Source organism: Onychomys torridus, chromosome 3 (genome assembly GCF_903995425.1).
Source record: "Onychomys torridus chromosome 3, mOncTor1.1, whole genome shotgun sequence".
Lineage (NCBI taxonomy): Eukaryota > Metazoa > Chordata > Mammalia > Rodentia > Cricetidae > Onychomys > Onychomys torridus.
The window spans coordinates 65,057,945-65,297,775 of NC_050445.1; the positions used below are offsets into that span (position 1 = coordinate 65,057,945).

Here is a 239,831-nt window from a genome sequence, read left to right on the forward strand (position 1 = left end):
CATTCTGTATTTTTGAGACCTTTCCAGAAGCCTGATGTCACATTAATAATTTGTGGCAAGTTTGGGTGCACAGTCCCATGCAAGGAACCTGTATGTGATTTCCAACTTAATTCTAGATAAATGGAACCAACAGAGGAAGAAGGAGGACCACAAGAACCATCCACAACCAACTAGAACTTCTCTTGTGATGGAAAACCTTCCTCCTTTCAACTTCCTAGTCTTTGGCTCTTCTGTTCGTTCCCAGCAGAGGTTGTTTTTTTTTTTTTTTTCTTTTCTTGTTAGAGATATTTGGAACATCAAATTAGTTATCCATAGGATCACTCCAACTCAGGGGTCTGAGTAGGAGGGCGCAGTGCTTGGGAGCATTTGCTCTTCTTGTAGGTGGCCCAGGTCCAGTTCCCAGTACCACATGGCAGCTGACAACCGTCTATAATTCCAGAGGCTCCAATGTGTTGCAATATATACATGAAGGCAAAACACAAATACACATAAAATAAGAATAAGATCTTTAAGAAAACATTACTCCAACCAAAACCAAACCAAACCAAACCAAACCAAACCAAACCAAACCAAAACAAAACAAAACAAAACAAAAAACAAAAACAAAAAACCAAATCAACGAACAACAAAACCCTCTATACACAACGTTTTAAAAGTCCACAGTCAAATGTATATTACTTTCTACTCTGTGAACCACGTTACATACTGATGGAAAGAGAAGGGTAGACCATCACCCCTCTAGCCATCCTGATCACAGGCATTCCATTCATATTCTTATAGCCTAATAATGGCCAGTGTGCTTTTGGTGTTCTTCGGGTGGATAGGATCTTTATGATAGGAAAAAAAAAAAAAAAAAAAAATGGGACCGGAGGTGGTGTGGTGGCGCACGCCTGTAATCCCAGCACTCGGGAGGCAGAGGCAGGTGGATCTCTGTGAGTTCGAGGCCAGCCTGGTCTACAGAGCTAGTCTAGGACAGGCTCCAAAGCTACAGAGAAACCCTGTCTCGAAAAACAAAACAAACAAACAAACAAACAAACAAAACAAAAAAAAGGTCACCTACCACATGGTTCTATATGCTTTCTCACACAAGGTTTCTATTATGTATGCAGTTTTAAATTCTCTTATGATCTTATTGAAAATGTGTGTTTATAAGTTGTAAATTCTGTTTTTCGTGTTTCTTCATCTATGATTTCTCTCTCCTGTAACATGAATGGATTCCAGGAAACCCAGAAACACTATCTAACAAGTTCGTCTGAGCAGACAGAGGAGCTGAATGGCAAACAAGTGTTTTCCAGGGTCGCTTTAGGGAGATAATCAATCTTCCAATGTGTTCAACAAATGGGTGTTTAATAATGCACATTTCAGCATAAAACAGTTCACAACAGAAACATGGGCTACTCAGCTCACTTATCCCAGGAATTATATACATCATGGGCCATTTTCAATGACTCTTTTCCTATTAGTGCTTTCCTTCTGCTCAAACGACAGAGAGGTGTGTGCCAATTTTGTCAAGAAATGTAGTGTGCTGAAATACAAAGTAAAGAGAAATAAAAAAGGAAACATCTTCATCACTTTAATTTTTTTAATTTTAAGTTTTTATTTTTTGGGGTGTTTTTTGAGACAGGTTTCTCTGTGTAGTTTTGGTGCCTGTCCTGGATCTTGCTCTGTAGACCAGGCTGGCCTCGAACTCACAGAGATCCTCCTGGCTCTGCCTCCCGAGTGCTGGGATTAAAGGCGTGTGCCACCACCGCCCGTCTTTATCACTTTAGATGTGTATTGTAGTGTCTTTCTTGAGGTAATGTAGCTGCCTGACAACTTCCCAACACAAATATAAGGCTGCCTTTTATTCAGAATCTGTGCAAATATGTAACTTGAAAAATCATTTATTTTAAAGGCACAGCAAGTAGACCAAAACAAGAACAGGAGTTTACTCTGTGGAGACCAGTTGGTTTCTTTAGTTTTATTACTTAAGGCAATTGGTGTGCCTTTTTACTTGAAAATAACAATATGTCTGATATAACTTTGCATTTGGTTTTATAATCTAATGTGTCAATTTGCATGGCTTACACAGATATTAACTTTTACTTAATAAGATCATTTGATTATGTAAAATACTTTCAAACATTCTGAATGAATGTATGTCATCAGTTTAGCCAGTGGCCATCCATTTTTTCTCTTTGATAAGTAGATGGCATTAGAGGTATAGAATATGTGTAGTACATATACTTCCCAAAGGAAAGAGTTGACATTTGGTCCTTATGGTTATGATTTATAGTGAACAGTACCACAAAGAGATGTCACAGATGTAGACAATACAGATCTGTGATAATTATCCTATTTGTTTAAGAATTAAGAATTTAGTGCCTAGAACAACATGTTTTACAAAGTGCTTGAATGGGAGCCAGGATAAAGGCTCAGTTGGTAAAACGCTTACCATGCAAGCGTGAAGACCCGAATTCTATCCCCAGAAATTACATTTTAAAAACCTCGGCACAGGGGCACACGCCTGTACTCCCAGCATGCGGCACAGGGGCACATGCCTGTAATCCCATCATTCAGAAATTGGAGACAGGAGGACTTGTGAGTTAGTCTAGCCAAATAAGTGAGCTCCAAAGTCAATGAGACCCTATCATAAAATTAGGTAGAGAGAGCAACCTCTAGCCTCCCCACACACATGTGTAGATACACACACTGTACACACATATACCACAACCATACCCACGAGTACTTGAATAAAATTGCATTAAGGTACTACCCTTAAACTACAGTTTGAGGCTTTGTATTTGCAGCACTCTTTAGTCATGTTTGCCTAATTCCTAGGAAGCAAAAATCCAGGGAGCACTGATTTCCTGAGCGTGTGTTATAAGGGACATAATATAGTTCCTTCCATCAAGGAAGTTCCAGTAGGAAAAAAATGGGGGGAAAACATTTTCACTGAGCATGGCCTTCCCCTCCTACATTCAATGAACTTGGACATCATTAGGCAGTAAACTTTAATGATTAAAGCAGTAGCATTATTTCACGGATGCCCCTAAGGAGCCACAAGCAAGACAATTGGTTATGGTTGATTTTGCAGTTAGCCCATGATGGCTGATAAGACAAGGCTGTTCTCTAAAGCAGCAGCTGCTGCTGATATGACACCCACATACGGTCCCGAAGTGCTGAGGTGGCATTCCTGATTACCTTGATAAGCAGGTTTGGATGAGGGGCCTCTGTGCTCTGCAGTGGGGCTGCATGAAAGAGCGGCATTTGATCCAGGGAGCGAGAGCCACTAAGGAACTGCTTTCTGAGGGTTAGGGTGGCATAACAGGCCATTTCTCTCTGGAAGTTTGCGAAGGAGAGCAGAAACAGTGAAGGAAGGATGGGTAGAGCCTGGGCATCACAGACGGCAGCATGGAGAGAGAAAGGAGGAGGAGGAGGAGAAGAGGAATCTATGGAAGGGAGGGAGGGACAGACAGCACAGAGGGAGGGAAGGAAGGGAAGGAGCAAGCATACAACACAGCGGTGCTCAGAAGGTGTGGTGGCTGCACCGGCTGGACAGAGTACCCTGCAGTAAATTCTCACCGGGTACCAGGAACAAGGACAGTAAACAAAAGACAGCTAAGAGCTGGCAGCTGCAGGGGTGGGGTGGGGAGCAACGTCCTTTACCTAGCTTTCTATGTACTGTTGATTACTTCCTCGGGACAGCCCTACGAGGCAGGAACCTAAGAACACGAAGACGGCAGAGCCTGGATTTGAACCACCACAGCCTGGCTGCAGCCTCTGTTCACTCTGGCTTTCATGAAGCATGCAAGAGCCTGGAATGATAAGGTGGTGAACTGAATCTGGTCACCTCTCGGTTCTAAACTTTCCTACTCTTCATATAAGGAAAGACAAAAGATTTCAATATAATTCACACTTCTTTCATATTCTAGCATAGCACTAATTTCAACTAATGGAGTCATCTATTTACTTTGTAGTATTAGCCATTTTATATCTAATTTCCTCTCTGGAACATGAAACAAAGTATCCTTAAACAGTACATTTAACCATCCCAGCAGAAGGCCGCTATAGAGAAATCTGTTGGACATAGAATGTGTAACTATATGGTGATTACACTAAGGTTCATATTATAGATATTTATAACTAATAAAATATCACCCAGTCAATGACAGGCTAGTTAAAAGACTTTCAATAGGAAGAGGTTTCATTTATTCATTTACTCAACAAATATTTATCTAGAGCCTGCAATGTGGCAGAAATTGGTTTTAGTGATACAAGAGTATTTATGACAAAGGTCCTGTCCTCCAGAGTACCGTCTAGAGAGGGAAGGTGGAGGCAGATGTGAAACAAATACACATGTAAGCCTGTGGTGTGTCAGATAATGAGAAACACTAAAAATAAATAAAGTTAAGTAGCTTAATTAAGTAAGTGGATGCAACTGATGTACAGTGGTCAGAGGACATCCCTCTGATGACCTTATGTGTGCACTGGAACACTCAAACCTGCACATTTGTACACACATGTGCTTCTGAGAACGGAACTCAGGAGCCAAGAAAATACCATGCACCCTCTCGATCACTTGTCCAACGTCTCTCTTTTGAGTGAAATCCAAAGGAAAGCAGCCTTGCAGATGTGACGGTGGAGAGCATTTCGGCCTGAAGAAACAGCAACTGGGAAGACCCAGAGGCATGATGTGCTGGCAGGTTTGACCGGCACCAAGGTGGCAGCTACTGTAGATCTGATGCATGCTGGAAGAGGGAGAGGAAAATGAAGCCGAAGCCACGGTGGAGCATCTTAGAGCAGGTAAGGCCCGCTAACCACAGAAAGGACTTCAGTTCTGCTCCCAGGGAAACAGGGTGAAAACAGGGTTGCTAGGTTTTAGACTAAGCAAGCAAAAACCGTACTTTTGCACTTAACAAGATGGATAAAGGTGAGAGAAGCAGGACTGGGGGGAAACAAAGATTATTTGGGGGGTATTAGGGCTGAGGTGGGTATTATTTATGCAGAACTATCCAGTAGGATGTTGGTCCTATCTGTTTGAATGGAAATGCACATTTTGGACATCTAACAGGCAAATGATATGAAAAGCTGCCAGAACTAGGGAAGTCATGGGAAATAAGAGTGGAAAGAGGCACTGGGAAGGGTGGGAGAGAAAGAAAGGCTGTCTTGAGGGCAATGAGGCAGGGCAGCCCTGGGAAGGGGCCACGAGAGTGCATGGACACTTCAAAATGATTTTTTTTCTTTCCTTCTTTTTTTTTTTTTTAAATCTAATTCTGTAGCCCCTGTGGTGTGAAATTTGACATGTGCCTGTGCTGGTTCTTTTTGGTTTTTTTGTTTGTTTGTTGTTATTGTTGTTGTCAATTTGATATAAAATAGGGTCACCTGGGAAGAGAGAACCTCAATTCAGAAATTGTCCCTCCATCAAACTGTCCTGTGGGAATGTCTGAAAATGGGGCATTTTCTTGACTGTGATTTATGTGGAAGGGCCAAGCCCACAGTGGGTGGTGCCATCCCTGGGTGGGTGGGCCTGTGCTGTAGAAAAGGGGTAGTGAGTGAATCAACAGTAAGCAGTGTTCCTCCCCAGTCTCTACCCTGTTCTTGCCTTGGTTTCCTTCAATGGTGGACTGTAACTTGTAAGCTGAAATAAACCCTTTCCTCCTCACATTGGCTTAAGTCCATGTTTGTTTGCTTGTTTTTAGAGCAACAAAAAGCAAACTAGAGCCTGTAGGCCACTAGCCTTGGACTCATGGTGATCCTCCTGCCTCAGCTACATGTTGGGGTTAAAGACATGAATGACCTTATCCGTCTCTTCTATTTTCTCAATGAACTCAAAAGGAAAGAGCACCGTGGCAATCAAGAGGGCAGGCAGATGCTGGAGACCTGGGAGGAGAGGAGAGGGTGGGAAACAGTTTTCTAGAAAGCCAGACAGAGAACCAACGCCCTGTAGACAGTAGTGCTGACTTCAGGGTCTGAGCTACCCTAGAAAGCTGATCTTGTAACAAGCAAGCGGTGAGGACCTCGTGTGCAGGTGGCTCTGAAAACTATAAAACTCAATTTGAGACTCGTACAGCTTCAGTGTCAAACAGTAGGTGAGCCGAGGTGTGTGTGGGGGCACTAGAGAAGTTAAGAAAGGGGTGGAGATGTAGCTTGGTGATATAACACTGACCTAGCAAACATGAGGTCCTAGATCAGTTCTAGTCTGAGAGGAGAGAGAGAACACACACCCAGTGGAGCATCAGCCTCCAGCCCCTGGTCAGGATGATCAATCCAGCAACAATGCTGGGTTAGCCAAATGTTATTTCTCACAGTAGCCCCAAACAACTGGAACCAGGAAAGTACCTATGACTAACTGGAAGTTGAGCAGAAAAGTCAGAAGAGAAGGTTAACAGAGTGAAAAGAGGTCATACATTCCTTCAAAAGAGTTACGAAGTCAGGGAGTGGAAAAATGAGACTAGGAGGGAAAAAAGAGAATGTCCCCGTCAGTGCTAGGCAAGGGTGGAAGCGATGCACTGTGTAAGGATAATGAAGAGCCATTTTTATTAACATGTGACTTACAGAGAGGACAGCCTCTTGAGTGCAGAACAATTCCACCACTGACTGAATCTTGCAGGATAACTCCATGCTGGGCAGGGCCAAGAGGAAAAGCTGGCAATCCATGACAAAAGAACATCACACCAAGGAGAATCGTAAGTCATGTGTCATGGCAGCTAAGCAAGGGAGAATTGGGGCGGGCTGGTGATGGTGGTGGTGGTGGTGGAGAGCAGCATTGGAAGTTCAGAAACATGGGGACCAACGGACTGATGACGACATTGGCCATCTCATCCATGACCACTGCTCCAAGGACCACTTTCTCTCTCCCAAGGCTTAAATCAGTTATGGCTTTGTCTTAGTGGTCAGGTTCAAGCTTTGCTCTCTGGACTTCACGGCTCCTTCCTACCTAGTGTGAAGTTAGGTGATTCAGACTGAGTCAGCTTCAAGAACTCTCCTACACCATTCTTTTGTGCTCCTGATGAGGGAGGCCAGCATCATTCAACTCAGAGGTGGGGGACGGGAGAGGATGATTGAATCAACAATCCTTTTAGTTACCCTACCCTAGCATGGAATCTAGAACAGGAAAAAAGGTGTGGCCCAGAAGGGTAGCTCACTTCAGCAGAGGAGAGTGTTGGAAGGCATCTATGTTTCTCATGACATTAAGTCTTCCATGCCATTAACATTTTATTCACTGATTCTGGGCTATGACTTAATGATAAAAATCGAAGCCTCCACAACTCAACCACAAAGAGCCTATCATCTTTGATATTCTGAGGTGAAAAGTTCTATACATCCAAAGCACCTTGCATTTGAGAACAGAAGTCCAGGAACTGTGCCTTAAAGGCACCAGTAATCCACAGATAGGGATGAGAGTGTTGGGCCATGAGGAAAATGACTAAAGAAGAGCCATTGAGCATCAAAGACAGAATCCAAAGAACAGAAAATAATCAGGGGTTGACAAAGGCAAGAGTGGAGTGGGCTAGCTCCCCCAGAGCACTTTTAGGAGCCTATAGAATAGGAAATGCAGTGTTTTAGTCTAGGCCAAGAAGACAGGACAAAGGCTAGGAAAGAGACGGACTCAATGATCACCTAGGAAACATTCAGACTTCCAAAGAGAGAAGTGGGAGAGGACATGGTGACAAGTAAAATGCAGGGGGGTGGGGATTAGGACAAATATCAGAAAATATTTGGGATACATCTAGATATAAAGATCAGAATAGGTAATTCTCAGGCTGTAGTCGGGAAAGTAAGCCTGGAGCCACTCAGAGGAAGAGGGTAAGAAATGCAGGGAGGAGCATACTGAAGAGATGGGGCAGTACCAGGGTAAAATCTGAACAAGAAAAATCAAAGTCTCCATGTGACCATCACTCTCTCTTCCGTTCCTCACATGCCCAGACACAATGGAGGTTTTGTCAAGGCCCAAGTTAATTTGGGTGCATTCTGCTTCTGGGGTGCTCCTCTTGCAATGACCAAACAGTCCAACTTGGCTAAGAAAGAATTTCTATGAACTGATTAGCTTACTCTAGGAAGAAAAGAGTACAGCAAGAGAGTTTGAGACAGGGCTGTTGGTTGTGTACTAATGCGCATCAACTGTCTGATAAAGGTAAAATGCACATGATAGGTACTTCCCTGATTTTGATGCCAACTTACCATGGCAGGTTATGGGTGAAGGAAACTGGGGGTCTGAAAAGTTGCCAAGGGAACCAGACTTCCAGTCCCTGATTATCAGCTATAAAGTCCTACATTTCCCTTCCTCCATCTACAAAAGACCTTAGACCATGCATATGGCCCGATGGGGCAGGAAACAGCAACACAGAGCCACAGTTTCTTTCTCTATACATCCGAAAAGTGGCTTCTGGTCAGCATTTCTAGGTGTCCCTGATATTATGTATGATCTAAGTTTGTCAGATTCACTGCTCACTCACTGCCCTTCATGTTCCCATCACCACCTCAAGACCCTCTGAAGACTGGCTGCCACTGATGCTTCTAACAGTCTGCAGAAGCTCCATTCCCCCAAGTCATGCTTCATGATGCCTTTGAAAATTTCCTATGCTCAACTGAGGTGTCTAGCCCTCCATACCCTGGTTCTAGGCATGCTACTGCCATTTATCACATTTTATTAGTGACGGTTGATTCATTTACTACACTTAATTTTAGACAAATAACTAAAGGTCGCCTCTTCCTTCTACATCCCCAGTGAAAATACTAGAAGTCTTGATTTCTATTTTGTCTTTACAGTCCAGACAGTTAAGTTAAAGGGGACACAATACAATTTGCATTTGAAATTCAGGAACCTCTCTCTGTTGCTGACATCAGACTTTCATCCTTTGGAATTACCAGTCTTTAGAGAATTTAAAAAAAAAAAAACAGGTGTGGAATGAGGGAATCATGTGTTGACATGCTGGAGAGAAACTGTTTTCAAGCTACATCAACTAAAGAAATCATTCTGTCTGCCATCATTTATTAACAAGGAACTGAAGGTTTAAGGGCATTAGTGTGGTCAACTCTTCCAGATTTAATTTCAGGTCTTCTGATATCCAGACCAGCGACCTACATCGTGCCTCTGCACCTTCTCTTCCAACCTATTTCTGTGTTCCTTCAGTTTCCTTTCTCCAAACAACTTTCATTTCATCTTCCTGAATGATTACCAAAGCCACTGTCTGTTCAACGAGGGCCAGAAAGCCCAAACGACTGGTCCCTAGGGTTGCAGTGACAATCACCAAGGAAGAAGAATGATGTTCAAAAACAGATGGCTGATGCTGACTTAGAAGTCAAGGATTCTATATTTCTGGATTCTCTGTAGTTGTGTTATTGGCAAAAAGGACTTTCAGTATTTGTGGGTTCTGAGCTATATAGCAACTGATTTACCTTAGGGCTTAATATGAGCTTTTTCAAATAAAATTAATTTGGTTGCAATTTTGAGAGACAGGGAAGGGACATTTATTTAAAAACATTATCTTTCAGACAAGAATGTTTTAATGACCAATACCTACAAAACTCACCAATCTTACCCCTAAGTAGCAGGGGGAGCTGGGTTTTTTCAGTGTAAGAACATACAACATTGTTTCCCGATGTTTCAGATGTCACTCTAGACATGCCACAACTGTTCCAGCCTATTCTGTGCCTGCTTGACTTGGTAACAAGCTCACAGGAACCACGACTGCATTCATTGGCCACCTTCTATGGCCAAGACAATACCAGGAGGGGAGGCTTGTCAAGACAAGGAGCTCTAGGACTCAAACCAGTAGAGCATCAAGTTTTTAGTGCATAGTAGCTAAATGACTTCAAGGGGTTGAGTCGAAAGGGTATCTTCCAAAATAGTCAAAGTTTTCAGGAGGAGCTAAGCTTTGAAAGAACAAGACTCAGGGAAGAGGGCTACAAAGGAAAGATCCCAGGCAGAGAAGAGACTTCTGTGGTCCTGAAATCAATGAAATGCTCCTTAGAATTTATTAAAGCTCTCCGTGGGGTTATATTTTAATTTTTTCTTTAGTATATTTCCCTGAGAAAATAGATGCCACCCCAAAGAACAGAGAATAAAGGCTGCAAAGCTAGTTTTTCCATAGACAAGATGCACAAAATCCTTGCCAGCCAATGTGACTGGGAACCGTTGCTACAAACCTATGAGTAAGTTTGAACAAATTTATTTCCTGGCTCATCTAAGACCATAGCCTGATTGAGCAGAAAACAGGAACACAGAGGTAGAGCTTCTTCCTCTACACATTCTAAAAGTGGCTTCTGATCAGCATTTCTAGGAGTCCTTGGTGTTAAGCTTATCAGATTCACACCACACTGTCTGGCCTTCCTTACACCACCCCACAGACTCTGAAGACTGGCTGCCGTGAATGTTTTTAATAGTTTGCAGATATGTCATATCCTCCAAAATTATGCTTTATGATGCCTTTGAAATTTTCCTACACTTACCTGAGATCTCTAACCCTCCACAGCCTGGTTTTAGATGTGCTACTGCTGTTTGTCACATTTTATTAATGCTGGTTGATTCATTTATAATTTTGAACAAATAATTAGAGGCCTGATTCTTTAAAACCTTATCCTCTCTTTTATCTGTGTTAAAAATCTTTACAGCACAAGCTGCTATTGTGTACGGTCTGCTTGACATTTCAACAATTTTGCAACAAATTCTATTCTATATTATTTTCAGGAAAAATCCAGAGTAAGACAACACAAAATAAGTCACATGAATATGGATACACACTCTATGCAGTCTTACTTAATAAGGCGGATTTAATTGCAGAATAGAAGAGGCACAGAATTCCATTCACTTTGAAAGAATTGGGTTGCCTGGATACACCATACCTAGGGCACCAAGGCTCCATCTCTTGGCCCCACAACCTCAGCATGCGCCTCCTTCCTTTGCCCCTGCTGCCAAGCCATTCACAGAAGTTTCTTCCTGGGTGGCTTCTTTGTTTCTCTTCCTACTTCCCAGACCCCACTTCATCATACTCTGTCCCTGCTACGTTGGACCTTCACTGCTGCATCTGAAGAAACTATCTCAGAGCTACACACCTTTTAGCTCAACCAAAAGCAGCTCCAGAAACACAATCATTAGGCCACATTTGCAGTGAAATTGTGAATATTCACTTAGAGGAGAACTGCAAGTCACTCTAAATTGAAACTGGCTTGTATGTATTTTCAGTGTGATCATCTCTTCTAAGTTTATTTCCATAATTATTTTTCAGATCACCCAGAACTCTAAGACGGGCAATGAAAGGATCTTAGGGACATGTCTTGAACATGCCATAACAACATGCCAAGAACATTAGAGGTATGCACACACAAGCACACACAAAGGGAAAGGAAGATAATGGTGCCTATCAAAAAAGAGAAAAATCAGAAGAGACAATTACACACATGGAATATAGTGCTGACATGTTGCATGAAGATAATTACTGGGTAGTAGAACCGTGAAAACAGAATGTTCCCAAAGATAATAATGTCTGGGGTTTTCTTCCTTAAAATTTATAAGCTACTACTTGATATGCGTTTTTCCTTCCCTGGCAAATAAATATAAAAATCTTTTCAAGTTACACTGCCCAATGCAATGTCTGAGGTCAAATGTTACAACAAAAAGAGAAAAGCCCGGGGATTTCACCTCAGCAGGAATGTATTCACTTAGTAGCCAGAATTTTAAAATGATTTCAAGTTCAGAATTTCTCATTTGAAAAAGTTGATTAATGATTCTTCCTAAAATATTTAGCAAACTTTCAATTTTATATTTGAGGAGAAAACTTAAGCAAATACCTTGGAAATGTCTAAGGCAGGGAAAATGCATTAAAATGTGCTGTGTTGTATTCTATTGTTTGTAATAAAAAGTAAGTTTTTCATGATAATTATTGAACAAAGAGATAACCTTTATACATGTATTATAAATTGGGTTAAAAAGTAAGGTAACCCATTCCAAAGTTATTAAGCCAAAAATGCTTTTATCAAAATAATAAATAGGTGAATTTTATAGATTAAAAATATATTTATATGGAGCTCCAATTAAAATCAATGCAAAGTGAGTCACCTAAAGATTGCATTTCCAAGTTTGTGGAAAGGTAGGTTACACATCTGAAACCCGTTATAAAGCAGGGATGACTTAGAATCACACATTCTGTTACTGCTATTTTAAATGTATTACTAATTTCTTTAACAAGGTTAAAATTATACTTTAGAACTTTAAGTCTTAATTTTTATTTAAGAGAAAACAAAGTTACACAGTTTGACATAAAATTATTCCCACATGACATCTACCCTTATGTAACAATCAACTCTCAGTTTAGAGATAAATCCATGAATTCTAAAATTTGAAAAGCTACAGAGATGATTTTGACTTGCAGCCATGGACTATGTCAGGCAGTATGACAACACTGAGTCCAGTCATTACCCTTGAAATGCTGTGTTCTCATTCACAGGACACTCCTCAGCAAAGGAGTCGGACTTTGGCTCACAGTTTGTAAACTGCACAAATTTTGTTATGATAGCCTGCTACCCACAGAGGAAGTTACCCATAAACAAAAACAACCGTATATTTTATTATTTCAGTGCAAGCCATTGTAACTTTCCTTTGGATCTTAATTTCTAATCAGCTGGTACTTAATGTGAACCATAAGCAGGAAAAGTGGATAATGCTAAATTAACACAAAACATAAGTTATAGCAGGAAAGAAGAAAAAAAAAAGAGGACTCCAAGTGAGTTAAAACCTGGTATAGTTAAGAGTTCCATTGGTTTGGGGGTTTGTTTTTACAATGCCCAAGTGATTTTTTTTAATCTAGTTAGTGACCATTGTTTTCAAATGTCATAATTAAAATACTACCCATTCTAGAAATAAACACTTTCCTGCAAAAAGACACCACTTACTATTTTTTTTAACAAATTATTTACTTAAATATATTCATGACACCATGTGCTTGTTCCTGCAGCTAATTATTGACTATTATTTTTGGATAAGCATATTAACTACCAGCAAATAAATCTTGTTTTAAAAGCACTGAGAAGTGTGAGCAGTCATTAAAATAGAGAGCTTCCATCTGTATCTCCAGCTCAGAGCCCAGTGATTGGGAGTAATTCAACACTTTTATAAATATAAGATATAATAATTTACTTTGAGTATATGGTATATTTAAAATTATAACTGGGTTTTATTTTATAAGATGTACTCAAACACAAAAATGTATTTTCTAAGTTAAGTTTAAAGGCACATCATTACTCATTTTTATTATTTAAGAAAAATTATTACAATGCATCTGCAAACTGCAGTTTTCTACAGCAACTTTTATTTCTTTAGCCTTGCTTCACATTGTAACAGAATTAATTTTATAAAGGCAAAAAAATCTATTGTGAAATTAGTAACATGGTCTATAAAGCAAAACATTCATACAAGTAATATTTACAACTTAAACAGAATTTTGATGGTTTTGATTTTTCTACAGATTACAGAAATTCCCCTCCTGTACTTTCTCTTGCCTTAAAATTTTTTAAAGTTTCAAGTCTTCTACAGATACAGAATTTGGAAAACATCGAATTATTTCCAAAGACAGCTATTTTTTTTCTTTTTACTCCTTGTAGAAAGTTTTGAAGACCTTTCTCTCCCCACCTTCCAAAAATCTCATTTTTACCTGAAGTAATTGCATCCAATTTTTCTCAGGCAAAGGAGACATTCTTACAAAGTTTCAAATTTCAAAATCCCAAAACAGCATTTAAATTAAGCACTCATCTTTTTGTGTGCGTGTGTCTATTATTTTACAGTTGTTATTTACTCTGAAATTGAATCTTTTTAGCTCCCCAGAAATACCTTGGTGAACCCTCAACAGTTTCTAACCACTTAATAATTGTGACCCCGCCAGCCCCTTCAAGTAGATCGTTAACCACATGAGTGCCTGGCATTTTCCAAACCATAGCGTCTGTCCAAAAGGAAAAGATAGATAGGGCTTTTTGAGGCCGAAAGGAAGTGAAAGAAAACAAAACAAATGTAGCTCATGCTGAAAGTGAAAAGTGCTTGGACCGATTAGTATTTTCTTTTCAGTACGGCATCCTGCCAAGTTTCTCCCGATTTTTGCGTGTAGGAAAGTGTAGCTATTTACCGCCCCACGACCCCCTCACAATCACTGTTGTTTTGTGTTTTTCTCATCCGTTCTCATCCGACTGATCACCCCCCTCCCCCCGTCAAAACCCCAACTCTGGGGGACCTCTGGTGTAGAAACCCTGCCGACTCCCGACGACGCATCCCACCGGGTCCCTGTCACACAGTTTATTCCAGTCGCGAGATCTCCCCCCACTACTCGAGTGGTTGCAGTGAGAACCGGAAATTTTCTTTTAACTCTCCCCCGCCCTGCGGGCCCCCGGTTCGGAGCCGGTCGCTGGGGAGCACAGCCCGGGCTGGGCCTCGCTCTCTTGCTCCGGAAGGCTTTAATTTGCACTCTCGCCTCCGGGTGGGTCTCGGGCCCCCGAGGCTCGCAGGTCCCCGCCCCGCCGCGCAGCCTCCTGGCCTCGGGCCCCCAGCCACGGCCAGCGCCCCGAGCCTCCCCGGCTTCCCCGCGGGCGGCGCCCTCCGCCGTCCCTCCGCCCTCCGCCGCAGTGCCCACCCCTTGCCCGCGGAGCGCTGCTTGCTGGGGCCGCAGTCAGTTACCTGCTCCGCGCGGCGAGCACGTGCGGGAGCCGACAGACAGACAGACAGACACTCAGGCTTCGCAGGAGGCCCGCGCCCCTGGCCCGCAGGTGAGGAGCCACGGGCTCGCGTGGGTGGACTGAGGGGCTGGGGTCCCCGGCGAGGACGTGGGTGGGTTAGGGTAAGGAGGGTGGGGGACTGTGTGGCCCCTTGGAATCCGCTTGGGTTAACCCCTTACCAGCTGAGACTGGGTAGGTTACGGGGGTCAGCTGGAGGAGCTAGAGCTCTCGAGAGGGACCTCCCACACGGGGGACACCCCCACAACCAGGGTCCGGTGCCAGCTCGAATAGATTCGTGCGTACACCCATACGTTCAATTCTCGTGGAACTTCTCCAAACGGACTCTACTTGGACAGTCACATTTAAGGTTGAAAATGCCACCGTCTGGGTGGGATTCTGTGGTTGAGAGTGTGTTTCCGCGCCCCACGTTTTTTCCCCTGGGCAAGTTCCCTCTGCAGCCTCCCGAGGTGTGGGTACGGGCCCCGTCTTCCCCACTAAGGAATGAACATTCACGCAGGCTTCCTGCTGGCGACCCCGCGGGCGTGTTACGCACGGAGGAGTGCACGCAGCCCACCGGGGTTGAAGCCCCCGCGAGCACGCACGCTTGCTTCCCGGCCCAAGTTTACTTTTCTTATTTAAAGCTTTGCAGTTCAAATGCACGCCCTGGCCAAGAGCAGCCCGGGGCTCCGCGGCGCACTCGTCCCTGTGCACGTGGGCGTATCTGCGCGGGCGCATCTGCGTATGCGCACACGCGCGAGCCGCGGTCCCGCGGGCGGCCTCCCCTAGCTGCGCTGGTGGCGACCCTTGCGGCGTTTGGCAAGGCTTCGGCAGAGGCTCATGAAGGATTTCATTGAGTGTGAAGACAGAGAGCAGAGACAGAAAGCAGAAGGAGGCGGCTGCAGCCTTTGTAGTCGCGGAGGAATGCGGAAATGTTGAAGCACTATGTCAAACTTTTTTGAAATGGGGTCAAGTCACATTCAGCCAGCGTGGGAAAGCAACAACAACAACAAAAAAGTGGAGGAGGGGATGGGGCTAGGCACCGCCGCTCCGGTCCGGGGGGTGCAGGCCCGCGGGGGTGGGACGGCTGCCGCCTCCGGGAGCCTGGGCTGGAGGCAGCTGGAGGGGGAGGGCGGGCGCCGAGGCCGCGGCTCCCGCTACCTGTGTGGCCCTCGACCTGGCGCGGACCCCCGGGCGAGGTCTGGGGGTCCTTTCCGCAGCTTTTCAGGAAAGCTCTCAAGGGAGCCGAGAGAGTCTCTGCCTTGGCCGCGCAATGCCAGGCGGGCACGGAGTGGGGGTCGCGCCATGTGTTCTTTAATTCCAGGCAGAAGGGCGAGCGGGGGAGGAGGGGTGCGGGGCAGGTAAACGCACGCCGAGGGTTCCGGACACGCGGCTGTCGTGGGCCAAGGTCCAGCCTAAGCTGAGGCCGCTTGGGACGGGAAGGCTCGCTCGGTCATCCCTAATAACTGAGCGGGGAGGGGGACGCCCGATCGTGCGTGGGACCCGGCCTCCAGCCGCCAGCGAGCCGAGCGACCTTCTCAGCTACCGACTTCCAGGCGCTCAGGACACCGGAGCGGAGGTTCTGCAGTCGCAGCCCCAGGGCAGCCCCCCTTCACACCCGGGAGTCCTACGTTAATCCCCCACCCCCACCGTCGTAAGGGTGATTGCTTCAACCCGGTTGCACGGGTTGCAGTCGGCTGAAAACTTCAGGACCAGTCCGGGTTAGCCAAGTCCCGAAGTTACTCTTTCAGGACGGGATGAGCGAAAGTGTGACGGACCTCCCTTCCCAACACCCTTGTGATCTCGGGCGGGGGTGGGGGGCACGACACTCCTCCCCTTCCAGGGCCCCTCGCTCTTCCACCCCTAGTAGCCCTAGTCCTCCCCTACCAGATGGTCTGTCCTCCCTGAGTTTCCACCAGGGAGGTCCTCCGAGTCGGAGGCAGAATTCTATCTCCCACTAAGATTGCCATACCCCCAAAGACCATTTGTATGTGCGAGTCCCTTTTAAATGTCTCTCCGTGGAAAAACTGAAAGTAGAAAGGAAGCAATTTCCGAGCAGATGTCTGACCACCCCTACTCGCATACTCCCAGCATCGGGTTACAGGGTCCTGAGAGCCCCAACCTTATTCTGCGGGCCCCACACGGGTGAAGCCCCCGGCGCCTTCACACCAGCTTCCGAACGCCCCCAAGACGCCCGGTCCCCCGCACGTCCAGGCCCCGGGAGTCGGGGAGGGCAGCCGAGAACAACGGTATAGGTATAAATATTGAGCCGTGACATTGACGCGCCCGGCGCCTCCCCTCCCCCGCGCTCCCGGCACACTCTGGGCTGCTCGGCACGCCCCCTCCCGTCCCGCTGCGTCCCGCGCGGCGCTCATCCCCGAGGGGCCCCTGCAACCTCTCCTCGCGAAGACTGCACGAGCCCTGCTGGGCAAGAAAAAGTAACTTGGCTTTTCTCCGAGAAACCGGGCAAGATTAGGCAGCCGGGTGGAGGGCCGGGGCGAGGAGGAGGGAGGAGGAGGGGAGCTGGTGGAACCCGGTGGAAGTCTCCGGGGCTGTCTGATCGCACTTTTCTCCTTGTCCTCCGGTCGCCTCCTCCTAGGTGCAGAGATTGTGGGCAGACTATGTAATCGCTGCGGAGGGGGAAGAGGAGGGATCGGCGCTCTCCAGCGGCGGCGGCGCAGCGACTCGGCTAGGCGGAGTTTCGCGGCGGCTGCGCCCGGCTTTTCGCCCGCGGGCGAGGAGGTCGTTCTGTCCAGTCCGGCGGCCGCGACTCCGACTCCGGGCGTCCCGGAGGCGTCCAGGCAGCGAGCGCACACTCCGGACCCTCTGTGCCGCGCCGGCAGCGTCCAGTCAGCATGGAGAAGGACAGCCTGAGCCGCGCCGACCAGCAGTATGAGTGCGTGGCGGAGATCGGCGAGGGCGCCTACGGGAAGGTGTTCAAGGCCCGCGACCTGAAGAACGGCGGCCGCTTCGTGGCTCTGAAGCGCGTGCGAGTGCAGACCAGCGAGGAGGGCATGCCGCTCTCCACCATCCGCGAGGTGGCGGTGCTGAGGCACCTGGAGACCTTCGAGCACCCCAACGTGGTCAGGTGAGCGGGGAGCCCTGGCCGCCCGGCCCGGGAAGGTGCCGCGCAAGGGGCGGCTGGTGACCCACCTAGAGTCAGAGCCGAGTTTTAATCATTAGAACTGGTGACCTTGACAGACAGGGCAGAAAAGGTGACCTGTGTTGGCTTCTCTGCAGCTACACAACTCTGAAGTGCATTCGCTCTGTTGCTTGCCCCAAGAGGTCGTGGGTGGGGTGTGGGTATCTTTTAGGGACAAAACCAGACAACCTAGCAACGTCCCTCAAGCACTTACTTTTCCAGTCTGGGGGCAAGTTTTAAGTCTGAGAATGAGAGAGGTATCCAGCTTGTGGTAATTAGAAGGAAACTTCAAGGGTGGAGCCTAATATAAATAAAGTTTAAGAAAATGCAGAAATGTGTAAGAATGTGTTTGCCAGTCACATCCATAGTGGTGGCTTTTTTTTTTTTTTTTTTTTTTTTTAATTTAAAGAGGCAGAATAACGACTTCTGGTGATCTAAGAAGTTTCGATGCTGGTGCCTAGTGTTAAACATTGTTTGAAAAAACTTCTAAGGCTGAGCGGGGAACACTGAGCGGGGAAGATCCAGAGTTCAAGGCCAACCTGAGTTACCAAAGACCCTGTCTAAAAGGAGAAAGGGAGGGAGAGTCGGAGGAAAGGATAGGAGGGGAAAGCATTCTTAAAACCGCTGTCTGATTGTATCTTTAGTATCTGTGGTACCGGCTAACTTAGACTGCCTCTCCCAAGGGTTAGATTCGAGTCTACCATGTGGTACTCCTTAGATCCTAAAGCCTCCCGTTTTCCCTGGGAGAGTTGTGCAGGTGGGTGGGGAGGCATTCTTAACCAGCTCTCCTGTGAAGTAACTAGCATAAAAAGAAAGCGTGTGCATGCGTATGTGGTGAGGATAATGGCGTTTTCTCGGGGGTGCCAGGATTTCCTCCTTGTGCCTTTCATCCTTTTCTTTTTTTAAACAGATACATAGGTCAAAGTTAAAAGGGAACGCACAGACTCTTCTACAAATTAGGTGATGATTTTGCCATTCTCACTCCACCCTTTGTGTATAGGAGAAGCATGATCTTGGCATCTTCATCCTGTCTTCTCATCCTGTAGGGATTCGGTACAACAAATATGTGCCTACTGTGTGCCCAGGGGATGAAATTATGTAAATAAGCACAGCCAAATATTTTTGTAGAAAGTCAAACAATTTAACATTAGTCATCAAAATGGAGAGACCCAAGACTGACCTTTGAAATACCAAGCCCTCTGCAAACTTGGAGTCTACAGAATCCTGGGAGGTTTTTTGTAGTGCTTTGTTCCCAGGATAGTCGGACTCTGTCCAGAATGCAGCAGTGAATCATAATACATACATAAGTAAAAAGACATGGTAAAGATAGGACCCCATTATACCTATGCTTTAGCTAGGTGGCAGGGGTATGGGGTTGGAGTGTGGTAACAAAAGGTAAGGAGACTTCTAGAAAGTCAGAATTTACATAAAGCAATAGTGTGTGTGTGTGTGTGTGTGTGTGTGTGTGTGTGTGAGATAATGGGGCAACAGCAGAGGGCGTGTTGACTCTCAGTTACTATCCTAGAGGAGTGAGGCTATTCCAAAGGATGGATTCCAACGTGTGATGTTTTGATTGGATTCTGACAAAGCTTGCTTGGAGTCAGAATCAGGGAAGCAGCCGGTAGCTGACCAGAATTAACCACAGAGAATGACAAGTAGGAGGGCGAGGTGGAGAGAGGACCTTGGCCTTTTGGACCGAGGAACAGAAGAGGTAGGAAGCGGCTGTGGCTGCTTCCTGTTCTCATCTTCCAGGTTCTTACCCCAATGTTTGACTCCTGCTTTTATTGATAAGAGTAATAAGATTTACAATTCACCAACACGAGAATTTAATACCGAATTTCGTTTTGTCTGTTCCCTGTGGAGGGTCCGGTTAAGGGTGATTATCATATATGCAATAAGATAATGTTCTTCCAATGAAGAGCCATTGAACGAGCACCCTTGCATAACCTATTCATTAGTGCAATTCAGTATAAATTCTTGTAAAAGAAGAAGGCTGTTTAGTTGTGCTGGTGAGTCTGGCTACCTAGGTCATTGCTACTTCCTGTTTTATCCTCTTGAGATTGGCATGTCCTTAAACAGTTTCAGTTGACCCCAGAAATGGATTCTGAATTGTGAATTTTTGGAGGATCTACTCGTAAGTAAAAGTAAAAGATGCTTTCTAAACTTATTTTACCTTTTATGACACCTGCTTACTTAGAGTTGTGAGGATAAAGTGAAAGGGAATGTAGGTAAAAGCCCTCTAAACTTAAAAGGCACTCCAAGTACCTAAGTATGTCAGAGATGATCAGATCCTTGGCCTAGAACAGATTCCCAAGAAGGCATCATTCATTATCTGATGTTGTTACAGAACAAGTCAGATTCATGTTTAGACATTCTGGGGCTATTGTGACAAAACATTTCCTGAGGAGACACATGACACTCATCTACTCATCCCATATAGGAGGCTACTACAGTCCAAAGTACAAATACCACCAAAGTCCGACTTGGTTCACCAATGAGTTTACAGGAACATGGATGAGGGCTTACTTAGAGGAGCAGTAATGCCTCAAACACAGCTGCATCACCGAAGGCCACCAAGCATAGGTGACAGCTCACAGAGCTGGGGATCTGGAGTGTACTACATAGCCTACAGGTAGCTCAACAGGTTGGAGAGTGCTCTTTCCAGGTGCCTCAGTTGGTCTACACCTCCAGACAATACTTGTCTGGAGTGCATCTGACCTGTTGTTCTAGGTGGATCCAAGTCGACTCCCTGGAGCTTATAAGAAAATTTTGAGTTTGCAAAAAGATAAGCCACATTGGCAATCCCACTATTTATAGTCTCTACTGAAATCCACATGGTAGAAAAGGCAGCATACTCATGCCTTAGAGGCATTAGAAGGCGACCAAAGGGGATTTAAGCCCCTGAGCCTGTGGATGAGATAATATAGTGGTTTGTACTCTGCCAAAGCTAGATTCATAGCTTATCAAAGTTCCATCGATTAATGTTAAGGCTATGAACTGCTGGAATCTTAATGCAACAGTAGCGTATCGAGAGAGAGAGAGAGAGAGAGAGAGAGAGAGAGAGAGAGAGGAGAGAGTCCAGTCGAGTCGAGTCTGGAACATGTTTCAGTCTTTCCTGCATCTCAAACCACTCTCTCCTTATCACCACTAGGCTTTCCTGTCTTCACATAAGCAAACCCTAAAGCACCTGGTCCTTTCTCATCCCCGCAGCAGCAGCACCATCTTGTTGTAGAATATTATTTCAAGGTGTGTTACCTTTGTTTATGCTCTGGAGTGTTTGTTTAATGATGCAAAGTTGTGCTTGATTAAATAAAATTCACCTGCGGTCAGGAGACCGCGGCAGCAACTAGCAGACCGGAAGTGGTAGGGAGGAGCCAGGTGAGAAGAGTTTATAAAGAGGAGGCAGGCGCCGCCACAGCAGGGCTTTGTGGAGGATGTGAGCAAGGACAGGAGGTGAGCTACTTGCTATTCAGCCTCTCTGAAGAGCAGGATTCCACCTTAACCTTCGAGTCTTGAGTTCTTCAGAGGGACACAGGTTTAGTTAAGTTCCCTTCATAGCTTTGAAAGGGTCAGAGCCTGAGGGAACAGAATTCCCTTTGGCTAGCAGCCCTTGCGGCCTAACCGCTAACGGTAAGGGCAGTTGCTGATTCAGAAAGCCATGGCTTAAAAGTCAGCAACAATTAAATAAAAGGACAATAAACAAGGGTGTTTTTAAGGAGTGGTTAGTTCATTCTGGGGATGGTACGGGGTATGAAAATGCCAAAGATATTGAGGACTTCAGATAGGGTTTGGGAAACCTGGGAGGTGAATTCAGGACTGTTGTCTGACTAGAGGGATTCCAAATTGGGGAATGATCTCCTAGAGAAGGATGTCATAGACTATCTGAGCCCTTTTGGTAGTGACTGGGACCCTCGTCTGACTGTGGGCATGTAGGTAAAGTCAAGTTGCCAGTCTGTCCCAGGGAAGGAGCCTCTGGCCTGGTGGGTAGGAAAAGGGGGCCTGTGGTATGTGGAGTTAGGGTCTGACATTTGACAGATTTTACAAGAGGCGATAATAGTTCTTAAGAAATGCAAGTCCTCAAGGGTGGGCTGCAGGTGGGCCTTACAAAGTGAGACAGCCTGGCTATCAGGATGGAAGAGCTGGTGTAGATAGAGTGTCAGGGGGTGACAGTGGGGATGTGGGTTGTAGTCAAGGATTCCCTGCAGTGGGTGAGGTGAGTCTGGGCCTAGGAAGGCTGCAGCTGCCTCGTCAGCTCGGTTATTTCCCTCAGAGATGATGGAGTTGTCGGTCCGGTGAGGCCGGCAGTGAGTAATCCCTGTAGCTGTGGGGAGATGGGAGGCTTTTAGCCATAATTTGACCTGAGATGGTTATGGACCTTCCCTTTGTTGTAAGTAGTCTGCATTCTCCAGATGGCAGCATGGGACAGGTGGATATGAAAAGCATATTTAGAATCTGTGTAAACCTTTGGGGATTGTTGTTGTGCCAATTGGAAGGCACAGGTGAGAGCTATTATTTCGGCCTGTTGATTGGTGGCATAGGCAGGGAGGGCCTGGCCCTCACCCACCTCAGTAGCTGACACAGTTGCATAGCCTGCTTTTTGGGTCTCCTCACGTAAAAAGGAGCTGCCATGTGTACCAGGTGTAGGTGTCCTGAGGCAGTGTGTCGTCCTGTGTGTGTGAGGGATGGGGCAGTCGTCCCTCTACTGTTTCAAGAATGAGATGGGGAATACCAGTGTTTGGTGGAGGAAGAAGATCTGAGATTTTGAAAAGACTGGAAAGTAAGTGGGGCATCTTCTTCTAGTGCTCCCTGGAGAGAAGGAACCCAGAGAAGTGGTAGAGTTTGTAAGCCTTTTGTAAGTTAGGAGATGGGACAGCTGTGGAGAAGATAGTGGGGGTTGGCCCAAAGGTTAGTGTTTTGATTCACCAATGAGGAGCTCAGCTTCTGCTAAAGCGCATATGCAAGGTGCCCATCCTTGGGTGGTAAGGTCTAGTTTCTTTGACACGTATGCTGTGGGTGCAAAGGAGGGTCCCAGTTTGTGACCTAGGACCCCAAGGGCACATCCCTCCTTTTCTGTTACATAGAAGGAGAAGGGACAGGTTAGGTCTGTGAGATGAAGTGCTGGGGCCTGGAGGAGAGCCTGTTGGAGCTTCTGAAAAGGTTTAGTAATGGGGTGGTAAGGGGTTCATGTGAGGGGCAAAGGGTTGCCTCATGTAAGGGGCAGGAAGGAGGGGATCCAGGAACCTAAGAAGCCAGCTATTCCCAGGAACGATAAAATCTCCTATTTAGTAGAGGGGACTGTGACAGACTAGATTAGGTGTTTTCTATCCAAGGTAATGGTTTTGTGGCTTGGGGTAATGGTTAGTCCCAAATAGGTGCCCTGAGGAGTGGACAGTTGGACCTTGGAAGGTGAGACTCTATAGCCCCAGCTGGACAGGAAATTTAGAAGAGCAAAGGTGTTTGGCTAATTTGTAGGGATGGGCTACAAAGGAGAATGTCATCTACTTACTGTGTGTGAGTTTAGATTTGGGGAGAGACAAGGAGAGTAGGTCAGAGGCCAGGGCCTGGCCAAAAGGTTGTGGGCTGTCCCAGAACCCCTGGGGTAGGGCAGTCCAGGTAAGCTGTGTGGAGAGGTGGGTGTCAGGGACAGTGCAGGTGAAAGCAAAGATACTTTGTGACTGGGTGCTGAGGGGATAGAGAAGAAAACGTCCTTGAGGTCCAGAACTGAGAAATGGGATAGAGGAAAGGAGAGTGTAAGAGGGCAGCCGCTGCAGAATGAGCCGGAGGTCTTGAACCAGGTGGTAGGTCCCATTGGGCTTTTTAACCTCAAGTGTGGGGGTGTTAAAGGGAGAAGATGTGGGCTGACGTAGTTTTTTTCTTAAGAGGTGAGAGGTTTAAGTCCCCCGAGGCTCTGGAGTGAGAGTGGGTGCGGGGCTTGGGTAATGCATCAGGCAGGATCCTGTTAGTGGACTGTGATGGAGGAATGAGTTCAGCTGTAGAGGGGTTTGGGGTCTCCCAGACTGGGAGCCTGGCAAAGGAAAAGTGTTGGAACCAGCAGGGTGAGTGGTGAGGCGGGGGTGGGGGACTGTTGGTGAGGCGGGGGTCAGGTGAATGGGGGGGCAAAAGAAATAGAGGCCCCCACTTTGGCTGAAAGATCCCTCCCCAGTACGGGGATGGGGCAAGTTGGCACCAGGAGGAAGGAATGAGTGAGAGGAATACCCAGAAAATGCAATTGAGTGGTGGGGTCTGATGAGGTAGGTAAGGCTGTCTCCCTAGCCTGACAATAGGGAGATCAGAAGAATTGGGTCCCCAAAACTCCCTCAAGATCAAGTAAGTGGTCCCAGTGTCCAGAAGGAAGGAGATGGACTGAGCTGAGACCATGATGACTACCCGGGACTCCATGCCAGAGATGACACTGGTCATCTGACCCGGGTCCCTTCAGCCGTCCATGGCCAGGTTGGCTGGAGGGTGGACTGCATCTGATGTCCCTGTGCCACAAGGGGCAGGGGAGCAGTCAGTAGCCCATTGTCCCTCTTGGTGGCACCTTGGACATGGCCTGGGTAGCCTGCGGGAATTAGGGCAGGTCCGGGCCCTGCGACCCTCTTGACCACATTTGAGGCAAGGACTTTGAGCCGTAGGAGGCAAGGGAGCCCAGGCAGTTGCTGAGCCAGTTGAATGGCCTTGGCCACCATCTGCTATTTCTGTTTTGTGGGTCTTTTACATCTCTCCAGTGGTACACCTTCAAGGCCGGCCCTAATACTTCTGCCTGTGGGGTCAGGGGTCCTCTCTCCAGACACTTAAGCTTGGCCCTAATGTCAGGGAAGCTCTGGAAAAAGAAATAGGTTATAAGGAGTTGTCTGCCCTCTGCGTTTTCAGGGGTCTAGATTAGTATACAGTAAGAGGGCCTTTGTGAGTCGTTATAGAAACTGAGTGGGGTTTCCTTGTTTGTCCTGAACGATTTCTTGGAGTTTTCATAGTGAACTGGTTTAAGGGTAGCCTTACAGAGATGGGATAGGAGGCAGGTTGTAAATATTCCTAGCTAGAATGCCCCGTGGGGTATTAAAATCCCATCCTGGTTGGGGACCACCTCAGCTCCCACCAGGTGTGCTGTGTTAGTCTGGCGTGTTTGGTCTGCATGTAATCTAGCCTGCTCCCAAACTCGCTTGCTTTCCTCAGGAAGTAGGTTGTTAGCTAGTATCATATAGATACCATGGAAGGTAAGACTATACAATTGGGTGATATATTGGAATTCTTTAATGAAAAAAGAGTCGTATAAGACCCCAGTTTTTTTTCTCTATTTCAGAGAGAGTTCACTTAATGAGGAGGGGACATGTACCTTACCCAGTCCATCCACCCTGGCAACCTCTCACATAGGGAGAACTGTGGCTGGGTTGGAATGAGTAGAGAGGGATGGAGGGGGTCCCATGGTAGAGCAAAGATAAGTAAGGGAGAGTGAAAGTGGGTGCCTGGGTGCCGGAGTCGGGTGGTTAGAGCGGCGTGTTACAGGACAGGAGGAAGAGGCTAGAGGAGCTGAATGGGCAGTGTCCATTGAGGTCGGAAGAGTGGGGGCTCGTTAGCAGGCTCCAGAGCAGTGGAGGGGTCCTCCAGTTCAGATTGCATAGCCTGGAGGATGTGAGTGGGGGAACAGGAAGAACAGAGGGACGGCTTGGCGCTAAGGTAAGAAAAGGCTGGGACATAGGGTACCTCCTTCTGTTTACCCAATCGCTGGCAAAAGATCCAAAGGTCCCGTATAATATTGGGACCTAAACTACCAGTAGGCAGCCATTTTGATTGATTATCTAAGGTGTATTGGGGCCAGATCTGACTGCAAAGACAGATAAGTTTAGAAGCCCTTAAGTCAGGTGCTAAGTGTAAAAGTCTGAGATCTTCCAAGAGGTGTCCCAGGGGAGAGCTAGGCATAGTTCCCATGAGTGAGGCAGAAAGGTAAGATCCAGAGGCCTGGAAATTTCCAGTGTCCCAGAAATTCTGGGAGGATGGGCTTGAGGCACAACCTGCTCAGTGAGTCATCATGCAAAGAGCAGGGGCCAAGGGCTAAGCAGGTGCAAGCTGTCCCGTGTATTGTCACATAGAAACGGGCCAGGGACTCTGAGACCCAGAGACATGTGGTTGCCTGATATCAGGGCTTGCCAGTGGGGCCAAGAGGCAAGAAACCATGCTCTAGAGATAAAGCCTAAGGACATGGCCAGGGTGATTGTCAGCAAAGGGTGTCAGTTGTAGTCTTGAAAGCTGTGGTGGTGTGTTTCCCTGCCTCCAAGTACACCATGGGGGTGCTGTATGCTTAACAGTCACTCCAGTGGGTCCAGGGAATTGTTCATGCTGACCAGTAGAAGGGGAACTCACCAATCTTGCAGGTGTTGGATGAAGAGCCCAACAGCTATTGATTAGTTGGAAAAATGAGGCTCTTGTAGGTAGAGCGGTGCCTCAGATTGCCGGTGAGCAGGAGGAATGTCAGGAAAGCCTGCTGGATCTGGAGATACCAGTGTTGTAGTTAATGGCAGGAGAGAGAAGTCACGCGGTGCAGCAGAACTCACTTGGGAGGTTTATTGGGGAAAGGGAAGGAAAGGACACAGAGATGTCCCCTGGGGAGAAGCAGTGGAGAAAAGGGAGGGGGAGACAGGTGGAGCTTGCTTTTTAAGCGGGTGTAGTGCATGTGCTCGGGGACTCTGTAGCAACCTAGTTGATGAGGTATCCTGTCAGAACCCTGAGCAGGCCAGCATAACTGCCTGAATGCTAACAGAGGGGCCTAGTGAGTCTGGTCAGTTTCAAGGACTTCCTGAAGCTGTTCTGAGTTGTTTTAGCTTCTGCTTAAGGAGTTTCCTGCAGGATGGAATGTTATAATCTCCAAGGAAACTTACACAACAGGGACTGAAATGCTAGGTGGGTACCCATACCCTGAGTTTGTTAGCAAAGGCCATTCATTGACTATATGCCATGAGATTAGTGAAGTGATCCCAAGTGTCACAGCTCATCATGGCCATCCTCACAACCCAGCATCTCCATTCCCTTTTGGTTTCCTTCCTGTTTTTGTTTTTCACTGAACTACCCACAACCCCCATGACTTGCTTGGCCAAACTAGGAATTCTTCATTTTAGAGGTTTGCTTAATATTTTCAAAGGCAATGTTAGGAAATCCAGGACAAGAGACAACAGTTCTTTTCCTCCCAGGGGAGAGTGTCAAGACTGAGCCCTGAACGGTAATTTGTTGTCCTGCCTGGAGTAAGTTTTACACACAGAAGCCTGGTTTTTTAATTGCTTAAAAGGGCAGATGCTTGTAAGTGCCTTCGAGCCATAAGTAATTGATCATAATTATAGTCTCTATCCACGCGTAGTTAAGCCTCTAAACTTGAAGGAACACAATAAACATATTGGTTTTTTCAGGAGTTTGAAGATTTAATTTTGGTGGATTTACCGGAAAGGTGGACTTGTTATTGTTGGTGCGGAAGCACTGCTGGATTGCATGGCAGCCGTCACATTCTTGCCTACCTGCCCTGGTACTCCCCAGGCTCAGGCTCGATGAACCTGTGGTGGGCTGCACATTGATTTGCTCCTGTGTTACAGTTCATAATCCTGAGTTCTGGAGCCTTGGCCAGAATCAGACTATGATTGGCGGTTTTTGCATTCCGCAGAGTTCTGTTTGCCATCCTGACTCAAGACACAGAGATGAAAGAAAACAGTCTGTTTATGCACCAAGTGTGTATTGAGGGTCTACTATGTGCCAGATAGCTTCTAGAAAAAAGAAACAAGTCAGAGGGAATTGTTGGGCTTGTGGGACTTACTCTCCCCCCCCCCCCCCCACACACACATACACCTTAAAATACGGTTTCTCTGTGCCGCCCTGGCTGTCCTGGAACTAGCTCTGTACATATGGCTGCCCTCAAACTCAGAAATTTGCCTGTCTCTGCCTCTTGAGTACTAGGATTAAAGGTGTGTCCTGCTACGGCTGGCTGGTGCTCTTGCACTTGAGTGCCCTGCCCCCCCTTCCCTCCTTAAAAATGTATTTGTCTAAGTCAGGTGTGGTGGTGCATGCTTATAATACTAGAACTCTGGGGGAAGCATCCCCAGCTACTTGACAAGTTTGAGTCCAGCCTGAGCTACAAGAGAAATAAGATCCACTTGGCCACTCAAATGATTCTGTTGTCATTGGAGATCATGTCAGTGAGGCATGGCTAAGTGGTACTCATGCTGCCCCAAACTTGGTTAGAAAAATTATTCAAATTTTCAAGCATTGGCTCTGGAAACAAAGGTGATTACCTGTCAGCAGATAAAAGTGTAATACATAAATGTTTTAAGTACATGAAGTTGTTATTATTAGGATATTTAGTAACATTTTCAAAGCAAAGGAGATGAGATGTGCAGCTCAATGATTATTTAAGAAGCTGTTTCTAATTTTCTCTTTTTAAAGCTCTCAGCACTATATAGTGTAAAAAGAGAGCAGAAATGTGATTTTAAAAACATGGCGTATTGGGCTAGAGAGATGGCCCAGCCATTAAAGGCTAGGCTCACAACCAAAATAACGTGAGTTATTTATTTTTGACCATGATTATAAAGCCAGGTTGTTGGAGATGTTGGTTCATGGGAACTCTTATTAATGAAAGCCTTATTTTCTGGGTGAATAATCTGGGAGGCGGGGCTGGCTTCAGTAAAAACAGGAAGAGCAAGTCTTTAGTGTCTAGAGTATGTTCCTTCCGAGTTCTTGAAAAGTTGCAGTTGTCAAAGCTGTTTTAGTAGAGCTGTTTTTACAGTGGCATGCTACTCATTTTCTTCCTGTAGTTGGAATTAGTAATGCTGAGGCTTGGGTCCTGCGGTTGTCTTCCTTTGTGTGTGTTCAGTGTATCATCGAGGAATTCCTGGAAGCTCACTATGGAGGAAAGGAAAAGGGAAAGTCTGTGAAAGGGAAACAAAACACATTGGAATAACTCCTGGAGTACTCTTCATGTTTAAGACTCAGGGCAATGAGTATTTGTGGAGATGGAGCCTTATTTTAAAAAATAGTGCTTCAATTCATTGAATACCCATTGTTTAGATCTGTGTCCCTGAGGGCTTGTCAGTTACCAGTCTTTATGTGTACCAGGATTGTTTGCTTTGCAGGAAACCAATCTCCAAAGATTCTCCTTCGAGAACATTTCCCCTTCCTTCCTACCTTTGACATTCCTCTCTTACTAGTGTTCCAGGATAATTTTGGTGCTCATGTGTTCTGGGAACAAAAAGCGAAATGCCAGATAACTCACAGATCAAATGTGCCTTAGGATCTTTTCATTTAGATTTCAATTGATAGAGCTGCTGTGTTTAATACACACTGTTGGGGATTCATTTATTTATAAATAGCCAATTGCACATTTGAACAGATAAACCAATGGGCAGTATTTTTCTACTGTTAAAAAAAGTGCTTCACTGTTAATTATCCTTAAAGAATTTTTAAAAATAATTTTCTGTGTACGGGTGTTTTTTCTGCATGTATGTATATGCACCATGCTAACTAGAAGAGGGTGTCAGATCCCCTGGAACTGGAGTTATAAATGATTGTGTTAGCTTCCATGGGGGTACTGGGGAATCAAACCTGGGTCCTCTGGAAGAGTAGCCAGTGTTCAGGGTGCCTAATGTAACCTACTATATTTCATTTATTTAAGAAACATATTCTTGCCAATCAACAGTATAAACATAAAAAGCACAGTCATTCTATTTTTTGCAAATATTGTGGGTTGACCTTGATATTGGAAGATTTGGGGGTGTTAGCTCTATTGTAGGCTTACATGAAGTCTATTGAGTAAGGTCCTTCAAATACATTGTAAATGTTTCTTGGTTCCTATAGTTTGTTTTCCCTATTGTTGTTGACTTTAATGGTGTTTTCATGCATTCTTTGTGCACATGTTATTGTGGACAGACAGACCTTTCCGGTTCCTGCAGATGCCCTTCCTAACCTATTTCTTTGATTTTACTTGGAATAAACCTTAGAGCATGAGCTTGGGGCTCATCCCTACACCACTCTGAAATGCTTCCTATGTTTCAGGGAAAGTGTTTTAAGTTGCCTTATTGGTGCACTCTTCAATACTATCTCTTCTTGGGTACATCCCTGTCTTGAAAACTGTGGACCTCTGGTATGGCAGTTAGAACATTTATTTCCTTATATTAACTGTTACATAAAATGCATTAACCTCCTCCTCACCTAATCCTAGTTGTAGGATCCCTGAGGCAGAGTCTTGTGATAATGTACACCCAGTGGCAAAAAAATGAATATCTAGCAAATGAATGATGTCATAGAAAAGGGGGTGTTAGAGAAAGGACCCTTTGGATCACTTGTATTACACGGAAGCATGTTGCATTACATGAAAGAGTGTCAAATAAAGAGGTTGAGTTGTTTTCTCAGAAGTAGATGATGATGTCTGAGAAGGTAGAGTTCTTACCACTGAAGAAGTATTTGCTGAGCATCTTTGTTGAAATGTGATCTACACAGTGCTCTCACACTGAAATGTCTCAATCTTGCCCTACCCTGTAAACAAAAAACACAGCAAGATCAGCCAGGTTGATTAATGAGGTTTTGAAGCCTCATTGTTACTAGTGTATGTTTGGATATGCTTGGACTTTTCCTAATAGTAAGAAATATACCACTCCTGGACTAGGAGTTGGGAAACTGTTTTTTTTTTTTTTTTCCCGTCCCCTCAGTTTATTAGGGGTGTGATCTGGGTAAGTTATTAATATCTCTTGGGTGCCATTACTCAACGAAAAAGGAGGAAGTTATTCCTATAATTTGGATGTTAGTGGGTTGTCATGATCAAATGAAACTGTTAAAATGTCAAATTGTACAAAAATGGAAATTATTAGCAAAACTAACTCTGCCCTCAAGCAGGAAACATAATTTCATGGAGAAAACTGCCATATGCACAGGAGAACTGGAAGTATGTATTTTCATAGCTCTCCCAACCCATGTGACATCATGAATGGATTCAGTGTTACAGTAAAATAAAATCTTTAATCTGTGTTGGAAATTAATGTTCAGTTTGCTCAGTGTTGCATCTCGGTAATCCATTCAGTTCTTAGAATTTTATTTTTCCATGTGAGTGTCTGTAGAGCCTCCTGAGGCCTCACAGGTGGGATCTGACTTCCTTTGTATTTCATATTTTTGATTCTTTTTTTTGAGCTGAGAATCGAACCCCAGGTCTTGCGCTTGCTAGGCGAGCGCTCTACCACTGAGCTAAATCCCCAACCCTGTATTTCATATTTTAAGATAACTCAGATTTACCAGGTGCTTGCTAGCTCACGTTTAATTTTCTCCCACACTTATTTATTGGTGCTTTTCTGTGTGTCTATGGTGGACACTCACATGCACATGAGGAAGAAGTCAGAGGACACCTGGGAAGGCTTGGTTCTCTCCTACCATGTGGGTTCGAGGAATTCAGCACAGACCATGGGGCTGGCAGCAAGTACCATCTCTACCACTCGCACCTTTTCAAATCATAAACTCTCAAACAATTACTCATCTTATGTCTCACATTTGAGCTCCTCTGCTTAATTTCAGAGTCTGTTCTTGTCACATAGCTGCTTCATAACGCTCACTTGAGATGAATCAAGGATGTGCTCTCTTGAGGGGCACCCATTTCTAGAAAACCCTCTTTTTGTCTTGCTGCCTTTACTGAAAAGCATTCTCTTAACCTTTGTGGTGGGTATTCCTAACAGTTACTATAAAACATTTACTTTCCTAGCATGCTTCTGGTTTTAAATGGCCTACAAGTATTACATCAGGAGTGTTGCCGCTTACTTAGCAACAGAACAGAACAAAAGGCTTTTCCAAGGATAGATTTCTAGGCTTTGGGGTACTGACTTTGAGCAATATACTTTTATTTGCTGCTGCTTATAATTATTTTTAGACTTATTTTTCTGGGTAGGTGTTTTGCCTGTATGTATGTATGTGCACCATGTGTCAGTCATGTGGCTGCTGGAAACTGTTCCTGAGTCTTCTGCGTGAAGAACAAATGCTCTTTGCTGCTGAACCATCTCTCTGACCCTAAGAAATATATTTTTTAAAAAAATTTAGTGGAGACTAAGTGAATTGATAGTGTCAAGTTGGGGGTTTTAGATGATTTAGTATGTATCCTGACCCTATAAAATTGTTTTAGAAAAATACTGAGGAATGATAAAAATGAGGGTTTTTTTTCTTGTTGAACCTTTAAGGACCAAGACATGTTTGAGAAGTTGGATAAAAGGGTTCACAGAGCTAATTGTGAATGAAGAATATGTGTGACTTTTATGATCTTTGAAATAACACATTTTTTTACACACTAGTTCACAAAAATCGTAACATCTCGCTAGTCATTCCAAATTATTTTAACTTTTTGTGATTTAATTTAATGAACTTCTCAATTTTTAAACTACCACTGATGCCCACTGGGATCAGAGATACACCAACTGGTTTTGCAGGGGCAAAGTCTTTTGGAGTTTTACTTTCTACTTCTGGCTGGCCTGGAGCGATGCAGTTGAATCCATTGGTACAAATCCCAGGTCTAGAAACCAAGCAGGACATAGTAACACAAGCCTGTAATCCTAACAGAGGTTGAGGCAAGAGGATTGGAAGTTCAAAGTCAGAATCTGCTACATAGCAAGTCTGAGACCAACCTGGGCTGCAGGAGGCCTCATGGAAGGAAGGAAGGCTGGCTGACTAGCTGCTGGCTTTTGAGATGAATCAAGAGAAACCAGTCTATGAAAAGTGGTACATGTTTTACTTCAGTTGATAAAACAGGAGCCGCACCCGTCATTAGGCAGTAGAAACTGGTCTAGGATGGACTGTGTGTCTGAAAGGACTATACATGCTCTGCAAGGAGAGATGATGGAAAACACTGGTAGGTGTTGAGCTGAGGAGGAAGGAAAGAGTCTGGGCTCACAACTAGGTCTCAGTATAGCATGAGATCTGAAAGGAAAGAAATCTCCCGCCATGTTGATGAAAGCCTTGAGCCTGTGCTTATGTTATGAATAAAATCAGTGTCCTTCTTAGAATTCTATAGGAATAAATCCCAGTCCAGTTGCTTTTCTTGAGGACCTTATTCTAACTGTTGTTAAATGGTGTAAGTTGTTAACACATTGCCCACTCACTTATTGCTTGTAAGAATTGATGTGTGCTGTCTACTTGCCATTAGAGTAAGATTGCAAGACTCTTACCACATTCTGTCACTGCGTTACTTCCTGTATGTAGAACAGTGCCCTGCAGGGTCTTTGTTAAGCAGCTGTCAAGTGAATGAGTGGGTAGATAGACAGATGAAATCTTACTCTTGTAGGATCATTGATAATAAAATGTAAATTAACACCAAAATTCAGGAGGCATTTTATTTTTCTGTCTAGTCTTTAGGATGAGACAGTCTTAAGAATTATGGTAGTATGTGGTTCAGTCCATGGCTGTAAATTGGACTATGGGCTAGGAATAGGATGCAGGAGCTCTTTAATAATGTAATGATTGGCAAGCCCACTAAGCCATGAGATTTCCCTTGTGAGTTCTCCCACTACCAAAACTTTGTATCAATAATAGTAAATGATAATGATACTTTCTAAGTGATCATTACTCTTTTTGCAGATTTGATTTAGATGTTTTGGTGAAAACATGACTCTTGACTATGAACTTTTATATGATGGTTGCTGTAGGTTTTGTTTAGTTAGTGTAAGCTCTTTAAGGCCCTTGCATAAATAGCTGTATCTGTTTTCTTACTGTCTTAGTTAGGGTTTCTATTGCTGTGAAGAGACACTACGACCATGGCAACTCTTAGGAAACATTTAATAGGGGCTGGCTTACAGTTCAGAGATTTAGCCCATTATCATCATGATGGGACACGGCAGTGTGCAGGCAGACATGGTGCTGGAGAAGGAGCTGAGGACAACAGAAGTGAACTGTGACACTGGATTTGACTTGAGCTTATATGAGACCTCAGAGCCCACCCCCACAATGGTACACTTCCTCCAACAAGGCCACGCCTCCTAACAGTGCCACTTCCTTTGGAGGCCATTTTCTTTTAAAGCACCACACATATCAAGACTCAGACGCTCAGCGCTGGGACTCCTCTGCTCTGTGCTAGGATTACACGCACCTCTTCTGATCAGCTAGTGTGCCGTGGAGTCAGTTGGTCATGATCAGCTATGGAAATAGTTTTTTAGTAAAGGAGGAAAGAAAGGAAGAATAGAATAGAAAAGGAAAAAAATTGCTATCCCAGTCACTCGTCAAGTATGTTACTGAAGTTCAGTTCCAAAATTTGCAGAGGAGTGAAGTTGTCAGTTTCCAAAGTTTCATTTTATTTTCACAGTGATGTTTGGATTATTGTCATGAGTTTCCTCAAAATTTAGAGGTTTGTTTCAGACATGTAGTTGGGGAAGTTCAGCACAGTGAGGGGTGTTCCTCTGTCTGACCCCCCATGTCTCAGATAAAAGCTAGAAGTGACTCAGCAGCTAGGAATCCATGTAAAGATTGTGTATTAAGTCTAGTAGTTGTGGCTTGGTAGATAGATAGATAGATACAGCCTGAGTACTTGATCTGGGTTGTTTATCAGCACCTGTACACCTGTCCCAGGCTTTCTTTAAGAACCAAAACTCCCAGGGGAGTCTTGGCCCTGGAGGAGATGGGAATGAAGGGGAGGGAATGGGGGGAAGGTGGGGTTGGGGGCGGGAGGGGGGGGGACAGGGGAATCCATGGCTGATGTGTAAAATTAAAACATATAATAAAAAACAAAACAAAACAAAAACAAAACCTTCAGAGTAGTTGGGCTTACATGGTGTCTCTGGGTTCCAAAGCCAGAGTCCCCAAAAACAGTTTTGCCAGTTTTGTTGGTTATAAGTGAATTCAAACCCACAGACTCAAGGGAAGGGATCCTGTAACACACCGTAATGGAGGAAGGCTAAAGAATTGGCCACCTCTGCACTGTCAGCCCTTTTCCATAGCCGTGACATCAGTACTTGGTGCTCATCCAGAAGGACATATGATTAAATAGCAAACAAAAGCCAAAATAATGTGGCTGCCACCTGCCACCTGTACTCCCAGCACCCCACACACATCTTCTTTAACGGTGTTTTGGGTGCTGCTGGTAGCTGCCTCCATAAACCTAGTAATATGCTAGTTCTGTGTTGACATCCAACTCTAGATACTATCTTCGGGCTTCCTGATACAAAGATGAGAATGTAATTTCCTTCAACTGTTGCTTTTGAAGTTTTTTGGTATCTTTATTTCCTATAATAATTTTGAGCAACATCCCAAAGCATTGTTTATTATCATTCACTCTGGTTGCATCTCCATCTTAATTTAGTAAGAAGAGAATATCCCCAGCTTCCCTCTACTCTACAGTCCCTCTAACAACGCCATGTTTGTTGGTTCTTAAGTACTGTGTTCTCTTCTTCCCTGCTTCCTGTAAAGTTGATTCGTGGAACTGAATGCCAGCAAAATGCTTACATTTATTATAACCATAGAGAGTTCAGCACAGGGCCAAAGAGTGAGTGTTCCTGTTTTCTTCTGCACAAGTTCAGCTTTGTAACTCATTAAGACTTTGTAGTCTGCCTTCCTTTAGATATTTCAAAATTGTGTGTTTAAAATTGTGAGCCATTTTAGTGTACCTTTTATTCAAGGGATGACTTTCTTGTACTATTTTTTTCTCCCTGGAGTTTATGGTTACCTTTGTATTTTTCGAGTCTTTGTCAGTCATAATCATATTCTTCAGAGATACCATGTCTAAGTGTGGTGCGCTCTCTAGTCTGTTTTATTTCGTTGAACTGGCTAAGCATCCCATGAGACATGACTGCCAATATAATCAAGATCTAAAATACTTCCCTTCAGAGCCTTGGCAGTCAGTGGCCTCACCTTCTTGGACTCCTGGCTACTTTTCTTCCTATCATTATCTAATTGTCCTTTCCTTGAATTTAATATATGTGGAATTAAGGAGCAGGCTCGCTCTCTCTCTCTCTCTCTCTCTCTCTCTCTCTCTCTCTCTCTCTGTGTGTGTGTGTGTGTGTGTGTGTGTGTGTGTGTGTGTGTGTGTTGTGGCAGCAGTGTGGTTTTGTTTTGCTTTGTTTGTTTTTACTTTTATGGAAAATACTTTTGAGATTCATTCATGTTGTTGACTCTTTATGTAGTTCATTCTTTCCCATCACTGGATTTTACCACAATTTGTTTATTCATTTACCTATCAATGGTCAATTTGTCCTGTTTCCAGAATGGGGCTCTTAATAAATGATGCTTTTATGTCCTCTCATATAGGTCTTTGCACTAGTATGACATGTTTTCATTTCTGGGGCAAACATCTAGAAGTGGGTTAATGATTGGCATGACAAAAGTATGCTTAATTTTTAAAGAAACAGCCTAACTTTTCCAAACTGGTTATGTTATTTCTATTGGCAAAATGTGAAGTTTCCATCCTTCCTAACACTTCCGAGTCTTTCTAATTGTTGCCATTCTGTATTTGTTGTGAACTGCAAAATTGATTTCTTTAATGGCTGTGGGTTGCTATAGGATGAATCACACTTCGTAATACATGTTCTCTAGGGGTTTATGTAATGTGTATATTCCATCCAAGATTTGAGTTGAGTGGTTTGCATTCTTTTTATCTTTTAAATGTCTGTAGTTCCTTCTCTCATTCTTCATGTTAATAATGTCTGTTTCCTCCTTTTTATTGTTCTTTTGTGGGTTTTTAAAATTTTAATTTTATTTATGTGCATTGGTATTTTGCCTGCGTGTATGTCTGTGTGAGGGTATTGAATTACTTGGAACTGGAGTTACAGACAGTTGTGAGCTGCCATGTGGGAGCTGGGAATTGAATCTGGGTCTTCTGGAAGAGCAGCCAGTGTCTTACTGGTTGAGACGTTGCTCCAGTCCATTTTTGTGGGGTTTTGTTTGTTGATTTGTCGATTTTATTTTCATTTAACCAGTCTTTGGTTTCATTGATTTCTTTTGTTGTTATTTTTGGCATTTATTTGCTGCTGCCTTCCTTTTAATACTTAGTTGTCTTTTATTCTTAGCTTAAAATAGCAATATTTTAATGTAGGCATGTTACTTGCTCCCTACAAATTTGTGCATATGGTGGTTTCATTTCATTCAATTCAGAATATTTTTAAACTTTTATAACCTTTCTTTGACCTTTAGATTTTTAAATTACTAAGCTGATAAAGGGTTTTACAAGTATTTTTCATTCTAATTAAATTCTGCTGTAATCTGAAAAATATTCTGTATGATTTTAGTCCTTTTAAAATTCAATAATAATTCCTTTGGTCTACCAAATAGTTTGCCTTGGCACCTACTCATCATTTTCTGCCTTGTTTTATTTGTGTTTTCCTTTAAGTCTTTTGAGTATGATTAAAATACTTGTAACCACTTTAATGTTTTCCTGTTGCATAAATGATGTCATTTCTGCATCTACTTTTGAGGACTGATTTTCCTTTTAATTACAGCCCACATTTTCCTGTATATCAGTCTAACTTTTTATGTTGAAGGTCAACTATTGTGAGTGTTACATTGATGAGTGCTAGGTTTTGTTGTGTTCCTTTGAAGAGTGTTGGCTCTGTAATAGGCAATCAAGTTCGGTTGAGATTCAGATTGATCTTTCCACGGCTTAGTTTATCTCATTGTTGCTATTGGTGAGGGGACCTAGTGTTGGCTTTCTTCAGGACTAGCTCAGTCTCTTGTGCTGTCTTCTTTCACAAGTAGTACCCTGGAAGACTGCATGCCCTCTATAGCTCTAGCAATCATTCAACTTCCAGCTCTCTGAGACTCTTTTCTCACAGGTGTATATTGTTTGCAAGCTTGTCCACAATAAGAGTTTCATATTCAGAAGGTCTTGATGGATTCCATGTGGATCTCTGAAACTTGTATTCTGGACAGCTTTTACTATTTGTTTCTCTATCCTCCTTGTCTTTTCAACTTGGTTTCTTGTCTGTTCACTTAGTGAAACTCTTAACCTCCAGTATCTTCCCTGTACCTGTAATCTAGAAATTGCCTTCAAACAGAAAGCCGGGCCAGCCCAGGGCTCAGCTGTGGTCTAACATCTTAAAACATTTGTTTCTTCTCTTTATCCAGTTTCTAGTTGCTGATGCAGGTGAGAAGTCTGGGTCCTCTCTTCGTGCCTTGGGTGTCCAGTAGAACATTTTACTTTTGCATGTCCACATGAGTGTGCATGCACATTCATACAGGTGTGGGGTGCACATTATTTTTGTGAGTGTGGGGGTGGGCAAGGTTGACATTGGGCAATATCTTCAGTTGCTCTACACCGTTCTCTTCTGAGACAGGTTTCCTCTGTGAATCCAAGTCTAGCTAGCAGGCTTATAACTTCTGGCCAGCCTAGCAGGCCAACTCATGCTGGGGGTGCTAGGATGATAGGTACCTTTCATGCCTGCCCAACTTTGTTGTGGCTACTGGGGATCTGAACTCTGGTCCTCACACTTGCACAAGCTCTGAGCCACCTCCCTGCCACTCTGTATTACATTTTAATAAAGCACGAATAGCTAATACAGCTACTGAATGGATCTTTTCCTCTCTGCTAATTTTCACTTCTGAGTCAATTTCTGAGAAGTGTGTCTGGAGTAGGCAGTTAGAAGTGGGAGTATGGTTTGTAGAATTTACTTTTGGGTCAGTGAGAAAAACCAACCGTTAGGATATGCAAGAATGTTCAATGCTCTTTTCCTCCACAGTGCTGAGCATGAGGGTGGCAGTGGGGACGCTGACCAGCTCTGAGATCAAATGTCAGGTGTTCAGCTTACTCTGTGAGCTGCAGTTCCTGTTCCTCTCCCCCACTGAACCTTCTGGCTCTTGGTCTAGTTCCTGCTTCCTCCTCAGCATCCTCATGGCATGTTCTTGAGCATTGGACTCTTTCCAGTAAAAATATTTGTGTATGCTATTGATATTTACTGATTTATAAAATATACATATACATGTAGATACAATATTATGTATTAAACGAAATTAGCGACTTTGAAATGAAGGGATGGAAGAAATTCCACAAATAAAGCTGTTTCCTGCGTCCCCAATGTATCTATTTTTCACTTTGAAGTTCATTATCCCTTCAGTGATGTTCATTTTCACCCATCTGGAAAATGTATTACACGCTCTAGTGTGGAGTGAGTCTGTGTGCGTACGTGTGTGCGCGTGCGTGTGTGTCCCTTCTGTAGTCCGGGCTTGTTTCTTTCCCTTGGCCATCATCGAAGAACGAATGGAGACAGGGAGTTGAACTAAGCCTGCCACTTTGCAATTCACTGTGCTTCTCTGGTGGGTGAAGAACAGTTGCGGCCTCAGGATCACTGGGTCCTTTTCAGGAAGTTCTTTTGATACAGCAGTCCTTACATTTGGTATGTCAGAGGAAGGGTGACCCGAGGAAGGAGAGCACAGTGGGGTAAGAGCAGCTGCTCAGAAGTGGGAGGGGGTGGTCGCAAAAGCTCTGTGTTTGCCCTGTGTAGTTTACCTTCTTTTAATTTGGGAGACGGTATTATCTTTTGGGAAGGGGCTATAAATGTACAAGCATTGCCTCATTCTTCCAATGCCTGTTGCACCTGGCTGTCTGAATTCCTTCTCATATTGTAAGTTTCATCCTGGTAATAGACCATCTCGAAGCCAACAGCTGGTATAAACTGTAACATGTGAGAGAGAATATGACATCATATTTGGAATGTTGGCCAACTGATTTTTCCTAAGGGAAAGAAACTAGAAAACTTAGAGAAGTAATTAACTATAAATTAATGCATTGCAGGAATTTCCCATGTCTGATGATTTAAAAAGAATAAATTCTCCATGCAAATGAATCATTACCAACTCAACTGAAGCTGGTTGCATACTCAAGTTTTCTCACCATGGTGTGTTGCTGATAGAGACAGGAAGTGAAAAAGCAAGGTCTATGAGATCTTTTTTTCAGGGAAGTCTCTCAACCAGTCTTTCAATGTTTCTCGTTTAGGCTCTGGTCACCAGGGTAAATGACTCAAGGTATCTAATGCTGCTTGGCTGTTTTTAAAGGGGGAATTTCCCCATGTTCTCGCCTCCCTAAAATAGCTAATTATATACTGGAAGTTTCAGTACTTTGTTCGGAGCTTGTGAAGTCAGCACATTCTGGAAGCTCCCCATGAATGTGAGTCTGAGCTGGCCTGATGCTTTTGTTTCTCCATCTCTGCAGCTAGCTCGGTACTGTAAGGATACAATTCTATGGCTCTTTCCCCTCACATTTGATGTGGTAGTTTGCATACAGCTGCAGGGTAGACAGTTACCTTTGAAAGGAACATTTGGCCGCTCTAATTTGATTAAAGAAAACCACCTCAATCATTTCTAGACTGAGAACGTTTTCATTTTAACTTGGCAGTAAGAGTTGGGAATGTCCTCACTGTACTTAGATATGTGTGGAGAAGCCGTTGGGAACAAAACCAGCGGCTTCAATGAAGGATGTTTTGATGCTTTTTTTTTTTTTTTTTTTTTTTTTTGAGACAAGTGATATTATATAGGATTGATTCTATTTCTTTCTCACTCAGCTTTCTGCATCCTTGATTTTTCACCTCCTTCTTTTTATGATTGTTTACTTTGTAATTCTGATAAATACCTAGGTTCTGGCAAGTATAGATTGGCACTCTAAGGTGATTTAGGCCTCTGAGTCCTGGAACATCCTCTGTCCCATTTTTACATAGAAGGAAGATTTCCAAATCCCAAGTTACTATGAATTACATGTGCTTTCTTCACCATTGTTGGGAGATGCCGGAAAGGATTTTGGATCACAGATCAAGGCTAAGAGTTTGGTTGTAGCTTGCATTAAAGAAAATTGTCCCTGTCACAGCCTATAGACCCTGTGCTAGACAACTGTCTCCCAGCTGCAGACCTGTTCTTAAGCTTAGAAGTTCTGATCTCTCTCTCTCATTAGTGTAACTCCAGAATTCATCCTGTTGATTGTGGGTTGGCATCAGCTTCATATGTACACATGTGTTATGGAAAATAATTGAGTGAAACATTAATATCTACAGGACAAAGCATGGACAAATTGTTAAGCCTTCATTCTAATATTCTTATATACACAGTACTCCTGTGAAAGACATCGCAGTTGATAAGTTTGAGTGTGGGAATGCTTGAAAAAACTGGAGAGTATGTATGAAGCACTGGCAGTAATAGACAGGTTATTGCTCAGTCACTAAATATCATTACCCAGGAGTGGAGATCAGATGTTAACTCACGTTTCTGTTGGTTTTTTTTTTTTTGAGCTGAGGATCGATTGAACCCAGGGCCTTGTGCTTGGTAGGCAAGCACTCTACCACTGAGCTAAATCCCCAACCCTTAACTCACGTTTTGATTCTATGCTGTTTACCTCTCTAATCTCCAAATAGCTTACTTGCAAGAGAACTCACATCAGGTTTCTGAAGTCATGTGCTAGAACACAGTAGGTCTCTGGAGTCATGTGATGAGAGAACACAGTAGGTCCCTGGAGTCAGGAGCGTTATACTTGGCAAGTAATGAGTTGGGTGACTGTTTCACTGTCCTCAGTACAGCCAGTCAGCACAATGTCTTGGTGGGATTTTGTTTGCTTTTTCATTATATGTGATTGCTTTTACAAAGAATTATACCTTTGCATAATGCAGTAGTAGTGAAATCTGTCTCATTTGCTACTGCTATCCCAGGCTTATTTTCTTCTGTTTTTCCGAGCCTGAGTGACAAATATTGATTCAAATCCTGCAGAATTACTGAGTGTCTTTAATGAAATTCACAGGAGCTAGCCTAAGACCCAAATTTTATTTTTCAAAGATCATATAGTAACAGGACTGGAGAGATGGCTCAGTAGTTAGGAACATTGGCTACTTTTCCAGAGGACCCGAGTTCGTTTCCAAGCACCCACATGGCAGCTCACAACCATTTGTAACTCCAATTCCAGGGAGTCCATTGCCCTCTTGGGACACATGTGGTACACAGAAAAAGAGCACCCATACACATACAATAATAAAATAATAGTAATAATAACTATATAATGAAGGCCAGGTATGATCATGTAAGTCTGTAGTCTTAACACTGGTATGTGTGTGGAGGGGGTGGGGGTAGGCAGGCGGGAAGATCTGGAATTCAGAACTAGCCTGGGCTCCATAGTGAGAATGGAGTCAGTACCACCACCTCCACCTCCACCACCACACCACCACCACACCACCACCACACCACCACCACACCACCACCTCCACCTCCACCACCACACCACCACCTCCACCTCCACCATCACCACCACCACCTCCACCACCACACCACCACCTCCACCTCCACCATCACCACCACCACCTCCACCACCACCACCACCTCTACTACCTCCACCACCACCACCACACCACCACACCACCATCACCACCACCTCCACCACCACCACCACACCACCACACCACCATCACCACCACCTCCACCACCACCACCACCACCTCCACCACCTCCACCTCCACCACCTCCACCACCTCCACCACCACCACCTCCACCTCCACCACCTCCACCACCACCTCCACTACCACCACCACCACCACCACCACCACCTCCACCACCACCTCCACCTCCACCACCACCACCACCACCACCACACCACCACCTCCACCTCCACCATCACCACCACCTCCACCATCACCACCACCACCTCCACCACCACCACCTCCACCTCCACCACCTCCACCACCTCCTCCACCACCACCACCACCACCTCCACCTCCACCACCTCCACCACCTCCACCTCCACCTCCTCCACTACCACCTCCACCTCCTCCACTACCACCTCCACCTCCACCACCTCCACCTCCACCTCCACCACCACCACCACCTCCACCTCCACCATCTCCACCACCTCCACCTCCACCACCTCCACCTCCACCTCCTCCACTACCACCTCCACCTCCTCCACTACCACCTCCACCTCCTCCACTACCACCTCCACCTCCACCACCTCCACCTCCACCTCTACCACCTCCACCTCCACCACCTCCACCATCTCCACCACCTCCACCATCTCCACCACCTCCACCTCCACCACCACCACCTCCACCTCCACCACCACCACCACCACCACCACCTCCACCACCACCACCACCACCACCACACCACCACCACCTCCACCACCTCCACCTCCTCCACCTCCACCTCCTCCCCCTCCCCCTCTCCCACCAAATGCCTCATTACATTTTTATCTTGACCATTGTTACTTACTTCAGCACTGTTCTCGTAGCAACAGAAAAGGAAGCTAGGGTAGGAGTATTACTCCCATTTCACAGATAAAGACAGAGTTTGAATGACTAGACCACATATCTCAACTCTAGGGTATTATTTTCTATACGGTTTTCTAGTGTGGCAAGCATTTCAGTCATGTAAAGATCGTTTGGATTTGACTGTTAAAGGTTTGGCCGATAAAATGAATATAAACTGCTGATAAAGGTACAATGAGTTTTTGAGGAAGGTGCTGTTTCATGTTCTGTTGTTGAGAATTGGAGGCATAATAATTTAATTCTGACACAAATAACACAAGTATTTTTGGTTTTGATGCTGGGGATTGAACCCAGAGTATCAAACACACACACACACACACACACACACACACAGTTGTAGCTTACACTGAAGAAAACAGATCCTTGTCATAGCCTGCAGACCATGCCAGACCCTCACCAAACAGCTGTCTCCTGCGTACAGACTGTTTGAGAGCTACAAAGTCTGATTGCTCCTTAGTGTATTTATTCTGTTGACTATGGACTGCCTTCGACTTCATATGTGTGTTTATATGGATTATGGAAAATAGCTGAGGATATCTATGTACACGTGTAGATTATGTGTGTATTGGTCGTTTGTTTTATTAGATGTTGTAGAGGCATATGCCTCTATGCTTAAGTTGGCTTTTGTGCCTGCATTCAGCATTCACAGTGTACACTAAGCGAGAGCAAAGTGGCAGGTGAAAGGAAGGCTCACCTTTGAATCTGGCACCAGAAGTGCTGACAGTTGGGTTGGAGATCCTCTTGCTGACTCAGCACTTCCTGGTTTCCCTTTCCAGCCAGGCTGGCATCAAATGGCTTTGGTCTAAGCTGAGGGTTTCTTAGAATCCTTTTTTTTCTTTTTCCAATCATAAACGGAAATGTTCAATTATTTCTTCTTCTTTCTGTTCTCAATTCATTGTAACTTGGGTGAACTGTTCTTTAGCACAGCACCGGAGACTGTGTGCTCTTCAGTCCTCGGCCTAAGGAAGTAGAGTTGGCCCTGGACTCTAAGTAAATACATCTTTACCTCTCGGGACAGGCCTGCTGTAAGTCTCATGGTCTTTACTCTTTCTGTGCACACTATTAACAGACAAAAGCGGAAGGAAATGGAGTTCAGACAGCTATAGTGTTTGCTCCTCGGGCTTACCAGAGGCTTAGAGACTGCCACAGCAAGCCGAGGCAGTCTCGGGTCCTCTTCCACGGTCCCGTGTCACTTTGCCGTGGAGTGGATCGGGCCCACTGCTTCAGCGAAGGCAGATAGCTTTTGGTCCTCAGTGTTGCGTTTCAGACTAGCCAAAAATGTTAGACCCTTCTGTTGCCAGTGAGCACAGTTGGAGATGGAAATGTTCAGAAAACCCTAAAACTCGGGATTCACTGAGATTTTGTAGGCTGTCATGTGATCAGGTGCAGACCCTGGCTGACAGTTTCTCTGTGTTGATATTGGATTAAAATATATGAAGTTGTATAAGAGCTATTTTAAACATCAGGATATTCTGTTTCTTTGGAAATGTATTTTTATTCAGGAAAATATTTAGTAGTTTACAGTGAAAAAATTAGCAATGTTATACCAAGAATATGGCTAAAATTTTTCTTTTCCTGTTGCTGTGATAAAATATACCTACAAAAGCAATTTAAGGAAGGAAAGACCAGTTTATTTTTACTTGTGGTTCAAGATACATTCCATCTTGGTGGTGAGGTCAAGGCAGCAGGAGCTCCAAGAGGTTGGTCACATCACACCCATAATGAGAAGGAAGGCGGAGCCGGATGAATGCAAGCTTGCTAGTGCTCGGCCTGCTCTCTGCTTCTTCCAGTCCAGGACCTCCTGCCTCTGGTTAAGATGGGACTTCCCATATCAGCTACTATCATCAAGGCATTCTCCCTCAGGAAAACCCAGAGGCCCATCTCCCAGGTGATTGTAGATTCTGCCAAGATGACAGTGAATACTGGCCATCACCATGGCTATATTTAAAAAGCCAGTATTTACTATTAAATGTATCTGTGTGTTTTCGTCTTTACTGAGGCTTCATAAAGAGGAAGAATCTCTTACCCTTTAGCCACCTGCTAATAAACAAAAGCAAAAACCCTAAATAAAAGCCCTGATCTTTTTGTGCACATAATCCAAAATTTAGCTTTGAAGTAGAGTCATGTTTCATAATTATTGAAAATATGCAGTAAATATGTAGTCTTTTGAATGTCTTTTACTCAGAAACCTACTTCTATTTATTTGGCTGGCCCTACTGTCTGGAAATGGATTATGTTCTGGTTGTTCATTTGACCATCCAATCTCAAAATCCTTAAGAAATTATGTGAAGAGCTTCATTCCAGAGCAAGAGATTGTCAGAAGCTGTTGGAAAATTGAGAATGGAATTTCACTGCTATCGTTGCTGATGACTAAAATATAATAGTAGGTGAAGACGGACATTGTATAAAGCTAGTTTGTGCTGTTGGAGTACCTGCTGATTTCACAGTAAAGCATTTAAACAGTGTTTACTGTCTAGGTTCTAGAAGGTACTTAGCGAGTTATATGTTTCAGACATATTTGTGACATTCCTATACACCATTTGGACAATTGTACCTTATGAACTGATCACTCTGAACCGTCACAAATGACTTAAGAGTATAACGTTAATGTCCAATATAGGTAAGACAAAAGAAAACCTCTCTCATGAACTCTCAGATGCTACTGTAGGAATCTGAAAGTCAGTACTGTGTGCATAAAATCTCAAGCTTCTGAGACTGTGCCACAGCATGTAAATGGACATTTTGATCAATTTTTTTGTTATGCTGATTCTGTGAATATTGTGTTTACTGAGCTATAGTTTAAAAAAAACACACTAACATTCACAGAAACAGAAAGATACTATAGGAGGTAAGTCCAGCCATCAAAGAACGAGAATAAAATAAAATGTCATGTAAGGCCAAAACTCCTAATGGATTTTTTTTTTTTTTAAACTGTGAAGAGGATACTTCTAAGACTTATCTTTATTTGAATCCCTGTAAAATTGGAGTTGTCACAAAGTGCCTCCTGTGGGTTGTAGTAAATAACTTACTTGGCTATACAGTTCTATTCACAGTGGGCGAGAGAAGGGCTGCCATGCCTGTAGGAAAAACAAAACCAGTTGTATTGTGATTTGCTTATAATATCTCACTGTTTGAATCTATTTGTGGACAGAATGTGAAGAGGCTGAGATAGCCATGTTAGAGGTTCAGTGGACATCTAAGAGGGGTTTGGGGTTTGTGTGTCCTGAAACAGAATGGAGCAGGGACATGCAGCCACAGCAGAGTCAGGGATAGTGCGTTTGGAAAAGGTAAGTTCTGAGGGGAGGATGTGAGTCAGAGCAGAGTTTATTAGCTTGCCTTGCCTGCTGGACAGAGAGTTGGGGCTTTTGTCATGCACTTGTATGCATTCTTTATTAGTGTAGTCCCACATACACTGCATGTGTACTAGTCTCTACCCCACTAGAGTGTGTGTGTGTCTGTGTGTCTGTGTGTCTGTGATGGTAGTACAAATAGCCCCAGGCCACCTTCAGACACTGGAGTGCCTCTGGCCTGCTGCAGAGGTCGATTGTCACCCTCTGGGTGGGTGGGTGGGAATTGATCCCTCTTCTCAATCAGCTGTTTATTTTCATACGCTAACTTTGAAAGGTTCACCTGAAGTCCCATAGGCCATCATCTTTGCCCTATTCTCTCCCAAAATAATAAAAGTCAAGCAGGAAGGTAATAGACTAACAGAACATGAGACAAAAAAGAAAAGAAAATTCAGAAAGTAGATAAAAAGAGAAAATGACACAAAACCAAGATGAAAATTTTAAAACAAGTTATTCTTAGAGTTTGAAAATATAATCCAAAGGTAAAAGTTACTGTGACAAGAACTCCTGGCTCAGAGAAAGCACCTCTGGCTGGACTCAGCAGGAGAAGTGGGGTCTAGAAACACAGGGAAGTAGCTCTGGAAGAACTCAGAACCTCAGTGTGCTTTATCCTCAATTGTTAATCTGTTGTCCAAAACTTGAATAAGCGTGCATTTCCTTCTTTTCTTCTTGCATGTTTCTTTTGGGGCAAGCATGAGATAAATTCACCTAGAATTCACCCAGCTTTTAGCCTGGGTGGAAGAAGATGCGGGTTAACAGCGCTATTGTGCTGAACATGCTAACAGTTTTTGGTCTGTTCCACATGTTAAGTTTCTGTTGGCTTTATCACCAACATTATCATGCATGGCTTACCATGCCCATTATCTCGTTCTGCAGACACAATTGTCAGCTATTAAAATATAAACTGACAACTTTCAGCACAGAGATATTTGGTAATCAGCTGAAGTATTTTTAATTCCCGTCATAACCCCCAGACTTCCCTGCCTCCAGGTTTTCAGGGATACATATGCAAATCTACTTTACATTTAGTTTTGTCTTTTTGTAGAGATGTTAGTAAAATAATGAGAAGTTAAAAGTCAGGGATGTTTGGGGACCACAAAAGGGTGTTTAAGAGCCCACAGTTGTTCATCCATAATAGAGTCATTTTTAATAGTTGTAGATACATCTTCAAAATTCTTTGCTGAACTGGGTGGTGGTGGGTCACGCCTTTAATCCCAACAGCAAAGAGGCAGAGGCAAGTGGATCTCTGAGTTCCATGCCAACCTGGTCTACAAAGCATGTTTAGGACAGCTAGAGAAACCCTGTCTTAAAATACCAAACAAATAAATAAATAATAAAAAAATTCATTGCTGAATATTGGAAGCTTTTAGTTCATGGTTTCCACACACATTCTCTAAGTGGAAGTCTCCCAACTATTAGGATTAATTAATTAGTGTGTGTGTGTGTGTGTGTGTGTGTGTGTGTGTGTGTGTGTGTGTGTGTGTTCGTGCACATGCATGCACGCCATACGTGTGCGATAACACACTTGTAGAGGTCAGAGAACAGTTTTCAGGAGTTGGTTCTCCCATTACCCAACTTGGGTCTCTGTTATATCAGGTCACCAGGCTTGGCACCAAGTGCTTTTTATCCACTGAGTCATTTCACAGGCCTGGAGGGTAGAAATGTAAGTGATGTATGAAAGCCAGGAGAAGAGAATCACTTTGTAGATCAGGGCCAGGCTGGTGGATTTAAGGTTGAAGTCATAAAAACTCACTATAGCTACCCTCCAAAGGAAGGGTCTCACGGCAAGAAAACAAGGCTCTCGTGAGAAGTTTTCTCCATTTGGCCTCCTGGGACAGGGATTCAGGACTCTGGGAGTCTCTGGGGAGTGCATGCTGTCTGGTTCTAGGGGAGTCGCCTTGAGATTTCCTCTCTCTGTCTGCCCTGCCTCCTTCTCTTGGTGCTTCCTGTGTGTCTTCCTGTCTCAGGCTCCTTTGTAACCTCTGTTTCCATGTGGCTGTTGTGGTCTACACAGCACCAACTGCATGGTTCCCCACACTGATGCCTTCGCTCCTGTTAGTGCTCACTTTAGAATCTGAGGTATGGTGTGGAGAAAAGCCTCCTGCACAGAAGGACTGACTGAGAGAAGCAGCTGTGGCGATGCTTGTTGCTATGGTCTTAGCCTCTAACAAACAAAACACTGTGTGTGTCATGAAGACAGAGCTGTAGAGTACGTCGTAAGCCATTTTGAAGTTTACATTTCAGAGCCATTATGTGTTAACAGACAGGTTTAAAATCGCATTCCGAGATTTAAAGGAGGAGGGTGTTCTTTTGTTTTTGTTTTAAGCATGCAAAGCCCTCTCCAATATTAACTACAGTAGGATTTTAGAACAGGAGATCCCAAGAACTGTGGTGGTGTGGATGAGCGTTACCAATCCTTGGCCGTGGTGATCTCTTGAGTTCACTTGCTTTGGTGGGTAAAACCAGGTTCTTCATAACAAAAAGTGAGAGCACCGTGGTGGAAAGTGGATTTTTATTTCAAACTAATGAACAGGAAACCTTGCTTGCCTGGAAAACACCTTACATAAAATTAACTCACTAGCGGATGCTGTAAACGACAAACTCCAAAGTGATGTCTCTTTGATCCTTAGTGGCTTGAGCCATAGAAAGTGAGAACTTGCTTGGAATAGTTGAATGACTCAGCCTCCTACCTGGCCTGTGCCTAGCTAGCTGTGCCAGCATTAGTGTGTCTACTTTTGCGGACTGATTGGTTGTTGAGACTTCAGCTCTTTGAGTTAAAAGAAAAGGCACTGTGTATGTAGAGGTGAAGAAATGATAAACTGCCACTAATTGTTTGTGCAGTTCTTCTGTTTAGTCTTTAAATCTGTGATTGTAAGGGAATGGATTTGTCTCCCAAGTTTACATTATGGCAGCTGTATTGAATCAGGAGTGACCAGCCCCAGGGGATGTTGGGTAATCTTTGAACCCGTTTTGCCTGTCACAGATGGGAAGAGATGCTTCTGCTGTCTATGATAGAAACTATGGGTAACAGACAGCTCTCTACAGCTAACGAAATTTAAAATTTGACAGTACCAAGCATTACAGAGGTACTGTTTAATACCAATTTATAGAAGGCAAAAAGTACTTAAAGGTCTATGGGGTAGATTGGAGAAAATGTACACTAATTAATACTCTGATACCCAAAATATCAGCACCCCCAACATTAGTGTTTTCCATTCTCATCAGTGGCTGTGAGAAGAAAACCCACAACAGGTTGGAAAGTTTGAGGTTTTTTGAGAATGTAGTCTGGAACTGGAACCCTGGGTATGAAGGTTAGAGGTCAAAAGGGTTGCTGACCTCTTTATTTTGCCAGTCATTGAGTTTTTGAGTTTCTTATATTTGGTCTCTGTTAGGAAATCGGGGGTGGTTTTTAAGTTGTTTTTAAGGTTAACCGGATTGACATTGCTCTTTATCACCTTCACACATCATAGAGGTTGAGTATTCTTTTCCTTTTATGTCTCCATTTATAAAGTGGCATTAATCCATATGAGGTAATAAAACAATCAGTGAAGAAGTGGCCCTTACAATTAATTAAGTTGAGTTATATGGAAACTTATGAATATTGTAAATGGCTAGTATAGGCTTCACTCTCCTTGTTTGGGGACGTGTGATCCTTCATGCGTGGTGTGCATGTGTCCACTTGCTCATGGAGGACAGAGGTGAACTTTAGTCTTCAGGCACTGTCCACCTGTTTGGTGAGACTCATCTGCTGGATCTGGAACTCGGTGGTCCAGCTACTGGCTAGCAGCCGGTGTGGCTCTGGGACCCTCCTGTCTCCATCACCCCTGAGCTGGGATTACAAGTATTACCCAGCTCTTTGCCTTTTCATGTGGATCCTGAGGAGTGAACTCAGGACCTCATCTTGTGTAGCAAGCACTTTGCTAATTGAGCCATCTCCTCCAGAGAGAGAGAGAGAGAGAGAGAGAGAGAGAGAGAGAGAGAGACAGAGACACAGAGAGACACAGAGAGAAAGAGAAAAACAGACACACACAAACAGATACACACAGAGAGAAACACACACATACACAGATACATACAGAGAGAAACTCACACACAAAGACACACACAGAGAGAAACTGTGTGTGTCCGTCCCCATCCTCATGTGTCAATCCTTTTCACCAAGTCACAAGCCCTGAAACCTGAAAGTGAATGTCTCCTCTACTTTACATGCTGTGACATCACGGTAAGCTTCATAGGTCCCCTCTCCAGTGTCCCTGGTGCCATTTCCCCTGTTCATTGTCATTGATCCTATCCTAGCCTTTCCTCAGTAGAGAACCGGCGACTTGCTTTTCTTCATCGTTTTTTGCAGTATCTGACTTGTAGTTAATGGTATACTTTCCTCCCATGTAATGTATCTACCATTTTGTAAGTTTATTTTTTTCTCAGTCATCTGGAACCATTCTACACACTCCTACCTGTTATCCTACACACTCCTGCCAGTTATACATGAGCCTGCCTCTGCCTCTCACAGGACCTGACTGCTTCCTCCAGCAGCTTGCTCATGTGGCTACCTCCTAAGAACTGCTTGCTTTTCTTCGCCTTGCCTGATTGATTTTTCACTCATCTTCAGAGATTAAACTTGGCTCCCTAGGAGTGTTTTCTGGAAACTTCAGTGCCAAGATGGTCACTCCTGCCTTGAGAAGTATCACCTGGCTTGTCTTCCCATGCTGTCACTATTGCCCCTGGTCTTTCTTCAACTACAGTGAAAGCTTCTTGCAAAAACACATCTTCTATCATGTGTGGTGCATATGTGTATGCATGACTGCATACATGAGTGCATATGCCAAAGTCTCTTTCTCTTATGCTCTTCACTGAACTCAGAGCTCACTGATCGGCTGTACCACCTGGCCAGTGAGTAGGCCTCCTGCCTGCACAGTTACTGAGGTTCAGGTACTTGCCACATACTCTGGTTTTATTTGGGTGCTGAGAATCCAAACTCAGGTCCTCATGTTTGCACAGCAGATATTTTACCAGCTGAATCATCTTCCCAGCCTATTACCTTTTGTCATTTTTGATGATTGGCATGCTGCTAGCCGATATACTTGTTGTTTGGTAGGTTGTGTGAGATAATTTATTTCCTTAAGAATTTAAGTAGAGGTAATATTCAGGTGCAATAGCAAGTATAGTATACAAGACTTAGTTATACCAGTTATCTTGGGCTACATAAGAGTTTGTTTTTAAAATTACATCAGTACTACTCAAACTGAACTATACTGTATGGCCCTAGTACACAAGTGAATGTAAAATTGCTCCTGGGGTATTTGGCAACATCTGAAGAGATTTTTAATTGTTAGAAATAGAAGGGTGCTACTGGTATCTGGTGCATAAAAGGTAGGACAGTTGCTAAGGACAGTGTGTGATTCACACCAGGGTTAGCCTTGGGTGTGAGTAGTACCAAGGTTGAGAAACCCTCCTTTATAGCCGTATGTGGGCATCCCCATTACCAAATTTTACCACCTAATGGAATGAGAACATGCAGAAACATAGTGTACTTTCATATCACAGAAATGAGCATGTGTTATAAACTCTTTAAGTGGTGGGGAATGCAGTTATATACAGAAATTGTGATACCCTAATGGTTAAAAAGACACACAATAGCTGCTTGTGTAATAAATAGGCACTCTGTCTTTAGACGATCCTTTAGTAATAATAGAGAGAGAATACCATTCTGTTCATTTGATGTACTCTATGATTTTAGAAAGTGGAAGACATTTGGTAACCCTGGAGCTCTCATAGAAATAGCAGGTAAAATTTTTAATAAACTAGAGTGCTTTCCAAAAGATTGATATTTTTATTGGAATACTGAAGCATACATCCAAATACTTTGAGAGGTTCCTTGAAGGATATTTGACAACTTTTATGGTGTAGGGACAATGGGTTGTCTTTCCTAACATGGCTTTGGAAGATACTCCTGCTGCATTCAATGGCAGAATGGAATAGTGAAGTGGAAGAGATCCCGGGTGGGCCATGCTAACCACAACCACTCTGTACCTTTGTTTACACCTTTTCAAAAAAAGAAAGATGTAAGGCGTGGCTGTGTTGCTTAGTTTCAAAAAGTGGTTCATCCTGGAAGAAGGAACTTAATGGAGAGATTGCCTTTATCTGATTGGTCTGTAGGCAAATCTGTGGGCTATTGTTGTGATCAATGGTTGATGTAGGAGGGCCCAGCTCATGGGGGAAGGGAGGGCAGTGCCACCCCTAGGCAGGTGGTCCTGGGTGGTATAAGAACACCAAAGCACATAAAATAAAAATAAATAAAAAAAAAAAAAAAGCAAGCTGAGGGAGCCATAAGGAGCAAGCCAATAAGCAGTGTTCCTCATTGGTCTCCGCTTCAGTTCCTGCCTCCAGGTTCCTGCCCTGCTTCTCTCAGTGACGGTCTGTGATTGGGATCCTGTCCTCCTCAGATGACTTTTGGTCAGTGTTTTCAGCACAGCAATAGAGAAGTGGACTTGAACAATGACCTGTGGCTTTAAAGCTCTATGTCCTTTCGATTTCAGGTAGTAATCAAAGATGTTTATTTATACAAAGCAATTTATAAAAGGACCTTCAAAGATGATAATAATTCCAGTTCACTTTTTTCAAACTTCAGGAAGCATCCCTTTCTGTGAAGAGCTTATTACATCCAGTGTTTAGAGGAAGGGCTTCTTGTTATAAGTAAAGACTAAAAAAAAGTCAATAAAATTTGTAATGTGTTTCAAAATGTCATAGTTGACTAATTTTGAAAATTTTGTTCGTTTTGTTTTATATTTATTACAAAGAAAATATTTTAAAAGTATGCATACTAGAATTCTTCATGTAATTCATTTTAAGATGGCTACTTGCAGATCTGAAAAGGTAAAACCCATTTGGAAGTTTCCCTGTGAAGCTTTTTAACTTACTGTTTTAGTAATACGTATCAGGCTCTGAAGAAACTAAAGCTTTCCCTTTTGCTAGATGGAAAATAAAGAGGCCTTGGTATTATCTCCCTTTGACGCTCTCCCCCCAAATGCCATGAGTCTATGCAACAGTGAGGTATGGATTCTAATGTGAAAGTTGGGTTTTGGTGTCTTTGCGAAAAGACTCTGAAGTTGATTCTGGAACTTTGATTTCCCTCAACTCCATGACTCATGAGAGGGATAGAAAATCCATAGGAGGGATAAATGTCTTTGCTTCTCTGCAAGAAAGGAGTTGTGGAGAAAGAAAAATTGGGAGCCTTCAGCAAGAGCTCTCGGAAGTGCTGGGATGGTAGGAGGACAGAGCAGAGGGGTAGCTGTAGAAGACTGACCTGGGCAGTAGCCTTGGTCCCTCTAAGATGCTTCCCGTATTCATTAGTGAACGAAGACTCCATGAGTAGTGAAGACAGTGCATGCTGGGAAGAGTCCTACCGAACAGAAATTCTTTCCTCATAAGTACCATCACCTCATAGCCATCAACTTGTAACTGAACACTTAACCGTTTCTCAGGCCTTTGTTGGCCTAGGCCAAATCATGACCTGGGTTTGCCTGAACAGGTTTCCTTGTTTTTGTTTTCTTCATTGCTTAGAAAATTCTGTATAACTATATAGTTTCATATGCTAAGTGGATTAATTCACTGGGATGCAGATACTTTTAAAATGTTATGGTCATGTTTTTGCAGAAAGTCATGCATTTTTATTTCAGAAGTAGCTCTGGCCACTCTGACTAGTTCATCCTGCCTTTCCTGTTCCTCCTTTTTACCTACGCTCCCGTCTTCTGTTTTCTCTTTTCTGCTCTTTCTCCCGTTTCCTTTCCCATTTTAATTGGTATTTCCCTTTCCTGGTTTTTAAAAGGTTTTTATTTTCCTCTTTCCTTTACCCTTTGAAAGGTGCCTTCCCTCTGTCATGTCTTTATCTTCCATAAACACCTTTTCTTTTTTCAAAAGCTACTTTATAAAAATAATTTTAATTGAAATGTAGTTATAGCACATTCCCCTTCTCTCTTCTCCCTCCAACTCCTCCCATGCTCCACCCCTGCAACTCCCTCCTTAATTCTTTAATATTGTCACACACGCTATATAAACAAATATGTGAATACAAACTGCCAAGTCCATTTAATGTTGATGGTATAACATATGCTTTTAGGGCTGACCCTGAGGGAGACTTTCTCTCACCTCTGGCACTTGTTGTTAATTGCCAGTAATTCTTCCTCCAGGCCTGCCCCACTCCCCACCCCTAAGATTCCCCAGGTTGGCATGTCACTTGGTGCTGGCTGTCATTGTTCAGGTCCTCTTTAGGCAACTAACTGTGTTGTTGAGAGTTTGTGGGTATGGCCTCCCCATTAAATCTAGACAGTCTCACAGCAGACTTCCTGGTCCTCTGGCTCTCACAGTCTTTCCTCCCCCTTTTCCTTGATGTTCCCTGAGCCTTGGTTAACTTTTCTTTTCTTTTTTTTTTTTTTTTTTTAAGAGAAATTAAGAGCTCTTTACTTAATCTGTGAAAGATTTATTTTTAGCTGTTTGGTAAAGGTTGGGCTAGCCTCTTTACCAAATTTTTTGGAATTCCTTTTTCATCCAGATGTTAGCTTAGAGTTGAAATGCAGAAGAGGATTTGATGAAGCATCTTGACACTGGACACTTAGAAGTACTTCCCTCATGGCATCTAGCTATGAATTATTGAAAATTGTTCTGTTTTTATTTTTATTTTTCTGTGGTTATTTTTCTTGGATAGGAGCAAGTCAGATGCCATTAATTTGTGAGAAGATTAATGTATACTAAAATACACTAAGAGTTGGCCCTGTCTTTTCCCTGCTTTTTATTAATGAATATTTTCATTTTTCCATACGTAGGATGCTTAGGGGCAGATCTGAGTTTTGACATCTAAACCGTGAACAGGATTAGGATTGCCTTGTGTTAACAGAGTCTCCTGAAGTTCTCAGCCAGGAGCTGTCAGCATCCAGTCCCCTCTCAAGGCAGCCCACTGGAGAAGGGAAGTAGCCCGCCCCATCAGTTATTAACGTCTTCCCTGGAACAGTGACTTACCTTGTGGAGTCTTGCTCACTCAAGGGAAAACACACACACACACACACACACACACACACACACACACACACACACCGCCCCACTGCTGTGCTGATGTGTTTTCAGTGGAAAAAGTTATTGTATCTGTCCTTACCATGCATCAGTTCCTGTCATGTGATGCAATTCATTATCAAAACAATTCAGTGTAAGCTGGTATACAATTAGCTTTTCCTTAGACATGCCCATCTCTGCTACCCAGAGGCAGAAGTTGTAATGAGCCTGGTAAGTACATCCTGAGGTGTTGTCTTTATTCTTACAGTCTTAAGACTTCCCGGAGTTAAAAGTCAAAATCCAGACATTCTGTTACAGTATGCAGACCAGGTATGCCTGGAGATCAAGGGAACCACTGTTGCCTTTTAGGAGGCAGTCAAAATGACTGCTGGCCCACAACCCACCAGTTCTGGGCTGTACTTGCCATATTTCAGGATCTGCCTGGCGTTTATAGCTAAAAGCTCACAGTTATTAGTACCCCTAGAGGGATTGAGGGACTGGGATGACACATTCCTGCCAGCCTCACAAAATTAGAGGCCTGAACCAAAAACATTGCTGTCATCTTTTCCAGTAAATGCTGAACTTCTTGAATGTGCTTGGACCTACCAACTGAGGCATTATCTTCCTCCTGTACTTGACCATGTGAAAGGCCTCTATGACAGGGAGACCTCAGGGGAGTTGGAGATAGGTAACTTAAGTGTCCCTTATCCTCAGCGCCCAGTGCATCCATTTTGATTGCAGCAGGGAAAGGAATTTGTCCTCCAAACACCCTCGTCTGTGATGAGACTTAGCTGCAGTGGCCAAAGTGTGTCTTTTTAGAATTTCTTTTATAAAGATGGAATTTTCCGTTGGTTCTGTTGTTCTCCGTTCCTCATCCTGGCATGGAATATTTCAGTCTCCAGCTCATAGACTTCCTCCACTCAAACACTCCGTTGCCTACTTCACTGTTAGACTTTGTCCTTTGGTTCCAAAACCACTGTGTTATCTATTTCATGTTCTGCTTGTGAGGTGCTATTGTGTCTATTGAAACAACTTCCAGTAAACTTAAAAAATAACTCCAAGAGACAACTTGTTGGCTTATCCTTTGATAGTGAAAGGCATTTAACTATTACAGTGGAGTATTTTGGTTTCCTATTATTTTTATTTCAATATTAAATAATACAATTATTTGAAGCTTAACCTTTTTGGTAGCGAAGCTGGGTGTGGTGGCCTACAGCTTTAACCCTAGCACTCAGGAGGACCTCTGTGAGCTCAAGGCCAGCCTGGTCTACATTGAGAGTTCCATGCTAACCAAGGCTACATAGTGAGACCTTGTCTCTAAGTAGATCATTTTCTTTGGGATATCTGCAGGGGAAAAAAAAAAGTCCTGCAATTTCCAGCTGGGTTTTCCTTTCTGGAAGGGAAATATACTGTGTATCTGCAAAACGGCAAAGAGAGGCGAAATGTCAAAGCAAACCACGTCAGCATGCTTACAATAAATATTTATGTATTTAGTGATTACAGTTTTCTCAAATTCTATGAGAATGATTAGGAAGACAAAAAGAGACTAAACTGTCTGGTTTATCATCATCTTAGCATCTTAGCATCAGAAAACGTCGGTGAAGGCTGGTTTCGTAGAGCTACAATATCTGATTAAGGTGATAAACTCTTAAGCTTGCTTCATCTTCTAATACAAGACAATAGGGTAGTGATCTGTAGCTTGAGAAAAGATGTGAATACTTTTATTGCTAGACTTACATTTTTAATTTTTAAAAAATCTGTTGTCAACAGAACAGTTAAAATACCCTAAGGGGGATTTTTGTTTGTTTGTTTTTGAGAGAGAGAGCGCACATAGAATTTTGATGTCAATTTCATCTGCCTGTGTTGCCATCATTGTCTTGGAGAGCCTTGCCCTTGGCGTGTGCAGTTTTCCACCTCAATTCCAGAGGTTTTCTGCTTACTGACCACATATGCATAGAACTCCTCTATGGCAAAGAGGAGCATGGCTTTGGCACAGTGGCATCCTGCTAATAGCTAAGAAACAAGTAGTTGCTAATGAAGAGCACCTACTAATCTAATGCTTGAAGCTAATGCTCACACGCACTGGTCCCGCGTGCATCCTATAAAAATCTGTAAAACTTTGACATTTGAAAAATTAGTTCAGTTTAAATACCTGGACCTTTGCCTTTAGGCTGTTAGGACACTTTTTTGAAGGGCATTTTAATATAGGGGCATCACTGTATCAGGATCTAGATTTGGAAGAAGCAATGCGATTGAACTGTGTCGTGGCACATGCCAGTTGTCTCCTGTCGTTTTGATAGCATTCTAATCAGAGCCAGGACAAGGCCTATGTGAGCCTGGTTTGGGGTATGCATTTCTCTTTCAGGGAGTTTTGTTCCTTGGACAGTTCTCAGAATGTTGAAGGAGTAAAATACGTTGTTGTGTGTGACCCAGTTTTGGTTTGAAGTGTGCTTTTCTTCTGGCTAGAGACACTGTGGCAGCTATATGGACTCGAGTGTACACTGATTATCAATTGCTCTCCCAAGGCCATGGTCACTCATTAATAGATTCTGGACCTGGTTATTCCCTTTCATGCGCCACACACTCCTTGAATTTAGGAGTAGGTTTAAATTAAATAGTAGCAAATTGCTTCCCTCTTTGGAAATGGGGGGGGGGAGAAAAGTCACCCTTCTGATAATAAAACATTACATCAACATGTCAGGACAGTTATTGAGGAAGCATAAAGGGAAAATGGGGGAATTTATTCAAAATGCTCCTTAGCAAATGGAATGTGTTTAATAAAAGGACAGGTGTCTTATTCCGTGTGACTTGGAAACAGTGAGACACATGAAAAGCCCCGAAATAGAACTTCCATGACCATGACCAAAAATCCCGTCCCATGGGGGCGGTCCAGGTACTCTAGCTCCATTTCAGACGAGCGAAACATTTGCACTCTTCAGAATTGTGCGCATCTATTTCATAAGCCAAACCAAAAACAACAACAGAGACCCCATCTTTATTTTATTATCACACCTCTTTTTGGACCCAGAAGACTATTACTCAGCCTGTTCCCCCCCCCCCCCCCCCCCCCGTGCGGCCCATACACACACACACACACTTAATTTAACTTAATTTATCAGACTTGGCTCAAGCCGTATTCCAGAAATACAGGGACACTCTTATAAGACAGTCCCATTCATTGATTTAGAGCACATGGCTGGGTGCCCCCTGTGGGCCAGGTATGGTGTCATAACAGAGGAGTCCTCCTCTGGGAAGGGGAGGCTGGAGCAGATACAAGTGTAGATCTTGAGGGCATGTTCATCTCTTGGCAGATGAATAAGAGATCACCAGATAGAAGGAGAAGAAAACGTCCCGTGCAAAAGTGCAGCTTGTGTAGATGGCAAGTGATTCTGGATGGGTAGAATCCAGTTAAGGATGAGAATGACATGGTGGGGGTTGGGAGCAAGATTCTGAGGGTTCCCCCTGGACCGTGAAAGGGAGGATGCAGTGGTTAAGCTTTGAGTCATAATTGACACACAATATCCACTGCAGTGTTTACAGTGTGCATGTTCATAAGGTTGTGCACACATGGTCACAATCTTAATTTAGAAACTGCCTGTTCCCCTGCAGGAAATCCATCCCCTATTTACTCCAGGTCTGGACAACTGGAAAACCGGGCATTTCATTAAAGTAAACATTTTTACTGATAAATCTAGTTTATCATCTTTCTTCTGTTACTTGTGCGTTCACGTATATGTTATGATCTTTCTTTTCTTTTAAGTTTAATGTATGCTGTGAGACGGGTCCAACCTCATTCATTTGCATGTAATACCCAGTTATCCTTTATGTTTGGTGAGAAGACTTCTGCCCCTGTCTGTAGTCTTATACCTTTGTTAAAAGTCAGATTTAGCATAAACATATGGATAAATATACTAACTGTTCTACTTCATGGGTCTGTCTACCGTCCTTGTTAATACTGCACAGTCTTAAGTAGTGTATCTTGTAAGTTTTCAGATTGTGAATGTTATTGTCCAGCTCTTTGTTTCTTTGTGTGTGTGTGTGTGTGTGTGTGTGTGTAGCCCTTTATCGTTGGCCTAAGAATTTTAAGACCAGCTTTTTAGTTTTTTCTAAAAAGCCTAATCCACTGGACACTTCAGCTGAGTTGCATTTAAACTGTAGAGCTTGAGAAATCCTTGCTGTCCCAGTCTGAGGATATCAGTGTTTTACCTTTTTTCTTTCATACTTTAATATTGTGTCATAGTTTTTAGTGTGCAGTGGATTTTGGATTTTGTTTACTTTATGCTGTATATTTCTTTGATGCTATTAAAATGGACTTATCTTAATTCTCTTGATTTTGTGAGTGTGTGTGTATGTGTGTGTGAGAGAGAGAGAGACAGACAGACAGACAGAACGACCATTTTCTTAAGTGGTGGTGTCACCCGCCTCCCTGGTATTCCTTCTGGTCTGCCTGTGTCTGGGGCCTTCAAGGTTCATTTTATCTGAATCTGAACACTTTCCCTGAGGACTCATGTTTGGCTCCCCGGCCCCTGTGTAAAAGTCGAGGGTGGTGTCTGTGTCTCTAATTCTAATGCTGGGACAGAGCAGAAACATGAGACCCTTGGGACTGCAGGCCAGCCGTCCTGGTCCTGTTGAGAGCTGCAAGCACGTTGAAAGTCCTTCCCTCAAAAACAAGGTGACCATTGTCATCCACATACGTGCACATGGGTGCACACATACTCATGCATGTGCACACACAGATGTACTCTCTCACACACATACTACACACACATCCATTTTAAAAAAGCATTTACCCTTAGAGTTTTTCAATTCCACTTAGTAGGAATTTATGAGGTAATAATGCATCAATGTGAAGACTAAGGATGTAGGTTAATAAATTAGATAAGGAATATAATTTGCTCAACTTAAAGATGAAGATAGATTGATAGAAAGAAGCTGTTGACACGTTAAATTTTGACATTACAAAATACTGTGTGATGTGTGGTTCTGGATGCACAAACAGCAGTAGAAAGGATTTAAGCAAGCATAGTGTCTCGTTGGCCCGCTACACTGCTGGAGAGTAGAGGTGCTGGCAGCTCAAGGCTCGCTCTGCTCGAGGCTCTGCTTGAGGCTGCTAGCTCCTATTCTCTGCTTGTTCTCCTCCACTCCAGCCCTGCTTCCCTATAATCCAGAGTGGCCTTTCCAAGCAGCAATCCGCCCATAGCATTACCCACCATAAAATCCTTGAGTCCTTCCAGTACCCATAAGATAGATTCTAGACTTAGCTCAGATGACCAAACTCTATAATTTTTTATGTGTACTTTTCCAGCTCTTCTCTCATCCTTTCCAAGAAAAATCACCAGTTTATACCAGATTATCCACCATTGCCCAAATATGAGTTTTCTTGCATACCTGAATACCTTTGGACATGCTGTTCCTTCCATTGGGAGTTTCCCAAGCCTCCTTTATTTTATCTGGCAAATTCCAGGCTAGCCTTTGAGATTCAACTCCACAACCACTTGCCCACGAGGCATAGTTGGATGTCTCATCTTAAGAGCCTTCAGTAACTTTTGAACTTTCCCTTCCCTGACACCCAATAATGGGATAGGTGTCCCTATAGGGGTGGGGGAGTTAGTGAGAACACATATTACCTGTTCTGCCTTCAACTCATGCTGTTACTGCTAAACCCAACGTCTGTATCCCAGTCTCAGGGCTTCCTGGTGTTGATCTGAGGCCTGGTACCAATTTTCCATCATCTGGGATGCAGCTAGAAAAAGAAAAGCCCTGCTCTGTGGTGGTTTGGTTGGAACCTAGAGCGGTCCTATTTGGGGTACTGAAGTGTGCTTTCTTTGTAAAAGGTGCTGATAGTGGGTGGGGGTGTGTGTTTATGCTTCTAGTTGATAGCTTCCCCTCAGGGCACTCAAGTGGTTGCAAAGTTTACAGTTCCCTGAAACCCAAGGTCTGGGAACGCTGCTGTATCTCATGGGGTGGCACCAAGTCCCCAAAGTCAAAAGCCTGTGAATCATCCTTGGCGTCTCCTCCTTCCCCATCCCTCCACCCCGCCACATTCAGATGCTTAGTGAGCCCTGCCAAGTCAACCTCCTAAATATTTCTGGAATCTGCACCCTCCCTTCTGTCCTTGGCTGCCGCTTCCTCAGGACAGGCTTTCTTTATTCTCCCTGAAGGACTGCAGCAGCCGACCCTTTCTGGTCTTCTTCATAGTCTTCTCGTACCCGTGCTGGAAGGTTGGGGTATTTGAAAATGAAAACAGCTATTTCTAGAGGACAAATGTGTTGCAGTGTACAGGATTTCTCTAGTGGGACTGGCTGCTTTGTTGGGCACCCTTCTCTTGACTTCTGGTGCCCTTTATCTACTACTTGTTTGCAAAACTCCCAGTAATCTAAGACAGTTCTGTGGTCCTTTCTTCTGTGAACTCTTTACTACATTTCAAGGTCGGATACACCTTTGATTTCTCTTAAAATGTCATTTGTTTATATATGTGTAGCATTTAAAACACATACACATCTCAATATTTGCAAAATAGTTGACGTTCATCTTTTTAATGTTTTCCTTCTCTGCTGAACTCTGGACCATTTATGATCATTCATTTTGTCTTACAATGTGTCTATCAGTACTCAATGCAATTAATAGAAAAATAAGTACTTCATAATCATTTATTGGTTAATTTCTTGTAAGGTTATATCAGATGTCTAGTGCAGAAGGCTAACTGTAGGATGAGCACTGAGGTCTCCACAAGGCAGTAGAACATTATCAGTGTATCCTGCTTAAAAGGTCAAGAAAATCTTTGGTGCACATTTTCAAGAATCCCATTGACCACGGTAGCTGTTAAAAATGGTGTGAGGTGGGTTTCAGGTACAACTAAGTAGGAGAGTACATGGCATGCACAAAGCCCTGAATTCAAACCTCAACACCCACCCCACCATCTGTCTGTCTGTCCGTCCGAGTGGGAGCTTAGGAGAGGAAGAATCCATTATCCAAAATATCCAGTTATATGGAATATCCAGTTGCCTAATAGGTCTCCACAAAAAAGGGGTTCTGTGTTCTTAAAGAAATCTGACTTGCAGTTACCTTTACAAATGTCTAGTTCTCTTAGTTTTGCATTGCTGCTAATGTCATATTACCTTGTAGGTATCTGAAACAAGATCAAACTCAAAAGTAAATTTGACTCCCAGGAATATAGGAAGTCATGCTTTACTAGTTACAAGTTTTTATACCCAGCAAAACCACCCAGTTTCAGGTTCCTATGCTTAAGCTGTTGAGAGAGCTAGTAATAGTTCAGTGTTTCTGACTGTATTGTTTCCTGATCTTTTCATACAGTTTTCTAGTGGCTGTAAGTAGTTACAAAATCTTTCTCAGTTGTTAACAGTGAAATGCCTGGAAGTTTTGTTAGAATAGACCTTATTTTTAATTAGGATTTTTATAAGGAGTGTTTTAAACACTGTATCTAAGTCATTTTGATTGCTAGTTTCTTGCTGTTGGTAAAACAGTTCTTAGCTTTTCCATTCTGCTCTGTTTGCCTGTTTTCTCATCTATAAAAATACTCTATAGAACTGTGTGACCCCTAAAGCTCCCTCTACTTAGAAAACCCATAGTCTGCCTTGCTGGACTTTTCCTCGACTTGCATAATGAATATTAGAGTGATTTAAAGTCTCTATAAGCTACCATTGTTCTTCTTTGTTCTGTGGTAATTGCTAAAGTGCATGCATGCATATGTGTCCCTGTCCATACGTCCATGTTCAAATACAGGTATTTGTACATGTGTGTGTGCAAAGTGGGGGCCTCAGGCACTGCCCACTTTTCGTTTTGTTTTTGTCTTTGGAGACAGGATTTCTCATTGACCTGAATCTCACCAAGGAAACTAAGCTGGCTGTCTACCCAGGGACGCGCCTTTTTCTGCCTTATTATTGGTGCGTTTACACTCAACCTTTAAAAAACATTTTTAAATGGCATTTATTTTGTGGGAAGTGTGCACAGTAAACAACACCCGTGTGGCAGCTGAGGACAGCTTGTACCAACCTGTGGGAATAAGTTCTCACCTTGTGGATCTCAGGGATTGAACTCAGGTCCACCAGGTGTCCCTTGGTACCACCTCCCTTACCAGCCCACTGTTAGCTCTTTGTTTCTGGGGTCGGGGGACTTGAAAGTAGAGCATTCCTGACCAATCTCTCCCAATCTCCAGCTCTCTTAGACTTTGAATTGGTTTCCTCATCTCTTTGGTAGTTGCTCTATATTGGGTAGAGTATTGAAAATTGTAAGTCACCATTGATAAAGTAATGACACACATTTTTTTTCTCCTTGAGTGAAATTAAGAATTGGCATTGTTTAAATTATTAATTTTAAATGTATGCTTTTAGGATTCATAATGATCAGAATTTTTTAATAAACTCAGAGAAGCAAGTTGAAGACAAAGACATAAGAAATAGAAGGCTCCCCCTTCATTCTTGCAGAGAACTTAAGTTTAGTTCCCAACCACCTGCAACTGCAGTTCCAGAGGATCCAACTCCCTCTTTTGACCTCTGAAGACACCAGGCACACACATGGTACACATATAGACATAAAGGCAAAACAGTCTTACACATGCAAATAAACAGTATTTTAAAAGTGGTTTTCATTAGTAAGCTCGTAGAAAGCATAGATAAGGAAATATCAGGAAACAAATATTTCATAATTTTATCACCCAGTGATAACTAACCACTGATGGCAGCTTGACTGATCCTGTGCTGTTTTGTTTACTTGTATGGGGTCATACTGGACACACCCTTTCCAGCCTACAGAACATCTGAAAGCCTTTCTGTGCCTAGTAAATGTAGATGTGTATCATATGAGCCACAGAGTGAGTGCGTTTGTGCTCGTGGTCTGTGCTCGCCTGTGTGTGTAAATACATACAGAAAGATCCTCACCAGTTTGCATTCCCAAAGTAAGGGGAGGGCATTTTCAAAATACCTTGCAGATTATGTGTGGTTTTATCATTAGAAGAAAAAAAAAACGTATCAGTGATGTGAGCCCATTTTGGACAACTTAGGATATTTCATCACTGATGGTTTTTGTTAGTGTTACTTGATCTCTCTTTATCTCTTTTTAAGTTACTACATAATAATCTTTGTGAGTCCTTAAAAGGAAAGGACTTAAAGGGCTGCTTGATTGGATGGGCACCTACCTAATCCTAAGTACCTGAGTGAATTAGTACTGGGATAAAGTGACTCACTTCCTAAGGAGACAGTACTGGCAGAGTTCTGGCATGTGGCATAGGTAAACTGTTTCCCCACCTAAGACTGTGCAGACACTCTTCATCACATGAGCCTTCCTAGTTTGGGCTGCTTCCTTGTTTTTCCTCAAGAGAGGCCCACGCTGGAAAACGGGGTTTTTACAGGTCAAAAATGGAAAGAGAACTGAATCTTGAAAGTTGTCCAGAATGTTCTGCACTGAATGTGACTCAAGTCAAAGCTGTTCACTTCACTTTTAAAAATGCCTCCTAACTCTAGTATTCTATTCTTGGGATCAGAATGTCTTTTTTCAGGCGCTTTTAGGAGAATCACAGTGTCGTTTGTCTAACTAGTCAAGGGACGAGCCCAAGAGGGCAAGAGGTCAGAAGTCTTTAGCTTTTCGATTTTTCCTGTGAATTTTCTGAACATTATTTTTCCCAGACTTTCCTCGTGTCTGTGTGTGTGTGTTTGCGCGCGCGCGCATGTACGTGTCTGTGTCTATGTATGTGTGTGCCTGTGTGTGTGCATGCACGTGTCTGTCTGTGTGTGCATGCACATGTCTGTGTCTACGTGTCTGTGTGTATGTGCATGCATGTGTCTGTGTGTGTGCATGTATGTGTCTATGTGTGTGTGTGTGTCTGTGCATGCACGTGTCTGTGTCTATATGTCTGTGTGTCTGTGTATATGCACATGTCTGTCTTATGTGTGTGTGTCTGTATGTCTGTGTGTATGCATGCATGTGTCTGTGTCTGTGTGTGGACATGGGGGGGTGGTATTCACACTGAGATCTCTGCATGCTGACCCTTGCTTTCCATGCAGCAGAGCAGAAGTTTAGAATCCGGACCCATCTCCACTGCTTTCTGTCTGTGGTTTAGACAAAGAACGGAATCTTTCTCCGCTGGTTTTTTGCTCTGATTTGTTTTGATTTGTATGTAAACGTCTTTATTAAGATGCGGCGTGAACACTATGAAACTCACCTGTATAAGTATGCAGTTGAGTGGGTGTTCAGTACATTTACCAAGTTTGTGCAACTGCCACCGTGGTCTAAATTTAGACTGTCTTCGCCATCCTAGAAGGAAACCAAGAGCACAAAAGCACTTGTTCCCCTTTCTTCCACCAACCCCTACGCTCCCAACCCTAGGTAGCTAACTGCTCAGTCTATCTTCGACTCTGCGGATCACCCTGTGCACTCTACACTTTATATAAATGGAACTGTGTAACCTTCATGTATTTAGCATAATCTTTTCAAGGTTTATCCAGTATAGTATGTATCCATATTTCTGTTGATTACCAACATGTATAGGTGTGTGCCACATTTCTTGTCTCCATCAGCTGATGGGTGTTTGGTTTGGTTTTGCCTTTTGGCTGCAAGTCTAAAACAAGGACCATCTCAGAGTTGCTGTGTGACACTGAAAAATGTCATAATAATGTAGGCCTAGCCAGCAAGTCAGGAGGAAACAAATAAGAATTTCATAATAAATGCAGTATGGTGGGGTCTGACCCTCTTGGCCAGTTACAAAGTCTGGCTTACTCAGCGTGCCGTGCTCTCTTGGTGACATCTCTAAACACCTTCTCCTGAGCTGACATTTTGAAACTTGCATCCATTCAGTAGCCATTTCCTGGGTGCTTACTGGGTGCCGGAAGCTCACTGGATGTATTGGAGAAGGGAAAACCATCAGGTGCTTCCAGTTCAAGGCTGCTAAAATTAGCTGCTCTGTGCTCTGACTTGTATTATCTTGGATTGGGGACCCCTTCTCCCCAGATGCCATGGGTTTGGGCTTCCCCAAGTCATTTGCTAGCTTTAGGCCTTTATTGTGACCCGGATGTTTTGCGTGACTGAAATTAACAGTCGTTTGAGGAGACTGGTATAGGCTAAAAAGGTTGCCATGCCTGATAGGGACTTCAGGAGGTGAGAGGGTGATGAGAAGCTATAGCTGGGGCTGGTGAGTTAGTCTCTACTCAAATCTAAACCCAGGCAGTCCACAGCTTTTACAGTCTCACAGCCAGTTTCTCTTGATGGAGTCGGCTTTATGTTCCTCATTGCCTAGATGCCTTTCCCTCCCTCCCTCCCTCCCTTCCTACTTCTCTCCCTCCCCTTCCCCCCTCTCCCCCCTCCCCTCCTCAGGTTTGTGGAGATAATGATCTATAGGGAGACTCAGAACTTTTTAGTCCTGTTACTATTGTCTTCCCTACAAAACAGAAAATAGGGGTTTTGTGAGTTTTCTTGTTTCCGCTCTAAATTACCATTTTCCTTTTTTCCTTAAAATAACATGGCAGTTAACTTAACAGTGAGATTGCAGCCTCCTTGGTTTTCTGCCTCTGGTTCAAGCTGGGTTTGAAGAGTTGCATTTGACCATGGGAGAATGCCGCTAGAGCTTGCTGGAGGGCAGTGACGCTCCCTACACTCTGTTACCCTACACTCACTTGACGAGATCTTTTTGAAGGTGAGCAAAGCAAGACATAGGCATCCCCGGATCCCATCTGCCTACCGACCCATGACCCATCATTCCCTGTAGCTTATTGTGATCTAACTGTCACACCAGTTCTTACTAGGCATTTTCAGGAATGTTTCCATACACAGAGTATTCTGCTGTTTGCTTTATTTTCAGTATTTACTGTAGTGCAAAGCACATCTTGTAAACTTGCCCACTTGATGGGATTCCCAGTTCATCATGAAACATTTTTTTGGTCAAAAAAAAAATACTAACTCACAGAACCACAGTTGCCAGGTGCATGTGAGAAGCTGAAAGTGGATTGCTTTAACCCCAAAGGCAGGAGATGAACTGTGAACTTGCTGTGGACACTCCACAGCTGTGGGAATCCAGTGGTGAAGTATCCAGAGGATGCTGACTTCACACTCCCTTGTTAGATTTGCATAGGGCTTTCCCTGACCTGAAAGTTTTGCTAATAGGAAAGGGATTGTTTAATTGTGGGTTTAGAAGCACATGCCGCTCAACCTTGTATTAATTAAGCTATACCTGTCTATTATTTTTAACTACCTCTGTCTTCCTCCTCTCCTTTTCTGTTCTGGGTTCCTTATTCCTGTTAGTGATGAGCAGGGCTGACCGTCTCTTCTCCCTTTGTCCTCTTCTCCATAAAAATGCCTCTGTTCCAATCAGGAACCTCAAATAGGAATTAGTTTCTTGAGACTGTCTCACGTTGGCTTTGAACTCACTATGTAGTTGACCATGGCCTTGAGCTTCCCCTTCTGAGTATGAGGTGATAGGTGTGTGCCAACATGTCCTGCCCATAGCACGATGAGAATCACACAGTCCTTACATGGGAAGTTCGCTCCACAGCCCTGGGCCCTCCACCGGGAATTATTTCAGGAAGTCACAAAGCCTCTTACAGAACTCATCGGGTATGCATCTGTCATTGCTCCTGCCCTGTTGACATGTTGCTGGAGGAGAAAATCACTGACAGTGAAGAGTCTCCCATAAAGTCAGAAGTCTAGTCAGTTATGGAGAGTAGTGCTTTCTAAAACTCTTTCCACTCCTGGACCCTTTCTGCCAATGAAATTTTCTACAGCCTCAAATATACTGGTATATAAAGTAGGTATGTAAATGAAATGTACTGATAATAAATCAAATAATTATACTCTGAAACAGTTTTCTGAGATTATATAATATGTATAAGCCGGGCATTGGTGGCGCACACCTGTAATCCCAGCATTTGGGAGGCAGAGTCAGGCAGATCTCTGTGAGTTTGAGGCCAGCGTGGTCTCCAAAGCGAGTTCCAGGAAAGGTGCAAAGCTACACAGAGAAACCCTGTCTCGAAAAAACAAACAAAAAAAAATACACACACACACACACACACACAGTTTATCATTTATTGAAGATGAATATGCGTTTATGTATTTTAATGAAGTAGATGGGCTTGATAATTTTATAAAAATAATTAAATCTTGGCTGAACATACAATATAAAAGAAAATATTCAGTGTTTTCCAGAAGTGATCAATTTTCTAATTGACAATGCTGAGAAGCCATTTTGAATAAATAAATATATAGTACAAACCATTTTTAGATGAGGTCACTTCAAAAGTATTTTGAGATTCTGACCTAATCCCCATCCAGAATTCATTTAATGACTTTACAAAGCCCCTCAGCAACTCAAAACAATTTAAAAAATAAACATTATAATATAACGCAGTCCAGAGATAACCTAATTTGATACTTACCATGCTGAAGAATGCCAGCAGGAAAGCATTGTCTTTGTTTCCATAATTAAACTGTTTTCTTTCTAGAACAGCAGACAGCTTTGTGTGTGCAGTGAATACTGCAGTGTATACCAGTGTGTCCTGAGGCGTTCCAAGCCGGCCCTTCGCTGTTGCAGAGCCTGACAGCATGCACAGTGAGAAATCCACATGCTGAGTGCAGTGGCTTGTGCTGTGTGCAACGGGAAGGGCGCAGGCTGTGTGCAGCGGGAAGGGCGCAGGCTGTGTGCAGCGGGAAGGGAGCAGGCTGTGTGCAGCGGGAAAGGCGTAGGCTGTGTCAGTCAGGGGCACAGGCTGTGTGCAGCGGGAAGGGTGCAGGCTGTGTGCAGCGGGAAGGGCGCAGGCTGTGTCAGTCAGGGGCACAGGCTGTGTGCAGCGGGAAGGGCGCAGGCTGTGTGCAGCGGGAAGGGCGTAGGCTGTGTCAGTCAGGGGCACAGGCTGTGTGCAGCGGGAAGGGCGCAGGCTGTGTGCAGCGGGAAGGGCGCAGGCTGTGTCAGTCAGGGGCACAGGCTGTGTGCAGCGGGCTGTGTGCAGTGGGAAGGGTGCAGGCTGTGTGCAGTGGGAAGGGCGCAGGCTGTGTGCAGCGGGAAGGGCGCAGGCTGTGTGCAGCGGGAAGGGCGCAGGCTGTGTGCAGCGGGAAGGGCGCAGGCTGTGTGCAGCGGGAAGGGCGCAGGCTGTGTCTGTCGGGCACAGGCTGTGTGCAGCGGGCTGTGTGCAGTGGGAAGGGTGCAGGCTGTGTGCAGTGGGAAGGGTGCAGGCTGTGTGCAGTGGGAAGGGCGCAGGCTGTGTGCAGCGGGAAGGGCGCAGGCTGTGTCAGTCAGGGGCACAGGCTGTGTGCAGCGGGAAGGGCGCAGGCTGTGTGCAGCGGGAAGGGCGCAGGCTGTGTGCAGCGGGAAGGGCGCAGGCTGTGTCAGTCAGGGGCACAGGCTGTGTGCAGCGGGAAGGGTGCAGGCTGTGTGCAGCGGGAAGGGCGCAGGCTGTGTGCAGCGGGAAGGGCGCAGGCTGTGTGCAGCGGGAAGGGCGCAGGCTGTGTGCAGCGGGAAGGGCGCAGGCTGTGTCAGTCAGGGGCACAGGCTGTATGCAGCGGGCTGTGTGCAGTGGGAAGGGCGCAGGCTGTGTGCAGCGGGAAGGGCACTTTCCTCAACACGTTTGCTGTGGCCAGAAACTCCTTGAAAATGTTAATATTTTTAAATTTCATTTAATTTTTGGTTGTTGTATGTTCAGAAACCTTTTCTGTTGCCAAATATTTTGCCACCCCAATATTCAGCTACCCAACCCAAGCAGAGCTGTGACATAGAGGACAGTAGTGCTACTTATGTGCATGAACTTAACACACTTCGTTTGCTGTATAGGATGCATTTAAAGTCAGGTGTTGAAGTCAGTAATTTCAAAATATTTACAGATGTCTTATGACTATTTCTTTTAGAATTACCACAATTTATTGTGCATTATTTCAGGTGAGACCTTGAGTATAAGCCCCATACATGGTTTGCCGGGGGTTAGAATTCTTTCTTTCTTTTTCTTTCCTGTAAGTAATAAATTCCAATTCAAAATCAGAAAGTGACTTCACTGGCCCGGGTAACTTTTCCAAATGTAGAAAGTAGGTCAGAGCAAAGAGGCTTAGGTGCTTCAAAAAGGTCCCCTGAAACCAGGGTTCCCCTTAGCTGCATCCCGTGGTAGGTGGACCTAGTGGAGAGGGCAGCCGCCAGCCGGTGCAGGCCTACGCCTGGCCAGTGTGGTAATGCTAGCATAAAGAGGATTTTCCTCCCGGTTCTTCCTGGGGCCAGTTCTCGGGCGTTTGTCTGTCCCTGATCAGTTGTCATTGCATAGCGTTTGTCACGTGCTTTCCCTGCCCCACACCTGCCAGAAACTTGAGACTGAGTGTAGCACCTGCACGTGGTAAGCACTGATGCACAATGTGGAGACGCTGCAAAATCGTGATCACCGTTAGCATCATGCTCTTTGCTGGTGGTGGCAACTACTTCTGGAGTTTGTCACTCCGTGTTGATGGCGAACCATTGCATACCCAGTCTGTATTTCCAGAGCAAAGAGCGCCACGTAGCCACTGTACAGTAGTGTGGGGCTAGTGAGGTGAGTGAACCTTGATTTGGCACACAAGCTGTGCCCACCAAATGCACTTCATGAACTTTCCAGATTAGATACAGGAGGAGGAAAACTCTCCATTTCAAGTTCTGGCTCTCGTTCAGGTAAGAATTTGTTATGTCCCTTAGGTAGCTGTGCCAGACGGTGCTCAGCTCTAGAACTATTTGGTATCCAAACAATGAAGAGTGTGTGGGGTCAGGGAAACCTGAAAGGAAAAAAGTCCTCTTAGAACTTCCTGCTTTGGGTTGTGGTGTAATCACAGCAAATAATACAGATTTTCCCTTTTATTATAACCACAATAGAGAGGCAGACGTTGTGTTTACAAGGCTCGTTGTTTGGGAAACGTTTGTAAATCGTCAACTTTGGAAATCCCAAAACTACTGGATGCAGTCTCATCCATTAGCCGGAGGCAGCTTGCCTGTGCATAGGTTCCGAGCAGCAAGTTAAATTGAGACCGTGAACGGGAAGCAGCCATTAAGAATTACAATGGGTAGGATGCAGACTTAATTCAGAGAGTGTTTTGTTAGATGATTATGTCACAGGACAGCTGAGTGTTGTACTGGACTCTGTTTGTTGTCTGCCCTGCCTTGGAGGTCAGGACCCAAGAGACAGCAAGAGAAATAGCTCACTTGGTTGGAATAGTTAGGATTTGGCTGGCTTCATTGGGAATTGACAACAACCTAGATTTTGGACTGCACTCTCTTTGCCAAACTGGATGCATAGCCTCAATAAATACTGAGCCACCTCTCATGTCTACACTTTGGGGGAAAAAGTATGTATTATTTATATGTCTCTGGGTGTGTCCTTTCATGAGTTTATGCACCGTGTGTGTGCAGGAGCCCTTATAGAGCAGAAGAGGCTGTCAGATCTCCTGGAACTGTAATTTTAGGCAATTGTGAGCTGCCATGCAGGTGCTGGGAACCCCACCTGGATCTTCTGCCAGAACAGTAGGCCCACTCTGAACTGCCGGCTCATCTCCACTCATCCACACTCTTTGAGTGGATGTTTACTCAAACCACATGGTACAAGTCGGTGATCAATACTGAATGGTGATTTCCCTCTGCAGGTCATCTGAGAGTTATCGTTTCTTCACTCGTGGTCAGTACAGTGTGGTTACATTCTTCCTATGGAAATGTAGTCATGACTTCATTGAAACGCTATTTTTGTCAGCTTACTGAATATTTTAGAAAGTCATAAATTTTGGCTAAAGTAAGAAATCATGCATTGGAAATTATTTCCCAGTGTTTATGTTGAAATGCTCAGGCCTGTCTTACTCTGGTTTTGTAAGTCTAGGGAATATAGGCAGTCTGGGGACATTCCTCATTGATTTATACGAATAGATTATAGTTCAGCCAGAGGCCTTGATTTATTTTAATTGAGTTCTGTGAACTTACTTACTGTATGGAAATACCTGTTGTGTTTTGCCTGCCAAATGACTACTGTTTGATTTGGAGTAATTTTAGAGGGATCCATAGGTAAAAAGACATCATGAGTATTATGTTCTAGAATTTCCAAAATTAATATTCACAGCTGTTGGCTGAAAATGTATTTTCTATTCATTACTATTAAGGCAACTATTAGCTTGCAGTCTGATGTTTACTAAGCAGTTAAAACAGCTTTGTATGAGAGTGAAGAGCAGTATTTCTCTAAATTTCGTCTTTGAAGTGGTCATCTGTCACAGTGGTTCTTGACCTTCCTAACGCTTCGACCATTTAATGCAGCTCCTCTTGTTGTGGTGACTCCCAACCATAAAAATATGTCCATTGCCACTTCATATCATAATTTTGATACAGTTATGAGTTGGTAGTGTAAGGATCTGATTCACAGGATGTCTGATGTGCAACCCCCGTGGAAAGGGTCGTTTGACCCCAAGAGTCATGACCCACAGGTTGAGAACTGCTGATCTAGAACTTGCTGATGGCCGGCACTGGAGACTGGAAGTGAGGAGCCTATTGCTTATCTCTTTGATGTGAATTATGAATTTCTAAGGGGATTGTGATATCCTCTACTCTCCAGACAACACACTGAATATTTAAAAGTAATTTTTCATGGACCTGGATGAGCAACTTACACATAACACCTAACTTTTATAGCTCACAGTATATAAGTACATGCATAAAAATCCACACAGATGGCTGGTGAGATGGCTTAGCAGTCAGAGCATTTGTTGCTCTTGCAAAGGACCTGAGTTCCATTCCTAACACCCATATGCTGGCTCATAGCCATCTGTGATCCTGGCTCATAGCCATCTGTGATCCTGTTCTAGGAGATCCGAAGCCTTCTTCCTCCAAAGGCACCAAGGACACACATGGCACACATACACATGCAGGCAAATACTTACATACATGAACTATAAATAATACTTTGCTGTATGCATTATCATATCTGTTTAAATTCATTCCACTTAAAATTTTTTCCCATATTTATCATTTAAGGCAATTAGCAGTGGCTTCATTAAGCTCACCTCTACCTAAATCTTTTGTGTCCTTAGCATGGAGTTAAGGTACCTTAGGTGACATTAGCAGATATTAATATTTTGAAGAACAAAGTATTATATAATGAAAAGCAGCTTGGGTGATTAGATGTTATTCATGAATTGTGTCATACAGGAGTCTTGGAAACGGTTTCAGTGTGATTAAGCAATATTGCATACTGCCAGAGCTGTTAGGTAATTTCTAAGACAACGGTTTGGGGAACAGGTGACCTTTTGGCTCAACTGTGTTATGTCTCCATCATGATTTTTTTCTTCTGCAAATTAATAGCAGAGAGTGGGGGGAGGGAGGGAGCGAGGGGAGAGGGGGAAGAGATACCCCTTTAATAAGAACTAGAGATGTTCATTAACTCAGGCAAGTGATGAGCAATGCACTTTTCATGAAGGACTATCTTAGTTATAATGGAACCATTTTTAAAGTGATGCTTGAGAAGCCCAGTTGTGATGGTTATGTAGTGGCCTAACTATAGGATTTGTATTTGATTTCATTCCATCCCACTCTGGGTTCACTGTAGTCTTATTGCAAAGACAGAGACATCAAATACAAAGAAGCTTGTTGATGTTGCAGCTCTTTTCTTTCCTTTGAGAAGAAGTAGTTGAAAGATGTGGTTAATAGTAATGAGATGGTTCAAAGCAGCTTAAGTGCAAATGGTCAAACTACCAAGTCAGCCATTTCGATAGACCCCCAAAGCCCTTCATAGTGTAGGTTTTGTACAGTTCCTTATAGACTAAGACTGGTTACAATATTCTATAGATGTTGTTAAAATTTAGTGTAGATTCAGAAAGATAGTAGTGTGGCCCAGTCAACCAATTAGGCCTTGAAATTTTAATAAAAGTAGCGTCCAGATTGAACCAAAGCAGTGAACCCATAATTTAGTAAGGAGACTGTGTGTGCACGCAATTTCTTGGACAGGTTTTTCAGTTTTTAGATGAAAATGTAATATGAATGATATGTTATACATTTCCTCTTATTTATATTACATTCCTCCTCTCCAGAAGTTTTCTTACAGCTTATTTATGCATGGCTTGCTTAATTCTTTAGATAGCTTGGTGAAACTGTGGCGCATGAGACAGTATGCTAGCTCCAGGACTTTCTGCCCTCGGGCTTGAAGGTTCTCTGGGTCACGGAAGGCGCTCGGTACTGTTTGTTCACCTGTGTTTTTATTAGTTCCAGTGTCTTCCTCTTTCAATTCCACAGTGTTTGCATGATATCAAGTTATTTAGCACCACTATCTTATCATATTCTTAGTCTTTTTTTTATGATTTCTATAAATATTTTAAATCCATACTTTGAACAGTGTTGGAGTGTATATAGCTCATTATTTGTTACAGTCCCTATTCTGTACAATAGTTTCCCAGTGTATCAAAACACTGCATGGCATCCTGCGAATACATGCAGTTATTTTCTGCCAGGTTAAATAAATTATAAAGCCTTAATTTCTCTACGGTGTGATTCTACATGGGAATTGGAATGTTAAAACTAATGAGTTTATGCCATTCCTAGGGCAATAATTTGGCTCACCAGGGTAAGAAGTCTGTCTTTGAAATGTTTCTCCATAGTCCATCATAGTTGTTTTCACAGCCATGGTTGTTCTAGGAAACTTTTTTGCAGAGTCCCCCATCTCCGGAGAACGCTTAACTGGCCTCTAATTTTCTCAGCCTGTGAGCTGAGAATCGTTAGAATTATTTTGTCTGGTTATTATTGTTAAAGCCATTTCCATCAAGGTCTGTAATAAAGACTTTAAGACGCTGTGCGCATACATTTTTGCTCTTCAATCATGTTGCTCTGTGACTGAGACTTGGACATTCTGGCTAGCACAGCTCCTCTGCTGAACTTTGAAATGGATACGAAAACAGCAGGTCCCATTGTGTTTGATCACAAGGCATGCTCCCAACTGTGTGGAATCAAGGGGTACACGGAAGATACATGGGTTACTACTTGGCTTATTTACACCTATTCATTCTGGTCGGTTTTTTTCCCCTTCTAGGTTGTTTGATGTGTGCACAGTGTCACGAACAGACAGAGAGACCAAACTTACACTGGTCTTTGAGCATGTTGATCAAGACTTGACCACTTACTTGGATAAAGTTCCAGAGCCTGGAGTACCCACAGAAACCATAAAGGTACCAAGAACCACCCTTCTGTCTGGTCAGACTAGTCTCTGTCACAGCTCCCTCAACACTAGCGTTCTTTCATGTGAAAACTGCCAGAATTTGTGTTTGAAACGTAATACACTGCTCAGAATGTCAACTAAGTAAAATGTTCAAAGAATGGAAAATCATCTAGCCCGTCTACTAAGTGGGATCTTCAAGAGTGGGATTGCAGCCCAATTTCATTTTAGGGTGAATTTTTTAAAAAAGCCTTTAGTTTTAATGCACATTAAAATTCTTTAAAACCAGTTACTTGTTTATTATCTGGCCCTAATCTTATGAAGTATGGTGTAACAGGTATAGCTCAGTCTATCCTGGTAGTTCATATTCTTTAAGAGATATAATTTTAAATGTCACTCAAAGGTACATTATATATTATAATTATATGCTGATTCTGAGGCATATTCAATCCCCAAATTTTTTGTTTTGTTTTTCCAATCCATAGATTTAGTCTAAATGGCAAGTAGTAGTCTTGCGATTGAAAGATGATTAAGACATGCTTTCTGCCCTTCATGGTCAACAAGCTAGGAAGTACATTGACTACAAACAAGTTCTTTCTTTAAGTCTAATGGGGAAGCTACTCAAAACGACTTAATGGTCTAGCCTGTCCCTTTGCTTAACTCTGTTTTCAGTTCATTTGTTGAATCTGTGCCCATCTCCACAGAGGAAGAAGTGCCTTTTGAGTGATGACTAGGTGATGTTCCCAGATACTGATACATGTAGACTGCAGCATAATAAACAATTATCCATTTGGGTTTAGGCTAATAAGAGTTCTACTTTTTCCCATCTTGCTTTCATTAAATATTGTGATATATGGTGATAGCTCCATTTCTTTGTGCACGGTTTGAAGGCCGTGAAAACCCTCTAAATGTAGGATTTCTGATCATCTATTCTTGGTTCTCCACGCTGCACCCTCTTTTTCTGGTACTATATTCCATTCCCATGACTCCATTTCTTTCTTTTATGTACTTAATCCAAAAACTCCACATTGTGCCTGCGGAGCAGGGGCTCGTCCTTTTGGCTCACTGTTTTCTGACCACGTCGAACAGATTACAGTTTTCTCACGTGGTCTGACTTCCCATGGAGCTTCTGTTAGTCCTTTCTGAGTCCACCCAGATGTGTTTGATCCCCTCTCACAGTGGATATGTCTCATTTGCCTTAAAGAAATTGTTGCACACTCTACTTCTTTCTTGTATTTTCTACCCTTGTGATTATTTATATGTGTATCTTATCTATTTATCCATGTGTACTGACTGCCATATTCATTATGTACACTTAGGAACACGATAAATAAGACATGTTGCCAAGCTTCCTCCAGACATAATTATTTCAATTAGTACATTAAGCACAAATGTTAATTGGCTTTTTCTGGTGTAATTCTTTTTATCAGTTATTCCATGATACCTTTTAAAATATCAAAACAAAGTAACCATATATTTATAGACCACACTGCCAGCTCCATAGAAATTTTTTTTTGAGTTTCACATTTTCTCCTAAGATATCAGAGGGTGATAAGTGGAGTGTTTGCAGAAGGATTTTTATAATTAAAATGTTTGATAAGCCGAGTGGTACACTAGAGGCAAAGCTTGATCAGACAGGCATAGAAATGAAATGGGTCTGGGAGATTCTTGGGTATGTGTATGGAAGGTCAAACATAATAGAAAGAGAAGTGAGTGTGATTGCGGTTGCCAGAGTTGGGGAGTGCCAGAATGTGTGCGTGTGTGCGTGTGTGCGTGCGTGCGTGCGTGCGTGCGTGCGTGCGTGCGTGAAGTTGGTTCCCAGAAGATTGAGATTCTCCTGGAAGCTAAAAAGTCTCTACAGCTGTCAGAATTAGTCCCTCTTTAAAGTAGTTGATAGAAGTGAGGTTAGGGGCCAGGCCTATAGATTAGAATTAATGACGTATGGTTAAGAATATGGTTAGTGTTTTCAAAATGGAGTATAACTGTGATCAAATGAAGTAATTTGTATGTAAAGACAAAAGTCTTTGGTTAACGGTAACAAGTAACTAAAACTTTCTTTTTTTCATCCTTAAGTTTAAAGAATAGGTCTGAATTGATCGACTTTTCATTTTTATTAATTAATATCTTTCTAACCCTGAGTGTTGCAATGATTTGATAGGGTGTTATGACGACATGAGTAGAAAATACACCTTGTATTCTCATGTGTTTGTCCACCCCTCCCCTAGTTGGTTGGCACACTTAGGAGGATGAGCCTGCTGGAGGAAGTGGGTCTTTGGACTGCAGGCCTTCAGGGTTGTAGTTCAGCCCTACTTCCTGCCCAGGCTGTTTACTTCCTGGTCAGGGAGATGTAAACAGGCTGCTGACACACTCCCCATAAAGCTGCTTGTCTCCATGACTCTTGATTACGACAATGACTTCCCCACCACACTGGAGTGCATCCTCTCAACCATGAGACAAAATAAATCCCTCGTCCCCCTAATGTGTCCTGTAAGGTATTTTGTCACAGTGTGGATAAAAGTGATAGATATAAAAATTAGTTTTAAAATTATGAGTAATTATTTAGGAGCTTATACAACCATCAAGTGGGTAATTAGGTTAAAAGTATAATTAATACAATATTTTTGCTAGGCACTTACATCTTTCATTTTGGTAATTGATTTAATTTTAGGAATTGGTGTGCATATTACTGCATTGTTGGTTGATGTTTTCAAGCATGGAACTGGAGAACAGAAATATTTTGTTGTACAGAAGAAGTATTTATGCCAAGTCTCTACTTGAGCTAGTAAATGTTATTATGTTGAACAGTTTATTAGGAACACAAAATGGATTCTTTCAATAGAATGTTCTGTGGATAAAGACTTTTTTAGAATATACTGAGACACTATTTGTTCAGTGTTTACTGTATTTAGAAAGTGTCTACAGTGAGCACTCAGCAGATGCAAAATGAGTCCACTCTCAGGGACTTTTCCAAAATGAGATGAAATGCACATTTAAAAAGAGAGAGAGGCCAGGCAGTGGTGGCGCATGTCTTTAATCCTAGCACTCAGGAGGCAGAGGCAGGTGGATCTCTGAGTTCGAGGCCAGCCTGGCCTACAGAGTGAGTTAGTTCCAGGACAGCCAGGGCTATAGAGTGAGTTCCAGGACAGGCTCCAAAACTACACAGAGAAATCCTGCCTCAAAAAATCAGAGAGAGAGAAAGAGGGAAGGGGGAAGGGAGAGAGAGAGAGAGAGAGAGAGAGAGAGAGAGAGAGAGAGAGAGAGAGATGGATGAGTCTCACAAAAGCACATTGCAAACCTTCTCAGTGATTATTTGGTAGTTTGGGGCATTTTCAAGTACAAACAGATAAATCTCACCTAGGTCTTGGGCTCTATGCATGTGGCACGGAGGAGGTATTCTCTGAAGTAATCAAAGCAGCTAGAAGGTTGGAGATACTGTCCATTACATGTGCATTATCTTACTTGATTGAAACATGCTGTGTTGTCAAAGTAATTGTAATCTGGAAAGTACTTTAACATGAAATAGATTTAAAAACACAAGATAATAATGTAAGAGGGTTGAGGTTGAGGCCTTTGTCTTTTACCGTCTGTCTTCTAGGATGCTCTCAGGACAGTTCACCTGTTAGTTTACTACCTATTATCAAACTATTCCAGTGCCTATTGGGGGACTACCTGTAATAAGATGGCAGGGCTTGGATAAAACTGGAGTATTTCATTGTATCTGGACAGGGATAAAATCTTTGTTTATCACTTAATCAACATCTTTGTTAGAAAACAGCAGGTGGAGGACTTATTGATTAATATCTCTCTGAGAACAGTTTTTCAGATATTTGAATAACATTTGTTTTGAAAAAATCATGAAGCTTTACATAGTTGTTGATGTTGTTATTTGGTCAGTTTGTGGGGGATGTCCTTCCGTTACTGTGTGGCCCTCCTATCCACCTTGAATAAAGGAAGTCCCAGGCTATGCCTAAACTGAGCATCGCCTCTGAAAAGCTGTAATAACAATAGTAGTAGTAGTAGTAACAATAATAATAATAAAAACTGTAAGAGACTGTTCTTTCCAACATTTTCAAAGTAAAAATTTCTAGGTAAAATGTTCTAAGACCAAGGGAAAAAAAAAATAGAATGACGTGTAAACCTCACCTTGAAGGTGTTGTCATGATGTTCTTTAGGTCCATCTGTTCCTGTCTGATGATGACATTTGCATAGGAAGCTTGTTGACTGCTGTACTGTGAAACCAACACGTAGCCTGATGTGACCTTGTTGCCATGGCTGGCTTTCCTCTTTCTAATTCAGACTGTTCTCTTCGAATCTGCTCAGTGGTGGATCTGAGTTGCACCTTCACTTGCCATCTTCATGCATCCATCTGCCACTAAATGACAAGGGTCAAAAGACGCTTCAGAGAGTTCATTCACCATATTCCTTAGTCCTTCAGAGCGAAGGGGGCCATATGGCGGAGCAGCGAGGAGAGTCCTCTGTGAGGTATCCTTGCCCAGAGCAGCCCCTAGTGCTGCTCTTGCCCTGAACCACTTCCAGGACACTTGCACTTGCCTGCAAATCAGCTTTCCTAGGAACTGGCCCAGCATCTTCAGCTAACTTACAGAGTCCTTGAAAACGTACCTGATGTTATCCCTTGGACATTCTGCCCGTGCAGCCTGTTAATGGAGTGGACGGCATCATTTCATGAGAATAAAGCACAGAAGAAACACACAGCAGTAGCCTCTCAAACAGGACAGGTTCTTTGAGCTCAAGACCATATTGCCTCACAGAGTCATGGAATAAAAATTATGTCCATGTGTCCCTATGATAAATGGACTCTATGGAGCTGGAGAGAAAAAAAAAAAGCTCAAAGTTTATGTCTGTGGGTAATTTTCTCACTGAATTAGATTTCTTTTTATCTCCAGTTGAATGTTTCTTGGAGATTCTGTTGGTTTTACTGTTTTCAGTAAGAGATAAAATGTACTATTAGGTTTATTTTGCAAAACCCAGACTTCAGAGACTAACACACACTCTTGATAGACCTGCTTTCTGCCTCTGGGAAATCATCTGTTTTTGTGACTAATATCTAACTTGCAGTAAACAGTGGCTCTGATGTCAGGATGGCATGCCCGAGGCTGATTCATCCTTCTGCTTGACATACAAAGTGACTGGTCCCAGGGCTGCAAATGAAAGTCTCCTAGACCTTCCTCTTCTACTCCTAAAGGAAGCGAGCCCTGTCCCTTTGGCGCTCCTGGTGGTCTCCACTTTGCCCGAATTACAGCAGGTGATTTGTCCTATCTTTGCAGGACACGGAACAAATTAACATGAAAATATCGCTTCTCAGAAAACAAGGCAGGCTTGAATGCCCTGTCACTGCTGGTCATTAGCCATCTGCCACCAACACTCATACTCTGTTTATCACATTTGAAATTCAGAGCAGATGTTGCATAATAAGGTGATCCCAAAAACAAGGGAAGAAATTCAAAGAACAAGTTCTCCACAATAAAAAAGCTCTTGGACCAAAATTGTTTTTCGATTTACTGTCATGGCCAGAATAATTGACTCGACTCTGATTTTTAGCATGGGCTGTCCCTCCTGTCCATGCGAATTATTTTTAGAGTTAAAAGTTTTAAGATTAAGTATATATGTGAAAGATGCCTAGTATATTGTTGGATTCAGTTTCCTTTAATGAGCAAAAGAACAATTTTTTTTTTTTTTTTAAGCTGAGGATTGAACCCAGGACCTTGTGCTTGCCAGGGAAGCGCTCTACCACTGAGCTAAACCCCCAACCCGCAAAAGGACAGTTTTAGTAATACTGTTCTGGTGTAAGGGATGTCATAGGTCAGTCATGGCACTTTACTTTTAGGATAGGGCCTGACTTAGCATCACTTCACTAAGAACAACTCGGGCTGTAATTAAAGCTGGGCGTCCGAGCCGTGGTAGCTCCCCAGTTAATTTTTGTCTTGGTACTCAGTACTCTGCACCCACCAGCCTCTGCCTTCCCTGCTGCCACCCCCAGCCTTTCTCCCCGTGGGACTACTTCACCAGGCTGCTGCTAGCCTGCCTTTCTCTTAGCCTCTGTTGGCCCCGGGGCTGTCTAGCCTTGCCCAGCTTTCGGCTGTCTTTGCATCCGGAGTCCCAGAACTCACATTAGTCCTGTTGTCCTTCGGTGTACATGAATGTGGCATTTGATGGAATTGTCTACTGCTGTGTTTTATTTAACTTATTAATACACACTCCAGACTCTTACGAAGCTTTATAAAAACTATATGAATTATAGTGTATTAGCTTTTGTGTTTCACAAGCATTCTGTATTTTTAGAACAGGCATCCTGGGGTGGGAATAAACCTGAGTGGTCACGAGTTTGCCTAGCATCACAGAAAAGGTACCCTGACTTGATGAGGACTGTGACCTATGTTAGGAAAGTTGGTTGGGAGTATAGCACTGCTGGCGCCAGGCCATTGATCAGGGTAGGAATGATGAGCTGCAGTCGTCATGAGTCTGTTCCAAGTTTTCTCTGAGTTCAGGAAGAACTAGGGTTAGTGAGCTTCACCAGACACAATCATTTGTACTCCCAAACTCATGAGCACAGATAATGTGTAGAGAGAAGTAAACTTGTTAGTGCGTCCTTCATCCTCCAACTAGGACGTCCCCTCTGCTCCTCCCCCTTCTGTCTTTAACTCCAAATGAAAACTTTCAGAAACACAAGAAGCTTTGTCAAGGTGAGCGTTTTCAGATCATTTAGATTTTAAGGATCCTCATAGAAACAAGTGCTTATGCAAATTTCCGCATCTTTGTAGTAGCTAAAAATACACAGATGGAAAGAAGACAGAATTATTCAAATATATCGTATTCTAGTTCGAAACTACTATGGTTTGACTTCTCCCATAAACAGGAAGTACGTGTTTTTAAAAAGTCACTTTCTGAAAGTACAGTGAGACATGACACATTAAAATAAAGGCTGACTCATTAAATAGACAAATGAGTCTTAGAGTAAGCAAATAGCAGGTGAGTTGGACTCTCTTGAGAGTGCTCCCTCGCCTCAGGCATCAAGTCTGTTGATAGAGCCCATTAGAAAGTTTGCAGGCAGTATGTACCCATGGTGCCCGAAGGGTCTGCACAGAGGGAGGTATTCCTGTCTATTTGCATGCTCTTAAGCTCCTCGGTTATTTCCTTGAAACATGGGAGTGTGTTTCATTACAGCCCTTGTCTCCCTTAGCTACCCCTTCATTTCCAGTTGTCCAGCCTGACCTCTGCCACCAGCTCAGGATATACAGAAATGACCTTGGCAGGATGATAGCCGGAGGGGCTGGACAGATAGACCAGTCTGCCAAGTGCTTGCTGCACCAGCATGGGGAACTGGGCTTCTTTCTTCAGTGTCCACTCAAAAAAGCCACAGGTGTGGCAGCATGCACTTGCCATATCAGTGCTGGACAGGCAAGAGACTGTAGTGTGCCCGGGGCCTGTTCGCTCGCTAGTCAGCCTAGAATAATTGGTGAGCAGCAGGTCCTGGTGAGAGATCCTGTCTCCAAAAAGAAAAAGTGCATGGCACCTCAGGAATGACACCCAAAATTTCCCTCCAGCTTACACACACACACACACCCCTGCACCACCACCAGCAGCCCACTGTGCATGCACAAACCTGCTCGGAATCCTTCTTCAAGCTCAGCCTTCCTTAAACCTAAGCGTCAAGCTCGATGCCTTGCTTTCCTTCCCAGTCTTTGCTAGTCCGTCAGTAAGCGCTTTATTGCTTGTCATTTTCGAAAGACAACCCCAGACCCAACTTCTTAACCCCTCAGACAAGAGTGCTAACTCAGCATCTCACTTCTGCCACTGCCCTTTTGTGGACCTCCCTCCTGCTAGCAGTCACAGAGATTGTCTTTAAAGTGTACTTTAACACTTGGTGATCCCCCACCTGAAAACCTGTCTCCAGTGATCTCCTGTGATCTACAAAGTGATGTCAAAAACCCTGGTGATCTGGGGCCTCACAACTCCACCCTTGTCCTTGGTCCCACTTCCGAGTGTGTGTACTTACTGTTCATTCTGTTTGCAAGGCTATGCATCTCACAGGTCATCCCCACTGACCATCTCAGCCACAACTCCACATCAATTTCAGTGTATCATATTCTACCATAGGCTGTTTTGCCTTCTTCATAGTCGTTGAAGTTACCTGCTATTTTTTCGTGTTTGTTGTCTTTCGCAAGTAGAAGAAACTTGAAGGCGTAACTCTGTATTTTCCAGAATCGACATCCTTCCTAGAACATGAAAGCATGTGTTTGCAACTCTGCTAGGTCCTTACCTTGTAATTAACTTTGAAATGTGCTTTAGTGTCCCCGTGACACAAGTGACGAAACTGGGGCCTGGAGAAATGGCTTACTGGTTAAGAGCACCTTCCGAGGACCCGAGTTCAGGTCCTAGCACCCAATGTGAGGTAGCAGGAGGCCAGCTAGGACACATGCACATGTCTAGGTAAATAATAAAAATAAGAGTTAAATTTACTTAAACAAGTGAGGGAACTGCTTTGTAATGGGTAGGTTTTAAAACCTATAATAGAAAAGCCCAGAGAGTATCACCTCTCACCACATCTGTTTTGCTTTCCATAGTAAATGCTTGATGGTGGTATGATCCTTGGGATTCTGTCATGGCTAAGAATTTGGTTGGTTGGCCTGGATAAAACATGAAACCAGTGACTGATCTGTCATGGAACTGGAAACATTTTCTTTTCTATGACACTGACTTGAATTGCAGAATCTGTTTGGATTTCTGCTAAACCATGTTTATGATGAAACCTGCTGATGAAATTGGTACGTTCAGGCCTCACTCTCATGTTTCAGAAGCTTGTATTAATCAGGCAGTTAAGTACTTTACACTAACTTTTAAATTGAAAATTTGCTTTCTGTATGTTAACCGTTGTATGGGAGGGATTTGTCTGTCTCTCCCATAAGAAGTAGAAGCTTCAAAGGGATAAATTACCTTTAAACTTATTAAGTAAGCTATGCTACACATTATCCATTTGTTTGTTTATATTTTACCCCCAAAGTTCAGGTACCCTTTGTATTAGGGGTCTGGGAATTGGAAAGGCACTGTTCTGTGGCATGGTTGGTAACAACAGGTATGCAGGGCATAGTTCCACTCCTTACCTGAGATGGTATCTTATTCTTCACTCCTAAACAGATAGGAAGGAATAATCTGTCTTTTTATTGCAGTTAAGGAAATAATTATTGGTTCTGGTAAATATATGTTGAATAAGTAGGATCTTTCCCTAAGGCTGAGTAAGGGAGCCTTGCAGCCCCACGGTGCCAGAGAGTCAGAGTCTCCAGCATGAAGCTACTGCTGTCCTGCTTGTCCTTACCCCATCGTCACCCTCGGAGCAGAAGCCTCCAGAAAGAGTGGTTCCGTGGACAAGTCCCTCTGAGTTGGCTTTCTCTACATGAACGAAGGAGTGCATGCTGAGTGCCTGTGTACTGTGACACTCAGAGTCTTCAGTGGTGGAAAAGAATCCCTTGAGTTAGAAATGACCACACAGAACTCTGCAGCTTTTGGAAACCCTGGCAACTACCATACAGCAGTCAGCTTGATTTGGGTGCCTGATGCCCAACAGGTTTTGCAAAGAGCAATTACTGCCTAGTAATACAGGGTTGATGACAGCTTGGGTACACAGTGGGTTCTGTTTCTCCAGAGGTGTCATTATTGTGCTGTCTCTTCAAGTGTGGCTCCTGGATCACCTGTACCATCTTGCTCTAACTGACCCACTCTTCCCAAACATGAGTCCCTAGGAGGGAGTTTCTAGATAGTACCCCTGGTATTCCCTATAGGCACCTGGGTTTAAGAAAGACTCCCCTGCAGTGGCCATGTGGCCCAGGGGACAATGAGGAACATCTCCTTTTTGTTCTGAGATGACTAACCTCTGGAGTTGTCTGGCCTGTATGGATCCAGACCAGGAGGCTTTTCAGATTGCCTGGTGGCTTGTCTTTGTGATTCTAATGCTCAGGGATTGGAGGCTGGAGGAGTGTTGAGTTCAAGTCCAGCCTAGGCTGCTTAGTTGTTCAAAAAGAAACAGTAAAATGGAAAGATTAAGGTGAAGTCAGGTGTGACATCTAACTGAAGCTGCCTGTGTGTGGGAAAGTTGTTTAAAAACACTAGGTTTTTATTCCTTAAGATGTTCTGCTAGAAAGCAATTAACTGATTAGTAGGAGGTAGGAATTAAAGAATGCTTAGACGTATGAAACTTCCTAATTAGAGTCGTTTATTTGTTTGTTTTTGAGACAGGGTCTCTACACAGCCCTGGCTGTCCTGGTACTCAGTGTGTAGACCAGTCTGACCTCTGAACTCCTAGAAAGTTCAGCCTCTGCCTCCCAAGTGCTGAGATGAAAGGTGTGTGCCATCACATCCAGCCCCTAACTAAAGCTTCTTAAGCCCACTCAGGAGTCTACGCTTTCAAACAGGCATTCAGGATACATCATGACGTGACCTCCTAAAGACGCTTTTTGTGTCGTGCTTACAAATGTTTTCACAGCTCTGTGGTCTTGAGTTAGAAAACCATTACTGGACTTGCTAGAGAAGTCATCAGAATTCTTGTCTGTCTGTCCCCGTCCATCCTCCCCCCCGCCTCCCATAGCAAGGAACCAAACCCCTATGAGACATAAGTGAGCCGATGTCACAGGATTCAATGATGACATTAGTATAGCTAAATGTAGTAAGTACATTTGAAAGCCGAGGCTCTAGTTGTCTCCATTTTGACTCGAGGCTTCTAACAGATGTGACCTAGTAACCACGCTGGTTTTGTATCGTCTGTCCTACTCGCTAATTTTTCCTCGTTTTGGACAAAAAGACGTTTTTTAATCATTCTCCGGAAGTGTGGTCACAATGCGTCCAGATTAGAGAGCTAGACTAGGACATGGCAGAGATGGGGATGGCCCGACTGAGGAGTTCCGCTGTGAACGAGTGTGGGGTGGCAGCATTAAAGGTTGTCTGTGCCTAGCGCAGCATCGACTGATCGGAGACAGGTGTCCTCCATTGAAGATGCTCTGAGTATGGTTAGTGCGGAATGAACGCTTGAAGAGCTGCTTACTGACCACTCATCTCACTGGTGTACCGCATGGTCGCATTAAAACCTTGAACTGAAAAAGTCACCGTCACTCGAAGGAGAAACCTATAGTGTTTGCAGAAATGAAAATGTTCTAAAAGCGACAGCTGTGGGCCCTGTTTCCTTTTCATCCTTTCCTTTTACCAAAATGTATTCCGGGTCGGGGGGGATGAAGAACCAAGAGGAAATAAAAAAGTTGGTGATTGCAGAAGGAAAGTGAGTTGATTGGGTCTCATAAAACAAGCTGGATTTGTGGACTAGCAGTAACCCTCCTCCCAAAGGTGCTTTGTAAAAGGCGGTTCACTTTGTGGGGTCATAAATGCATGAAACATATTCATAACTCTTATTCTCCCCGTTAAAATTATTACATGGGGCACAGCCCTTTCTAAATTGTCTAAATCCCAAGCCCTTTCATGTGTATTTCAACCAGATATTAAAGACAGGCTGGGTTACGTCTGTATTGCAAAGCTGTATGAACCCAAATAAACAACACACGAGGACATAAATAGTGGTTTTGTCTTCAGTTGTATCTGTTCTGAATGTCGCCACTATACTAACAATCTGTGATGGGCATCTCACATCCATTTTGTAAGATCTTAATTAAAACACTTAGGAACGTGAAAGGAAGTAACATACAAATTACGTCAGCATGAATTAAGAAGTGTTTGCACTTTGGTGTCCTCCTGGGGTCACACCCTCAGAGGAAGGACCTCTTTCCTGCCCTGGTTTGTCCATCATTTTCACCACCAGGGGGTCACAGAGCTTCATATGTAATTTATCGCCATGTCCCATAATTAACATATGGTTTGTGTTATTGATTTCTCAGGTTTCAAAGGGAAATAAATTGAGCTTTCTTCCACATTTAGGATATACAGTTTTTTTTTAAAGGAACTCCAGACAAAGACACGCATTATTTCTAAGTTAGAGAACAGCTGCCAGAAAAGAGAAAATTAGGAATGAGTCCTGGGTGGAATAATGGCGATACTGTTCCGAGGTGGCCCTGTACAGCAGGAAGGATTCCTTAGGAAAGACACAGCTGAGTTTGCTTGTAAATTTTGCTAGAAACAGGCCTGATGTACCATCATTCAGTGCTGCTCAGGAGGCTGAAGGCAGTGCTTTCAGCTTTGGATTTGAAGCAAGCACCTTTGTTGATTTGTAGAAATCCACATATTTCTAGTTTGGATAGATAAGTGAATATTATTGGATCACAGCTTGTTCTTTTTAATATATAGACATTTTAGCAAATATTTATCAGATTTTGGAGTAAAGTTTCCTTTAGTCCCAGTACTTGGGAGACAGAGACAGGTGGATCTCTGTGAATTCAAAGCCAGCCTAGTCTACAGAGTGAGTTCCAGGAGAGCCAGAGCCACATAGTGAGACCCTGTCTTGAGAAAAATAGAACAACATATGTACAAATTATTCAGAGATTAGAAAAATATTTATAGTATTACATGTAAAATTGAAAGTCAACGGTTACTTTCAAAAAGGATGGCAAAAGTTTAATATTCTTAATATAGAAAAAGCTTTTAGAAACTAATAAAAAATTAACCAGTTTAGATATAAGTAAGGAAATAAACATTCATCAATACCTGCACATTTATAGAATAACTACAAGATTTGAAGCTGGAGGGAGTTCACCTTCACTAATATTAGGGACACATGTTGAAAGTCAGAATGTACAGAAGAGATGATTATGTAAATTACAAAAACTTCAAACAGAATGATTGCATCACCACAGAATCATTTCTCATAAAATCTAGTTTAAAAGAATAATGATCTAAAGAAAGGCAGGACATAAATTGTGTATTCCAAAATTGGAAATATATGTCTGATGCTTTTGTTTTTAAAACTAGGAAGAAGTATACTAAAATATGAATGTGGAATGTGTATCTGTTGAAATATGCTGTGTTGTTTATATTTGTGACGTGCTATATTAGACTGGATGAAATTCCTAGTAACGGCCTATTTTTATCACCCAACCAAATGATCTTCTAATGTACATTCAGAGGGTAATGTTCTCCGTTACAGAGTAGATGCTCTTTCATGTCAGTCTTTCGTTTTGTACCCACCATAAGAATTAGTGACACCCTGTGCTGTATATAACAGTTATAGTTACAACTTAGTATATATACATATATAATATCTTAGATAGAATATATTAAGTATTAGATTCAGGTTCTTTAGGATAGGACACGTTTTGGAATGATCTTTGTAACATGCCACCTACCCACGCTCTAGACTTCCCTGGATTTTAGTGTGTGTTTTTTGCTTGATATTGTTTGCATTTATTGTAATTCCAACTTATCTAGGTCCCTCATTACTCCTGGACAGTATTTGATAACCATTTCTTTGTATATAGTCTTGTATTAGGTTAGAACCTTCTTATTTAGACAAAAGGGGGAGATGTGGTGGGTAGCCATCCCAGCCTTGGCCTGGAAGTTCCAACCCCCATTGAGGGTTCGGTAATGGTCACGCCCACGAGGCGGGGCAGAGGAGGGAGCGGAAGACTGAGGATCAAGAGGAGGTCGTTCTCCCTTGGTTCTGGTACCCTGGACGCTGGAGGTAGACCAAGCAGAGTTCTCCAGAGAACACCGCCAGACTGCGCCATACCTTTGCCAGACCCTACAACCTATCCCTTCATTTGTAAGTTACCCCACAAAATAAACCTCCCTTTTGACTACGTGGAGTGGCCTTAATAATTTCACCAGTACTGTGCCTCTTGGGCAGCACAGTAGGACAGACCTTGTTAAACAATCAGCGTGTGTACACTGATGTACTGAGTGTGTGGGCGGGGGCGGTGGTCTCGGTAAGATCCAGAACTGAGAAACTCAACAGGACTCAACCTCCCAGTGAGGCTTGTGTGGTCATCTCCTTTATCTCACCGCACTGTACCTCACGTCAGGAAAATTGGGCTGTGGAGGAATTTCACTTCATTGAAATTGGAAGCAGTCACTAGGCCGTCATAAGCCTAGATTCATCTCTGCATATAGAATGGGGTCATTAGCCTGTTTTCGTTACAGTGCAGGTTCATGCGTCGTTTCTTTAATGGCCTCGGTTTTTACTTGAAACCAGCTTTTGGAGTTCCTGTTAGCATGAGCTCATGGCGATTATATTACATATTTGAGCAGAGGCTTTTTAAAAGGAGGTATGTGTAGTTCTGTGCCTGCCTAAAACAACTCAGTACAACCCACAGTCACAATATGCCCAGACAGTGACATATCCGTGTACAGTGTCGTGATCTAGTGTAATTCTCAGTTCTAGGGAAAGTCATGCCGAACGAAGAACTTACACTAATGTACGTTATTTTTAAAGCGTTGGGGGTGTTTGTTTGAAGGGAGGAGGAGTTGAAAGTCTATTGCCATTTGTCATTATGGCTTCTTGAACACGCAAACCACCATAGTGACAATTAATGAGAATTTCTGGGGATGTGTCACTTTCAGAATTATAAATACCATAGCTTTGGTAGTCTCTAAATCACGTTTAGAAAATTGGCACCACCAAACACAGTTATCCCAAACAAGTGTGCAGGTTGTGTTCTGGATTAGCCCCCAGGAGCTCATCAAAGCAGATGTGCTTAGGATGCACACACACAACAAGCCCTGAAGGGAAGTCCCGGTCCACTGGGCAGAAACCACTGAGCATCCTTCCCTCAGTCAGAGTAATGAGTTCTGGCTCCTGGGAACTGGTGAGGGTATTACCAGGGGAAACAGACTTGTTGCTGTTTAACTGGCCACGGGAAGGCCCCGACAGAGATCTCCAAGTAGAGCTGTCAGGTCTGGAAAGGTACTGTGTCCAGCGGCTTGCTGAATCACCTCCGTAAATGAAACTCACGGTTCCCTGTCTCACAAGGTGAATGTATGTGTAATCATGTGGCCTTTGACAAGCCATGTTGATTACTACAGTGTGGCAGCTGTAGAGAAGACTATTTCTCGTAAGCATAGATACCCTCTTTTGTTAAAAAAGAGCAACACTTCAGAAAAGTATTGGTGAGATGACATTCCATCTAGGGAATTATTTTACTACTGGCATTTTAAAATGAGATGCCTGTAATTTGGAAAAGCTTAGGTAGTCGGGAACATAAACTACAGGTAAATTCATAAATGCAAGTAGTATTTTAACTTAGTGAGAAACAACAAGCCTTCCTTGGGTCACACAGTGGTGTCAGATCCTTCACATGGCTCCGGTGACCTGACCTCTCTGGAAGGGTGGACATCATGCTCACATGCCCCCACAGTGGACCTTGGCAGCAACTAGAAGGGATTGCAGAGCCAGAAGTTTAGGATATCACTTGCACATGTCTTCATTAACATTTGCAGAGTAGATTATGAGAGATGCAAGTTCAGATCATGGAGTTGCCCCGTAAGAGGGAGTGACTGAAGTTGCATAGGTTTTCTGTTAATTAATGTTTCCATATTGGTGTTGGGCAAAAAGGAGCCATTATTTAATAGTGCATTCTGAGCATGCTTTGGGTTGGGGTGTTTGGATTTTCTTTAAAGCATTACTTGGTTATGGGAAAGCAGGGATTCTTAAAGACTATATTGGCAATGAACATTTAAAAGGGTCAGGTTGCATTATTTGGTGTATTTTAGAAATGTGTTTGTTTAAGAAATTAATGGATCCAGTTCCCTGACTTCTCCCTTTGCGTTTCCTTCCATCCCTCTGCTTTGATTCTGTTACAAATGTTTTAAACTGTTCCGAAACTCAGTAGCTGTCCCACAAGTTTCACTTACAGAAATAACAGCCCAACCACCGAGGTTATTCCTGGTGCCTTTATCCAGAACAGCCCATTCCTCCCCTGGTCTGATGTTCTTGACTGGGTGAATTTGAAGGAGGCTGTTGTTTTCATTTGTTGGTGGAAAGATGACCACCTGTCCCTGAACTCTGAGGCAAAAGAGTGACCACCCCGAGGCCATCCCTCAGACACTGGCTTGGAAAAGCCCTCTTGAAACTGGGAACACGACTTCCTCCCATAGTGCACCTGGCACCTCTAGCTTGCCCCATTCTCCGGGCTTTTCCCTCCCTCCAGAGAGACTCCTGTCTAAGCTGCGTGCACACCTGCCCCCTGGGAAATGCCCATGCCGCCATGGGTTCCATGTGCTCTGCAGCATATTCTTCTCAACTCTTCTACTTAAAACCAAGAGTGGGAGAAAAGGTGAGTTAACCATATTACCTCAGAGCAATCCAATTTCTCCTCAAGCCACGCTGAACCACAAAATGGGGGCCCTTGTAAATACCCTTAAAGTTTCCTGAGTGTGGTAGAGAAGTCCAACCAGTGTGATTTTTTCCATTATACTTTCCCGTCTTTCCGCCTTAGACCTGACTTGTGTGTTACGCACAGGCTCATAATTAGGGAACTCATGTGCCTAGTGTTCTCTTTCCTTTTTTTTTTTTTTTTTTTTTTTAAGCACAGGATCTCACTATATAGCCCAGGCTGGCTGGGAACCTGCTAGATAGATTAGGCAGACTTGGAACTCACAAAGATCCCCTGCCTCTGCTCCTTAAACACTTAGACTAAAGGTGTGTGCTACCCAACTGATTTTTATGCCAACTCTTTTTTTTTTTTTTAAATGTGCATTTATATATTCGTCTGTGCTGAGACCTGTTCCCTAACAGAGCTGGTGTTTTAAGTGATGGCAAGCCAAGGTTGATTCTTGATTATGTTAAGAGGGGAAAGTACATCTTGCCAAAGTTGGGGCATACTCCCCAACCCTGCAAACTCTAGCAGGCAATTAATGGGCTTGAACTGAGGGTTCTTTTGTGTGTGTGTGCTTGTGTGTGCGCTCCTACATGGGGGAGAGAGTGAAAGAAATACCCATGCATAGAATTCTAAACCAGAATGTGGTTGTTAGCTGGAGGCAAGAGATCCGGCAGACTCCCAAGCCTTCATGGAAGCAGCCTGTTGGGAGGACCCCTTGGAAATGGGGTCTCCCAAGGCTTCCTCTTGCCCGTGAATGATGTCCCATGCTAACTTACATCTTAGGAGTCCTTATGAGAGGTGTTTGAATTTGAATTACTTTGGAAATTGGAGCCCTGCAATGTACCACTCAGGAAAATAAATAGTCATATTAACTCCTAGCAAATGCCACCTCTTTGGTTTGAATTGGTTTAGAAAGCATTTTCTTCCTGGTTTGTACGCCCCACATTGTTTCGGCTCCTCTCATCACTGACCAGCTGGCTTGTTGGTGAATAGAGTTGTGGGCCCCTCGCCATGTTTCATGTGAGGTCTTGGCTGGGTGGCACACAGGCAGCCTGTAACCAGTGTCAGCAATTCAGGAGGAATTGGCACAGCAGTGTCCCCATTAATTTCTGTTTGTCACATGCTGTCATGCAAGTTACACCAGAGAGGAAATGACCGTTAAAAAAAAAAAAAAGGTACCCTTGTGGCACTGGGTCCCCTCCAGACGTCCCCGAGGTTAAACAAGTGGATACAATTAGTTCTACACGGACAGCTGCAGGGAGGGGAAACCTCAGCCAGGCCCCAGAGCAATGTGTCTGTCCTGTTAGCAAGGGGTGTCAGCTGTCAACATCTGCCATATTTTAACCCTTCAAAGGAAGCAGTGAATTACGCAGAGCTGTTATCCCACCCTCTGCTGGTCATTACCAATCAGAATGCCTTGGGAAACCACCACAGTGCTACCGCCTCCTCAGTGGCAGGTTTTGTCTCTAGGGGCTGGTTTTTATGTTCTTGCTGGGCACAGAGAAAAGCAGTGGGGCACAGGGTGAGGGGAAATGGGCGCTTTAATCATGGGCAATTTACTGCCATGGAAGGACCCTTGAGCAGCAGGAACCTCTTCTTCAGCTGGAGCTGGAGTAGTTAAAACTGGTGGGCTCCAGGCAGCTTCCATTTCTGCAGACTGTCAGTCATCCCTGCTGTCTGTCTTGGCCCGGACCTCTGGTGGCTTTGACAAAGCACAGAAGAGAGCAGTGGGAAATGAGAAATAGTTTCAGAAGAGAAAGGCCATTGAAGATGAGAAAAGCAGCCCTAAGGTAGAGGCTTCCAAAAAACTGTTACTGTGGTTTGTAAAGATTGAAACGATTAAGCTGCCGTTACCCGGACAGAGTCCTGACCAACCTCTGCGTTAGCATATGCTGTGCTTGGAGGGACTCTGTCTGGGGACGCATGAGTGCCAGCGTGGAGGCACATGTGAAGGAGCTGTGTTAAAGTATTGAAACCACTCGTTGGAGCTAACATTCAAACTCTGGGAGGAGGAGCAGGATGGTTCCTTGCCCTGTTTTAACTCCCCGAGAAACTGGCTTCAGAATTGTGAAGTTAGAACTTTCTCTTCAGAAAAGACACCATTCCCTTGGACACGTGCAAATGGCAAAAGTTCTTTAAAAAAATCAATAGGATGCTTATTTGAATGAATGCATCAAAAGGAGTAGTATTCATATTTGAATTTCATTGCATTCTTATTGTTTGTTGCAGATGATTTGATGCCATTTAAAATTATTTTGAAGGGGCCAGCAAAATGGCTAAGTGTGGGTTAAAACATTTGCCACGCAGGCTGATGGCCTGATCTAAATCATTGTTTAAAATACGAAAGGAAAAAAAGATGTGGGGGCAGATTTCTGATCTCAGCTCTCCAACCACAAGATGGGAGCGAAAGACAGGAGAATTCCCCTGGAAGCCTGGCTAACCTGGGGGGTGCGGGTCAGCAGGAACAAGAGGCCATGGCTCAACAAAGTAGAAGGAGAAAGTGGACTCCCCAGAGTTGTCCCCTGACCTACACACACACACACACACACACACACACACACACACACACACCCTCCAGGACACACTCGTGGAGTGTGTGCACACACACATACCAGAGACAATGTCATCTAATTGTATAGAAAAGAATCGGGGGGCTGGAGAGATGGCTCAGAGGTTAAGAGCACCAACTGCTCTTCCAGAGGTCTTGAGTTCAATTCCCAGCAACCACATGGTGGCTCACAACCATCTGTAATGAGATCTGGCACCTTCTGTATACATAATTAATAAATCTAGAAAAGAATCGGTATGATCACCAACCAGTGAGAGTGTAGGGGTGTTCTCAGTGATGAATGTCAAGGCTGTTCTCATCCTGCAGCTTCATCTAGTCAGAGACCTTCATTTTATAGGCTGGCAAACATAAGCCTGCAAGGTGAGGACTTTTTAAAGATTTTGTAGAGGCAGAACTCAAGGCCACATTCACACAGTTCCACAGGCTGAGTCAGTGCATCCCAGTGGTGGCCAATCTAAGCAACAACAGACTGACAGTGAGAAGTGGGAAGGACCCACAGACATGGGGACAGACAGCTTTCTTCAGTCTGCTGCAGTTCGCCTTGGTCCTGTGTACGAAGATTCACTAACTTCAGAAAACAGCCTTCCTGTCCAACTTTGTCTACTAACACATAATTTTGACATTAACTATTAGGCTTAATTTTGACATCAATGTATGGATTTGGGTATTTAAAATCCTTTAAACATTAGACCACAAAGAAAATCATTAAATGTGAGCTCCATGTCCAGTTAGGGGATCTCTTCTCATCTGTAGATGGGTAGACTACTTGTAATTTTTCTATTACTCATGTTGTTAAGCTCTGATTTTAGGAAGATAATTAGTAATTGACTTTGAAATATCTGAACTTAGGTGCATATTAAAGCATGAAGTTTAATACACTAATAAATGTCACAATTTGATGTTCAGAAGTGGATTTATACACCATCAAGTGGATTCTTATTTCAGTGGAATGTGAAAACAGATGGAAAATAAATTGTAGTACTTTCTTGATGTTTAAATAGGATGATTTTCTCGGAATTGTAGCTTGGGCCTGATGTTAAGATCTGTCTAGCACTGTCTTACCTGCAGATTGTGTGGACTGTAGAGGAAGCAGATAATTGGAAAAAGCCACAAGAGAGAAACTACCCACAAGAAATGAAGATGAGCCAGTGAGGCAGAGCACACTGGCATGGACTTCATGGGAAGGCCCCAAGTCATTGCTAACGACTGTGGTATTCAGAATAATAACATCAATCATGCTGAACTGCTCCGGTTGTCATGTGTCCATATGTAACTCCATAAAAATTCTTCTATTTTGGCATTAATTAGTAGTGACTGCATCTCACAAAATGGCTTATTTCATTGAAAACACTTGTGTTCAAACATGTCAGCTCAGAACTTTTTTCTAGCATTCATTACGTTTATAATTGCTGAGTTCTCATGGGAAGCGGTGCTTTCTTGTTTTAAGTCCTGAAGTTTCGACAGGATTGGATGTAGCAGTTCATTTCACTTCAACTTCTAATGACTCACTGCATTCTTCTCCCCAGAACTTATCCTCTGTTTACCCTCAGAGCTCGCTCTCATGTAGACACAAGCCTCTCAAACCAATAAGCATGACTATATTCGTGAATGGTGGAGTGCCTCAGCCTCTCTAAAGCCACCAGAAGGCATTGTCTTCTTTCTCTACGGGATGAGGGAACATGAATGTTTCCTGTGTATCTGTATCTGGATTTGGCTTGTTAAGTTCTGAGGGAATCTTCTCAGGTGGTTAAGCTGGGATGTTCTCATGGAGTTGGGTTGTAGTATGGTGCTAATTTTACAGGTAGACGCATATGACATTAGTCACTAATTAATGACTTGCCCAAGTTCACACAAGTTAAGACCCAGGAGGTAAACTTGACTCTTGCACAATCTATGGACTGTTTTCATCTCAGCCCCTGTAGAAGAATTAAATACAATTTATATGTGTTTGTCAATGCTCTTCAATGAGTAAGTCCCATTTACATAATTGTCTTAGCATTTTCATACCCTCTGGGCCATTAAAGCAATTTTATTTTTATGATTGTAGTTATTATAAGTCCCTTAGTGAGAAATTAAATGAAGACAGATGCAGTAAATTTTATTGTTGTTGATACCTATGGCATCAGTGGCAGGATTCAGGTTTTGGCTCTGTTCCTTTATACATTGGTACCCCTGAAACTGTGTCTAGAGTTAGGAAAAGCATTTTCTATCTGCAGATCTCTGCACAGCTGCTCAAGAATACCCACGACACTTTATTTGTTTTTCAGAAATGGCCTCTTGTCCTGAAGGATGTCACACATTCTCTGTGAGACCTCAAAAGGACCAGAGTGCAGATGGCCTCATAGGGATGAGAATCTCTCTCACACACGTAGTCTTAAAACTAAAACAAGTTCTTACTCCGTAGCTCAGGCCATCACCGAGCTCAGGGCTCTCTACCTCTGCCTCCCAAACTCCCAAGTACGTGTTCTACCAGGCCTGGTGCTGTGCTCCTGATAGAGAATCCGTGTACAGCCATCTTCATTTTATCATACCTGTGATTCCCTAAACACAACACAGTCCCAGCTCAAGCTGAAAACCGTAAGATTTATCTCTTGAGATCCAAAAGTTAGAAAACTAAACTAGGAAGTCGTTGTCAGCCTCCCCTGGATGCCATGCTTTGTTTTGTTTTGTTTTGTTTTGTTGTTTTTTCAAGACAAGGTTTCTTTGTAGCTTTGGAGGCTGTCCTGGAACTCGCTTTGTAGACCAGGCTGGCCTCGAACTCACAGAGATCCACCTGCCTCTGCCTCCGGTGCTGGGATTACAGGCGTGCGCCACCAAGCCATTTCTTAAAGTTTGAAAGCATACTGTAAGCACAAAGCAGTGAAATTATAAAATGTCCATATGGAGTTTATGTGTTCCTACCTCCTCACATAACATTTATGAAAGTAAATCCTGGAGCGATTGGTAAGCTACTCGAAGTCCTATAGTTAGCAGTAGTGTTAGCACTAAAATTGCCATCTGTTCTGGACATCAGACTTTGTATAAGCCATAAAAGGCAACTTTGTTCTCATTTTCTTAGGATTGTTTTCAGTCATAAAGATCTGGACTTAGTGTGATTTGTTCTGGCTTGAACGACTTGCTGAACCTACTTACACATTCCCCTGAAAGCAGCGCTAACTTTGTCCTCGTTTGGCTAACCTAGGTCAGAATCTGTAAGGTTGGGGTGTGTGTGTGTGAGGGTGTGTGTGTGTGTGTGTGAGAGAGAGAGAGAGAGAGGGTGCGGTGTGTGTGTGGTATGTATGTGAAAGGGTGTGTGGTGTGTGTGTGTGTGGTGTGTGTGTGTAAGAGTGTGTGTGGTGTGTGAGAGTGGTGTGTATGTGAGAGAGCGTGGTATGTGTATGTGGTGTGTGTGGTATATGTGTGAGAGAGTGTGGTGTGTGTGTGTGAGAGAGTGTGGTGTGTGTGTGGTGTGGGGGGGTATGTGTGGTGTGTGTGTGTGTGTGAGAGTGTGGTGTGTGTCGCTGGAACTTCCTTCTTAACGTCTTACTCTCCTCTCTAGGCCTCATTCTGTGTGCATTACTTTTGCCTGTGAGGAGCCACACTGTTTTCCCTCTGATTTTTTTTTTTTTTTTTATTTGAGACAGGGTTTCTCTGTGCAGCTTTGCACCTTTCCTGGATCTCACTCTGTAGCCCAGGCTGGCCTCGAACTCACAGAGATCCACCTGCCTCTGCCTCCCGAGTGCTGGGATTAAAGGCGTGTGCCTCCCTCTGCTTCTTTAATATGAGTAATACTTGTGTACCGTCAGTGTTTATGTTCGTATAATTACCTCCCTGGCAGTTTTCAGCCAATCATGTGCATATTTTCAGGTGAAGATGTCCATCACATCAACATACGGCTTTTATTGAACTCCATGAACATTTGCTAACCATCTTTCTCTTGGTGATGCACCGTTCCATCACAGCACTAGAGAGGGCTGTAAAGAAGGGAAACCCTCTATCCTTTCGCACAGAGCCAACTCTAGAATACTTAGAAAAAAGAAAAAAACTGCTTATTTTAAAACAGAAAAAGATACTGTAGAAGGGGTGCACAGAAGCAGACATTTCCTCTGAGATGTGTGAAGGAGACAAGGAGGCAGGAAGGACCAAGGCGTAGATGGTCTCGTGGGAATGAGAATCTCACTTGCAGGTTTGGCTCTGGACGCTGGCATTTATTTTATTTTCTCAGTTGGTCTTAAGTTACAGTCACCTTGCATCTTCTGTCTCAGGAGACAATAATTCCATCGGCCTGGAAAGGAATGGCTGGTGGGATTATAATATTTATATGACAGCCCTCAGTAGGTTTTCAGGAAGCAACATGCCAACCAGATTATAGTAAACTGTAATACTGTTTGATACTCCCATAATCCAAAAACCCAGAAGGCAGTGTCTGCATATTTCATTTATCTATTTGATGTGGTGAAAGTCCCTGGCAACGTGACACCTTGTTACTAGCCTGAGCAAGTCACTTAAGCTCCCTGAACTTCGGTTCCTTTATCTGTAGAACAACTGTAAAGATGTGTAAGTCAGAGGTGCTAGAATATACAGATTTGTGCATAATCTGCTGCCCTGGTGATGGAAGGCAGTGTATATTTTGTAGTTCAGAGTGTTGTTCCAAACGTGAAGAGTCCTCGTGCTAACCTAGCAACCTCTGGTGATGCCTGGATCATCACATTGTCTAAAGTGAGGCCAAGCAGATTTGCAGAGAGTGACTTCATCTGTTTGGTGTCCGCAAACCTGTTTTCTTCCCGGGTTGGCCTTTTGTTCAACCACTTTCTTGCTGATAATATAGAAGAGTTGTCTAATTTGCTATTAAAAGTCTTCAACCCTCTGAAAGGTCAATCCTATAAACTTTTATTATAAAGTGTCTAAATATAGAACACAATATGCCATCATAAATAAAGGGAGTTCATGTTAAGAATTTTCCATTGCACACTGGAACACTTTAAAAGTAAAAACCCTGGGAATGACGGTCTATTTAACATCTGTGTGCTTTTCCTCAGATTTTAGTCTCTGTGTTTTCTAGGTGGCAGCCGACCAAATTGAAATGCTAATTTAAAAATGCTCTGTTAGTTGATGTTTTAAAGATGCAGCAGCTTTTATTAGTTATGTTTTAAGTGAGAGCCACGTAAAGTGAGTTCTAGATGTACACCTAGTTAGTTCTGTGAGTCCTTATGCTGATGTTTGTGCTACTATGCTAGATGATGAGCATATGCTGCGTATACAATTGAGAAAGAAAGTAGAACACACAAAGGAATGGGTACCACCGAAGCCAGACACCACAGATGCCGTGTGGATGCAGGCGGTGCAGGAAGAGAGGAGGGCAAACAGCGCTGACTTCCTGAAGGAAGTGGCAGTGTTAAGGGAGATACTCTCTGGAGGCACGAGTGACGTGTGCCAGGACAGGCTAGGGTTTCGAAGCCAGGGTCAGATTTTGCCTGTTTCCAGTTCCGGGAAGGTAGCACTAGTCTGGGCACATCCAGAGAGGTGAAGATGTGCGTGATTGTGGAGGTGGGGAGAAGTGAGGGCAGGCGTGGTCGCTGTCCTAGTAGTCAGGTGGCCATGAGCTCGCTCAGGACGGGACAGAAGAAGAGTGAGAGGAGGGGCTTAGTATGAGTGTGTCTTTGTTGAACAAACGCAGATGTGAGAGTTATGAAGAATGACTTGACAGGTCCTGGTTGGTTATTCCTTGTCCAGAGGAAAAGGAAAGCAGGGAATTGGAGAGAGGAATTGCCTGTTTAGGAAAGAAGGTGCTGATTTGCTCTTGTTGAAGTTAGCCTAAAATTGGGCATTAGATATATAAGGGTACCCTTTGGCCGAACCCCAAGAACCTTTTGAGGAATTGGACTCTAAGAAAGGCCGTACATACTGGAAAATTTAAATGTTTTGTTTTTACAAGGACAGGCAAAGGCTAGAGCTGTAAAATACAATCTAGTAAAGTTAGTCTTGGGTTATGAAGAGAATAGGAAAAAATTATAAATTGGGCTGGGGGACATTAAAGTTCAGGAGCAGAGCATCTGCTTATCTTGTGTGAGACATCGGAGAGAAGTATTTTTGAATCCCCGGTTGTAGGTTTCTCCACTGACACAGTAAGTCAGATCAAGCTGAATTAAAAGTCCAGGTTTAATGAGCAAAGCGCCCCCAAGTGACTCTTGAGCCCCCAGAAGCGAGGTGGGGGAGGGGATAGGAGAAATCACATGGCAGGCTGTGGAAATGTTTTCTAAAAAAGAGTCTAGGAAAAAACCAGACACGTATGTCGACATTGTTTATGCCAGGCATGGTGACACAAGCCAGTAATCTCAACACATGGGAAGCAAAGACAGGAGACACTGGAGGCCATCATGGTCTATATTGATACCCTATTTCAAATAAAATAAAACAATTAACTAAAATACAACCAAACGGATTGTTTTATTGTCTTTCAGAACCATCTCTGCCATTGTATCCCATAACTTGGCAGGCACATATAACCTTACTTATGTAGGCGTTTACCTTTTTCTAATGTTGAACTAGAATTAAGAAGTTAATGTATCACACTAAGGCTTACTCTTTCCGCTCTCTAATTTAGATGTTAAAATTACCCATCTCTCTAATGGCTTCCTCTTATATTGTGGGAATACTGGTGTTAGTCACCTTTCCATTATTGGAATGAAATAACTGGAGTATCAGTAGGAAAGACATACTTTGGGTTATGCCTTTTGAGGTTTCAGTCCATGAATCTCTTGACGGTATTGCTGGGGCCCGAGAGGAGACCTATCGCTGCATAGTGTGGTGGTGCTAGCTATCTACTTTCGGTAACATTCAAAAAGAGGAAGAACGGGGCTGGAGAGGGCTCAGTGATGAAGAGCCCCTGCTGCACTTTCAAAGGACCAAGTTTGGGTTCCCAGCAACCAAATGACAATTGACAACCATCTATCCCTTCAGGTTCAGGGGGTCCAGTGCTCTGCTCAGGCCCCCTCGCGCTCCCTACATGCACATTGTGCACATGACCTCACACAGTCGTACACACATAAATAAAAATGAATAAATCTTATAGGGGATGGAGAGAAGGCTATCTCAGAAACACTCTGAGGACATGCCCCCAGTGACCTAAAACCTCGTAGGCCCCAGCTCTTAAAGAGTGTTCCTTCTGGTTCCTTCCAGTAGTGTTCACTGAAGACCCAAGTCCTCAACACATCGGCTGTTAGGACATTTCAGATAGGAATTAGTGGGTATAAAATTTATTTCCCATTGGTAAATATTTGGGATATCTTTCTGGGGCTTTTTGTTGTTGTTGTTTGTTTCTTTATTTTGGTTTTCTATGTTTCTGTTTTTGAAGCAAGATAGCACTGAACCTCTTTGTTTTGACTTATTACAAACTTGAGCTGTTGGTTCTGTGGGGTGAGTTTCCAGAAATAGAGTTACCAAATTGTAGCCTATTTTTAAAACAGTGTTCCTTCCCATGGGTACGTATTAATGGATGGACTGGACAGACTGATGGATTTTTTCCCTAGTGATGGGAGTCAGAGGAGAGTGAAGCCAGGTGGACCTTTGGGTGTTAGGTTCCTTCCCGAGCTTCCAGGGTCAGCTTTCCCTCACATGTCAGCTCCAGGCTAGATACCATTGTTCTCCAGGACAGTTTCTGCCCTCATAGCTAGCCCATTCATGACACAAAGTCAGAGTGAGTGAAAACAGATTTTCTCCAGGGGTGTCTGTGAGAAATAGTAACGTACAGAGTGCCTGAGGGAAAGACAATGTTGAGTGGCTAGGGTGTGCCTGCTTGCTTTCTTAGAGTCAAGGAAGGAGGTCCTGTAGAAACAAGAAAGCCGTGTGAGGTCTTTGACCTGTTGTGTTTACAGTGCTCTGTGCCTGTAGAGTGTGGCGGGGAGGGCTGGAAACTGGACACAGAGAGAATTGTCCAAGGCCTGCTTAAGTAAGTCCTCAAATACGAGTTCATGGAGCCAGGTATGATGTACATATTGCAAGATGTGTGCACATTGGGGGATATAATAATAATGGAGGGAACATTTTAGGGGAGACAGGGAATAGTGCTGCTGAAGGGCCAAAGACCCTGACATCTCCAGCGCTTAGTAACAGAGTCGGGAGAAGAGCTGGCAATGAAAACAGTGGTCCCTAGGATGAGACAGGAAAGCACCTTGGGTAGCAGTTTGTTTAAGGGTGAGCTGCCCCACCCCTAGCTGAGGAGCTATTGGCAACTGATAGTTACTGAGAGAGGAGAGTCAGTCTTCTTGAAGAGTATGTCCCCTGGTAAGTGAACCACAGTCCAGTGGAAGGCCACACTTCCAAGAATATTTGGGAAGCACAAATTGGACTTGATGGATTTAAAAAAAAAAAAAAAAAAAAGCCACAAGGTTAGGTAGATTGGGAAGTTGGGACAGGGTGAATATGATCAAAATGCATTGTACAAAAGTATCAAAAACAATAAAAATATCTCTTAAAGGAACTAAAATTTAAGAAAAGGAGGAGTAGAGGAGTTCTGTGTGAGTTAGACCACCTTTTAGAAATATCACTCAACACTGTAGAGAAAAGATAAATGATTAAATTAAACATGGGAGCTAGGGATATTGAAACACTACTGTCGTGTTTGAGACAAAAAGTTCTAGAGGCTTAATTAGAGTTGGGTAAAAGGGAGAAAAAGCAAGGTGCCTCTGTTGGAGAAGTAATTGAGAAACACTCATGACTAAGACTCCCTGACTTAGGTGACTCAGGAAGAGGATTTCTGAATCTATCATTTAGTAAATTTAGGTCATTGTACATATGCATACAATAAGAAATAGAGACTGAAGAACAAATTTTGGTAGGATCTTTCACAACAGACATCATTTTGGTACAGATTGGGCTTGCTGTTGCTGTGGAATATCCTAGAGTATATTTGAGGAAGCATTGAAATGTTTCCTTTGAGAATGGTCCCAACAGCTATTTGTGACTTGGGATGTCTCAAACTATGACCAACATAAAAGTTGAAGCCGTGAATGGTGGAGGTGATATGGCTGAGGCAAGGTTTGGGTTCAAGGTGTGTATGTGTGCTGCTAATAATAAAACTCAGGGTCTTCCATGTATCAGGCAAGAACCCTGCCACTGAGTTACATCCCCAGAGCTTGGTTTCTTGAGCTCGGCTCTGTCTTAATGTAGCTCAGGCTGGCCTTGAAGTTTGCATTTCTCGTGCCCTGGCCTCTAGAGGGCTGGTGTAATGGACATGAACCACTCTACCAGCTCCTACGATTGTTTGGAGGTGTGCAATTGCACCTGAAGGTAGACAGGGAATACAACAGATGTTGAATGTCATAGCCACGGCAGACAACAGAACGGGAAACTTAGGGAAACAGGAAAGGCAGTACTAAAAGCTCAGGTAAAGCTAGAGTTTTCCTGCAGGGCTTTTGTCTCTGTTTTATGTGTATGAATATGGAGGGCGGGTGGTTCCTGATTCATGTAGGAAGGGATGGAAGACAATGGTATGGTACCAAGAAAGACACACAAATGCAGATTGGGAGCTTTAGGTGGGCTGGGATGGTTGAAAGCAAGAGAGGCATGTTAACAAGAGCAGCCAGTTGAAGAGGTTCAGAAGCTCAATGTTGGGGGCGACATTTGCAGACATCAGTAGCACCTGGTGTGTAGATATGCCCGCACCCCCTAGACTCCTTTCCCTGGACTCTTCCTGTCGTGACGCCAGTTTTCATGTTAGCCTGCCAAATCCTTGTCACCCTGTCACAGATTGTTTGCGCTGGCCTCAGGGTTGGCTTGGTAATTAGTTCTTCAATTCCGTTTGGCCCCAAAATCCCCTCCATTCCTGGCCCCTGTGCTCTTCCTGACTCCATGTGAGCACCTGCAGCCTCTTCCGGTAGATTCAAGAGGTTCCTAGTGAAGGTTCTCCTCCGTCTGGCCTTCTCCTGACAGCCTTCAGATCTGCAGCAACAAACTGAAGGCCGTTGAAGTACCGCCTCGTCTTTGGAGTCCCCATACACAGCTGTGTAGACAGCTCTGTCCCCAAACAGATAATGTGTGCAGATGTGTTTATGGGAAGAAGGCACAGATGTGCTCCCCGTGCTGGCCTCAGCCTCTCGCCACTGCAAGGCCTTCTTTTCTTTTCAAGTGAAAAGGTACATTGTGGTCAGCAGTGTTTTACAACCCATAATAAAAAACCCTTGTAAAGACCATTTTTTGACCAAATGAAGCTAAGTGTTTTCTTTCAGAATACTCCCTCGTTCCTCTCCCCTCTCTGCACTGGAATGTACACAGGTCAGCATTAATGGACAACATAAGGAAATAATGTCACAATTCTAGTTCTTATTTGCCAAGCTGCAAAAGCAACCAGAGTTAATTTCATAAGAAAGCTTAACAGAATTTCCCTCCAGTAGCCTGTGCATGCGTGCATGCCTATATGCATGCATGTGTGGTATATGTCTGTCTGTTAGGTAAAGTTTAGCATATGGGTGCTGAGCTGTAAGAGCACTCAAAAGACAATTTAAAAGAAACCCCCTCCCCAACCATTGGAGGGCCCCAAAGAGAATTTTTTTCTAAGAATGGGTTACAAAGCTTACATGTACCTTAGAAAACTGGGTTACTTTTGAAGAGAGACAGATCCTCTGCTCATTAAATAATAACATAAATTTTGAAGATCCTTCCAGACCTAAAACTAGCAGTCTGTGGAGTTTCAACTTAAGTACAGGCCACATGACACTTGATTCATTTAAAATGCTAACTATTGAAGATTCTGGCCTTTTGTGTGGGCACAGTTGTGTTTGTTCTTAATAACAAGGATTTGGGAAGATGGGATGCTAATGTTCCATTGGAGAGAGAAGTAGGAGAATGGCCGTGTGTTGCCAGATGCCCCATGATGGTGACTGTGGAGCCTCTGATTTAAGGACACCACTTTTGAACCCATTCCTCATTCTGAGAGGATCTTCACAACTACTCTACCAGAGAGCCTTGTCCGTACTTTGAAGTGAGGAACCTGAGAATAGATGTTGGAGGATGAGATGTTAGCAAGCTCTCCAAGGACATCGCAGTGTAGTTAACACATGAAAATGAATATATCCTATTCGTCACCATGATTGCTGTTTCTCATTATTCTCTTTTTAATATTTTAGTTCGAGCTCTTAATTCTTTATACCCAAAGTAGACTAACAACCTCCTTTTTCACCCTCTGTTCGTCCTATATGCCAAACTATTAATAATAGTAGCCTAGTTTTTGTGTTCCTTATCCACACTGACTGTAAGATGTGACATTATAAAGTCCCAGCAGTAAAGCTTTTGGTAGTGTAGTAGCACTTAGCAGTGTGTCCTCTCCAAGATCCTGTCTGGTGAGGCTGCGGCTGGTCTCCTAACTCCCAAGCACCATACTCTCCTAAGCCTCTCTCTGCTAGTGTTCTCTTTTGTGGCAGACACTTCCCCACACCAGACTGAACACTAGCCCACTGCTCGGGTTGGCTCCAAACAGGACTGAACACTAGCCCACTGCTCGGATGCACTCAGATGCCCCTTCCTCCTTAGCACTTACAAGAGCACCTGTGTTCTCCACGGTCCTTATTACAAACAAACGTGAAGTGTTTACAAGTTCACATCATCTATCCTGTTAAAGTAAGACTTACTTGGACCCCTGTTTCTGGGTGCTTCTATGTAACATTGTCTAATGCAGTGTCTTATACATTGTAGGGGTGTCACTGTTCTCTTGAATAAATGGCAGCTGGCTATTGTGTATAGTTTACAATATATTAAATATTTCAGTATATGATATTTGTCTTAATATATTATCTATAACATACGTAAATATACACTATATAATTTAGAACCTATTTGAATCTCCATTTGGGGGCTTATTTCCTCTTTTTAGACATGGAAACAAAGACTCACAAAGATACAAATGACCATTTTCTTTGCATGGGTCTGGGGGACAGGATGTGGAAGTGAGGTGAGAGCCTTCTGTGCTCCTCTTACCAGGAGGAAAGTGCTTCCTGAGTCTCCAGTCAGCTTGCCCGCACAGGCCTGTCCATCCCTGGATTGGTAGCTGGTGGATGGAAGTAGAATTGTCTTGATTGTCTTGACCATCCCTTTGTGGCTGTCCACGACAGTGTCTGCAGAAGGCAGATGATCGTATACTCTACTCATGGAGACTGACTTCGGTTACACATTACCTCATGTAGGAGGGAAGTGTGAAGTCAGGGGGAGTGTCTCCAAAGAAGGAATTGAGAAGGAGAACAGGGAACGAGAAGATACGGCTTTGTCAGATGCAACTGCTGGAATGGGTGGTACTGTTATTTCATTGCAGGGTACCCATTGAAATGGGGAAATAGTCACAGCGCGTTGTCCATTTTTTTTTAAATGAATCACAACACGATATGTATGAGACCTAAATCATTTGGGCACTGGCCAACAACCTGAATACTTGGACTTCCTATCTTCTTGTTTCTACAGTGCTGGGTTTTATATCCTGCTCTGGAGAAGTTATAATTAACATTGCATATTTGTAGTTTCATTTCCTGATGACTTTCTACAGTGGGTTAATAATAGCCATTGTGATGTCATGATTTCTTCCTCCAGACTGTCCATTTATGTCATTGTTTTGTCCCCTGAATACCAGTGACATTTTGAATTTTGCTGAAAATGAGTTTCTTTTCATTTGTACTTGGTTGTGTCTCTGCATTTTTACCACTCCTATGAAGACAATAATATGGACTCTCTAAACTACCATTTAGTTAATGAAGTTGATACACAAAAACAGCCATGTATGTTATACTTTTATCCATTTGACTGAAGCAGTGGAGAGCCAGCCCGTCTAGTGAGGGCTCATGACTTTGTTTCTACAGAGGCCCTGGGAGGTGTCGTTCCCTTCCTGCCCAGTGCCAGGCACTAGTGGGTTACAGCCCAACCATGCTCTTCTTTGGAACCGAGCTCATGTGTGACTCTAGGAGTCCGTCCCCCAGTCTTTTGATTAACTGCCCACTTTAAATTCACCTTTCTTAGAACTTCCGAGGCAGCTCGAACATGGTAAAGACTCTACCTTGAATCTTCTTGCTTCTTAAGAATTGTTTGCTCTTTGTAGGTTTGGAGCATAACATTCTCTTATGAATTGATGCAAGAACTCAGTCTTATTCATGCATGACTGTGTATAAAAGAGCCTTTAGAGGTTGTCGTTATCATTAGAAATTGGTCAGAGAGCACAATAGGGGCAAAGGCCTTTGGAGTTGTGAGTTAAGTCCAAAGTGTAAGCTTGATGTAGTGACCCTGCAGTTTCTCCCACAATCTCCAGTGGGTGGGTGAACCCACGTGATTCACTCAACAGGACTGTAACATGGATTTCATAGTCTCCGTTTAGTCATGTAGTTAACAATGCTATACTGTTTGTAGAAGAACTTAGATTTTACAGGTCCCAGGACTAGATCCAGCAATCCCGTTTCTTGAGTAGGTATCCAAAAGAATTGAAAGCGGAGGTCGCAAATATAATTGCACACCTATGTTCAAAGCAGCCTATTTCACAGAAGCCAGCAAGTAGAGGTGTCCATGTCCATTGGTGGGTGAAAAGGTGGGGAATGGTGTATTTATATACTAAACAGTCTCTAGAAAGAAGCACCGATACATAGTTCATCGTGTAGACTTACTCTAAGTAAAATGAGCCATGCCCAAAAAGACGTACTGCAATTCCACATATGAGGTATTTAGAGTAAAATCAGAGGCAAGGTAGCTGCCAGGGCTGAGGGCAGAGGAAGGCAGGGATTGTGGTTGTGTAGTATAGAGTTCCAAGTTTGGCAGGATGCAAGAGTTCTAGAGATTGGCTCCCCGGTGACATGAATGGCTTAGTATTGAACACACAGTTAAAGCCATAGAAGTGACACTTGGAACTGACCTGTAGCCTCCATGCAGAGGTGTCCTTTACTACAGTTAAAGATGTGTGTATCAATATCAATAACAAAAAAATTGATTCTGGCATGACTAGCCCTCTGCTGCTTGAAGTCCTCTCCTCTCCCTCTGACTTCACCATCATCACTTACCTGTGGGCTCAGGTAGCCTTTACCACATCTCCTATAGCCGATACACCCACCTCAGTTCAATCAGCTGTTACCTGGTTGTTGGGAAAAGCCCTGCTTTACACATGATGTTTTAAACTGACATTTAGGAACAGTTTAGAGACCCCATAGGAGCTGACATTCCTAACATTCCTTGGAAACAAGATAGTATGCAGATGTAAGGGTGGGAACCTTATTGAGGGGCCAGTGTCTTGTCATGTAACCCACATTGGCCTCAAACTCCAGGTCCTGCATGTTCAGATTACAGGCAGGTGTCATGGCATCCAGCTCTGAAGAGACTATAATACTATCTTTGAGAAGAACATGGCTTTCAGGGGCCATGTTGGTGTCCATGGCCCATGTTATCACCAAAGGCCACGGGGATGTCTGTGGTCTTTGCTGCCAGCTGAAGCCATGAGGATGTCTGTGGCCCACCCTATAGCCAGAAGTCCATGATCTGCGTTCCCACTGACTATAAAGGGCAAGGCAGCTTCTTTTGCAGAGGTATCCATGACTGCAGACTCAGTTGAAAATAGGAGCCACAGAAGGCTTCCACCCCACCCTCCCCCAGAAAGAAACAGTCTAGACACAAAGCCATTTGAGAGAACTCTTTGATTGTTTGAGACAGGCTTTCTCTGTGTAGCTTTGGTGCCTGTCCTGAAACTCACTCTGTAGACCAGACTGGCCTCGAACTCATAGAGATCCACCTGCCTCTGCCCCTCAAGTGCTGGGATCAAAGGCGTGCGCACCACCGCCACCACCCAGCTTTGAAGAGAAATCTTAAAAATTGTGATAGGGAAGCTGAAGTATAGCTCTTCATGGTTGATGGCATCTGGTAGGAATGGGGTAGGGAAGAACCAGTTTTCTTAAAGGGACTGACCACTAGGAGTTTAACCGTGCCCCAGTGAGTATATGGACAACACAGATTGGGCTTGGTTATTATTTTCTTTTTTTCTCCTACTTTTGTTTTGGGGGAGGTTACCAGAGTGGTGGGGTGGACCTAGGAGCTAGGAAGTGAATGTGATTGAGGTGGATTATGTGAAATTTCCAAATAATCAATAAAAATACTGTTAATAAAAAAGAACATGGCTTGTGTATTATAAGGAGAAAAATAAGTAGTACTGTCTACAAATTGTGTCTTTTAATTTTTGAATGAATAAATGTTTTGTGTTCTTAGAGATTAACTTCAAGAACATAAATAACCCAACAATAAATAATAAATCAGTGTGTGTGTGTGACAAGAATTACTCATTTTAAAGCTGCCATTTCTGAGATCAGTCAGAAGGTTTATGTTGGGTATTTCATTATCATTAGGAAATTAACCTGTGCCATATGTAGTTGGAAAGTAGGACCTATCTTAAAGCTTTTTCTGATCAAAAGTTTCTGAAAGATTTTTAGTTGGCTTATTTTTATTTAAAAATTGGCAGAGTCAACCTCTAGAACCTAAAAGATACATTTGATTTGCAAGATTTAGAGATTCCTGGGAATCAGACTGAGGTCTGGAGTCTTTGAAGGAGCAGCCAAGGGCTGAGCTCCTTCTAAGCCACTGTCACCCAGAGCCAGACTATCCACCCTAGTGTCCTATGAAAACACACTTCCTGTCATGTGTTTAGAAAGAGAGAGTAAGGCCCCCACATGTCAGCTCACCACAGGAGTAACTGCAGTCTGGCGGCGGTGGTGCACACCATTAATCCCAGCACTCAGGAGACAGAGGCAGGTGGATCTCTGTGAGTTCAAGGCCAGCCTGGTCTACAGAACAAGATCCAGGACAGGCACCAAAACTACACAGAGAAACCCTGTCTCGAAAAACCTCGGGGGGGGGGGGGGGGCAGACGGACAGACTGTGCTTGATGACAAATAGGGGGAGACGTGTCAAGGTGTGTTTACCTTGAAGAGCTATGTTGGACGCACCCCTAGGTTCACTGACCTCTGATTTCATTGTACTGCCACTTGGACTACTGTGGGGGATTTGGGACTTTCGTAGGACAGGTTAGTTTAGATTAAAATCTTGAGCTGACTGAAAGGACGTCTTATTGCATGGTAAAGCAGCCGTTCTCAGCTTCCTAATGCTGCAACTCTTTAACACAGTTCCTCATGTCATGATGACCCCCCCAATCATAAAATTATTTTAGTTCCTACTGCATAACTGTGAATTTGCCACTGTTAGGAATCCTAGTGTAAATAATCTGATATGCAGTATATCTGACATGGGACCTCTGTGAAAAGGTCGCTACCCCCACCTACTAGTTAAGAACCACTGCTGTAAGTGAGATAAAGCACACAGACAATCAAATTCTTCATAAAAAACAGTTCTTATGACTGAAGCAGATTCTTAATTGAGCGATACTGTAGTTCATTCATTCATACTGCTCTATAGAGTTGGAGCCATGTCTTAATTTGGTGCCTGAGTTTGTAGTGCCTTCCACTACATCTCCTCCCACGGACAAGCTTTCCTTGTGTAGCCCTGGCTGTGTGGAACTAGCTCCGTAGGCCTCGGCTTCCGGGATCTGCCTGTTCCTGCCTCCCAAGTGCTGGGATTAAAGGCAGCACCACTGATACGGGATTAGCTACACACCACCACCACCCAACTTTGAGTAGTGAATTCTTCCGTAGAGCAATTAACTCTTGATGTCATTAACAGGGACTGAATGTGAGCAGGTGATGTGGATCCATACTATTTAATCCATGCTTGGATATGGTTTTAGCAAGTCACCTTAGCCTTTAAACAAAGAGTTTGACCTCTACTATGGGTACCAAAAAACGACACCAGATAATCATTAGTGACATACTTCAGGAAGGTAGGCTACATAGCCACTAAACGGTCTATTGTATAAAAGTAGCTAATAGAAGAATTTTGTTTAAGTTACAAAATGTTCTCAATAATTTTTTTGTTGTGAAGTTGGGGGGGTGTGCATGCGAGCGTGTGCGTGCGTGTGTGTGTGTGTGTGTGTGTGTGTGTGTGTGTGTGTGTGTGTGTGAGTGTGACATCTGAGGACATATTCTTGCAATCACTTCTCTCCTTCCACTGTGTGTTCCAGGGTAGACTCAGATCAGGCTTGTTAGCAAGCAATTCTACCCAGAGAGTTACTTCACCAGCCCAGTAACTTGTATTTTAACACTATAAAATATATAGAGCCACCATTGTTTAAACATGTTTTATTTCTATAAATGCATGTTATTTTGAAAGGAAAATAGAAAGATGCACAAAGATTATTTGATAGTGATTTGTTTTTCTGTTCTCTTAGTAGTTAGATTATGAGTAGAGTTTTCTTCTTCCTCTGCTGTATACATTTCTTCTTTAAGCTTAAGATCATGTTGGACAGTGCAGCATGAAGCAAGCAGATTCACTCTGTGCTACTTTAAAAGAATGATGCTCTGTGTATAGGAAGTTAAGCTGATGAGTGACATCACTTGAAGTTAGTCATGCTTTTTAAAAAGCTAGTGCTTACAAGCTCTCCGCATGTGTTCCTAATAAAAAGACATTTGCCTTAGCAAAAAGACAACTAAGTTGGCATCCTGTGCTTCCGCTTGACGCTGCTGTTTACTCGCTGCAAATTGTTTGGCTGATAGTAGATCCCAGGGATTGCAAGGCCCCTCGCCAGAGCAGGCCTCCTCCGAGATAAGAAGCTTACAAGCTGGCTCCTACCAGCTCAGAATGCCCATTAGGGGGTCTCAGAAATCATGCCCGATCTCCTGTGTCACTGCATGCCCCCTCTTAGCACCTTGTTCCTGCTCACCTTACAGTTGGCTGCATGTTCTTTAGTTTTGTGGAGGAGACAACACAGCCATATTCTTACCTTACTAAATCCATCTGTTAAATGCTTACCGTGTGCCTGAAACCAGCCTCCCAGGGATTGGAACCTCCGATTCGGAAAACTAAGCGCTGTTTTCTCCATGTGACACGTAGAAAAGCTAAGGATTTGATTTTAAGCAGACAGAATTCTAGACTCTAGAAAGTGAACCCAGAACCAGTGCTGTTCTCAGTACACTGGTGCAGTGATTGTATTAGTTATTTTTCTGTTGCCCTAACTAACCACTGGATGGAAGCCACTTAGCTTGTCTCACTGTTTAGAATAGTCTGTCATAGTGAGGAAGGCACAGTGGCAGCAGCCGGCACAGCTGTGACAGCTGAAGTATGAGACAAGTGATACATAAAGTGACAACCAAGAAGCAGAGAACTTAAGGCAGAAGGGGGCCAGATACTCTCAAGGCATTTCTCCTGGCCTAAGCTAGCCCTGCCTCCTGAAGGTTCCACAGCCCCTCCCCCCACAACCAAAATGGGGCTGTCAATGGGGAACATCATGTTCAAACACGAGAACCTATGAGGAATATTTTGTGTTCATACCACAACACTTCATAAAGCCTTTGCCCTCAGAGGCTCATAACCACTTCATCATTCATACAAACTTTACTCAGTCTAGCTTTCAAGAATCCCCAGTTGTAATAATTTAAACACTGTTCAAAAACCCAGTCTCCTGAAGCTCAGGGCAGATTCTTAGCTATAAGCCCCTATAAAATCAGAAAACAAGTTACATCCTTTGAACAATAGCATGGAATAGACACTCCCATCCCATTCCAGAGGGAAGAACAGGAGACTAGAGAGGAAAGCGTAGGCCAAAGCAGGACTGAAACCTGTCAGGCAAACACTTCGCCCTGGCGCTCCACTCCCAACCTGCAGGCCTTTGATGGCATCATCTGAGTGCCCATGACCTCAGACAGCCTTTCCTCTGCAGCCCTTGCCTACAGCACGCATGTCTCTCTCTTAGGGTCTCTCTCTTAGGCCAGCGTCACTCCATTTCTACAGCCTTCCTCATCAAATGACCCACAGTCTTAGCATCTCCTGTACTGCAGGAGGACTGTCCTGTAGTCCCCACTAAGATTTTGGCTTCGTCACTTCCTGTCTTTACATGTCACCTTCTTAGATCTTCTCTAGGCACTCTAACCCTGCTAACACTGGCATTTTTCTGGAACCTTGGGGAGAGCTTCCATTATCTTGTAACCATTGCATCCTGCTTGCCTAGAAATAGTACCACGTGGGTGACAAGTTCTGATGCCAGCTTGACATGTCCTACCCCCCTAGGAGTATGGCAGCAGTGGCCTCCACACACCTGCACGTCAAACCAGAGGAAACATTTCCCCATGCATCCCTTTTGAAGTGTAGAGGCTCTGTGTGGAAACATTCTTTATCCAGGCTTATTGTTTTTACATCAAGGGTTTTCTTTTCAAAGGAAAGAATTCCAAAGGAGCTTACACTTTCCTACTCTGGTGTCTTCTCTGAATGGGAACTCTCAGGCAAAGCCTTTCTTACTGTCTTCATAGAAAGTCTGTGGGTTCCCTTTCTTGGCACTAATTCATCTCTTTAACCAGTGCTTTCTCCTCACTGGCATCCTCAGCCCTGTCCACAGGTCTGAAGACTCTCGGCTCTCTAATTGCACAGATTTTTTTTTTTGCCATCATTCTGTTCCATTTTTGGTTTTTTTTTTTTTTTTCTTTATTATTATGTGTTTTAAATTTTATATATCAGCCATGTGTTCCCCTGTCCTCCCCCCTCCCACACCCACCCCCAACTTCCCCTCAGCCCCTCCCCTCCATTCCCATGTCCTCCAGGATCAAGGGACCCCTGGGGATTCATTGAAACCTGGTGGAATCAGTACAGGCAGGTTCAGTCCCCTCCTTCCAGGGCTGAGCAAAGTGTCCCTGTGTAAGCCAAAGGTTCCAAACAGCCAGCTCATGCACTAAGGACAGATCCTGGTCCCACAGACTGGGTGCCTCCTAAACAGTTCAAGCTATTCAATGGTCTCACTTATCCAGAGGGCCTGATCCAGCTGGGGGCTCCACAGCCTTTGGTTCATAATCCATTCGTTTGGCTATTTGTCCCTGTGCTTTTTCCAATCTTGGATTCAACAATTCACGCTCTTGCAGACCCTCCTCTTTCTCGACAGTTGGACACCTGGAGCTCCACCTGGGGCTTGGCTGAGGATCTCTGCATCCTCTTCCATCAGTTATTGGATGAGAGTTCCAAGACGACTGTTAGGGTGTTTGGCCATCTGATTACAAGACTAGGTCAGATCAGGCTTTCTCTCAACCATTGCCAGCAGTCTACAGTGAATAATATATCATTGTGGATTTCTGGGGACCTCTCGAGCACTCTGCCTATTCCTGTTCTCATGTGGTCTTCATTTATCATGGTCTGTTATTCCTCATTCTCCCTTTCTGTTCTTGATCCAGCTGGGATCTCCTGATTCCCTAAGCTTTCTTTCCCTCAAATCTGGCCCTTCATTACTCCCACTGTCATCCAGGTTGTTCATGTAGATCTCATCCATTTCTCTGTCATTGGGTGATCCTTGGGTCTTTCCTAGGGCCCCATTTTCTAGGTAGCCTCCCTGGAGTTGTGTAGCAGTTTAGTCATCTTTGTTTTACATCTAGTATCCTCCTATGAGTGACTACATACCGTGTTTGTCCTTCTGAGTCTGGGTTACCTCACTCAGGATGATTTTTTCTAGATCGATCCATTTGCCTGCAAACCTCATGATGTCATTGTTTTTCTCTGCTGAGTAGTACTCCATTGTGTATATGTACCATATTTTCTTTATCCATTCTTCAGTTGAAGGGCATCTAGGTTGTTTCCAGGTTCTGGCTATTACAAACAATGCTGATATGAACATTGCTGAGCAAATGACCTTGTGGTATGATTGAGCATTCCTTGGGTATATGCCCAAGAGTGCTACAGCTGGGTCTTGGGGGAGATGGATTCCCAATTTTCTAAGGAAGCGCCATATTGATTTCCAAAGTGGCTGTACAAGTTTGCATTCCTACCAGCAGTGGAGGAGAGTTCCCCTTGCTCCACATCCTCTCCAGCATAAGGTGTCTTCTGTGCTTTTGATCTTAGCCATTCTGACAGGTGTAAGGTGGTATCTTAGAGTTGTTTTAATTTGCCTTTCCCAGATAATTAGGGATGTTGAATAATTCCTTAAATGTCTTTCAGCCATTTGAACTTCCTCTGTGGAGAATTCTCTGTTTAGTTCTATAGCCTGTTTCTTAATTGGACTGTTGGGCATTTTGATGTCTAATTTCTTCAGTTCTTTATATATTCTGGATATCAGCCCTGTGTCAGATGTGGGGTTGGTGAAGACCTTTTCCCATCTGTAGGCTGTCGCTTTGTCTTGTTGACCGTGTCCTTTGCTCTACAAAAGCTTCTCAGTTTCAACAGGTCCCATTGATTGATTGTTTTTCTCAGTGTCTGTGCTACTGGTGTTATATTTAGAAAGTGATCTCCAGTGCCAGTGCGTTCAAGAGTACTTCCTACTTTCTCTTCTATCAGGTTCAGAGTAGCTGGATTTATGTTGAGGTCTTTGATCCACTTGGATTTAAGTTTTGTGCACGGTGACAGATATGGATCTATTTGCAGCCTTCTGCACATTGACATCCAGTAATGCCAGCACCATTTGTTGAAGATGCTTTCTTTTTTCCATTGTACATTTTTGGCTTCTTTGTCAAACATTGTATGTTCATAGGTGTGCTGGTTAATGTCAGAGTCTTCAATTCGATTCCATTGGTCCACATGTCGGTTTTTATGCCAGTACCAAGCTGTTTTTATTACAGTAGCTCTATAGTAGAGCTTGAGGTCGGGGATTGTGATGCCTCCAGAGGTTGTTTTATTGTACAGGATTCTTTTGGCTATCCTGGGTTTTTTGTTTTTCCATATGAAGTTGAGTATTATTCTTTCCAGGTCTGTGAAGAATTGTGTTGGTAATTTGATGGGAATTGCATTGAATCTGTAGATTGCTTTTGGTAAGATCGCCATTTTTACTATGTTAATTCTGCCTATCCATGAGCATGGGAGATCTTTCCATTTTCTGACATCTTCAATTTCTCTTTTCAGGGACTTAAAGTTCTTGTCATATAGGTCCTTCACGTGCTTAGTTAGAGTAACCCCAAGGTATTTTATATCATTTCTGGCTATTATAAAGGGTGATGTATCTCTGATTTCCTTCTCAGCCTGTTTGTCTACTGTATATAGAAGGGCTACTGATTTTTTTGAGTTGATCTTGTATCCTGAAATGTTGCTGAAGGTTTTTATTAGCTGTATCAGTTCCTTGGTTGAATTTTGGGGGTCACTCATGTATACTAACATGTCATCTGCAAATAGGGAGAGCTTGACTTCTTCCTTTCCAATTTGTATCCCCTTAATCTCTTTATGTTGTCTTATAGCTCTGGCCAGAACTTCAAGTACTATATTGAATAAGTATGGGGAGAGGGGACAGCCTTGCCTTGTTCCTGAGTTTAGTGGTATTGCTTTGAGTTTCTTTCCATTTAATTTGATATTGGCTGTTGGCTTGCTGTAGATTACCTTTATTATGTTTAGGTATGTTCCCTGTATTCCTGATCGCTCCAAGACCTTTATCATGAAGGGGTGTTAGATTTTGTCAAATGCCTTTTCTGCATCTAGTGAGATGATCATGTGGTTTTTTTCCTTGAGTTTGTTTATATGGTGTATTACATTGACAGACTTTTGTATGTTGAACCACCCTTGCATCCCTGGGATGAAGCCTACTTGATCATGGTGGATAATTGTTTTGATGTGTTCTTGGAGTCTGTTTGCCAGAATTTTATTGAGTATTTTTGCATCAATGTTCATGAGGGAGATCGGTCTGTAGTTCTCTTTCTTTGTTGCATCTTTGTTTGGTTTAGGAATCAGGGTAATTGTAGCCTCATAGAAGGAGTTTGGTAATATACCTTCTGCTTCTATTGTGTGGAACAATTTAAAGAGTATTGGTATTAAGTCTTCTTTGAAGATCTGGTAGAATTCTGCAGTGAAACCATCAGGTCCAGGGCTTTTTTTGGTTGGGAGACTTTTAATGACTGATTCTATTTCCTTAGGTGTTATTGGACTATTTAAATGGTTTCTCTGGTCTTGATTTAACTTAGGTATGTGGTACCTATCCAGAAAATTATCCATTTCTTTTAGATTTTCCAGTTTTGTGGAGTAGAGGTTTTTGAAGTATGACCTGATGATTCTCTGGATTTCCTCATTGTCTGTTGTTATGTCCCCCTTTTCATTTCTGATTTTGTTAATTTGGATGCTCTCTCTCTGTCTTTTGGTTAGTTTGGATAAGGGCTTGTCTATCTTGTTGATCTTCTCAAAGAACCAGCTCTTTGTTTCATTAATCCTTTGTATTGTTCTCTTTGTTTCTATTTTATTGATTTCAGCTCTCAATTTGATAATTTCCTGGCGTCTGTTCCTCCTGAGAGGCTTTGCTTCTTCCTGTTCAGGGCTTTCAGGTGTGCTGCCAAGTCACTAGTGTGAGATTTTTCCAGCTTCTTTATGTGGGAATTCAGTGCTACGAATTTCCCTCTTAGCACTGCTTTCATAGTATCCCATAAGTTTGGGTATGTGATGTATTCATTTTCATTGATCTCTAGGAAGTCTTTAATTTCTTTCTTATTTCTTCCTTAACCCACTGGTTGAGATTATTCAGTTTCCATGAGATTGTAGGATTTCTGTAGTTTTTTCTGTTGTTGAAATCTAACTTTAAACCATGGTGGTCTGATAGAACACAGAGGGTTATTCCAATTGTTTTGTATCTGTTGAGATTTGCTTTGTGGCCAAGTATGTGGTCAATTTTAGAGAAGGTTCCATGGGGTGCTGAGAAGAAGGTATATTCTTTTTTGTTTGGGTGGAATGTTCTGCAGATATTGGTTAAGTCATTTGAGTCATAACATCAGTTAAGTCCATTATTTCTCTGTTAATTTTCAATTTGGCTGATCTGTCCAGAGGTGAAAGTGGGGTGTTGAAATCTCCCACTATTAATGTGTGGGGTTTTATGTGTGATTTAAGCTTTAGTAATGTTTCTTTTACATATGTGGGTGCCCTTGTGTTTGGGGCGTAAATGTGCAGAATTGAAACTTCATCTTGGTGGATCTTTCCTGTGAGGAGTATGTAATGTCCTTCATCATCTCTTTTGATTGATTTTAGTTTGAAGTCTATTTTGCTGGATATTAGGATGGCTACACCAGCTTGCTTCTTAAGACCATTTGATTGGAAAGTCTTTTCCCAGCCTTTTATTCTTAGGAGGTGTCTGTCTTTGAATTTGAGGTGTGTTTCTTGTATGCAGCAGAAAGATGGGTCCTGTTTTCGTATCCATTCTGTTAGTCTGTGTCTTTTTATAGGTGAATTAAGTCCATTGATATTAAGGGATATTAATGACCAGTGATTGTTCGTTTCTGTTGTTATTTTTATTTTTTGGTGGTAGTGTGTGTGTACTTCTCTTCTTTGGGGTTTACTGCTGTGGTGTTATCTATTGCCTGTGTTTTCATGGGTGTATCTGCCTTCCTTAGATTGGAATTTTCCTTCTTGTGCTTTCTGTAGGGCTGGGTTTGTGGATAAGTATTGTTTAAATCTAGTTTTGTCTTGGAAGGTCTTGTTCACTCCATCCATGATGATTGAAAGTGTTGCTGGGTATATTAGTCTAGGGTGGCATCCATGGTCTCTTAGTGTCTGCATTATATCTGTCCAAGTCCTTCTGGCTTTCAAAGTCTCCATCGAGAAATCGGGTGTTATTCTGATGGGTTTGCCTTTATAAGTCACTTGGCCTTTTTCCTTTGCTGCCCTTTCTTTATTCTGTACGTTTAGTTGTTTAATTATTATGTGGCGAGGGGACTGGACTTTTTTGGGGGGTCTAGTCTGTTTGGTGTTTTATAGGCTTCTTGTGTCTTCACAGGCATTTCCTTCTTTAAGTTGGGAAAGTTTTCTTCTATGATCTTGTTAAATATATTTTCTGTGCCTTTGAGTTGGTATTCTCCTTCCCCTATCCCTATTATTTATAGGTTTGGTCTTTTCATGATGTCCCAAATTTCTTGGACCTTTTGGGTCATGACTTTGTTGGTTTTAGTGTTTTCTTTGACTGATGAATCTATTTCTTCTACTATGTCTTCAACACCAGTGATCCTCTCTTCCATCTCTTGCATTTTGTTGGTTATACTTGCCTCTGAAGTTCCTGTTTGTTTACTCCGATTTTCTATTTCCAGCATTCCTTCTGCTAGTGTCTTCTTCTTTTTTTCTATTTCCCTCTTCAGGTCTTAGACCGTCTCCCTTGCTTTTTCATGATTTTCATTCAAGGATTTATTGTTTTCTTCTGCTTTAATTGTCCTTTCCTCTAGTTTTTTATAGTGTTCTTCCCATTTTTTGTTTGTCTGTTCCTCTACTTTAGTTTTGATTTCTTCTATATAAGGCTCTAGCCTCTTCATGATGTGACTTATAAGGTTGTTTTCTTCTTCTTCTTCCATTCCGTGATATTCAGGTCTAGCTGTTGGAGAAGGGCTAGGTTCTGGTGATGCTGTATTGCTCTTTATTTTGTTGTATGTACTTCTGCCTTGATGTCTGCCCATCTCCTCTTGGGTCGTTCTTGGTCTTAGCAGTGTACTTGGTCCAGAGAGAGCTGACAGATTTAGGGAGCCTCTCTCTGGTCCAGATGGAAGCTCTGGGCCACATGGGAGCCCTGGTCCAGATGAGAGTGCTGGCCGGATAGGAGCAGGGGGGCTGGACTCTGAGTCTTGGGAAGTCCCTGATGTCTCCTTATTTTGTCCAGATGGGAGTTCCTCTGGTCTCTGGTCCAGATGGGAGTTCCAGGGCAGGATGGAAGCTTGGGGCTGGTCTCTGATTTTCAGGAAGTGGCTGGGATCTCCAGCAGATGGGTGTGGGGGCAGGGTGTGGAGACTACAGTGTCTGCCTGCAGTCTTGGAAAAGGGGAGCCTTCCTGCAGGACCCACCAATTGGCAGGAAACTGGGGCCAAGTTGGTCAGGTCCTCCCGGAGTGGCCTGTGTCCAGCGGTGGGACCCAAGGGCAGTTGCCTCTCTGGCTATAACCCCAGGTACTCACCTCTGGTCCAGATGGCAGTTCCGGGGTGGATGGGAGCTGGGGGTTGGTCTCTGAGTCTCAGGAAGTGGCTGGGGTCTCGGGCAAATGGGTGTGGGGTCAGGGTGTGGAGACTGCAGCGTCTGCCTGCAGCGTCTGCCTGCAGTCTTGGAAAAACCCATTTTTGGTTTTGAATTCATACTGTAAACCTAACTAAATGCAGTGAACAGTGACCACACCATAGCCTGGGTGCTCTGCTGTCTTAAAGTATTTTCTGCCAGGCAGCCCTATTAGGTTTGGATTTAGCCTCACTCTGATGTTCGTGGTACAGCAGAACTCAGCCATATTTGTTTATTTTGTCAATGATCTGTAGTTCAGTTCCTGGTAGAATGATTGTCCCATCTGAAAGCTCTTGATTACAATCTAGTGTCCACATTCCCGTTGGCATCCCAGCCTTATACACTTTCACTGGAATGTTCTAGTAAGTTCTGCTTTCAGCATTCTAGGACTTCTCTAGGCTACAGCTTCCACATTCTTCCTACAGGCTGTTTCCAACTGCATGAGCAGGGTTATCGCAGCTGCAATCTCCTCGTTCCCATTTTCTATATTCATAGTTGTTGCGTTGCTATGATGGGATATCTAACTAGAAGCTACTTCGGGTAGAAGAGGTTGGTTTTGGCTCACGGCGCAGAGGATGCCATCCATTCGGGGAAGTCAGCAACTCAAGGTCAAGGTAGAGAACAGGAGAAATGTTGGCCTGTCTGCATCCTCCTGGCTGGGGAAAGAGCCCTGGTAAAGACACAGAGAGTCAGAGGGATTAAACAGCATGTCTGGTCATTTGTGTTTCTTTGTTCATGCCACCAATCAAGGGCTGTGGTAAGACATCTGAATGGTGTTTGTTGTTTTTAAGACTACTCTAAACCAAGACTTTGGTGTTGTGACCTTGAGCCAATTATCTAACTTCCTTCATTATATCAGTTTCCTGACCTAAGAAAAGAGTCATTCACCTCAGTGTTAAGGTTTAACTAAATAGGTTGCTAAACAGAAAACGTTTCGGAACGTGCTTCATGCATAGTGACAGTTTAGGAATAAGCACTATAAAAATAATCATTTATAAATATATAAAACTGAATTATTTTGTTTGCCATATATTGACTGTTGAGATAATAAATAAACATGTATGAAGTAAAATGCATTCCCCTTGATCCACCTTCTGTCTCCCCTCCCCAGCATTAACCACCAGTGCCTTCCAGAAGGTTTCCTATCCCGTAGAAAAGTATTTGTAAGCTGCCCTTTTGCTAAGAAAATACAAGTTGGCAGTTAGTGTTTCACGGTGTTTTAGAAGATGGGAGCACAAAGAGGTGGGGAGACGAGCGTTCGCTTCACAGGTCTGCTGGGGATTCAGTGTCTATTACAGCACTTGAACTGCTCTCAGCATCTACTGACTTTTGTATGTTTGTTACTTCCTTTAGGATATGATGTTTCAGCTTCTCCGAGGTCTGGACTTTCTTCATTCTCACCGAGTAGTGCATCGTGATCTAAAACCACAGAACATTCTGGTGACCAGCAGTGGACAAATTAAACTGGCCGACTTCGGCCTGGCCCGCATCTATAGTTTTCAAATGGCCCTAACCTCAGTGGTGAGTCCATTCATTAAACTTCGTTTTTCTGTTTTAAATGACACACTGCCCACTTCGTGCTCCTAATGTTGTTTCTTGGTCTGCACTTTCTGTTAGTGGTGGGTTAGGGGAAAGTGTTTTGCTTACTGCAGATGCATCTGGCTAGGTTTGTTGCAGAAATAGCCTGCGGACTTCTCAGCCACTGGAAAGGAGTCAGTTACAAATGTCTGCATACTTTTTCATATAACATGTGATTTTATAGTTGCATAGCAAGCAATGGAAGATTGCACGGCATAGAGGCAGGATAGAGAAGGCAGGAGAAATGTCACCTGTCGGTAGCAGTGTGGCTTGAGAAGTGGCCACATTGCCTACTCAGGTGGGATAAGGCAGTCCTCTGAAGCTGTGGTGCCATCAGCAAAGAGAGAAATGAACTTGATAGTGACCTTGATTGACCTCTGAATGATGAGTGAGCAGCATCCAGGTGAAGGCTTCATGTGGGCCAGAGGAGAGAGAACCTGAGCCCTGTTTTGGCAAAGAACTTAAACTTCCGGGCTATAACAGTCCTTCCTTTACTTAATTCCTGTTTCTCTTTATAGCTCATCTTGTTGAATTCTACACTCAGGCTCTAAGAATCCTTGTCATTGAAAGTCCTACTTTGTATGAAGTAAATTCCTGTGTAGATAGAATGAAGTAGTGTTCCTTCACTGTGTTACTAGTGGGGCAGGAGATGGATGCAGAAGGTAAAGCTGGAAGAATCCTGTCCTCAGACATTACATTAAAACTTAGGAGAAAGTCCATCTTCAGCCTCAAAGAGGTTCTAAAACCAGAACCTGGCCTGGTTGGTGCTGTCATTGAGAAATGTGGGGTGCCATCGTTGGCCATTGTTGTGAGGGGTTGAGTCAGAGCCTGTGCTGCTGATGCTCCCAGAAGGCTGACTTTCCACACAGGGAAGCAGACAACAGCAGCCTCCCGGGTTCCTACAGTGTCACATGCGAAGTTGAAGTCCAGGAGTGGAAACCATGGAGAAAAGTAACTTGGTCAGGAAGAGCATCCACCTACAGAACAGTTTCCGCTTCCTTCTCTTTTTCATTCTATGCCAAGCACAAGTTCAAAAATCTATAAAACCTCTTTTCCATTCCCAGCACTGGATACTTCCCCAGGGCACCAGGATCTCTCTGGAACATTCTTTGAAATGCATCGTACTCTCGAAAGAGGAATCCCACCTGTCTCCTCTTTGCCCTGGGTTTGCCAGCACCTTAGAGAAGACCTGGCCCCGAGCAGATATTTCAAAGACAGGCCTAGGCCTTGGGTGGAGTGAAGCAAGCCCTGATATAACCACACCAGAAAGGGCTGCAGCTGTGAGCTTCCCCAGTGGGAAGGGTGAGGTAGGCTTTGCACTTCCTTAGGAAGTCACTCTCCTTGTTTTTGGGGGGCCCTGGGGAGAAGCTTGAATAGGCTTTGTGATTAAGGGAGTCCTTGGGAAGCAGATGAAGGAACTAGTCCTTGGGCACATTAATTGGGGGAAGGATGCGCTGAGCCAGCAGGACACTTCATGCTAATCCCCCTAAATTGGCCCTACAAGCTATAAATAAAAACAGGAAAGCCAGTTGGGTTTTGTTTGGATTTGTTGTTGTAGTTAAATTTGAAGAGTGGTAGCCCAGTTGTGAGTAACACCAGTTGACATCCCATTCTTGCTGGACGTTTGGTGTGTTTAAACAGGAAAGTACAGACTAATTCTTTCTTATCCCTAGAAAAGGGCAATAGCAAGGATAGATTTGTGATTATTTGATATCTGGTTTGTGCTGTCCATTCTATGTTTTACTCTAGTGACATAATAAAAATATGTTAGTAACTGAGAAAGACCTCATTCCAAAGAATATTTGGGATCTCATGGCAATATTAACAAGAGTGTTTTCGTTAGGGTACTGCATTTTAAGAAGTTCCCACTGTTGGTATTTTTTCTGCTTGCAGGAAAAATCCACATAATAAAATGATACATGACACACATAGAAACAGAATCACTGTCTCTCAAACTGAACTGATAAGCTATTTTTAGTATTTTTTTAATGGGCTGCACTCCAATGCCTAGAAATACCCATTTTACAGTACATTCTGTCTCATAGGGAAATGGAAACCCACTTACTATGCAGAGTGACAAAAGATTTGCAAGTTAACTGACCTGAGACCACAGTCTTAACTGCTCTGAAAAATGTGAATATATTGCTTATTTTTAAGGCTTGAATCACAGGCCCTTTTCTCTGAACCCCTGCAGAAATTGGCTGTTCTTTCCTTAGTGTTAATAGCATAATGCTCTTTAAAAAAAGATATTTGTGCATTCAGGATGCATGCACCTGTGTGCATTAGGCAGCCAGAAGAGGGAGTCAGATCCCTCAAAGCTGGTTATTTGTGGGATGCCTGGCTTGTTATGTGGGAACTGGGGGGTTCCAAACTCCAGTCTTCATGATTGCTCAGCAATCACTACTAACCTCTGAGCCTTTGTTCAAGCCCCCAGAGAAATAACTCTTGTATTTTCTGTCTGTTGGTAGTTATTTGGGGCTTTTATTTATAAGGTGGTGAAGCATTTAAAGAGAGAGACCCTTGTTCAACCTGGATGTTTGCATGGGGATTCAGGAAATACTTCTTAATAAATAAGTTAATAAATGCCAACATGTAGATGCATGCATTTTGAGTCTTAAGGAAAATAGGGAAAGAATTGCTTATAGCTTTAATGGTTTCAGTATTCCACATTGCTACCCTCTGGTTCTAACACTGAAGGACTTAGTAAAACGTAGACCTTCAAACGCTCATCTTGTGCCATGCTGTTGATGAAGTCGTTGGCAAGAATTCCTGTGCAAGACAAGGAATGCTTCTTGCTGTTGTCTGGCCTCCTGTTAGGACTGGAAGGTGGTTGGAACTCAGGCCCACAGAGGGTAGAGATCTTAAGTGACAGTAACCCTCTTTGCTGAATTCATCACCCGGTGAATCAAACTTCTGTCCTGAGCAGAAAACTGAGGAGGCTGATACAGGAACATGTGGCCATTGTGCTCCTACTTAGTTAAGGACATGAGTTTAACTCACTGTGTTTTGATACTAGCAAGCTTTAGAAGAGATTTTGTATTCTTCATAGGTAACTAACATCTTCCAAATAAAAGAATAGAATTATTAAACAGTTTTTATTATTATCTTCCCCTGTCTATGTTGATACATCTAGTCATGTGTGAATTTTTTGGGGGGTCATTATCAATAGCTTGTGTTCTTAGGGGCTTTGTAAAAACTTTTCAATGTTTTCACATGTAACCTTCCTCCAAAGCTCTTTTTCTCTATCCAGCCTCATCTTCAGTATGAAAGATGTTCATGGCCTCAACACAGTTTTCCCCATGTAGGAATCACCAAAGATAATAATAAACCTAGTAAGGCTGTTAGAGAGACATAAAAAGTTCAAGAAAAAAGTCACTTGGGGTTTTTGATGGCAGTAATAAGATTCTAAATATTGCATTACTTAATATCATTCATTTAATTCTGCAAGTCTGACACCATTTGAACTGCTTACACTACACTTCCTCAGACCAGTGCCCTGTGTGTGTGTGTGTGTGTGTGTGTGTGTGTGTTGGTGTTGTTAGCACTTGGTAAACACTGAGGAAACTATTCCGTTTCAGAGAATTTCATATACTTAAGAAAAGAAAGGAAATGGGGTTGTGACTGTGAGTCAGCAAACAGTTACCGGTCACTCATATGTGCTAGGTTCTATCTATGAACCTGAGAGATGATACTGAACTAAAGTGGACAAAGGTCTTTGCTCTCAGAGCTTACAAGCAAAATTAGGAGACAATGGCAGGGGCTGGAAGAGATAGCTTAGTGGTTAAAAGCACTGGCTGCTCTTCCAGAGGACGTAGGTTCAATTCCCAGCACCCACATGGCAGCTCACAACTATCTGTAACTCCAGTTCCAGGGGATCTGACACCTTCACACCAATGCACAAAAGATACATGTAATTACTTTTTAAAAATTGGGAGACAGATCTGAATATAGCAGTCACATGAGGGAATATAGCTTTAGAAACCAAGGAAAGGCCGGGTGGTTGTAGCACATACCTTTAATTCCAGTACTCCAGAGGCAGAGGCAGGCAGATCTCTCTGAGTTTGAGACCAACCTGGTCTACAGAGCAAGTTCCAGAATAGCTAGAACTGTTAAACAGAGAAACCCTATCTCAAAAGACCAAAAAAGACCAAGAAACTGAGGAAGATGCAGTGGAGGAATAGGTTAGAGTTTCATGGGACCACATAACTCATGGGTTTACCCAGGCTGGAGTCAGAGAAGCCCACATCATTCAGCTGTGCCAGAATGTGGGATGTTCACAAGGGTCGCCAGCATCCTCCTCCCTGAACCCATGTGGATGCCGGTCCCTTGGATGTGTGTACATCGACTCATCTGCTCATTGTGTGACACCCAGTTAGCAAGCTCACGTGGCAGAGTGAAGTAGGACCAGAGGTTGGAGAACAATGTCATCTTTTACACCAGAAAACTCTTTACGTTTGTTTCTTCTCTGTGCGTGTGGTATTTACTACGGAGACCTGGCAGGGTCTGCGCCTCGGCTTCAGCAGCTGAGTTGCTCCCACAGAAGCCTCCAGAGACTGCCAGTGCATACTGAATGGATCAAACCAAGAGCGTTACATGAGCATCATGGAAAAACCCCAAAGCCCATCTTCTGGGGACCTCAGAGAAAGTTCAGGACACACCTCTGAAGCAGGAAAGGCTCCTGTAACTCCCTCCTGCCTCAGCATCTTGCCATGACACAAACAGGTCTGTTTTGTTAAAAACTTGCAGTTGCCAATACATATTTCATACCTTACAATGGGGTGTTTGTGCTGGTTTCGATTTCACTTTCACCGCGAGGGAAGTGGAACACAATGGGGCGATGCAGAGCTGGGAACGGGACACAGGATTCCCAGGCTGCCTACGTGGAAAACGCCAGAGCCAAGACAAACATGCAGACCCATCCAGATCCTCTGTTGCTCATTCTCGGTGGCAATAAAACGCGTCTGAGTTGCTGTCTGATCGGTTACCCTGCCTGACGGTAACAGCACTGTGTGAGTTTCTCCCATGTGGAAAGAGAATGAATTCTGCACTGTAGAGGAAACCGTTGTAGGTGGGTGTGCATATGTGTGGTGTATCTAATTACACCAGCCCCGTTTGTGAGGTGAATCAAATGACTGTTCTCCCTGTCCATAAAAGATAGGCATTCATTTGGCTCACCTAAGGCTAGCTCCTTCATAAGTGGTGACTGTTGTGAATTAGTTCTGGACAAAAGCAGCTGAACTGTAGCGCTCTTGCCTGGGGGATGTTTTACTCAGAGAAAAGACTGGATGCTTTTCACGTGTTCTGTACATGTTCAGCCAGCATGTCCCATCTAGGTATGGTGTACATAGAGTCTAGTCGTCTGCTGACTTTTTATGTTTTGTCATAAACATTCCATATGATGTCATTCAAATGTCAGAAGCCTGAAATCCGACTTCAGTGTGAGGATAGCACATGTGTTAAAGTTGATGAGATCAAATGCTTTCATGGAACCTTGCAAGCAGTGGTTTCCCAGGGCTCTAGAAGATGACAGACCATTCCTGTCTTCCGCCTTTAATATTTTGTGAGGATGTAAGTACATACTTTCTATGTGGTGTCAAGAAATGATCTGAAACCCTATGTAATAAGACAACTTCATCTCCTAAGCTTGCCTCCCTCAAAGGCATTATTTCCATACCCAGACTATGAGGCACAGTCCTTGGGATGGAATGTAAAACAATGTTTCTAGAATGAGAATTTTTGTGTCCTCTTTAACTCTTCAGATGCGTGAACTTCTGTCACACACATTGGCTGTCACAACCACCTTGTAAAGCAGGGGGGGAGGTATCCCTATCTCCATTTTGTCTGGACTTTAATAATCTCATAGTAGAAGTCAGGATGCTATTGAAATTTTGTAACATTGGTTTATCTGTTTTTATTCATCAATTCAACTTCTATATGGGGTGAATAAATGAATGAGGCCTCCTGATTCTCCAGGACCTGAGTGATCAACTCCCAGCTCTGTGGCTTGTTTGGATGTTTGTTTACACTCTCCCCAGACTATTTTTCTCCCTTCTCATTCCCAGGCGTACACATCGGTGTATATCACTGATTACCTAATACCACTAAATGTTTCCTAGTTCTTTGGACTTGCTGCACAGCTCCGTTTTCACAGATACATTGGTGCATCCATTTCCAGCTCCTGGTACTGCACAGCCTGTGCCATAACATTAACCATGAGCACCCAGCCACGGGTTTCGTCTGCTCATTCCCGTCGACTCTGCCATCTCTGGTAAAAACTCAAGCCTTCTGAGCCCCAAAAGACTAATGTTTGTATTTAACTGTCTGACTGGGTCTGTCAGATTTTTGTCCTTCCTAACCTGTGCGCTTTCGTTTGGTGTGTGCTGGACCTTTATTTGAAAATTAAGAGTTCTCAGCCTCTTTGGAGGAACCATCTCAAGAAAAGGTTGACCACGCCTCTTTTATCATCAGATATTTGGCTTGGTCCACGTGGGCACGTGAGAATGTTAGAGAGATGTTTCTGTCTAACCCTCTCAGTCTGTACAGGTCTCCAGGAACTAAGGTCAGTTTTCTACATGATCATACCATACCACTGGACGTCCAGAGTGATTTTGACTTGACTGCCCTTGTCTCTAGTCTGTACCTCAGTGATGCTGTTTGGTGGTCGCACCCACCCTCTTCCTACCTCTGATTTGAGCTGTCCTCTGCTTTAGGGGTTGCAATGCAGGGTGAGGGATACTGCTGGGCCCAGCTTCTGCAAGGGCGCTGATGGTTTTGAAATCCCTCATAAATGGGAAGGTTAAACTTGACAGTTGGCCGTGGGAGAATAATCTGCCTCTGTGACTCGGGGAAACATCCAAATGAAGGAAGGGGAACGTAGGAGAATTTACTTTACTGTGCATGTGTTTATTCTGAAGGCTTGGCAGAGTCTAAAAACGGGGCTGTGAATTTAACAGCTCAACCATAAGCAGCTCTACAACATCTAGGTTTGGGTACTACTATAAAATTCCAGGTTTAGCTTCTTCTGCCATTTAATTTTTTTTAATTTCTAAAACCCTTCCTTTTCTTCTTTCCCACTTCTGTTTTGATTAATTGCATCGTAAAGGTTACCCGTGCTCTGAAATGTGTGGACGTGTTCTGTGAGTACTTGGTGGATATACTTCAGTTGGTAGAGTTCATGGTGGCATTAAATTCTGTCTACACCTTGTGAAGGCTCGGTGATTTCAGTGAGGTAGGGGACCGCACATGGCATCTGTTCTTGTGGGAAAATATGCTTCAGTGGCTTACTGGCACTGGGTTTGGAATGTGGCATTTAAAAGTACCTTTTTACAGTGGGAAAGAATCCTGTCAAGAATAAACAGTCTGACCTTGTTAAATGGGCCAAAGTCTGTCTGTAATCTAGTTCCAGAAAACTAGCTTTTACTAGTTTAGAGAAAGCAGATCCGGGGGGAAAATACAACTGGAACCTTTGTAAAGAAAAGAAAATTACTATCAAGGACATGGAGTGGATTCCTAAACTAATACTCTCCACTTGTTCTCCTGGAAACGGCTTTACCTGACTGTAAAACACCCGCTTCTGCAGAGTGGATGGGAGATCGGGATCTCAGTTGGACAGAAAAGCGTATTTTCTTTTTCCTGGAAAGACAGGACTGGGTTACAGAAGGAACCGTGGGAGCAGTCATGCAGTGTGGACCACTGTGGGAAAACAGCAATCCTGGGTAGACAGTAAAGTTCAAATTGCCAATGGCTCCCCAGTGCCCACAAGATTGTGCCCTTGAGTTCTCCCCAAACCCATCCACATGCCCTGTGATCTGTCCATCTCAACATTGCGTGACATTTGTGTCCCCAAGCCATTAGACATTCTTCCCAACTCACTCAGATTGCATCCCCTCTCTGAAGTCTGCCTGACTCCCAGGACCACTCTGTGTGACTTGATTTTCCTGTAGCTCCCCAGGACCATTCTGTGTGACTTTGGATTTTCCTGTAGCTCCCCAGGACCACTCCATGTGACTTTGGATTTCCCTGTATCTCCCCAGGACCACTCTACTCTGTATGTCTTTAGATTTCCCTGTATCTCCCCAGTACCACTCCGTGTGACTTGATTTTCCTATATAACAGCTCTCGCATTATTCCCATCTGTTTGGCTTTTTGTCACCCATTTCGTTATTATTGTGAAATACATTTCAGCAGCCAACGTCCTGCACAAGTCCGCGGTGGTTGCTCAGGGAGTGGAGAAGCAGTGATGAAATTAGAGGCTTGCCTGTAGAGGTGGTGGGGAGCCTGAGGTGTGGAAAGACCATCCCCCAAACCCTCACTTCCCTGAAGGCACCCCTACTATGCCTCTTCCCTGAAGCATCTTGGAATTTCAGCACCAGGAATCCAGTTTGTTTTGTTATTCTTGTTGCTAAAATATAGTATTTATATTTAAACTATATTACAGAAAATCAAGATTTTCTTCATTTTACTCAGATGCATGGCTGGTTGGATTGTCACGGACCACACTTAGATCTCATGGAGCTACTAATCATAACCATTTCTATGACTAAATGAAAAATTAGTCAGTATTAAGTCGGGAGACATTTTAATGGAGATAGAGTAGAAACAAAATCTTACCTCTATCTGCAACCAGCTGATAGTCTTTGATGAGAAGAAATGAATCTATGTACACAAAATTCCTTACTCCATACACCTTATTATTCTATCAGTTCCCTCTCTACAAGCGTATACTCTGCTCTCGTTTTAGCTCCTTTCTTGCCCAATTTCTGTTTACATTTGTCTGTTGTCCCCTCCAGGTTCTATCTTAATTCCTTCGTCTAGTTCTGCCCCTTCTAGGTTCTCATCCATCTAGTTCTTTCTCATATCTCCTTCTCTTCCATCTCCTCCTCTCTCCTCTGGCTCTTCCTCATCTTGTTCTTCCCCATCTGGCTCTTCCTCATCTTCCATCTCGTTCCTCTAGTACTCTCTTCTAGCTCTTCAAACTAGTTCTTCCCCATCTCAGTTTGTTCCTCTCAAGTTCTTACCCATCTAGTTCTTCCATTCTCTTTTCTCTTCTCCGTCCCCCAGTGCCCAGGAAGTCCACTTACAAGCAGTAATCCCTTAACCATGCAAAGCCAGTCGTCCAGGGTCAAATGAAGGGGTGATAAGAATCACATAGAGGGGCAATAACTGTTAATCATCATTTGCAACCCCAAAGGGAAGTGACCAATGGGGAAACGAATTAAGTAAAGGCTAAATTCGGGTAATAGCTAAGAAGATGGATCTTATGTGTTCAACTATAGTCTTAAACGTGATTAGTAGAAAATGTTAAGAATCTATAAGTTGCTAGGTCAATGGGAGAAAATAAAACTGCCTTCTTTTTTCCTGTGGCTCCTATCTGTCCAAGCTATCTGCCGATTTTCTGCAGGGTGGGGGAAGGTGTGCTTAGTCTCTAGGCAACCTGTGTACAGCTAGATGTCTCTGGTGATAGTTAAAGGGAGATCTGGAACTGGAGGTAAGGTTTGGGAAAGGAGGAAGTTAAGCTTAATTGGCACATCCACCAGGCCTTCTCAAACAGGTAGTCTGGACGTCAAAGTCTGTTCTTAGGGAGTACAGAGGTATCTCTGATAAGGTCCTTTCCTCCATCTGGGGATGGACCTGGCCGGATGCTGGCAATGATGATAATTACAGGGAGGCTTGAACTGGGGTTCTGGCTGTGCATAGCTGTCAGTACAGACGGTTATCTAAATATTCCTTTAGTAGAGGGGAAATGGTGCCCAATAAATGATGGAAAAGCTACAGTAGCACACAAGAAACTCATAGCAGGAAACAGCTGATAATCAAAAGCCAAATATCACCAAGGCTCCTTGAGCCTCAGCTTGACCTCTGGGAGGCCTTTGGCTTCTTCCAGGTATAGCTGAAATGCTACTTTGTGTATTTTTGCGGCTTGCAGCAGTCACCCACCTGTTCTCTAGGTGTGTCGCTGTCCTGTAAGGGCTCCTTGGTTGGGTCTTGTAAAAACCAAGTGCTGGACCTTGTGTCTGGTCACTGCACCCACAGAACGGTCCACGTTGTTCTCTGTTGCTCCCCTTTCCGTTGTGGTTTATGTACTTCTGGATTTATTTTATTTTTTAGGTTCACTCATTTTTATTTTATTATGTATGTGAGTGTTTTGAAGAAGGTGTCTGATCCTGTGGAAATGGAGTTATAGTCAGTTGTTAGGCAGCATATCGTAGATGCCAGGAATTGAACCCGGGTCCTCTGGAAGAGCATGCAATGCTCTTAACTGCTGAGCCATCTCTCTAGTCCCTGTACTTCTGTGTTTAAAGGTACTAGATGCCATTATTTGGTTGTAGTTCATGGGTTTTGTTAGTCCTGTGACATTTCAGGAAGATAAGGCACCAGATGCATTTTAGGAAAGTACTAGTTGCTTTAAATATTCGGGAAATAGCCTTTATTTCCCAGTAATTTTACCTTTAGAAACTTAGTATAGGGAGGCAATTGCTTAGAAATAGCATTATTTATATGATGCAGTTTACAAAACCCAGTAGGTTTTTGTGAGTGTATTCTTCTACGTTCTGTTTGTAGCATTATAAATGAGTGATTCTACTTCTTAAACATTTATTTTGTGGGGAGGGTGCTTACGCCATGGCACTTGTGTGACGTCAGGACAGTTTGTGTGTTCTAGAGATCAAACAGGTCCTCGAGTGGCAAGTGTCTCAGAGCTAGCTATCTCCTACTTTAAAACTCTGTGTTTCTTTAGTTGGTGTTCTTAACCTGCATCCTTTCTGAATTGGTGGAGTTATTTTAAAAATTAAGTGTCCAGATAGGTCACTTAGTTTAGTGAATGAAGTTTCATCCCTTTTGCTGTTCATAGAAAGCTCTCTGGAGATGGAGGATAGGAAAGAATTCATGATGTGCATACAGGCCATTTGTAGATAAGAGTTCATGGTATCTGTACAGGCCATTTGTTCGCTTCTTCTGTGTTTCTTACTTGCTTTTTCGTTCGATTTATGTTGGGCATTTTCTACATCTGGCATCCACTCTATTTGTTCTTTGTCTTCGCTGTGTGACTGTCCGAACTGCTGCCGTACAGTCTCTTGGGGTGAACATTTGAAGGTTGTCTCGATTCTTTGGTTGCAGCAACCCTCTTGGACATGTTCCTTAACCTCACTGTTTTGGATAAGTCTTACAAAAAAATGGTATTGCTCGCATTGGAGAAAGTGGAAGCCCTCCCGTGTTATACTCCCGTTTGAGAACTTGGTGTTCTCCAAAAGGATTTTACTTCACACACCTCTTTTTCCTTAATAGGATGCCACTGAGCCCTCTGCTCCATCTCTCCAGAGTACCTCTAGGCATCTCCTTTACTGGGCGCTTCTGTGTCTGCCCAGTACTAAAGCATCCAGAATGTTCTGACATCAGTCAGGCTGGCAGATCTCTGCAGAGTCATCACGTCATCTGCCATGCCCCAGGATGCCCTCTGAGCCTCAGCCCCCATTCCTGCCTGCTCCCTCAGATCTCCAGCTGATACTGGGCAACAGAAGCACATCATAACTAAGGACTGGCTTGCTAGCTCCTCTGGCCTGGCTACTCCTTATGCATTCTCCTTTTTGACTCTACTGCTCATCACCAAAGCTGAGATCCACAAGTTTTTTTATGTTATAATTTATTTATTTGTATTTTATGTGTATTGGTGTTTTGCTTGCATGTATGTCTGTAGGAGGGTATCGTGTCCCCTGGAACTGGAGATAGTTGTGAGCTGCCATGTGGGTGCCAGGAATTGCAGCCAGGTCCCTCTGGAAGAGCAGTCAGTGCTCCTAACTGCTGAGCCATCTCTCCAGCCCTGAGAGGTCCTCAGATGTTTTTTAAAGATACTGTTTGCCTCAACATATGTGTGGTTACAAGTATAGGACAACAAATACAACGTTTCTGAGTAGTTTCTGAGTAGTGAGCATTCATTTCTTTGTTTGTTTTGTTTGTTTGCGGGGGGGGGGGGGGGGGGTGTTGGTAGGTTTGGTTTGATACTTCAAGACAGGGTTTCTGTGTGTAGCCTTGGCTGTCCTGGAACTCACTCTGTAGACCAGGCTGGCCTCGAACTCAGAGATCTTCAAGTGTTGGGACTAGAGGTGTGTGCTACCACTACCTGGCTAGGGCATTAATTTCTTAATCTAGATAAGAAGTCTGGAGATAGGTAATTCTACAGCTGGTATAATTGTCTCAGTGATGTCATCTTGGATATTATAATCAAATACTGAGGAAAACAAACGATGTCTTTATCACTCAGTGTATGGGTTATGTCATCCCTCAGCCTCACAATGGCTGCTGTATTTCAGTTGTCACATCTCCAAAGCTCTAAGCAAGGTGTAGGGGTGGGAGGGGGATCCCGTTGCCTTTGTTCAGTGAAGACAGTTTCTTCCAGAAGCTCGCTTCAGACTTCCTTCCACTTGGGTTTCATCATCCAGCACCAGCCTAGCTCTACATAGCCTGGTCGTGTTATAGATAGCACTCATTGCTGCCTGAATAAAATCAGAAAATGCAGGGGGCTGTTGGGTATATACCAGTGATGCACCTTCCATCCATCTCAGAGACCCCAAAGTCACAGTGCCTCTGTGGGGGTAGAAGCTTGAGCTATTGCTTCCTCTCCAAGGTACATGGATTATTCAGTGATTTTTATAACTCATCGTGTACTTTAATTCTGTAAATATTTCACAGATGTTGAAAGCTTCAGCACCTGCACCATCCAGAACTGATTTCCTTAGATTCTTCAGTAACCATAGTAATCAGCAAACGTTTTTGAGCTTGAAAAGTGTTCTGAGAGTTTTGCAGGTGACATCTTCACATGGGAATTCAGCCTGATATATAGAAAAGAAAGTTTATTTTTAAAAATAGCAAGGTAGCAATTTTTTTCTGTTATATGAATTATTCCTTAAAATTAAGTGATTTTATTAAGTCATACAATTTATGTCATTGACTTAATTCCTTAAATTAGTATGAATTGCATATGTGAAGCATACACTTGTATGTATATGTATATGTCCTCTGCATATTTTACCCAGCCACATAAATCCTGTGCGTCTGTCTAGAAGCAGGTATTGTTTCATCTTGGAAAGTGTAGGAAGACTTCACAAGAAAGCTAATTTCTAAGCCTCCTGCTTCAAGAATGAAGATTGGAAGGCAAGGAAAGGAGTGTGTTACAGGCATGAAGGGAGAGCATGCCTAGAAGAACATGGCCAAACTGCGTGTGTTTGCTGTTAGAGCCAAACTCTAGTATGGTGTGATGAATGGGTTGGTAGAGAGAGTTTGTGTCCATTAAGAAATTGCTAGTGATCTGGAAGGAGTTGGTGAAATGGGAATAGATCTAATCATATTTTGTGGTATATGTATATGGTGTATTTGAGAATTTGTTCTCAAAGAATAAATGTTTTTGAAAAGAAATTACTGGCAAGGAGACTTGTGTGAACATTAGAGTTTGTTTGTTTGGTTTTTGTTTTCTGTTCGTGTTTCTGTTTTGAGACAGGTTCTCAGCTTTGACTCTAATCTCTGCCAGCCTGGAACCCAATAGACAAACCAGTTTACTCCCAAACTCACAGAGATCTGCCTGCCTCTGCCTTCTAAATGCTGAAATTAAAGGCATGTCTGCCACACCCAGTATGGAAATTGTTTTAAGACACATTTGTGTTAAAGGGTGGGGTGTTTTCAAGGAACAGAGAAACTGGAGAGAGCTAGAAAGTAGAATAAAGAGGGGGGTGAAGGAGGGAAGAAATTTTAAAAACTGTCCTTTAAATCAAGTAAGCGCCCTTGGCCTTAACTCTCTTTAAGTCATACTGTTGTGGAAACCAAGTAACAGGAGTGTGACCTTTACCGTTGGAACTAGAAGTTGCTGACTATGGGCAGTAACTCCTCCAGACACAATTAGCATTTCTGTTGAAAAGGGAGGTGTTTTATGGTCAGAAATCTGCATAACATGTCTCACTAGTTGTACAGTGTCCTATTCAGGTTTTGTATTAAGGGGACTATCAAAAAATTATTTTTGCATTTGCAAACAAAGCCTTAATTTTTCAAAAATTTGTTTTGTGTTGGGGTGGGACTTCCAGGGGTCAGAGGAGAAATGAGGTTTTTTTTTTTTTTTTCTTCCACCACATGGGTCCCAGAAATCAAACTCAGGTCTTTGGGCTTAGCGGCAGGTGCCTTTCCCGCTGAGCCATCTCAAGGAAAAAGGCTCAGTGCCTCTTTTTTTTTTTTTTTTCAAAATATACCCTCCCTCTGCCTGAAGACTTAAATAACTGTTGCTTTTATTTATTAGGCCTAAAGTAGCATGATTATGTTGTGTTTAATTAGACACCTTTCTGTTTCTCTCTTTTTTTAATCCCCATAATCCAGTTTTTGCTAAAGTTGACAAATTATATACCTTATATGTGGTCATTATATGACTAACCCCTAATGAGGGAGTATAACCTAAGCAGCCACAAAAGACTGTAATTTACTCTTCACTAGACAACAAGCTCATCGTGGGAGGAACCGGGACATCCCATGTTTCATGCTCAATTGGTAGTGAGGACGACGTGCCTCTCAGATGTTTGGATCCATTAGGAAAGTGGCGTGTGTTCATTGTGAGCATGCCCGTGTGGTCTTGGTTTACCACTATTCCCCTTTCTTGGCTTAGCTTATCCATTCAAGTTTTTTTTTTTTATAATAGATTTTTTTTTTTTAATGTTCAAAGTCTAAAATTTGAAAGATTGACTAGGTAGAGAAAGGTACTGGCTGATTTTCAGCTCTTTGTAGGAGTCATCTTTGCTCGAATCTAGTTGCCTTTGCTTTTACCTCCGTCCCTCCGTGCTCTTTAAGGAACAGGTTTAAAAACCCTGGCAGAGTTTAGGAATGTGGCTCAGGCAGAGTGCTTAGCCAGTGTACACAAGGCTTTGAGTCGTGCTTCAGTACAAGGCAGGGAAATGGGCATCATGTACATGATGCTTATAAAAGTTTGTGTAGGCCTGGCGGTGGTGGCGCACACCTTTAATCCCAGCACTCGGGAGGCAGAGGCAGGTGGATCTCTGTGGTCTCGAAAGCCAGTTCCAGGAAAGGCGCAAAGCTACACAAAGAAACCCTGTCTCGAAGTCTCGAAAAACCGAAAAAAAAAAAAAAAAAAGTGTGTTTAGTGTCACGATCTTTAAGGAGCTGAAAAATTGAACTCAGCACTTGTATCCCACCCCCTATGTATTTAGTGGCTGCATTTGTATCCCATCTCCTATATATTTAGTGACTGTACCCCACCTCCTGTATATTTAGTGACTGTACCCCACCTCCTGTATATTTAGTGACTGTACCCCACCTCCTGTATATTTAGTGACTGTACCCCACCTCCTGTATATTTAGTGGCTGCTACCTTAGGCCAGATGTTAAATTAGGAAGGACTGAGAAGACATTGGCATTTGAAATGCTGTATACCTGATGTCCTTCATAATGCATTGTGGGGAAGGATATATGTGTGTTCTGTCTCATAGGTACTTGCGAATAAGTAGTTCACACCCTCCCTACAGAATGCATCCTTTCTTTGCTTTACACAGTGACTACTGATCCTGTTTTAGTATTTCTTCCTGTTTCCCTCCTCCTTGGCAACATTGTTTTTGAAGCCTTAATTGATCCGAGTGTTCCTGGACTATATTATATTCTCTTTTCTCTCCTACCATTTTCAACTATAGTCAGAGTAGCCATTTCTGAAAAAAATCTCACTTCGTGGCCAAGACAGTATGGTGAGGAGCCAGCTTTTATGGGAAGCTTATTGGGCTGCAACAAGCTGAGTAACCTTAAGTGAATTCTTCAGCCTCTCTGTGTCCTAGATTTATCCTCTCTGAAGGTGGAGAAAACACTGGTGTGCACCTTGCAGGGTCATCGTGAGAACAAGCTCACATGTGAGAAGAAAAGGGTTCTAGTTATCATGTTCTCTTGGGGATACGTAGTAATTAATATTCAGAAAGTTTCATTTCCCAAATAGATTAGTCTTCTCCGGTGAATAAATGACTCACTGTACCATGGATTAAGAGTTAATGTCACAAATAACACAGACTTTTTCCCCATCGTCTACTTAGGATGTGTCACCTAAGAACTCCTCCAGCTACTATCTTGCAAAGAAATTAGTGGAAAGAAATTCCCGAGGCACTCAGCCCAGCCCTTCTGTAACCTGCACTGTCTTGTTTGGTTTTACAGAGTCGCTCAGGAATGCCCCCATTTACAAAGAAGTCGGTCCCTAAACTAACAACTCCCTCTTGCTCTTCTATTCTGAAACCGTGTGTGTGGCATTTCACACAATCGCTGTTCTCTCATTCAGTCTTTGGTAGCATTTCCTTGGTGTTGCTCTTATCTGTCCAGTATTTCTATTAAAACACAATACTGTCTTTGAAAACAAAGCCATGCTTCCTGGCTTTTCTTAGATTCAGGGTAAAGGTGTGATTTGGCCCATGAGCAGTGCTGTATAGAAGTGAAATTCAGGAACTTCTACAACATAACCTGACTGGGGTCCAGCTTTCCTTGGGTGCGTCCTGCTCTGAACCCCACAGTACTTCTTAAGCTCCTTAATCGAGCCTTAGTTTTCTAGTTAAATTTTGTGTGATTTCCCCCCTTTTTTTCTTTGTAGCAGCCTTTCTCAGAGCCCCCAAATCATGACACAGAGACTTATTATTAGTTATGAATGCTCAGCTTTATCTTATGCTCAGTCCACTAGCTCTTTTAACTTAATTTAACCTGTTTCTCTTTATCTGTTTTGCCTCAGGGCTTTTTCCTTTCTTTCATTCTGTATGTCCTACTTTTCCTGATTCTTCCATATCTGTCTGTCTGGCACTACCTGGCTGGCCCCAGCCATCTCCTCTCTTTCTCCCTCCTCTTCTGTTTTTTAGCTTAAATTTCTTCTCCTACTTACTCTCTCTGCCCGCCAGGCCCACCTGTCCCTCTCCTGCCTAGCTATTGGCCATTCAGCTTTTTATTAGACCATTCAGATGCCTTAGGGAGGCGAGGTAAAACAGCAACACATCTTTACCTAGTCAAACAAGGCAGCACATCTTTACCTAGTCAAACAAGGCAGCACATCTTTACCTAGTCAAACAAGGCAGCACATCTTTACCTAGTCAAACAAGGCAGCACATCTTTACCTAGTCAAACAAGGCAGCACATCTTTACCTAGTCAAACAAGGCAGCACATCTTTACCTAGTCAAACAAGGCAGCACATCTTTACCTAGTCAAACAAGGCAGCACATCTTTACCTAGTCAAACAATGCAGCACATCTTTACCTAGTCAAACAATGCAGCACATCTTTACCTAGTCAAACAAGGCAGCACATTTTTACCTAGTTAAACAAGGCAGCACATCTTTACCTAGTTAAACAAGGCAGCACATCTTTACCTAGTTAAACAAGGCAGCACATCTTTACCTAGTCAAACAATGCAGCACATCTTTACCTAGTTAAACAAGGCAGCACATCTTTACCTAGTTGACAAATATTCTGCAACATAAACAAGTGCAGCACATCTTTGCATAAAGTAATAAAATGCAACACATCTTCACATAGTTAAGCAAATGCAGCACACTTCCACATAGTCAAAGTAATATTTCACAACAGTTCTTTTAAATATTGCCCAGAGTTCTTTGAGATTGGAAGTGCTGGCTGGTGCTTGCTAAATGTGTCTGTGTGAAGTGGAAAGCTGTCAGATCACTGGTGACTTCTTGTTCACAGCACCTTACACTCCTCTTCTCTTAGTCTAAAGGGTAGTATAGAAGAAATGTCACTGCTGGCCGGGAGGGCTGGTTACTATGTTGTTTATTTATGAGACTCTTAAGTACAGGATATACTTGTGAAGTAATGAAGTTCTCATATAAGGAAAAAAAGCAAGGGAATTTACAGCCAAGACTTTATACTAATGGGAATACTTAAAATAAAATAATTCCAAAAGGAATACCTGAAATACAAGAAAGAGTAATAGGTACATAATTAGATAAATAATGTCTAATAAGCTACTAATCACAATAAATGTAAAGGGACAAAGTCACCATTTAAAAAGCAGAGAATGAGATTAGATTCAAAAAACACTATGGAAAGCCAGCTCTGTACATTTTCTTGAAACTGATCCTCTGCTAATGGAGGATATAAAATTGTTCTGTCTTTTGAGATTTTTGGCATTAACCATGCTATTTAATATATACGTACCATGGGAACCCTGCCATTCTATATCTGGTTGCATGCTTCAGAAAAATCCTAGTGCAAGTGAGCACTAGGACTCTTACTAGAAATAGTAACAGTGGCATTGTTTGCAACAGCAAAAACCACAGCCAATTTAAAGGTTCACCTGTCAAATGATAAAATTTACTTTGGTTAAAAATCACACAGTTGAAATAAACAAAAGCAAGAATCAAAGTGAATAGCTCTAAAAATAAGCAATAATACACATGAATCCCAGAAATAATCCTTAGTGAAAAAACTTATAAATCAGCCAGGCGGTGGTGGCGCATGTCTTTAATCCCAGCACTCGGGAGGCAGAGCCAGGCGGATCTTTGTGAGTTCGAGGCTAGCCTGGGCTACCAAGTGAGTTCCAGGAAAGGCGCAAAGCTACACAGAGAAACCCTGTCTCGGAAAACAAAACAAAACAAAAAACTGTTATAAATCATGTGAAATATTTATGAAGTGATATAAACATTGTTTATATTTATATGACAGATCTAATGTTATTAAAGCAAATAAGTGAAACAAGATTTAGAATAGTGGTTGTCTATGAAGGCAAAGGGACAAAGAGAAAAGGGCTTCATATCGGGGTAGAAAGACGAAAATGGTAGATTTGTGTGTGCTAGCTGTAACAGCAGTAAGCTCTTAGACTTATGTCTCTGGGCTCTTCTTTGATACTCATTTCCCACAAGTTTTGTAAAAAATTTTGTATGGCATTTGCTACTGAGACGTTGAACTGACAACAAAGATGTTAATATGATTGATAACGTCTCTCCTAAGTCTCATGGGGGAGATAGATGATAAATTAGTAATCAGGTACCTGTATTGATTTGATAAGATCTATAGGAACTGGCCGTTGAGTCTGTCTTATAGCCCAGGAATGTAAGTTAGGGAGGAAAGATCTCTTCAGAAAGACAAGGTTCAGGAAAGAGGAGCATGGCCAGAGGACCAGGGAATTTAGAAGACTCCAGGCAAGTGTGAGTTTGGCCAGTCAGAGAAAAGCAGGAAACTCAGATTGTGGCTGAGGCAGAGCAAACAGGAAGGAAATGGAGGATGGCTGAGGGCAGAAGTATAGACTATGTCCAGTCTGCCGTGGGAGACATGGTAAGCATTCACTTTTAAGAATGAATGTAATCCTTCAGAGGGTTTTGATCAAAAGTTGTGGCCCATAATAGAAGCAGAAACAAGGAAAAAGCTGGGAAGCACAGGAAGCAGTTCGCTACGAAAAGCAGCCAAGTGTGTGATGTGGTCAAGAAGAAATGAGGCGATCGTAGAATCTTACTGTCAGAGAGAAGTGTAAGTAATGTAGGAAATTTAGTTATACCCCAATCTTTGTCTTACCAGATAAAAGATGTTAAAATATTTCTTGAGGATTCCCTTCCTTCCTATACACATACTTTAAACAATGTATTTTTCACCACACAGGTATGACATTGCTTTTTTAATCCATAGGATCAAGAGTATTTGCTCTGTGCTTTCATTACTTAATTTTTGATGACAGTGTGGATTGGTAGTGTTTGACACGTGTTCTCACCCATCCTGAAATGTTCAGTGTGTGTGAAATGAGTGGTAGTGTTGTTAATTGTTGTGTAGAATAAAAAGAATCTTCAGTTTTTCTGATGCTTATGACTAAATGGAGCTGGGATTCTGCTCAGTGGATTTGCTGTGCCTGTTGACTTAGGCTTTGGGGCCCTTTACTCCTAACACTCTATCGTGCACCAGGGCTGTGGGAGAGGCATTAATAGCATGCTCATCGGCTCTTTGAAGTGTTAGAAGTAAGCTGTTGCAGGTGCAGCTGATGAAATGCCCAGACTTCTGCATCTCATTTCTTTTCTCAGGTACCACTGGCATGACCAAAGGCATTTTTGGCATCTGCCTGAGGTAATATTGACTAGCTTTGGGTTTATATCCTCAGGAAGGGGTTCACTATTATTTCATGGTTTCGAAGATAGAACTGGTTCTAGGGAAAAGGTTTTATTTCCCCCAGGGGACATTTGTCAGTGTCTGGAAACATTTTTGGTTGTCACAGTAGGGTGGGGGTGGATTGGTGTCTAGTAGATGGCAGACCATGGTACTGTTTAACAGACAGCTCTCTAGCTGTAAATACCCAAAGTGCCCAGATCGAGAAACCCCTTAAAGCAAGTATAACTGGTCCCTGACCCTTCATAGGAATGGTTCCAGGAATTTCCTCTCACTACCCTGTGCTGACTCACCTGGGGGTCAGAGATCATCTCTCACTGTGAGCGTGGCCCATGGTGTCTGGCACAGAGATCTGTGGAGTGATAGGGGGAAAACAAGGTTTGAAACATACAGGGCTACTAGCCAGTCCAAGAGAAATTCTTTGAAGTAGTAAGTATATATGTGAATTGTAGACAAAGAATCCTACCAGTACCTAGTCAGGATGGAAGCTCTTTCATGATAATATACTAGACCATCTAATACTTCACTGTTTTAAAAGCCTACCTTTTTTCTATTTATGAGACCTATCCTTGTGGAATAATACAAGGGAGGTAGTGATATGGTCCTATGGGTAAAGTGCTTGCTGCCTGTACCTGACTGCCTGGGTTTGAGCCCAGGGTCTCCAGGAGAGAGAGAAATGACTCCCCAAAGTTGCCCTCTGACCTCCACATGCATGCAGTGGTACCACATGTACCCACACCAGCTTGCACACATCCACAATATTTAAAAAAATAATGTACAATGTACACTTAGAATGTGTAAGGTCTTGGATTCAATCCTCAAGGAACACACACACACACACACACACACACACACACACACACACACACGCATGCACGCACGCACGCACACACCAAACCTGCAGCACAAATACAAATACACATGTGAAGTGGCATGTTTCTGTATCCCATTTATCAATGCAAATACTTCTGATCATGTTATCTTCCTATCCTCTCTAAAAATACTTAAAAACTTGTTAGATAGAGGGTAAATAGTATGTAGCCCCCCAAAAGGCGACATAAGGTGGTTTCTTGGAGCTGGTACCAGCTTACTGATCAAAACATTATTTCTACATTTTATGGTGTTTGTGGAGTTAGATATTTTTCAAGCTTTACAAACTGAGTATCTGTCATTGTTCATAGTACAGCTCATATTTATACCACCTCCATAAACCCTTGCATAGACAGCTCCTTCAGCTTTCCACTTCTACCACATGTATTTACAAAGTAACCTGTGTTTATATGGGCTCCTGTCCCTGTCTGCATCCTCAGACACAGGGATCATCTAATCTCACCACCTAGAAGCACAAAACTGGCTGCCCTGATCCCCTTTAAATCTTGACAATATCATGTCTCTGCTGCATCCAAATATGCCGGAAACACATCACAAGTGTGGGCAGCAGAGGGCAGGTAGGAAGACAGGTAACACGCATAGGATGCATCCTAGATACTTTTCCCCTTCTGACCTTCCTGATTCTGCTGTTCCTCCTGCCTCCCCTCTCTTCCCTTTGCTCACCACCCCATAGTTTCTTCAGGTTGTCTTCTCAGCTCTTCTGGGTCAGTCCAGCCTTTGGATTGAGCTCCCTGTCTCCAGAACCATCTTCAGCTCTATCATCTATAGTTCCTGGAATAAAAATGCAGAACATGTAAATCAAGCATGCATTTTCTGCATAAAACCTTCAGTAACTCTCCTCCAGACACAGCCCAGGCTATATCACCTGAGGGCCTTTGTGACCCGGTCCATTCAATTTCATAATCTTCAAATTTCTATTGAAGCTATTGCCTTTGACGGTCACACCTTGCAACCTTGACCCTAAACAGTGTAGCCCATCCCATACCCTGCACACTTTGTGAAGATTGTACTTTGTAACATGTCTAGTAGCGGAAATATACAGAACCAGGTGGCTGCAAATACCCTATGTCACTTACAACATATAATCTGACTTATCCTATAAGGTAGCTTTAATAGCTTTCCGTTTTGCAGATGAGGAAACAAAGCAGAGAGACAAAGTTAATTCATTTTGTCAAAGTGATTGCAACCCATTAAAAAAGGAGCCAGGATTTAAACCTAAGCTCCTAGATGGTAAACCTCTCCATGGTATCAAGAATGTTCAGGTAGCAGTTATATGTCTGCCTCCATTGCCCAACTGAGCTTTGGGGAGCAGATACATGATGTCATCAGTCTTCCTAACAACTGGGATCTGATGCTTGTCTTACATAGACAAACCCTGGTAGACAAGTGAATGGTTGAAGTTAACATTGTAAACATTTCAAGTCCATGAGCAGTGATTATTGAACAGTAGTGCAGGTGTGTCTGTAGCTCATCTATCTTGTGCGCTGCCTGTGAGGACGCAGGAGACAGACAAGTGTCATCGCCACCTTTGAGAAGGACTGAGTTGATGGAGAGTCCTGTCTGTGTGAAAGATCTAAGGACTGAGCTCTGAGCGGCACTCTTGTTCCTGATCCCAATGGATAGTGCTAATTTTTATAAAAATCAACTTATATTTTTAATCAGCTTACCTTTTAATTGTATGTTCTAACAATTAATTGCATTAGCAGTTTAACCACTGACTTACTCAAGTTCTGGGGCAGAGAGACCGCCTCGAGCTGTGAGAGCGACCGCCCACCTTTCTTGTCAGCCTGCTTTCACTGGAAATAGTCTGCATCTCAGACAGTAAGCTAGCCAGTCCCCCAGTTCAGATGGAAGCAGGTTTCCCAGCCATGTTGGAGCTGGCAAGAAAATAACTCATCTTACATATGTATACAAAAGAAAGATTTCAGTTGCTATTTAAATGTAAAAATGGAATGCTTCAAAAAAAAAAGGTGTAGGTATCCTGTGGTTTCTGGAATTGTCCTTGTAGAGAATCACTGAGACACAATCTCTTACGTTCTTTGAAATAGTAGCATGCTTATTTCATAAACCAAAGCCCATATAGGAAAAAGCATTTTCTCCACCCCCGCAAAAGCTTATAACTGAATGACATGAATATTAAGAGGTTACTTATCTATTATAACACTGGGCCACAAGTTGACTAATTAAAAGGAATGCAGGCTGGAAAGCTGCCACAAACCTGCTCCTTTCACTTAGAGGGCCACAGGCTGAAGCCAGTGATTGTGCGTGACAGACTCTGGGAACAATGGTGCCGCGCACAGACCATCAGATGAAGCATGCTCGTCTGAATTACACCAACGACGGGGTGGCCTACAGGCAAACAAAATGGTTAAACAATACATAATCAAGTTTTTATTTGGTATTTCCTGCGAGGCTATACCAGTTGCCAGGGTGCCTACTGTATTTTTTTTTCCCCTTTGGCTGTATTAATTGTTGTCTACGGTTGGCAGAGCCCCAAACAGGGACAGATAAGGGGGAAAATGGCATCTGGACATTAAAGCCCCAAGTGTGCTGGGGGAGGGGGCACAAAAATTACAGCATATATCAGGAATTTTCCAACTAACGATGTGCGGATGTGGTAGTGCAAGGGAAAAGCGCCAGACTGAGCTGGCTTTGTTCACCAAGAGAGGCCCCCCGTAACATTCTTTTTAGCTGTGCATATTTTGTCTTCATTTGTACAGTTCTAACTTTTTACTGTGTGGAAAAGCTCTGTTCCAACTGATTGGGCCTAATAATTCTATGGCAATAATGGAAGTTCATAAACAACTGTGTTATTTACATAGAAGTGGCTTCACAAATTAACTGTAAGCCGAACAGTTTTTTAAGTGGCACACCATTACTACAAAGGGTGGTGATAATTATTTTCTTTGATTTCACAACAGGTTGTTTTTGTTGTTGTTGTTGTTGTTGTTTTAAGCCAGGATTCACTAATGGAGACAAGCAAGAAACAATGTCTTAAAAGCTTTGGGTAGAGGTAGAGAGGTCTGAGAGTGATTATAGTGCACATTCTCAGCCTAGAAATAAAAAAGTGTCCCTGTCTAGTTTGTACCGTGGACATCTGAGATAGAGACCATGTCATCAGCTGCTTTGGGATTCTATGTTTGAAGTGCATAAATAGTCACTTGCAAAGACTGGGTGATTGTGTCTTTAACACAAGGTGTCACTTGTGCAGGCCAGACTGGCCTCAAGCTGGTGGCAACCCTTCTGCCTCAGCCTCCCAAGTTCTGGGATTGCAAGCACAGGCAGCTTTGTGGTTTTGTGGTAGTTCAGAAACACAGGGGAAGGTCCCACCAGAACACAGGTCCTGTCTTTAAAGGTTGCTTAGCCCGGAGCCTTCGCTCTTAACAGGAGTGGTTGTAGTATCTGTCTGAAGTGAAAGACATGGCCTAGGTTTCTCAGGAATTTTGGGTGGCAGTGGTAGAGGTCTGTCTGGAGGCCTGGTGACCAGCTCGGTGGCTCTGACATGGGCTTGAATTCTAGCTCTGATTTGTAGCTGGCTTAATAATAATGTGTTCTGAACATGTCAGGATATGGACAAAGCACCCAGACCCTGTCTCATGAGAGCCTGTTATTTAAGGGTATGATATGTGTCCAGTCCGTAGGGAAATACGAGGCACACAGAAAGCCATGGCAGACTTTGGTGGTATGTCATCATCTCTCTTGTGAAGCTCTGGGGTGTCTGTGGGCTTCTTAGCACATTCTAGTCTGTCTACAGTAGAGCTGAGTGTGTTTAGTTAATCATCATTGGAATTCTGTAGCAGATAGCAAGGAAAAGGTTAAATGGTCTGTAATGATAGAGGGGATATAGTTCTTATTACTGTTAAACATTCCTTGAGAAACTACAGTTTTAATATCTATTTATTTATTTATTGGGGGGCACATGCACGTGATGAGTGTATGATCAGAGAACAGTCTTCCAGGGTCCGTTCTCCCCTCCCACCTGTGGATCAAACTCAGGTCATCAGGCTCAGGGTCAAGCACCTACACCCACTGAGCCATCTCTCCAGCCCTGATAACTCTCTTCAGAAGCATTTAAGACCCAGTTATCAGTCCATGAAATCTGCCAAACAGTACCTCTTAAATGGAGAGCAAGATGGAGTGAGCTACAGGATACAGGTGCTTTATGATGGACAGGTGCCTCTCGGAAGCCAGTGCCAGGGCTTCATCTCCACCCGGGAAGAGGAAACTGGTCTCCTTACTACTTCATCTGGGACTGGGAGAGTCTCCATGGGACTCCTTTCATGATGTGTACATGCCAGTTCCATCTTCTGGTGTGTCTATTTGTCCCTCATTGTGTGGCTGTATTGTTGATGATCAATGTGTAGACTCCAAACTTCTTCAGATTCACAGAACTCCTCAACCAAAACAAAGTCTCTGTTTCAATAGGAATGAAGCCCTGACATCATATTTCCTTTTCTTTTCAAAGTAAACCTTACGTCCTGAAGACATTTTGATAATTAAATATTATTCCTCTTTTCTTGTCTTCATGTTATTATCTTTATAGCTTCTTTTGAATAACGTATTTGAGACTAAAAATTGTATATGTGTGTTGTTCTCATGAGATCTTTGCTTCTTAACATTAGGAATAAAAAAATCTTTTCCATTGGAATAACAATAAGACAGATGTAGTCAGCTTGGCTTTACAGGAAAATTACCTTTTCAGTTTGACCAGGCATTTTCTCTTCCGTTGCTTTTTAACGATTTAGCCTGTCTCTAATTTTAAGCACCGTTCTTCTAGTTATTATATAGCCTGGCTTCCCATTGGCTAGCTGGGGAAAGGGCATTTCTGCATAAATTGGAGGCTTCCTTCTCCCCTGGAGACCAAATATGCTCATGTTTCCCAATCCCCTGGTTTGTAAGCTTGAGTCCACAGCCTGAAGCTGGAAACTGTCACTTTGTAGAACACCGCACACATGGAAATCCAGATCCAGGGGTCCCTGACTTGCCCTTGGGTCTGAGGGCAGGGTTAATACACGCTTTCTTCCTGATCCAGTGTTTGTGTGTTGCTCCCACTGAAATCAGAAACCGATGTTCCTGCGAGGTGTCCTTCAAGGGGAGGTATTTCCTTTGTGCGGCTCCAGGGCACCCAGAACCCAAGGGGTTAACAACCTGAGAGCTGCTTTGAAAGCAGGCGAAGGTCACTGCGGGCGTGAGCAAAGACTTTTAAAGCCTGCCGTCCCCACCCAGGGGATTGTAAACATTGGCCTGCTGCCACTGCGTCCCATAGCTCAGAACTTCGTGCTCCGAGCTCACGGTTCTGCTCTTTCATGGACAGCAAAGCCAGGCTTTGCTGCCACCGCTGCTGCTGCTGCTGCTGCTGCTGCTGCTGCTGCTGCAAGCCCACAGCCCAGAGCGAGTCTCTCTCCTTAAAGGAACCGAGGAATCCTGCTCTGCAGAATTCAGAAATGCATGCCTGTAAAGCTGTGCTTCCCGTGCAACCATGCTGCAGCTGGCAGTCTGACTTGAAGTCCAGAGAATGTGTAGGAGGCCCGTCAGATTCCACAAGAGCTGTGTATTACCTGCCATTTGTTAGTAACTAGCAATACTGCCCGTATCTCTTTGTCCCCTGGCTCAGTCCAGGACTCTCAGGTATAAAAGCTGGCAACGAGAAAGCCCCTACTGCCTTGCTTCTTGTGTTCTCTTTTTAAGCAGAGTTCCTTGGTCACCAACAAAGGAATGAGGCTTTGTGTGTATAATTTAAATAAAGTTGCTGTAGTGTCTGGATCATGGTTATTTGGTGAAAAGGAACCAAGGTGATTTGGGCAGAATGTGCCCATTTATGTCTAGTTCAGAAGTCTGTGATCCTTCAATCATTGATCCAGTTTCATTAGAAGAGAATGGAATTCTCAGAGAGATGTGTGGCTTGAGTTTCTCCCACTTAACTGTTTAAAATGTTGTAGAAATTCGTTATTATTCGGTCTCTATGAAACTTTATGGAATTCCAGGTATCTCACTTACTGTTTTTCCCCTGTATAGTTTCTGAAGCCGGGAACAGATGATTTACCTCCATAGACCCAGGTGGCCCAGCCAGTGGGCTAGAAAAGCATACCCCATATCGTTCCATCGTGTTATCTTTCTGTGTCTGTATTTTAGGGGCAGACATATATCTTGATCTTTGTGATATGACTTCTGTGAGCATATTTTATAGTAAATTTGAATGTTTACCTGTAAGAACTTTGTCACTCACACATATTCCTGTTTAAGCAGATGTGTTTAATTCTGAAAAAAATAGAACATGGACCGTCACTCCTAACGGTACCACACAGACACGTAGCCATGGTTGCTCTCTAACCTTTTGCTGCCACACTCGAGTCACCTCCCAAGCCACTAACCTACCAAGACAATCCATGTCTACACACACACACACACACACACACCCCTCAACACTTAGTTCTTATATCTGCCTTTCCCCTCAGTCTAAATGACTCTTAAAGGTTTTTCAGCATCTTCTGGGATTATAGTTGTTTTATGGAATCACAGATTTTCTTGGTACTTACTAATATCCTATAGATCAGAGTTCTTTCTTTAAATGTCTGGTTCCTAGGAATGTCACCAATATCATGTATTGGTACATAGTACAGTGTCCAGATGGTGTCACTGAACATGTAAATAAAATTTTTGAAGCAGGAGTCTCTCTGTGTAGCCCTAGCTGTCCTGGAACTTGTTTAAAGACCAGGATAGCTCCAACTCAAAGAGATTGTCCTGCCTCTCCCTCCCAAGTACTGGGATTAAAGGTGTGCACCATCATACTCAGCATGTAAATTTTATTAATTATAGGATTCTGTTGTTGAAAGGACTGTAGTAATAAAGGTTTGTGGTTTCATGACTGTATATTTTTGGAAGCAGTGGCCCAATGATAACAAAACTACCCTTTTCAAGATAAATATATAGCAATTGTTATAACAAACATAGACGGGAGTATCTGAAAAGAAAAATGCAGTTCTCGGGCCTGAAAGATGTTCCATCAGGTATAAGCAGCTGCCACACACACCTAATAACCTGACCTCAGTCTTCAGATCTCACAGTAGATCAGAGAACTGACTCCTGGAAGAGCACCCTGATGTCCACACACATGCATACAGTCACATAGCACACATACACACAAACCCTGTTTTCTAAATCTCAGTCTATAATTCTCTCCCTCCGTCCATCTAGGGTTACCTAGTGACCAAAGGTAAGATGAATAGATGGCTGATGGGCACACCTCAGCAGGTAGGGATATTATTGTAAATGTGAGCGGATAGTTTATGCACTGAGCACATGGTAATGCTTGATCCTCAGGCCCTGGTGACTAACATTTCAAGTGTCATACCTCAGATTCACTATTTGCGTCTTACAACTTCTCTAATGCCCACTGGACATGTGACTTTACGTTACAATAGTTAACTCTATTCAGAGATATAACGGTATGACCAAAGCTGTTCACAGAGGCCAATTCATAGCACTAACTGCTTTTATGACTAAATGAGACTGAATATAAATAATATAAAAGCCTTCAGTGCAAAGAGGAACAAAAAAATAATTCTTTCAAATAAGCATCTACTGTATTTAAATAGTTTTAAAGGACCAATGGAAAATGTGTGTGTGTATTCATTATGGAAAGTAAAGATATTTAAATGTATGTTAAAATAATTTTAATAATTTAATCATAAATGATTAGACATGAAAAGTTTTAAATAGAAATATTGAACAGGAAAATAGGTATGAGTCATGTTCCCTCATAAAGAATAACAAAAACAGTCCTTTGGCATAACTGACCAGAGAAACAGAAAGTGTTATGGGCACATCAGAGCCCTTTGCTATTGGGTGGGAGAGCTTTTAGACGAACCTAGGGCTAAGGAGAAGGCTCATACAGGCAGGAAGAAGTATGGGTTGGCTTCTCTGTAGAACCAGCCTTTTCCTCACCCTTCCTTGTTGGTGAGTTTTCTTTCCACTAAGCTGGGTAAGAAAAAATAAACATCTGTCTTATATATTTTGTAGTTTCACTTACAAGCAACAGACTGGGGAAAATATACCTGATAAAGATAAAAGGTAGTTTGGAATCATGTAGAATAAATATTATCATTTTCAGTTCATTTTAAGTCACTGTTGGCTATCACCATCCCTATGCCAGATATAAGAACTAAGTGTTGGGTGTGTGTGCGCGTGTGTGCATATGTGTGTGTGAAGAGACGTGGATTGTCTTGATAGGTTAGTGGCTTGGGAGGTGACTGAGTGTGGCCAAAGAAGGGAGGAAGAGGAGAAGAGAGAGAAAAGGCAGAAGGAAGCCAGCTAAAAAGGGAGAAAGGGTATAGGAACAGGAAAGGGGGTGGAGAGGCGGCTCAGCAGCTAAGAGTGCATAGTAGTACGCTGTAAGAGGCCCAGGTGGTCCCCACCATCCACACTCAAGTGCCTCATAACTGCCAGGAACTCCAGCGCCAGGGCACCTGGGGATCACCTCTGGCCGACACAGCACTGCATCTCTGCACAGGAAAGAGCAGTTATGACAAAATATTGCTAACATACCACATCAACTTGCTTTTCATTAGTGAGAATTTCCTCTCATGAGGTAAATCCCAAAGACTTTGCCCTTTTGCTTCTATTTGAAAGCGAATTTTTTTGTATCACTCCTAAGATTTGGGATCCCAAGACAGTGGCATCCATTCTCAAGCTCAGAAAAATACTGGTTGTGATGTATGGACTTATCTTTGACATAAAACAGCCTCTCAGTTGGTGATAGGTCTGCTTAATTAACACTACCAGAGTTCCTTCGCATTAATGCCAATTAGGTAGATTTCGCTCCAGATCTGTTTTTGTCCAGAAGTTACTGATGAGAGTGTCAGGCTCTTGGTACCTTGGGTCTCATGGAGAATCTCCTTACACTTCTGTATTTATGTAATGAATCTTTACAGCATGAATTACATGTCAGTATTTGAAAAATGTGTGTGTACACACGTTTCCCTTATGTTAAAGCCTACTACACTCAGGAAGCCCTACTTCTCTGTGTCTACCTGAGGCTTTTCTTTGAAGCAGTTTACTCCCTCTACTGGCTCAAACTCTGAAATGAAAGTATGTGAAAATGTAGTTCTGATGAGGAATCATGCTTGCTTATGTTCTTTGTGTTAGAGTTTTTCCAAGGTATAAAATTAAACTCTTAAGCTCAAGAATCCAAGAGATACTCTATAATTCTTTTGAGAACAATAATGCAATTCTGACACTAGTAATGATTTGAAAATTAAGAAAGTCTGGTGTGTAGATTTAGAGTACATAGTAGGTGCTCAATAAATATTTATTAGTTTCTTGGATGCAGTCATACTTTGTTATACATAGATTATGGGTATTTCATTGTAGAAGCTTTAAGCCAGGCACTCTATTTAATGAGTCATCTGTGTTTCCATGACACTTTCTCAATACCTTTTACAACTCCAGCCACACTGCGTTAGTGATATTCCCTGGGCTGTGAACTCTTACAGGACAGGCCTGGTCTAATATTCGCCTTTATGGTCTGTCTCTGTCATGGCAGACTGGTTACCCACTGAATGTTGTTGACCTTCAACATTGCATTACAAGTATCTTCCAGATGGTGTACAACACACAGAAAGCTCCAGTAATTAGAATTTTTTACAGTCTACTTTTATCATGAAGACTTGAATAACCCTTACCTAAACATGAGACTGTTAGAACAGAAATAGTAGTTAACATGGAGCAAGGTGTGGTTACCATCTACATCTGTTCTAACATGACAGCTATACCGAAGTTGAAGGGCACTTATTACTCATTGTGGGCCAATGCAAAGGCAGATTTTCATACGTGTGTGTGCGTGTGTGTGTGTGTGTGTGTGTGTGTCTGTCTGTGTCTTAATTTTTTTAAAGACAATATATTTGTCTTATATTTCTGAAATACATTAGTTAAAAATGTCAAGTTGCATGTGTAGAAACATTCTTACACACCTAGCCCTGCCCATGCTCATAGATCGGTGCTTTATAAAGCATTTTCCCAGGAACATTTAGTTCTGCAAAACAGAAATAGATGTGAGATGAGAGAGAAATACAATTCAGTTTGGTAAATACCCAGTTCTTTGGTTTCTTCCTAACTGCAGGGTTTCCCACACCCTTTAATTGTTGTTGTGAAATGTGGATTTAAAGAAGGGAGATTCAATATCCAGATTTAATGCTTTAGGACTTTTTATAAACTCACTCTAGGCAATGGCTAAGCTCTTTTGGGAAACAGGAGTGTACATAATCAAGACTTCACAGTGTAGCCAAATGGGTCCCTCTACATCTCTGAAATGCCACCAGCATTCCTCTATGATGGGAAGTGTCTTCATTGGTAGAAAATACCGATGGAGCTGCCTTGAATTCATTTCTTTTTTCAATCATCTGACAAGCCTCACAGATCTGTGTTTAACTTAAAATGCTGAACTTTCATGATGCAGGAATACTGGGTCATGGCTTCCTTGCCATGTTTCTTGGCAAATATTTTCTTTTCTTTTTTTTTTTTTTGTTTTACATTTTTTTATTATTAAGTTTTCTGTTCATTTTACATACCAAACACAGGTGCCCCTCTCCTCCTTCCTGCCTCCCAGACCCCCCCCCCATTCCCACCTTCTCCAAGGCAGGCCTCACATGGGGAGTCAGCAGAGCCTGATACACTCAGTTGAGGCAGGTCCAGGCTCCTCCTCTGACCGAAGGCTGTGTAAGGTGTCCCATAGGCACTGGGCTCCAAAAAGCCGTTTATGCGCCAGAGACAGATCCTGATCCCACTGCCAAGGGCCCCTTAAGCAGGTCAGGCTACACATCTGCCTGGCCTGCACAGACATACTGGATCATGGTTTCCTTGCCGCGTTTCTTGATAAATATTTTCCCTTAACCACTCCACTCTAAATACCGTGAAGACAGAAGCCATGCTGTAGCACTCTCTGCCACAGAGTGGGAGACATTGAGTAGCACTCTGAAAATGTTCAGTGACTAAATGAAGCCATCATAGTCATTCTGCATTCATAAACATAGGAAAATGGTACTGTGTGTGCAAAGGAACCTCTCTAGAGGGAAATGGAGCAAGAGGATCCAGTAACCTCAGATTTGACCTTAGCTAAACTTCAGGGCTATATGATATTTTAGATTTTCTTTGTCTGTAGAAGAAATCCAGTAAAACTACTGTTTAACATCTAAAACTTTTAGATTACTGATGCTCATACAAACATTTCAAAATACTTTTTAGTTTAATTCTCTATTCAGTGCCCAAAGTGTCTAAAAACTATATAAATACAGAGAAAACCATGACAGATATTTGAAAGAGTTGGGAGTTTGGTAAAAGATAGAGAAAGGACAAAAGTGAGGAGTCTGGCATTTTCGGGTTGTCTTAGAACTGTTGGGTCAAGTGTGTGTAAAATGTTAGATACCACTGTTGCACCGTTACAAAAAGAGTCTAGTTAGCTAGTTTAAATCCCAATCGTTGGGTGTGGTAGCACATGCCTTCAGTCTCCACTCTTCAGGAGGCTGGGGTGTGAAGAAGCTGGCTTGAGCAGCCTACGGTTTGGAGACCAGCCTGGGCAGTATGGTAAAACAAGGAGGACCAGGAAGGAGGGAGAGAAAACAAATCCAAATTTAGAGTTTTACATTTTTACAGATTGGTTGCTCAGAAATACAGGCAGTTACAGTCCACACTGCATGAATGGCTGGAAATGTTGAGTGGGGTAAGACACAGAAAATGAAAGTCACACATCACTGGAGGAAGGGGTTTACAGTGGTCTGACTGCTAGCAAAACTGGTATGTTTACTAAGTATTTGCCTCCTTTTTAAGTGCGCCCGAGAGAATGAGTGCCCATGTCCAGCAAGGGAAACAGTAAAACATTCAAAGGATGTTCATTCACTGTACCGAAATCTGTAGACACCCATCAACAGGGGGTTAAAAAAAAAAAAAGACTCAGTTCTGCCCTGTTGACACAGTGGAACAGAAGTACTGACATGGCAGTCTTCACACGCCACATTGAGCAGTAAAACTGTGCACAGTCATGTCCATACACCTCATGGTCCTTCAGATGACGCTCAAGCAAAATGAATCCAGGAGGACAGGTCCCCCCAGTGTACTAGGAAGTTTTATGGGGATGTAAATCCTAGATGCTTTGTTCTAAGAGGTGATTTCATAGGTTTAGACTTGGGTGAAAATACCTCGTCCATGTGAATAGTTGTGTATATCTAAATATTATTCAGTAATATCTTAGATGAATCCAATACATGTATTCATAAACTGATGCTAACAGTGGCTAGAATTTCATTTTTTTTCTTTGCAAGAGGCCTTTTGGTTGGTTGGTTTGGTTTGGTTTTTTGAGATGAGGTGTCAAAACCTGGCTGGCCTATAACTTGGCTATGTAGACCAGGCTAGGGTCAAACTGACAGCAGTCCTCCTGCCTCTGTCTCCTGGGAGTAGAGTTACAGGCATGCGCTGACAGCCCACATACAGAGATTTTCTTTAAGATTACAAAATGGATTTTGTGGCCATATTTGTGAATCCTGAGCATTTTTCATAACTTCATTACCAACCTCAAGAAAGACTATTTTTCCTCTCCCTGGCTTGGTTTGTTGTTCTTTTCTGGTTTTTATTGTTGTTGTTGATGCTGCTGCCACTGTTGTTTGGTTTTGTTTATTTGATTTTGAATTTGTAGGGGTCGGGGAGAGCATTTTTGGAGAGGTATTTCTAAAGGTCACACGTTTGACAGCTTTTTAGTGACTGCTGTATGTCAAGTGACAGAGTTTAGGTCTGAGGTATCCCTAGAGCAGTGGTTTTTGACCTGTGGGTTGCAACCACTCCATCACAGGGGTCCTGCGTATCAGATATCTACATTAGGATTCATAACAGTAGCAAAATTATAGTTCTGAAGTGACAGTGGACATAATTTTATGGTTGGGGGTCACCACAACATGAGGTGTGTTAAAGGGTCGCAGCATTAGGAAGGTTGAGAACCACTGCTCTAGAGGCAGAATGTTAAAGATTGGCCCCCAGGGTGGAATTACTGGGAAGCTCTGGAACCTTCAGAAGGTAGGTCTTCAGGTTATGGGGGGCATGCCCTTGGAAGCGATTGTGACCTCATGCACCGTCAAGCTCTTTTTGCTCCTTGGTTCTTAATGTGAGCAATTTGCTGCTCCACATGCTCCTGCCTGTGACATTGCCTCACCACTGGCCCAAAGGAGTAGGGCCAGCCTATCGTGGACTAGAACCCCCCAAACTGTGAGGCAAATAAACCTTTTCTCTCATAACTTGATTGTCTCAAGTATTGTGTTGTAGTAACAGAAAGCCAACCACATAAGTATTAGGGATCTGAAAGTAAGTAATGTCATTATAGCATTTGGTTCTGTGGAGTAACAGAGGTGGAAGTTGATTTTTGTGGTCACACCACATATCAGAGCAGGGCCTGAGAGAGGTGTACTGTGGGAATATAGAGTAGGGAACTGTTACTGCTTTCAGAATGTTCCAGAATACTCTTAGGATATCACTAGGCCCTACTTCTGCCACCTGTGAGGGGTCCCTTATGTTAAGTATTCACAGTGATTATTTAAGATAATATGTTTCATCTCCTGGAAGATAAACAATACTCTGTATTCTTCATGCTTCCTTAGACACCACTGTAATCACCACTCCAACCACTAGCTTTAAGGATAAGAAACTACCTGCCGTAGATTTCTAGAAAGCAGCAGCATTCTCTGAAATATTTGTAAATGGAAAGGTCTTTTCTTTGAATTGGCTGTGAGGCATGAACTTGGACGGGTGCTTCTCCTTCCCTGCACTGTTTGCATGCAGCAACCACAGTGCCCTAAGCACAGTGCAACTGGAGCTGTGAGTCTAGGTGAGAAACCTGCAGTTGCCTTTTATGTTCACACATGTCTCTCTCCCAATAGCGGATGTACCTAGAAATACTTTGTGAAGTCCTCGGTGTTCGTGTGGTTCTTCCTAGAAACTGAGACAAGTTCAAGAGAAGCCTTGCAGCCCATTAGCAACAAGTGAATTCATGTTTTCTACAATTATCTATTAGTGGATTCCTTCTCAGTTATCCTTTCTCCCTCTCTGCTTACAGAAGATCTATAAGAATAATTTTCATTCTAAAGCTGTTTTAAATATGGTAAGGATAGAATAGTGTTTAATTTCTTCTTCTGTATTTTGTGAATGACTAAGGATATATATTACATATCAGGCCTTTTTTGTTTGTTTGTTTTAGCAACTTTCAAATCAGATAGTAAATTCACACTGCTATCATTATATCCATGAAATTATACTATGTTCTGGAAGCTTCTTAAGCCTAAAGATTTGGTTGGGGGGAGGAGGGGTTTAGTTTGGGCTGAGAATTCTGTTATAAAATAGTAGGCAATGGAAGTCAGGCTCCCAAGCTGTATTTTTCTTTGCCTGTTCCTACAACTCCAGCCGTCTGTGTGCCACCATGTTGACAAATCTGTAAATGGGTGAGCAGTGAGTCTGAGGAAGAGCCTGACTGGAGGAACTGGTTAGTGACTTCATTTGCAGAGGTGGAAATGGAAAAGGAGAATAAGGTTGGGAGGAAGGCTAGTGGCGCAGTAAAGGATCCAAGGGAGCATGCCAACCACCCCAGGCTTCTAGCCTCATGCAGAGCATTGTGGGTAAGCAGTCCTTCCCTCGCCCCTATCCAGGACCCAGCTATTTGCTCACCCATGACACTAATGTGCCAACGGGCAACCATTTTAGTGAAAACCTTTCAGATGTCATAGGAAAACATCTAGTTCTTCTCGATTTGTGGTAAACCTACACTGCTCTAGACATGTTGATCTTTAAAAAAATAAAATAAAAAGCATTGTTTTAAAGTGATACCTAAACAAAAGACGTAAAAGAATACATCTGAGCCAACTATGGTGGTGCATGCCAGCAATCCCAGCTCACTGGAGACATGGCAGGGGGATCACTGCAAGTTCCAGGCCAGCCTGGTCTACATAGAAATTTCTAGGCTAGCCAGGGCTATATACTCAAGATCTTGTCTCAAGAGAATAAAAAATCAAAATAGGTCTGAGAATAGATGTTAGTGGTACAATACTTAGCTTGTGTGAGGCCCTGGGTTCAGTTCCTGGCGACCATTCTCTCTCCCCCAAGGGAAGGAAGGTCTGAAGTCACTGAGTGCACAGTGAGAATGAGCAGAGGTCCCAGAGGCCTGCTTCAGTCCCGACATGGCCACTCACCAACTCCTCACTCACAGACTCTCTATCCACCAGCTCTCACCTGCCCTACAAGTGGTCAGTGGTGCTCACCCAAAACTTCAACTGAAGATGATGGTTAATCCAACACAGAACTCTACATCCCCTGTGCTTCACGCGGGCCTCCTTTCTCTTTTTCTCTAGCCCCTCCTTTACCCTGAGCTAAGATTGGAGGGAAAAAAGAAGAAGCTGCAGAGGCAAGTCATAAAATGCCACAGTCGTGCATGCTGATACTTAACAATTCCTGTCAGAAAGTGTCCCTCCTGGCTCTTCCGATTCCCAGTGTGGTGGTCTCCGTCCTCCTTTTGTTCTCTCTTCCTGTTTCCTTTCAGTCAGTCTTCCCAGATGAACAGCATGAGGCATCCTAATCTCCAAAGCATGTTTCCTCTATGTCTTCCTTTTAACATCTGACCCCAAATAATCGAGTGCTCTGTGCCTGAGTCCATTTCTGGTAGCCCGGGTTTGTTGGAAAGTACAGGGCTAGTTCTCTTTTTCTGTGTACACCTCTGTGACAGATGTAGATGGGAAACTGATGCTGTGCAGCAAGCCACACCTTGGTGGCTCCTCCCCATTTAAGGAAGGCAGTGCCCATGGAGTTCAAGGATGTTGCAGAGTGTGTACCCAGGCTTAGTTTACAACTATGCTTGCAATTCCCCCCTCATTTCCAGGGGCCACATAGGCTGCTAGAACTCATGAAGTTGTTTTGCATATAGCCTGTGTAAAGATGAGCACAGTGCAAAGGGGTAGGAAGGCCCGGACTGCAGAGGCATTTGTCTCCATAACAAAACTAAATCATGTTTGATAGTTCTCTTTGAAGTCCCAGTAATTATGTGGCCTCCCAAAGCATATAGATTTCCTTAAGAGTTAAAACAGCTTTTCAGAGGAAGTGATGAGCTACACTGACTGCCATATCCGGTGTTCAGAATAATTTTCATTTCTCCTTATCTGGAGGTTGAAGGAATGTCTACAAATATTTGCTTGGTTTCCATGGTGAAGGCAGAGGTCGATCAAGTGGTGATTGTTTATTGTCAAAATCAAAGCTATGCCATATTATGTTTTTGCAAAGAGGATGAATTTGTTGCTTGAAACATAATAGACACTTAGCAAGTTGTGACTGTTTTAAGTTTCACTAGTTCAAGACAAAATTTAAATAATGCAGCTTGAAGGAAAACATGAGACCATCAGGCCTTTTAGAACTTACTTTACAAGAATAAAGTGGCCCTGGCAGATGATTAGAAATAGTGTTGGTGGAGAGTCTGGGGATACAACCCTGCTCCATACCCCTTGTCCTACCCTGGCTTGTCCTTCCTAACACTGGAACCTTCCATTCTGCTCTCTGCTAGCTACTCAGACACTTGTTAGGACAGACATGCACTTTATACCTGCGATGTACATTACTCTGCAAGGTGCTGGGTTTGAAAAGTCTACCTGGTTCTCTACTCTCAAAATGCTGATTCTGGGTCTATTAACCTGTCAGGACACATGAAGCAGATACATACAGTGTGGTAAGAGCTGGGATCACTTGTGTTTGGGATGGACTAGGCAAGGTGGGGTTGACAGTAATTAGGAATACAGTTGTAAGGTGGACCCTCTAGATAAACATCTAAGCATTATCTAAAGGCCACAAGGCATGACACAAGATGCATATTTTTAGAACCTCTAAGTTGCTGGGTAAGTTGATCATGGCCTGGGTGCTTAAGTCTGTTCTTAGTACAGAGGTATCTCTGATAAGGTACTTTCTTCATCCAGGCATATACCTGGCCAGATGCTGCCAAACAGAGGATGCGATGTCTTAGTTAGGGTTGCTATTGCTTTACTGAAACACCATGACCAAAACTTGGGGAGGAAAGAGTCACCCACGGTTCCATAGGACAGTTCATTATCAAAAGCAGTGAGGGCAGGAACTCAGGCAGGGCAGGAACCTGGAGGCAGGGACTGATACAGAGGTCATGGAAGAGTGTTGCTTACTGGCTTACTCTTGTATAATATTTGAGAGACCAGCCTCAATATTATACATCCCAGGGGCTCAGGAGAGAGAACTACTAATGGCGAGGACTATTTTGGGGAGAAAATGAATCTCAGCACACAGAGCTCTATAGTCCATTCACTTTAATCCATCCTCTGTCCCTTGCTTTACAGTTATATACCCAAAGAATCACAATCCTCCTCTCCACCCAGATACAGCCTGAATTTCCTCAGGCAGTGATTGTCTGCTTTCAGGGTCAAATGGAGGGGTGATAAGAATCACAAAGAGGGGCATAATTGTTAATTACCATTTGCAACCCAAAGGGGAAGTGACTAATGAATTAACTAAAGGCTAAATTTGGGTAATATCTGAAAAGAAGGATCTTGTTGCACAACTATAATCTTAATTGTGATTGGTAGAAAATATTAAAATAAAACTGCCTTCTTTTTTTCCTGTGGCTCCTATCTGTCCAAGCTATCTGCCGATTTTCTGCAGGGTGGGGGAAGGTGTGCTCAGTCGCTAGTGTACAGCTAGATGCCTCTGGTGATAGTTAAAGGGAGGTCTGGAACTAGAGGTAAGATCTGGGAAAGGAGGAAGTTAAGCTTAATTGGCACATCCGCCAGGCCTTCTCAAACAGGTAGCCTGGATGCTTAAGTCTGTTCTTAGTACAGAGGTATCTCTGATAAAGTACTTTCCTCCATCTGGGGATGGACCTGGCCCGATGCTGCCAATGATGATAATTACAGGGAGGCTTGAACTGGGGTTCTTTCTGAGCATAGCTATCAGTGCAGAAAGTTATCTAAATATTCCTAGAAGTGATTAGGTAAGGAGTTAGAGGTCTATAAAGTTAGTAAGGCTGTAAGAAAGGAGGGTCTGAGCTAAATTGTGTAAAGCAATCTGTAACATCCACCTGGCCTAGGCAGTGTCTCCTTGTGGAATTTACCTTAGATCAGGAGACTTGTATGTGGGCTGTAATTACTGTCAGTCCTTGAAAGTGGCTAAGGGAGATATCTGATTCCAGAGAAAGGCTTCCCTGAGGCTGTTCTCCAAATACCTGGAATGTGTATGTCCAGAGAGTGGTCAGTCTACACTGTTAGCCCTTCTTAGGGAAAAGTCAATTGGGAAAACTATGAAGGCACACATGATTTTCATAACAGAAGACAGCTGATATATAACAAGCCAAGTAACACCAAAAACTCCTTGAAATTTGGCTTCCTCTGGAGGAAATCCTTGATCTGTCCAGGTAGTGACTCTGCCATAACCAGCTGAGTTCTTACGATATATTCCTGCAGCCTGAAGCACTTTCCTGCAGAATCCAAGACCACTTACCCAGGGATGGCACCACCCACAGTGGGTTGGCCGTCCCACCCCTATCACCAATTAAGGAAACTCTTACCTAGAGTCTGATCGTGTGGAGGCATTTCCTCAGTTGCGGTTCCCTCCTTTCAGATGACTCTAGCTCATGTCAAATTGACACAAAACTAGCCAGCATACCTAGGTAGGTGGTACTTTTGCTTGTGAAGAGAGGAAACAGGTATAAAATTAGAGGAACAAGTACCAGATGCAAGGCAGGGCAGGCACTTTGAATTTGAAGTTTTTATGGAAGGACTACATCATGTTGTCCAGGAGACCATGATCATCGTGGGTGTGGTCCTCTTCAGAGTCCTGGGTACAGTATGAATTTGAGGCTATCCATGTGAGAATGAGTGTTGTACGTCATTTAAGTGAAATTACCTCCCGAGAGAGCAGTCACCTGAGGAGAAAGCAGGAAGAACTCTGAACCTGGTACTCCACACTTAAGACCATGCTACACCTCCTGACCCCAATTGACCTTCGGCCATGTTGTTTGACTGGGCTTTCCTAATTTGTGGCCACACTGTCCCTTGCTAACAGGTGCCTTGTATAGAGAGAGCACGTGATGAACTTAACTGAAGCTCGCTTTGATCTAGGTATAAGGTTTGCTCTTTGGAATGAAACCTTGGCCAACCTATACTTAAATACAAATAATAAGCAAAGGCTTGGGAAGAGGGCCTCTGGTGCCCTGTAGAATTCAAACTTACGGAGTTTCAGGTCAAGAAAAGGCCAGTTAGTAGGAAGTTATCATGTCTAATGGGACCCATGGATCCCATGGGATCCAGGTAGCTATGGTGCTGAAGGTGGTAACGGGTGTGTCAAAACAGAGAGAAGAGGGTCACAGGCACGCAGTGCTCCACGCATAGAGGAGGACATACAGTGCTCCACGCGTGGAGGAGGAGGACACACACAGTGTTCCATGCGTGGAGGAGGAGACACACAGTGCTCCACGTATGGAGGAGGAGACACACAGTGCTCCGTGCATGGAGAATCTCCTGTAGAGCTTGCCCACTTCTTAGCACATGTCAGAACACTTCCTTTAGCCGCTAGTTACAAATGAGTGAATGTGAGATGGCTCCAGTTGTATTTGTTGCAAAGTAGTCTGTGTGTTTTTACTGGTATGTAATTCTTTAATGTTTCCATGTGGTATTACAATGAGAAGACTGCTTGCAAGAACTCAGCATTCAATTCTTCCTGAATGTGTAATGTCAACTAGCTGGCTTTTTTAGATCCTTTATGAAAAGTCAATAAAATTTTTCCTAGTTTTTCATCTCACATGCCATACCAGTTTTCTGTAGGAAGACATAAAAGACTTTTATGTTGGCCTGGGATATATAGATGGGAAAGAACAGAGTGTGGGAAGATTTTGTAGTCTGTCAAAGATGATGTTAATGTTCCTCATGACATGACGTGTTGTCTATGTTCACAGGTAAGGCCTGTTAAAGTGGGCCCAGAAATAGGGTAGTACCCCACAGGAGTCACTGACACTGAGGGCATGCAGGGACAGCTTTGGGTTTGGTCCTTCTTACCCTTACCTTGCCATTTAGGGCCTCTCAGAATGTTGACAGCAGAGCACCTTACAGATGACCCTGTCCCAAAGTCCTCTGTGACAAATGAGGAAATAGGAAGATTCCATCTGCAGCACTTTGTAAACTAGTGGATGAGTTAGGGTCCTGACAGAAAGCTGATACAGAGTCAAGAGGAGGCGTTTCCAGGGAGATCTGTTTGCTGCGGCAGGATGAAGACACAGGTTTGGATCTTAGGGCAGTCAGATTGTCACCTCTCCAACGCTGAGGGAAGGGGATGTTACCAGAATGAACATGCTGCCTGAGACAGACACTGGCATTGTGAGACAACTTACTGGGAGAAAGTCATGGAGTCTCTCTCTGAACTGCTGCCAAGACTCCCCAGTGGCCAAGCCCAATAAGGAACTGGAGGCATATGGCAGATAGATAGGGCCACCTCCAGGGCAGAGGTCACTCAGACAGAGGGAAGATCTCCAGCCTGACATTCACCAGGGCTTCTCTGCCAACTGTAGCCACCTGCATGAAGCTCATGGCATTGGCAGTGTCTTCAGTGTCCAGGTGAAAGTGAAGTGTCCATAAGTACAAGACTGCTGAGTAAAATACTAAGTGGGAGCAGTTGGCTCTGATGTGTATTTTGAGTCCACGCTGACTTTAGCTCTACTTTATCTTACAGTCTTATTGAACTGGTTCAAAAAAAATTGTGAATAGAGATCAAAGCCCTTTAAACAGATACACTGACTTATGTAAACATCCTTGAACTCCCCCTCAGCTGCCAAGTCCATTCAACACCTCTAGAGGCCGTTAATACATGTAATGGTTGTAATAAACATGGTGTTTGCTTTGGTTCCAGCTGGCCCCAGCCAGACTCTGCCCGTAGTTCCTATTGTTATCTTTGCTTACTGGACAGCTGCATTGTTACCGTTGGTATCAACCTTTGTCACAGATTTCTCAGCCTTGATTCTTACACATTGAGCTCATGGCTTCCCATGACGGTGTTTTCAGATTCAGACTTAACATTATACATTGGCTTTTAAGGATATTTAGAACTGTTGAGTGAAGAGAATGAAAATTTAATTGTGTGGTTGAGAACTGTGTTTATATCATGAAACTTTTTATCAGTACTTTTTACTCTTTATAAAGCTTTCAAATTAATAATTAATACTTTTCTGCTTGTACAGACAAACTGGTTGTACATTGGGTAGTTTTCCATCAGAAATTTTCAGACACAGAAGTAAAACAAATTTGTATTTTGCGGCCAGAAAAATGTGTTATACTTTGTTCTCAAGGACTTAAAACTAGATTTGGTTGCAATAAAAATGTTTTAAATCATAAAGAATTTTGGTTTTTAAAATTATAGCAACTTAATATGAGAATAGAAGGATTATGGATTAGACAGTATAGAATAGTCATATAAAATAAGATGTTAACAGTGGGAAACATATATATACATATATATATGTATATATATATATCATAATAATACATTAACCAGAGGAAGACTTTTAGAAAGTGCTAATTTATGTCTACTATAAAAAGTGATGCTTTGCTACATTTTAATGTAAGCCCTGTGTACTACGGGAATTATTCTGCCTGAAAATTAAATAGGAGGGAAGTCTTAACAACTCAATTTCTTTTCTACAAAAATGCAACCAAAATCAGTGTGTCTTGAAATTAATATTGTTAGTTCAGGGAGTATGAGCATAATCTAATTCCTCTCTGTTTTACTTGGTGATGATTTGTACAAACTAAGCAAGCCTTCACTTGAGAGGAGTTAGCTTACTAAGTGCGAGTGTCCCTGCAGTTATTATGTGGATGTCGTGAGTAAGCAGCATCCCTTGTAAGCATCCCTGTAGACCACCGTCATGATCCATGCTGAAAGACAACAACAATCTCAAGCCAGTGTTCAAGGAAATAATTTGACACCAAATGGCAGCTGAAATTCTACAATTTGCAGATTCACCTAAAATAAAATGTTTCAAAATAAATTCAAAATCATGTCCACCAGTGGTTTAATGCCAGCCTGCCTTTACCTGTTGATTCATGGGTGTTTGGCACTAAAAGTTCTCCATGAGATTTCCAAGAGGGTGCAGATCATCAGCTAGCCCTCGCCTGGAGTCCCAGCCCTTCTCAGGTACATGCTTTGGACTAGGCTATGGCACCTTCTGAAATTCCCAGTTCTCAGCTCTGAAGGAGAATGTGCTCACTAACCGCAGCTGGCTCCCACCAGCCACCCTATGCGTGTACTCCAGGCTTGGTAACAGATGCCCACTGCAAGCTTGATGCCTGTGTCCCTGAGCATTTTTCTAGGCACACTATGGTCATTATGCTCACACCTACGCATAATGTCTTAACAAAAATCAGAACATACTGCAATAGAGCTCAGAGTCAATTATTCGCCCAACAGTGTTCACTGGCATCTTTACAAGATGCAAACAGTCCCATTCTTTTTTGTAAGATAAATAATGCCCTCCCAGTGGTCATTGCTGTGGCATAAACATCCTTAGGAATGACTGTTTGTTTAGTAGTATAAATATTTCTGAGAATGCTATATCAGGAACATGTACTATTAATTTTATCATGCTGTCTTACTTTGCTTTAAAGGAGTTGTGCCAGTCTGCAGTTTAAAACTTGCAATAATATTGTTCTGCTAATTTCTTCAAATCAGCCCCAGCCCAGTACAATTTCATCGCACCATCTCATCCCCAGCCCCCATCTTCGGCTGTTTGCATTTCTTACGGCTTGACTGCCCACTTTGCAGGGCATTTCTGGCCGGTTTATACAAGTCCTTCGAGCAGTCTGGTGCTCAGTCATAACTGACTCACCCGTAGGTGAGTGGAACCTTGTAAATCCGTCTCTTTCTGGACTTCATGTGGTGTTTTTGTCTTTGACACCTTCTGGTTTCTTTGGCTCAGAGTTGTTTTCTCCCCGATATCATTGGGTTTTCTTATTTTTCATATCAATATTACCTTTATCGTAGGGCATTTTCACATTGGTGTCATGCTTTGCTGTGCCATTTATTTAGGTTTTACGTTCTTCAGCAACAGTATGTATCATTTCTCTTTGTATAGATTTTATATTTTTAATTACTGCTTTACCTTTTTCTATTGCTGAACGAATGTGCTGTTTTCTTTACATTTTACAACTGAATTAACTAGGACTTGTATATTAGTCTGTGTACCATCTGAATTCTCATTCCTTTACTAATATTGTATTATCGTGTAAATATTAATTGTTAAAAATTAATGCCAACATGTGAATGAAATGTAAACATTTAGAAATTCTGGGTGAGGGGGGGAAGATGAGCAGGAGCAGTGACAAGACTCAGACCTCCCTCAGAATTGAGCAGACACAGCCAAGTGCAAGGGCTTGTGTGATGCACAACCTCGGGTAGGTGGTTTGTTAGTAGAAGGCTGTTCTTAATGCAGAGTGCTCTTGCACACCCCACAGAACAGCAGCAAACAGGTGTCGTCATAAAGAAAGTAAAGATAAAGCCAACCAGGTAGGAATCGGACAGGTTACAGTTTCTGGTGGTAATAAATAAACTAAGTAACTCAGCCATTAACAGAGAGCTGTGAGGGGCTATAACGTAGTGGTAGAATGCTTGGTTTATATACATATACACACAAGTCTCTGTGTTCAGCCCCCAATAGTTAAAAGAAAAAAAAAAAACACAAGGTAACTATAAATAAACTGGTCATATGGAAAGATTGAGATACTTTTCTAGATTATTTACTCCTCAAAGTATTATGTTCTTTGACTAAAGGAAAAGCTAAAAATATGTATTATCCAGGGATGAGCAGAATTCATTGAAATTCAGATGGAAATCATTATTCTATTAATTAAATCTGAAAATTACTAAGAAAAGTTTGAACTAAGAAAAGTGCAAGGGAAAACGAAGATGATGAGGGAGAAATTGTATAGGGTAAATGTGGACATCACTAGATCATCAAATAAAAGAGTGTTTCCAAAACGAAAATAAAACTTCACGTTAATTTTTTAAAATAAATAATATGATTAAATTCCTGGCAGACCACTGGTCAGTTCAACCAACTAAAGCTAAGATAGTAAGAAATACTGTGTAGAGATTTTAGCCAATACAGTTTAAAGTTGAGATTAAGGAGTTTATAGAAAAATCTTTGATCATAATAAAAACTGACACACGAAGAGGGTGAAACATGAATGAACCAATTACCAAGAAGAAATTTCAACATTTGTACAGATACACAGCTGACAAAGATGTAGGCCAGAGTTTTGCCAGTGAGTTACCTCTCAGAGGATTAATTATTCTTGTCTTTAATGCTTCAGGAATAAAGAAGGAAGTGAAACAATTGTGTATTCCTGATGTCAAAACAGGACAAAGTAACACACAAAAGCCCTATAGGCTACTCTCCCTTATGAAAATACTAATGTCCTTAAAAACATTTTTGGACAGTTCATAAGTGTATTCAGAGGATAGTAAGCAATGACTAGGAATGATTTATTCCACGAAGGCTGGATTGCTGCATTAGGAACTCTAATGTCCTGCCTGTCATTAAAAAACAAAGAACAATCACATGGTCACTATGAACAGGTATTTTTAAAGCATCAGATAAAAACTTATGTGTATTTTTGAGTGGTGAGTAAATTTTAAGATGAGTAGGAGGGAAATTCCTTCATCTATCAAATGTTCTTATTTTTAATGTTGAAACATTTTTAATAACCATAGTACATACTGCAGACTAAAGTATTGAATGTGAAGATAGCATTGTGAAATTTATTAGGATGAGATACCAGAAATCAATTTCCTTGGTGCATCTTAAAATAACAAGGCATTCAGTTTGAAATTTCATCTGTCACAATGCTAGGCTTTATTTTGAATTGAGTCAAATGAATAAACAAACGTGTGCCTTCACAATGTGTGTGTGTGCATGTGTGTGCCATTCAAGCAGAACTTGGTGAACAGTTTGCAGCTGACTTGTGTTTACAATAGGTCAGAAATAAAGAGGTGCTCCTCCTTCTGTGAATGCTAATAAAGTAAAAGCATATTTTGGCAGTTATATTCCTAGGACTGATTGCCTTAAAATCACTACTGATATTGAGACCTAGTTGTTATGGGCATAGTATTGTAATAGATATTTACAGTTATACAGTGGATAATGCCTCTTGTCCAAGCCCTCAGGAAGGAATCATGAACTGTTAGAGGTAGCATTGAGTTTATGATGCTGGTGGCATGAGACTGGACCTTGTGGGAGAAATAGAATTTCCACACATAGAGAGAGGAAGAAAAAGCTTCTTAAGCCAAGAGAACAGAATGAACAAATGTGTGACGGCAAGAACCATAGGATGCTAGGAAGACAAGTGGTGCTTAGATCCCACTAAGCATTCCCTCAAGTGTGTTAAAGTAAGAAAAAGAAGAAAGGAGAAAACAGATGAGCAAAGGTTCTCTCATTGGTGAGTTAGCACAACATCCAGACACCTTCATTTTCCCAAAGATTCCACAGACATTCACTGTCAGGGTTGAAAACAGTGGTGCAATCTAGCATTTGACTAGAGTAACAAGGATGTAGGAGATGGGAGATGGGAGAAAGAAACATATTAGAGCCAGGTGAAAACCAAGATAATGTTGTTTTGATTCAGTTTGTATTTTGTTTTTATTTCTATTACATTACCATAATTCTTCCAATTTTTTGTTACTATTTTAAGATAGGGTCTCAACTCCGTAGCCTAGGCTGGTTTTAAAACTCATGGTCTTCCTGCCTCAGCCTCCCAGGTGCTAAGATTAGCATGTCTGATAGAGTCTCCTCCATTAGATATCAACCAAGTGTCTGTTCAATACAGTTGACCCCTGGGTGAATATGAAACATGAGTTGAAGCGGTGAGAACTGCCAGTGTTTCTGTATACTCACCCCCAAATGCTAAAACAACACCATTTTGTTATCGCTCATACTCTTGTAGGTTGACCGGACTCACCTCATCGTCTGGGTCATCTGGGGGACAGGATGGTCTCAAGGGTCCAATACTGGTGGCTCACATAGCTCTCAGCTGACAGCCTAGCAGGGACTTGTCAGAGCATCTTTGTGGACATCTCACAGAATCACTGCTGAGTCCAGAGAGGAAGCACCTCAAAAGCAAGTGCTTGGAAGGCCCCGGGCCCCAGAACAGCCCATGAGCTAGGCTTGATAGCCTCAGACATCACTGCTATGTTCTGTAGGAAAAGCAACTAGCATTCAGTGGAAGCCGAGTAGACTCCATCCTGTGAGGAGAGAATGTGCACACACAAGAAGAGAAGGAAACTGACAGGAGACATTTTTGGAGACTTGGCTACCTCAACATCAATACACCAACTAACACAGGATCAAAGGACATGAAGTCAATATTTCAGGAAATGTAGATAGTAGCACAGACAGAACGGTGAGGATAAAGGGATCTGAATAATGTAAAATGTGTATGAAAATATTGTTGGGATATCTGACGTAGAGTGCACCCTTACTTCCCATACCTCCAGACCAGAGAAGCACTTGATCCCCTGCACACACAGGAACCTGAGGCTTTGACCTGGTGCCCTAAGCATTCCAGTTGTGCCCCTTCATCTGTTCTATGTTAAATGTGTCCTTAGGATGACTTCTTCATCCTTGGGCACAAATACTTGGGTTATGCATTCTCTCTTGTTTTTCCTCTGTTTTGTTTGCTAAAAAGAGAAGCAGCAGGGAAGGGGGGTGGTTGTTTTGGTTCCCCATAGTGTGGTCATAAGAACAGTTTTGACTTGGCCTGGGATGCTCAGTGTGCTTCTGGGTCATCCTCCAGCAGTCGCTGGAGTCTTCTTTTCTAATCGTAACTTGGGAATCAAGCCATCGTTGTTTTCTGTGTGTTGTTTTGAAGTCTCATAAGTAGGGGGACTTTTGTGATAAGAATATTGGATTTGGTTTTTTTGGTTTTTTTGTTTTTTGTTTTTTGTTTTTTTTTTACTTGACTTCTGAAACTTATGTTATTTGCCATTCCTGGTCCCATGAAGACAGTCTGGAATGGGAGCCCCGAGTTCAGGGTTACACAGTGTGATGCCGTTTCCTGTCCTGGGCACTTCATGTCTTTATCATGCCGTTACCGTGATGCATAGACATGCTGCAGGAACTGGATCTTGTTCTTGAGCCACATAGGACTGGCGCGTAATCCATCTGCTGGATTCCTCATTAATGCCCAGATCCCTTTGCTGTTGCAGGTCGTCACGCTGTGGTACCGAGCCCCAGAAGTCTTGCTCCAGTCCAGCTACGCCACCCCTGTGGACCTCTGGAGTGTTGGCTGCATATTTGCAGAAATGTTTCGCAGAAAGTAAGAACTCCATTTCCTCTTTGAATTCTCAGTCTATTAAGTGGCAACATAGCGTTTCTGTCTCAGTTGAGGTCGTGATCATACCCACCTGCACTCAGTCCTATCCTAGGTCCACAGTACTTACAAGCACTGAAGCGCCTGGTTGTAGAAGCTGTCTGGAGAGTAATCTCCCACTGCGTTTTAGACAGGCAAAGAATCACAGCTTCACAGAGTCAAACAAATGCAACATAAAGGAATGCAACACATCTTTGCATCATTAAACAAATGATCCAGAGCACAAACAAATGTAACACATCTTAAAATAATATTCTACAACAATAAAGGGCAGAAATGGAGCCAAGGTTATAGAAATCAAAAAGGAGGTGTGCAGGTTGGTGAGATGGTTCAGTGAGTACCTCTACCAAGCCTGAAGACCTGAGTTTAGTCCCCAGAATGCCCATGGCAAATGGAGAAAACTGACCCTCACCAGTCTCCTGACCTTCATGGGCCTACTGTGGCATGCACGTTCACACAAGGTAAAATGCATGCTTGAAAAGGGGATTTGCTTAGAAGGGGGGTCTACTGATCAGACAGAATTTTATGTGTTCTCAGTGTCCAAGTGTCCACTATACTTTTTTTCAGTTTTCATCACTACACAGATGTTTTCAGCGGTGGTGGGAGAGTTGTGTGGTGTCCAGGGCTGTCCAGGGCCACACTGCATGTGAAAGCTGTTGTTCACTTGATCTTTAGGTCACAAAAATAGGCAAACGGTACCATAAGGTTCTGTCAGGGAGCTAACCCTGATCTTTTCTGTTTTTGTTTCCCTGGCCCTAGGTGAGTGAGGAAGTTGGGTATGTTCCCACTGAGCATGTTCACAATGGAGATCTGTGTAGCTTCTTTTCTGAGGAAAGAAGTGGTCAGCCATTGTGGCCTGCTGTCTGTGAGAGCCAGAGGAAGTATGTGTGGGTGAATTTTGTGAAAGGCTTCTAGACCTCAGCAGAATTCACTGTAACTCACAGGATGGGACTGTGGCAAAGACACACTTGAGAATACAAAGTATGTTTCATGCTGGCCTACTGTGTGTCAAGAACATTGCCAGAGTTTTCCTATTGTGTTTCCTTTTCTAATCCTTCATGTAAGAAGAAACTGAATGAATGGCAGCTAAGAAGTAGCAGGGGTATGAATTGAAAGGGAGTCCAGTAAATTCTAATCTAGTAATTAAAAAAAAAAAAAAATCAAGGGCAGGAATACAAATTAGCCATCAACTAAACTGCAGTGACTACAAAACAGGCTACATAAGTAGGGCTTGGGACAGCTGAGGAAGAAGGGCTGGTGTATATTGCATGCATGTGAAGACCAGAAGTCTACCTCAGTGTCATCCACATTTTTTGATTTTGATTCTGATTCAGCTAGGCTGGCTGGCCATAAGGGTCACCCCTGTTTTCACCTCTCCAGCCCTAGTATTGCACGCTCATGCCATCATACCCTGCTCTTTATGTTGGTGCTGGGGGTGCCTGTGCCTGCTGGGCAAGCCCTTTACCAACTAAGCTGTGTCTTCTGCCTGTCCGTAGGTCATTTTTGGAAGTGTGGTCCCTGTGTAGCGTTTCATCATTACCTGGGCCTTTCTTAGGATCCATCCTTCATCTACTGAGATGGGATTCTGGAGTCTACCTCTCTGTGTATTGGCAAACCCTCCACTTGGTCCTAATAAGAACCAGGCTAAGAACCGCTAGACTGGATGCTGGTGTTGCCAGAAATGGGAAGTACTTAAAAATGTGTATCTCCAGCACTCCTTGAGGCTCTGATTCATTACTGAGTTGGGCCAGGAATTCTGGTGTTGTGTTTGTTTTTTGTTTTGTTTTGTTTTTTTTTTTTAAGTGCCTCAGGTGATTCCTTTATCCAACAAGAGTGGAACATACTAGATTAAAGGTCAGAGATGGGATTAAGACCCAGAAGTAGAGCAGGGTGGGAGTTAGGACAGGTGTTTGAGGCTACCCAGGGAATAACTTAATACTAAAGAGTCTGTTAGAACAATGCTCATTGCAGTTATATTTATGAGTCTAGAATTTTCCTCAGTGTAAAAATGGGGTCCCTATTTTGGGGGTGGGGAGATAAGTTATTTTTCTACAATACTATTTATTAGATTAGCCATGATTGATGATTTTAAAAACCTGTTTTTGAAGATGCTAAAAGAAAGATAAAACTTAAAATATTAGAATTGAGCATTCACTAGTCAGATATTGGCTCTTTTTTTAAGTCTGAGTGATAGCCACCTATGGAACAATCCAACCCCAAGTTTCACGTCATTTCCACCTAAGTGATCGGTGTAAACGGGTAATCTGGTTCCCAGGCTAGCTGGAGGGCTCCTGAATCATTGGGAACATCCATGAAACATCATATTGCTGGTTCATCAAAACCTTTTTCCTATGGGAAATTTTCCTTCTGTAGTCCAATCCAACATGACAAGAGCAGCCCTCTTCCCACCTCAGAATTCGGACTGGGAAAGGAAGCTCAAGGAAAGGCTTCTTCGGTGATGGTGACAATCCTCTGCTTTCCTTGGCTTCGAGAGTAAGATACTGGGTGAGACCCATTGGCTCCTCAGAGTGTGGACACAGGAGAGTGCCCTTCTAAAGGTGCTACATGAAGGCAGGAGGTTGAGAGAGAAATGAGGGACTGAAGGATCGAAGGAGAAAGCAGTAACAGAAACTGAGTCCTAAAGCTAAGCAGAGTAAATCTAGACCAGACAACTAACCTTCCTAGGATGCCCTGTCCCTGCCTGGCCCCTGCTGCTTGACTGTGACCTTGAACCTGGACACAGTCTTTGATCTTTGCTTCTGCTCAGCTCACAGTGATACTCCTGTGATTCTCCAGATGTCTGGGCACAGCATGCTCCAGCATCACCAGGATCCAGATAGACTCCTGATTCTGTGTAGATCCTATTGAGAATGCAGAAGCCCAGGATCCCAAAAGCATACTCTTTGATTATAGAATAAGCTAAGTCAGGGAATATTGGTACCTGTCCATTTTGTGTTCCTGCTTGTTGCAGAGACAGTAATTTCTACGTTGTATCATCTTTATTACCCTCATTGTTGTTGTTATATCCTTATGGCAGCTTTACTACCATTTACCTTTTTTTTTTTTTTTGACTACCCTGAATCAGCTTACTTTTTCATTTAGCCTCACCCTATACAAGATTATATAAAACCACAGCTTTGGTAAACTGGTGATTTATTTGTCTGATAAGCATTAGAATCTATTTAAATATCAACATTATTAGAAAGCGGTTCATGTCCATCCTGGTATGACCTCACACATCACCAACTGAAAGTGCCTGATATCAAAACCCTGTAATACAACACTCTCTAGAATGGCTGCTGTGTAAAAGGCCCACTATCTTCAGGGATGATAACTGTCTTAAATCCTAGTGAAGAAGAAAGTCATTTTGTGTGTGTGTGATGCGTTCATTAAGCAGAACTGCCTTATAAAGGATTGGGTGCTGTGGGTTGGTATAAGAAGACTGTTTAGGGGAGTAAAGAATTCTCAGTATAAGCCTAAAAGCCACATCCTAGTTATTTATATAAAATCTTTGAGGAATTATCATTTTTGCATGAGCAAAACTTGCTATCCTCCATACCTGGGAGAAGAAAAGAAGCCATGGGACCTAAACACCCGTGTTCTGACAAGCCCCAACCCAGGGCCTTCACACGCATTATCTCACCAGGCCACATTCAGAGGGGAGTGATGTGGGCCCTTTTCCAAGGATGAGTAACTTATTCAGGAACACCAGCTATCACATGTAGAGCCAGGTCAGAATCAAAGTCTGCCTGACACTGTAGCTGTTGATTTTTCTGCTCTGTTGTGTTTTTGCTCCTGACATTACCAAACATACAAAGCCTGTATTGTTTTCTAGAGTATTTTATGTATTATGACAAGAGAAGAACAGTGCCATTTTAGAGGTGGAGAAGCAGATCACACAGTCGTCGACCTTGATCCCGGTCTCCTTATCATTGGAAAGATTGATTCTCATTAATATTATCAAGAGATACATTCTTTCTTTTCTTAAATTGATACCTAGGAAATACAAGCCCAATAAAGAAGTCTTAGAACAGATGGTTGCCAAAGCTCCAGAGAGTTAAATACCATCTGTCACTACTATCTGAGCTGCCTGCACTGACCCACAGAAGCTTTCTACAAAGTGGACAAAATGGATTAGAGCTTGATTTTTTTTTTTTTTTTTAATCTTCCCTCTCTGGCTCTTTGTAAGTGACCCATCTTAACGTCACATTAAGTTGTATTTTACACTCAAACGGTTGGAATTTTGGTCAGTAGCCATATAGTTAAATGATTGGAGGGTTAGAGGGAGGCAAGTGGGGGACGAGGTGGTATTTAAGTATGTGCTGAAATAAATTAATAATCTCAACTCTGCGCGTATCTCTTTGTTGCCTTGGGGTACTGGCCAGAACTGTGAGTTTATGGTTTGAAAGTTACGGGGTTTTTCAGGTTAAAGCAAAGTCAGAGAATGTGCTTTGAAAAAGAATAAAATGCTACTGATTCTTTGAATATGGAGATTGTGGTGAACAGATAGTGATTCTTAGAAATACTGGGTTGCCAGCTGATCCTTAGCTACAAAATGCCAAATGCCACCAAGAAGAATACAACAAATACAGTCACTGTTAACAGGAAACAAACAAGACTTCATGGTTCTACAGCCCCTCGTCTGGTGGCCTCTCTAGACTTGTCGTCACTGATCTCCATGAATTAAATGCCCAGCAGCAGCGGCTTAGTGTTTCTAGCTGTCTTTTGTGGCTCAATGGCCAGTGAGCAAATGTCTAAAACAGTACTGAGTGCCTTGCCCATTCTCCCATTGTGTGCTTTGTTGGTGGCTCTCCATCTCTTGAGTGTGCTCCTAGTGATGTTAAGGAAGTAAAGTCCTTAACTGGCTGCCCAGATGCCCAGGCACCAGGAGATAAGAAACCTGTCACCTCAGGCTAGCCCAGAACACATGTGCAGGGCCCCAGACTGGGCTCACACCCCTCTTCATAGTCTTCATTTAAAGAACAAGCCGAATACATTCTCTTGGATAAGGAAATGCCGGAGATGGTGCCCAGGGGAAGGGGCCCAGTCTTGGTAGAGTGATGGATGATATATCCAGGAGAGTTCTGCCGAAGGCAAGCAGACGCTTTCACAGTGTGCCTGTCCTGAGAAGCCACTGGGTCTGGGCGTGCAGACAGCTTCACGGCCTCTCTCCAATGTGGTACCCTGGCTCTGTCTGTGGTCTTCTCCACAGATGAGACTCCACCTTCACTCGTCTTCAGCTATCCTGTCGTCACGCCATTTTCTCTTTCTTCTCAGGTTCCCATCTCTGTTCTTAGCAGCCAGCACCTCATTCTGGCTCTTTCTGTTTCTATTAATCTCTCTACTCTGAGTCTTGGAATCCTTTTTCTGCAGCAGATCACCTGCTGTCCTGGGTTTTTCTCATGGTGTTGTGGTCACACCATTGTTTCCTGTGTATGTACATACCTGCACTGTCCTGAGAAGGGGATTGTGTTATTAGTACCGTCTGCTGCTCTGGGGAGTGATTCTCACAATCTCAACCAACTTGTGCCTTGTTTTCAACACTCCTAACCCTAAGTCTTAATTGCATCAACTGGAGAATTTTAGCATAGAGCCATACACTACGGAACAAGAAAGAATGTCACTTCTAGCCGGGCGGTGCTGGCGCACGCCTGTAATCCCAGCACTTGGGAGGCAGAGGCAGGCGGATCTCCGTGAGTTCAAGGCCAGCCTGGGCTACAGAGTGAGTTTCAGGAAAGGTGCAAAGCTACACTGAGAAGCCCTGTCTCAAAAAACCAAACCAAAACAAAACAAACAACAAAAAGAATGTCACTTGTGATTGTGGTTTCAAATGTCGGAGACAGAACAATGTAAAGGTCCCAGTTGGCTCAACCTGGAATCTCTCAGCTCATACTTTCCATATCTCCGCCAACTAGCGGTAAGTGTTCCGTGACACTGGAGATGAATTTCCGATTTTGACTCATTTCTCAGAGAAATGCCTCTGAAGAAGCATCCTCTAAATCAGTGATTCTCAACCCTCCTACTGCTGTGGCCTTTAACACAGTTCCTAATGCTGAGGTGATCCCCCAACCATAAAATTATTTTCATTGCTACTTCACAACTGTAATTTAGCTACTGTTAGGAATAGTAATGTAAATATTTTTGGAGATACAGGTTTGCCAGGGGGTCGCGACCCAAAGGTTGAGAGCCACTGGTCTAAGTCATTCATGCTTCTTATAGTCAAAAATAAGGGCAACTCAAGCACATGTTTGCTCGGTGCCTGCTAACCAGCTCTTTATAGGCATGCCCTGCTAACCAGCTCTTGATAGGCATGCCCTGCTAACTAGCTCTTGATAGGCATGCCCTGCTAACTAGCTCTTTATAGGCATGCCCTGCTAACTAGCTTTTGATAGGCATGCCCTGCTAACCAGCTCTTGATAGGCATGCCCTGCTAACCAGCTCTTTATAGGCATGCCCTGCTAACCAGCTCTTTATAGGCATGCCCTGCTAACTATCTCTTGATAGGCATGCCCTGCCATTCTCCTCCAGTCTCCTTCCCTTGGCAGACCCAGTGTCATGCTAGGATTCCCTTTACTTCTGACCGTTAGTACTAAGACCCTGTTGCTTCCCCACTCCCAGCCCTGCATCCTGCCTCACCTCCAGTTAGTTGAGACAAGTAAAGCCATCCAAGTAAGCAGCTCCTCTCCCTTCCTTTCAATGCAGAAATCTGTTTTCTGATTCTCTCTTCCTTCTCATGTCTCCCTCCTGTCAAGGCAAATCCCTAGAACTGTGTCCTTGGCATTTCGTCTGTGATCCTCTTCTGATTCAGTAGAGTTACCATCTACCAGCTCTCAACACTCCATCTCACAAATGACCCTTCTTCTACTTTCCATGCCCCAGTCCTTCTCCTTCCCTTCAAGGCCAAACTTCTTTGAAGAATGCACACAGAAGAAGCGACCACTTCTTCACCACTGGCTCATCCCTTAGTCCTTTCCAGTGACAAAAAATGATAGGTAGGGTCCGGTAGGCGGCTCAGTGAATCGAAGCATTTGGCATGCAAACCTGAGTTTGACCCTCAGAACCCATGTAAAGGTGGAACAAGAAAACTGAATCCACAAAGTTGTCTTCTGATCTACACATGTGAGTCGCTCTACACACATCACCATGTACAATAATAATGAATGAGTTGATAGTTTGTAAAGTGAGGGGTAACGTTTTAGATTACTTACTGTGAGTCAACTGCTATATCCGGTGGTTTAAAATGTAGTTTCATCTACATCTCCGAGTAGCTTCATGGGGTTCTGTTGCCACCTCAGTTTACAGGTCCAACACCGAGGCCAGCAAGGTTAAGTAGTGCGGAGCTCCACAGCCTGTCTCCTCAGTGATGAGAGGAGGCTCTGAACCCAGTCACATCTGACCACAAAGGCCTTCTGATACCCAGGAGGTGGACATCCAGGGACCTCCTTCCACTTCTCACTTGGTGTCTGCAGCCTCTGAATGTGCACCCTCTCATTCTGTGAGTCCTGCCTGCTGCCTGTTGATGACGAGCACATTCCCGGGTTCCTCCACCTCTGCCCTCCTCATCAGCTTCTTTTCATCTCCCATGTCCTAAAGCTACACTCCTAAAAGTGTTGCTTAGACGAGATGGAGGTGACCCTCAGGTGGACTCCAGCACTGTGAAAACCCTGACGGACCATGTCTGCCATCCTCCTGAAGGTACTTTTTCCTTCAGTAGCCCCTCAAGCCTGCTTCTTCTCCTCCCTTTGTTCTGATGAAATACACATCTGCCACAGGGGTCCTCAAAGTCTCTGGAGATTTGTCTTGATCTTTTTTCATCCAGGTGCTGTGGGTCATCTGTACAGGGTCTTTCAGGCATTATCCTTCCAACACCAACGTCTGTCACCATACATAGGTCTTTTTTAACACTCACTACCTGGCACAGTCACTTACTTGCCAGTATGCCTTCTCACCATCTTGTGTCTATGAAGAGTCCATACTTCATAATCACACGTTCACAAAAGCTTAACCTAACTAATGTGGGGTTATTGGGCCTAAAGACCTTTTTAAAGAAGCCCCGACTTCGTATGGCCCTTAGCAAGAGGTCATTATTTGATCCTACAATGTGGCTCCAGGTTTTCCTACCTAGAAAGCCCTGCCTTTGGAATTGGAGGGAGGGCATGGTGGCTAGAGGTTCTTTGCTGCTCTTGAGGGGACCTGAATTCAGTTCCCAACACCCACATGGTGACTCCCAACTGTCATACTCCAGTTCCAGGGGATCCCATGCCCTCTTCTGGCACCAGGCACACACATGATACATATACATAACTCAGGGAAAGTGCCTATACACATAAGATACATTCAAATGTCTTTTAAATATTAGAAGCCCCGACCCTTCTGTTCCCAGCACCTACCTGTCTGTCTTCAGCTTCCACAACAGTAGTACCAAGAGATGCCTCCTTCGGGAGGCATCCACCACAGCCTGTTGCTCATCCCACAATCCTGTCTGCAGCTGTCTTACTGAACTTTTCTCTGCCATGTTCTTCCCAAGCACACTGGTCATCCCCCATACCTGCAGCAAGGAAGTGTGGACACAGAATTCTTTCCTAAGAGCAAAATCCCAGTGTGTGTTCTAGCCCTTCCAGATTTGTGAGTGACGGTAAGCCATTGACCTCTAGATCCTCATGTCTTTCTTCAGAGTTCACTGTGCTCCGGAGTCCTCAGACACCATCTATGTATAGTCTGAGATGTTTGCTGTCCCTTGCTTTCCTCGTTTTGACCATATTGGGCTTCTGAAATCTTACACAGTGTATGTAATGTCCACAATTCACTCTAACACCACTGTACTTTGCCTCTATAGTACTATGTCTTGGGCATCAGTTCACATCTATAAGTTGGTGTTTGTCAACACCAGCAGATTTTTCCAAATATGATCACTTGCTTGCACCTGGGGAGCCTCCTTGTCTGAGACCTTGCTCCATATGCCTTCAGAAATAAGGACTGTGACGGGTTGAGTTAGGAGATCTAGATAACAGTCTGTTGTGTCTCTTAAAGAACAGCCTGGTTGTAAAAATGCCAAGTGGTACTAAAGTGTAAAATAGGAATTTTCTTTCTTGTACTCTTATCAAAAATTCCCAGGGTAACCCACTAAACATACTTCCCTATCTTTTCTTTACTATAAATGTGTATATATTTATAGTATTATTATATATAGACATATTAATACATATAGACATATTCCTCTATACACAAAGAAATGGTTGTACACTAAACCAGTCAAAAGCTATCTGTTCACTTATTTCATAACAGCTATAATTTTAAAAGTAAATTAATAGCTGGGCAGTGGTGGCACACACCTTTAATCCCAGCTCTCGGGAGGCAGAGCCTGTGAACTCTCACAGATCTCTGTGAGTTCAAGGCCAGCCTGGTCTACAGAGCAAGCTCCAGGACAGGCACCAAAACTACACAGAGAAACCCTGTCTCGGGGAAAGAAGAAGAAGAAAGAGGAGGAGGAGGAGGAGGAGGAGGAGGAGAAGTAGTAGTAGTAGTAGTAGTTGTTGTTAATAATAATGTCCCTTTGATAAACATCTAAAGTTTGTTTGTTCCTTTGTTTGGGGCACTATTATAAACAATGTTGCTGTAAAATCATTAGCCTTGTTTTTATAGAGGAACATTTATCCAAGTATTTCTGTATGATGAATTCCAGAAGCAAAATTAGAGGTCAGTTAACACACATTTAAAACCTCTTCTAGCTAAACAAAATTACCCTCAAAAGGTCTTTAAGTTTACCTTAAACTAAAATCTGTATGGATCTTAGAGGTTAGGATTGAGATTTCTGAAAATAAGCAAAGGTTATCTGAGAGGTAAGGATGTATCTCAGTGGAAGAGGACCTGACCCAGCATGTGTGATGTATGTGAGGCACTGAGTTCGATCTTCAAATCCCCAGAAAGATACGGCTTGTGAAGAACAATACAGGATGAGAATGCTGTGTCATCTTTGGTTACCCTGTCTACCCAAAACAAACACCGGCTGAAAACAAGTAAATACGGTAATTTCTTATGAAGCCATTTTAAAGCTTGGTCATACATGAGAGACCTAGTTCAACTGTAACATTCACTGTGGGTTTCCTTTTTAATCAGTTCTGCAGCAGTAGGAAATTAAAAAGAAGAAAAATGTAGCTGAGTTCCAACAGATTATCAGATAGTTTTTCCCAGTCTGCGCACAGTCCAGAGATAGTTCCAGAGCATTCACAGTGTCTGTGCTTGGAGGACTGTGCGGCTGATCCTGATCACCCTCCAGGGAGGACCTGGAACCTCTCTACCTCCTCCTTTGTTGGTTGTCACTGGATGATATGTCCTTGCTTGCAGTTTTGATTTGTTGGTAAATTGCCGTGGGGTGATTCTGTAAGCCCCTCCAATAGCCATTCTGGATATGAAAAGGCTCGGACTCAGTCTCAGACCTCAGGTCTGTTTGGTCTTTCAATCACTGTGTTGGATAAAAATAATTAATTTGAAGCAAGGAGCTATGCACTCTTAACTATAAAATCCTTGGAGAGAAAGGAGACATTGGGTGCATGGAAATCAGTTTTACCAGTCTGACCTTTAGTGGATGGCAAACATCTCCTCACCTCCTGTTAACAGGTGGTGCTTCATAATGATAGAAAACAAAAATTTCCAGGCCTGTGCCAAGTAGTGTTAGCTGCACCAAGAACCTCCAATCCAAGTTGAGTCTGGCCTTGGAAAGTTCCAAAGCATGATGTATTTGTTGTTTTATGACATTCACGCAAATTTTCCAGACAAGATAGTAAAGGGGAAGTAAATAGGGTTATTTGGGGTGAATATTAAGGTCATGCAATTTCACTGCACTCCTGCAGTTTCCTTTATGTGGCGCTAAAGTTACAACAAATGGCGAAGTGTGGCAAAAGATAGCACGCTCACGTGATGGGTGGTGGGGACGATCTGGGTGCAGCAGGAATCTTAAATGGTCTTACCAATAAAACAAACCTGGAGCCAGGTATTCGGGTGAATGCTGGAAGATCAGAGAATCAGAACAAGCCACAGCTTCCTCACCTCGCCAATTCCTCAGCTGATCCTGTTTCCTCAGACCGGAAGCCTCTGAGTTCTCATCCAGAATGGATCTCAGCTGAACTGCTGCTCCAAAGCATAAAAGCTTAACCAGGCCAAAAGCTTCTAGTTTCTGGTCTTCATGTCTTATATACCTTTCTGCCATCACTCCCTGGGATTAAAGGCTCGAGTCATCATGCCTGGCTGTTTCCAGTGTGGCCTTGAACTCACAGAGATCCAGATGGATCTCTGCCTCTGGAATGCTAGGATTAAAGGTGTGAGTGCCACCATTTTCTGGCCTCTATATCTAGTGGCTGTTCTGTTCTCTGACCCCAGATAAGTTTATTTGGGTGCACAATATTTTAGGGAACATAATATCACCACAATCTAGGCACTGCATCAGGCAACTGACTGTTGTGTTCCTTGTCTGGTACTTGGGCTAAGGGGTCCTCTGGGTACCTGACTGAATCTTTCTCCACTCTGGCCTTCCCCTGGAATGACAGAGGTGGCATTTAACGACTCCAGTTGGCTGAGAATCTTTGGGCATTGTTCTTATGACTACCAGAGCTTCCTTCCATCCCTCCCTTGGCCTTTTCTCCTCTCCCATATCCCTCGCCTTCCTCTGTTCTGCCCACTTTCCCTCTTTCTTTCCCGTCAGCTCCCTCAGTTGCTTGCTCATCTTGTTTTAACCATTGAAAATAGAGAGCATTCAGCATGATCCCACAGCTGTACCTTCTCTAATAGTGCATGGTGGCGTCCCATTGTTGGTGTATTGCACCGGTTGGCTTGACAAATTTAAACATACGGGTATTAGAATTTACTGAAGAATAGGATTAAGAGTTGTTGGCTATTTAAGTGTGCATGCATGCAACACATGTGTGCACATCCACATGTGCGCGCGCGCGCGCGCGCGCACACACACACACACACACACACACACACACACACACACACACAAACAAATGATGGCATGAGTTTGGTATGTGCATGGGCTCCTGTTCCTACTGAGAGCTCCATGGTACTATGAATTTACCTCTACCACCTGAGGGGCAGAAAAAAGTCAGGCTTCCAGAGGAAGTGAAGGAATGCCTGCAGCTGAAAATAGACAGAAGAGCAGTATTATCTCAGACATGTAAGATTTGTCAATTATAATAGCTACTCAGAAAGCAGTCAATGTGAGTTCAAGGTAATTATATGTGCATTGACTGCAAACAGCGTGGATGGATAAATTGCTTCTCTTAGAAAGGGGAAGAAAACTAAAAGAAAAAAGTGTAACTTTTTTGGAAGGATACTGAGCAAGACAAAGTAAATTATCCAGAGATTCAAAGGAAACAAAATTCAGAAAATCGTAATTAATCAGAAAAAAAAAAAGAGAACATTGCTAAAAGTCAATAAAGTAGCACAAAACCTGCTAGAAGACGTCGTGTAAAACAGAAACTAAAGCCACATGGACTGCGCATTCTAGATTTGTGCAAACAGCTGAAAAGAGAGGTGAACAAGGTGTGGAATTGTAAGGGAACTGAGTGCAGTAGCAAAGTATGGTAGGACCGACAGGCAGAACCAGTGTGGTGGGAAATAGCATCCCAGAGCGCAAACAGTGACAGGTTTCGAATGGTGATGTCATGACAGATATGAAGGGCAGTGAGTGGAAACCTGAACTTAAGAAGTTGATGGTCATGAAGTAGTAAGCAAAACTATTAGCAAAGAAACATGTTCCCAAACTGAGAAGGGGGCTTGCGTATGCAGGAAAGTCTACCTTGTATGGGGCGATCACTGAAAAGTGACACTCCAACCTGTGAGTGTGAAAAACCCAATTCAGATCAGCCAGAAAGTTGACTTTCAGAGCTATGATTCCAGATACTGGTGGGCTTCAGGGCTGTCTTATTGTAGAAGATGCCACTCCGTGCCTGTGTCTTCCAAGGCTGTCTTCACTCACAGCTGCGTAGATGTAGTCAGTCGAGGCTCACACATCTGCCCACCAGAATGCCTGGATAAAAACCTCCATCTTCTGTCTAAACAGCAGTCTTGAGGTGCATCTTCAGGATTGCTTATGACTTATATCTATGCTTAACCACTGCCTGAGACAGAGCGATGGAATTTGATTGTCCAATGCATTGAAGTTTAAGGAGTACACAACTCCTTTCACAAGATAAAAAGGACACAGCTGATGGAATTCACTCCAGAGACCAACACAGCATGTTCTGGGAAGAATAATGCTCACCAGGATCAAATACATTCATTTCAAAGTTTTACAAGAAAAGATTTTAAAAGGCCAAGCTAGCTTCTCTTGTGTTTCTCTTTAATTCTCTTTTGTTTAACCAGCAGCCAGTTGAGACTAAAGAAATCTTCATGTCCTTGGGAAGGCAAAAGAAAAACTCTGTAGCTGAGGGCAACCTCATTGTCTTAAATGTGGAAAGTCAGCAGGAAGTTTCACATACTCGGGGTTCTATAACTGTGTGTTTGTTGGTTAAATATCAGGTAGAGGGTTGGTGAGATGACTCAGCCAATAAAAGCACTTGCTGCCAAGCCTGTTGACCAGAGTTCAATCCCTGGAACCCACTTGTGGAAGAAGAGGGCCAACTGCAGAAAGTAATCTTCTGGCCCCCATGTGTGTGCCCTTTCCAACCCACACACACTGTAAAAAGATCAAGTATCAAGTATTAATTGGACTTACTTGAGCTAACGATGGGGAATAGCAGGGCTAGAACTTGGGAATGGAATGTCAAGGTATGATGGATGCAAAATGAAACTGTCCCCTGACTCACCTCTCCTCCAAAACTCTCAGGAGAGCCAGGACTCCAGCAGACCTCACCTGTTGGTACTGGTCACACTAATGACCCTGTAGGAATGTGGTTGGGTAAGGATATTTTTCAAAACAACATCTGGATGAGGCTTAAAAGCAAATAATTTCATTATGACTTATTAGTCCTTATTATGAGAATAACCCTGTAATTGGACTTCAGAAATTCCCCCCAAAAAAGCCTCAGGCAAGAGAGTACCATCGGATTTAAAGGTCTAATTAAATATGACTAAAGTATTTTAGCCCACCAGTAACTAAAAAAGCAATGTTCTCTCTAAAGACCTTCTAAAATACAGAGAAGACAACTAGGTCCAAGTTAAAAACTAAAGATGAAATAGAAAGGGAGATGAATGAAATGAGAACACATTAAAAAGACAAATGGATAGCCAAATTGTAGTCTTTAGGAGGCTGGGTGGCAAAGGGTAATACTGAAACTTCAAATTCAGGAATTCAGAATACACAAAGTTCAACTTTGGGGAGAATTTTTACCCTGTAATAGTATTAACTTCTGGCATCTCATGAATTTCTCTCTTTAAAGATAATCTGTGCTAATACAAAAATCTGATGAATAAATACTTAACATGAGTGAAACTCTTTAATAATAGTATATCAATGCAGTTTTTGAAGTGTAAAAGCATTTGTTCAGTGGTATTCTGTTCACATGAGAATGCTCCTGTAGTATCTTACTATAGATAGTTAGCTGTTAGACTGCAGTTCCCCTCAGACCTTACCTATTGTTAAGGTGTTGACATAATTCCACGCTGGAATTCATGATCCCACAGCTGTACCTTCTCTAATAGTGCATGATGGCGTGCTGTTGTGATGTATTGCACCGGTTGGCTTGACAAATTTAAACATACAGGTATTAGAATTTACTGAAGGATAGGATTAAGAGTTGCTGAAGAGTCCCTGCCCCGGTGAGGATGTGAGAATATAAGCCTTAGAATAGGGAGATGGACCCAGTCTACCCATGTGGATCTTTTATAAGTAGGTGGATGAGAGAGAGGGAAAGGGAGAAGAAGGGGGAGGGAGAGAGAGAGAAAGAAAGGAAGGGAGGAAGGAAGGAAGGAACTTCCTCAGAGTGGAGGCAGGAGAAGACAGCTGGCTGCTCAGATGTCTAAGAGGGCACACACCAGGAACGAGAGAAAGGCTGCTAGGAGTGAGGAACAGCCCTGGCTCACAGCCCGCAAGAAATCAGTAAGTTTCATAGCCACATTGAATTGACTTTAGCCAACAACTTGACCAAGATTGGAAGCACATTTATTCCTACAGCATCTAGAATGAACCCCCTCTCTGCTGATCATTTCATGTCAGAAGTTAAACAAAGAACCAGCTTTAGCCCACACAGAACTGTGAGATGGCACACAGGTTGTTTGGGCCACTGAATGTAAGGTAATTAGCTACAGCAGCAATAGGAAGACAATAAGCCAACGTGGAAGTAATGGTGGTAACAAAAATCCCCTCAGGACACGATGGAGTAAACAGTAAACATTTGAGAACATGCAGAATGGTTGTCATTGATGTCTGGCTGAGAATCGTTTACATAGTAAGAAACCCCAGATCTGAGGCCAGGAAAACTCAACGGGAGCCTGTGCTCTGCCCCAGCTGAAAGTGTTGATGAAGAGATGGGGTGTTTGGGGGAGGCAGGAACATAAATGCACGTGTATATGGTTTTGTAAGGAATGCTTTAGAGATGAGCCATATTGACGAAGGAGCCTCTCGGAATGCTGTAATTAAGAGTGTGGCTGTGGAGTTAGCCGCCACTCGTTGGTTTACTTAAAGTTGGTATTGTTTACAGTAACGAATTGGTGAGAGGGATGCGGAAGGGAGATTGTTCCGTCAGTGGGCACATGCTATCCCGTTGCTGTTTTCTCCCTCTGGGTGCAAGTATAAAACTTAGACTTTTTAGAACATGACGTTTCATGTCTGTTGAGCTCTGAAGGCTACTCGCTCACACAAGGCTTCACCCCACCTTGGAGGTACGGTGACTCCTTCTGCAGTGTGAATTACTTCAGCAACACAAAGCCTGCTAATGCACACTAACAGTTTGACACTGTGATACCAGCTGCCTGGGTTTCAATCTTAGCCCTTTCTTTACTGGCCTTGTAGACGCAGACCAGATTCTTACCTTCCCTGTGCCCACTTCCCCTCTTAGTGACAATTGATGATTATTATTCCCTTGCTTATTATGCGGATTCATTGTAAAAATACTCTAGATAGCTTTGAAATAATTATAGTTGCTGTTCTTTTCTGAAATGTGCAAATATTCTAGAAACTGGGACTCTCTGGCTCCTTAGACTCAAGAAGTTCCCAAATCAGACATGGTCTAAACATTCTATATGAAAGAGCCAAATCAAGGCATCAGTCATCAGTCAACCCTCCTCTCCCTCAACTGTCCCCCTCTTACTTTCCACTTCAAATTAGTGAGACTTTATACGTAAATGTTAGCATCATGGCAACAACAGACACTTAGCAAACTCAGAGAATCATGAGAACATAATACTTTACAAACCTATATTCTAGCCAGGCAGTTTTACCCAGGCAGTGGTGGTATACGCCTTTAATCCCAGCACTCTGGAGGCAGAAGAAGGTAGCTCTCTGAGTTCGAGGCCAGCCTGGGCTACAGAGTGAGATCCAGCATAGCCAGGGCTACACAGAAAGACCCTGTCTCCAAAAACCCCCTCCCCTAAAAAAAAATCTGTATTCCACCAAACTGGGAAATATAAAAGAAATGGATCATTTCTAGGTACATACTGATACATTCTGAAATTATGTCAAGATGAAATAGATAATAATTTAGGCTGATTACATTCAACAAGATAGAAGCAATAATTAAAATTCTTAACTAAAACAATGCCCAGAGAGCCAGATAGATTCAGTACAGAATTCTTCCAGACCTTCAGAGAACCAACATGATTCTTCCCCAAATGATTTCACAAAATAAAAAAAAAGGAACATTTCCAAATTCTTTTTACAAAGCCAGTATTACCCTAACCCCAAAAACCAAATTCAGGAACACATCGAAAACAGTTTGATCAGTTTTTAATTCTGTGTTCCCAGAACATGTTTAGTAAATGATGTAAAAATGTTAAAAATTAACATGAATGTAAGCCTTGATTCAATGTCGGCCTCGGCATTATTCACACTGGCATAAGGAATGAAAGTAAAGGGCTGCTGGCAACTCCTCCATGAGGATGATTTTCAGTTCCTTGAAAAATTGACCAGATGCTCATGCTGAGCACTGAGGAAGTTAGTGAGGACGTGAAATGCTCAGGAGTTAGAGTCCACGAACAAGTACAGCCGAGTGAGCAGCTCAGACCTGAGGGTGTGAGCGCCGCACTGCATGATGGAGACTTAGAAACTAGGAGCATAGGAAAAGTAAGTATTCCCGGAACTACACTAGACTAATAGAGACTTCGTGAAGTCGGTCCTTAGGTAGACTCTGGACTCATGAGGCATGCCACAGAAATCCTGTATTCCTAAGAAAGAAGGCCCGCTGCAGTGTGATTTTGGAAACAGTGGCAACTAGGCACATTCACTGTAGGACTGTACTGGTTGCCGCCCTTCAGCAGTGCTTTGCATTCCGTGAAACAGCATGCAGAAGGGAAGCCTCACACCAGGTACGTACAGCTGGAGTGAGGGGAGCTGGAGGCCCAGTAAGGAGTCTCCATGAAGTAAATAAGCTGAAGAAACGCCTTGGGAGGTCATCCAGGGTACTCATAAATTCTAGCTATTAGTAAAGATGAAAGGGAAGTGAGAGGCGTGAGGAACGGTAGGAAAGAGTGTACCCCAGCACCGCCCCTTGACTTTGGGGGAGGAGCAGCGAGGCTGCCCAGATGGCAGAGCCAGCACCAAGAGGAGCTTCCTTGCCTAAGACCTCTTTAGGAAATCCTGTTTGTGACGGTGGCTTCACCATGAGGCTGTGGGGATCCCTCCCAGCACCGCCGAAGCACACTTCTGGACACAGCTCTGGTTTCCAGTGCTGAGTCTGAAATCTTACTATCGTGTGCACTTAACAAGATAGAAACTACATATTGGGTGAAGCTCCGGTCAGACTTCATTTTGCAAGCATTTACTTATCTACCTTTTGCCAATAAAATGCTGGTAACTTAATAGCTTAAAGACAAGATAAGTCTCGTCGTTTTTCCTGTGTGGGTATGCTGGTTTTGACAGGACGGTTTTGACTGCCTTTAAGAAGCAGGAAAGGGCAATGATGTTGTTTCTCTGGCATTGCATTACTTATCATAAGAGCCTGGGTCTTAACAGTCAGTTTGGCTTAAAAATGGATGAGAGGGGTGCAACACTGCAGAGTCTAAGCCAAGAAAACCAGAAGGTTCCTACCCCGAGAGACCCATTTTAGAGTCACAGTTGAGCTTGATGCTTTGCCTTTTGCTATTCGAGTACTTGGGTGTCAGAAGTGGACTGATAGTTTCCAAGCCAGGGCTCATGAAATGAGATTTGTCATCCCTTACAGGCAGGTGGTCAGGCTGTTACACACAGAGGTCAAGCTGGCTGCTTGCCTCTGGGCACTCCCCACCACCACCACCATGACTCTTTGGCCTTACAATCCAGAGGCCCACACTGACAGCCTGGGGTGAGGTGTGCTAGGGGATACTTCTAAGGCTGGAGCCTGGAAAACAAGATGGCTGCTCCAACAATGAGTCCAAGTTCCCTGCTGTCTTTCTAGGGTGGCCTAGGCCTTTCAAAAAGAATTCTGGTCCTTCCAGGTTCTACATATTACTTAACATGCCCTGCATGTATTATATGAATCAGGAGCAGATTTCACAAGGCCCATTCCTGTGAGATGAGGTTAGTCATTAAGGTTAACTCTTCAGTAGTAAGAGGAAATATAATGATGAGGGAAAAAATGTCAGTTTCTGGAAGCCTAGGAGTAAAGGTCTCAGTATCAATTCTTGCCCATGAAGCGAATTCACAGCTGTTCTATTACATTCTTTATACATGGCTAGAGAATCATACTCTAAATCTTCTGTGTACTAATGATATTCCCTTCTTATCTGTAAATGACCCCCTGGTTCCAATCTCACATGCCATGGAGAGCTTCTATTCTCAAAGAGAAAATGCAATCCTATTATAGCAACAAAGGCCACCCGTCCTCCATTGGTGCCTCTCTTCTATTTGTGAGCCTGTAAATCTGCCATTTGAGGGAAATCTGAGGAAGTTAGACCAAGACTGACCAGTGCTGAATGAAAATTCCTTTTGGTTTTAGATTGAGTGCCACATCCAAGCCTCGCTCTGACGTCACTGACAGGAAAAACTGGACCCAGTTCCCTGTTGTGTGGCTTTGTGTCTGCCTGTGTTTTGCCCATGGCCTGTGTGCGTCTGGCCTTTTTTCTCTAGGACCTTCTGTTATTGTTCATCATCTTTCCTAAAGCTGACAGGACAGGCCCACAGGAAAGCAGCCAGTATCCCACTTGGATGAACTCTGCAACAAACACACTGAAATCCCTAATTCTCAAGTGTTTTGTTTTGGTGTGGGGTTTTGTTTGTTTGTTTTCTATACTTAAGAGCAAAGAATGAGCCGGGCACACTCCTTTAATCCCAGCACTTGGGAGGCAGAGGCAGGCAGATCTCTGTGAGTTCATGGCCAGCCTGGGCTACAGAGTGAGATCCAGGAAAGGCGCAAAGCTACGCAGAGAAACCCTGTCTCGTAAAACAACAACAAAAAAAAAAAAAAAGAAAGAAAGAAAGAAAAGAAAAGAAAAGAATGAGAAAGGCCTACACTTAAGAGTAAAAACTTCACTTATATTTGTGATATTTGTACAACATAAAGCATTCGTTCTCAAACATGTGGAAACCAAGTTGTACACTTAGGATAAAAAGGAGGATACTTCATCTGCATGCTGCCTGTCCTTGACCTCCTGGGTTAAATGTCATCTCTCAGAGATGCCCTATGGATACCCTTTTATCCCTCAGTCGAATTCCCTTCATGACATTCATCACTTCCTTGATAATTGACTTTCTGTCATCCTACACTGTAAGCCCAACAGGGCAAATACTGTGTTAGTCTTCTCATTCTGGGTTCCCTAAACTCAACACCATGAAGAACACATCCTAGCCTCCAGTGTACCAAATGAGCAAATGAATAAACTACTAAGTACTGTGTGGCCAACTTGCTCCAGTTCTTTGTGGACTTGAAGACACTGGTGCCTCATCACCACCTTCTTCGTTTCTTATAACCAACTGAAATGAGAACTAGCTGGTCTTAATACTGTGCTTATTGGTGGTATTTGATTCGTCGATTTCTGTTTGAGAAAACATGAATTTTTATGTTTTGTCAACTCTGTTATGGTTTGAATGTGAATTGTCCCCTGCAGTCCCGTGTGTTAAAACATTTGCTTCCCACCTGGTAGGTGTTTTAGAGGTTGTGGGACTATGGCCTGGCTAGCAGAAGTGACTCACTGAGAGTAGACCTTGCAGGCAATAGCCACATCAGGTTACTGCCAGGCACTGTGCTGACCCACTAAGGTGTGAGGAGTAACACATGCAAGTTCATGTGAGGAGTAACACATGCAAGTTCATGTGAGAAGTAACACATGCAAGTTCATGTGAGAAGTATCGTAGGCAGGTTCCACTGCCCCAGACGAAGCTGTTCCAGTCTGCCTTCCTCAGCATGGAGAACTTCTGTCCACATTACCTCTCCACCCCTGGTTTTATGATGAGAAAACTCACTGATACAGTCTCATGTCAACTCACACGGTATTACCTGGAGGGTACAGTACAGTGAAGCATGGTGTGAGCCGGCTTTGCGGCCTCCAGTGCAGTGCCTCATCACTTCTTAGCTAGGTGATGACTCATTATTAACTGTCCTTCAACCTCAGTTTCGAGTATTAAGTTTGGATATTTAAGCACAGCTCCCATACAGTGGTGCTTGGGTTAAATAAAACAGTACTCATCCACTTGGCTTTCTCTTCTACATTGTATGTGCTGAGTAGAGATGGTTATCCGTGTCCATGTTGTCAAAGCACACATCTGGAGCAGCAGGATAGACTTATCAGTGTTAACATCAGACATGAGAAGAATTCAGAGTCAAAAAGTCCTGGGCCCCAAAGTTCTGAGATTCTAGACACCACCCCAATCTTAGGAATGAGACTTCAACTTGGGCACGGCTCACCAAACAGCATGGCCAGATGACTCAGTAATGAAGTCATGCCTAGTCATGCTGGGGCTCTTTCTGTCACCGTCCCCCCCCCCCCCCCCCCATCGTCACCACAGTCTCTGCAAAGCTGAGGTGGCAAGACACTGAGTTCAGAAAACCCACCTAAAATAAGACTTAGAAGCCAGGCAGGACCTTTGGGGGCAGAGGCCCACTGACTGCTGGTTGACGTGTTGGGGACTTCTGTCTTCATAACCTTGTTGCTGTCTTGGTACTTCACAGAATCTAGAATGTAATCCCCAAGGTCCCTGTAGACTCTCATTCTGAGCCACAGGAAGAAATGCCTCACACCAGCTCCTGGGGAAACTCCGAACGGTCGACAGGAAGAAACTCAGAAAATGACAGAAATGACTCTGTCTCACCGTTATTCTCTGCAGCCTTCTGAGAGGAGAGCAAGCAGGCATTTGGCTTTGAGACCAGAGCACAAACTGTGCTAGAACCGCTTCGTTTTTATGTCTAGATCTGTGTGACTGGCTGGCTGGTTTCAATCAAGAAAAGGGCAATGCTTGTGTGTGTGTACCATCATGAGACACACTGCCTTTCAGACTGGCTAATAAGACAGTTGTGTGCCCTTTCCCATTTTGAATGGAACTCCATGCAGAGACCCCTTTTATGCTGAAGTTTCTAAAGCATGTTGAACCAGAAAGCTGGATTTCAGAATAATAACCTTATAAATTGGGTGTGGTGACACATGCCTATAATACTAGCATTCAGAGGGCAGAAGCAGGAGCAGAAGAATCAGAAATGCAATATCATACTCAGCTAGATAGCAAGTTTGAGGTTAGCCTGGGCTACATGACACCTTGCCTCAACAACAACTTTTAAAAATAGCCTTATAAAATGCATATATTATATACATTGTTACTGTTTTGTTTTTGTTTTGTTTTGTTTTGTTTCTCTCTGTAACAACCTGGGCTATCGTGGAACTCATTCTGTAAACCAGGCTGCCCTCGAACTCACAGAGATCCACCTGCCTCTGCCCCCCCCAAGTGCTGGGATTAAAGGTGTGCACCACCACCACCCAGCTATATTGTTACTTTTACATAAGATTTATCTTCAATTATGTGTGTAAAGGTGTGTGCACTTGAACGCTGATGCCTTCAGAGGCCAGAGGCATCAGATCCCCTTGGAGCTGGAGTACAGGCTTTTATGAACTAGGTCCTTTGTGATAGCAGTATGTGCTCTTAAGGACTGAGCCGTCTCTCCAACACCAAAGATTGACTTTTAATTGTATGCATTGTATATTCTCATTTGACAATGATGATATGGTTACTGTAGAACATTTTTAAAGTATGGGCAAAGAGTATAATATAAGCCTAGAGTGTCTTATTTGTACCAGAAAATAAAGACATCACTTTGAAAATGTCACAGGATTTAGCTTGAAGGAGTAACTAATCTGAGATATTTTGAATATCAAAGTTTATAATTATATTAAAAGACTATAACCCACCAAGTAAGGTCAAGTTTATACTGAAGTAAAGACGTGGAAGATAGGAGAGGGCTCTTTATTAGGGTAGAAGAGCGAACAACAGGGAAGAAATGATGGAATTGGACATTTGATTGATTGCAAGTGGATGCTAAAACTAGCCAGTGAAAAGAGATGCATATCAGGAGGCATACATAGTCTCAATGGAGCCTCTATGAGTTATCTTTTTAACAAGGAAAATAATATAAAAACATAAACCATTGACCAAGAAATGGTCATTGGTTGTGGTTTAATGGGTATTTTTCAACTGTTTTCTCATGCTTTGTAACATTTTAGCCCATGAAATATCTATAATCTTTTTTTCTTTTATAAAAACCAATCACGGCCTAATTTGTACTTCGGTATTCCTTACTACTTGCATTCGATTAAAACATTTGTCAAGATGGAATTTTTCAGACTAAGCGAGGCTCTGAGGTGTAGGTTAGAACCTGGGTTTGCTGCCTTCTCAACCTTTCCTTAGGATGAAGCTTAGAGTTAGCGAGTAAAGAATATGTGAAGTCTTACAGCTTTGTGACTTGTTGTGAGTGTGTGTTTTCACATGCTGTACCCCACAGAGGCCAGAGGTAAGGACTGTCAATGAACCTGTAGGTCACTGATTTCAGAAGACTTTCTGGTCAGGGAGCTCCAGGGAGCTGCCTGCCCACACCTTCCCAGCACTAAAACTTGAGGTGTTCAACACAGCGCTCTACTCTATACAGTGGTGCTAGGGATCTGAACTCGGCCCCTTTGGCTTGTGCAGCAAGCACTTTACCAACTGAGCCTCCTCCCTGGCTTCTGAAGCCTAAGACTTGCCATACCTGAAGCCTACTGCCCTTTAGAAACTTCCCCTTTCTGCTTCCTCCAAGGACACAGTAGATGTATACCATCACATTTTCAAGGGATGTGCTTTACTTGTGTTTCACACACATTAGCTTAGTAGTCATCAATCAGGAGAATAATAGCAGGGGCCCCAGTAATGAGTTCCTGTGTTCTGGGCAGCAGTTGGGAGGCTAAAGTGAAGGAGTTGCTTGGTTTCAGACCAGCCTGGGAAATCTGGCAAGCCCTCCTCTCGGGCAGGGGAAGGGAGGGGAAAAGGGAAGGAAGGAGAGGAGAAGCGAGGGAGGTGTGAGGGTAAGGAGGACGCTCAGTTCCTATGTATGATGGTTAGACTATGGCAGGACTCAGTTTCCCAAAGCCTCCGCTCCTGTCTGGGTGGAGCAGGAGTTAGATTCCGTTTCTGCGTGATAGAACCTGAATTGGGTTGAGGCATTCTGTATCATCTCTACGTCCATTAAAGAGTCCTGTCCAATGCCCTAGGCCTTTGGTTTATGAGAGTATATGGTGGAATGGAGAACATGGTCTGTTTGCTGTAGGTTAGTATTAGCCCCCCACCCCACCCCCATTAAACCCCAAGCTTCTGAGAGACCCTCCTTCCCTGTGGACTGCAATGCCAGCCCCTTAACTCATAGCCCTGTGGCAGCACTGACAAGGTACAGTATATACACACATTTCTTGGACAATGGTGCTGTGTGCCCTCTTAATGCCAGCTGGTGCCCTTGGCAACCCTGACTAGCTGAGTTAAGCTTCCAGGTGGTTGTAGCAGGGGGTACAGAATTTCCTGATCCATTCATTTTACCAATTATTGAGGAGGAAAAGGAGGAGGGGGGGGGGGGGGGGGAGGAGGCGGCGGCTATTTGGAGAGGTGCCTTTCATTAGGAGAGGAGCAGTTGGTAAAACCCTACCACACTTTGGACTTGCTCATGTTTCCTTTTGGTCTTGAACTGGCTTGAATGTTTTCAAGTGCTGACAGTTGGGCTGACTGAGAGCCGTTAGTCAAATCCAGTAACAGTACTAATCTGTGGTTGGAAACGACTGTTAAAGTAAGTGCCAGGCTGTTCAGTTGTGGTTTTTCCAGCTTTCCAATCATGCCAGGCTTCCAGCAGGAGGAATAGAGTCTGTGGTAAAGGAAACCGTTGATAAAAGAGAGAAACCAGTAACTGTCACTACCCATAAGAGCAGGACAACAGAAAAAAAAAATTCACAGCAAAGTGGAGGACAAAGGACACTGAACAGCAGGGCTTAGTCTAGACAGTCTGATGAGATCACGGGGTATGAGCCTAACATGGTGGCAGTGCCTGGGGTGGTGACTCCAATTTCCAGGGAGAACAGGAAGCCTTTAAGCACCAAATCATGCTGTCCACTATACTATGAGCAAGAAAGTTGCTCTCGGGGGAAGCAAATGACTGACTGGCCTTTGACACCATTGCCAGCGTCCTAACATTGCCCCTCAGACCACCAAAATACAGAAGTATCAGGGGTCCAGTCAACAAGTTACCTGGACGCAGAGATGACCCTATCATCCATGCAGAATCTTCTAGAAAAAGTACTCAATAGTATGGCTGTCTTTGAACAGTTATGAGGAAACGAATGTTGTAGGAGTGATGTTTTCATTTAGAGGGCTTCAGACTGGCATCACTCCATGAGCATGTACCAAAAGTATGACTTTTCAGGAACGTAAGGGAAAACCCCATCAGTGGTGTGTATCCAGAGTACCAAAAGGCTGGCTGTGTCTGTACAGGAGCAGGAGAGCTAAGGCCAGAGTAACCCCGAGGACAGTTAGAGTAGTACTCCTGAAGCATTCCACCCGCTCCCAACAGGAAAGTGGTGTTTTCACCAGCACTTGTACTGCATTTCAGTGTGTGTAAGATGCTCACTGTTTCCACGTTTCATCATTCCACAATCAGGGCTTGGATTTATCAGTCAGTGTCATCTTGCCCTCAGTGGAATACAATGGATCTGCTTGGAAACCAAAGTGCATCATGTCTTGTGTTCCATTGGCACCAATGGCTGGTTAACTCAAAATCAAAAGGTATTTCATGTACTAGCAAGGAAAACATAGTTAATTTGTGCACAATCTTACTGTTATTTAGTGTGTAAGTAAGGTTACTTTGAGGCAGTCACAGAACCCTTGCATTGATTTAAAAAAATTGAAGTTGAAAGTTCATGGTGCTTACACATCACAGCCAGTTGTGAGCAGAGCAGCCTGAGTAGTGTCCTGCTGCTGGTTGGAGCAGGCTCAGGGAGGCTGACACACATCTGCTCTGAAGCATCCTTCTCTCTGGACATCGGCAGAACTCCCAAGTTAGTAAGCAAGGTACCGGGAGCTTCACCTCAAATATGGGGGTCAGTAAAACAGGAGACAGGGAAACCTTGTTCAGTTATGGGACCTGGCCGTGAGTGTGGCTCAGTGCTCAGTGTCAGCCTGCCACCGCCTTCCTGAGTGACATCTTGGCCACTTTCAGGTGCCAGGTTGGCCTTTCACAATAAATCATTTACATAAAAAATAGTATTGATGTCCTGTGACCAAAGATACCTTGAGGTTTGTTTTGCTGCATTTCGGTAAATTAATAAAGAAGAGCATCTAACAGCAATCCACACATGCAGGAAATTACAGTATCTTTTGAAACTTTCAACACATAGAAGCCATGTAATCTAAGTGCATATTAGCTAACATTCGATGTATACAAAGTTTGTTATCATATGACAAACATTATTTACAACCTACTAAATACCTTTTTAGAGGCTTCTAATTAATTAGCTGAGAAGAGGGGACACAATACAGGCTTCTAAATCTTGAAACTTCTCTTCAGGCAAGATGGTCATCATAGCACATGCCTGTACTTAGGAGACAGGAGCTGGAGGGTCAGTGCAGGGCCATCCTCAGCTACCTAGCAAGTTCGAGGCCAGCCTGGGATACCTGAACCCTGTTTCAAAAAAGAGAATGTGTCTGGAATCTTAGTTTTAACATATTTTCTCAAAATACATAATCAACCTGTGTGACTGCCACTGGGCGATACTCTTGGCTATTTATTACTTAAGGTTTTATAGTCCGATATGTGATTATTTTTTTATTTTAGCCTCTTAAAGTGTTAGTTCCTGTCATTAAATTAGGAATTATGTTTACCCAGCAGGGTGTGATAGAGAGTCAATTAAAATAATAGATGCAAAGCAGCCCCTTCCTGCAGGTAACTGACACTTGGTAGTAGTAGTTAGTATTCTCTATGTCTTTTTAGATTACAATGCTTTTGGTCTTTTGAGGCAGGGTTTCTTGTTTAACCCTGGCTGTCCTGGAATTCGCCCTGATGACCAGGCTGGCCTTGAACTCACAGAGATCCTCCTGCCTCTGCCTCCTGAGTGCTGGGATTAAAGGTGTGTGCCACCACTGCTCAGCTCTAATGGTTTTAATCGAATAGTTATATAATTTCTCCTCTTTTCCCTCCAGTCCCTCCCATACACCCCCTCCTTTTCTTCTTTGACTATTATAGTCACATACTGTGTATCTATAGGTATGCATATATGTTTATATGTATATGTGTGTGTATTATAAATACAACCTGCCAAATCCATTTTCGTTGTCTGTGTGTATGTGTCCAAGGCGGACCTCTCTGCATGGAACAACCAATAAGGAGGTTCTCTTCCTTTCAACAGCTGGCAGCTGATGTTCTTTATCTTGGGGATAGGATCCTGTGAAATTTTACTATTAATATGACTGCTGATATTTCTATTGTTCTGGTCTTGTTTATTGCGCATCCATTTCTAGGAAAGACTGTTCCCATGCATGTTTCCTGGCATTCTGGCTCATACAAATATTTCCATCCCTTTTCCTCCATGTTCTCTGAGCCATAGATGCAGGATCTGTGGTGTGGCCGTGACCACTGGGGCTGGGTTCCCCATTGTCCATTGATCTCTACATTGTGTCCAGTTATGGTTTTCTCTTCTGGTCTCCGTGTGCTGTGAAGAACTGCTTCTTTCATGAGGAGTGGTAGCTATACATATCTGTGCATATGAGGATAAGATTTAGAATATAGTAACGAATCCTGCTGGTCTAGCAAAGTGGAGGTGGATTCTCTGTCTCCACCCTCTCAGGCTGCCATTCCCACCCTACACTTAAGTAGGGTCTAAAGAGCTGAACTTCCGTTCCCATGCAGCAAGCGCTCTAACCACTGAGCTGTCTCCCCCAATCCATGTTAAGTCTCTAAGCCAGATTATCTGGGCTCAGTGTCAGTGCTGGGAATTGAGGAAGAAATTCACAAAAATTCTACCTCTGGCAAACACACATGATTAAAAATGTTCACATCTGCCAACAAAAATCTATTAATACATTCAGAAATGAGTCTATTTCTATTATAACTATATTTACAGCATTAAACACTGAGTAAATATTCTCTGAAGAGATGAAAGAAATGGCAGACCTCCCGTTAGTCATGTAATCTCTCAGGGCCTCAGTATGTCCCTCAGTCTAAGGAGAAGATCACGTTCAAGGAGAGTTGGGGGCAGGGGGACATGGCAGCTGATAAACTTCACTGCTTTGGACACAGAAGAAGGAAACGTGCTTGTTCCTGTGTGTGTCATTTTCCAGACTGTAGCAGCTTTAAAGGTCTCTCGTGTTCTTTGTAAACAGCACAGCAGAGCACCATGGGTAAATTAAACCTAGAGAGATTTGGTCCCGAGAAAGGAACAAATCAACAGGATTAACTCTTCCTTGCAAAATTCATCATAATGAAACCAGGAAAATAGGGGGAAGGGAGAGGATGATGTAGGGGTAACCAAGATGAGAAACTTTGGAATGAGTGAGAATCCATTGTGTTTGCTACCTGCTCAGAAGTGGTGCTTTCAACAGTCAGGTTCATCCTGCCCCTTGGCAGAGCCAATGCTGTGTTCATGTGGCTTACTAATTTTCTATTACTCTGTGCTGGGCCACAGCATGGCCAGAAGCTGAGACACCAGGCTTTTAGAGATGAGCAGAGGTTAAGTGTCAGCTTGCCCTCTGTGGTTTGTTAATCGGTTACAGAGCCAGTGTTCAGAATTGGGCTTCTGTCTGGTGGCGGATACTGCTTTCCATTACATCAGACTCGGTGTGTCTGTCTCATCCTGAAGTCTCAGCAGTGGACTCAATTGTGTCCTACTCTAGAGACAGCACATCTACCTGGCAAAGCTGATCTGCCAAGACTACCAGTTCCATGTATTTTTAAAAGCTAGAATCAATCCCGGGGGGTTGGAGTGGGTAGCAATAAGTCATGCACCAAAAATAACACCTTAGCGGCTAAATTCTGCTTAGTAGGTGACTTCCCGAGGATAAGCCAATGCAGTGAGCACTAATTCGAACATTAGCTCTGTTTTACTACCTCGGTGCTTTCGGGTGCATGGTTTTTAACCTTTAGATCCCTCCCGGGAGGTTCAGAGTCTCCTCACAATGAATATAAAACAGACTCTGCCTCAAGGGCTCTTTTTCCTTTCTTTATGCTTCTCAAACCTAAAACAGTCCAGGATTCAGGAGGTCAGGGTTGTGGACTCGAAGAGAACAACAGTCAAGTTCCTCGAGGGTTGATAATTGTACTGTTTCAGTCCTCGTACAAAAACACAAAGGAGAGATGAGTGTCAGTGCATGTATGGAACTGCATCAAGAACATAGTGAATCTTGAGTTACATAAAAATTCACATAAATGTAAAGATTATTTGAATATGAGAAATGTATTCCACTTTCCTAAATAAGATTGAATGTTACAAGGATATAAAATATTTGCAAATTCATTTATAGATTTTTTTTTTTAAGCTCTAATTCACAATTCCAGTAGCCTCTGCTCCAGGGTATTTGGAAGAGTTAAATTGGTGAAAATAACCACGTCTTGTTGGGAGAGGGGTGTATAGAAGGAAATTTCTGTTACTAACCACAGAATGGTGTACTATGCAGTTCTGACCATAAAACCAATATGGTTCCAAACAAAGAAGAATCAGACATTAATAGAACAGACTAGAAAGCCCAGAATGCAGATCCCAGCCTAAGAGAAGGTGTACTTCATCGCAGATCACACATCTTCCAGGGTAAGTGGCTTGTTCGTCTCATGAGGGAGAGCAGCCAGTCAACTTGTTAGAAGAAAAATAGTCATCTAATTCAATTTTCACTAATACTTGCCAAACAAATGACAGCTGGCTTCAAGACTCCAGTGGTAAATGAGACCAAGAGAGGATAAAGAAACCTAGAAAATATTTCAGAGCCTAAAATGAAAATGTGCCTTTAAAATACTAGAAAGTCAAAAGCAAAAATGTTGATGGATTTCACTACATAGAAATTGAGGGCTGGAGAGAGGCCTCCATGGGTAAGAGTGATTGCCATGCAGCCATGGGGATCAGAGCTGGGATCCCTGCACCAAGAAACAAACCTGGCATTCTGCAGATGCCTATAACGGTAGCTGTCAGGCATCCAGTGTCCTCCCCTGGCCTCATGGGAAGAGGCTCATGCACATAAACTCTCACACACCAAGTAATACTTTATTTAAATTTAAAGCTTTGGGGTTGGGCGCTCACTCAGTAAAGCTCTTGCCATGCAAGCATGAGGAACCAAGTTTGGATCCCCGGGACCCACACAGAAAAATGGACACAGCAGCACATGCTGTCCACATGCTGGGAAGGTGGACACAGGAGGGTCATTGGGCTTTCTGGCTGACTCCATGTGTGAGAGGCCCCGTCTCAAAAAACAAGGCAGAAAGCCGTTAAGTGTAACAGGGCTACATTGTCACCAGAGAGGCTTCACCCAGCAACTGGCGGAAACAGATGCAGAGATTCCACAGCCAAACATTAGGCAGAGCTCAGGGAACCCTGCAGAAGAGAAGAGGAAGGATTGTAGGAGCCAGAGGGGTCAAGGACACCACAAGGAAAGCCACAGAATTAACTACCCTGGACTCTAGGGGCTCACAGAGACTGAACCCACAACCAGGGAGCCTGCATGGGACTGACCTGGGCCCTCTGCACATATGTTACAGTTGTGTAGCTTGGTCTTCTTGTGGGACTCCTAACAGTGGGAGCAGGGGCTGTCTCTGACTCCTTTGCTGGCTTTTGGGACCCCTCTTCATACTGGATCACCTTGCCCAGCCTTGATGCATGGGGAGTGCTGAGTATTACTGCAACTTGATATGCCATGCTTTGTTGATACCCATGGGAGGCCTGCCCTTTCCAGAACAGAAATGGAGGCGAGAGGATTGGGGGGACAAAGGGGAGGTAGGAGGAGAGACTGGAAGGAGAAGAGGGAGGGGATACTGGTCAGGATGTAAAATAAGTAAATTTAAAAAATAAAAAGAAATTTAAGAATTCTAGCAGGGCTAACTGGGTTTTTATTAACACAGTTCCGTTCTGATGACAGAGGAGCAGAAGAATTTCAGATCCCTTCCCCATTCACAGTCTTCGTTCAAAGGCAGTTTAAGAAAACTACACATTATGCTATAAATACCTCAGGACAGTTTGTCCACATTGACACTTCCATTTCCTAAGATGAAAACCTCACTGGCCCGCAGGGATGGGGGGATGGGAGGCTGGGGGCTGGCTTTGTTCACCAGCCTCATTTCAGCAAGCACATCCAATGCTTCCTCCGATGAGTCATCTCAGTTGTTAAACATCAGCGTCCCTTTGTCTGTCCCCTGCTGAAGATGTGGAAGCTCAGCACCGGAGTCTGAATCATGGAGTTGTGTTTTGTTCATATCTGAACCTGCATCTGTCAGTGTGCCCACCCATGAAAAACTACATTCTTCAGATATTACTGGAGGAAAAAAAAAATTCAAATGGGCCTGCTCCATCTAGATAGTCTGTACAATTTCTGAGGAATGCTGTGGCTTTGTTTCCTGCACAGAGCTGTTGAGTTATCACACAGTATCGGGCCCCGGTCCAACATGAGCTAGATAGAGTGAATACTGTGTTCACACAGGGTTCCAACTGTCTTCACACACACACACACACACACACACACGATTGGTAAAGAAGAAGGAGAATACGCTCCTGCTATACAATACAAACTCTAAAAGAGTAGCCGAAAGTGTGTGCCTAGATAACATCTTAGAATGTGTCCTTGACGCCTGTCTTCAGAGCCGAGGCGGGGGCATGCTTTGTTATGGCTGTAGACCATGTCTTGTCGCTAGTTTTCAAGTACTACATCTCCAGGGTTGAGACTCCACTTGGGCTGCAGTGCTGTTTGAGACAGACCTTCGAAGTATCCACCCATCATTAAAAATACAAATCTAGTAAACAAGTCGTTTGAAAACTCAAGCTGGACTGGAGAGATGGCTCCGCAGTTAAGAGCACTGGCTGCTCTTCCAGAGGTCCTGGGTTCAATTCCCAGCACCCACGTGGCACTCACAGCTGTCTGTAACTCCAGTTCCAGGGGATCCAACATGCTCACACAGACATACATATAGGCAAAACACCAATGGATGTAAAATGAGTAAAAATAAAAAAGAACGAAAAGAGAGCTTAAGTTCAGTACAGTGGGATGTGCTGGGACCCGTGCTGTTTTGTTGGTCGGACATAATACTAATTTCACAGTTCTCAGAGACAAATAACAATGTTTCTGACTCTAAAGGGCTGGAGTTTGTGTTTTATACTAAGTAGATTCTGTGTTTAAGAGGAAAATGAGAAATCAGTCTTACATTGTTTAGCAGATTTACAGGGAATGTTTGAACCGTTTGCTGCAACTTTTAGGACATTTGTGGTATTGGCTGATGCTTATAGTTCCTTTCTGAGCAAAGCTTTTTAAAATAAATTTTTTAGGCTTATTTTTGTGTGTGTGTAGGTCTGTACCTGTGCTTGTGGAGATTAGAAGACTGTCCTTCCACTGTGGGGGTCCCAGGGGTCAAACTCAGGGCATTAGGCTTGGTGACAGGTGCCTTTATCATTAAGCCTTCTCTCTTATCCCATGAAGGGGGGCGCGCGCACACGTGTGTGTGTGTGTGTGTGTGTGTGTGTGTGTGTGTGTGTGTGTGTGTGTTTTGAGACAGGTTTTCTCTCTGTAGCCCTGGCTGTCCTGGAACTCACGTTGTAGACCAGGCTGCCACGAACACAGCAAACCCCCGCCTCTCTCTGCCTTCCTAGTGCTGGGATTAAAGGTGTGTGCCACCACCGCCCAACAAAGTGTATTTAAAACTAATGATAAGGCACTTTAGCTAAGAGACTCTTTCATTTCAGAAATTTCTGGTGATTATTTTCTCAAGTTTTAAGGTTTCCACTCTGGAGAAAATGACATTTGCTGATAGCTGCTGCTGTTTGGATTATAGTTTTTGCAAAAGTATGACTGTGTGTGGGAATACAGTAGTGATCCCACCCACAGCAGAATTCCTAAGACATGCTGTTGCAAAAACAAACACGTACCACATCACAGAATGAGGCCCCTGGATTCAGAGAGTCTGTGGCATGCATATGTAGTTCAGAGGGCAACTTTGGGGAATCAACTTTCTCCTTCCACCGTGTGGGGACCTAGGGATCAAACTTGGTTTGTCAGGCTTGGCAGCAAGCCACTAAGTCATCTCTCTAGACCAAGAGGTGGTTTCAGAAGCAGTATTTCCACTGGGCTGTGGTGGTACATGCCTTTAATCCCAGCACTCAGGAGGCAGAGCCAGGCAGATCTCTGTGAGTTCGAGGCCAGCACCAAAACTATACAGAGAAACCCTGTCTCGAAAAACAAAACAAAACAAAACAAAAAAACAGCCCTTCTTTTATTTCCATTCCATGATGGCAATGTTATCATTAGGTGGGTATACTTGTTGATTGCCTTGCAGTCAGCCAGTCAGAGGAAGAGAACATCCCTTGTGTGTGTAGTTGCTGCCAGTGGTATACGCCACTAGTTAAGCTCAGTTCTCCGCTGCTACACACAGAAAGTGCGTTAGAATCGTTCCCAATGACTTTCTCTCTTAATGATTACTTGGTCTTTCTAGTTCAGGTATATGGACAGTTGACTCGGTAAATATACGAATGTGGGGTTTTGCTCGAATGATTTTATGATCTCTGGTTTAATTTTGAATCTCCAGTTTGAATTCAAAGCAATGGGAGGCCCCTCCTCCTTAAGCTTGTGTGCTTGCCCTTGCTCATTCTCGACCCCTGCCGCCAACACCACCACATTCCTCATACTCTAGTCAGTGTGAGCCCTGTGCAGGACAATAAATTACTCACATCTGGTATCGAGAAAAAAATCATTCAGTGATTTGTTTTTATGGCAGTTACCAAACTCGCAATGCTCCTAAGTACTGAGATGCCAGCACACGCCTCCCTGTGAGAGGCATCTCCCTTCTCTCGTGGGACATTTCCCCATCTCTGCATCAGTCCTTCCTTTTTATTCGGGGCTTTCTTCCTTTCTGTTTTCCTTCAGATGCTTCTTTCTCCTCCTCCCCTCTCTAATCTGTTACTCCTTATTGTGCCTTTGCTGTATTTTTTCCTTCGTGCTTCTCTCCCTTGGTCTTCCAAGCAGCCCATCCCTGCCTGCCTGCCTGCCTGCCTGCCTGCCTGTGTGAGGTCGGCACCAAGGAACAGCTCCATCCAGCATGCCTGGTTTGAGCAACAATTTCTGAGTTAGGATAATAATTGTGAATGAGCCCCAGTTTTTAAATACTCATTATTTCCAGGCAGATACTGCCTAGTGCCTTGTTCAGGCTGACTGAAGTGTACGTTGACATTAAGTCAAGTCCAGTTTTGTTTCTCTTGCATTTCCACTTGTGTGCACATACTTACGCAAATTCACGTGTTCACACTTGAACGTGTGAGCTTGAAAAACCAAGATAGCAGATTTTGAAACAAGGAACTTGAGTTGATGGAGAAGGGGAAACCCTTGTAAAGAGATGAACAGCAGCCGTTCTGTATGTGTGTGGCGAGCTCCTTTATGGAGACGGAACTGGGCAGTAGATGCTGTAGACGCAGAAGCAGGCTTGTAAAAGCTAGTCCTAAGGCAGAGCTTGCGATGGTGTAGACACCAGCCAACAAGAAATTAATACAAGTGGGCAGTGCGGAGTGTAATAGGGAGTGGTATCAGAACATTGCCTTTTGTTGAGGCAGGAGTTTATTATTTTATTGTATTATTGAATCCTAAGTGAATGGTACTTCAGATGGTAGAGATTCACTACATTCTTACGTTATTGCAATTTGTGTCGCAGGTGAAGGCTCTGACTATGTGGTAAAAATATGTGTTTGTCACTATTTATTTCCCTACTATGTGCTTAAGCTTGTCTTGTATTTAAGCCAGAAGTAGTTTTCTGCCCAGAATCTGTAATATTTGCTTAGAAATATAATTTCTTAACTATTTGTTTTAACTGGTTGATTAAACAGTCCACTAGTATAAACTGTAGCATTTCGCTTGTGTTTGGTGGGTTCACTGTCTTGTTCCACCACATTGTATTTCTGAACATCTTCATCACCCAGAGGGAAACTCGGTGCCCATTCACAGTCTGTCTCAGGCAGCTACAGCAATTGTCACAAGATGCAGAACTTGATGGATTATAAACAACAAAATTTGTTTCTTATAGTTGGGGCGTCTAGGATGTCCAAGGTAAAGAGCCAGAAGATTCCGTGTCTGAGGGCCACTTCCTTCTGGACAGCCTTCTCAGCATATCTTCATAGCGCGACCTGGGGAGGGTCCCTGAAGGACTTCTCTAAGGCCTCTAGCTAGCCCCACTCATGACCTAGTTCGCGACCAAAGACCTTCACTCCTAAGCACTTTGAGAGTAGGATTTAAGCATATGAACTGTTCAGGAACGTAGATATTGTACCTGTCATATAGTCAACTACCCAGTGAACCCAGTTCTAGACAGCCACAGCTCTAGCTCATGGTTCTGTAGATCTGTATCCATATATATCGATATAAACAGACCCATACTAGATGTGTTCTTTTGTGACTAGATGCTTTGACTCCACGTAATAGCTTCAAAGTTGCCTGCCTGTCCTATGGTTGAATGGTGTTCTGTCACATCGCTGTTCATTCTTTTCATATTCATCAGATGATGGACATTTAGGTTGTTGCTACTTTTGCTTATTAGGAATGATATGCTATGGCCATTCATGCACAAATCTTTGTGTAGACATGTGTTTTCAGTTCTATAGGGTATATACCTGAGTATGCCTGACTTCTTGGTTTTCATGGTACTCATTCTTCAGTGTTTTAATTAACTGTTTTGTACATTTTAATTATAAAACATATAGCTAAAATTAATTTTGTTAGTGGCTAGAAAGATGGTTCTGGAGTTAAGACCACGTCCTCCTCTGGCAAAGGATCTGAGTGCATTTCCCAGCACCCACACCAAGGAGGGTCGTGGCTACAACCAACTATAAACTCCAGCTCCAAAGGATACAAGCCCTCTCCTGATCGTCATGGACATCACACACTCACACCAACACATGCGCACATACGCATAGACTCCTGTGTCATTCTGCATAGTTATAAAAAAACACTACAAACTTAAAACCCTGCTTCTTCTCCCAAGTCAGACTCAGTAGCTCTTCAGATCATCAAGTGTCTCTCCATCTCATCACACTGCCTCTTCCTGCCAAATTAGGCCCTTTTGGTCTCTCTCTGCACTGACCTGCCAGCTGTCCCCCCGAACCCCCCCCCCCCCGGCGTAGTCTTCACCCCCCCCCCTTTTTTTAATCCTGGAATGATCAGACACCAGACTGCCTAGGAATTGAAGCATAGTCTTCTGGAACATCAGTCAGGGATCTTAAGCGCGGAACCGCCCCTCTCCTCTCACCTTGGCGCAGTCTTCTCGGGACACCTAACGCGGTGAACCCTGGCCAAGCTAACCTCTCAACCACTGCTGCTTTTTTTCTGTCTGTTGGCATCCCAGAGAGCACCCTGCCCACTTCCTAAGCGGTTTCCTCAGGTGGGTCCATTTCCATCTAGAGAAGAGGGCCAATCCGGCCACTTCCACATACATAGTAAGTATTAAACAACTGCACTGAGTGTGGGGGCTTCATCAATAACATGACATCGGCATCTCTGCGTCACCATGCATTTCTTTATCTTTTTTCCTAAGGGAGCAAAAATTCTTAGGGTAAATATGAATGTTCATAAATATATCATTACATTTTAATAAATTTGTTGTATGTATAAACTAGCAGTGTAGTTCAAATATGTTATATGGATCCTAAACACTGTTTTTTAATTTACTTTCACTTATGACTCTGTGTGTGTGTGTGTACCATGTTTGTGCAGGAAACCACAGAGGCCTGATGAGGGCCTCAGGTCCCCTGGAACTAGAGTTTACAGGCAGGTGTGAGCCACCTAATACAGGTACTTGGAACCAAGCCCAAGAGCAGCACGTACCACTGAACCACTTCTCTAGTCCCTCTAAATGCTTTATATATAAAGAGCATATAATGTTATAGAATTTAAAAGATCACGGCATTTTATAGCAAGGGTTTTTTGTCTCTGCCTGCAAGTTAGAGCTTTATATGCTAAGTGGGTTATCACTTGACTAGTATTTATTAAGCAAATCCATGAATTGCTTTTTCTATTGAATCTGCTGACTTGAGTAGGTGGTAATTGTACAGTGGGAAGTTAACGTTCTTAGATAACATCTCTAGATGTTATCTATAGGGAATATAGAGCAAGTATAAAATAGGTAAGATAATATTTTGAGAAAGGTCACTTTATGTGCGTGGAAAATTCCTCTACCTATTAAGGAAGGCAGCAGCCGAAGCGTGGCCACAGTTCAGATGCAGGTTACAGAGGTGTTCCATAGGGTGACCCCTGGCTTCCATGCCTGTTCAGTACAATGGAAGAATTTATGAATTAAATCTTTCATCTTCCATTATGCATGAATCATTTCCTTTCTGTAACAGACATGTCCGTGTACACTCATGTACTAGGGAACACCCCACTTTTAAATGTTGTTTCCTTGAGCTCACCAGTGGTATCTGTAGGTTCTCCTTAGTTGTTTGTTTAAAAGGATGTTAATCTGAAACTTGGTCCCTTTGTAATTTGACCCAGGAAAGCTGGCTGATAACAGGCTTACTATTTGGTGCTTGAGGATTTTTGCAAAACTGCATACAGAAGAAGGGGTGGTTTTGCCAGTTCAGACTTAATGAGCTCTCTTTAGGGAAAGTGGCATTCTTTCTTGGATTAGTTACAAGATCTTTAATGTGGCTAATAAATACATAGTAACCCAGAGAAAAGACTACTAGGCTTAAATGTCAGAGAGCTCCCTGTGGAAATGTGAGAGGGGTTTTTGTTTGTTTGGTTTGGTTTGGCTTTTTTTCTTTCTTTCTTAGTGGTTTTTTTTTTTTTTTTATTTTCTGAAAATAGGCCTAACTTATGTAGGCTTGCCTGGCCTGCAACTCGCTGTGGAGACCAGGCTGGTCTCAAACTTGAGTGCTTGGATTACAGATGTGTGTAACCACACCCGGCCTCTTTCCCTGCTTCTCTACCATCTGAAGCCCTTTATCATCTAGTATAATGTTGACCAGGAGCAAAAGCAGTGTGTGTGTGTGTGTGTGTGTGTGTGTGTGTGTGTGTGTGTGTGTGTGTGTATGTGTGTATACCACTTTTGGATCTGTTTTGAAGCTGGATATTCTAGTATATGATAAAGTATCACTTAGTGGACCCTATGAAGTAGGAGTTACTATCTCCATTTACAAATGAGTCAACTAAGACTAAAACAGGCCAAGGGACTTTCCTAAAGTCATCTAGGGAGAAATGGTTGAGTTGGGTGTTTGCAGTACAGCATGTACCCATATTTTCTCCAGTTAACAAACATCCTTTAAGCATTGGGCTGGAAAGGCAGCACAGTGGTAGACTGCTTGCCTAGCACTTGTGAGGTCCCTAAGTTTAATTCCCAGCACCACCAAAAAGATACATGGATATATTAACAGAAAGGAAGATATGAAAAGAAAATTTCAAGAGAGGCTTGAGAAGAATCCTTGCCACTAAACACCAAAAAGTGTTTGTTTTGACATGGGTGCTGCAGATGGTATTGAATGGAGAACTGACTTCACTGTACTTGGAAAGGAATGCAGTTTTGCCATTGGGTTTTGCAATACTCTCCTCGTAGTAGGAAAAAAATGCTCAACTATATAAATGAAATTTGTTTGTTTCATAAAGGATTTCAGGGCTATCAAAGATGGCGTAATGAGTAAAGATGCTTGCTGCCAAACCTATGACCTTAATTTGGTCTCCACCCTCGTGCCGGAAGGAGAGAACCAGCTCCTGAAAGCTGTCCTCTGACCTCCACACGTGCATGAATGTATACACACCCTAAATGAATATATAATAAATACATAAAGTTTCAAAACTAGAGTTTTCACATTAACTGTTATAGGAAGAAATATCTTAACAGAAAAACTTGGAAGTAAGTGAAAAATATTATTCATAAAAATCATTACAAATGGGGAAGTGTACCTTGGTGGTGGAGTACATACTTGGCATTTGTGAGATCCTACACCCCAAAATAGATGTTATAGTAATATTCAGTCTCCAGGCATTATCTACACATACACAAATATTGACAAATAAGTTCATTTCAAAGTGTGACATGACAAAGCCCTAGTTCATGTGGGAGTTCAAAATAGGAAAAGAGCTGGGCAGTGGTGGCACACCCCTTTGATCCCAGTACTTGGGAGGCAGAGGCAGGCAGATCTCTGAGTTTGAGACCAGCCTGGTCTACAAAGTAAGTTCCAGGACAGCCAGGGCTGTTACACAGAGAAAGCTAGTCTCAAAAAAACAAAACAAAAAGGTGGGGTGTGGGACAAAATAGGAAACAATCCCTATGTACAAGTGAAAGAATTCATGCAAAAAAAAAAAAAGAAAGAAAGAAAGAATTCATTGTGCCTGGGTGGGTGAGAACATGTGGAGGTCAGAGGGTCACTTGAATTTTGGTCCTTGCCTTCCCACCATGTCTAAGATGAGGTCTCTGTTGTTTACTGCTGCCTACACAGGCTTGCTGGCCCACAGATTTTAGGGGAGTCTCCTCCTCTGCTTCCCATCTCAACACTGGAGCACTGGACCCCGTGGGATGACATTTGCACACCCCTGGACCAGGCTTCTTATGGGTTCCGGGAATCTGAACTCAGGACCTTGTGTGTATAGAGCAAGCCCTTTACCCACCAAGCTATCTCCTCGGCCACTTGTAGCGTAGACAGTGACTGTAATGTGTTTTCTGTAGTTACACTTTATCAGTATATGCTCTTTATTGTTTTAAATATGTCTTCCTTCCTTCCGTGTTCTCTGAGCTCCTATTGATTACAAGTCTGGCTCTAACAGTTTTCACGTCTGAACCTCATTAAGAAGAGGTTATGTATATGTGTATATAGGTGCATACATCTGTACGTAAATACATATTCAAAACTAAAAAAATGACTGCAGACATCTCAAGAAACATGCATAAGGTAGATTATAGCCACATATGCATAGAGGTGAGGGGTACACAGGACTGATGGATAATAACACAATTTTGGGCTAGCAGAAACGATGATTTATCTTTTTTCCTTTATTTGAGAGTATACCATAAAAGGAACTCTCCAGATTTTTTATTTTCGCTTTGGGTACGCTGTCTTTCATGAAACAGCTGTGCTCCTTTCTCTGAGAGCCGGCGAGAGTGTTCTCAGCAGCTTGTTCATGTGTGGCACTGAATAAAGTTTGATCCCATTCCCTGTGATGGCTTGAGCAGTGAATCAATAGTTCATGCAGATGGAGTCATGTCTGAATGAGCTGAGGAAACCACGCTGGGGTCAGGGAGAAGCTGTTACATCCATGTGAAATTAACAGTGTCAGGGGCTTAGTGTTGGCGTACAGGTGAGACATGATGGGAGGGCTGTATTGTCAGTGGGGCATGAGTTGTCACCAGCTGCAAGAAGAGATTCTCTACAACAGCTAGGGGCTCTTAGGACAGAATTGTTCTTTCCAGCTTTGCAAGTTCACGGTAGTATGCAGAAGCTTCCCCTTGGCTATGGAGGCAAGCAAGCCGAGTGATGAAAGCCAGTTAGAGGCACCTGTCAGGTGACTAATCAAGAGACCCGCTCGTTGCTCCTCTGGTTGATTGGGTGTAAATGTTCAGTGATTTATCATGGAATACAGGTTACAGCATGAAAATGCACATAAACCTTTAAAAGGCTTAAAGGTGATGCTTCCAAAAGCACTTGAGCTTAGCTTCATGCTGTGTTCATTTGCAGAATAATTTAGAATTCTCCTTTGCAGATTGAAGGTCTGATAAAGTTTTGAAACTTTTTTTAAAGGAAAGAAAGAAAAGAGGCGAGTATAGAAACAGTCTTATAAAGCAAAAGAAGTATCCCAAGCTGCGTGATAGGAAAAGCAGACATAAGATTAGAAACCGCCCCATGAAAGGCAGAGCCAGCCAGTACCTTTAGCAGAAGGGTGTGGTGCTGTTATGTAAGGATGTGCTTAACCTATTGGAAAGGCATCTAAAGTCATTGTAGTTTGTGATAATCAAAAGGAAATGTATAAAACTCTCGAGCTTTGGAAATGTCCTGTGTAACAAAAATGATTTTTCCTTACATGTTAGTCTTAGAAAGTAGTTATCTTCATGTTTCATTATTTAACCAGAAAAAAAAAAATGTGTATGAAAGAAATATATTTGAAACTTTGGGGAAAAAAAACCAAAAACGAAAGCCTTCAGATTTGCTAATCTCTACTGTTGATTTTATTTTTAAATAATACATTTAAAAGAATTAGCATGTGTGACCCAGAAGAAAGAAAAAAAAAAAGACAAAATGGCTTTGCTTTGTGGCTCCTTTAAAAAAGAAGGAATTACGTCATTTTTTTTTTCTTTTGTGTGCATTTGTCCCACTGGGTACCATCGAAAATCCCTGTCCACAATCATTCTTCATGTAGGGCCTCTCTAAGGCTTCTTAGGAATTCTAGGACAGACGGTGGTGTTCCAGCAGTGGGTTGAGATTGAGTTTGAGATAATATGGGCCTCATCTGGTTTGTTTCTGTCTGGCCACCTCTACTTCTCTCTGTCCTTCAGCCCTCTTTCTTCGTTCCAGCTCAGCTCTGTGTCAGTAACAGAGATCCAGCCACATTCACCTCATTTCTCCCCACAAAAGACACTAAACCAAAAATCTTTAAGTCTCTGCCCCTTGATCTCCATTTGACAGATCGGTTTTTTGACTTTTTAAAAGTTAAGACATTCCTAAAGCATATAGGCTGGTTTATTTCAACAGTCCCTCTTTCAATTCCAGGTCTCTTTGCAGCTGTCCTTTGCTTTTCAATAATCAAAAACTTCAGTCAACACAATAACATACAGCATCCAGACTGCCTGTGTATTTCCCGTCTTACATGGCTTTTTTTTTTCTTTTACTCTCTCATTAAAGACTTTATTTTATAAATCTGTGACTCTACCCTTTTCCTTTTCTTAAGCTATGCACATTGTTAAACATACTGTAGCCTGTTTAGAGGTTTTTCTGTCTGGATCTCTCTTATTGTGTATCTTCAGCCTTTTTTGACCATGTGAGCAAACCTTTAAACTGCTCACCTACACCTGGATTCTCCTGGTGGGCTCTCAGCTGGCTCCGCCCACTTCTCAGGTCCTGAAAGCCAAGCTTGAAACTCAAGGCCGGTTGAAGGTTTGTCCGACCAGGAAGTGCCTTCAACCTTCCTAGCGCGCTAGAATGCCGATGCTTGCACTGTGGCAGGCATTTTTATAGTGTTTTGTTCCTACTTGACGTACTAGCTGCTCAAGAGCCCAGTGGCCAACAGAGACTGCCTGGCAGAAACTCTTACAGGAGCCACATCCCTTTTGTTGTCGTTGTTCAGCTTTCTCAGGCTCTAGGTGGATATTCGAGCCCCAAGTTGGTACGCCAAAATGTTTTTTATTTCCTCTTTTGTTCTATTTTAGGAGGCCCACCACCCAGCTCTGAAATAAATCACTCATGGAGGCTTATTATTACTTATGAATGCCCGGCATTAGCTTGGCTTAGTTTCTAGTCAGCTTTTCTTAAATTATCTACCTTTTGTCTCTGGGCTTTTCCCACTCTCTGTAAACCTTACTCTTACTCCGTGGCTGACATCTGATGTCCCCCTCCTTCTCTGGCCCCCTCTTCTTTCACTCCTCCATCTCTTCTCTCTCCTCCCAGATTTCTCCTATCTGTTCTCTCTGCCTGCCAGCCCCACCTATCCTTTCTGCTGCCTTGCTATGGTCCATTCAGCTCTTTATTAGACCCTCAGGTGTTTTAGACAGGCACAGTAACACAGCTTCACAGAGTTTAAACAAATGCAACATAAACAAAAGTAACCCTCCTTAAAATAATATTCTACAACACCTTCTGTTTCAATTGGGTCTTGAGGGAGCAAGAAGGCAGCCATGCCGTTTTACAAAGCAGGAAGTGGGCCTCACCTGCTTGCCATCATCTTAAACTGAGAGAGATCCATTTCTGTTGTTCCTATGACCCTTCGCTGCTTATGAGTCTGTTCTGGTTGCCCAAATCGCCTAAGACACACACCCCGGAACAAGAGACAGGCTCCTGCCTTTGCGTAGGAGAGGCATCCATTCAAGATCACCTATTTTGCTTTCTTCACAGTAGCTGTGGCCAGAATATTGATGTTAAGCACTTCTGTGATACTCAAAAGTAATTTCTCACCAGCTTCTGTGGCCCCCATTTTCATGAGAGGTGATGCAGCTAGCCCGGTTACATAGTCACATAATCAGCTCCCCAGGTTAGCTGGTAATCCTTCCTCGGTGTATAAACTTGGTTAACCTGGTATCCCTGACCCTCAAGCCTTTTAAAACCTGTTTAATAGTAGGGAGGGTCAGTTATGTATTCCTACACCTCAGAATGTTATTTTGACTTTGCCTTTATAATTTTCATAATTTACTCTGATCTTAATAAGCAAAGATCTGAGTAAAAAGAAAGGGAAATATTGTTTCTAAAAAATGTATATTCGGTACTTTGGAAAAGTAAAAATTTAGTATGAGCAAAAAGATTGAGCCATGGAGCAGAGACTTAAGGATCCAAAAGGATTACTGTTTTAGTCTGTTTGATAATTGTAAATGAATCCCTTATACTGGGTGGTTTATAAACAACAGAAGTTTGTTGTGCATGGTCCTTTAAGCTGCAAAACCTAAGATGATGATTCAGTGTCTAGTGAAGGTTGCCTGCTTCCAGCGCACCAGCTTCTTGCTGCTTCCTCGCAAGTCAGAAGGGCCAGGGTGCATCTTTTCTGCCTCTTAAAGCACGAATTCCATTCATGGAGACAGCCCCCACCCAGTACCCCACCTTTTCATTGTATGCCTGCCCCCACACTCAGACATAGCACCCACCAGTGAATGAGGTGCAGAGAACACAGCACCCTTAAGCTAATAGGTTGCTTTGTTCCTTAAGTACAACAAAATTTAAAGGCTCGTAGACATTTGGAGAGCAGTTTAAATACAAGATCCCACAGCACTAGCTTGTGAAGTATTAGGACTCTAAGTGCCCCTTCCCAGAGTCCCATACTGCTTCTCCCCAGTGGCTTTAGCTGCAGAGAACTGAGCGAAGAGAACATTAGTCATGAAAATAAATGTGTTTCACATAATCGTGAGATGCACAAGGCAGGCTTTGGAGCAAAGCAGACTTGGTTTGAATTTCAGGTCTGCAATCTTTAGGTATTGATTAAGTCATGTATCATTTGTTGATCCTGTTTCCTCATGTACAGTGGTGATGGTAATACTTTATTGCTCCTGGAGTTTTTGTGAAAACTAAATGATACCCTGTTTGGGGAACATTTGGAGATGTGCTAGATACAACATTCACACTCTATCAAAGATGGCTGCTAAGAGTCCATAATTTTGTGAGTGGTTGTTGTTGTTTGTTTGTTTTTGTTTTTTGAGTTTTATGGCACTTTCACTTTGCTTCGCTATTTCTGAAACTTGTCTAAGTAAGGGCTGGGAATACAGCTGCCTCTGTAATGGAGTGCTCATTTTTTACATATGTGGCTCTGGATTTGTAGCCAGCAACACACACGCACACACACACAAATTTAATATCTAATATAATAAGGAATACAGTTCTTGACAAAAACCCATAAATATTTAAAATAGATGGATATTAATAGAGCCGGTAGTGGTGGTCTGCCACTAGAGAAGCTGAGGCAGCAGGGTAGTGAGTTGGAGGCTAGCTACCTAGAGTCCACATAATGAATTCCGGGCAAGAGTGGGCTTTGCAATAAGGCTCTGACTCAAAAATAAAAAAAAAAAAAAAAAATTAAAATGGAAGGAAAAAATAGCTGTTTATGCCATTCACTGAACAAGGTTTTCAAAAACAACAAATGTTTAGTAACTGTGTGTCCGTTAGGAAAAGTATTAGGACAAGATTTATGGGGAAACACCAGAAATACCACAAAGGGAGCTTATTTCATTGCCAGTGAAATGGTTGCTGTAGATAAGGAAGGCTTTGGGTTCAGAAGAGGGCACAGTTGCCTCTGAAGCCCAGAGCTAAGATTTTTGAACATGTGATGGTTAGCAACTATAATACTAAGAGAAAGGACGGGGGCATAGTCCTTAAGAAAAGAGACCCAGCAGTGGTACACTCCAGGACCCAGGACAGATAGGAGAGAGGCCCCGAAAGAAGTACCCGAGTGGTGTGGTGTGAAAGGCACTCTGAGGACAGCCTCAGGACTCCCACATACCTTTAGTGGGAGGCTGGGACCAAGATGGGCTCCACCCATGGCAAGGTAAACTGAACTTTAAAACCTGGGCCTGGTGGTAGCGGCGCACGCCTGTAATCCCAGCACTCAGGAGGCAGAGCCAGGCGGATCTCTGTGAGTTCGAGGCCAGCCTGGCCTACCAAGTGAGTTCCAGGAAAGGCGCAAAGCTACACAGGGAAACACTGTCTTGAAAAACCAAAACCAAAAAGAAAACAAAAAGCCAAAAGCCTGGGCCTGTAGACCTTGGTACTTTGTTGGTGTGATGGCATGAAACAGGGTGCATAGTTATAGGAGTCAACAGCCGACAGGAGGGTGTCCATTGCAAGAGAAATGCATGGAGACAGACAGTTATTCTTCCTCCTCCCACCAGTGAAGAAGACTTGGCTTTCGGCTGAACAGTGATAATGACAATGACTGGAACGTAACTTCAGGAAATGCCTGCTTTTAAAACATGTCTTTTCTCTTTTTAGGCCTCTCTTTCGCGGAAGTTCAGATGTGGATCAACTAGGAAAAATCTTGGAGTAAGTAACAATTATAGTCTTACATCACATGAAAAGTTTGCGGTGGCTTTCCCATGATGTTCTTCTTTCTCTCTTCTTTCTTGCCTCAAGCTGCCGCTGCAGACAGTCTTACTAGTTGATGTGGTGAGTGGGGACAGGGTAGAAGAGAGCCTCGCACAAGGCTGGTCATGACGCTTAGCCGCGCTGCTGTGCTCTGAAAGCTTGTGTGCTTCCTGGGTGGGTCGCTGCTACTTCTCCATGCTTGGCTGAGCCCCAAGTGCAAGCTCCATAGTGCAGATCTGTTGTCTGCTTGTGGTCACATCCAACTTACCTCCATAAGAGACAGGACACTTGATGACTTGGGATGCCCAGTCTGTCCAGGGAGGCATCCTGTTCTCATTGAGAGTCCTAGATCATTCTTGTTGGTTTTTCCTTACATTCCCAAGCCAAGGACAAAAAAATGCTACCCCGTCACATTTTCCCTCAGAACACCAAAATAGGGAATGAGAGACCTAGGTTTTCATCTTAGACTTTGGCTGAGTAACTTTGTGAGTGAGAAGTCATCGCATGAAGCCCCTACGGTGAGTGTACTGCGCTATGCCCAGCTCGGAATTGCTACCTTAACCCTTGTTTCTTTAGCTTCTACACCTGAGGAGTGGAACCGATGTGAGTTCTCTGTGCAGCCTGTTCTCCAGCTCACGTGTTGCTTCCAGCCACTCGTTCCATTGCTCTGTGATGATTTGCAGACTTCATTCGTGCCTACATGTTTGTGCATGTGAGGATGTGCATGCTTTCGTGCCGCTAGACTGTAACTGGGGCCTTTCTTCTCACAAGGCGTGCTGTGTGGCATCCTATTTGGAAATGTGCTTTTGCCGCGCCCCACCCCAAGTTAGATAGGTTGGAAAGAGCATAGGGGTCCTGGCTAAAAATCACCATCATCATTGGTTGTTGACATTTTTATGAATCTCAAATAACTTTCAAGGAATGTTGAATCTATAAGACTTCCTCCTCCCCCCCCCCCCCCAAAAAAAAATACAATGCCCCTACAGAATTATCTATTTAAGCGTGATTGCTTCAAACCTGGAATTCACCCCAAAGCTGATAACTTGGTTCTTTGGGAAATTAGAAGCTGTTCCCAATGCTTTGAAGCTGAAAGAACATTTGCTGGCTTTGATTTGTGTGTTGGGGAGGTAGTTTACTTCGTTATTGTTGTTTTGATTTGGTCTGTGCCAGTCTGGTCTTGTCTGGGGACTTCCCAGGTCCTGAGCACCCACCAACACCGCATCTCCTGACAATCCTGTAAAATGGACGCATTCTCCACCAGGCCCTTTTGTTCACTACTCTGCCTTTGCCTGGCAAGCTCCTGTTGTTCACTGCTGGACTCTATTCTCCCTGGGACTGTGGAATGTGTTCTGTGAGCGTGTGATCCTCAAGAGGGACCCAGGAAAGTAAACATTCTAGTTTTCCCTTATGGAAAGGAAAGGTGGTCTTGGGGGCATCTGCCCGCTGGGCCTTGGAGGCCGTCACCTGCTCCCCCTCCCTTGCTTACTCCTCCTGGGGTTCCTGGCCACCCCCAGCGTGGTCTGCAGACCTGTAGCACTGCATGTACTCTTAGACCACGGAGCCAGTGCAGTAGGCCAAAAGGGACATTTGGCTTGTTCCGTGGGAAAGCCTATTCGACTTTTGGCCAAGGCCTGGCACTCCCACGTGGCTAGCAGAAAAGCAGCCGCAAAGCCTTGTATGTTTTGTGCCTTTAGATTATACTTCTTGGTTTCTGGCTTGGCGTCATCGTTCTGAATGGTCCTCTCAACAGAAAAGGGACAATGCTGCACCCTAGTGTCACTGATAAACTGCTTGAGAAATTATTTCTGCCCCATGCACCACAGCCATTTATAGAGTCTGTGCCTGTCAGGCTTTCCAGTGTAAATGTCAACGATCACAGCTTCTATTCAGCTGTCCAAATAGTGAAATATGATGCAAGCCTTTCCTAATGAACTTGTCACAATCTCATTATGCTCATTATGTGCCACGGCAGTCTTTATTGGACAGGAGAAAGTCCTGTATCCTGTATACTCTTAATAAGGTAAGCTGTAGACAGATTCCGTTTTCAGAGACCATCGAGTGCTTCAGAAGTGAGACGGTGGTGTGAGGCCACACATTCAGAACATTTTCTAAGAGCGGTAGCATGGTTAAATAGAAGTAAAATACGAAATGTGGAGTACGGAGCCCTGAGTGTGTGACCACAGCCTCATTCTGTCTTCCTGTCATTGAGGTGATACACCTGACCCAAGTGTCTCATGGGTTTGTACAGTAGGGAGGGCTTTAAGTTTTATTTTTACATAAGTTTGTATGTATGCATATATATCCATGCCTTGTGTAGTTAATATGTATTTACTTATGCAAATAGGCATAATGTTTCTCTGAAAGTTTTTGGCTCTGACTACTGTGTTCATAAGATTTCAAATCTATAGGTATGTTCAAAGCTGCTAATAATACTCAGGGGGCTTAAGACAGGAGGATTGTGAGTTTGAAGCCAGCCTGGGCTGCACAGTGAAATACTACCTTTTCAAAAAATGCTGCCAATAAAGTAATTTAAATTCTAAGCATCATTATAATCCATTTCCAGGTGGCTGATGATAATGTACAAAAGTCTTGATATAAAAGGGCTAGAAGGGGATAGAAGTTTCAGACTGTCTATAATAAGTGTTCTTTTCCTCCACTGCCACAGCCCATTCTATTCAAACACACCCCTGTGTTTCCTTTGGTAGTTATAGTAATGTTTTTATCCTTTTGTTACTCACAGTATAACCCTTGCTATTGAACACACTTGTATGTTACACAAGTCTTGGTTTTACTCATTGATTCCAGTGTGTCCATGAGTCTGCCTTTATGTGGCTCTCTGCCGATGCCTACAGGGGACAGCGTTAGTGTCTTGCCTCCATATCTGGTGGCATCTGCATGGGTGACGAGGAGTCTGCCCTTCCCAGGGAGGTCTGTGATGTGGGAAGGCACAGTGACAAAGTCCTGTAGATCTGTGACATTTACCGTTTGTCTTCTTGAAAGATGTCTGTGGCCACTCCTTCTGGTCCTGTGCTACAGAAAGCACAGAGAGGGCTTTAATGCAGGCTAGTGCCATTTCTAACTAAGGTTCAAAGAGTTTGGATCAATATCAGCAACTGTCTACCCTGTCTACCAAACTGTGTTTTGTTTTTTAGTTCAGAGTTACTCAGAGTCTATGTACTGTCCAAATACACTTACCATAAACTATAAATAATAGATAAATTTACGTATAAACTGTACATAAACTAGAAATAATACTACAGATGTATAAATTGTATGGAGCCACCAGCCTACCAATAACAAGTAACAAATGGATATTGGCTGCATGTACTGTTTGCCAGGCACTGTAGTATGCAGCTTCAGTAAATTACCACAACCCTCGTATAACCATAAATTACCACTGTCACATATGTAAAGACCCCAAAGCTCACGGTTGTCATGTAATTTGTCCTCCTATGTCAGTTAAGGGCAGGTGCTGAATTTGAAGCCACATCTGCCTATTCCCAACGCTCTTTTTATGGCTTGCTATTCCCTCCACATTTCTGACCCCAGAATGGTTGTCAGGGGAAACCTAAATGACACCCTTTTAATTGACCGTTTCTCACTTCGGCATGCCACTAAAGCGTGCTAGCGTAAGACAGGACCGACATACTTTTTAACCTTATTTTTGAGTCTAATTTACATAATCGTTTAGAAAATTACTCTTTAATTTAAAAACTTGGCCAAACTAACGTGTTAATAAGCCATGCTGGGCGGGCATCGTGAAAGCCCGTCTTCACAAAGCTGTTCTAGCAACACAGGGCAGAGCGTCCTCGGGTGTAGGGGAGGACCCTGTATATCCAAGTGTCTGTCTTCAGAATAGCAGGCCCTGCCACGTCACCACACCAGGACTGGCCCCTGGCCACACAGGTCCCATCCACACACCTCCCATTAGTGTCTGCTGCCAGGGATGCCGCTCATTCCTGCCAGAGAACTTCATAGTGTCTGAGATTGTGCCGTGTGCCTGCCCTGGGGCAGTAGGCTAAGAGAGAACTCCTTTCTGCCATGAGGTGAGGTTCTCCTGGAGCTCCTGTCCCCCGCACCTGCCCCGTGGTGTTTGCCTACTCTAGGATTTGGTGAGGATGCCATTCGCTTGACTGCCAGTGTTCATGTTCACTTCTGTTCTTCTATAGTGTGATTGGACTCCCAGGAGAAGAAGACTGGCCCAGGGATGTTGCCCTTCCCAGGCAGGCTTTTCATTCCAAATCTGCCCAGCCCATTGAGAAGTTTGTGACAGATATTGATGAACTAGGCAAAGACCTACTTCTGGTAAGTTCCCGGGATGTAGTTGGCCTGTGCCCATTTAGACAGACAGCGTCGTGTGCCACAACCACGTGATATGAGAGGCTGTAGTCTTCCTATGGGTTTTTGTTTCCAGCTGGTGGCTTTTGATTCTGGAATGTCTTTTCTACTCCAACTCTTAACACAAAGTTTTGAATGCATATTTGGATGCACCGTTAGAAGACTCTGGATTCCTTGGGCACAGGCTTCTTGACAAGTAAACACGTTTACTTGTTTAAAGTTCCATGCGACTTGAGACTCACATCTATGCAGATGTTTTTTCCCAAAGGAACCAAGTAACAATACTTCTAGTTATTGATTTATTTAATAAGCATTTGGTGTGCCATGCACATATAAAAAATTGCACTGAAAATCAGATTCTGGGGCTGCAGAGATGTCTCGGTTCTTAAGAATATGCACTGCTTTTGCAGAGGACTCAGGTTCAGTTCCCAGCACCCATGTCAGGCAGCTTACCACAGCTTGTAACTCCCAACTCCAGCAACACTCTCTTTTGGCCTCCACAGGTACCTGCACCCATGTGCACATTCCCACACACAGACACAAATACACACATGCTTCAAATGTAGTACTTTCTTAAAAAAATAAATAAGTACTTTTGTACTCCCAAACTCCTAATTATTGATGTTGTGTGTACTGTGCTGCCCTCTGGAACTCGGAAGGCCCTTCTTTCTGGACTGTTCTTGTCTTCAGAGCCCTGTGAGTAAGAAGTCTGCTATTAACCTCCTAAGAGCCCTGATTACCTAATCCCGACTATGGGTCAAAACCTGCTCTTCTCTGTGTATCTATGTCCTTCTGCTGCCCAGGCCAGAGAGGCAGCAGGTTCCTGCCATATGTTTTTCTCATGGAAGCGCAGCATACCCTGAAGGCCTAGGTCAGTTAATGGTCGAGGGTAACTTCAGTGAAGGTAAGGATGTTCCTCCCAGCCTACCAACCCTTGAGAAATGAAATTAATTTTTTTAACAGAAGCAGTATTTATTGTTTGGGGTGCTTTAGTTCATTCTCATACCATACTTTTCTTCCTAAAGCAGAACAGTTAGAGGTTTAGAGGCCACCTTTTCCAAGGCTTGCCCCGAGGGCCACTATACAAGCACATTATTCACCTTGATAAGTTTCCGATAAAATGTTTTCTTTATTGCAGAAATGCTTGACATTTAATCCAGCTAAAAGAATATCTGCCTATGGCGCCCTGAATCACCCGTACTTCCAAGACCTGGAGAGGTACAAAGACAGCCTGCACACCCACCTGTCATCCAGCCAGAGCACCTCGGAGCTGAACACAGCCTGAGGTTCCCGGGGATGCCATGAGCTGGTCATTGAAGCGTGTTGGTAGCTGACGAGTCTCTCAGCAAGCCTCGCAGAGCAGTTGAAGATTGCTGGCTGTGGGCCTGCCAGCTGCCGGCTCCTGGATGGGTTCTGCTCCACCAAGGACACCACCTAGTTTACTGTTCAGAAATCAATGCAAGAGTGATTGCAGCTTTATGTTCGTTCACTTGTCTGTCTGTCTGTCTGTCTGTCTGTTTCAAGAGCCTGGAAAACTTCCAGAAGAAGAGAAGCTGCTGACCAATTGTGCTGCCATTTCCTCTTCTAACCTTGAATGCTGCCAGTGTGGGTGGGTAATCCAGGCCAGCTGAGTTATGACGTCATCCCTCTGCAGCTGCTGGGCCTGCTTTGGTACTTGTGAGTGTGTAAGAGAGAGATCCCTGGTCTCGTACAGTGTTACTTTTTGTAGACAGCAAAAATAATTGAATTTTAAGGACTAAAATGACTGATAGTCACAAGGGCTTGTTCAATGAAGGCGACTCAGCAGTGTAGTCCTCTCAGTTAGAAAGGTGAGCCTGCGTCCTCAGCATTTCCTTTCTGTCCAAAAGCTTTCGCTAGCAGCAAATGATAAAGTTTTAGACACCACAAAAACGAGAAAGAAAAAGGAGGAAAAACTCTAGTGTCTTTTAAGAGACTTTTTCTAAGCATGCCTTCTTCTACTTGCTCTTTGGAAAGCTGAATTTACTTGTCCTAAGTCCTATATATAGTACAGTACTTAATTGTTTCTTTTGGGAAAGGCCTTGTAAGCATTTTATTACTTGCAATAGATTTAGGGAGTGTACCTCAAATACATTTTAAAGATAGAGAAGGCCTGTATTTTCTGGTTTGAAATGTTATTTCCTTTGCATTTCTTGGTATTTTGTTCTTTGTTTTAGGGAATTGCTTCCTTCCCTGATTTGGAGATGGTTCTGACTTGAGAAAGGAATGCCATTTAGTTCTCCACACCTACTACCCCGTACGTCTCACCGTGCACTTGCCATGTATGTGTACAGTGCCCACCTTCTCCAGTGCCAGCACGTCTAACACATGTTGTCTGACTAAGGACAGATTGCCTAACTGCCCCCCACACCACACCTGCCCGCTCACTGTCTCTCACTGATGCTTTGCATATGACCTTGTTTATGGCTTACGGCTCCAATCCTTCGATCCAAACAGGGTCCTCCTACGTTTTCTTAGTGTAGTCTTCGTGTCTGCTGTCACTGAGGTCACCTGGGCAGTGTAGAATAGTGGTCTGTGTGTCGCCAGTGCAGAGATTGCTGTCAGCGTAGGTCACTTAGTGTTTTCCATTTTTATAGAGTACATCATCAGGGCAGTGTCCGAGGATGTCTTTTCTTCCTTTTTAGAGGTAACTATTTACTTTCTAAAGTGATCTCTCTCTCTCCATCCCCAGGATGTACTTTTTTTCTGGTGCCTTGTGCTCAGCTCTGCTTTCTGTAGAGCCAGCCTGGCCTGGGCATTATAAACAACTGTACCTTGCCATTCTCTCAAAGTCCCTGATAGTCCATGGCACCTTCACCTTATGCTCGAGTTTAGTGCACTAGGGATAAGAAGGCATAGACAGCAGCTTTGGGGGAACGTAGCTGTGTGTTCAATCATGTTTCAAGTGCATGTGTATAGAAACTAGATCATGTTTCAACGTAGAACTTTGAAAGAATGGCTGATGTTCCACACAGTAGGACAGGTTTCAGGGGTTTATAGATTCTGAAGCCTTTCTGAATTCTTTGTAGCTGAATAATACATGTGATTATCTTGAAAAGAGAATAATTAGGTGCCCTTTTCTGAGAGCTTTGGGGGTTGGGAATCATTCTTTTTTTGTTGTTTTTCTTTTTTTTAAATACATTTATTACATTCTTCTGATTCATTCAGTATCTTGAGAAACAGAATTTTTTTTTCAAAAGCAAGATTTAAAAAAAGCTAGCCTGGGAGAATGTTCTGTGCCTCATTATTAAAGCGTACTGTCAAAGCTTGAGCTAGGCTCAGAACAGCAGACAAGGCCAATCCTAGGTCTCACTGGGACAGTGAGTTCTGCCTTGCCTTTGAACAAGGCTCACAAGGCAGGGTTTTGCTGGGGCCTAGAAATCAAACATAAAACTCATTTGCCATGCCCTACTCCATTTTGGATTAGTATCCATGTGACAAAGTGAACATAATTTTGAGGGTTTTGCTTTTGGAAGAAAAAAGATTCGCCCCTCCCCAATTAGCTTTGTTTAAGGAAAATACAGCTGTCTTAAACTGGAATCTATCTACCCTTCAGAATTTTTAACGTATAGAATTCAACTTCATTATTACCATCTGTTTGGGGCTTATTTCTTAGTAGGTGTTTTGATTGTTCATTCTGGGTTTTGGGGGGTTTATTTTCATTTGTTTGTTTTTTGGTTTTGAGACAGGGTTTCTCTGTGTAGCTCTGGCTGTCCTGGGGACCAGGCTGGCCTCGAACTCACACAGATCCACCTGTTTGTGTCTCCCGAGTCACTGGGGACTAAAGGCATGTACCACCACTGCCCTGCTTTAAGTTTAAATCACAAACATTTTGGTATTAGAAACTTATCATATTGTGCCAGGATGGTGCAGAAAGGGCATCCCACCTCTCTGGATTTTGCATCTCTGCCTCAGATCTTTGTTCATACAGCTGTTCTCTGGATTTCTTGTCTCCCTGAGGCTCACACTTCTAGAACCCGGTTTCCATACAAGGAACCTTGCCGTTCGGGCCCTTAGTAGCACATGGAAACATAAAGGCGAATGAAGGCTTAGTGAGTAGGCTCCCTCTCTGTGGCTGATGGTTTCATATACCCTTGTCACTGAGAAGATCCTACTTGCCCCAGCCTTCTGCTGAACCAGCTTTCAGTAAGGAGACACAAGCTTGAAATTACAGTGGGAACAGTGCAAGAACATGCCTAACCGCTTCTCTTCAGGGTTTGGTTCCAGAGGCCATGGCATTGCAGGACTCACAGAGTGGTAATAGCCTCCCCAGAAACAAAAGGGGACTTTTCCAAGTAGTCCCCATAAGCTCACACGCTGTCTTGTGGCGAAGAGTCCTAACCGCCTACCACCCTTAGAAGCACAGTCCGTGAGTGCCCAGTGGGCTGCAGCCTCCCACTTTGTCCCTCTTTGAAAGACGGGCACTCAAGCAGCAGAGAAACCATTTCATTAGCTTGGGACCATTTCTGCCCCCAGCTTCTCACGATTTTCTCTCAGAACCCACTCACTGAATAGTGGATTTGAATTTAGCCTTAAGTGATTTACTTAAAACAGCTCAGAAGTTGTCACTTAAAAACTGTATCTCCATGTGATCATTTTTAATGAAAATGAAAATTCTAGCATAACACAGCACTTCCCCTTAAATAGAAAGGGGTGCAGTTGCCTCTGGAATAGGATGCTAGCCAACTTGTTTGAGAAATTCAAAAGGAGCAAACATTTTGAACTTTAAAATATGTCCTGAAATTGTTTTTTAATTAACTGTAGCTGCTTCTCTGAAAAGCTGTGCCTACTAAAGTCAGTTACAGCCATTCTCGTTGTGGGAGTTAAATCATGTAAACTTTCTAACATCATAGTTAGAGAGAAACGAGAAACACACACACACACACACACACACACACACACACACACACACACACACACACACACCAGGGTTTCTCTGTGTAGCCATGGCTGTCCTGGAACTCACTTTATAGATCAGACTAGCCTCAAACTCAAGTAGATCTTGCCTGCGCCTGCCTCCTGATTGCTGGGAGTAAAGGCATGCGCAACTGCACCAGTCTGACTATTTTTTATGAGCACCAAGTGACTCCCATTTCCTGAAAGCACATTTTTGTTGCACAGCTGGGTCCAGGAAAGAATAGCATTAAGTCCTGCACCACTGTTCCTGCTACCTGTGTTAGCTAGCACCTGTGGATAGCCTGCACAAGAATGCGTGCTTCCCATTGTGACATGAAAATAAAGATGCTGTATGATTCCTGAACCTTTAAAGATTACAAAATAACAGGAACAAAGAACAAAGGGTATTTTCAAATTTACACACATTTTTGAGTAATACACTTTTGCCTTCAAGTATATTCCAAGAAAAATTTTGAAGTCATCCAGCACTTGTGGACTTGGTGTGTCAGGAAAACACAAATTGTGTGGAGATACACAGAATCATTGGTATTCCTCCCTCATTTCATAGGAAAAAAGCAGCCATCTGAAGCTATACTCACTATATATACATGCCTAAGAATATTCACTATAAAAAATGAAAATTTAAGTGGCATTTATCTCCTATGAAGCTGAGAATGGACAACTTAAAAGCCTTATCCAAAAATCCTTCATCATGTCCATCCTTACATGTGGGTCCACAATGGAAGAGCCTTATGCTACACACACAAGGTGTGATTCCTGGAATGATTAGTAATAGTGGGCCCTCAAATGCACAAGAAACACAGCACCTTCAGCTCCTACCAGCTTCCTGTCTGTGGAGGGGGTAAGTCTGGTAAGACAAGCCAGGCTGGCCTGCTGCCGACAGCCTCCTGCCCCTTCCAGGCGCCAGGATTGCACATCTCAGGCATATCTAATTTCTTTTGGCTTTGTTGTTTTTTAAGGAAATAAGTGAAAACTATTCTTTTGCCCTACTGTCTTCTAGAAGAAATGCTTTTTTTTTTTCTCCCAAGACAAGGTTTCTTTGTGTAGCCGTGGCTATCCTGGAACTAGCTCTGTAGACCACTAGGCTGTTCTCGAACTCACAGAGATCCACCTGCTTCTGCCTCTGCTGGGATTAAAGATGTGCGCCACCACCGTCCAGGTTCAATTTTTAACTGTTTTTCTCAATTTGGTTTTTTGAATTTTTCTAGTGAAGTGCCAAATTGCCTTGTCCGGATGTTTCTTCCAGGGTTTTCAGCAAGTTAAATCTAACTTACTGCTAGGCTATCCATGCCTCTGTGGTCTGGTTCTCTGGCCCCCCAGAAAATAGTCACCTGAGAATAATTCTCCTCAGGTTTTTCCTCAGAAGTCTACAGAAATACTATTACAATAATTCCGAATTAAAATGGTGAGAATGGAAGGTAATTGGGAGTTGGTTTGGCTGGTCGGAGCAGAAGTATGGGGGGGCGGGGGGGTTGTTGCTGTATCCCAGTATGTTCCACAAGGTGGTGCTCTCAGAGGAAAATCTGACCACGGCTAAAGAGATACTCTCAAGAGATTACCCCAAACTGTTTCCCACGCCTCTTTAACTGTCATCTAACATGTTTCTTCAGATAACTAACCGTCTTGATAATGTTGTGCAGCTTGTACATTGTGCTTTTTTAGCTAGGTTCTGAGTGACTAAGTTATGCTTGAGCATGGCACTTCAGAGATGAAGGAATGCCTTTACAGTTACTGAGGGGACATTTCTGAGGCACCCACCTTACCTGCAGTTCTAGGGTGTCCAACTCCTTCTACTTCCCTGAGTCAGCCCTCCTCTGTGAAGAGGGGGGGCCCAGCAGGACCCCCACCTCCCTTGTCTGCTGCCTCCCCCTCTGCCCTCTGTGGCCCTTCGACAGTGATCCATTTCTAAATTCAAGTGAACAAGAGAAGCAGTGCATCAGTAACTTTAGTATGCCAAACTCTTCCTAAAGACTGCAGTGCTAAGAACACCTCTGCAAATCACTGAGGAACTGGTAGTTTTTTGACCCATATAAAACAAATTCTAATTCTTAAATTTTGGGTTTGTATGTGTGAACATAACAGCTCAGGAAGGAATCTACATAAGGCTCTGGGTTTTCCACTGTCAAAGTTGGCTTTATGCTGCATTGTGAATTCACATTTCTGCTCAGAGACCTGTCCTCCGGAGCCAGTGATGACTGTGCAGAGGGGATGCACAGACACACTGTTTCAGCTTCTGGCAGAAAGCAGTTTGTTCCTTGTGAGTGTCACACCCAGGCAGGCAGGCAGGCCTCAGTTATTTACACTGAATCAGGATGCAGACTAGGCACTGGCAAGGCCCTGAGAATCTTCGGCTCTTTTCTCCCCTCTGCTCCCACTGAGGCAGATTCCAGGTTAAGCCCCTCAGTGATGGGCCAGGCCCAGAGGTGTTGTGGAAGAGCCACTGCCAGGTTGCAGCTCAGAGCCTCCATCATGGTGCCTTCTTAGGTGGCCACCTCTGAGCATCAGTTACTCACTAGCTCGGGCGTAGAGGCATTGCTGGGCGCTGCCTGCGCCTCCTTTACCACGTCTCACACTCAAAGTTTGGGGGTTGGGTTGGGTTGGGTTGGGTTTTGGTTTGTTTGTTTTAGGTGTATAATTACAGAGAAAATTTTTATTTTTCCTGCTACATACATGGTGGCAAAAAGTTATTCCTGGAAATGTTTCATTTTGAAAAACTGTTTTCTACTTCATTTGGCACAAGCATGTAATTCTTTAGTTTCCAGTTTCTTGTCTTTTCTTCTTTAATGAGCAGATTATCCCTTGAACAGAAAGAAGGTTTTTCCTGTTCAGAAGAAGCTTTTGTGTGAATTGTTGGGTCACACAGATTATCAACACCTTGAGACTGTCGGATGTAAGGTTTTTTATGTGTTGTTTTTTGTTTTGTCTTGTTTTCTGGAGACACATAGGCACACATTAACTGTCAGGACTTATGTCTGGCCCTAATTGAGCACAAAGCCACAGAATTCTGTACGTCCTAACTCAGGCAGGGTTTAGCCACCTTCTGTTGATGAGCTAAGGCTGAGGGGCCCTCTACCCCTACCTGATATTTTCTCATCTTCCATTCTATAAAATGCAATAATAGGTATTAGCCAGCAATATTTCCGTGGTCACCAACATCTGAGTTTGACCTTAAGTCTCTATCTCTGAGTGGTTAAAATAGATTCCATCATTTCTTGACATTCCTCCACATCATGTGTCTTTTCACTCTGGTCCTATTTCTAACAATATATTCATGTATATTTCAGTTCTTATCTTCATTATTTTCCTATGAACATTAATAGATGTATTAGTACATGGAATTAATAGTGTACTGGGAACAGCACTTAGCAGATGGGGAATTTTTTTATCAAGTTCCACATTACATAAATTATTTCTATTATTATTCATGTATATTATTTATTGCTAAACTGCACCAGTCCTGTGAAAGTGCAACTAAAGGAAGATGCTAGGGCTTGAATTTAATGCTCATTGTCATGGTCTTGATGGAGTTAAGGAAACAAAATTACAGTGATACCCCAAATAAGCTGCATGAGTATAACATGATTAAATTTCAGTTGGTTAGGTGTAGTACTTTTGGTGTCTAGGTGTCTTGTTGTGTTAAGAGGCAAAGGCGTGGACTTGTAGCTGTAGCTTCTGGCAGATGTATATTTAGTGTAATGTAAGAATAATTATAGCAAATTCTAAGGTAGAGAAGTATGTAGAGATTGCCTTAATTTAGGAACTGTGCAGGTGTCCAACAAAGCGGATGCCAGGCAGAGCAGGCATCTGGGTACTGCCTCCTGACTGGTTCTGTGGGGAAAAAGAAAAAAAAAAAAGCTTCTCAAAGCAGTCTGGTGCCCTTGTAGGTGCCCCGTGCAGTGGTGGGTACTGTGGAGAAGGGAGGAGAGTGGTGGTGGTGGGGGGAGGGGGGTTCTGTAGAAACGGAACTGCCAGTTTATGCCTTGAGGCTTTCAGAACGTGTTTTCAGATTTCAGGCAACTTGGCTGTAGGATGGCGTGTTATTTGGGATCTTAACAGCCAGAAATCCCCAGCAACTCAAAAGCCTGTTGTGTTTCTGCCATTTCTGGTCTGAGCTGAAGGTTCACGGGCAAGTGTTTGGTATAGATGAGCAGTGTGTGTCAGGCAGGGCTCAGTGCCATGTCCCCGAGTGCATGTTAGCTGTAGGGACTGTTACAGGGTTGTCCTTTCTAGATATGTAGAAGTGTGTTTTCACTATAAGGTGTGTTTTGTTTCTGGACTCCTGTACAGATGAGTTAAAACTTGCTTCTAGGCCTTAGCGAGGCTGTTGTACACAGTAAGCTGCTTCTTGTGTGACTTATTCTTAGAATAGAAATGTTTAAGGGTAAAAAGAGCTTCATTTGACATTGGACTCGTAGTATTCTGGACTAAAGTCACGGTCCTAGAATTGTAGAGGTCTCACATATTAGATGCTAACCTAGGCAGTGTAAGCCAGCCCCTGAAGTCCAGTGTGCCCACACTGTACATCCCAGCCCTGCATCTCTCCCTCCCTTCCCAAGGGGCTCCTGCTACTACCCTGACCTGCTCCTTTAGCCAAGTTTTGGGCATCAAGCATGTGATGAGAAATACTTTCAGCACCAAGTATGCTTGCCTAGGCCTGGCCACCACCCCCACTTTGCCTTTGGCTGGCCATAGTCATCAAGAGATAATACCTGATGCCAGGCACAGAGTGTACTCATGATGTCAGTCAGTCATAAGTGCCCCCCAGCATGTTTCTGTGCATCCTGATCTTTAAACCCAGTCATTATTCAGGGTTTATTGTTGGCTGTGGTCCCAGGAGAAAAACATTCCAGGCTGCTGCTGTATGCTGTCCATCTGCAGGCTCAGCTTTTACTGTGTTTCTTCATACTTGAAACTCATTCTGCTGTTTTGATTTCACGGTGCAGACATCAGGGTGCACATTCCCTCAAGGTGCATAATTGCTCTTGTTCCGTTTGCTCATATCGCTACAGAATGCTCTGTTTTGGTGCTCTGGGTTCAACAGGTCAAAGAAGCGGTGTGGGAGCTCACTGCCTAGAACACAGTCTTAGAAGCCCGGGGCAGGAGTCTCAGTGTTGGCGTCGTTTCTGCTCTTCTCTGTGCCCGCTAGGTGGGGTTACCAGGCCGGCCTTCCAGGTCCACCCGGGGACCTTTCTTTGAAGGGTCTGTGAACCAGCCATGTGCTGTATACTCAGGGGTGGATGTGGCACATCCTCTCTGACAGCCCTACCTATCCAGATTACTGGCCCTCAGAAAAATGACCCTAGGGTACACATAGCAAAGGAATGGACAGGCAAGTAGAGCTGCGTCACCCTGATGACACACACCCCACTCCACACAGGAAGCCCTCCTGAGGGAAGTCATAAAAGGATATCTCTAAGGCTGCCCTTCACAGCCCTGAGCTGAAGCCTTTTTCTCCCTTCCTTTGAAGCAGATGAAAATGCTGGTCAGTTTATCTGAGCCCTTTCCACTTAGAAGGCTGGAAGTAGAGGTTTGTGGTGTGTCTGTGTCATCCAAAGACCACAGCTTCTACCAAGCCTCCCACCACTAGAAGTCCATCTTCAAAAGCAGCTTGGGGAAGGGGCGACTCCAGGCTCCTGCAGGCATCTCAACCTGGGACTCCCCTGGAGAGGGAGGGCTACAGTGTCCATTCTGTGTCTGTGTCGGTAGAGAGGAAACGGGCAAGGAATGAAGAGGGTTACAGATCAATACTCCTCTGGAAACTGGATTTCTGCTGGGTGCTAGACTGCAAATTTAGGTATTTATTGTCAGGTAGTTGAAATCATTGCTTTTCAAAACCATTGCTCAAAGGTCACTATCCATTGGATTCACTGTGTACCAGCTGAATTGGTTGAAGCAAAACCAGAAAATGGTTTGTACGTTTGTCATACCTTTTGTATTTCTTACAATAAAAATGTTGGTAGCAATTAAAAATAGCAATTTCAGACTCCTTCTTGAAAGATGGATTGCCCTACCACCTGTTTGTCTTTTTACTTAAATGAATATATTTGCAGTAAGATGTTATTACATCATAGACATGTTAGCACAATGTTTTAAAGAGATACCTTATCAATAATGTGTTTTAAATGGGAGCAGCTCACCGCCCTTACAACTCACTCAACAAATACCAAGTAAGCGACTACTCTAAGTGCTTTATATAGAGATAGATAGATAGATAGATAGATAGATAGACAGACAAAATGGCAGCAGTACTTAAGAACTTGCAATTGAGAGAAGGGACTGTGAAAAAAAGGTTGTGTCACCAAACTAATCCAGTAGAGATGTGCAAGGTTTTCATAGAAATAAGGCTTGAGAAGCTGAGGGGATGACTCAGTGGATGTGAGCACTTGCTGTGCAGGCATGAGGCACCAGATTCAAATGCCCAGCCCCCACATAGAAAAGCTGAGTATGGCTGCTTGTACCTGTGACCTCAGCGCTGGATGGTAGAGACAGGTGGATCCTGAGAAATTAGTGGGACCCCTGCCTGAATTTAACAGGTGAGCTCTGGTTCAGCAAGAGAGTCTGTCTTACAAGAATAAGTCAGAGAGGAAGAAGCCCCACTGCCCTCCTCTGGCTTACACATGCACACATGGATGCACACCTGTGTGCATGAGCCACACACACACACACACACACACACACAAATTAAGAAGTGAAGTTCACTGAGGGATGGGGTTCAGTCAATAAAGTGCCTGAAATGCAAGTATGAGGACTGAGTTTGGATCTCCAACACCCAAATAAATTCCAGGTGATGTCACCTGGCCCTGTAATGGTACTGCGGAGAGGACAATGACAGCCACTGTCCTAGAATTCAAAGGCTAGCCCATCTGGTCAGTCGCTGAGCCAGTACAGTGAGAGACACTGGAGAAGATACAGCAGACAGCAACAGCAGAGGACGTGGATGCTGACTGCAGCTTCCACACGCACATACGCTCAAGCAAAGAATTCTTGCAGAAATAAGACAGAGTTGCCGGTTACAGGGGAGACGTACTCTGAATGTGTACAGGCCCACAATGAAGAAGAAGGCTGGAAGTGGCAGGAAGACCTGTGACACAGCCTGGGGTTAGTAGCGTTACCTGTAGAAAAGCACAATCTGGGACATGCATGCCACATGTAGCTATTCTGGATCCTTTCCTCCCAAGCTGTGCCCAAACACACGCTTCCATTATCTCTACCACACTCAAATTACATGGAGATCCTTGTAATTTGTCGCAGATTTTTACCCTTTGGAGTTCAGCTCAGTTCCTACTTCCTTGTTTTCCAAGGGAAAACCAACAGATGAGATGGATCCCAGGAGGTCACATTTATTATTTCCATTCTCAGCTTCCATTTATCCGTCATGAATATTGCAGAGTTTTAAAGTTAAATGCAATGTACAGCCTAGACAAAGGCAAGCCCTAATGGGAGCTTACAGGGAATTCTTCAGATCTGCTAACTCAAAATTCATAAAATATTGCTATGTATTTCATATATGTTCTCTTTTCTGTGTTTTGTTTTTTAAAAATATGTGTGGCTAGAGTTGATTGCACAACCCCATAGTAGAACATGGATTGTTCTCGAATGTGAGTATGTAAAACCAAGTCAGGAGGTGAAGTCATAGTTAATACAAAGGAATTTGCTCATTTTTGATTGACTGTATACTTATTAGAAGCAAATTAATAGACATAGCTGAGATATTACACAATAAGGCAAAAATGGACCACAGTTGCTTATGCATAGTTCCTTCATTGTGGGTAATAGCGGCTATGTTTAAATTAGACCTCAAGCATCACCTGGAAAATCCCGCATGACTTGCCTTTAATATTTTTAGACCATAAATTGCACTTGAATTTTAAATTTATAAGGGAAATATTCCTGATAGATACAATAAAGTTGAGATTCTTCATTAAGATATTGAAATTTTGTGATTTATTAAGTAGTTAGTCTCATGCTCAGCATTTACAGTGAGGTCTGATGAAACCACCATTTTCTTCAAAGCTGTGTACAAATAGATCATTTCATTGTTACTGCTATATGCTCTTAAGACTGGATGCCATTAAGAAGTCACTCCTGCCAGGCATCATGGTGGACATCTTAAATTCCAGCTCTGTGGAGGCAGAGGCAAGCAGATGTCTGTGAGTTCAAGGCCAGCCTGGTCTACATAGTGAGTTCCAAGCTAGTCATGGTTATACAATGAGACCCTGTCTCAAAACATAAAAAGTTCCTTGGTGCTGGAGAGATAGATCAAGAATCAAGAGTACTTACTGCTCTTCCAGAGGATCCAAGTTCAGATCTCAGCACCCATGTCAGGCAGCTCCTACAGGCCTGTAATTCCAGGTCTGGTGGGTCCAACACCCTCTGCAGACACCAAGATGTACATAGCATACAGACACAAAAACATTTCTTAAAAATTAAAAGGGGAGTCCTGGGAAGGTAGTCAGCAATTAAGGACACTTACTGCTCTTGCCAAGTAACCACAATTTGGTTCCTAGCACCCATATGACAGCTCATAACCATTCCAGGGGATCCATTGTCCTCTTGTGGCCTCAGCAGTGCACATGTGGTGCACTTACATTCAGACAAAACACCACACACATGAAATAGAAATAAATCTTAAGAAGTTCATTACAAGCTGGGCGGTGGTGGTGCACACCTCTAATCCCAGCACTCGGGAGACAGAGGATGGCAGATATCTGAGTTTGAAGCCAGCCTGGTCTATATAGTTCCAGAACATCCAGGGCTACACAGAGAAACTCTTGTCTTGGTCTCAGAAAAAACAAAAAGGAGGAGGAAGAGAAGGAGGAGGAGGCAGCAATTCGTTACACTGATTCCACAAGTCAGGCTAAGCACCATCACCCCATTCTCTGGAGAACAAATGGGTTCCTGGAGGCCGGTTTGCTCCGTCAAAACTATTCTGGACACACAGTTGAAGCAAACAATTTCATTGGGTTGGGACCAAGACAATCTGTGGTGATAGTCTCATACGCCCAGACTGCTACCTGTAAATTCTGGCTGCAGCTGGCCTATTTCTTTTCCTGTACAGAACACAGGAAATCTGTCTATAGACAAAAAAGGAAAGATATCCTGATTCCCTTTAAGAGTTGCTTGGACTCCAAAACTACCTATATTGCTATGGTGAACTCTGCCTTTAGCTTTTGAATTTGCACCCAATGTGTATATGCTGAGTGAATATTATTGAAGGGATCAATGAGTATTCCCACCAAAATCTCTCAACTTTTCAATACTCATAGTTCCACAAGCTTAAACACAAGAGCTTAAGGGGATAACAACAACAACATCTATATGATTTGGGTTTTGGCAAAGATTTGCTACATAGAACAGAAATTATTAGTAAATGGTACTTTATAAAATTTTAAAACTGCCGGGCATTGGTGGTGCACGCCTTTAATCCCAGCACTCAGGAGGCAGAGCCAGGTGGATCTCTGTGAGTTTGAGGCCAGCCTGGGCTACCAAGTGAGTTCCAGGAAAGGCACAAAGCTACACAGAGAAACCCTGTCTCAAAAAACCAAAAAAAAACAAAAACAAAAACAAATAAAATGTTAAAACTTTAGCCATTTGAAAGAAACTAAGAAAAAGGGAACCCACAAATCTACAGGAAAATGCAGAGCATATTCTGATAAACCATACATATTCAGGACAATAATTTAATGTTTTAATGGGTAGATTTCAAATGGCCTTTTATCACAGGAGATAAGATAAACACTATCTGCAGTGATGACCCACATTTCCTTAGACAAATGTAATTTAAAACAACGAGTTTCACTACACAGCTGGAATATGAAATTTCAAGAAATCCAAGTGTTGGTACGTATGTGGAACAAAAAACGCTTACAGTGATGGTGGAAATGTCACGTGATACAGCCATTTCCAAAGAGACCAGAGGTTAGAGATACACTTAAACTCAACCCAATAATAATACAGGGATTTGCTAGAAAATGTAAACAGTGTGCATCAACATTGTTCATATTGTTCAAGACAGCTGTACTCACAATGATTAAAGGCTGGAAACAACATAAATGTCCATCAAAGGGGGAATGGACGAGCATCTTGTCATTGGTGGAATACCGCCCTGCACAGGCAGGAAGGCCCTACAAGATGGCTCAGGCAGTGAAGTACTCACCCTAGGAGTCTGATGGCCTGAGCTCACTACCCAGAGAGCTCATGCCTGCGCCTACACTGTATGCCTGTAGTATAGATGTTTTCTCTCTGTATAACCCATTCAGGGGCCAGGGAGATGGTTCATTTGATAAAGTGCCTGCTCAGCAAGGGTGAGGACTTGATGCCTACCCCCAACACCAAGTCAAGTCAGGCATGTTTGTTTATAACTCCAGCGCTGGAGGGGCGAGGCAGCAACAAGAGGATCCCATTCAGCTCACTGGCCAGCCAGTCTAGCTGAATCTGAGTTCCAGGTTTAATGACAAATCCTGTCTCAAAAATAATAACAGTAACAATAATGTGGTAGACAGCAACAGAGAAAATATCCAATGTCAACTTCTGGCTTCTGCACATGCACACATACATACACACACAATGCATGTAACACAAACACAGACCCATGTATATGAAATTCTAGTAAAAGCAGAACTAAAGCAACAGAAAACAGATGAGAGGTTTGTGCAGACTAGGAGACTGGAAGGAAGCTAACTATAAAGGCACAGGGGAGCACTTAGGGAGCTGGAAATCTGTCCAGCTTGATTGTGGCCATGCTGACATGCATATGTAGTTGTCAAAATCCAAACTACACAACAAGCTGGAAAATGTTCTTATCTGTAAATCACAGCAATGACACTGAATCTTAATAGATTTAAAGATGTCATGCTCCGTGCTAACAAAAGCCAGTTTGGAATGTTTGACCAATAACTTTCCGAGCTCATGAGTCACGTCGACAAGGATGGATCAAGAGGAAGATTACAGCAGAGCCCTGACCCACTGATGCAGCTGAAGCTCTCACGGCATGGGAAATTTTCCTGTCTGACTCACTTTCTGATAACTTTCTCTGCCTTTGCCCACTAAAAGAATTCAACCTGGGCTTATACACAGCAGACTACCTAAAGTGAATGACTACTTGGTTTTCGGCGGCACACTTCTTTAAGCAGAAATAGGACTGCCGAGAGCACTTAGAAGAAGATCATGGGTAAACTTGCCTCTGGAAGTTACAAGGGTGGGTCTCCAAGGAGAGCAGTCCAGAACAGAATCCATGAAAGAGAAAAATGTCTCTGTCTACCTTCTTGACTCACTAATACTATTATGAAGTACTCGCCAGTAAGGGTTTGTGGAGAGTTTTCAGAAAATTTCTAGAACATATTCAAACACACACACACACACACACACACACACACACACACACACACACACACACACACACGAGGGCTGGGGAGATGACTCAGCTGGTAAAGTGTTTGCAACTCAAGAATGAGGACTAGAGTTCAATCCACAGAACCCCCTTGGAAAAGTGGAGGGTGGTGTGAGTGTTTGTGAGGCCAGTGCTAGGAAGGCAGAGACAGCAGATCTCTGGGGACAGCAGTCCACTCAACCCCATCTTACTGTTGAGCTGCAGGCCAATGAGAGATACTATCTCAAAAAGTAAGGTGCGTGGCTCCTGAGGTTGAATGTGAGGTTGACCTCTGGCCTACACATTCACAACCTACACATGTATGTACACACACACACACACACACACACACACACACACACACACTGAACAATATGAATTGTCACCCTTACAGCTCAGCAGTTGCTGAATATTTCTTAACACTGAACTGTCTGAGTTAGGGTTGCTATTGCCATGATGAAACACCATGACCAAAGGTAAGTTGGGGAGGAAAGGGTTTATATGGCTTACACTTCCACATCATAGTTCATCATCTAAGGAAGTCAGGACAGGAACTCAAACATGCAGGAACCTGGAGGCAGGAGCTGATGCAGAGGCCATGGAGGGTGCTGTTTACTGACTTGTTCCCCATGCCTTGCTCAGCCTGCTTTCTTATAGAACCCAGGGCCCCCAGCCCAGGGATGGCACCACTACCAAGGAACTGGGCCCTCCCCCACTCATCACTACTTCAGAAAATGCCCTGCAGGCTTGCCTAGTAGGATACCTTGTGTCAAGGTGACATAAAACCAGAGAGCACAGCTCACCTCATCTTGACACAGATACATCACTGTTAGGCCGCCACCTTTCCTTTTTGTTCATTCCCAAGAGCATACATTAGTATGAACATCACAATATAAAACATTCCAAGTCTGAAAATTTCCACAGTCTTTACAAATTTAAACATTTTAAAATTCAGTCTATTTAAAAATTCAAATTCTCTTTTAAAAACCTTAAAGACCTAAAATCTTTTTTGGTTTTTCAAGACAGGGTTTCTCTGTGTAGCTTTGGAGCCTGTCCTGCTCTGTAGACCAGGCTGACCTCAAACTCACAGAGATCTGCCTGCCTCTGCCTCCCAAGTGCTGGGATTAAAGGGGTTAGCCACCACTCCCGGCTTCTAAAACCTTTTTAAAGTCTAGTCTCTCAACTGTGGGCTCCTATAAAATCAAAAATAAATGAAATACTTTCTTACTTCAAAAGAGAAGAACCAGGGCACAGTCACAATCAACTCAAAACCAAACTCCAACTCTAAGTAACTTGGCATCCAGTGTCTGGGATGTGCTTATCAACTTTCTGGATATTTCCAAAGGGCTTGGGTCACTTCCCTGGCTCTGCCCTCTAAAGCACACACAACTTGTCTTCTAGGCTCCAGCTGGCTCCACCTCACCCCTGTTGCTGGTCCAGCGACCAGCACAAGGTACAACCTTGGGTAGCCTGCCCACAATGGGCTGGGCCCTCCTGAACCTGTCATTAGTTAAGAAAGTGTCCTATAGGCTTGCCTGTGGCCCGATCTTATGGAGGTGTTTTCTCAATTGAGGCTCCCTCCTCTCTGATGACTAAACCTTGTGTCAAGTTGACATAAATCTAGACAGCACATGAACCAATATATTTCCTTTTTAATGTGTGTGCGTGTGAGTGTATACGTGCATGTGTGTGTGTGTGCACGCGTGCGTGTGATGTGCATGTTCATATGTATGCAGGTGCACATTTATGGGTGTGAGACAGAGTCCCTCACTGGAACCTACACCTCACCAGTTCAGCTAGTGTAGCTGGCCATCCTGCTTTGGAGAAGTTATATCCACCTCCAGAGCTTCGGGCTTACCGGTGGACCGCTTATACCCACCCAACATTCAGGTGTGTGCTGAGGGTCTGAACTCCAGTCCTGATCCTTGAACAACAAGCTCTTTACCCACTGAGCCACCTTCCAATACATCCTTTTACTTACTACATGACACCATGGTCCATACTGTTTTATAGCTCATTGTTCTCCAATAATATATAATGGCCATTTCCCCAGGTCAACACACACAGCCCTCCTGCACTTTTAAAATTCCTGCGTGGTTTGTCACAGTATAAGAGTGCCATACCTTAGCCATTTCCTTTGTCACAAATATCAGACTTGATCTCTCCCAACCAAAGAGCAAGGTTAATATCCTTGCAGTGGTTGTTCTCAAATATAAATGTCACTCTTACGACTCCAGTCTAAGGATGTGTATTGGAGAAATTATTAAGGCCACTCCACGTAGTTAAAAGGGAGGTTTATTTTGTGGGGTAACTTACAAATGAAGGGACAGGTTGTAGGGTCTGACAAAGGTATGGCGCAGTCCGGCAGTGTTCTCTAGAGAACTCAGCTTGGTCTACCTCCAGCGTCCAGGGTCCCAGAACCAAGCGAGACCTTAATGGGGATTGGAACTTCCAGGCCAAGGCTGGGATGGCTACCCACTACAGATGTGTACACCCAAACAACAGACATTTGAGGTTTTAGATTGCCTACATCTCTTTCCATTTAAAATCTCAAGCACCCATACAAAAATAATTCACCGTGTAAGAAAGTCAACTAGTATATTATTACATTTAGAAGACAACCCAGGTTATAATCAGTGAATGCTATTCACCTGGAAAATCTCTACCTAAGAGGGTTATTCATATAGTTATTACTGTTATTTACAGCTTTGACCTTTTGAAGCTGCTCATCTACTCCCATTCAAAACTCTGCCTGTACAATAAAGTAGGACTTTCCCTTCACCGTCAAGGTCTTTTGCCTCCAACTCCGTGTAACCTTCCTGCCTTGCATTGCAAGTACCCCACACTGTCACACTGGGCTGTGTCTGCTTCCTTTAACCCAGGGAGTTCTCCCTTCCTTCTCAGCTCTTCTGTGGGAAGTCTGCCCAGGCTCACAGTCTACCTGAAAATTTTCCATCCTTCCTTGCCCCCGCCAATGACAGTGTAAGGCTGTAAGGGAAGCTTCATTTTCATCTTTGAACACCTGTGCCCAAATACTCAGCAGCTCTGCTTTGTGACCATGACACACGGAATAAATGACTTGCTTTCCCCTACCCTCTATTTTTCCCAACTGAAAAACGAAATGCAATCTCCTGGCTATGCCTTAAGTATTTGGGACAGCATGTAATTCACTGCTAGAAGGAAAGTGTGTTTCTTAGCAGATCACATGTGTGGGCGATGTATAAGGCATCACTTTGGTCTTCCCACAGGGCTGCTGGGAGTTTTGTTCTGAAAAGACTTGGAATGATCTAGATTTTATGAAGTCCTTTCTTCCCAGACTCCAAAATCTTTTTTATTATTCCCACTGGATCCTGGA

General features: G+C 43.3%; 1 protein-coding gene across 2 annotated transcripts; it reads left to right on the top strand.

The window, feature by feature from the left end:
* Window positions 1-14,610: 14,610 nt before the first annotated feature.
* On the top strand, window positions 14,611-223,864 carry Cdk6 (cyclin dependent kinase 6). 2 transcript variants are annotated; one of them, XM_036181413.1, is made up of 8 exons: window positions 14,611-14,730; window positions 17,276-17,764; window positions 75,410-75,545; window positions 121,706-121,873; window positions 170,192-170,301; window positions 215,743-215,793; window positions 220,005-220,140; window positions 221,312-223,864. In XM_036181413.1, the coding sequence occupies exons 2-8, from the start codon at window positions 17,532-17,534 to the stop codon at window positions 221,456-221,458; spliced, it is 981 nt and encodes a 326-aa protein (XP_036037306.1). In that variant the 5' UTR covers window positions 14,611-14,730; window positions 17,276-17,531; the 3' UTR covers window positions 221,459-223,864. The 2 variants fall into 2 exon arrangements, with proteins under 2 accessions (XP_036037306.1, XP_036037307.1); XM_036181414.1 differs by lacking the exon at window positions 14,611-14,730 and adding an exon at window positions 17,060-17,114.
* The last annotated feature ends 15,967 nt before the right edge of the window (window positions 223,865-239,831 follow it).

Coding starts and splice junctions, on each gene's coding strand:
- Cdk6 (XM_036181413.1), top strand. CDS start 17,532: ATGGAGAAGGACAGCCTGAGCCGCGCCGACCAGCAGTATGAGTGCGTG. Junction 75,546..121,705: donor TACCCACAGAAACCATAAAG/GTACCAAGAACC, acceptor TACTTCCTTTAG/GATATGATGTTTCAGCTTCT. Junction 215,794..220,004: donor CAACTAGGAAAAATCTTGGA/GTAAGTAACAAT, acceptor GTTCTTCTATAG/TGTGATTGGACTCCCAGGAG.